This window comes from Temnothorax nylanderi, unplaced genomic scaffold (genome assembly GCF_030848795.1).
Source record: "Temnothorax nylanderi isolate EJ_2023f unplaced genomic scaffold, tnyl_v1.0 TNYL_tig0079_pilon, whole genome shotgun sequence".
NCBI classification, from domain to species: Eukaryota; Metazoa; Arthropoda; class Insecta; order Hymenoptera; family Formicidae; genus Temnothorax; species Temnothorax nylanderi.
In genome coordinates this window covers 579,327-850,946 of record NW_027249141.1, presented here as the reverse complement: position 1 = coordinate 850,946, position 271,620 = coordinate 579,327, and the positions used below count along the sequence as shown (strand labels likewise).

Here is a 271,620-nt window from a genome sequence, read left to right as displayed (position 1 = left end):
ATACGGAACGTATCCGCGGAATTGTACATACGCTGAAACTTGTGGGATTAAGACTATATTAAGATACGAACTCGAATAGATTACTTGCATTCTCGACCTATCCCCAAAGTGGTGACCCCGACGTGATTGCGATTTGACATTTTATTTTTTTTGACGAGCGAGTCCAGCCGAATCCGTATACACTATACATATACTTTATAAGTAAATTCGCGTGTGGAGTGTAATGGTGAACACGCGCGATGGAGCCGAGACGGCAGCGGCGCAGCAAGCCGTAGATCAGCAGCCGAGACTTCCGTTGGCGCAGCAACAACCGTTGCAACCGAGGATGGCGGAGCAGCAACACGGCCTCCTGGTGCCCGGCCCCGAGGTGAGCCGAGTAGGCATGCGAATGCCCGAGTTTACGCCGGCGGATCCTGAGCTGTGGTTTAGTATCGTCGACAGCTATCGGCCCGCGATATACAATGGAAGTGCACGACATTATAATAAATCCGCCCGCGGAACGAGCGTATGAGACATTAAAAGCCGAATTGATTAAGCGACTTGCTTGTCGCAGGAGCATAAGACTCGTAGGCTCCTCGAGCATGAAGAAATCGGCGATAGAAAGCCGTCGCAATTTTTGAGACACCTCCGTGGTCTCGCCGGAAACGTGGTCGGTGACAAAGTGTTGCGTACGGTTGGCTCAGTCGTTTACCGGCATACATTCAGCCGCACTTAGTGACGCGTACCGCGGATACAAGTGAACAATTGGCCGATATCGCGGATGCGATTGTAGAGGCAACTCGGGCGCCGGCGTTCCAGCAGAGACGGCGAGGTCCACAGCGCTCACGGGCCAGAGCACAAACGACTGACTTGGCTTCGGCAGATGCGAAGTTAGAATTGCGATTTGCGCAACTACGACTGGCGATGCAGCAGGAGATGACGGAGCAGTTATCGGCGTATTGATTTGCAGATCTATTGAGGCAATTGGCGAGGTGCGATCTCGCGAGGATCGCGACGACGATCGACGTCGCTCGCGCCCGCGTTCGCGTTCGCGATCGCGCCCGCGTCCGCGGTCGTTTTCAAGAGATCGCGGGCAGAGTCAAACGGACTGTGCTATTACCATTGGCGATTCGGGCCAGACGCGACTAAATGCAGGCCGCCCTGCTCGGCGCAACGACAGGGAAACGCCGTGACCGGTCGTTAGTGGCGGCGAGCGATTCGGGATATCACACGCTTCGCCTTTTTGTGACAGACAATGTAACGAAGATGAATTTCTTGGTGGACACGGGCGCGAACCTCTGCGTGTATCCCGGCGGATGATTCGCGGGCCACGACGGAGGTCGACCTACGAATTATCGGCAACTAACGGTACTACAATCTATACATACAGGACAGAGACATTAACTTGAGTCTGGGACTGAGACGTGTGCTACCGTGGCGGTTTGTAATCGCGGATGTGTCGAGACCTATTATCGGTGCCGATTTCCTCGCGCATTACGGTCTTCTAGTGGATTTGCGAAACTCGCGTCTCGTGGATCAGGTGACGAACTTGACGGCGCTCGGGCGTTGCGTCCGCTGCGATGCACCCAGCGTGAAGACGGTCGCGGGAGAGACGCAGTACCTACCACAGGCTGCTGGAGCAGTATCCGGACATTACAAGGCCAGAAGGACGACCCAAGGAGACGAAGCATCTCACACGTCCATATCGAGACGACGCCGGGACCACCCGTGGTATGCAAGCCGAGGAGGCTTGACGGATCGGTTGGCGGCCGCGAAGAGAGAGTTCCGGAGGATGGTAGAGTCGGAGTCGCGCGACCTTCTAAGAGTTGCTGGTCGGCGGCTTTGCACCTCGTGCCAAAGAGAGGAGAGGAATGGCGAGCCTGTGGAGATATCGACCATTGAATGCGCGAACGAAGCCGGACTCTTACCCCCGGTGCGCCATATAAAGACTTCTCGCGGGAGCTGCGAGGGAAGAGACTTTTTTTAACCAATCATAGATCTTGTCCGGGCGTATCATCAGATCCCGGTTAGCGGAGGAGGACATTCCAAAGACTGCGATTACCACGCCGTTCGTATGTTTGAGTTCCCGTACATGTCATTCGGATTGCGCAATGCGGCGCAGACGTTCCAGCGCTTTATCGACGAGGTGCTGCGCGATTTTTGACTTTTGTTACGCGTATCTCGACGACATCCTCGTCGGCGTCGTCGTCCGAGGAGGAACACGAAAGACACTTGCGGGCGCTGTTCGAACGGTTGCGGGAATACGGGATCGTGATAAATTCGGCGAAGTGTGTATTCGGTCGGCGGAGGTAGAGTTCCTCGGGTATCTGGTGTCCGGTGAGGGAACGCGACCGCTGCCGGAGCGAGTTAGAGCGATCCAGAAATACGGGTTGCCGAAAACGGCCAGGATCTGCGGAGATATCTCGGCATGATTAACTTTTACCGACGGTTTATACCGAAAGCCGCCGAGACCTTGGCGCCGTTGAACGACCTTCTCCACGGTAACGTTAGGGGAAAGGCGGCGATAGAGTGGACACTGCAAGCTCGACGGGCATTCGAGGCGTCCAAGGAGGGCTTGGCGCAGGCTACCCTCCTGGCGCATCCGAAAATCAACGCGGAGCTCGCGCTGTTTACCGACGCGTCCGATCATAGCGTCGGAGCGGCGATACAGCAGCGGGACAAGGACGGCTGGGATCCTTTAGCTTTCTTTTTAAAAAAACTAAGCTCGACAGAGACAAAGTACAGTGCGTTCGACAGGGAGCTGTTGGCCATATACCTCGCGATACGGTATTTCCGGTACATGCTGGAGGCGCGCATATTTACTGTGTATACTGACCATAAACCTTTGATTTTCGCATTTCGACAGAGACCCGAGAAGAGCACGTCACGCCAGTTTCGTCACTTAGATTTTATCGGGCAATTTACCACGGACATTAGACATGTGTCGGGAGAGGATAATGTCGTGGCAGACGCATTTTCCAGGGTGGAAGAACTCAGCTCACCATGGATTATTTATTTAATGTATCTTTTTATCTCATTGTTTGATATAGGTTATAGCGGTCTAACAATAAGTTACACAAAAGATCACACAGTGAATAAAAAGAATTAATTATCTACCGGAAATTTAACTCGAAACTGAATCAAAAAATTAATCAGTAAAATTAATTTCTATCGATTTTCATACTACTTACTGTTTAACAGCAAGGCAGTTTTGATTTTGTCCGTATAGAATGAAAAAATCATGAAAGAAAAGAAATGTTGGAACACGTGGTTAGCACATACTATTGCATACTATTTCTATAGGTCCACACAGTACTGTTATTTCGTGGACGTCGGGACCCCCACCATCTGGCACGGACGCGTGCACACAGCAGCGAACAGCCGTGTACGTGTGCGGCGACTGTGTGCTCGGCGTTCGGCTGTGACCGGACATGGGTCTGTGCTGTTGAATAATTTTCTTAAAATGTACTCACTCGTACGTATAAACGGTCGCCACTTCGTTTTAACTACGATTACGAAGAACGCTGATAGGCCCGGTTGACTTCCGGGAATACTTCCTCTCGATCCTCAGCTTCGTCGCACTTCCGCTGCGATAATGCGTTGTTCGTGTGAAAATCGATATATTTCCGAAAAATGTTCACTTCCGCATGTTAATAAGCTTGTAATTAAGCCTGCGGATAACGGTCGCGGCCGGATACTTTCCCTACTCGTCGGATGTCGAACGATTATTCACGGATCACTCAGATACGCGACGTGGACCCGATGACGGTTCGGCAGGAAAAGACCATCTAATTTCGATAATATATTATTAATCTTGTCGTACGGATCGCGGTCGTAGCCGGGAACGATTCCTCTTTGCCCGATGTAAACACAATACACGATTCCGAGAGATTCCGAAAACGATGTGCACACGGCAAAGGTTCACGAGGAAAAGACCCTCGCTTCCCTCCAAAACATCTCCCACCTCGGGCCCAGAGTTGCCATTTCCTGAGCCTGGTAGCATTCGGTCGCATGTAGAGGGGATGGAGTGGGGATGGCTCTCGTGAGTCACGTGACGGCCCGTGACGCACACAAGCCACGTACCGTGTACGTGTGCGCTCGTGGCTTCGGCCAACGTCGTGCGATTCGTGCGAATAGATCGAGACAGACATATGACTGTCTGTCTCTTTCTTTCCTTCGTGCCGCTCGAGCGCGGCGCTGACGATACGTTCAATAAAGAAAGAGTTAACGAAATCCACATTATAAGTAATTTGTTTGAACAGTAAAAATATTTAGATATACATATTCTTTGTACATAATATATTTTTTATATACAGTATATAATAAAATTATAAAAATCCTAAAACAAAAAATAATGAAATGCCACTCTTGGCCAACGTGTACGTTTTGTTTAATGCCATATTAAATATATTTTAAAAACATTTTTTAATAAAAATTTTGAAAACATTTCTTAATAAAAATGAAGTAATAATTTTTTAATAAGTAGAATAACTTTTTTTAAAATTAAGATCGATATTTATATCTCGTATTTATATTACATGTACAACGTACATGTTGTTGCTCGACGGAAACCGCGAGAAGGTGGTGGTCTCTTCCGTCATGAAGTTTAAACAATTGTTATTAATTAATAAAAATTTAATTAGAAAATTTTATAATTGTAACGCACACAAATTATTGCACACAAATATATTATAAGTAAGCCAGTTTTTAATTACGGATGGCTGGATATTGAGATTTTTAAATTATGGTTGCGTGCGGTTCCGCGTGACGAAAGTGCATGTTATGTGCAATATGCGGCAATTTGCAATAACTTTCTTTTTTTTTTAATTTAACTTTTTATCTATATTAGGAGAGCTCAGTGAATAGGAAGTATAAACAATGTTTGTTTAATATATTGTATTATATTGTAATATGTTGTATGTATTGTATATATTGTATTAATATTATGTTTGAATATATTTGTGTGCAATAATTTGTGTGCGTTACAATTATAAAATTTTCTAATTAAATTTTTTATTAATTAATAACAATTGTTTAAACTTCATGACGGAAGAGACCACCACCTTCTCGCGGTTTCCGTCGAGCAACAACATGTACGTTGTACATGTAATATAAATACGAGATATAAATATCGATCTTAATTTTAAAAAAAGTTATTCTACTTATTAAAAAATTATTACTTCATTTTTATTAAGAAATGTTTTCAAAATTTTTATTAAAAAATGTTTTTAAAATATATTTAATATGGCATTAAACAAAACGTACACGTTGGCCAAGAGTGGCATTTCATTATTTTTTGTTTTAGGATTTTTATAATTTTATTATATACTGTATATAAAAAATATATTATGTACAAAGAATATGTATATCTAAATATTTTTACTGTTCAAAACAAATTACTTATAATGTGGATTTCGTTAACTCTTTCTTTATTGAACGTATCGTCAGCGCCGCGCTCGAGCGGCACGAAGGAAAGAAAGAGACAGACAGTCATATGTCTGTCTCGATCTATTCGCACGAATCGCACGACGTTGGCCGAAGCCACGAGCGCACACGTACACGGTACGTGGCTTGTGTGCGTCACGGGCCGTCACGTGACTCACGAGAGCCATCCCCACTCCATCCCCTCTACATGCGACCGAATGCTACCAGGCTCAGGAAATGGCAACTCTGGGCCCGAGGTGGGAGATGTTTTGGAGGGAAGCGAGGTCTTTTCCTCGTGAACCTTTGCCGTGTGCACATCGTTTTCGGAATCTCTCGGAATCGTGTATTGTGTTTTACATCGGGCAAAGAGGAATCGTTCCCGGCTACGACCGCGATCCGTACGACAAGATTAATAATATATTATCGAAATTAGATGGTCTTTTCCTGCCGAACCGTCATCGGGTCCACGTCGCGTATCTGAGTGATCCGTGAATAATCGTTCGACATCCGACGAGTAGGGAAAGTATCCGGCCGCGACCGTTATCCGCAGGCTTAATTACAAGCTTATTAACATGCGGAAGTGAACATTTTTCGGAAATATATCGATTTTCACACGAACAACGCATTATCGCAGCGGAAGTGCGACGAAGCTGAGGATCGAGAGGAAGTATTCCCGGAAGTCAACCGGGCCTATCAGCGTTCTTCGTAATCGTAGTTAAAACGAAGTGGCGACCGTTTATACGTACGAGTGAGTACATTTTAAGAAAATTATTCAACGCACAGACCCATGTCCGGTCACAGCCGAACGCCGAGCACACAGTCGCCGCACACGTACACGGCTGTTCGCTGCTGTGTGCACGCGTCCGTGCCAGATGGTGGGGGGTCCCGACGTCCACGAAATAACAGTACTGTGTGGACCTATAGAAATAGTATGCAATAGTATGTGCTAACCACGTGTTCCAACATTTCTTTTCTTTCATGATTTTTTCATTCTATACGGACAAAATCAAAACTGCCTTGCTGTTAAACAGTAAGTAGTATGAAAATCGATAGAAATTAATTTTACTGATTAATTTTTTGATTCAGTTTCGAGTTAAATTTCCGGTAGATAATTAATTCTTTTTATTCACTGTGTGATCTTTTGTGTAACTTATTGTTAGACCGCTATAACCTATATCAAACAATGAGATAAAAGATACATTAAATAAATAATCCATGGGTGAGCTGAGTTCTTCCACCCTGGAAAATGCGTCTGCCACGACATTATCCTCTCCCGACACATGTCTAATGTCCGTGGTAAATTGCCCGATAAAATCTAAGTGACGAAACTGGCGTGACGTGCTCTTCTCGGGTCTCTGTCGAAATGCGAAAATCAAAGGTTTATGGTCAGTATACACAGTAAATATGCGCGCCTCCAGCATGTACCGGAAATACCGTATCGCGAGGTATATGGCCAACAGCTCCCTGTCGAACGCACTGTACTTTGTCTCTGTCGAGCTTAGTTTTTTTAAAAAGAAAGCTAAAGGATCCCAGCCGTCCTTGTCCCGCTGCTGTATCGCCGCTCCGACGCTATGATCGGACGCGTCGGTAAACAGCGCGAGCTCCGCGTTGATTTTCGGATGCGCCAGGAGGGTAGCCTGCGCCAAGCCCTCCTTGGACGCCTCGAATGCCCGTCGAGCTTGCAGTGTCCACTCTATCGCCGCCTTTCCCCTAACGTTACCGTGGAGAAGGTCGTTCAACGGCGCCAAGGTCTCGGCGGCTTTCGGTATAAACCGTCGGTAAAAGTTAATCATGCCGAGATATCTCCGCAGATCCTTGGCCGTTTTCGGCAACCCGTATTTCTGGATCGCTCTAACTCGCTCCGGCAGCGGTCGCGTTCCCTCACCGGACACCAGATACCCGAGGAACTCTACCTCCGGCCGACCGAATACACACTTCGCCGAATTTATCACGATCCCGTATTCCCGCAACCGTTCGAACAGCGCCCGCAAGTGTCTTTCGTGTTCCTCCTCGGACGACGACGCGACGAGGATGTCGTCGAGATACGCGTAACAAAAGTCAAAATCGCGCAGCACCTCGTCGATAAAGCGCTGGAACGTCTGCGCCGCATTGCGCAATCCGAATGACATGTACGGGAACTCAAACATACCGAACGGCGTGGTAATCGCAGTCTTTGGAATGTCCTCCTCCGCTACCGGGATCTGATGATACGCCCGGACAAGATCTATGATGGTAAAAATCTTCTTCCCTCGCAGCTCCCGCGAGAAGTCTTGTATATGGCGCACCGGGTAAGAGTCCGGCTTCGTTCGCGCATTCAATGGTCGATAATCTCCACAGGCTCGCCATTCCTCTCCTCTCTTTGGCACGAGGTGCAAAGCCGCCGACCAGCAACTCTTAGAAGGTCGCGCGACTCCGACTCTACCATCCTCCGGAACTCTCTCTTCGCGGCCGCCAACCGATCCGTCGCAAGCCTCCTCGGCTTGCATACCACGGGTGGTCCCGGCGTCGTCTCGATATGGTGACGTGTGAGATGCTTCGTCTCCTTGGGTCGTCCTTCTGGCCTTGTAATGTCCGGATACTGCTCCAGCAGCCTGTGGTAGGTACTGCGTCTCTCCCGCGACCGTCTTCACGCTGGGTGCATCGCAGCGGACGCAACGCCCGAGCGCCGTCAAGTTCGTCACCTGATCCACGAGACGCGAGTTTCGCAAATCCACTAGAAGACCGTAATGCGCGAGGAAATCGGCACCGATAATAGGTCTCGACACATCCGCGATTACAAACCGCCACGGTAGCACACGTCTCAGTCCCAGACTCAAAGTTAATGTCTCTGTCCTGTATGTATAGATTGTAGTACCGTTAGTTGCCGATAATTCGTAGGTCGACCTCCGTCGTGGCCCGCGAATCATCCGCCGGGGATACACGCAGAGGTTCGCGCCCGTGTCCACCAAGAAATTCATCTTCGTTACATTGTCTGTCACAAAAAGGCGAAGCGTGTGATATCCCGAATCGCTCGCCGCCACTAACGACCGGTCACGGCGTTTCCCTGTCGTTGCGCCGAGCAGGGCGGCCTGCATTTAGTCGCGTCTGGCCCGAATCGCCAATGGTAATAGCACAGTCCGTTTGACTCGTGCCCGCGATCTCTTGAAAACGACCGCGGACGCGGGCGCGATCGCGAACGCGAACGCGGGCGCGAGCGACGTCGATCGTCGTCGCGATCCTCGCGAGATCGCACCTCGCCAATTGCCTCAATAGATCTGCAAATCGCCGATAACTGCTCCGTCATCTCCTGCTGCATCGCCAGTCGTAGTTGCGCAAATCGCAATTCTAACTTCGCATCTGCCGAAGCCAAGTCAGTCGTTTGTGCTCTGGCCCGTGAGCGCTGTGGACCTCGCCGTCTCTGCTGGAACGCCGGCGCCCGAGTTGCCTCTACAATCGCATCCGCGATATCGGCCAATTGTTCACTTGTATCCGCGGTACGCGTCACTAAGTGCGGCTGAATGTATGCCGGTAAACGACTGAGCCAAACCGTACGCAACACTTTGTCACCGACCACGTTTCCGGCGAGACCACGGAGGTGTCTCAAAAATTGCGACGGCTTTCTATCGCCGATTTCTTCATGCTCGAGGAGCCTACGAGTCTTATGCTCCTGCGACAAGCAAAGTCGCTTAATCAATTCGGCTTTTAATGTCTCATACGCTCGTTCCGCGGGCGGATTTATTATAATGTCGTGCACTTCCATTGTATATCGCGGGCCGATAGCTGTCGACGATACTAAACCACAGCTCAGGATCCGCCGGCGTAAACTCGGGCATTCGCATGCCTACTCGGCTCACCTCGGGGCCGGGCACCAGGAGGCCGTGTTGCTGCTCCGCCATCCTCGGTTGCAACGGTTGTTGCTGCGCCAACGGAAGTCTCGGCTGCTGATCTACGGCTTGCTGCGCCGCTGCCGTCTCGGCTCCATCGCGCGTGTTCACCATTACACTCCACACGCGAATTTACTTATAATAATTATATGTATAGTGTATACGGATTCGGCTGGACTCGCTCGTCAAAAAAAATAAAAATGTCAAATCGCAATCACGTCGGGGTCACCACTTTGGGGATAGGTCGAGAATGCAAGTAATCTATTCGAGTTCGTATCTTAATATAGTCTTTAATCCCACAAGTTTCAGCGTATGTACAATTCCGCGGATACGTCCGTATGCTAGCGAGTCACGATGCCGAATGTCTACCTCTCTGTCCCCGAAATCTCGCTGTCGTTCTCTCCTCTCTGGACTTCATGTCCTTCGAGGAGTCGCTCGTCATGCTTTAATCAATTTCATGTTATTGATTATTGTTTATGTCTTGCCTGTACGTTCCCGCTTATTGTTACCTATGTTTCTGTTTTCCCAATCTAACGTCTTTTCCTATTTACTTCGCTACCTCTTATTTTCGATTCGAGCTGTTTCGGCGGTTATATGACGATATAATCGCCACACATGTATATCAAACAACTCAAAATGTTTTCTATGTTAGAAAGGATTACCGTTAACAGTTTTAGCATGGTTTTTTGTTATTTAAATAATTAGTATTGTTTAAACAATTTAAAAATAAAAAAAATTAACAAAAAGTTTTGAAACTTAAAATACAATCGTTGAGTTAAGGCTCTGTTGCCGAAATCCAATCGGAAGGAAACCGGGCTAATTAAAAGCCATTCGCTGTTCACGATGCAAAAGATATATTTATTCTGTATTTAATGTTCGAACGTTGCGGTCCCTTTTTGGACCATCTTCAGCATAAAATCTATGGTAATATTAAGTGACGAGCGGTGACCATCCCACGAATGACGAGGATTATATAGCCTCCTCTGGGTTCCCGCCACAAAGGATGGAGATATTGTCATCCTTCCCCATTCGTAAGGAGCACCGTCTGTCTCGAGCAACAAGAGAATACTGGTATTCTCAGCGGGAACCCAGAGGAGGCTATATAATCCTCGTCATTCGTGGGATGATCACCGCTCGTCACTTATTTTTGATGACCTATTTTTGATGATTTCTGTTGATTATTTCTGATCATTATCAGTATTTATAGCATGAAAGCAAGGAGATAGATTTATAATTAGATATAATCTTTGTAGGATAATTACAATATATAGATATATGATATATATTATATAATATGACATTTTAACATATGCTAAAAGAAGCTCAAAGATTATTACACATAGTGTACATGACGGAAACTATACATATATGTAGATTTTCAGAACTGGCAGTAAATATCAGAACGCAGCCCATATCTTTCATCTTTTTTTTCAGGAACAGAATATAACATCCTATTCTCGACGAGATTCTCGACTATATTACGAGATGTTGAGATATTACGAGATTAATGTTGATTGCACACATCCCTACGTAAATAAAGTCAACAAAGCAGTGGAAGAAGAGAATTATGAGATCCTTTACCAATTCGCGAAAAGGAGCAATTGCATTGCTGTAGAGTATGGCGGTACAAACACTGGAAGCATACTGGATACAGAAGATGCGATAATTGGACCACCTCACAAGTATCCAAACTATGGAGAATTTCCACCAGCGTTTGTCATGGTATATATATATATATATATATATATATATATATATATATATCTCCTGATATTATCCATTATTGTTTTGTAGAAAGTAATCGTAATCTAACTTTATGTTACAAAATTTTGATATTCTCCACTTTTTATACATTTTTCTTTTTAATACAGCAAACTAATGGTTATGATGTTTCATCAACGTCTTCATGGCAGAAAAAAACTCATATAGCCAGTGAACCACAAAATGATTGCACTATGCACTGTAACTATATTGGTACGTAACATATTTGAATTGATAAATAATACATTGTTAAAAAAGATATACGTTTGTGAAAAGATCATAATTAACTGTTTTATTTTAAAGATCTCGAGTTTGAGGAGGCTGTATATCCACTCAGAATCTCTATATATGAAGTTTATAATCCTGGCTACGTAACTGAAGTTTGGGCGCAAGATTTTGATGGACGGTGGTTTCAGTTATGGACCGCTAAACCGCGCCGGCGTCAGATTGTACCTTCGACATCGCGAATATTTTCACCGCCGTTACAGTCTTTCAACTTTAGAACCAAGATAATTAGATTAAAATTTATGAACAGCTTATGGGACTACAGCACACAGCTAGATGCCGTCCAATTAATTGGGACAAAAAAAATGATTATTCCGAATAATCAACAGAGATTAATTGATCTATTAGACAACAACTGCGAACGTTCTTATCATCAGGACATTATGTACAACTTAACATCTGATTATAAAAATGTATCCGACAAATCCAAGGAGCAATCGTATGGCAATTTTGATTATCTTCCTGTAAGTTTAAAATATTAAAAGAAGTCTATTTCTCGTAATAATATTTATTATAATGTTATAATTTCATGAATTAAAGTTTTATATTTTATCTTTTGCAGGATGACATATTACTGAAAATATTAACAAACTTAGATGTGACGTCGTTATGCCGTATGGGCAGAGTAAATAAATGCTTCAATAACTTGACAAGGGACCCTGCTCTGTTTGAATGTTTAAAATTAAGAAATTTACGACCCATTAAATCGACCCGTATTAATACTTATAATAGTATTATACCTTACTTTGAATCCAGATGTCATTTTTTGAAACAATTGGATCTAAAATCAAGCGACATTTCTGTTGAAACTTTCGTAAAATTTCTTGATAATTGTGGCAGTCGTTTAACGCATTTACGATTAAGTAACTGCCCATTTGTTGATGACTCTGTCCTAGAAAAAATTTCAAAAGTATGCAAAAATTGAAAGGTAAGTTTATAAATTAAATATGAATGTTAGGATTACAAATAAATTATATATAACTAATACATATATATATTTTTTTTTCTTTTTAGTATTGGATCTTAGTGCTCTTATGGATTGTGATCACCTAAACGAAGGATTTTTGCATCTCGAAAATCTAGACTGTTTGGAAGATTTAAACCTAAAGTTCACGTTTATAGAAGTTGAAACTCTTTGCAAAATACTGCAGAGGAATCACGGGATACGTAACTTAAATTTGGGTGGCCCTATGTTTTGGTGGTCTAGACCAGAATGTCTAGAGGCTTTTCTAATGGAATTAAAAAATTCGTGTCCAGAAGTGGAAAAATTAAATTTATCCCGCGGTCATGTTACACCGCGAGGAATTGATGCCCTCACAAAATTAAAAAATTTACGAAACCTTAAGATTTGGTGGATGTAAGTGTGCGCTACATTTTCTATTAAAATATAGGGTAAGTCGCGGGAGAAAATGCCAGTAAGTCGAACATGCTACTTTGTTGAAATAATATTTCGTTTATTATTCGATAGATTGCAATGTTTTCTAGTTGTTAACGTGAGATTATTTATACAGTGAGTGAAACATGCAAGCTTTTCCAATTTTATCGTGTTAAATCGGAAAAATCTAAAAAGACTTTTTCAAATCAAGTGATGAGTAGACTTCTTATAATATTTTACTCTTATCTTTGTTAAGATTTTTCATCATTTCTTTTCATTGAAAGTGGATCGACTTATTTAACATATTTTGAAACCACGTGAAATGGCTGTCTCATAACCCGAATAGCCATTTCTTCTATGACAGTGTGTGAAGAGTTAGAGGTAGCATCTTCTCCTCGTCATTAGGGTAAAATGCCAATTTTGCATTTTGGGATAAACATATATAATCAAATTACAGCATTTTAATGATAACTTTTAGGGTGGCTATTTTCAGCACTGTTATGTAATAAAAGTTTAAGTATCATTTTACAAAAATTCCGAAACCATTATGACTATCGGTTTGTTCATATTTCTATAATAAATCTTAACTATAATATCTATGATAATTCTTAACTGGCATCTTTCCCCGACTTACTCTATATTATCATATATTATCATATTCTTTATCGAAATTTGTATATATTTACATCTCTTGCAAGCATCATAAAATGTTATATGTTATTTCTCTCTTTGTGATTGGAAAATTGTAATAATAATATAATAATCGTGATAAGCTCAAATGATTAGAAATCAAATATATATAACGAAAGATCGCAGAGCCGCAACAAGATGTTCGCGTTAAATTATTTTTAATTTTCTTTTTAATTTAAATAGATATTTTCCAATCATAATAACTATCGCGCCGACTAATTGTCAGACTTGCAACACAGCTGTGATTAGAGTAAAATCCCCTCCCTCACCCTAATTAAATCATTTCAATTTAATTTTTGATGCTAAGCATCTAAATAATAATATACATGGCTTTTGTTGCAGAATCGATGGAGAACGCAGAGGTTTAGTCAATAAGCCTACCATTTTCAAATTATTTTCTTCTTGTCAGCGGTTGGAAGAAATCAATAAAAAAAATCGAAATCGGTGGGAACAAATCCTACAGTGGGAGTAACTATTGGATTTGATTTCACTATATACTATTATATGTGTGTATATATATATAGATATAAATACTGTTTATACAACTATTTATATTTAATATTTTTTAGATAAGTAGGAGAAATAGTATATACATGTATACATATAAGTATAGTATATGGTATATAGTGTAAAGTCAATTCTAATTTACATTTTATATATTGTCTTCGGCCATTTAACACGAGTTTTTATATGACATCAATATTTTAAGTTGTCCTGGAATACTTAAATCGAGACTTAAATATACTTTGTGCAAAACATCAACGGCTAGTTCTTCGGCTGTCTTCTATTTTTTTTTCTTTCTTTATAAAGTATCAATATATAGAGTTTAAGTATGATATAGAACTATAGTATAAGATCGTCATAAATTTGTTCTAAACTGTATAGTTTTTAATGTAAAAATAAGTTTACATATATATGTATGTGTGTGTATAGAGGATAGTACGTATTGAAATTATAAATAAATAAGCGCATTTTTTAAGCAACACGTGTTATTTTATTCAATTCTAATTCACATATTTTATATTATCTTCGGCCATTTGACACGAGTTCTTATACGACATTAATATTTTAATTTGTCCTGGAATACTTAAATCGAGACTTAAATATACTTTGCGCAAAACATCAACGGCTAGTTCTTCGGTTGTCTTCTGTTTTTTTCTTTCTTTTTTTTCTATTACAATAATTCAGTGTATGTATATGTACCATCGACTCACCGAGTTGAAGGAGGAAGCAGGGATTCTTTGGAGCTGAAGTAATAATTGAAAAGGAAATTAGATCGACGGTTCTTATATATGGACCACTAATGGTCCATCTATAGATACTTATTAGCCGCTTTAACAATATCATCTGGTTTAATAATTTACGAGTAATACGAGAGACTTGATAATTTATTATAAATAAACTTGAGAAAAAGTATATTCATATAATTTTGTTAGTGTCCTCTAAACAATACTAATAATTTATTAAATAAGTTTCTTTGTGTCTAACAACGGTATTTGTTTGTTTTATAACATAAAAATAACTTGCCTCCATGCATCTAGTTTTGATAGTTTCCGAGATATCGGCCTGGACATAATAAATCGAACACGCTATATAGCTAGAAATTGTGCTGTAAACAATCTCGCCGATTAAATTAATCGGAATTTAATCGAAATCGCCTTTCAGCTTCAAAAATTATCGCCAGCATAACAGTGTCAGGCATCAGTTGGCAAAGCGGGAAACTTTCGTTCAACATAAGAATTTTCCACATACATAATTTTAAATCGCCTGTTCATCTGTTTTTTAAACTAACGAAAACGTTTGCGAGAATTTCAAGATTATTCTTCCGATCGCTTTAGTCCGTTTTGTAACTAATAAGTATATTTTTTAAGTAATGGCGCTACGCTATACTTTTCGCACTTAAAGCGAAATAGACGTAACATAATTAGACGTTGGAGAGAAATAGAAGAAAGATGAACGTGGATTTTCCGCGCGATAGAACCGTACTCTTTTGTACAGGATTTCGGGGAAAGTGGGGCTCAAATTTTTTAACTAGAAACCCCCTGCAAGTCGACTAACACCAATCGATAGGGCTTGAAAAAACGAATCCAACGACCTATATTTTTATATGTTTATCGTGAATAATAATAAGAACAATGAAGAATATAAGGAACAAGAACAGATCTATATACAGTTAATTAATTATGTGCAAAATAATAGCTCCGGCTGAAAAAATGAAAAAAATTCTAAATTTTAACAAAATTATTTAACTAAAAATTACTTTATTTTATTTATTAAATATACATTAATTAATAATAGAAACATAAAACATCTCATTATTACAAAAAGACAATAAAAAAAGAGAGAAAAAAGAAAAAAAGAAAAATCGAGAGTTTTACAATGGCGGTCTATTCGTTCTCGAGGATTCTCGATTACAATTGATTGAGGATCAGTTTAATATTTATATCTTATATGTATCGATAAATGTTAATTTATTTTACATATTTATATTATATGTTAAATATCTAATAGCCCTCTCTCCCTCTCTCTCTTTTTCTCTTCTTTTACTTTCACACTTCCCAAACAGCACAATGTCCAAAATCGGGACATAAGACGTCTTTTAGCCATCTTTTCGTAAGACATCTAAAAGATGTATTTTAGACGTCTAGACGTCTTATGTCCCGATTTTGAACATGTGTGATGCCTGGGTTATTTCAAATAAAAGATATATGTAACTCCTATCAATTTAAAAATCCGAATACGAGACAACCCAGCGAGAAATGACCCGTCGAATCGACGTCTTCGACGTCTATAGACGTCGATTCGACGGGTCATTTCTCGCTGGGAATAGGCTTTTTATGAAAAATTTTGTAAGCAAAACGAATAATATTTGAGGAACAAGCAACAGAGAATGTTTTATAATTTTTAAGTATCTTGACGACGACGGTTTAGCGTTTTTTTATGGTATGCGTGATCACCGCGCTGCAAGAACGATTGCGATGTTTACAAACGATATCAATTTAATGTTAATTTTCTATGAAGCAGAGATTAGGAGGAATAAAAAAGCACATACAAATAAATTTGAAACATTTGTAAACGTAACGAATTACGTGAACGAGCGAATTACGTGTCTGTTTCTGAACAAAAAACGGATCGAATTGTATTCGTGGATGCACATTTCAGCTTGTTCGCACTCTCGATATTCATTACGCATTTCGAAGCAAGCTCGCTCCCTCGTTCGCGATCGTTTGCGATCGCGACAATAAACAAAGTGCGAACGTCAAACGCGCGATCGTTCTCTTCAATCACTTAATTATAATTATTAATTCCCGCACTTATTAACGAGAGGTTCAAGCTATTCATTGAAGCGTCTTCCCGTGCGATTTACTCATTCGAAGAAATCGAAACGGAGACAGGAGACGTGAATTCCGAGGTTATCGTTTGACTGGGACACGCACGGAACAACGATTCCATTATGATTCGGATGTATCGCGCTTTGATTCATTTGATTCTCACATATGTACACTGACCGCGGCAGGAATGCCTGGACATTTTGATATGTATATGACACATATATGTACATGTATATGTATATGTATTATGTCCAGGCATTCCTGCCGGTAGAATGTACAATATAATTCACTTTCCATTCAATCGCGGCGCACTGCAGGAGACCCGCCAAATCACAGCCGGCAGGGTGATATGTACGGCGTGTCCAGCACTGCATTCGACGTTCATTTCGTCTAGCGACGGCATCTCACTCGGTTCAGTCGACACGAAGAAGGAACGGAATATTCGGCGTACGTTCAGCTTGCAACACCCCGTAACCGAAATTCTTTTCGTTCACGAGAAAGGAATTACACGAGCGACAACGTCTCGCGATCCGACGTTGAACGTTGAACGTGTCACGTATTACCTACGCCGCTTGCGCGCGCCGCCGCCGCCGCACAGTCGGGTGAGAAGTTGAACGCGATTGATGGCTCGCGAGTCGAGCCCCCGAATCCGGCCAATCACGTTCGGCCGTTCCGAGCCACTGACGCGGCGAGCGGCCGCGGCGACGCGGTGCGGCGGCGTACCAACTATCAAACAGCATATCAGGCGCGACCGTTGAACTTGGGAGCAGCGTACGCTCGAGGTCGCCGCGCGGCCGATGTTTTTGCCAGTGAATGGCTTTGCCACTACTTGTTTCCGTCAACGCTCGGGGTATCGTCACCTGCGGAAGTCACTATCATTTTTCGATGAATTTTGCACAGGTATGAAATGTTCGTGCTCCGTGCGTCCGTCGTCGTGCTCTGTGCCGTGTTTTTCGGAACGCGCTCGTTTCTACGATTGGCATCCTGCTCCTGGTTCCGCGGACCGCGGGCCGCGGGAATAATCGACTACGCGAGTACGTACGCGCTATACACAATTTGCAAGTCAAGTGTTTGTCGGAACGAATATGCGCGAATCGCTCGAAGCGGAGACGACGTCGCGTCGAGGCGAAGGTATGTACGCGGCAATTGTGAACGATTTTTAGTTTCGTTGTGATATTCGCGGGCGATAATCGTTAGTGCTCGTCTCGCCAATATGTCTGGACTCGAATGTAGCATTAATTTATTTCGTGCCGAGTGCCGTGCTTTGAACGCTGTGCCGGAATTGTCGTGTAATTTATCTCCGATTCTCTCCGTAGGGAAAAAGAGGACTGACAACAAGTGATATATTGTCGCGTCGAGAGTGATTCGAGTAACGGAACGCTGTGATATATCGCCCGTTCGTGAAATAATCTCGTGTATATCTCGCGTCGCGTAAGTTAGTGGCCGGCAGTCACGATTCTTCGTCGTGGAAAGTGTTAATAATGCAGTTTTACTTTCGCGAGATTTATGAGTTCGATACCGTACCGCGCGTGTGATATTTAATTTCAATAGCGTGTGCTTCGGGAATGCCGTTTAAGTAATCGGACTACAGGACTTTTTCAAAGCCCATTTGAAGAATATTACGGCGTACTTGACGGAATATTCTTCTCATGGACTTTAAACGGGAGTGCCGTACAGTATCGCGCGAAAGACTTATACTAATAAAATAATTAGTCCGCGCGCGATTGTAGTTCATTATCCGCGAGTGTTTCTCGCAAGTGTCCTATGAGAGGAGGAGAAGAAGGAGGAGGCGACCTATAACGTCCTGAGAGGAGGAGGAGGTCCGAGGGAGACATCGGGCACCGGCGGAGCAATCTTGGGGTAAGTATCATCTCTTATCTGCATAAAATTAATAGTCTTTTCCATTTATTTCGACCGTTTTATTTAGATAAGCTAAAAATAATTAGAGAAAGAGAAATTATTTTATAAAAATTCATTTTTGTACATATTTTTTCGGAAAATAGATAATTATATCAGTAAATCTAATTGAAAGATGAATTAGATGCGCGTAAAAATTATGTGTATCTTTTGAAACATTGATCATTTTCAGCACCTCTTTAATTTAAATCTTTCGCTTTTGTTACAGTATCATCGTAGCTACGTTGCTGAATTACTCCGCCCGTTGCGCATCGGATCGGTGAGTGACGAATTTTTTTATAATGGTATGGGGTAACGAATTTGTGAGACCAATATTAGAGATGTATATTTATGTATTTTATCCATGTAATAGTATTATAGATAAATGCGACTTCTCACAGATCCGTTGCTCTAAAATGGATAGACTAGATCAGACTAGGCTGAATAATTAATCCTGGAGCATCATTATTTATCGATTTATTGTGCTTACGGGAGAATGCACCTATAAGCACATACATTATGTCGGTGCATTATTTGTTAATGCATCTAATGTTCTTTGCATCGCAGAACACACGAAATATACCAGTCGCTTAAAATTTATAAGCAAGTTAAAGGTAAATATATATTCTGTTATCAAGTATATTTAGTTATTTAAATTTGGTAAATATATATTCTGTTATCAAGTATATAACAATATTAGTTATGATCTTTTTTGTACAATACTAAATTCAATTATTTAAATTTATTACATTAATTATATTTTTAGTTTTTAAAATTATTAAGAAATGTAGACAAAGAACTAAAGTAAAATTTTACAAAATATAGAATAACATTTTTTGGATATAAGATTTTACTTAAGTTTCTTATGACTTTTATTTTTCGTGCAGAATAAAAATTTCAAAAACATTCTACTTGTTATATTACAATTAAAATAAATAGAAAATAATTTTTTTATAGATAGACAATAGATAGTTTAATTACAATTGAAAAATTAAAAAATAATAAAAGATATAAGTATCTGTAGATAAGGTATAGCGAAGTTTAACAAAATAAAATAAATTAACCGATTATATAGATAAGAAAAATTTTTAGATAAGAAAAAATAAGTAAACGTTACGTTTACTATAGACAATGCGCGCATCATGCGTGAAACGGAACGGGGGGTTTGTCTCACTCCCACTTATAGCTTTGTCTCACTCCCACTAACGTCTTCCCCGTTAATGGCGGAACCAATCAGGAGTCAGACCGTGGTGTCCTAACTCTTAAGCCCCTTGCACAATGCCAGGCAACAGGCAATAGGAAAAGGAAATAACAAAAAAATCGTTAATTACAACCTAAAAAATTCGAATGCTATGATTGGTTGGCAACAGGCAATAGGCACAGAATTTCCAACGTAACGGAAACTCTGTGCCTATTGCCTGTGTCACTGTTTATTCTGCATTTATACATGATTTCTGATTTCTATTCCCTGTTCCTATTGCCTGTTGCCTGGCATTGTGCAAGGGGCTTAATTAGAGGAACTCTAGGTAGGACAATGGATTAGAACTATAAATCGGAATATGGGTAGGTAGGTAGGGATACGGGCATATGGTATATGGGTAGGCCAGGGATTCGGGTAGGTAGGTATATGTCGATGGTAGATACGTTCATTTTCCGATACTGCCGATCACGGTCAAGACCGTGCTGCCGATAAAACATTATTTTGGTGTGCGTCCGCGCTACATCTGCAAATGTATTGGTGTTATACATATATAGCACTACTACATTTGCAGATGTAGCACGGACGCGCACCAAAATAATGTTTTATCGGCAGTGTCGGAAAATGAACGTGGCTACGTAGTACCAATTTCGAAAATGGAGGTACTGGCGGTAGCGTACAGGGCTCGAAAAAGGCCGGGATGGCCAGGGATGGCCTCTCTCAGGCTTCTCTGTTTATAGTCTATAGGTCAGCTGACATGTTTATTTTGAATTTTGAACATGTTTGTGAAACGGTTATTGTTCAGATAACATTTGTCGACTATTAAAACAGAAAAATATTACTTCTTAAAAAGAATAAATCTCTATAATAAAGGAGAAAAAAAGATTAATTACTGTTAACGTATTTATTCCTATTATTTAAGTGGTTAAGTTCTTCAATAGGGGCATCGAGTATGAGTTATTTTAGCGATTTGCATCAAATATCGGGTAAGTGATGTATTTTTTACTTTTAAAAAGTTATATTAAAGAGATATGATTAAAGAAAATATCTAGTTAATAAACTAGTTAATAAACTTCTGTTTAAAGTCTACACATTTATATATTAGATGCATAAAGCTCTGATTGGATAATATATTATAAATTTATTATGTTTTTTATGGTTTTCTTTTCTTTATAGATATTTCCAGTATTTCAGCAATCTCGCAGTCTAGCGGTAGATTAATTAGTAGAGTGGACTTGTCGCAAAGTTTGTTAGACCATTCCAGTGCAACAAGAGGCAACAACAGGATTGCGATAACCCAGGAAACAAGCGCGATCAAGAAAACAATAAGTTCTTTGGTATTGTGCGAGGAAAATATAAGTGAACATGTCAAAACCAATATTGTCTATCAATATATGAAGAAGGCGTCCTTGAGCAACAATGATGTTCTGTCCAAGAGTACGGCGAGCAAATTACGAATGTTGCTCTTAATTCACGAACTGGATAAGTACATGCATCTTCCTTCGACAACGAAGCACATGCAAGATAAATTGATGCTCTTGGGGATTATTGATTTATCACCATGTGACTTGAATCCCGACGAGAAACTGGAGGTGAAGTGCTGCATCGAGACAATGCTGCGAGAAAAGATACATGATATGATGTTAAAGTGAGTATCTTGTTTTATATAAGAAAAAAAAAGATTTTATCAACTTAACATAAACCAAGTTTTATAATATAATTTTATAATATTTATTAATGTCTGTGTGTTATAAGATACGAAGCCTTAGGAGGAAATGCTAAGGAAGCGTCGAAGAACAGCGAATGCAAGATGCACAACAAATTGTTGGAATATCACGACGTGCCAGGAGTACAATGGAAGAATAAAATTGAGGATTTGATCCTGCAATGTGAAAGTGACTTGTTGAAATACATAAACTTAATGGACAAGTGGAACAAGTTGAAATACGAGAATGTGAGCCGAGCATATTTAGAAAAGACAGGATATTTGTTGCTGCAGGCACAGGTTGCCGAGTTGCAGGCAAAGATAACAAAACTCTCTTGTATAATCAGAATGTTCAAAGAAACATCGACTACCGTTGATGCTTTCAGAATGCTAAATCGATTAGTCGAGGAGAAGTTAAAAGTAGTTATGGATGAAATTCGTCAGAAAGAAGATTTAAAAAAGCTGTACGATAATTTGAAAAATACGGAATACGATCAGGTGTTATTAACCTACTCGCAACTTTGCAATGCGATAAAGAAGAAAAAACACATCTTGGCCATGTTGAAATAGTTCTGTGAAATAAATATAAAGGGAGGATTTAATAATCAAAACAATATAAATACATGTGTATATATATCTATATATCTGATTTAAAAGTAAATACTTTTTGCACTTTTTTATAATCTATATTCGATTATCTCTTAATAAATATTTCGTACAAGTTTCAATTATTTTCAATAATATATCAAGTTATTTCGATTTATTATAAATATATTAAAGTATATTAACGGATTATCTTAAAAGGAATGATAATTTCTTATTCGCTATTGGAAGCTCCATTTTCGTTCTTTGAAACGATAAGCGGTACGCAATTTTTATCAGTAAGAATCCCATGCTCGATGAGAAATGCTTCCACATCCGATGAGTAAAAATCTGTTCCTAGATGATCCGTAACGTGGACGAAGTTTCCTATCACCTGTCCGTTTTTGTACGCCAGCAATGTCGGTACGCCAAATTTCTTAAATTGTTTGCTGAGACCTGCAACTGAGCCTGAAGGAAAAGGATGTTATAAAGTAGTATATTGTCTTGGGGGGGAAAAAAAATTGCTACAATATATTTGTATTATAATAATAAGATCAAATCTTTTCCTGAGATTCTAAAAAATATTGATATACAAAATCAAACTAAAACTAAAACTAAATAATAAAATGATAAAATAATAAAACTAAAAATAAAATTAAAACTAGCTCTGTTTAAAGATAAATAAACAAGACCTTATTGTTTACTTGCAGTTTGAAAATTTAGATATAATTAAAAATATTTTGCTTATTTTTAAGTTTATAATCTCAAAGTCAACAAACCTAGAATTCTACAAAACTTTACGTAAGGGTATTCTTCCGCGAGAGATATCAAGCATCCATTCATAGCTTCACAGCCAGCTACATTATCCTCATAAATGTGAACGATAACAATCACTGACTTGTCTTCTTCATCAATGGCTTGCAGAAACTGATCTGTATTTTCCAAATCGATAACTTTCCCAAAGTAGAGTTTCTTTGTTTTCGCGAGCATTTCTTTCATTCTCTGTCTCTGATACTCCAGAAGGAATTCATCGGTTAATAAGTCTGCCAACTCTGGATCTGCCTCATTCAGTTTCTCTTTCTCCTCATCCAAAGTACTGCGGCACGTTAGACTCAATTTTTTTATCAACTGTAGCCTTTCCTTCTCTTGTGATTCTCGCTTTTCTGCTTCCAACTGCTTATATCGTTGCCAATCCTTCCAAGAATACATTTCGAATTCAATGTCAAGTTTTTGTTTAACACATTTGATATATAATAAAACTTAAATATAATACACGAGTATGCATGCATGCGTTGAACTTGATTTCTAGATTTTAATTTTTCCATAATTGTAATAAACACAAAATGTAGATAATTATACCTTTATAACACCTTTAGGTCCTGTGTTACTGGAGGTCCCATCCCATTCTGAATATGAAGGCGCGGTATATTGTACAGTGTCGTCAGCATATTTTACATTGTCGCATTCTTTGTCAGAATCCCCAGAATCATTTCCTTCATCTTCGCCAGAACTACTGCTGCAATAGTAGTGCAATTTCTCTCCTAAAATTTTATCCTCCAATGTTGACATGATTTTGAAGTTCAAAACTCTCTTTCTCGGATACAAAGCAGTGGATTAAGCGTGTCCTTTGATCTGAGAATAATAGAAACTTTATTTAGTTGGATTATTTTTGAGTAAGTATAACATGTCAATTATTCCTTAAACTTAGTACATTTGCAAAGTGTTTTGTGATTGGTAGTATAATCAGGTAGATAATTAATTCTATAACTTAGCTAATACTCGTAATGTGATTGAAAAAACATATTTTTTAAGACATCAAATTTATAGAATAATAAACAATTTTAAAGAATTATTAAGTCGTTTAGTAGAAAGATTCTTGAAATCTTTCTATATACATTAGAGCAATTTTTTGTTACACATTGCATAGAGATATTTATATTTTACAGAAATGAATAAAAAGAATTCTTATTTTGCATTACTTGTTGGATTGACGTATTATTGGTATTTTTCTTGTTTCAATTTTGTTCCTTTAGCATCTTTCAGTGGCAAAAACACCTCACTTTGACACTCATGTAACGAAGGCGTCTTACAACTATAACCTACAATACAATTCCTCACATCGTTCCTAAAAGACAGATAGCCAAAGGCCCCTCAAAAGCACAGTAATCTGTGCCTAAATAATACAATGTCGACAGCGACGCTAGTGTTCAATGTTAGAACTGTACTATGTCATGTTCTCGTCAATAAAATGATATACAGTAGGTGGATAATTAAAAAGTGTAAGATTAAAAAGACTACTGTTATTTTATAAAAGTTTGCGTGACTGCTAAAATTTAGACTCGTCTATGATATTATTAATATAATATTAATATATGATATTATATTAATAATATCATAGGCTATATTAATATTAACTAAATAATGTAAATATAATATTAATTTGTGGAATTATTATTATTTTGATATTATTATTATATTATTTTGATATTTTGACAATACCAGAATTTATATCAATATAGTCGATAAAGTATCTACAATTAGTAACATATCTGTACTTGTTATAATGGTATATAGCTTCGATTATCCACAGCTCACTTGATAGCAACAAAAATTTATCCAGGCACTTTTGGTAAATTACGATAAGTATAGAAATTTTCTGTACAAAATTTGTGATCAATGGATAATTGATCGACAAATGGTTTTGTCGCTAATTAACTATATATTATAAGCGTATCCTATTAATAGTTTTTAAATCTTTGTCAAGCTAAATGAAGAAAACGCACAATCATCGTTTATCTATCTTCGCTATATTTTTCCTATACAATCGTGACCTAAATAAACATATTGCGAATTCATTTCCTAACAACATTCGAAAAACATAGGATTAATTCTCTCTTATGTATGTTTATAATAAACTTGTGTCTTATGTCCATTTTTATTAATGTAGATTAATTTTACTCTCTCTCTCTCTCTCTCTCTTTAATTTTTAGAACTAGAAAGAAGAGACAAAAAATAAGTTAAGGAGGTTCAGTGGCTACAAAAAAATGCAGCCAGTTTCATGAAATTTTAATATGTTGTTCTGGAATGCAAAATAGAATTATGTGAATTTTTTGGGAATTTTTCACCGTCCCGTTTTGAAAAAAATCCACTCCAAAAATTGTACTTTTTAAATTTTTGGAGTAGATTTTTTTCAAAACGGGACGGTGAAAAATTCCCAAAAAATTCACATAATTCTATTTTGCATTCCAGAACAGCATATTAAAATTTCATGAAACTGGCTGCATTTTTAACATAGGTTCTTATGGGAAATGACATATATTGCATACCTTCAGAATGAAATAAGTGCAAGAAAAAATGCAAATGATAAGGAAAAAAAAATATGCACATGTAACTTAATAATTTACAAATAAATGAGCGAAAGAAAGGGGAAGGTTACCGTACATTTCGTAGAAAAATTAATTATTAAAGCATAAATTGTTTGATTTTTCGTCTGCTAGACTGCCACGGTCGTGAACGACGTGAACAGCAGCACGCACTATACACGCGGCGACCAATCAGAGAGAGAGAGAGCAATCCCCTTCTCTCCCACTACTTCAAACGCTAGTGCGCTGTTGCCAGAACCCCCGCGTCCCACTACTCTCCCCGATGAAGCCATCGAACCTCCTTAAAGATTAAAGTTAATTTATATTGATAGAAATATTGTAGAATATTAAACGTGTTTCATGTACTTTGTAGCTTTCTTTTTTATGTCAAAACATGTGCTCGAATGAGAAGATGCAAAGATCGACCTACTTATTCCTTGTACAGCTAAATCTAATTTCGCATCTAATTCTTCTCGCGTGATAAGTGTTCATTGAAGACGTTGTCGGACATTTGATATGTAACGGATTATTGTCTTATTTTAGCAGAATAATTATATTTTTAACGTAAACAAAAAATTAAAAATTTTATTTATTCAAGTTCGAGCGCACCTGTGTTATAAGCTGAATAAGTTCTTTTATAATTACACACACCTGATCTACTATTAAGGCTATTTTAAATATTGACTCATATTTTCATATCATTGCATTTATTACTAATACCTCGATAATAACTCGATAATCAAATTAATTATCGCTGAGATACCATATTTGATTAAATTGACATTACAAGTCGACATGATCGCGTTGTAAGATAATAAAATATGTGAGATTTAATTTATGTAAAGATATCTTAGGGAGAGTCTTAACTTTCAAAATCATATATCCGGTCAAACAGTTTTTATATAAAAAAAAATATATATAAATATAATTATGTATAATATAATAATTTTATATATAATTACATGTAAAATATGCCCATATGTTTTCTTTATTTTTGTAGACATAATTTCTGTCCGTGTACGTAGAAAAAAATAATAAGAATAATTGAAAAATAAATAGGAATACAACTTTTGTATTATTATTTTACGATTGGATTATACAATACTGTATATATTCCATCATCATATTTTATATACAATTATTACATTTATTGTATATAATTATATATGGCCAATTTTTTCTTATTTCCTCAAACCTAACTTTTTATTAAAAAACGATGCAAATATGATTTTCTAAATTAATTTTCTTTAATTCTTCTTTTTATTATTTTTCTTGTATATATGAACAGAAATTATACAATAGAAAGAGAATATATATGGATATATTTAATATTTTACATATAATTGTATATATTTATATATGTTTTTATATGAAAAATTTTTCGTCGGGTAGAGGATAGAGGGTTCCCAGAAGAGGGAAAGAATAGTGGAGGAGTACAGCATGCCGTTTTGAAATTGCAAAATGATGTTTATACGTAATTGCGTAAACGTTTTGCCAATGAAACCAACCGTAAAGTGGAAGAGTTAAAATAAATTGGCGTTTTGAGTTCTGTATTAGCTCGTTCGAATAAATCAAACTGTTAAAAGCGTTTTATCTATAATACGCTTATACACGCTTGGAATAATATGAAAAGTGGAAAAGTTAGTCAGAAGAGACAATTAGATATATATGGCTGTTATCTGCATCTGGTCTAGCCCGAGGGTAAATAGGCTACTACCGCGAATGTTCCTACTTGTTGCATAATGTACAGCACGTATAAATAGTGCTCCCCGCGCTAAGTTAACGTCATCTTTATTCAGTGCAAGTTTGTTAATTGTAGTCTCCCGCAGTTAATATCATTTCACGTATTATTGTTCGAGCCGCGCGAATGTGCGGTACTCTTGTTACGCTGTCGTTGTTTAATCTTGTATTACGTTTTACTCGAATGCTTCATTTAATCAAATTTACACGAGTAAGAGAGATACATTTTTAATTTTTTTTCTTCTTTGCAAAACGAAAAAGTGTATTCCCTCTGTTCCACGCAGAGAAATGTAGATCTTTAAAGGCACACGAATCTGTGTCGTGATACATATCAGAAGTAAACCAAAAGAAATCAAAAAATCTCTGATAAGGATTTTGCTAGAATAAAGTATATATCGCTAGAATATTCCACTTGTTAGCATGCAACATTCGATGCAGTACTCGACAATCCACTTATTTAATCAATCGATAGTTACTGAATCGACTCTTCAGCTGTACCGACCAATTGTCGTTCAAAAAGGGTCAATAACCGATCGATGTCGCACAATTATTTGCGCATTATTCAGTAACTGCGATATATTGGTAAGGGGTATCGGGGTAAAATATCTCTTCGGCCGGTCTTGCGCACGATGCGATATTATTGACAATATTGTAAATGCGTCAAGGTTTTCAAAACTTGTTGTTTCGGAATTTAAAGAATCAATTCCGAATGATTATTGTCGCATTATCGCGGCAGATAAGCGCGATACAGACGTCATTACGAAATACCGAGAGCGAAAGCAAGACCATTAATACCGACCCGAGTGATCCACGCAAATTCGCTGGGGTTCCTTATCTGCTGACCCTCAGTAACTTATCGCGCGCGGCGGTAATAAATTTAGGAGAGCGCGACCGTGTAAATACTACTGCACTCCTGAAACTGGATGTTAATTGACTTTGCAATCACCAAATGCAACAGCTGATCCGTTTTGATTCGATTTATTTTTAACGATGGAGGTATCGCTGATTTTGACAAAGGAGGACCAGAGTGCCTTTCACGATGAGTGAGTACGCGATCGCTGCACGCGACTCTATTAAACGACAACGACTAAATAAACGTGCTCTAGCCAAGAGATAGTTTAATTATATTTTTGATTATATTTTTAAAGACGTGATTTTATTATAAAATATTGAGGAATAAAATATTTTGCAATGCACAATAATCAGCTTGATCCTGTTAAGTTTATTGAAGAAACTAAAGTTAGAATTCAAATAAGAATTGACGTTTTTTTTTAATTATTCGAACAGCAAATTGTTTGAAACGTACATGGTATTTATATATTTTTCTTAATTGATTGATACGCGCGAGTTTTACGCATTATTCTTAACTATCAATTGAAATGTGATTGTACGGTACAGAAGTTAAGTTTTGAACTTGGACAATTCGTTTACGAACGGAATATATGTGATCGAAAACTATTTAATTGATTTTAAATGCAGTGGCAAACGATTCGATCTTTCAAACAATTTAGGCATGAGAGAAAATTTATTTACGAAAGCGATTGTGGTAAATTAAATATAACTAATTTTTAATTATTTTCTTTCAAAATCGCCTGAATTTACTTTATTATTTTAACTATATCGGATTTGAATTGTTCGAATTTCTCTGATATATTTTACTTATAGGCTTGAAAAATTTAAACATTTAAATATTTTAAATATTTTAGATATTTTAAAATTTAAATATTTAAATATTTTAAAATTCAAGTTTTAAATTTTGAATTTGCTATTTGAATTAGGACTCAGACACAATGAAAGGAATAAGGAACAAGGAATTAAACATAGCCGCATCGTTTTTCAAAACGCACAGCTACTCTCTTTTTTCAAGACACGGAATTCTCTCTATTTAATTCCTTGTTCCTTATTTTTCTCATTGTGTATGAGCCCTTATTTAACACTACGTGGACACTGTGTTTTTTGAAGCACTCACCTGGACACCCTGGGACTTTCAAGTCTAAAGGGTTTTTGAAAGCGTTTCTATGTTACAAAAAATCTATAAAAATTCATGTATTATCTTTAAGATTTCAAAGAGTGATTTCTATATGCTATACTTACTTAAGGCCGGAACTGTTGCAATTTTTTTTTAAACGTTATAGGAGAAAACTGTAAAATATGAGAAATCGACTGTGCCTTAAAAGGCCCATGGTATGGGCCATACAAAGTGTTAAATTACAAAAACACCGGAAAATTCCAAATACTATCTTCAACAGATATATAAGATGTTTCTAGAGGAAATGACCATTAAGTTCTCGAGAGCGATAACTTAATATATCTGTAGATAACTCAATATTCTACTGCAGTGGAAATTTTACCAATGATTAACACGTTATTGCTTTGTCCAAAAATTAATTTACGTTAAACTATGTATATTTTTATATTAAATAATTATAAGATTGTATATAATATTAGAAATATATTTTTATTTAAATCTATAAATTTTTGCAATATATGGTGCATCATAATATTATACTAGAGATTAGACCTATTATACATAGATTATTATTTTTATAAAAGAAGAGATATAAGTTGGAGAGCGAAACACATATACATACAAGAAAAATATTACATGAATGACTGTTGAGTCACGTGTAGGTAAATATGCGAGCAGCCCGTGGCAGTCAAGCACGATTATTTATTTTCGTATTCATATAATTAAAATATCTTTCTAATGATACAACTTCAGATAGTTTTGGATAATTTTAGATATCTTAATGTTTAGGAACAGTTTCTTGCTATAATAGTTCTTAAACAAACTTTGAATAAATTTTTTCTGTGCTTTCTTCCTTAATTTTCTTCTTTCTGATTATTAAAACTATAATAACACCTTTAATTTTTTCTTAAAGAACTTTCTAAATAAGACAACTATTTATCATAATGACTCAAATTTTTATTATATTTAATATCTTATCAATTAGGATTGGTAAAAACAAACTTCTTATAATAAGTAAGAGTCACTTGAAGACGGTGACAACAGAAATTTTTTATCTGTTCAATTTTTTAAGTGAATTTTTTCAAAAATTTTTACTTTTTGATTAATAATATCTTTATAGTCGCAATGCTTCAAATTTGAAACAACTCTCTCTTTCTTTTTTTCTCTTTCTTTCTGTGCTTTACTATTCATGGTTTAATCTATCTATTTTTGTACAAAATAAAACGCAATGTGTGAAAAAGAATGACGTAAGAGATATTAATGGAAGTATTATCCTGATTTTACATTTATTTCGTCATGAGATTTCTTATCTTATCTATACGATACAGCTGGTGCTTAACGTTCGATTTTGTGCTCCAATCATATGTTGAATTTTCGTCCAACACCTCATCAGGATCGACTTTATACAGGAAGACGCTTTTGATAATTGGAATAATATTGTAATAAGGAAAGTATGCATTTTGGCGATTTCGGTCGAGCGAGACGGCTTTTCAATATCGATCAGTTGTAACAATTTGTTTGGAAAGCAATTTCAAAAATTCAGTTAAATAAGAAACATCGTGCCGATATTTCAACAATTTCCAGTGATTTTTTGATTGGTTTCGTTGATACATTTTGCTAGTAATTAATTTAATGAGAAATTCTCAAAAATTTAGATAAATCTTAATTTAAAAGAAGTCAAGATTTATGGCTAGGTTGAAGAGTTACAGAGAAAAAAAAAACCTAGATCTTTCTTTCAGTAAATAGAAACTTGGATTTTGGAGTGTTAATTAATAATATTGGCCAGCGCAGTATTTAATTCAATTTGATTTAACATGAATTTGCTAAAGATACGAATAGATAAACGTATCCTTGGGAGTATGCATCACCATGTATAAATGTGCCTTATTCGAAAGCATAGCAGCTATTTAACAGTATCTCGTGTCGCGTATGTCATATATGTCACGTTTTATTTGCGCTTGCCTATTAACGCGCGATATCCTCCGGCGAGAATCAATAGAAAGAAAATTAGCACAAGAATGAGTCACGTTTTACTCTCTATCAGTAGATATGATCTATTTTGGATCATTTTGACAAAGAATTTTCGCAACCTTTCACGAGATAGATATTTAAAAAATTAAGAGAACAATAAAAAATAAATATGCCAATGTAGAAATAAATGAAAAATTATATAATTAAAATTGAAAATCTCCATTATAATTCTGAATTTGTGTTATAATTTTAAGTTCAGAGATATAATTATGAATTCTTGAGTTAATTATCTAGCTATTAATTCCTTATTATCATTCAAAAAATTCAAAAAATTAATTAATCATTATTTTTAATATCGAAGGTAGTAAATAAATTTAAATCTGCAATCAAACCTAACACTATTGAATTATAAAGATATAGCAGATTGATATTTTTAGATAAATGGAGATATTTTGACGTAGATCACTCTCTACTTATCTTTAAATGTTTTTATTTCCTCGATGCAGTATATTTAATAATATTTCGAGCGCGCGTTTCTATATTCTCCGAGATAAACTTAATCAGTTTGTTCGTCAACTGAAATATTATTCCGACATTGCGTCGCGCTAGATTTCGCGCTTCGCCGACGTCAACGTCGTTGTCGAAACAAATAACAATAATTGGACCACTTGCACTGTGTAACGGGTTATCATCGTATACGTCTCCTCCCCACTCCTGGTTTTCCCATACCCGCGCAAGCATCCCGTGTGTCGCGACTCGTACGTACGCCGATTGGTCGTCGCGCTCATCCATGTCCAAGACCATTGGCGGGCTCATTCGCGCTCACGTTTTTCTTTTGACCAGCGTTTGAACTCCTCTATAAAATAGGCTTACGAAAGTCACGCCAGCCACTTGTCGTGAGCACGCGATATATATACGCGGCTTGATCGAGATTAAGTTGCGCGTTTCTTCATATTTTTATCAATCGTCGATTGTTCGATCTTAGCTGTTCGACCCGCGTTCCAATCGCTGTTATTCGATATTGAAAAATGCCGTTTCCGGAAACCGCCAATGGTCACGACAGCTACTCGGCTGTCAAACGGTTGACCAATAACGATGTGCTGCAAACAAACGTCAAGCACGAGCGACACACGTAAGTCCCATTTAATTTGTTTCTCATAGAATTTCTAATGTCACCGACATCAAAGATCTAACATGCAAGGTGTCTTAACAAAAAAATATTAAAAATAAATAGCAAGAAATAATTTATTTTTGAAAGCTTTATTGGAAGTCATATCTTTTTAACTTTGGTAACATATTTAATCTTGAATATCTTTGTAATTAATTTGCAAATTGAAATGTTATCGAGTCCATTCCTAAGAAATTAAGTAAAAATAAACTGCTTTAAAAACTGTAAAACAAGAAAGAGAACTTTTCTTCGTCAGTGAATAAATAACAATAGAACAATAGAAGTGCCGTCACAGTTTGCGCAATTGATTTTGTGGACTACATTGGTTTGTTTGAAACTATTAAATTTGTCCTTGCCCTTCTTTATGACACAATCGGGCTATTTAGGGACTGTGTAAAGTACGCGGAAATCACAATTTCTTCAAGATACGACATATTTTCTCACTAAGACTCTTAATGTAAGGAACATTTTTGTTATACTTGATTTACATTATCGATTTTATTATCATCAATTATTGGCGTTAAAAAGCTCGATTGTGTCATTTGCGCACGAAACCTGTAAGTTCTTTAATTTGTACCCAGGTAGCAGAGTGACGTCAAATGTCGTCTTAATAACGTCTTAATGACGTCTCTAGACGTCAATTAGACGTCTTTAGACGTTATTCTGTTACCTGGGTAGGATTGGTTGTATACAATATATTATTATGTTAATTAAAATAACACTTGAGAAGGATCAAAATCAATGGTCGTGAGATATACAAATAAATGATTTTTGCCAGTTAGTGTCAAATATAAATTTCCTTGTTGTTTAAAACTTTACTTAAATATTTTTTATAAGCACATTTCAACGTGGGATAGTAATTAGACATAATTGTAAAATATATGCAAAATATAAACCCAGGTAGCACATACACGTTTCAGAAATGTTTTATAAGCGTTTTTCCGAAATGTTTTATAACCGATTTCTAGAAACGTTTCTCATGAGTAAAAATGTCCATTCGAAAAACGTTCGATGGAACGTTTCTTTTCTGATAAAATAACGTTTAAAAAACTATTATAGAAACGTTTTGTTTTAACGATAAAGACATTTTAGATAAAGACATTTAAAATTCCTACTTTTCACGTCTTTTGAACGTGTTTATGACGTCTTTGAGACATGCGTGAGAATGTTCTAGAAGCTTTATGCATATACCATCTATGACGTCTATTCTTTTTCGAATTAAGAAATTCCTGAACTGGTGCACATTCGTGCAATAAGTTAAAGTGAAGCAAAATATACTTGTCTCACTCTAACTTAATTGCATTACTGATATGCACCAGTTCAGGAAGTTCTTCAAAACGGAACACACGTATAAATGTTCTTTCAATAGCCACGTTTATTTTGCAACTGTTGGGAGTTTTCTAAGCTCAGATTTGTCCGATGATAAATAGATTAAGACCGGTAGGACAAAATTAATTTAAGTAAATAAGTGGATATATGTGCATGGATAAAATGACTTATTTTGTGCAATAATTAGTGCAATATAAATTTAAATGTTTCAAAAAAGGCTATTAAAGCTATTATCTATATATATACAGATAAAGCAAATTATAATTTTGAAAGAAAAAATTTAACAAATAGGTATTTTTGTTAACTGTAGAAACGTAAAAAATACGTTTCTTAAATCATGGTTTCAAAAACATTTTTGTTCAAACGTTTCTTAATGGTTCTTTACATTACGGTTATGAAACTATGTATACGTTCAAAAAACGTATATGAAACTAATATGTGCTACCTGGGAAAGAATCCGCGAGTCAAAATGTGTATGCAAATGATATTTGTTATTGCCGTCTACTGACGATTACCAATATTGCGAAATTAGTTGAGTTAATTCTACTTCTCACAAATATGGCGCAAATCGAATGAACGAAGTATTCCATGCAGGCGTACGCTCGCTCGCGCTCGCTATAATTCGATGTAATTTCGCTCTGAAACTGGTACAAAACGATGCGGTTACCTGCTAAACTACCGGCAAGCTCAAATAGTAGCGGATTTAAGCTAAATGCGTAACATAGGCTTCAGAGGTATTACAAATCATGCATCGGAATACGTGTGCGTGTGCGAAGCGCGTTTTCGCGAATATACGTGGTGCTCGGGAAAAAGTTGCTAGCCATTTCGAGGCCTTGTAGCTATCAACAAGTTATACAACGGTTCTTATTGAAGCAAAAAACGTGAAATTGTTGCTCGAGAAACAGAAACAGAAAACATGTGTCAATATAGGAGCGTTGAAAATTATGTAAGAGTTATATACGTATTTCATTCTGCAGGTGCTAGAATCTCTCAATTTGCAATGAGATAGATATTTCAGTCTCTATAACAAAAATCTTTGAAAGATTGATCTTTAATGCTGATTAAGGAAATAAAATGTATATTAGAATAAAGAAGTTGCTTTCAATTCGACGTGATGTTTGCTCGTACTCGCGCACGAGAAAAATCGATTTATCCGTAACTAATTTTTCCTTGTTCAAGGAGAAAATTAGTTCCGGATAAATCGATCTATTTACCTTGAACGGCCGTTATATTGATTGCGAATGACACATTAGTTCGACTAATTATTCACTTTTTGTCCGTTGACGGTGATGCATTAACAGCCGTTCACCATCATGGAAAAACGTGCGCTACAAGTCACATTTTTACATTTCCAATAGTCTCATTCTTATTATGTAATGTACTTTTGCATACGTAGAATGGATTAAAGAGGTAAATTCTAAGCGAGTCAATCATATTTGACGCGAACGTGTTAATAAATGAAATGTTAGAAGCAATAAAAAAGTGAAATAGAGTATAGCATTTTCTTGCTTCATAATGTTTAAAGAAAAACACAAAGAGGTAGACGCCTTTTAATTCTTAATCGAGTTTCTTCGACATTGAGGTGACACACAGGATAGACAAATTAATGTATGAATTTATGACAAATATATTTTTAAACTAATGTTATCTGCTCGTTACAAGCAAAAGCTATATACGAGGTAACAGTCAAGAACGAGCATAATAAGATGTAGGTAACAAAATTATAATTCATGTTTATTTATAGTAAAATATATAACTTATTAAATAATTCCGAACGTTTCGACTGTACTAAGTCTTCTCTAGCGGTAAAAACTATTATTAGAATCTATAATACGTGTCAATTATCTCTGATTAAGACAAAATAAGGCATTGAAATAAATATAAGAAATGTATAAATAATAAAAAATAGAGAAAATAAAAATACAACATTGGTAAATGTCTCTAAAGATATTTTTGTCTTTTTTTTTCTTTTCTGATATTTTATTTACACCGAGTATGCCAGATTTACACAGAACTCATCTATCCGGTATGCGCACACACGCGCGCAAATGCACACGCAAAATTTCCGTGAATTGAAGTGAACGGGCGCGCACATAACAACTCGAGTGTAGTAATTGAAACTTGCGACCATTTGGCCATTTTGGTGTCCGCAATTTCACAAAATGCGAAACATTAAGGTGTATAAAATTTTTGAGATTCAACTTTAGGGTCAAAATATTAAGCGTTCAAGTAATTAAATGTAGAAAAATCCAAGAATTTTATTTTTTTAGATTACAATTATCTATTTCAAAGAATTTTTTAAACAAAAATTTTAAAGAACATTTAATAATTCTAGGAGCTGATTGACTTAAAAATTCATAAAAACGAGGATGTCGTGATTCAAGGCTCAAAACTTTAGGAATTTGAAGAAAAAACTGTGGAACTACAATATAAAAAAGATCAATAATTTATATATTTTAGTGCTATTAAAAAAATAGAATAATTAATCACTTTTAAAACTGTATGTCGAATTGATATTCGCATTTCCTTTTTGCGCCTTTGACAACTTGGCACAAGCATCAAAGCTTGATAGCTATAAGGAATTTCATTCAAACGTTAAGTATAATATCGACTGATTTGAGAAAAAAAAAAATGGAAATCCACGGCACACCTATTTAATTATCTTTATCTCGTACGAATATTTCCCTATTGCATATTTCATATGTCCCATCTGGAATTGTACGCGGAAGTGAAATCTGGTTTCTGTTCGGGACTTTTTTATAAGGAAATAATCAAGACGCATTAGTATAAATTAAAAATTCAAATCTCATTTTAATTTGCAATAATTGTCACACGCCGCGCGGCATTTGCATTAACAAACTAAAAAAACAAGATCAGTCGTGCGATGATAATCAATATCGGTTAATCTATGAAAATTAATAGAGTGAACGTAATAATATACACAAGCGTGTATGCGTAATTACGACCCTGAGCGCACCAATTTTATTCGATGTGAATGTACATATTTAATCATTTATAACTCAATGTAATAATGATATTTCCGTATAAAGATTTTCGATTCTAATTAAGTTTCGAGAGGCGCATTCTTTTTTAAAAATAGCTTACTTCGGAAAACTTGAGCAAAAATTGATGATAATGAAATATGTATTATATACACGGAAGAAAAATTTAATTAAAAAAAAAAGAAGTTGCTTTAATTAAACGTCGAAGTCATGGGCTACCGCACAAACATAAATAGTTAATTCAATTGGATGTTATTGGGCCAAATATTTAACAAATAGAAATATTAATAATTCGACCAAATATTTATATTATTAAAACAACAATCTGATGTTTTTTGTTCATTAATATTGATGTTGCATCAATAGATTTTATCTCGATTACACTGATGCTGTTGATACAATATCATATTTTTTCCATGTACGAAGCTTGCGTAACTCGATAGAAAATTTTTCCCGATCGTTTCATTAGGAACAATGTAATATATATTTGTTTTTCAACGAAATTCGGTTTCAAAACCGACAAGTAATTTGGCGCGCAGTGGAAAAATGTATATAAATAAACACAAAAAATACAGATAGTCATGTGAATAACAGTTTTGATCTTTATAGAGTTTTCTAATAAAAAAAAATCTCTAATTCAGACATCTTGGTTTTATTAGATGTAACGTTATTGTTCATAAACATTCCTCTGGATCAAGGGTATCAGCAATCAAGGGTATCAGCAATCGATGTGGCGATATTTAAAAAAGAAAACAAAAATACCAAAAAAAGAGTTCTTATCTGCACTTGAGTTTGTATTATCATCTACATACTTCACCTTTAATAACGTGATATACATATAAGTAAACCTACGATACACCAGTGGGGTCTCCACTATCTCCGATTATCGCTGACGTAATGCAAGATTTAGAGTAGAGAAAACACCACTAAAACTAACCGGATTAGATTTAACTTTGTATCGCCGCTATGTGGATGACATAATCTTAGCAGCGCCTTCCGATAAGATCCAGAACATCGTAGACATTTTTAAATAATTATCACAAAAGACTTAAGTTTGCTGTGGAATATGAGAGTAACCATTGTTTAAGTTTTTTAGACCTATCTTTACACATCGTAGACTAGGGGAGGCCGGGGCTCGTTGGCACCGTTTTCACAATTTCGGCATTTGAGTTTTTATACAACTAATTATCATGAATAAAAATTACTAATATGATAGAGAGAACCTTTCTCTACATTTTCATGCCAGGAACGCTCCTGTATACTGTATAGTTTCTTTGTAATAAGTGAAATACGAACATGCTGCATTGTAGCCAACTTGCCCCGATAGTAGGGTAAGTTGGCTATTCGACAAAAGTCTATGTTAAATTAATGAAAATGTAATAGAAACACAAAACGGGTAACAGATACGTACTTCTTGATAAAGATAGTATCTTTTAAAGTTATTTTGTAATGATCGAATAGCAAAATGCTGTTGCAGAAAAACAATTGTAAACTATTTTAGATGTAGCTTTCTTCAACATAAAAATATTAATATAAATATATATCTAGCTTCTATCAGCATTGTAGGTAGCAAATCACATGCTCAAACAGGTCTCCCGCGCGCGGCAACAACAAGTCAAGCTAAGCGTGTCTTGATATGAGCCAACATACCCCATCCCTACATACGTTTTATTTTAATCATTTATTACAATTACTGTTGTTAGTCAAAATAACATGTCGTATAGTAACAGGAACTTTTCTTTTAACTAATGATACGTCACTTTGATTTACTTCTCAAGCTGAAGAACATTAATACGATATTTTGAAAGGCTCGAAAATTTACTTGCCATCTCTTGAATCGGAGTTTTCTCTTTTTCTATTGTAATACTTGTTTGATTAAAATAAAACTTTGGGAAAAGTTGCCATATAAGAGATATTTGCCTGTACTTATGCCATATAAGAGATATTTTGTGATAACTTTTCCATTGTTTATTTTCGCCATAAATACATAAACGGAACGCATTGCCAACGAGCCCCGATCTTCCCTAAATTTAAACACAGGAATTGATGACTCATATTTTAGCATAGGTACTTGACGAACTAGCTAGCTGTAAAATTTAATTTATTTTAGTTTACCTGACACATAAAATTGTATGTACTGTTCACCGTTATTTATTTATTTAACTTATTTAACAGCTTTTATTTAACATTTAACTTTATTTAACAGCTATTGTTGCTGGGTTATTGGCCTTTTTCCTTTCAATTTTTGATACACGCGAGCGTGTTCATTCTTTTATTTAAAACACAAAAAAGGCTATAAAGATCCAGCCCGATTGGAAAAGGCACATCTCTGTTTATTAATATATTTATATTAATATAATTTTTAATACATTCAAAAACTCTGTTGTGCATGTGTACGCGTGTGTGTGAAAACGGGGTGGGCGGATGGACATGTGAAAGAGGAAGTGACGCACACTGCGCGTGCATAATCTTTTACTGCAGCAATTATGATAAAACGTCAAACTCGTCGTATCAAGTAATAGTACTTGATAGCGATAGCCAACTTTTGAAACTACTTGTATCGTCGGATCGGGATATGAATTATTATACCCACAGTGCCTGGTCTCCATAGTTGTCATTACCGCAAAGCCCAGGTACGCAATTACATACAATTATGATGGGACGTTTAATATAGCTGCGCGATCGTGTAAGCTAAAGCAACGGGTACGACGTCCGCTTAATCAGTACCAATCTGTTGAGTACGCTTTAATATGTCTCTGTGATATCGGCGCAGAGAGAGAAGGCGACTGGCGTCCCACGTTCAATTGCGCGCGGGTCTGATAATGAGAGTTCCTTTGCAACCCTCTTGCCTGCAGCGCAGCTTGGCCCCGTACGGGTTGATTTACATAATTAAGATCAAACATTAAAAGAAAAAGCTAAATGTAGGAAAGTTACGAAAATTATGAGTTGTCTCAATATTACAAGTATTTACATTTACAATTTTATATCGATCGTGTACAAGTAATGAATAAGTAGTTATAATAAAGCTTGTATTTGAGTGTTTAATATGGACCCTCGCTCGATCGTGGACAATTCGACGTGCTTGTATTTATTGCAATAAATACGAAATGCAATTTTATGTCTTTCAGGTACACCTTCGAAATATTGCAGGAGTCAGCGCAATACTTACTGGATCGCATCAAGATTAGGCCGAAGATAGGGGTGATATGCGGTTCGGGAATGGGTTAGTAATATTGCATATATTCTTTCTTGTACTTTACACATGCTTTATATACACGATTCGTTTACTGGATTATCAATACAAGTGATATAATCTTATTCATTGTCGATAGAAATCGGCGCGACTTATCTATTACCAATAATCCAAAACCAATAATTGTACACTCAATGTTTTGTGGATTCAAATTTTTGAAAGTTTATGGATCTTAGACGTTTGTTTATTTAATCAAGTCTAATTGTGTACGTCGCTAATGGTGTGAGACATGCAAATACTTTATCATCTTTATTTGGGATAGAAAAATTGATATTTGACATTATTCGAGAATTTTTATAAATATAACAAGATAATAATGCAATATCCTAAATTCCTGCATATTATTACTTTAATGTACACGGTGCTTCTGAAGCTAATTTATCCAAGTTTTGTGGCAGCCTTACAGATTGTTGAGAAGATAAGTTGTTCGTGATAAAAAATCGTGATAAACGATTTTAAAATGTATATTTCTACGCGCTATTATTTGTATAATATTTATTATTGCTACAGCAAAATTAGTAACGTCTGCCTAATTACGATTCCACTCTTATATGCCTTATTTTGTGCCTTTCACGCTTATATACCGCTTAGCATTAAGCACAGCTATCTGGTTCTGATCCTGTTTACACGTAATAACTTCGTCACGTAATAACTTTAATTATGTTAAGAAAGCAAGACTTTAAAGCACGAATAGTCACGTTTGACTGTGCAAGCGTGTTGCACGCGCGTATTAAGCTAAAGTCATTGTGAAGTATTTTAAGGTTCTCAGGAACAAATTAATCTACCTTTTCTCGGGAATGATTATGGCTTCAGGAAAGGATTAATCGACGAGGCATGCGAGATCTTCAGAATTGAATACCAGAACATTTAATAATGTTATTGATCGCTCGTTCTATACCGAAAGGGGTATAAATAATTCCTCCAAAATTACTCCGATCGGTTAGCGTCTAAAATCTTCTACACCGTAAGATTTCCAGAAAGACGTTCATTGAAGATTAACGGGTTTAACGATGGTTTATGTGAGTGTGCGTATGTTGCTTCGAACAAATCTAAACGGCCCTGCGGGATCTCCGGTGACGGTATATCCTATCACACAGCTTTGTGTTTATTCCTAAACAGGATCATATGAGCAAAACGAGTTGTGTCCAGGTTCGATCGCGGAATCCCTTGTGGACAAGCAATGCTTCCCCTACGAAGAGATCCCACACTTTCCGGTGTCCACGGTAAAAGGCCACACCGGCCAGATGGTCTTCGGTTATCTTCAAGGCGTACCGGTCATGTGCATGCAGGGCAGGTTTCATTATTACGAAGGCTATCCACTTTGGAAGGTACGACTGGCTACATTGCAATTACAATCTCTGGGTAAAAACAAATGATAAAGTATTGTATTTATCGAGACCTGTGACAATGGCTGCTTGCAGTGCGCCATGCCGGTGAGAGTGATGAAACTGGTAGGGGTGACGCATCTAATCGCTACGAACGCGGCCGGCGGTCTAAATCCCACCTACAAAGTCGGTGACATCATGATAGTGAAGGATCATGTGAATATGATGGGTTTTGCCGGTAACAACCCGCTTCAAGGACCGAACGACGACAGGTGGGATTCGCGCTCTATGCGAATTTTTTTACCAATATGTACGACATAAGTATAGTTAAATTATAGTGGATTGTTTAACACGTTGATTGCTATGATGGTCACCTGTTTTCTTAGTGAGACCGTGATAATCATTGATGGACCGTCGTTACCAATTTTTTTAAAATGCTTGTAAAAAATAAGTACCATCTAATATACAGAATTTTAGATGACACAGATAGCTAGATAACAATATGAAGTAAAAAGTGCGCTATTCAATGTAATATTTATGAGAATACAGTCTTATTTAATTATATTATTCAATATTTTATCATTATATGATCATAATAATGAATATTCTACTGTGATACTTACAATTAGAATAAAACGTACAAAATTCGCGTGGCACGGTTAACGTGTCAAGAAAATTTTAATCCTGTAGAAAAGGTCTTTATAATCAACTGTGACGAAAAATTAAATTAATTTGGCTTGGAAACAAAAAACGAATACAACTAGCAACGGAAAGAATTGTTCAACTTTAAGCAATTGTAAGAGGATGTTGATAAAAAATGTAGAAAAAATAACGGAATTGGGTGGAGGAGAGGTAGAGATAAGGTAGATAAAGTGTGATGGTAGAACGTAAGGTAGAACGTAGAAAAACTTAACAGAGCAAATACGTCGATCGGTGCAAGTAGTTTATCAATCGCTCGTTTATGAGTTGGGTGAGTTTCGATAATGTTTTTACCCATAGACATTACAACGAAAGTATTTGAATTTGTTAAACAACGTGATTCTCTAAAGGTTTTTAAATTATGTTTGTTTTTATCTATGATGAATCGAAGAAATGTATTTTTTTATTCTTTCTTTCTCAGAAAGGACAGGCAATTAAATCAAACAAATGTCTGAAATATTTATTCAAAGTATAAAGATCACCGCGATTTTATTATTTAATTATTATTCGTTATTTATTATTTTAACATTCTTCTGTTCTTAGCATATTTGTTTCTTTGTTTCTCAGATTTGGTCCTCGATTTCCGCCCATGAACAAGGCTTACAACGCCACGTTGATGGAGATCGGTAGACAGGAAGCTGAAGAAATGGGTATTGGCGATATCGTACACAAGGGAGTTTACACGTGTTTGGGTGGGCCCAATTTCGAGACGGTGGCAGAGTTGAAGATGCTGCGAATGGTCGGCGTCGACGCCGTTGGTACGTCGCAGTTATTTCTCAATTAATTAAGCCCAGTATTAAACGCATTGACAATTTACTATTGTATTGTGCCATGCATATTCCTGCTCGGTTTTTACAGTCTGTTTGCTGTTAGATTACGCTCAATTTTATGCGGTTTTTGGCGTCAATTTATAAACATTGACAATTTATAAACATTTCATTTTATAAACAGCAAATTTTGCGAGCAAAATACAAGATAAACGAGGATACAGAATTTTGATCTAAAATTCTGATTGAATTTGCTGCCAATTTGCAAGCGCATTGTAACTACGTATGTCTAACAATTTACATTGCAAAGTTAATGTTGAAAATCGGTTTCTTTGGTTTATCCAAGTCCGTCTTAAAAAGATGTTTCAAGAAAGTTATAATTTTGCAAATTCTTATTGTATTTATGACTCTTCACAGAAAATATAGATATGATATATATTTAATTTATAATTTTAAATGTATGTAGCCACGTGGCTACAGTGAGAACGAAATAGTTAATTGTTATTGAAGAAATATAGTATATTATACGTTTGAAACGAAAGATATGAAATAACATTAATTTCTTAGCTGTCGTTATTACACAAGCGACACTCTAATCATTAAAAATACCAATAAATGTCAATACAGTACAAAATCCTGTTAGAGACATTCAATGCTGACGTTACAACAATATTTGAGTTCGTATAATATCACGTGTATGCTGATTCATTGATAAGCAATTAAGCCTTTTTGCTGCACTGAAAACAGCTGATGATAAATTTAAGTGTTTTGCAATCACTCGCCCACTTATCTGCATAACGTCGTGTGGGGCAATTATATCTATAGAATGAATGAGATAACGGAATGACCTTTAAATTGTAATGATGGAATTAGTCCTCTTATAACATTTTTATGAATGGTTGTATTTTTACGCCAAAATATATTTTGCATTAAAATACATATAATTATTAATAATAAAAAAATGGTTTACATATAATAATTTTTAAAGGGTGAGATAGTGATTACTATTATTTTGTCACTGGCAAATGGTCGCATTCTGTCCTATTACAGACATTAATGTGTAATTAACGTCTCTAATTAATGTATAATTATATAATTATATATTATATGTATAATTATTATATAATTACACATTAACGTCTCTAACAGAATAAACTCTAATAGACTCTAATAGAATAGAATAGACTCAATAGACATATTAGAGACGTTAATTCTTTCCTTCGTTTTCTTTACACTTTAATTAATTTTTTTTATTGCGAACTTGTGTGTTTTTATTTGTTAAAGTTAAATTAACTTCTTCTCATTATATATAATATATATGTAATATTTTTCTCCATGTACAGATATTTTTATGTGTAATAACACATGTTGACGCCACTGTTTAGGTATGTCCACGGTTCATGAAGTGATCACCGCCCGGCATTGCGATCTCACCGTGTTCGCATTCAGTTTAATCACCAATTCGTGCGTCACTGAATACGAGGATCACGGTGAGGCGAACCATGAGGAAGTGATGGACGTTGGCAAGGCGCGACAGCCGGTTCTTCAAGAATACGTGTCCAGAATCGTGATACGTCTCAGAGACATGCTGCAATTACCAACGAAATAATTTGCTCGAGATTTTGACGATCGGGAACGTTCGCTTCGCCATAGGGGGGATCTCAGATTGTTGAGTTGTTCGTTTCAGTTCTTTTTCATCTCTATAAACGAAGCTCCGGAAAGTTTCGTTTATAAGAATTGAGAAATTGTAGCACCAAATAATGTTTCAATTTCAGTTTTCGTCTATCCGGTATGAGATTCTTGAATTACTTTTTCGTTGAGATCCTTTCTTAACGAAACTGTAGTAATAGCAATCATAAGTGGCGGAGACTTAATGCGTGATTGACAGGGGCAGTTCTCGAATCCTCGTTATCCCCATCGCAGTTTCTTACCTATTTAGTTGGCGTCTAGGTTCCACTTATCTGAATTTGAGCTCGATTCAGATCTCAATTGATTCGTTATCGCGTCTTGAGGGGCCCTCGTTGGAGAAGGAAATGAGGAAGGGGGGGGGGAAGGAGAGAAGGAAAAGGAGCGGAGAAGGAGGACTTAAAGACGGAGGGTTAGTCAGCGCTTCCTCTCAATTTTCCACCCTCGTTTCGTTACCCTCATCTCGTTTCCGTACTCTTCTATCGCTAATGCATCGTCATTCAGTTCCGATAAATCTGGAAGACTATACGGCACAGGAATATCGAATTAAATTATGATTTGTTAAGCGGAAAAATTGCGCTCGTGATGGAACGATTGCCATTAACTTAATGGCATTAAGGCATTTTCTTATTACGCGATATGTTTTGGATCTTGCAAATTTTTGTATGTTTAAATAATAGTCAGTTTATAGGATATTATTCTAGAATCATTATTTTCGAAGAAATACTAAAACGAAAAAATATTAGGCTAAAAATTTTCAAGTTGAAAAATCTCTACATCGTGAATTTACGTGTTTGCATGTAAGATATGAAAAGATACACGGAAAGAAGTAAGATATAAAAGTAATTAAAAAGATTTACTTGTATATAAGTATCACTGTAAATACAATGACAATATTAAGTAACAAGTACAATGCGCTATAATGTTAATAATTTAAATTATTCTAGGGATCGAAAATGTGTATCCCGAAGAATAAGAGTTACGAAAATGACTTCTCACTTTGGTAACTTTCACCAAATTTGATGAATGACAAGGAATTTAATGTTCCAATTTTTGTTTAAAAGTATTGGCTTTGCTGTCTTGCATAAATTAAACAAACAGAATATATGCCAATACGAATATATGTTTACTTATGTACTTTGACTGTAAAAGTTACACTTTAATTACATGTTAATTGCACGTTATAATTTTAACTGTAACACAGACACAAAAAACGGCCAATTTCGAGCACTTCAAGATGTTAAAAATGTATTAAATAATTTCAAAGTATACAGTCAGTCGATTTTAACTGTCTTGCATAGCAATTAAATTATGCATTAAACTATGTAACTATAGCAATTAACATTACAAGAAAATACATATTTTTACTAATGTTTGATAGTTACTATATTATTCTAAAGATATTTTACATATAAAATTATATTCTTTTATTTTAACAACTTAGCAAATTGAGCACAACTTAATATACATATACATATTATATATACAATTAATACAATTAATGTATTATGTACTAATTAAAATAATTATAAAACATTAATTCTGGTAAAAGGAGATTATAAAAATAAATTAGAAATAATTTTATTATTTTATTGCGTTTTTTTAATCCAGCTATGTAATAAATTAAATTTTAATTTAATGCTAATAAATCATTGATAACAAATACGAGTTTGTTTTAATTTAATTACTATTACAGATAACACACGTGTTCTTTTAATTCGCATTTAATATAATATTAAGAATTATATATTGTTTTATTTATAAAGCTACCATTATGTGGTAAATTTTTTGATTTTCTTAAATGACGTTGATGAATGCTGAGTAATACATAGAATTGTAGAAAAGAGAAATTTCCCATCTTTGTTAATCGATTGAGGAATAATTGACGATGCTAGATATACGTAAGTACGTTGCGGTGGTAGATGCAGTTACAGAGAAGCTAGGAAATATATATATATAGTAAATGTTACATTCTACCGCATCGTAACTGCATCGACAACTAGTACGCTGTATCGTGTAACTAATTGTTGTCTATGGATCAATCGAATGAGATCCATATGTCTGGCGTGATAATCGCGTATTGTATGCATTCTGTAGAATCATATGTATATTTATTAGATCACATTTTAATTAATAATTGGCTCTACTTAGTAATTTGTATCAATAAAATTTATTATCTAAATTATTTTATTATCTAAGTAATTTTGTTGTGTATTTTTGTATATATAAAAATTTTACATGACCGAAATCCGTATCAAGTTGGAAACTTAATAATCAGTATGCTAATTGAAAGATGACGAGAAAAGTTATATAGAAGTCCTCTTATTGAAAATTCCAGTTTTGCCGTCTCATATTTTAATCAAAGGACCACGCACTAATTATATGAAAAAAGTGGCCGCGGTTAAAATCGACCAAAACTACGGAAAAGTGTAGTTTGTGTGATGCCGATCAAAAGGTTCGCAACCGGATAGAGTTGCCAGCGAACGGTCGGCTTCGAGAAAGCGTCTATTCTCTTCAATGCTGGCGCACTTTATACGCAGTTGGCTGCCAGTTGGCTGGATCGTTTGACCGCTCGAGGACTCGACCAAGCGGTCGACGCTTTTCTCAGAGCGGCTGGCACCTTCCGATATATCCACGAGAACTTTACAAACGCACCAAGTATGGGTCTGGGACCGGATATGCTTGAAATGCTGGTGCAAGGGAGTGTCTCTTCGAAAAGCTGGAGCTACAATCGAAGGATGGCAGAAACGTCGATGTTTGCTTAGATCTTGCTCAAGAGGCAGCACAGGTTGCGGCGATATACAATGAGGTCCATGGATTGATATCGCGCGAGCCGGTTCGTGACTACGTCCCAGAGACGTGTGGATCTCGTTGATACTGGTGAAGTATCGCGTCATCAATCAAATGTAAAATATCCAAGCAATGCATTATTGCATAACATCATTGATGCTGGTAATAGGGCACATCAAGGAGTTTGAGACAATAGAAAAACACTATGAGATAAAAAGAAAAAAAAATCAAAAATATAAAATATAAAAAAACAAAAAATATTAAAAAAATAAAAAACAAAAAACAAAAAAACAAGAAAAAGGAGATCAGACACTCACCACCTCCACGCTGGTTGATCTTGGGTAACGCTAAGAGTGGGTATTACTATGTATAATATGTGTACGTTTTATACCACCAATATTACCTTTATAGGCTCGTAGCTTAAAAACTAGCATATTTTAAGGGTTGTGCCCATTTGAACTTTTGATCGGCATCACATAAACTACACTTTTCCATAGTTTTGGTCGATTTTAACCGCGGCCACTTTTTTCATATAATTAGTGCGTGGTCCTTTGCAAAATATTATGACATATATATTATTACTCTCTTTACAATATTTTATTCTTCCACATTAGATATTTACATCATGTATCACTTGATAGAGTTTAAAAAAAATGTTATGCAACAACAAGACAACAACTGAAATTGATAACGCGAGAATTGTGTGTGTTATTTAATACTATAATCAGGGTTGGGCGTAAAACATAATAATCTATATGGCATATATACAATGTGACACGTTAAACTCAGGTAAACAGTGAGTACTTAATCTATCATGGAACATTCATATTTCGTTAGAAATAACGGAAATATAGTGGAAGTTTTGTTTGCAATTTTATTTTCAATTATTATTTGGTTTGAGTACAATTTTTAGGATGCTACGAAAAATTAACAATAATTTCAAAGATCTTGATTTTATATTTGTAAAAAGAATAAATATTGTACATACTGCAACTGTATACTATTATATAAGCAATATTGCTTTCTATCGTTTAAAAGCTCACGGGTCAGTATAAATAATAACGTTTCTATATCTTCCCACATAGCACAAAACTCAATAGAAATGTTTCAGAAACATTTCAAAGTTTCCAAAAAGTTCTAAATAACACTAAAACCTAAAACGTCGGTATATCTAAAAAACATAACATAGAAACGTAACATTTGAAACGTTTACATATAAATCAGCTGAAATAATATCCCACATAGCACAAAACTCAATAGAAATGTTTCAGAAACATTTCAAAGTTTCCAAAAAGTTTCTAAATAACACTAAAATGTGGTTGGTACATCTAAAAAATGTAACATAGAAACGTTTACGCGATGTTTATGAAAGGTTTTTGTATATAAATCATCAGCTGAAATATAATATATATTCAATTTATAATAATTTATACATTGGTTACATTGTATACATGAAAAAGGTTCATATGTGTAAGCATAATATGTAAATAATCCATGTAGATGTAATCTTGAAATTTACAGCATAACTCCGGTTTATAATCGACAATGATGCGGTATGTAGTTGTGTACTCAGAGTTGTGTCGTAAATTTCAAGATTACATCTACATGAATTGTTTACATTGTGTTTACGCGAGATAATATAAGCTGTAAATTATTATAAATTAACTGACTGATTAATTAATTGATTTTTTAAACTACTTTTACAAACAATCCTAAAAAAATAAAAAATTATAGCTTTAGACTAGGGTTAAATTAAATGCATCTCGATTATAATAATTTATTTATTCATTAACTGTACACAGTGATATAAAAGATATATGATATTAATATAAAAATATTATTATTTGCGCTGATCTAATCTGTCAATTTTTCGTGACACGCTAAAAATTGTGCCCAAACTGGATAATACTAATTAAAAATCAATTTGTAAACAAAATATAACATTGCGACATTTCTGACAAAATGAATTGATATGAATGTCCGATGATCCATTAATTACTCATTGTTTACATGACACGTTAAACACAATTTATATTGCATATACATGTAAATGCAATGTAGATTACTATAGCTGCGTTCCGATATATTTACTGCCAGTACTAAAAATCTATAGTGTATGCGACGTAAACTATAGATTTCCAGTACTGGCAGTGAATATCGGAATGCAGCCTATATTTTACGCGCAAACGCCCAACCCTGATTACCAATTACAAAAATATAAAAGAAACCGATGTCATCCGCATCCGGTTGAAGCGGGCTCTACTTTGCGTCTGAAAAATAAATTTCGCTGCAAAGATTCGAGAGCTCTTCCGATATACAATTGAACATCGTCGCGATTCGTTTCGCGAACGGCGCGCGTCGGCAAGGTAGAGCGCGCCGTCGGCTCGGCGCGGCGCGGCGCGGCGCGGCGCGCCGCTATCGAGCCACCCTCGCCATTCCTCTCGCGATCACATGACGTCATCGTATGGCGCGCTTCTCCCCACCGTTCCCCATCGCCACCTACGGCGCGGCGGGCAGGTTGGCTCATTGGCCGCGGCGGCGAACGAACTGCGTTGTATCTCCCTTCGCCTTCAGTAGGTTTGGTGCTCTCGCGGAGTGAGGTTAGGTGATATTCGCGATTTTCCGTGCGACTCGCGCTACCGATATGGTCGCTCTTCGCGTAGCGTCGCGCGTCACGTATCGCAACGACTGTACGGATCTCGGACGGCGTTCGAATTTCAAACGCGAATTTTCGTAAATCGAGCGGCGTGAAATTTCATATATATCGTGGATCGTGGTGCGTGGGTTCTTTGAAATTCGGCTCGCCGTGCTCCTCCGGCTCGAGAGAGAGAGAGAGAGAGAGAGAGAGAGAGAGAGAGAGAGAGAGAGAGAGGGAGAGACAGACGTTCAAGTATACGCGACGATCGATGTGTGCATCTTTGTCCGAGTCAATCCGCACTTTTTGAAGGAATCGTGCTTTCGAAGGATCGCTCGGCTTTTCAGGAAGTTGCCCGTGATTTCTAAAGAAAAAAAAAAAAAAAAAAAAAAAGAAAAGAAATTGATGATAATTCTCGAGGAGTTGGCTGTCATTTTGGGAAATTGATTGTGCCAATCGTGTGCGTCGGAGTACGTTATCGTAAGAAACAAGTGGAGTTTGTAAAAACTTGAAAATATTTTTGAACCGAGAGTTTAAAAGACGCGTCCCGGCGTCTTATATTAAAGATTCCAAGTTTCATCCGTACGTTATTCATGTGAGGTGTAATTCGGGCGCGTATACACCGCAAGTCAACGTGTCAACGTGAAGATTTGAATATCTAAAGATTTCGCGGAACTTCGAAAGTGTTAAAAATTTAAAGGTTCGAAGGATTTGAAAACTGGGACATCGAAATAATTGAAAATTCGGTAATCCGGGAGTTTTGAGGAACGAATGGATTTGAGTTTTAGTTGTCTATAAGCGAGCGACTCTAAATGTTTAATATTAGGATTTAAGTTCTAATTTAATATAATATTCCAGTTGCTGACGGTATAAAGAGGGATAAAGGGAAAGAGAAGAGAGGGGGCGGCAATTTTGAGAAGTCAAAAACTCGACGATGCTCCAGAATGCAGGACAACTTGGACATTAAAAATTTCGAGGCGGCAGCTATCTTACCTTAGAACTCAATCACAGTCGACCATAATCGTCTGATTATCCCGAATCTCTGGAATCTGGAGCATTTCCAAGGTTGGGAAATGATAATCAGCAAGCCGTTCCAGAAATCAAGGATAAAAAATTCGATGTACGGAGGTTTTAATGTTTAAGGATTAAAACGAGGTTGCAACATCTTCGAGTTTACGGCGAGCCGAAAGAGATCTATTCGTTCGGAGGAGCATTTAATCAAAAAGCCAAGCATTCTGATGATTCGTCATCGACATGGTCTCGTAGAAGAAGTTCGCTCCCGCGAGCGAAAGTGAATGGAGAGACGACTACGGGGCGGTCGAGAGTGAAACGCGTTTCTGCGGGAGTATAGGTGTCCATTTGTGGACGAGACAACGAAACCGACTGGTCCATATACAGCATCCTATACGAGAACGGCTACTTTTTCCTTGCCCGTTGACATTGGCGGACAGGTGACGGGCACGATTATCTAAATCTCCGATGCGTAGATCGAACTGTTCGTAGATCGGGCGGATCACACGTCGATCTCACTGAAGGACAGATAGGGTGATCGGGATAGGACTGATCGCTGAGAAGGAGCGATAAAACATGTCGAGGCTGCTGAAAGGAGAGCCGACGGGCGGTTGTATGATTGGCTCGTGCGCAGATCGAGGATCGTATTAGCCCAACTGGCAGTGACGCATGTCGTAAGCCACGTGCGAGAGCGACGGAGGTACCGACACGCTGGACGTTACGCAGGATCGGGATTCACGAAGAGAGAGCGAGAGTGAGAGCGAGGGAAAGAGAGAGAAAAAGGGATAGAGGTGGAGATAGCTGCGATAGAACTGTTCCGAGAGAGAAGAGAGAGAGAGAGAAGAGAGAGAAGAGAGAGAGAGAGAAGAGAGAGAGAGAGAAGAGAGAGAGAGAGAAGAGAGAGAGAGAGAGAGAGAAAGAGAGAAACGGGCCAGGCGACGAGCCTCTTATTGTCTACCGGAAGTCATATGCCTATACACGCGCTTAAAACGGTAAGTAATTGTAGATGCACTGCAGTGTAGACATATATGTATCTTGTTTGCCTCACACTACCGTCTAGAACTCTGTGGCATGGATTTTAAATGTTTCTAAATGTAAATACTTTGAAACACGAGTGTTTTAATTTGAAGTAATGTTTTTCTCGTTTGCCTTGAGACCTTTGCACGCACGAAATAATGAAACAAATCCATCGAGGTAAAGAAAATATATTATAAAGCATTAAGGGAAAGTATAGTTGTACATTGCAAGTACATTTTTACACCTGTGCTATATGAAAATAGAGTCGTTAATCGATTCTAATCATTATTTTGTGAAAACTTTGCCAAACATTTTAATGGAAAAGTGAGTATTTGAAAATCACGATAAGTATGTCAAAATAAGATATAAATATCTTGTAAATTACTAATCTTTTGATGACCCTACCTCAATCTACCTGTTCTGTGGCTGTGTAAATCAATTTATGTAAAATAAAGAATTATATTATTTATACAATTTTTGTTTGAAACTTTTTCAATCTATAATTTTAGCGCGAAATCTAAATACGTCAATTAAAAAATTCGCCCTATATTTTTAAGTTGAGATATTCGAAGTTCGCATGTAAATTTCAGAAGGAAATAATAGAATATAATAGACATTTTCCAATATATTGAGAAATATATAAGTTATATATCATTTTTATAGTTTTATAAGCTTATACATTGAAAAGTATCGCTTTACATGAAACATCTTGCATAAAATATCGATTATCTATTTTGTGCGGTTTGACATCGTCCAAACAATTGAAAAATAAATTAAGTACAAAATAAAAGTTTTGATGCGCCGGAAAAGCATGGCAATGTCTAGTTAACAGTTTGCCTGATAGGAAAGAGTAGCTTTAGTGGCATGCAATAGCTCTAGTGAAATTTGGTGATGCCTGAAATTGAGTAAAAACGAATTGATTCGGCGGAATTATTCGTGAAACATGATCGGAGTCCTACGCGTCACGCGTAATAGGGTGACACGTATCGCGAAGACGAGATAAGGGGGTTTCGAAGAGTGCGAATGACACGCACGAGGGCGGAAAAGTGTATATAGGGATTATCCGCGTGGCTATAAATACGCCACTGGGTAGACAGAGATTGTACCGGATGGTGTAATTGAATTAGAGCGGAGACGAGCACGTAAAACCAGTCGCTATTCGCGGCTCTTCATTCACTGTTGATAGCAACGGCAATGTCGAACGCTCGCCAAGAGGAACAATGCGCGGAGTGCAGTGAAAAACACGCTGCAAAAATTGCAGAAGGAATTCACGCACTAAAAAATACGGATGAATTACGTTATCGAAGTCATATGTTTTATCACTTAATCACAGGTTTCGGAAAAGCATTTAATTTCGCGAAAATTATATTAACTCTTTCGAAAAATATACATAATTTGCAATTTTATAACAAAATAAAACTTAGAACGTTTCCTATGAATATTTTTGCGGTAGAATATTATTTTGCGGTAAACTTAATTTGTTTTTTAATTTGTACATAAAGTTTTTGGCATTGATCTGTTTACTTGGAATTTATACTGTATTCCTGTGGAGTTCAAATATAGAGAAATATATAGAAAATATAAAGAATGTGAACCAACGTTTAAATGTTTAAACGTTCGTTATTTTCGTTATTATTTTTAAAATTATTATTTTTGAATCCTGTGTGGCTAAAATATGCGCTGAAAGTGGTACATGATAAAAGAGTGAAATTTACATAAACATGGAATCTGAAAATACTTTCTTTCCGCGTCGTAGCACACTGTTGAGACTACATTAACTGCATATGAAAATCGAATATGGCATAATAACACAGAAATGCTTGTTTAAATGTTTCTGTAGATGTTCTAAATGTTTTCTACTCCTAAATTGTGTTTAAAGTGCTCTGTATTATTCTGTATGTACGTTGCTTAGGTAGATATGTGGTCATGCACCCTATAGAGAGAGGCAAATTCTATTTCGGAAACGTGTTTTTTTTCCAGTTGAAGTATTTCATACTCGTAGGCACGCTGAACATCTTCTTGAATTATTTTACGTTTTTTATTCTTTGAGAGCAAAAGCAAGTGAAATAAAAAGTGATATATATACGAATAGAATGAAATACAAGCAGACTATTTTGAAATTCTTACATTCTTTAAGTTGATTCACATTGGATTGACACTGATGAGAGTGTCAGTCGATGTTACTTTCATATTATGGAATAAATCTTCATGTTTTGAATAAATAAAGGGCAACCTCCTTCGAGATTTTCCTCTTCGTTTTCTGTCATTATTTCCTGAAGCTTCGTTGATTATATTAGTGATGTAAGATGCGTTAATGAAAATTTGCGCGAATATTAAAAGAAAAAATCAGATATATTTTTCTTTGAGGAATAAAAATCTTTGCAAGATAGAGGTACACGTATATAGTAGCGTGTATACGGCACTGTCAAGCCCTTTGGAAAAACCAATAACCTCAGCGTGCGTCGGATACTAGTAGTTTATGGCCACTAAGTGCGCGTGTGCAAGAGAAAGAGAAGAACGGAGGAGGGATGGATTGGGGATGTAACTGAAAATGCGAATGAAAGAGATGGCAGAAAAAAGAGAGATGTGCCACCGTTTTGAATGGAAATATTGCTTAACATTCGTGTTTACTTTTGTGTATGTACCTATTGCAACGACTACCAGACGATCGAAATCATGTTATGTAGAATAGATTGACAACTTTAGATAAATAAAATGAGTTTTGCTTTAATTTTGTTGAATGTAGGTATAGGATTACTTCATTGACAAAAATTAACGTTTCGACGAATTTTATTTATTGTCTGTGGAGGATATAGATTTTATTATATAAATTATTTTTGAAGAGAAAGGGGAACAATGGGAAACCTGGAAATATCTTTGTTATATGTATAATAAGCTTAGTACATCTTATTTAATTACACAATAATAATTTTAATAATAAGTTGTAATATTACAAACAACTTTCACAAATTAATTCTGCACGCAAGAAAAAATTACGTTGCACGTGTTTTAAGTATTAAGCTAATAGCCAGTTTCAAATTAAAAAATCATTAAAATTCTCTTATGCAAATAGACTTAGTAAGGACAGATTAATTTGCAATATAAAAATTTAAAAAAATTGAATAAGCTTAGCATCTCTTATTTAATTACACAATAATAATTGTAAAAATAACTTGTAAGATTATAAACAACTTTCACAAATTAATTCTGCACGTGTAAAAGAAATTAACATTACACGTGTTTTAAATATTTAGTTAATAGTAATTTTTAAATTAAAACATCACTAGAATTTTCTTATGCAAACGGACTTTGCCATCAGACAATTTAATTTGCAATATAAAAATTAAACAAATTTCAGAGTTCTATTAGACATCCAATTGAACTAGATTGTTACTCAATATTGAAAAATGGAAGTTTCTATGCGAGAAAGGATTAAAGAGTGAATAAATAAATGAATAATGAAATCTTTTTTAACATAATCTCGAGAGTTTTCTGCTTTAATTTAAGAATCGAGTAATTTGAGAAGAGCTGAAAGACCTACATTTCGACACCTCATTTCCGCGTTGTTGTTTATTTTCACGGTATAATACAAGCGCGTAATGCATTTCCCGATTATTCAGTATCGAATCGAAATTTTCCGAATCTTCTATCCTACTCCCTTTTCTCTCGACCGTCACGCTCTTTCCACACGCATGGGGATGCAGTTGGCCGCATTCGTACGTGCACATATATCGACTGAAACGACCGTGCGACGTCTGTTTCCGCATTTTAATACTTCACGCGGATCAATTTGGTTAAAATGGTGCCCGTCGCTCGTCTGCTCGCTGCGCAACGCTTTTTACATTTTTATTCGTTATACTGTTAAAAGCCTATTTACATGTTATATTGCCAAATATTTTGTCAACGGCTTTTAGGATAGATTACGTTAGTGCAACCTAATTATTTTGTAAAATATGTCGAGAATTTATTGGACGTTCATAATTCTACATGATAAAATTTTAAAATTTTTAGATTCTTTCAAAGTAAAATTAAAATCCTTGGATATTTAAGATCGTAAAGTGTTAGGCTTGAAGGCCTTTACATTGATTTTTAAAACTCATGTTTACACACAGATTTGTACTTGACACTTAAAAACATAATTGCTATTAAATGATTTAAATTATAACTCAAGACAGTCTGTCTGTCAATATATATAAATATAATTAAATATCTTAAAAGGTATATATATTTATATACTATTAATAAAAAATAATTGTGATTGTTGATTTTATTATGATATCAAACTAATATGAATGTAGCATACTTTATATATAAAAAAGAGAAATTTATAATAGAGCTTGTTTATATTTGTTTACATCGTTATTTATTTTATTTTTCAAAAGAATATAAGATATTTCAATTTTGCTAATTATTATTATGATATTTACTACCTAGAAAAATTTGAAAGAGTAGCTAAAATTCTTAGTAATTAGTAAGTGTTGGCATTTTATGTTCATGGTACACACTATTTTTGACCATTATTATTTTAAATAACATTAAGTAATAAATTCGAGAGTAATACATTTTGAAAGCAATAAATTGAAGAAATATTTTAATACCAAAGTCGACGGAGTAACTAATTTGTTTAATATATAATTTGCTCTTGTAGCTGTGTGTGTGTAGGAAGTTGTTTGACTGTTTTTTAAATTTATTTTGCGAGAGTAAATTCAACTTGGAATTACGATATTTCGGAAATATTTAATTCAGGGGACAGTTTGATATCAATATCGTTAATTTCTTATTTTTGGTCACTTTTATACGATTATAATAATTAGTATTGACGTATCCATATTATCCATAATCATTTTTAATATGCCGATATTAATATTCGATCTTAGGTAATTTATGTAACACACATCCGTATTTAGATATTGAAATTATGAAATATCATTGCTTGTTTACATGTTATAAATTCATTTACATATTATAATCATATTACGTTATTTCAATTTAGCTTTAAAATATACGGGAGTATTAAGTCTTTCTCTTGTAGTAGTTTATAAAATATCTTTATTTTCATAATACTGAAGCCGTGTAGTGATACGCGATGCCTCTCAAAGTTTGGGTCAATGGCAACAAGAGAGGCTGTAATTCAATATTGTTATCGGAAATATAAGGAGAATTCGAGGCTTCAAGGAAGGCTCCAATAGGAAGAAAATTCTTATATTGTTGATGTTTCTGTATTTTTTCTTGGTAAGTGAGTAAAAAAATAGCAAAGGCTTGGGGAATAAAAAGATCCTAGGAAAAAATTGAGCCTTAAAGATTTAAGGACAAAACGATTACGAAACTGAATATTCTAGGTTATTATTAAAACACCTAAATTTTACTTTGCAGTTAAAGTTATAGATTTTTATTTACGACAGATAAAAATGTTTGGACATAACCTTCGCTTCATAGAATTAATTGATAAATTGTTTCAACTCGCGTTACAAATTTATGATCTCAAAAAGCGCCAGATGTTAATTGGAACATCGTATATAGGAGCGTGCAACACGTCTATACATAGGTGTATGATATAAAGACATCTCGTGCATTTTCACGTAAGCGACACACGAAGGCAGAACTAGCGCGGGACTAATTCCCAGAGACAAACACTTTAATTATAACCTTGCCACGTATCTACGTGTCGTCATATTATCGTATTAAATGCGGTTGTTGCCGTTTACCGCACCCTGCTATATTCCATTACTTTTGCATGGTACTATATTCAGGAAGCTGTAGAGATTTTGTGAGAAAACTCATTTGCCAAAAATATCGCTCTCTACACGGAGTGCCCGATAATAAATGGTAAATTCATCTCTCACCAGATTTTAAAACCGATTAAAGAGCTAGTAATATTGACTAATTTTTTTTGCATTAGAAAAAAGATATTGTTTTTTTTCTCAGTTAAACATTAAACATATGCTTTAGTCCTCAAAATTCGAACGAGACTCCGAACTTTTTGTAATAATGAATTTTTGATTTCATTTGTTTTGCAGATTTCGGAGTTTCCTTGTTTTACGAACTAATGATCTCTAACCAAACATTCTCCTCGAATCATTCTCCCGGATTCATTAAAACTTTCGGAATTAATTAAAAACAAAGTGTATGCGAATTAGTTAAAAACTATTACATTCACGCGTGCACACATGCGCGCGCGCGTACACAAACACATACACACATCACACACATCCACATACGTAGGTATATATTTATATTTGTATATACATATACATGTACATATATATATATATATATATATATATATAAAATATATATATACACATGTACTTTAAGCGCATGCAATTTTCTTCTAATTATTTACTTTCCGTTGCTCCCCTACGCCATTTTACGCGGACAGTGGTAACGCTATTGTTGCGGCGCGATACTGGATTGATGGAAATAATGGTGTAGGAGGAAAACAAAGAGAGCACTGCCGCGTCACTGTCGACCGCTATCAATTATTTTCAAATTACGAATTTCGCCGGCATATAGTACAATTGATTTAATCACGTCGTCGAGTACCGGCGCCATTTATTCGCCGATGCACTATAGCATCCATTTTATATGTTGTCATTTTTCTCGAGGCCTTTCATTGAAAATCGAACGAGGCATAAGATAAAAGATAAATAAATGAAGATTTACCAAATCTCTTGTTTTTCCATGAAAATGTGTCTCTAGTGCGACAAGTCGTATATATTCGCACAAAAGCTATTCATTTCCAATTCCATTTTTATTTTCATCGCTTATATAACTCACGATAGAAAGCTTTCCCGGATGTTTATTCATAAGGACATTTTTTTTCTTATTTTTTAATTTTCTCTCTCTATCTCTCTCACTTAATACACAACCATAAAGTTTTGTCCGTATATCTATAAAAATATTTAAAATAGATAGGTATAAAAAGGCAAAAAATGTATATGTGCGATTATTGTTGCATGTTGCAGCGTACAGCCTGCGAAGAAATCGAAATGGTAGAGCTGTGTGGTAGCGGCCAAACATCTTCGGCCATGGGAGTAATGGGGATCGGCGCGATGGTGACCGCGGCGACGTCGTCGTCCTCCTCGTCGACCACCACGACCACGGGCGCCTCGTCTTCGGCGTCGGGACGCGCCGGTATACTCGAGACCCAAGTGCGCGGCCAGTGGTATCGCGTGTTCGTCTCGTTGGAGGACGATTATCTCAGCATTTCGCTCGACGAGAGCTGCGAGACCGGTAACAACGCGACCCTGAACAACGGCAACATCAACAACAACAATGTGGACAGTCTGAACGATCCGGATGTGCCCGATTCGGTGGCCAATCAGAAGCGCATTGTTCGCGTCGTCAAAAGTGACAACAACGGTCTGGGAATTTCGATCAAGGGCGGCAAGGAGAACAAAATGCCGATCCTCATCTCGAAGATTTTCAAGGGCATGGCGGCGGACGCTACCGAGCAGCTTTACGTCGGCGACGCCATTCTGGCGGTGAACGGCGAGGATCTGCGCGAGGCCACGCACGACGAGGCGGTGAAGGCGCTGAAGAGAGCCGGCAAGATCGTCGAGCTAGAAGGTAGGCTGCTTAACTTGCTCTTAATGTCTCTTAATATAAGTATAAGAGGACGTAATTGCCGTCGAAATTGTCGAAAAGCGTCGCGATATCACTTCGGTACATGGCATCATCGTCTATATTACACGCGGGCAACGTGTGCAGTTTGCATCACACGGGCAACTATATTACACGGGAAACATGCGATATACCAATTTCAGTCGTGACGCATTGTTCCTCGGTAACTTTGCGCACAAGTTTCATGGATCCGTACCTCGAGAAGATAGATGTACTGAGAGCGACACACAAAACATTCTTGACATATGCAGCATTAAATTCCGCGTCTTTATTCGCACTCTATTTGTGCCGTTTGTCATCTCTCGAGTACTTAGGAGAGGGTTAGAGGAAAACAACTGAAGAAAGAATGCATTTGTAAGCGGTACCTAGGGCTTTTAGTCGGATTGGTACGTCGTATGCAGTCGGCTCGAAGAAGGTCGACTACTTTTTTTTTCTTACATATGGTAGATCACTGCCCCTGCGTTCTTTGCACCTTTGGAAATAAAGAAGTCTGAAGATCGACGGAACTGCATGCCGTTTTAAAAATATATATTTTGAAAGTCTAATATGTTACGGATGTGTGTGAGATTGGGACGGAATATCCCCTTTAATTTTTTTGTACTTACTTAGGAAACACTCTATATATTTTTTCAAAGTTCTTTGATTAAAAAAACGCCCTCGATTTTAATTAGCTCATTACATCGAAATAAAATTTAGTTATCGAAAAAAATCGCGAAACGGGATCTGTAATCGGTTTCTTTTTCATTTGTTCGTAGATTCTTGGAGTAAAATGTATAATTTTGGAGAAATTTTGATCCTTAATTTTTTTCCCCTTATTTTTGTGTCATTGAGCAATCGAACAATCTTTCTCACCAATCCATGATTCCTTCCGTCCTCGCGTTCCGCATCGATCACAAATTGAAAAACAAATAAGATTTGAATATGTAACACTCCGCGGAGATACATGCGCACGCATTATTTGGCATCTCGCGCGCGCTTTCTCTCCGACCTTTCATCGCACACGACATTACTTTACCGTCCTCGTCTGCGACTGTCATTTGTTTCCGACTCTCCGCGGATCTGAGATAGGAATATGCACATTTTTCCGCACTTCACATTTAACATTCCTTTCCCGATACGACACGCTTCGAGTCCTTCAACGTCAAAGGCTATCATATTTTGCCGTGTGATTGCGTATACCGCTGTATCGTTATTTTCTTGCGTCTCGAAAGCTAGAAAATGCCGCGACGGTCGTTACTGGGCTATTTCCAATCCGAAACTCCCTTTTCATCCGCATGCTCCCGCGCCCTTCGACCTACATCAGAAGGGCGCGACAAAAGAAATTCCGCCTTGACGAATGGGAGGGATTGTCGGTGGCGCGTATACGTCTCCCGATCGAAAGAACCACTTACAGGATGCAACAAATAATGAAGCGCTTTCAATCTGGCGCTGACTCTTGAGTTTCTTCTATGAAGAGGCACTTTTCGCTCCAATTTTATGCGGAATGTTTAATGAGAAATACTTGAGTTATTTCACGAAACTACTTTTGTGTTGGTAAAGCTCATTAAAAATTTTGTGTGCTGTAAAACTCAATATTATGAATATGAATTAATTGCCGAAGAAAAATGTAAATTCTTATACGAATACACAAGAACCTTTGGCGATCCCAGCGATTTTGGAAAATTTCGACAAAGAAAACTTATATACAAAATTAATGGTATATATATATTGCAAAATATTTTTTTCCAATTTGTACAGGATTATTGAAAAATTACATGTACAAACTTTGGAATGGTGTTGGAAATGAGAGAGAAGAAGTTTGGCCCTCTAGTCAAATTCTTATTAAAACCTTATTAAAACAAACTTTGGCAACAAATAAAAAAATCCGCATAAATAATATTTATATGTAATATAACAACAAAAGCGAATAAAAAGCCGACCATATTATATAAAACAACGAATGTAATGGATATATAATTTTATTTAGCGGAATACGTGTTCATATACGGAGTTACGACGACTAAATGGGAAGTCGGATCGTGTGTTCACGCGAAATTCGCAATTAGGTGCGAAAGTCATGATGACGCTCTTACGATACGATCTTTCGTAAGGCACAATGCCCAAGTTCGCGTGACTTTTCAGCAATGGTTATCTGTTCGCTGCTCAATAATTTCCGCGCTGGATATCTAGGAAATTATGTCTGTGAAATATCGCATGTCCTTGATTAGGTCTCATCGTGAATCGCTCAACTATACGCGCGACCATACATAACTACACGCGCGCGTGTACGTTATGTTTGCGTAATAGTCGCCCACATATGAGGGAATTATCGCTCTCGGCACGCGCGTTACACGAGATAAAATAACGTGTCTTTTATGTATGAATTACTGTAATAAACCACTTTTTTTCTCTAACGCACATTTTAATGCGACAAATAACGTGCGTAACGTGTCACGACCGGAAGTGACGCGCGAGAATCTGTCATTGGCGCGGTAACGTTTTTGTATTTACGATTTTCATAAAATCTGGAAAAATGTTCACTATAAAAGTCCAGACGTGGAAAATTCAATACAATTTTCGACTAAAATTCTCGGAACAATTGAAATCAATTCTAATATAACCGAATTTAAATCACCACTAAAATGTTACAGGCAACTTGTTAAATAAAATATATAATAAAAGACTGTCAAGAGGCAGATCTGTAACGCTTAATGAAAGTAAGAATATAAAAATTATTGATATATTGTAGGGAATATTTTACGAGCTATTGAAGGCGATATTTTCTAATATAAAAGTGCCAGCAGGTATTTATCCTATTTGTTTTATGATTCCCTCGGAACCTATTCACGTTACGACTTTCTTCTATAAACTATGCATACGACATTTCATGTTATGGCGCACGGAGGTAAGACATATCAGCCACTGAAATAAGACGTTCTATCTTTCGTTGCACTGTATAAAGTGTATAATATTTCAGAATTGCATCCATTTATTTAGCATAAACTCTTTAACATAAGATGTGGGTGTGTGTATAAAAACGAAGTGATGGATTTGCTTATCGACGTTTTATAACGGATATATTAGTACTTTGCATTTCTTATTAATTTGTTGTTGGAAAAACTTCTTCCTTATAATTGGTATAATTTTATAATTTTCATAATCGATGTATCTATATTGTAAAATATTGATTTTTAAAGGAGTTACCGAGTATAACAAAAATTTCAGATGTTAGTAGGCTTCTATCTCCGTATGATAGAGATAGAGGAAGATGACTATCACTCTTTTATTTTAAACGATGAAGTTTCGAAGTTCACTGAAACTAGATTTATCTTCTTTAGCTGTCCTCGTCATAAGATCGCATAACGATTCATAGGCGAGTCAGTGAAGAGAGGATGTACGCGGGCTACATATATGTGCGAGACTTCCGATTAATATTGGAAGTATATAGATATCGGTATTTTAGTAATATTTCCTAAGTAAACACAAAAAATTGAAGGGAATATTCCGTGGCTTATTTTAGCAAGAAAAGGTCCTATAAACATGTTCTAAACTGCTTCGTTTTCAAAATATAGGGTGTCAAAGTTGTGAAAAAAAAAATAAAAATTTCGAAAATCTGGAAAACGTTTGAAGATATTTTATTTAAATTTGGTATGCGTAAATGTGGTATTAAGAACCATTTTCCAGTATTGATAAAACATTTTTAGATCCACCAGGGGCGTGCGCCTTTACACCTATATTTTGAAAACGAAGAACAGTTTAGAGCATATGTTTATAGAATCTTTTCTTCCTAAAGTAAACCACGGAATATCCCTTTCAATTTTTTGTACTTATTTAGGAAACACCCTGTTTCCTATATAATAATTTGCACCTCTAGGCATAGTATAAAAATTTGTGACAGTAATTGATAAAAACTGCTCAAAGATATTCTAATAGCAACGTGATGTTGATTAACACAAGTTATCTAATTACTAATTGTTGCTAGGAATTAATTAGCAATGGATGTACATTAGAGAACGCTTGTTTTACAACCTGCGCTAATAATTAGTTCATACCTCCTCCGTCACTAATTACATGGCAAACAAACGGCAATCTCACGCAACAATGGGTAGTCGATGGGTAGTTGTCGAAAAAGTGATTATGGAGTTATTATGTAATGCATAATGACAGTATATTCCCAATTGTTTAAAACTTTGATAAAGCGCTTACAGAAAGTTTGTGTGTATGTGTGTGTGTGTGTGTGTGTGTGTGTGTGTGTGTGTGAGAGTGTGTGAATTAACATATTATAGCGGCATATCAAAGCTCAATGCACCAAATCAATTTCCACATGATTTATATATGTAGAATAGAGAGAATTTGTAGGATTTCAGTTTATATATAATTTTTATAAACAACTAATAATCGTATAATAGAATTTACAGTTTACATTAATGTAGAAATTTACAAGGTTAATTTGACTGAAAACGTCAATGCTAGGTAAATAATTCTTTTGTTTGATTTTACACAATTAAATGGAACGTTTTCATCATTCACTTTAGTCATTTTCAACCGCATAATTAGCCTTTTTGTATTAATTGACGACAACACGAGTTAGATGTATGGTTAAAAATCGATATATATGATACATTTTCAGTAAAACAAAAAAATGGTCGTATTTGATTTTGATTATTTTATCAAAATCTATAATACAATAATTTTACAAAAATAATTGGCAACAAACTCTGAGACCAAAGGCAGAAACACCTGTGTATGCTCTCGTGTCTTAGCTGAGGATTTAAAGACTAACTTAAATTAAATAAGGAAGTTATATACTAGCTGAGTCATTTGGCGTACAGGGATCAGTGAAATTGCGTTAAGAAGAGATCCACTTTAAATGAATGAAAGAAAGATGAAGATTATATTGCATATAGTTTTCGAGCATTCCGCAGATATTTTGAACTTGATACTTAACGTGCCGGAATCAGGGATTCCGAGGATGTCTGTCGTATTTATCTGCCAGCGATCCGCCGTATCCCTTATCGCTACTGATCCACCGCATTGAAGGAGAACTCGAAGGCAGCCGCGACGCGACGCTACACGACTTCCGTCGAAGTCGGGTCAAAGGCGCCCTTTGGTGCATCCTTTCCCTCCGGCATCTCGCGACTGTCGACGAGAAAATTACAGGCGAGATACACTCACGCGACGGGAAACCGTAGCGGGAGGAAGGAAGAAAGGAAGGAAGAGACGCGAAAGCGGACGAGCGAGCGAGCGAGGCGCGCGCGGCGATGCCGTCGTTCCTCATGCGGATACGCCGTAAATCATGACGAAGTACCGTAAAGGACGAAATGAAAGGCATGCGAGACATTGTGGAGCGATATATAAGACTCGTGAGGACGAGGAGCGCGCAGCTCGTGCCTTATATCCGAGTCAGTATAGCGTGTCAGTATAGTGAGTGCTGTACTCGAGCCGCTCTCGTCGCGTCGGCTGAGATAAGTGCAAAGCCCGGGGTCCGAGAAGATCTGCCTTTCGGCAGATGTTTTCGCACTTGTGATTTTTATGACCTGCGCTTTGTTATTTTAATTTAATTTTTCGCGCCATTGCGTGTTCAACTTATGAAATCTCTATTTAACTTTATGTGCAATAAAGTGTTATCTGTACATTAAAAATATTAATGTAAAGAATGACAGAATGCAATACAAACTATTTTTTTAATTGCGGAATGATGGAAAGACAGTTATTAACTTGTGGAAATTAGATAATATTATAGGCAGACAAAAAAAGTAAATATAAAAGTTGAACGTTTTACAGTCAAGCGAACGTGACAGCAGTGATCAGGCGAAGCATGAATCGTTCCTATCGTGCGTAATTACTGTTAGACGGCTGCAATTGTAATACATAACGGCCAACCGGAAGATATCGCGTTTTTGTAATTACCACCGCGGAATCGCACGTTCGCTATTAAATGCAAAGTAACTTAGCTAGCGATGGCGGTGAACCTCGCGTACGGTAATTGTTGAGAATTAATTTATATATAACGGAATATGGAAGCGACTTGAAATGCTTCCGCAATAAAATAGCCCGCAATAATTAGTAACGTGAACGAGTAATAATTTTTTTTTGAAACACTTTAACAATGTAAATTTTTTAAATACTGCCGGTTTATGAGTTAGCAGCTTTACGTAAAATATTGGATCGGTGAATAAGTAATGCGGGGGGCACACATGCGTTTCCTGATGGAAAATTAAAATTTTATTAACCGATTATAAAGATTTCTCCTTGTAAATTCGAAAGTTCCTGCAAGCTTATAATCTTCCGTGGAACGTTTGTTTTACTTTATTATCGTGCAGTTTAAGAACTTAACCAATACGTTTTGTTTAATCTATAAATAAGGATTTGTATAGAAACAGAAAATATTTCAATTCAACGTTGAGGTATTCAGAAAAAGACTATTTTAAGACTATAATCTTTTAAAATAGAGGGTTTAAAGTTTGGCCACAATAACTTATAGTTAAACACCCTATAGTTGGTTATTCGTTCACGAGTTGTGTGTAAAAAATTGTGTTTGTACTCTATTCACACATACTATCAATAAATTAATGTAAAAGTGTTATGATTATATAAATAATGATAAAAGTATTTAGAGAGAATATTAATATATTAATATATAATTTAAAATAATAATAAAAGTATCGGCACCAAACATAAGACTTTGCTTCTTCAGTAAATAACTAACAATAATGACTTTCTAATTCGACTTAACTGGCTATCTTTATCCAATATAATCGTCACGACATTTCGACCATTGATTTTCATTATATTGAATAAAAGTAGCCATGCAATTTGATCCAATTAAAGTCATTATTGTTACAAAAAATATTTATACCGCGGCATTGATGACGAACTTATAGTTGTTTTGTCAGCGTGTTAAATTTCATGGTGTTTTTAATCATCTTGGATACGAAAAGTTGCAATAATTTTGAATTATACATATATACATAACATATAATCCTTTCATTTCGTGCGGCGGCTATATTGACTCGAAGGCCATCACTGTCGCAGCGCGAGTTAGAGCACGAGTTCGCGTCACGATACATGATATATCATCGGAGATCCTCTATCTCCGCAATATAATGCATAGTGGACTGCGTCACTTGCAGCCCCTTACAGCCCCTTGCAGCCCGTTGCAGTCCACTATCGGCCATCACGCTCTTCCGCGAGTGGGATTATCGTATTTCCGAATTCGTCACGTAAAATAACACGACTGTAATTGTGTCAACACTTAACATACCTACGCGACGACTGTTTCGCCACTGACTTGATATATATAGAGTTATAGTATAGTATATAGTATAGTTTTATAATTATAGTATATATATAGAGTTATAGAGAACTTTGATTAAATTTCTCCGTAATTTATATTAGAAAAGGATAGAATATAAAATCCAAAAAAATTAATCTGGATTCAATGGAAGTTTTATTGCACGTCATTTTTAAAAATCTAAATTAAAAATTATTTTTTTTTATTTTAATTGTATACGTAAATTAATGTTACGCGTATGTGTTGATATTTAAGAATTTGATGGATTATATTTTTACATTGATATATCGAGGAAACTGCTCTGACATATATTTTGTTTTTATAAATAAAAATGTTATCAATCCTATAAGTATAAGGAATTTGAATTGGCTATTCTCGACTTGTAAGTTTTAATACGAATATCGTTAAAGTAATTTGTACCAAAAAGTAATTTGTACAAATCTAAAGTTTAAACACGTTATCATCGTCATCTTTCCTGCCTGCAGGAAGCGCACAATCGTTATGATTGCGGGTTCGAAGGATTAAACGAATAAACGCGCTACCGTAAAGAGAGATACAGTTATACATATATAAAAATAGCTAGAACCTACCGTCGATATTTCGGGTTTAATGGTTATGTGATTAATGCGGACTACAGGTATAGCGGGGACACCTAATTAATCAGCATCAGCAATCCGGCGTCTCAAAAGCATGAAACGCGGTGCAGAATCGCAGACGATTTTCCAACAGCGATCCGCGATTCCATTGTGTCTGGGCATCGAATTATCCCTGTGCGCCTGATAACCGCACGACACACAATGGCGGATGGAACAAAGAGCGTTTGGCTGCAGCGCGATCGACCAACTAAGCGACGCCGACATCCGAAAGAAAACGGTTCTCGCCGTAATGAGCTGCCCTATTCATTACTTAAATGTTTTACTTTATGTATTATGAACCTTGCGTGTCTGTCTGCGTGTCTGCGTGTGTAGAAAATATTTGTTAAGCACATACTATAATTATCCCGGATAATCCGGATATCCCGGGATAATTATGCAAGTTTAACTTCAGTTTTCTGAACGGGATTTTTTTTTAATGCATTACAATATTGGTGCGGCAACAATACTGAAGCGGTTTTAATCTTAAGACACACAAGAGAGACACAAGAGAGTGGGTACACGGAAAAAAATTTAGCTAAATTTAGTCGTAAAATATGGATAACTAATATTTTTTGCAGCGAGAGCTATATAGTTTAGCAATAGTAGCAAAACCTTTTGTTCTCGCTGCAAAAAATGTTACTCTCGTTGCAAAAAATGTTAGTTATCCATATATTACGACTATTTTAGCTATAGTAGCTAATCTTTTTTTTCCGTGTAACGGTAGAATTATCGATATCGATAATAGTTAGTTGCATAGATTAATACGTACAAGGGATGATCCTCTAAAGGGGCTCCCGGTGATCCGTCAAACGATCATTTCACTTGTTGTATGTTGCGCGCTGTGCGTTTCGTTATCAATATTCATCACAGTGAAAAGCCGCTTTTAATATTCATATATCCTCTGACCGCGTCTCAACGAAAAGTAAAGTGATCGCGGTCGGTAAAACGATTAGATGGACGTTTGCGGTTATTCAAAGGAACAGGGATTACCGGAAGATAGAGGCAAACTTTTTTTAGTCACGGCGTATATACGTGTATAAAACTGAAAGGGAAATCAAAAGGGTCGAAAAGCAATAGTTTTTTTTATAGGTTTTAGTTCTTTCTTGCCAATTTGTTTGCTTTGATATTTTTAATATATTTTAATTACATTTATACTTTATCTATGATCAAGAAAAAAATAAAGAAATTATATTATTTCCTTGAGTCAAAATTTATCTTAAATCGTATATCATAAATGATGAATGCACGTAAAATTTACAAAAAATTCTATTATTTGAATCAATTGGTGTAAAAAAAAAGTTTTTTACAAAACACATTTTTGAAAAACACATTGTTGTGCTTTGCAAAAAAATTGTGTAATTTCTAATATGCAACTACATGTCACTTTTGCAAAGCAACAATGTATTTTCTTTACCCCATTTAAAATGGGGCATTTAAAATGGAACACCCTGTATATGATTAATTCTTATTTTTTAATTTTCTTGATTGACACGCAGTCACTTTTTAATCCTTCAATGTCGCATTTAAGTTTTTATGTGTCTAAGCCAATTTCTTCTCTTCTTAATACCTTAATATATAAGGTATTATATATTAGGAATTTTTTTTGTCTGTACTAAAAAAGCGCAGGACACAAAAAAGTGGCAACAATGTAAAAGCTGCGTAATGTCAATGTTTCGATTCTTTGTTAATTTTTTTTCGAGGCTTGTAATTTACAATATGTGTATGTGTGTGTGTCCAAATAGAAAAATCCAGATATTATCCCAAAAATTCCGTTTTTCCATTTGTTTGTAATTTTGAACATATTTTTGTACATATTCGTATGTAGGTACATCTAAAAATGAGGATTTTAATACATGAACAAGCATGATTCAGGCATCATTGTGAATTGTTCTGTTGCAAAATATTATTATCCATGCATATAAAACTCAATTTAGATTCCAACTGTCTTTTATTTAACTCAGTTTTAGGTTGAATCTTTTTAAATTCGATCTGATCTGATCGAACTTAATTCGTTTTTTATTGGATCGAGATATGTGAGAAGGTATCGATATCGAGATATATTTTTCAAATATATTGTGGATGGCTTTTGATCGAAGAGAGATAAAAGATGAAAAGAACGATGGAAAGAGATAGAAGTTTAGAAAGAAACTCAAAGATTTCAATGCATCCGAGCGCGAGAATCGCATCGCGTTCACGTAGCGCCCGCCTTTCATCTCTCGACGATTGCGTACGACAGGTGATGTAAAATCGAGCTGCGTTTCAATTGGCCTTTGAAGTTCGCGCTTTTTAATTGCCGAATGCCAAACGCTCCTGCTTTAATTAGAGAACTCCCACCTGGTTAGGCGGGATGAAAAACAAACTTTAGCAGCGCGGCGCTGCAAACCTCGTCTCTCTTACGCCGCATCCTCATTTCTCTTCGCTCTCACCGTCTGCGTCGCGTCGCCGCCGCCGGCTTTCGAGAATGTTCTACAACCAATAATTTTGCAGTTTGGCTTGTTAACGGCGTGAGAGGGAAAATATTCAATGACCCGAATTAGCCAGACATGGAGCAAGATAAGAAAAAAAAAATATAATAGCGAGTATTCTTGAACGAATCCGAATACATTATTGTTTAGAAAGCAAATTTTTAATGTTGTGCATATTGTATCTTTTTAAAGGGAAATTCTAAACATTAATATTAACATGTTTAATGTCGAGTCTCTTTCATGAGGTTATTTATATTAGTAATTACAGAATATTCGCTTAGAAAGTTTTTGGCGCATAATTCTTAAATTAAAAAGAGGATGTAGAAGTATTTTAGCCCAAACACTTGTTTGTTCCGTTCAAAAAGATCTTTAGGAAATAAGCTTTTGAAAATAAAACAATATCTTTTGAGTTTTTTTTTGGAAATACTGAAATTCTTAAAAATATCAAAAATTGATAAATGACATATATTATTGTATTTTTATGACATATAAGGTTTGATTATTAGTAAAGCATTATTTTTTATTTAACAGACTTCAAAGACTGGTTTAATCGAGTCCTGGTCGACGGAAATCATTATGTATGATTATTGTTTTACCAAATCAAAAGCCAAGTCTTGGTTAATCATTCCCTGTAAGACTTGCAGGATTAAGAGCGTGAGTATCCAGGAATTCAAGAGCAAACCAAAGCTCGGAAGATCCTGGAGTACCTTGAATAGTCCGATGAAATTGTGTCGTAATCAAGCGCGAGCGGACGTAAGTTTAAGCAAAAGCTATGCTGACTCTACAGCTAGCGCTGTAAGCTGTGGACTTAGGTCGGCTAACTCTTTGTCGTGACAAATGCCTGCACAATTGGTGCGAACTTATTATTTTGATAAGTAAATCCTACTATTTTTCTATTATTTCGCGTTATACACGCGTTTCGAAGGTTTTGAAAGTGCAGCTGAGACAGGATGCTTGTATAGATGTGAGAGTTCGTATTTGGACTCAAATTGATACGCGAATAAAACTTTTAATAAAATTCATTAAAAGTATTAAATTTTCATTATTAAATTTAGAGTATTAAATTCAAAGTATTGTTTTTTTTTTTAATTTAATACTATTTCTATACAATTTAATTCGATGAAATTTGATCAGTTTTGGGCGAAGACGCTTTTAATGTTTTTGTTTTAAACACAGGTGTTGATTTACGAGATAATACCTCGGCGCAAAAATACGTATGGCGTTAGGTGTGTTGTACAACATATGTACAACATGTAATAAAAATTTGTCCAAATAAAATCTTGTTCCACTCTTGTTGACCTGTAGGTATATTAATCTACACTTTTTGTAGGAGAGTGGGGGGAAAATTTGATATTTAAAAATTACAAAGACATTGTTCTTCAATTTTTCTCAATTTTTTTTCTTAAAAAATGTATTAATGATTTTAATCTTTGGATTTTTGGTTACTTGACTATTGCATCCTTGAATTCTCTGATTTTTGGATTTATGAGGTTTTAAAAACTTATGATTTCTTTGTTTCTTCTTTAAACGCTTAGGTCATTTGATCTTAAAATTTTTCAAGTTTTTTGTTTTATTTTGTCCTTAAGCGTATCAAATAAGGATTAAATCTATTAAAGTTTTAACATGGATGCCATCCCCAATGCATTCGATAGATAATAATACTTGTTATCGCCGTCCGTTGTTAGTTACGTCGGTCTTTACGTAATGAATTAATTAATCATGGTTGATTTAATTAACACGAAACTGATGGCGGGCGGTGCAGATACGCGAGCAAAATGCGAGTTGCCATGGTGCAACGGGAAAATTCAATAATTGAATGCATTTTATGATAGATCGATGCGCACCTGACGTACGACAGTAATTTTATTGCAAGTTCCAAGGTTTAATTATTGAATCTTGCGATTAGTCGCTCCTCAGTCGGTCTCAGATATCTCTTATTAAAATAAGGGTTGCGCATACGTGTCATCGCTATACCTCGAAATCGATAACCCCGTTACCGCATGCTGCGTGACGGCTTTATCGGAATAGGAATTTTTCGCTTGCATGCAATTCGTGCCAATTGCACGCGGGCGATGCACATAAGCGTCGCGGCCGATTGATTGGCCGATGCATCATTCAACGGGACATAAGTGGCGCTTCCATGCTTCAAGATTCCACGCATGTGCTCGAAACGAAAGACGACCGACAGGCAGGTCGTTATGAAGAATTCATACGTGCTCTGTTTTTAGAAGCTTGTACATAAGTTAAATGACGGCGTTAGGGTGGAAATCTACTTTCTTGTGTTAGTTGCAAACGATCTATAGCTTCTGTTGTTAATACTGTTGTTGGTGGATATAATACTGATTTTCAAAATTTACAAGCTTAAAAAGTCGTAATGGAGATAGAGAAAAAATGCAGAGCTTAAACGCTGTTGCAGGTGTGTGCAATATGATTTAAGAAATAAATTGCACATAACGCCAAACGTATTTCGGTTTACTTCGAGTCTTTTTCGATATTTGATAAGTAATTGAATAATAATTCAATTTTTTTGCCTTTCTTTTTTTTTTATTCCTTTCTTTTTTTCTTCAGAAAAAAACATGTCTGCATAAAATATCGGAAGCCGAAAACAATTTAGAAAGATTTGAATCAATAGTACTGTAAGAGATTTTAGCAAGTGGGAATAAAACAAGGGACTCTCGATATTGAAATTAACAAGTAACGAATAGTAAAAGGGCTTTGAGAGTATACTATTGACAGTGCGTTAATGTTATATCTCAATCTTTAATAATTACATAATTATACATTGGACGTTTGGGCTTTGAGCCATCATCAGCGATGCGGTAACAGTTGAAATCAAAATAATCTCACATTCTCTGGCGAAAAATAAGCGAGTACTTCAAGATTTGGTGGTCTAAAAAGAGTGTCATTTTCTACGAAGAAATCCAGGTGAAACGCGGCTAATGATCACAGTTTATAATGTGATCGAAATGGAAATGGCACTCAGAACTCGAATAACAAAAGAAGTGAAGTCACCCACTAGCTCAGAGAACGCGACGATGAGCGTTGAAGCCGCGATAAAAAAACATCGAGAAGTCACGCAATTTATATAAGTATAGAGGTAGCCGTTACAATTGAGACAATGATGCACTCAAAGACAGTCATACAATGGGAATACCGAAACCAAATTCAACAAAATTTTAAGGTTACGAATAAAACGTTAAAATTTTAGACAATGAAAAATTTTTATCAAAGCGGTTTTTGAAATGGCACACATTCAACTTCAGAATAATGATTTTAATTCAGAAACAGACATTGAATACCTACACCATGCATATACATTTCAATTTTAAGCAAATTGTGAACTTTGCGGCCCATTATGATCACTTTTTCTATATCGGTAGTTTTTAGATTGTTACTTTTTGATTTAATTATATTTTAAAACATTTATTTATTATTTTATCCGTGACTTCAACATTTCATTGAATTTGGTTTCGGTATTTTTTTTATCAATTTTAAATTCCTTCTAATTTTAACCATTCACCTACCATATACCGTTCAATTATTGAATAGTGAGATTTGGTTATTTGTCGCTTCCTGCAGACTTCAGTCACCGTTTGACAGCTGGCCAGGGCAGTTGTCATTTAAAATCATGACTGTCTTTGAGTGTATTATTATTTCAATTGTAACCACTATCTTTACTTTCAAATTGCGTTACTTTTTAACTGTTACTGTTTTTTTTAACCATTTTATTTTCGCGTTCTCTGAACTGATAAGTGAGTGACTTCTTTTGTCATCTGAGTGTCATTCCTATTTCAATCGCATTATAAATTATGATCATTAGCCAAGCTTCACTTGGATTTTCTCGCAGAAAATTAAATTTTTTTTAGATCACCAAAATGAAGTATATACTCGCTTATTTCTCGCCGGAGAACGTGAGATTATTTTAATTGTTACCGCATCGCTGATGATTCGGCTCAAAGCAGAGCCAAAATGTTTAATGTGTAATTAAGTATCTTAATATATATTATTAAATATTGATACCTACGTTAATTTACGCACCGTCAATCGCGTTATACTCTCAAAAGCCTTTTTATTTGCCACTTGTTAATTTTAGCAACTGACAGAGACGAAGAAATGACTAAAAGGTGACTGAATGAGTGAGAGAGGGAAGGGATGAGGGGAAGAGAGAGAGAGAGAGAGAGAGGGGGGGGATGGAAAGAGATAAAGAGATTCTCGACATGCCGAGTTTTCTCTCGACTCTTTGATCTCCCATCCCATACCTTTTGTTTTCCAACCGCGGTTGTCGCGTTCGAAATAAAAGACTTTAAATGCGGTCCGCACCCCCATGAAGGATAACTGTTTGGTCCCTACTCTCTCTTTCACTTTTTTGGTCTTTTTCTCTCTGTTTTTTTTTATTTCTTTGTCCTCTATATTTCGCCTAGCCTTTTATCGCCATTGTACTTTTACATCATCTGTGAAATACGGGAAATGCGACTTTGTTTTTTTTGTAGCGTTATGCATTGCGTTTTGTTTTCGTCCACATATAGATAAGGATTCGAAGCAGCAATGCGAATAATCGCATGGTTTTTTTTTGTTACACGAAAAAGTGAGATGATAAAAAAAACCTGCGATACTAGCGAAGGTGTGTTAGTTGCAAGAACAAATATCGATATTGTACTTATGGGGAACCGGATTTTTCTAGTTGATTTTATCGTAATTCTACATAAAATATTTGTACATTTTTATCGAGAAAATAAATATCAAAATAACCGACGAAGCTATCGACAAAAAGTATTATTTGGTGATTTTTCTTGTAAGTGGGAAATTAATATATTATTAATTACAGATTATGTTTTTGAGATTAAGAAACGATCTTTAACTAACAAATGTTGTGTTTCCTCATTCAATAAAGAATGAGTACGGTAAAGAAACTTAGTCTACTTGTGTAACATAGTTATTAGAAAAGAGTTTTTACATGGAAAGAAAGGTTTTACTGAAGTATCTAAAGATTCATTTAGATACAGTTCTGAAATTAAATATGTTGGACCATCTAAATAATTATATCGAACGCTCGAACTGGAACGTCAAAACTTCTTGCAGCATTATCATCATGCTTGAGCGTCTTACATAATTATTTCGATGGTCCAACATAATTATTTTCAGATCTGTATCTCGCTTAATTTATATTTTAGCACAACCGTTCTTTTTGTGTGAATAATATTATTTTAACGTAGTGCAGTTGCACATGACAAATAATATACAAATTGATTTTTTAGAGCAATGCTGTTAAATGTTATATAGAACAGTAAAATACGTGGACTAGTTGATAAAGGACTATTATGCTTATATCCACTGTACATTATAACGCAAACTATGCCGAACATACTACAGTTGTTAGATCTATATGTATATTCAACGAGTGCAAGTGCGAGTATGAATATATTCCAACATAACTTGCAATTACTTTCTTTTTTCGTAAAAAGTAATTTTTCTAATAAAAATTGTTTTATTTAAAATGCTAATTTATTTATTATTATAAATAACAATTTATTATTAATTTATTTATTATACTTTAAAAGATCCGTTTATAACAAATTAAATGAATTTAATTGTATAATAAACTTATTAATACCGATTAATAATTACATAAATAATTAGTCCGACTGTTATGAAATGCTTAAACGGAATGACATATTTCGACATACGTTCTCTCTTTCCCTTCTCCCTTTCTCTATAATTGTAAACTGCGTACGCTAATTAATACCCGCATCTTGAGCGTTACCAATATTTTAACAGCGACTTTACTCGTTTTCCAATCCACTCTCTTAAACTTCTGTGCACCCTCCACTTTTTTCAGTCCATTTCCCTCTCACCTGTCCCCACTTTTCTTCCTTAGCTCGAGCGTGTAAGCCTTTGTGGACCATGTTTTTGTTCTTTCTTTACGCCCCTCTCAAGCCAATAAGTCTTTCTTTGCTTCCACTGTGAATTTCCCGAGGTAAATTCTATCCAAGTCCTTGCCATTTTCGCTATTAATCTTGGTCGGGAAATTAATCGAGATCTGGAATAGCTGAAGCAATACGGGGTGTCTTAAAGCTATTAGTGTTCTCTCAGCTACATATTCATACTTTAATGCTTCATATCTTTAAACTCGCTTTTATTTGTATATTTATATTATATGCAAAAAGTGTTAAAGTTTTTTTTAAGACTTTAAGTATCAGAAAATATCAGTATATAATTTTTTCAAATAGCATTTCCTATAAAATTTGCCTTTTTGTTTTTTTCTGATACTTTAACTAACTGATACTAACTGCTTTAGCTATTCATCAATCAATGATTTAATATCACTTTTCTAGGATTTAAAATCTTAAAGATTTATTTTGTATTATTGGAATATTAAAATTAGGTGTGTTGTGTATTACAATTTCTATTAACAATTCTCTTTCATTTGTAGAATATTTTTATGACATAGCTTATAAATTTTGCCAGGAGACTGATGTATTTCTTGTAAATGTGAATGTTTTGTAAATGTTAAAGTTATACAAACGACAAATTCGAGCATCTCATTAGACTTTACCGAGAATAGTTTGCATTTGACGTGGACAAAAATGATTTACGAACAGAAGAGGAATTATATCTCGAAGAGTTAAAAAAAAAAACTGGTAAACCACGAGTGAACAGCATCAAAATTGAATATTTGTTCTCCACACTGAGTTTTTCCAGATTTTTCCTCCCCCTTCCCTCCCCGCGTCCTTCCCGGGGTGACTTTATTCCTTTTTTGCTGCACAAAATTCGATCAGATTTGTACACTCGGTCGATTGCCAAAAAGTAAGACAAACAACATACCAAGATTGAATTAAAATAGAATGGCCGGTGAATCAATGAGTAAACAAATCCATACATTCGGAACACCGTTATAAATATGATGAAGTGAGGAGACACTGCGGTCAATATAAATTCGCGACGCCAAACGAATATTTGTAATAGCACATTACACACTTATCATTTAGCGATAATAATACATGCCATATTTCGCGTTAGTTTTAACGATAGTCTTTTCGATAAATTTTTTGGTTGAATACACTTTTTGATTAAATGAAAGGGGCGCGAGATTTTTAATTTTAAAAGCGTATAAGTAATACATAATTATATAATTCTTTTTGTTAAGTCTTTCCATATTTATAGGTATAAATGTGTGTGCGCACACACACATATACATAGTGTTGTATATGAATCTGTGTCTTTCTTTCGGATCGACTTTTATTGTATTTCTCAATCGCAGATCTTGTCGAATGAACTGATCACATTGTCCCAGTGATTTCTACCGCTTTTCCCAGGTATCGGTTAAAGAGCAGGAGTCGACGAAAAATAAATCGCGCGTTTGGTTCCATCTGTTGAAGATAAATTATTACCGTGAAGTCTAGATGTGAGTTCACACAGTAATGTCCTTTTAAAGGAAAAAAAACATTAAAAATACTAATTTTTTATCAAAATAGCTAAATAGAAATTTGAATTTAGTACAGTACCGATATTTTTATACACTTGCGCGGTATTAATACTATTTTATATTTTTAACATACATATACCTTGCATTAAGTTTCTTATTATTTTTTAGATATTTAATATTTTAAAGCCTTTCTATTGTTAATTAACGGCTGGCGTTCTGTTACAAATTTAAATGATAAATATTTAAAAAGCATATGTGGATATCAATCAATCAATCAATCTGTTTCACGTTGAGTAATGCGGACACATCGAGGGATTTAGAGGGAGAGAGGGAGAAAGAGAGAGAGAGAGAAAGGGAGGGAGAGCGGAAAAAATCCAAAGAGGTAACAATGTAAAGTGAAAAATTAGCAAAACGAATGAAGCAGCAATTTAAATCCGGTAGGGATGGTCCTGCTATGCTCGGCAATAATTCAACCCTCTGCCTACTCTCTCTCTTCCTCCCCTGAGAGAACGACAAAATTTATCCCCATTTATAATGCAGCACTGGCTTTTCATTCACTGCTGCCTTCTACAACACGCATTAGGACTATAAGCTTACGTAAACAAATTATGAAACAGCCGGAAGTTCGACTTCGTTATCGTCACTATAATGAAATAACGAAAGTGAGCAGCAAAAATTAATGAGAGTCTTATGCAATTAATTAAAGATTTTAATCGCTTTCTCTTTCTCTCTCCCTGTCTGACTGATTTACAGGATGGCAGGATTTACTTCGGCTAATCAGATTTTATGTCATATCAGCATGATGAAAAAGAAAATAATTTTATGCTCGAAATGTGAAAAATTAAAATAATTTCTCTCGTACGTAATTTTCCTTTAATTTATTTAACAACACGTTTGTAGCACATTTTTTTTGCAAAGGACATTGCTTATTTCGGCCTATCCGCAAACACAAACGAAACATATACTATTTTACTAAGAGCATATTAATTAACAAATGACTATTATAAGTTTAAAATACCTGGCTAAAATAAGAAAATGATCGTTAATAATGATATTGTAACGTCATCGATGTTATTAATTTCGACGTTATTATTTCTGCCATGATAGTATAATAATTTACAAAGATTTACTGGGTTGAAAGACAATTCCAAATAAGAAACATTTCAATAGAATGTGAATATAGAAATAGACATTTGAATAGAAAATTGCTACGACTAGAAGGTTCCCTGAACGCAGGTAGAACGAAATCGGTATAGTATCCGCTTTCCAAACCCTTGCTTTGCTCAACCAGGTTTTCAAGGGTTGTACAGATTTTTTGCTTCTCTATAGAGGCTCTTTGATTCGAGAGGTTTCATTACTATTTGCTGATAGCTAAAAATCATTTAAAAATAAGTAATATTCTTTATTCATTATTATTTGTAAATATTATACGATATATGTTTTTAAAGTATTATATTGTACATATATCATAATTATAATTGTGTTTAATTAAATTTGTTGAAACGTTATAAAATAAGAAAATATAATTTAAATATTTAAATAGTTCGTTTTTATAATCACGTTCTACATTTTCTTATTAACTTTTCAACCCATGCGCTTAAATATCTTCTATTATTTCGGTAGGTTCAAAAATATTTAATTTTTTAACACGTTTATCTTATATTTTCTTTCTTTATTTGGCGCAATTTTCTGATTTTAACACTTTTAAAAAAAAATTTTTTTTTACATTTTTAAACTTGTGAAATGTTAAACAATACTTGTTCTTCACCTGAACATTCTTTCTACGAAAATCAACACCATTTATATTGCAATGCACAATTATTTTATATTTTTAATTGGATATATTAAAACAATTTAGTACAACAGATTTTTTCAACATATAACAGTTTTTCATACTAGCGCATTTAACGACTTTTTTAACTTAAAAAAAAAATAAAGTTATATATACTTCGATAAAATGTGAATCAGCAATTGCAACTTTAATAATGACCAAAGTTATGCAATGTTCGTAAGGCAGATTACCGAAGGATGATTGAGGAAGGAAAGATGACTGGTGTCTCAGAAATATCGCGGATGAGATTTAAATTAAAGAATCTCTGTGGAAATTAGCTGGGAGTTATTGATTCAGCTATTTCGGTCGGACAAATTTGTTAGCCGGATATATGTATATATCACTTGATATCCCCCGAAAAGTATCGAGCATCGAGTGAAAAATGTCGATGCTACAACGTGAAACAAGAATATCGGTACTTCAGTAGTGCGATAGTATCTTTCAATAACTACGATTGCGGAGTCGTTTTTGCGAATGGATTCACTAGTAAAAGCTTTTTTCGGATGCCGGTCGAAAAAGTATTGAGCGAGTGAAGGTGAGGGTTTGAGAGAGCGGAGGGAGAGGATGGAAAAGAAATGGAAGGGGAGAAAAAAGAAGTGGGAGAGAGAACGAAAAAAAAAATTCACGGTCGGCCATGCACGCGGAGTTAAATCGGCAACGAAAAATTTGTGCCTGTGTTTGTGCCCGGGCATGGTTAAGTGAACGTTGTTGGTAGAGAGAGATGAGGGAAAACACGGGGCGAAACGGTTCATCGACAAATTACGCGTGGTGGCGGATTTACAATCTTTCGTTGCTGTTTTCTATGAAACATTGCATTTCCATTTAGTAGAACAGCTTTGGTTAATGTCCATTTGCTGTTTATACGCGAGCGCACCGGTTAGCGCTGGCTCATTAAATAATATTTAAGAACGATCGGAAGTAAGGGAGTATTATATTGCGTGCGCGTGCTAATTATTGCATGTTTCCCAGGATTTCTACTGTTTTTGATATATTTTATTAGTACAATATAGTGTAACTTATTGTTAGAAATTTACGCTAAGCTAAATTAGACAAAGTAGAAACATTAGATTGTACTAAATTAAAATTAAACGATGATGTAACCGAACCGTAAGTCGATATTTTTTATTAGGATAAATTTGAATTAGACTACAACTTGTTTCTGTTTATCTGGTGAAGCAATTTGTACAAAATGTTGAGTAGTGTGACGTTGAGAATTTTGGTATTCAGGCTTTAATTTTTCAAAGATCTAAAAAGTAATTTAAAATTGATCTATGACATTTTGAAATCTTGTAAACCTCTTGCTTCCAAGAATTATCTTTCTAAATTAACTAATATTATAAAATTAGCTAAGTTGAATAATCAACAGGAGTTATGTAATTTATACTGTTATGTACTCTAAAATTCAACAAAGCATTAGTGATTAACAATAATTATAGATTATTGCGGGATACATCGAATATGTCCTCGTATTTGAATAATGCGACGTATGTTTAACTTTAGTTCTCGATTTCAGGCTTTAATTTTTCAAAACTCTGTAATTTAAAGTTGACCTAGCTATCACACTTTGAAATCTGTTTCTAAGAATCTTTTTAAATTAACCAATAACATTTTATAGTAGCCATATTATAAAATTAGCTAAGTTGTATGACAATAATCAATAGTTAATTTATTCATGTTATGCACTCTAAAATTCAACAAAGCATTAGTGATTAAAAAATAACCATAGGTTATTGCGCGATTTATCGTATATGTTCTCGTACGGCATGCATTTGTTCTTGGAGTACTTCGCGGAGGCAAATTCCATTGAGGTTGCTCATTCAATGTGCTAATTAGCGAAGACAAATCAGCCGGAGGGCTCTGATTAATTGACCAAAGGACTCTTTAGGACACGCAGACGAGTTTTTCGATAGTTTAGATGAACTAACTGAGAAGTTCGAACTATCTCAAGATCGATCCATGTTCGCGGATTCTCACAGGACTCTTAAGAGTAGATGAAGAAGAGGCGCGGTAATAGACTTCTTCTAGTTCGTGAAAAGATGAATGCTCGACTTTTGTGCTCTATTTCCAACTTGAAACTGTACGTGAATTGTTTTTGCTAATAGTTTTTTTTCGTTTAGGTCTTTTACATTATGCATTCTTGCTTAATCGGTCCTTCTCTTTAATAACGGTAGAAAAAAAAGAAGAAGCTTGGATTTAGAAGCTGTATTTTTGAATCTTTAAATTGACGACTGAGAAAAAAATTGTTAACTTGACTAAATATTTTTATCTGATTATAATTTTTTAAATTGAAATATTTAAGTATATGAGTCAAATTACGTCATGTCAGATTTAATATGTCGTATTTAATTTAAATGCATAAATATTTTAATTAAAAAATAATAATTACCTGAAAATATTTAGTCAAGTTAACAACTTCTTTTTCTCAGCGCATAATGTGTATAGATACGACATTGAAGGTTGGTATTATATTTGGGATGATTATATTTGGGATGATGTAATTAAGAAATAAATTGATTAATGCTTTCGGAGTGACGGCAAATTTCGTGTACAGCTATCGTTAAAGGTTTTAGAGCCGCCTCGTATATCCGTGATCGTAAACGTATTTTATACCAGCCGGCACTTTATGCACGATTTGCGTCAACTTTCCAGAATAAGCGTGAAAATTTAGAGATAGAAATGTATCAGCAGTAAAGCGTCGAGCAATATTGATCCGCGAAAATTACGACTGTCATAAAATATTAAACAGTCTGGCAATTTTCCATCCCCCTAATATCATCCGTAATATATATCGATAATCCCGAAAATAATATCCCGATAACCAATCAGTTAGCATTAATCCAATAATTTCTCGAATTTGGAACAAATAATGTAAGCTAATAGAAGGAACTATACAGGAAATCCGTTTTCTTCTTCCGGACAATTACATTCTATTATACTACGTTATATGGAAGGCTTTTCAACAGAGCTATTAATAATAAAGAAATTGAAAAGACCCGATAACTCTATCCCATCTCTACAATAGGCGAAACAGGGATGTACCGGGTCGCAAATCCCATTCTGCCCCGCGATCTTTATATCCTAGAAAGTTAATTACTCGGGACGGGGCTGATAAGGATCTCAGGATCAGCAGACGACGAGGTTCTCCGTCGTAGGAAATGGAAGTGTCGAAGACAGAGAATGTGTGGTGGAGAGAAGTCGGGGGCTCTTGAAGCTCTTGAAGTTCTCTCGTTAGAGGACTAAGGAGAGAAGGAAGAGAGGCGAAAAGATGTAGGGGAGGAGGTAGAGAGAGAGAGAGATGCGTTACGCGGCAGAAGCTCCTGCCGCCGATTTTCTGAAAGCAGAGGGGATAAGGAAGAAACGGAGACTTTGTACAAGGGGGAAAAAGACGAGCTAACCTTCTTACAGCCATTACTGGGGTTAGGAAGTATAATGTCGTTAATTCGACGTTTTCGCGAACCGATTTTCGTCCTTCTCTCATCTCTTCCTCTCTTTCACTCTCTCTCCCCCCATCTTCTTCTCTCTCCGCCTCTCTTTTCTATCTCGGGCCAAAGTTTCTGCAATCCAATTGACCCGACAGGCCATATCCGCGTCGTCACCGTGATGCCTCATCGAGAGTCAAAGTTATCTTCTTAACCCATTAGCGCGAGATAAGTTCGATAAGTCGGACTTAACAAAATCCTCTGCAGATGTTATATTTTCAGACCCGTAATGCATTTTCGACTCTCGTATAATTAGAACTGAAAAGGTCATTGTTTCCTCAGTCCACTAATTCAGTAAATTTTTGATTTTTATTAAACATAATGAGAAAGACATGTTATTGAGATAGCTTGGCTTTTATAATGAAAAGTTGGCTTAAAATTTATTTAAAAAAATTTATTAAGATTTAATACCGTACAAGTAGAACACTATAGAAATTTGTTATGTATATTATGTTCAGTATCTATAATATGTTATAACATTATTTAATTTTTTATTTATTATTACTATAGATTAAGAATAAGGAAGATTTCTATTCAACTACTCTCAATTACTTTTCTGCCACTAGGAAGAAGAATTTTAATATTTTAATATTTTTAATGTTCCATTTATTTAATATTTTTAATATTTTTATTTCTGGATTATTCCTTGTAGAAAAATTCTTAATTAAAAAAAATTTAACATTACAGCTCTCGGCAGCAATTTCCAGATTTTCGTGCCGTTTTTTATTTTTGGAACTCTCCGAAAAATCTGAAAAATTTTTCATTCAACGAAATGCACTAAATTTTTCTGTCGCATTCAAAATGTAGGTATGCAGTCCGTAGATATTGCACCATCTCTCCTGCGGATCGTTTGCTCCCGAAAGCGAAGGATTCAATTTGAGGCAATGCTGATCGCCGCGCGTGAGGCGTTTCCTCTTCCCAACTACCGCTATCCTACCAACCGAGAAGAAGGAGGCACAGGCAGCGCATAATAATCGCATAAGCTCGGCTGGAAAGCGTTGGAATCTAGTTGGTTTCCAGAAACTAGCGAGATTCATCATCCCGATTTTCAAACTGCAATTTCGAAACCTGAGAACGCGCGTTGGTCTCTCTCTCAATTCCACAGAAATATTATTATTTTATATATAAAGAATATATACATATTTGTATATAATTAAAACACTTGCCTCTTTACAGAAAATTATCCATAAAGATGGGGCTTTATATTTTACTTGTATTCTTACTATACACTGAAAAAAAAATTTAGATCCAAAGGTATCTAATTCTAAATAAATATGTGATTATATTAAGTAAATAAGTCATTGGCACTATCTAAATAAATATTTTCTTGGATCAAAATATTTTTTTTTCAGTGTATCAACGATAAAATAATTTTATAGCATTCGAAGAATTTGCGTCCACTTTTTCGCCAGTTTAAAACTTGTCAATGATTGCATTAGCGATCACAAAATACCTTGACATTTTTAATTAAATATATTTAATTACAACTATTAAAATTTTTAAAGGTTGAATTGAATATTTTGAATTAAGCAGATTATAATAATTATATTTCTGCATAATAATTTATATCAGTTTTAAATTTTAGAAAGTCAAAGAACAGCAGTGATCTTCTATTTTGATTTTGGGATATATCCATAATAATAATATGCGCGTAAGTTAATCTAGACTTGTAGGTACAACGCGAAATATCAAAGTACGTCTATTGAAGGTTCTCCTATTAAGGGATAACCGTGAGGGCCAATCCGTGAAGTCGCAAGTAGCCGCGTCGCGCTCTCGTGTAACAAATTGATCCTGGTCTTTGATCAACGTCACTTTGAAGCCTGATCAGCGTCACTTTGATGGCTGCATCGCGACGAGTAGCGAAGCTATTTCTACATATAAGTAATCTGTATAATTGAATAGCCCGGGCTCTAACTTCTCTGTAATCACTTAGTTGGGAAATTGTTCCGCAAAACACAGCAACGTTGCACGTTTCTGTATCGATCAAAGTTATGCGATTAAATTCCACCGCGCGATTGGACTGGAATTAGCATCAGCGTTTAACGGCGGCAACATAATCAAAGTGACTATGACATTTGCGCGTTTAAAAGCTCGCGTTTCCCGCATTTCGAGAAGATCTTTTTAAACTAAAAAGTCGTTGATCACATGGAAAAGTTCATCTCTGGAAGAGATCAAGTCTCTTTACCAGAAAATTATTTATTAAAAATTGTGCTTTATTTTATAACTTTATTTGTACTCTCACTATATCAGCGATAAAACGTTTTACAGCATTCGACGAATTTGCGTCGGAACTTATTCACCGGTTTCATCAAAATTTTAAACGTTCAAGAAAGCGACAAATGAGATCGACAGAAATATCGTAACGATCGTCGTGGCATATACGTATCCGATAATCGTTCTTCCTGCCAATTTTCGACATGGCTTGGCTTGAAAGTCTGAGTTGCGAATAACGAGGCCATAAATACAAATGGAAAGGAAATGGGACTGGAATGGCGCGAACTTTTCCTACACTTTTTCACTATCCCCTCTTTTTGCCCTCATCTCCCTTTCTGTTCTGTCGTTCTGTTCCGTGCCAGCCTGTTTTCTTCGTTGTCGAGACGAGCAACGATGTATCTTGCTTAAAGTTATCGTCTACCTAGTTATCCTGACTGATTGCTTCTCTGTACAGTGCACTCGTGTCAATTCCCGAATTTCCGGGATATAATCACATTAGTAATAAAATTAAATTTAAACGGATTATCAAAATTATAAGATATCGACATATCTGTCGTTTATTTTTTTTCACATTATTTCGCGTTAAAATGTAATTTAATTTAAAAAAAATTTAAGAAAATTACACTATATATATTTTATTTGTCTTATGTCAGCACACACGTAATAAGAGAGAAAAAATGTAGGGAATTTATTCCCATGGAAATATTCCGCATTATTACCCAAGATCCTAGTATGAATCAAGGCATTACCGCAAGATTGGCACTGCCACGATCTTGCCGCCAACTTTCGTCGTTATCTTTACATTGTACATTCTATACATTTTTCTTTTTCGCTCGCAAAATACCGAGCACTTTAGTCATCCGGACCGGTGGATAGCGCGGGAGGGGGCGGGGGGTGGATCCAGACGGGACACTCGAGAGAATTAAAAAGCTTTTGAAGTTCCGGAAGCACGAATTTTTTATTAATGGAAAACTTTCAAATCCACCCTTCGCATACACAATGCCCAGCGCGCGAGGGAGCGCGCGCACGTGTTTAACGTCCCCGGCGGAAAATTCCGCCTCGTCAAAGTTGTAAAATTTTTAATAGCCCCGTTCCTTACGACACTAGCCATATAATATATTGCTAATCATTCTTAAAATTCTATTAAGCGCGACATTAATCTAAGTCGTCGACTGATGGAAATGTAATGTACACGTGTAGGTTTATTTTATCACGCTTAGACTCCGAAAGACGGTTAAACTCGGCTCTCGTCCGTTGATAAGTTTAAAACGGACCATGTTACGGTCTCTAATCCTTTTAATTTAGTACATTGACCAAGTGATATCAGATTTGATGCGTAATACTGAAATTTTATGCAGTCCAAGCAACATACTTTGGTATAAAATTATATACAGACATATTTATAATATGGGTTTAAAGATTTAAAGCTCTAATTAAAAGAATTTATGAACACTTCATTAATGTTTTATTAATTACAGGTGTAAAGTGTTACTTTTACTTTATTCAAAGGATCAAATAATTAACAATAATGTAGAACAAGAAATTTTCGAATAGGAAGCTATATTCATAATTTTAAACCCAACCATCCTAATTATAATATTTCCAATTTTTATTTCTACCTTCTTTTTCACGTTCACATTTGTACATTAAATTTTCAAGTCGTTTCCTCCGTGAAAAAGTGCGATTTTATCATTGAAGTATCTCGCGATACACCGTGACACGAAATTCGCCGCGAAATGAAAAATGGGATCTTCCATAATCAGCTCCGTGTTATAATGAAGAAGGGATTGGCGACTAGATTGGGGGGATGAAAATTTTGCCAATGGCGCAACATGTATTTCGAAAGCCGGTCGACTGGCTAATGCACAAAGTTGATTAAACTCAACGTGCGGTCAAAATTACACAGCGCTAATTGACGGATGGCTCGCGCCAATCAGTTGCACGGGCAATTATTGTAAGTGGTCGGCTCTCTCTCCCGCAGTCCCCGGGTTTTAGCTGAGAGCCCACTCGCGCTCTCGTGTGGAATCAGCAATCGTTGAACCGGTAATCGCTTTCGCTTAATGAGCAACGCACTCAAAACGAAGTCCGGAAAAAGAACTCGACTCGTTATCCGCGCGTTCGCGAAACATTCGCCAACGAGAGCGGGAAAAGCCCGGAAAGTTTTCTCACTCGTGTGGTTTCTCTTCGCATCTTTCGCGCTTGCACGCAAAAATTTTGCATACAATGTTACATATCTACTTGAACATTTTTTAAATCCTTTTTCTCGCGTAGATCGCGCAATGTAACGTGAGAATTGCTGGATCTACAACTTCTTCCTTCGCTAACGCCATATTAGTGCAGTTTACACGCTTGGTTGAATAATTTTAATTCGATAATTATTTTAATCTCTAACTTATATTACGATTAATTTCAACTTGTGGAAATTTGAGGCTCTATTTTTCTAAAATTAAACAAAAAATAAGAAGTTAACAAAGTTTTGGAAGCACGCGGAAAAATCCTAGACATCTTTATTGGCTTTAGAAAGAGTTCTTGCATGCAGTAAAGTCAATATTTGAGGAACTGGAGGCTAATTTCGCAACATTTATTATTACGTAAAAGTCACAATCCGTTTTAGATCTCTAAGAAGATTTTAAGGTAGTCCTTTCGCAGCACCTAGTCAAGTAACAGTCCGTCATGAGGTAATTGAAAACAAACATATTGCAACATCCCAATAATTATAATAATATAAAATTATTTTACACGCACGATTTAATCGTATTTAATTATTTACTAATTAAAAAAAGATCACAATAGTAGTGCGGTTGGACTCGATTTAGGTTAGGACCTAACCTAAATCGATCGAGTTCAACCGCACTACTATTGTGATATTTTTGGATGTTGCAATATGTTTGTTGTCAATTACCTCATGACGGACTGTTATACTTGACTAGGTGCTGCGAAAGGACTACCTTAAATAATTTTCTTTTTCACCTCTCTCTCTCTCACTCTCTATTGTTTTAGATAAATTTTTAATAATTTTTAAAAGCTTAATAGTGATTATCGTGAAGTCAGCATCTCTGGTTCTTTAATTTTAGTTCTTTTTAATTAGTTCTTTTTAATTTTAAAACCCTTTACAAACGGCGTAACTTTACAAACGTTTAATTCCGAATATATTGCAACGTTTGATTTTATTCACATTGTACAATTGTTATTTAACCTTTATAGGTATATTATTCTGATTTATGTTGCAATATAACGAGTATTAACAATCTCATAATAAAATTTTACTTATTATTTTATCGATGATGCTGATCAACTGCAGATACGTAAAATATACGGATACACGGTTAAATTCGGCATTAGATACGATACGTGATACACACAGTCTATTGATTATCTAATTATTATATTGCGTTAAACGGATTTAACATATTATGCGTAAAGCGTACAAATTTGATAACATTGTTGGTCTGATAATATTATTCTAATAAAATGGCGTAAATTGAGAAGGTCACTTTTGCGATTGTTTGATAAACCGCAATTCATGTGAAGAATGTGTTGTGTCGCGTTTGCCTTTTGTATTCTTATTTTATCGTACACCGCATGTATCGCATCATCTGTAAAATCGCGATGGGAATCTATTTTTTGCACGTGGATGAGCTGAAGTGAAAATATAAAGAATTATATGCTATTACGGACACACATATGAAACAGTTTTACTGGCACAAGTACAAAGCACTTTCTAATTATTAATAGTACTTCGTAATGCAGTGATCGGCAAGTGGGCACTGCTCTCGGGCGCCCAGCTGCCCGCGGGCAATAGCGCTGGGCGTTAGGGAGTGGGCGGGGGGAGCGTCGCGCTGTTCAGAACAGCATCAAAGAATATTTTGAATATAATATCTTTGCATATAATATAATATCAAAGAATATAATATCTTTGTGTAATTAAATTAAAACTCTGAATGTAGTAAAATACACATATTTTATATCATGATAATATATATTACTAGCTGACCCGGCGAACTTCGTACCGCCTAACAGTCAATGAATGTAGTGATACCTTTTAGCTAAACTTAATTTATGATTTTAATTAACGTAATAAAATGAATACAAAAAATTTATTAAGTTCAATAGTTTATTAGGATAATGTACATAAAGAAAATAAAAATTCAATAAAAGTACAAAAATCAAGTATTTCAATGGCGTGTCGGCAAGACATTTGCTTTGATGAAGCTATGTATTTTGCTGCATGGGTTACACTTGGGTTGATTCTCTTCAGTGAAGCACCTTGTGATATACGACATTTTTCGTTTTGTTATCAGGCGCAAGAACAAATAAAGCGGATGGTTTGGCGACACGTGAACATGCCACGTACAATTGACCATGAGAAAAACATGCATTTTCTAAATTCAGACCACAAACACTCAAGGATTGGCCTTGTGATTTGTTAATCGTCATGTTAGTCTCTCTCTCTCTCTCTCTCTCTCTCTCTCTCTCTCTCTCTCTCTCTCTCTCTCTCTCTCTCTCTCTCTCTCTCTCTCTCTCTCTCTCTCTCTCTCTCTCTCTCTCTCTCTCTCTCTCTCTCTCTCTCTCTCTCTCTCTCTCTCTCTCTCTCTCTCTCTCTCTCTCTCTCTCTCTCTCTCTCTCCTCTCTCTCTCTCTCTCTCTCTCTCTCCTCTCTCTCTCTCTCTCTCTCTCTCTCCCCCTCTCTCTCTCTCTCTCTCTCTCACAACATTAATAACTTCATATACAATTTTTTAAAATTCAATCAATTAATTCCCGAAAAATTGAAAAAATTTTAGTACCGGCTTTCAAAAAAATCGGTAACGAAAAATTATACACTTTATAGCACTCCCCGGAAACTACCCCTGTTTGATTTATAATTCTTTGAGATTTGGTCAATTATTTCCCGAAAAATTAGAAAAATTAAAGAAATCTGTTTCCAGAAAATAGATAGCGAAAAACTATACACTCTATAGCACTCGCCGGAAAATTCTACCCCTAATTTATATGGTTCTAACACAAAATCTGTCCAGCTGTTCTTGAGTTATAAATGGTGTAACTAACCCGACTTTGTTTTATTTATTAAGATAAACAAAAATTACTTTATTATCGATGACAGCTAATTTTAAATCGTGCACAAGTTTAACTCGCTCCGATCCTTCTATCTTGTCGTAAGTAGTTCCATGTTTTGTGTTATAATGTCTTTCGACATTATATTTTTTTGGAATTATACACATTTTACAGATCAAACATTGTGCTTGTTTATTAAGTTTGATTGTGAACCACTTCTCTTCCCATAAACTCTCATAACCTATACTTAAGGATCTTTTCGCACTTTGATTAGCCATTTAACAAATTAAATTAAATTACGAAATCGCAAACACAAACGTGACTGACAGTTCTAGACTAGACGGTTAGAGAAAATTTACTATCGCTACTGTCGCTTGGCTACAGTTTTTCTTTTATTCATTTTTTCATTTATTTTATTCATTTATATCCGAAAGTACATCCAGAACAAAATGCGCTTCTGAGTTGTGCATGAAGTTGTCTGTAGACATGCAGTATGCACAACAGCCCGCGGGCGCCCGTGGGCACTCGCGGGCGCCCGTGCCCAATTTCAGCGTTTTGCCGATCACTGTCGTAATGAATATGCTTTTATAATAACGGACGTTTATGTATATAGCTTCATTCGGGTACATATTGCGACTCCCAACAACAGTCCCGTGAACTTTGAATTTACGGGTCAGGGAACTTCGAATAACGTGCGCTGATAAAATGCGAGATCATTAGGTACACATGTTTTTGCACTTTGCAATTTTGAAATGTACGTTAAAATAAATTGTTAGTTACTTTTTGTAAACTTATCTTCCTGATAAACATATCTCCATCGTACGATAATATGCCATACAAGTATAAAGATACAACGCGATAATGTTCTTATTTTTTTCAAATTAATTGCGTCATTTAATGACTGATTAAACAAATTCGTTGAAACTATTTCTTTGAAAATTATTTCAATGTTTATTGATTATGTCTTGGTCATCGAAAATTTCCTTGTCAACTTATTCGAGTTTTCCGCGAAGAAGTTCTGGATGTGAAAAGTGATACTTTCGGAATCAATTTGCATCAAATCCATTTTTCAATGCAGGTGCTTACACGCAAACTTTGAAATTGCTGTATACATGTCGTTTTGCTCAATTCGCTGCACGCGCGCATGCGAAGTTTTTTTCATTATACAGTCCGGAGCGGAGGACCGAATCGAGTGTGTGCCGTGAAAATGGCATTCCAAGCATTCTCTCTCTTTCTTCATTTCTCTCTCTCTCTCTCTCTCTCTCTCTCTCTCTCTCTCTCACACACACACACACACACCCCGTTTCATCCCCTTTTACCGTTTTTGACTCCTCCCCTACGCCGACTGCACGCCGTTGGAACATTAATTTTTATTACGGCCTTTTTTTCATTTGTTCCAACCCGTTTTCTGCCGCGCGGCGGACAACAATAATTACTCCCTCGTGCAATTATAATGATATCTAATGAAACGGCGCCGATGTACTTTCCTGCGAGTCGGTGGAGTTTACTTTTTGGGTCGCGCGCCTAATGCATCTTTGAAATTAAAAATGAACGGAACTCTGATACTCTCGCTAGCGAATAAAACACTAATTTGTCAGCTATAAAGGCGACGAAAGGTGTGGAACTGTTATTATAATAATTGCTACAAGTCACTGTAACATCTGATAAATATATAAAAACCAGCAAAATATTTTTTCTGTAAAAATATGCATAATTATACATAATTAAAATTGCAATTAGATTATACAACATTTTATATAATCATATTTTATGTAAAATTATTGTATTTATACATATACCTATGGGCAATTTTTTCTCATTTCCTCAAACTTCACTTTTTTTTAAATTATTCTTTTTATTAATTTTTCTGTATACACGAACAGAAATTGTACAAGAGAAAGAAAATATCTATATATAGACATACATCTTATTATATGTTATATGATAGTTATATTTTTGTTCTACTGCCAATGCTATGTTTACGATCTTTAGAATTCGTTCTTATATCGGGTTCTAATTCACTGGGTTCGTGTGACGATACGTGATCGCCATCACAGTCAACGTGAGGAGATATTTCGAAAAGTTAGCGCGCGGTGGGATTCTGACTCGACGCTTCTCGAACGTGGCCGTGGCCGCCCACTCGTCATGGAGAAGACTTCCGACAGCTCGGACACGCATGAAATCTCGCGGGTGCTGAAATCCGCGAATTTATCGTCGCTGTACGTCGTATCAACCGAGCGCGGCATCGCGTCGCGTCGCGCACGGCGCGTCGCGCGTCGCCTCGCCTCGCCTCACTTCGCGTCACGTCGCGTCGCGTCGCGACGCGTTCCCTGATACGCTGCGTTGGCGTCGTGACGTCGCGTGACAAACGACAACGCGGCTGTTACTTCCAGCGTACGCGACGCTGTCAGTCTGACGCTACGCGTAACCGGCGCGAGAAGAAGAGAAAGGGAAGAAGGCTGTAGCGGTATACGGCTGGAGAAAAAGGTGACGTTGTCGGAGAGAAAAAGGCAGGTTAGACGGTTAGAGTATATATGATGCGCGGAAAGAAATAGAAGGAAGGAACCATCGATCATGAGTTTCGCCAGAGTCCCCCTCCGTACTTTCTTTCTTTAGCCTATATAGATAGTACTATCTCGAAAATGGATATAGTTACATTGTAAATAATAGTGCTAAATAGGCCGATATGAATGCTATGTGCACGACACAGATAACATAAAAAAGTATATATATATAATATATATATATACACTTCCATACATGGGTATAATATAGGTACGATAGTGGTATTTCCATTTATTTTACCTTGGGTAAAACTATATAGTTGCTGATATCTTACTATAAAAAGCTCAATAACTTCGAAACGACTGACCCAAAGCGGCTAAAATAATAGTGTTTTGAAAAGATCTTAAGAGGGACTATAAGAATATACAATAAAAATAGGTCTTATTTAAAAAAATTAAAGGTGCAGCCTTGACCTGACCTGGCAACGTCACTCAAGGTCAAACTGATAAGACCAGTAAATAGACATAGTTTTAAACCCTACAACTTTGTCTGAAATATTTTTTTCATAAAACTTATATATTTTTTTAGATATTTTGTCGTCCTGGAACTTTTTATACACCCTGTATATATGTGCGCACACACATGCATACTTACAATTTTTTTATGTTATTTAATTAGCTATTATATTACAGATTAGTAATTTTTTTGTGAAATTGTGAAATTATCGATTTATTAAAAGGTTATAATCAAATGCACAAATCAATAAGAAAAAAACATGTATATATTTTTTGCCATTGATTATTATATAAATATAAAAAAATGTATAATATATATTATATACATATGTTACATATATGTGTATGTATATTTTTTGTCATTGATTTGTGCATTTTACAAAGTTTTAATAATTCGATGATTTAAGAAGGTGATTGATCTATTTAGCTCAAATATAGCTGTATAATAAAAAGTAAGAACCATCCATCAAAATCTTTGCTGAATGCTCTCGTGTTTTATAGTCTGTCACCGACACCTAGATAACACTGTTTTGATCTAGATATTGGTGTCTCTAATAAAAAAAAAAAAAATAACTTATTTTAAAAAGGATAATTTAATAACGAAAGTAGATTATTGTAAAGCTCTCTTTTTTATTTAATATTTTTCTTTGTATAAAATAAATGTGCGCGTCGAGAATAATTACTAGCGGCGCGAACACGAAGATTGTAAAATTAATTACTAATAGACGAAAGTAGATATTAAATAGTTCTTGTTAAAATTGTATAGTAATTATGATAAATATATTTTAGGAAAACTATCCTTTCTTGTGAAAAATCAAACAATATAGTGTAAACATGAAAAATTTTTATTATTTATATGTGATTAATATAAGCTTTTAATTTAATTAAACAGAAAAATTACTGTCTTTACAATATTTCTTTCTACTTCTTTAAATTTCTAATCTGTGATCAAATCTAAAACTATAGTCTAAAACCAAATTTATTTTTTAACAAAGAATCTTTCTTGTTTTTTTTATCACTGGAATGAAAGTAGATAATATTATCTCAATATGAAGATTAGTTATAATAAGGTAAAGAATTAATATAGAAGACATTTGAAAAGGAGAAACTCAAATACTAATACATAGGCGTACCTTAAAGCAGGAAAAAGATAAGTAGGGGAAAGAAGAAGATTGGAGAATTGCTAGAAAGTGGTAGAAAGAGGCAACCATCTGGTATCTTGAGCGGTTATCGGTTGGCGGTGGATATCAAACCATTCGTGATTTAGTGGAAGCAGAATAAGAGCAAGATGAAGGGAATTGAAATAGCAGAATTCGCAGCGTCGCTCGGTGGGAGGGGCGGACAAGGTGTCGATTGGAACCAGAAGGAAAAGATTCGCGATTAAAGATACGACGATTCCCCCGGAGACCTTTGAAGCCGTTCTTGGTTTCTATTAAGTGGAAAATTTTTTTTCGAAAATTTGCGGATTTCTAAGATTCTTTATTTGGAGTCGCTGTCGAAAATATTTTATATAGATATTCGCCAACATGTTATTCAATTGTCTAGAAATTATCTCTATTGATACGGTATGTTATGTACATACAACATATATGTGACAATACAAACATTTAACTGATTGAATATAACAAATTTCTATCAAAATTTAAACGACATTTATACATACGCATGATGTCATAAATACTTTACATTTAAAAGTGCAACAATTTGGTGCACATATGTATAATACACACACAGGGTCATTCTTCATACATAAATCTAAATGATTATTTTATATGTAAGGAACGCATACTTCGTAAACACTTAGATTTATGTGTTTAATACACGTATACGTCAATTCATGCGTTAAGGCATTAGTTATCTCGCGTTACGCATTTTTCTCACGTCAAATAAAAAATAATTTGCTCTCTCTCTTCCGCCCTCCTCTTTGTTATCAATAAATAATATTTCTATATTTACCCAGCTGGTCCAGGACTCCTTTCACCTTTTTTCCCCCCATTCGCCTCGGTTAGCATGTATCGACGTTTGCGTAGATTGGACAATTCCGTTGAATCAATCTTTCGTTTGAATCTGTCCCGATACTCACCCTCGTTGTGTCGTCCGTATGCCCCTAAGCTTATTTCCGATAGAGGGGTGGTTTTGGGTTCCGATCTCGTTCGTTTCTCCGGGGACCCCACGCCCCATTACTCCCGGCATTCGCGGCGGGATAAATATTATGAAGACAAAAGATTCCGGCTTCTCGGTAAAATATGGCGGCGACCTCGGCCCGCGTCGCGGAAGCTTACAAGAAGAGCCGCATAATAAATCCGCACCCCTGTCCGACACTCTCCCTTTGCGCCCGCTCGCGTGATAATGTCCTTCCCCAATTATTTATGTCATGACATAGACTTGCCATCCAACAAAATGGCCGTATGCTAGAATATTTTCAACGTGACTGTTAGAAACGCACTGTTTTCAAAAGAATTTTATAGTAGTCGTTTTTAAGTATTAATATTTTAGTTACATTTTCATACGACAATGAAACTGACTTGAGTAAATCAATATGATTTACTTTTCGCACCCTTTTCCGCTGGCATTTTCTACAGTTTTAAATATTTAAATTTAAACGAAACACAATGCAGAAAGCACCGTAATACAGTATCTTTTGTTTTTCTCCGCTGCGAGGAAGTGACCTCTTAAAGAGTCAAACTGAAATTGGTACACTACGCTGAGCTTTCGCACTTTCTTTTGTTCCAGTAATATTTCTCTTCCTTTTAAGGTAACACTAAACGCTCTCACGCGTCCGACGGTATTCGGGGAAAATTTTCGTTATTCCGTCGAGTGGAAGAACGGATCGTCGGTGAACGAAGGTAGTTGGCAGGGCCCCCCGGGCGGCCATGCACGGTTAATTGGGACCCTCGCGAACTTTGCACTAAGTCGAGTCACGAATTACTATCGGCGAAGTTTCGCTTCTCCGTCCTTATTTCGCCAGCGTATATTTCTTCTCTACTCTTGCACGGCCGATTGCCCTCGCAGGAAGTCGACGGGAAAGTCGAAGCAAGGAAGGGCTTTCGTTCACGCGACAATAATTTCGAGTTGGATTCAAGGTTGCGTAATGATAAACAACTCTTGAAGGCAGAATTTAGATTGGGCTAAAAGAAGAAGAGGAGAAATCCAAATTAGAACGATTGATACCTTTGACTTTTTTTATGTTAAAGTTTTCAATTTTAAAAGATTTTAATTTTAAGATATTTAATACAAAACAATAGACATATTAGTAATTAGTAATTTTTGGGTTACCTTTCATTATAAAAGATTAAGAAAAATATGGAAATAAGTGCTAATTTAAAGATACTGCAGACACTTGCAATGTATTGGAATAAAAATGTATAAATAAACAGATATCAACAATGAAATCAGATTGCGCTTTATTATTACGTTAATGCCATATTGATAACATTATTATAATTTAGATAGTCTAATTTTGAGAAACATTGGCATACTATTTTATTCCGATGTGTTATTTATGTTCTATTTTAGATTATTTCTTTAGACTTAATATTCTTCTACACTGTAGAAAATTATTCGATGATGATTTCTTTGTATATTAAGAAATATATATACCTATAAGATTTTATTTTTATTTCTCGAAATATTGAGAATTGACAAACTACACTGGCGTCACAAAGCGAATCCGATCGTCATTATAGATTGAGAATCTTCTCAATAGTTTGAGGTAAAGTCTACAGGATTTCGTACTTCCAGCTATTAGTAAAGTTTGTAAGGATACGGACGATTAAACAATTATTATTCGATTCTGCGAGCACATTACGCTCGATCGAGTCACGCCTCGTGCTGTCGATTTTCATTTCCGCCATTGTGAAAACTCCGACACTTGTCAGATTTTCATTGGAAAAAAAATACGCGAGAAATTACTCAGTCAATTCCAACGAGAAAGATTAGTCTTAAGTTTCGGTGGACTTTGAGATTATTATATTATAAACAGCCAAAATGAGAATTTAAATCGCCAGTGAATAATGAAAAAATCAGCTTAGGTGTCGTTTATTCGACCCAACTGGCCAACTATATTTAAACAACGCTACGTTTCGACCGTAGATTTCGGTCCTTTTCAAGCGTCTGGATACAAATTATTAATTATTTAAGCATAATACCCAAACTACGCCACATCTACGCACAACGCACAAATCATTTTTTAGATGTGGCGTAGTTTGGGTATTATGCTTAAATAATTAATAATTTGTATCCAGACGCTTGAAAAGGACCGAAATCTACGGTCGAAACGTAGCGTTGTTTAAATAAAGTTGGCCGGTTGGGTCAAATATTATATTATACATATATGTTGAGTATTATAATATAAATACCATATAGGATTTAAAGATCTTGCATGAATACTTATATTATCTAGAAACTATAGTTTCTAGGTATAACTCGGGAGTCTAAAGAATTTAAATGTTTTAGATTATTAAAATTTTAACAATGTCATCCAGAATGTCAAGTTTTCAGTAAGAATTTAGACAGCAAGACTTTCAATAATTATTCAAAATGAGGGGTCAATGCCGCAAAAGAGAAAGGAGGAAATTTATTTTAATTTTTCGCCAAGTAACGTTTCCGAAAATCTCTCTCTCTCTCTCTCTCCTTCCGTATTCTATCTTTTGTTCGTAATCTCCATCTTTCATACATCAGCTGTCATCCGTCATTTCTTGAGACTGGCGGTAGAAAGGTGGAGGAGGAGAGGAGACGATTTTCTCACGCGCAAACAGTTACGAGACGGAAGAAGTACGAAAAAAGAAGTTTCAATTTTAGAAAACACAAAAAACCGAAAATAGAAATTGTCCATAGACGGTTTCTTCTTTGTCTTTTTTTTATTTTAATCTTCATTTATTATCAATGCTGTCACAATTACCTATGGTTTTACCAATGAAATACTTATATCGCTTATACCGTTATTTTTTCCAGAAAAAGCCGAGAGAGACTAATTGGTTTAGATGAGTTGCGGTTTTTAAGGCCGCATACAAGCATTTGAGCGATAAAGCTCTAAATGGAAACCACTTGATGGACTTTTTCAACTTTCTTTCCCTTCTTTGTACTCAGGCGTATCGAGGAGGCAAGAAATGCCGGAAAAACAAGAAACAATACCTTTTAACTCTGACATAGAACTAAAACGAAGCTTCGGCAACATAGAAGATCCACGCAAAAAGATTGTATAGCTTCTTCAAAAAGTATTTGTCGCAGCAGGAAATTAGCAGGACGCGCGCGTACGCGTTCCGTTCCATACACAACGTATTTAACTCGCTTTTCAGAGTCAGCAAGAACTGAGATGCGAAAAAGACGACGAGGAGAGAGAGTAATATGTGCTAAAAAAGTACAAATCGCTTGACGCGGCTGTACCAGCGGAAAATCTCGTGGGACGAAGCATTCACGAAGGAAAGTTAAGGGACAAAAAGTTGGGATAAGAAGGACGGGTGGTTTGAAGGGGTTAATATCACCCAGGAGATATTCTTGAACTATTAATTGTCTTCCGCGGGGGAGAAACTGGAAAGTTTCTCGGCGCTTTTGTTGTTTGTTTCGGGCAAAGCAGCTGAAGAAAGGGAGGGCCAGCTTTTCGCGATGAGAGTATATCGAGAACTTGTAATATTTTGAGCGGAGAATTATAAAAGAGATATGTCTTTCGCGATAAATTTGTTGTTTATCAACATTTTCGTGTGCTTCGTGCACGATGAATTTTATTCCCGCGTATATAACTTTTGCCGTCGTATTTATAACGAATAAGCTAAATTTATCTGTCTGCTCGTATTTCTATATGTGCTAGGTAGTATAGGTAGTTACTGCGATTCGTATCGAAATGCTCGAGTTAATAGCGCGTGGAAACGTTTACGCGAGTACACGTTGAGAAAAGGAATTGGGTGGATGGAATGCTTTTTCGCGGACGTTATATCCCGATGACAAATCCCTTTTACAATCTACAGGCAGTTCTTCTTGCAAAGAGGGGTCTTTCGTCATCTCCGTCTCCTTCTTTCCCCGCTCTATCTTAAAGTCTTCTTCTTTCTTCTTTTAGGACAGCCTTAATTTTTTTCTTTGACACCCTCTGGTGAGAGTAACGACAATCCCCTAGTTAAATTGGAACGCAATTATGGATTCTTCAAGCTGCACCGTTGGCTAACTGATAAAAGAGTCAAGTAAACAATTTTCGGATCAGACGAGGAGTGAGAAGAATGTTTCTAACGTTATTATCACTTTCTTTTCTTGTAGAACTAATAATATTCTTATAGTACGCCAGTAAAACAACAAATTAAGTATGGAGTTATTAATTACATTATTATAGAATTATTGCTGGCAGTATTGCTGACTTATAATCATTTAAAATCCTGTGTACTGATGCTTTACGCAAATAGGAGGTGTAAAATTTCTGAAAACGTAGGCAATGCAATACAAAGCACACTCCATTGGCGAAACTTGTTAAAATTTTTGATCGCTGAAACTTCACGAAAGCCAAGCAAGTATACATTGTGTCTCGAAAAACAAGCAGGGACATCAGCTATCTTTCTTTAGTGGTAGAAAAGTATACTTACATATTCTTCCTCAATTTTTTTTTTGCAATCTCGCGTCGTAGTAAGTCGTTGGTAACTGTTATATAGGCGCGGAATTGCCGATGAGAGAACGGCAGCAGCGAGAGGGTAAAATCATTACTAGCGTGCTTACACCTTTTATACAGGGGCGCACCGGTGTAGAGGTAAAGGTAATTTTGCAAAGAGTAGAAAGACTTGAGAATATTGGAAAAGTTAGGAGAAGGAGAGCGGTGCTCCTTTTTCCCTTCCGACAACAGGATGCATACGGGACGGGCGCATCAAAGGAAGTTCCCTGTCGCATCTTTTGTTGGAGGAGCATAAACATTTTTTTTGCGCGCTGTCGGACAATGAACTAGTCGAGATTTAAGGGTTCGAAAGTGAGTATATACTACAATCGCTCAAAGCAAAAATGTATTGATGTAACGCACATTTATTTAAAGAGAGTTAGATTTAGATAAACGAGATTGAATAATACTTGTTATTGTGAAATGTTAATACGCGTGTAAAAATTATGATCTAAAAATCTTGTTTTACGAATATTTCTTGAAAGAAGAGTTGTAGGGTGAAATAACAGTAGAGAAGAAGATTTCTTCTCATTTTACATGGTCCAGTCACGTCTGATTCGTTGTTGGTACACAGGCGATCATGTTTACTTTCGACGAAATAACTCTCTCTCTTTCCCTCGTTCTTCTCACTTACCCTTCTGGCCTTCTTTTTGCACGTAACACAGCTGCTAACATATGCATGGAAAGTTATTTCACTCACGAGACCCTATAACATCCGGTGACAAAATGGTCTGGAAAGGGCAGGCCTTTGCGTTCGTGCTGCCACTTCCTGAATAGGCTTTTGGAGGGATTCTAAAGGACGCTTGTTTTATCATTTTTCTTTTTTTTTACGCGCGCTAACACGCCGCGCGAATATACGAAAATGTTTAAAATGGATGAAATATGTTCTCCATATATAGGACAAACATAATTGAGGGTTAAAGGAAAAAAAATATAAGAAGAAATGAGAAGAATATTGTTTAATAACAAAAGTATTGTTTAGCAGATTAGTGCTCTCAAAAATATGGATAAAATGATAAAATAATTGGAAAATTTTATGAAAAATTCTTTGGCATTATCAAAACTCTCTCTCTTTCCCAAGTTTCTACGTATACAGGGTTTAATAATTAGTAAAATAAATGAATTGAGGAAATAATTATTTATGATTCAGAATAAGTGATTTTCAAGGCATTCTATTAAACCAGTAAATAAAATTAGATATCCATAACGGATTTTATGCAAGTAGGGAATCTCTTTGAATCCGTGAATGGAGCATTTACCTGTGCCTTATAATAGGGAGCGGACACGAGTGAGGACGGAATGGCCAAACCAGGAATTCCTCTCAAAGCCGCATTGCGCTCGCTTATGAATTTAATCGTTTCCATTCTCTTCCCCGGGATCGTTCTCAATCGCTTTTTCTCCCAGGTGGTTTGTGAAAATCTGCAATTTTGTTCACCATCCCTGCCCTCTGCCCTGCCCCGTCCTTTTTTGACATATCTTCGTTCCTGCTCTCTTTCATCTCTGTCTTATTTCAGTATACCATCTTTTCTTTCTACTTCCTGACGCTATGCTCTAATTTAAAACGCTGCATTGTCGCGAACCCATTCTGACTGCGTGCACTCGGTGCGCCGGAATAAGGGATGCCGACGAGTAGGGCGGGCGAGCGGCGGCGAAGGGTGAGAGGTTGATTGTCGTCTAGCAAGGAAGAAAGGACGAAGAGCTAGCGGACAGAGGTCGGAAGAGAGGCGGGAAGCTTTTCAACAAAGTTGGGCTGAAAGTTTTTAAAGAGTGTCAACGTGGGACGCGGTGTCTTTTTTCTTTCAGTGCACCTTTCCTCCTCCTCTCCTATCCTCACCGTTGCGTCTTACACAACCCTTTCTCTGAGCGCGCGCGCCAAGCGAAAGGATACTTCCTATAAAAGTCTCCGCACCTGGTACTTTGTGTTTAGAGACGCTGAAATAGTGGGGCCTTGTTTGAAAGCGGTAACACTTTTGAAAGGAGAGGAGTTACGAGCAAGGTCACCGGAGTCCATCAATTTCACCTCTGGGAAATTTTTTTCAGAATGGGAAGATTACTTTTCTTATTAAGATGAGTAGTACCCAGAATTTTATCAAGAAGAAACAAACATTGAAACCGAACGAAATCTGTTTCTGCTTGTAATTGAGATGTCGGGGTTACTAAATTTACACACACATACACACACGCACGTACACACGTAAACCAATTATCGCGGAAAATATCATTTACCAAAATTATTGTACGTACCAAATTTGCATGGTAATGCCCGCTGCCATAAGTCGTGTTCAAAACAAGTGTTATGAAAACATAATGTATCGTCAATATACGCAAGCGTAATCCATGCATATGTAATTTGCCCCGACTTTCGATTAGTCATGCTTGTTTCGGTTTGTTAATTGTATTTAGAACACCAAATTTATTCTAAAGGGCAAATGCCGTCCTTTGAAAATACCATTTATATATTATTTGCATAGTGTTGGAAAGTCTCATTAATTTGTTTGTCGCACATTTTCATTCGCAAACATAATAATGTGCTTGATTAAACTTGCAGCATATATGATCGATAACTGCAGTATAACTTGTCGAAAACTGAGATTTTCTGTGATAATATTTTTTTAATATGCATTTCAAGAACTTTGGGAATTTTATATTTTGATACTATTTCTTGTATATTTATTTTTTTCGTATTTAATTCAATTTAATTAGCTTTTAAGTAAAATTAAGCAAAATAGATCATCTTAATGAAGTGTCTAAGACGATAGAAATTCTTGGGAGATGATCACTACTGTTTTACCAAAGTTTTACGCAGGCATTCCTTCCTCGCTAGTTTCCAGTTAGAAAAGCGAAAGGGAAAGCCCGCGTTATCATCGGTGATTACGGTTTACGGTAACGATTAATTAACGTTATTGTTGTTATTAATACGGCTTATCCCATGGTACTCGCTGTCCGTAGAAATTTTCCGCATGAGTGAGCCTAATCTTAGCCGTTATGGAAATCTCATTTGTGTCGGCGGCTTAGACTGGCCCAGCTTGGTGTTAATCTAGGTCGGCGAAGAACCTACGCCAAACAAGCCCATTCTCGTACGGCGATAAAAAAGGGCGATAGTGAACGATCAGTCATTTTTTTAAATTCTGTAAAACAAAAGATACTTCCTTCTTTTATTGTTAGAGTAATTTTAACGCAATTATAAATGTAATATGTAAGCAAATAATATGTAAGAATTAAGATTTGTTTTTTTTTGCGTACAATTAAAGGTAATTGTTCTTGAAGAAGATATAGTCGACACACACACACATGAGATCTATTTAATTATTTACAACGCGTTTTATTACATTTGAGACAATTTGTGAGAAACAATTAAATTTGGTTTCTTATTTTTTATTCTTATTTTTCCCGGTGAAACAAGATATTGAGAGAACAGGAGGCGGATGCGGAGAGGAGAAAGAAAGGAGGGGGAAAGAGGGCGCGATAGCCGCGGCGCAGGAGTCATACGATTAAATTGAAATTAGTTGCGAAACTTTTTAATTGCATATTCGATAGTGGCGCCAGTGCGAGACGATAACTACAATTTATCCGAGTCCACCCTTTGTTTTTCTTGCCCCCATTCTCTCTCGGGGGAGGGGGGGAAAGTCCTGAGAACCTTCCCTGGCGCGTTCTACTTTACGAATTTAGCACTTCGGATGTGCGCTCATTATTGAGCGACGACGCTAGATTAACTTCTTGTGGATCTTCTCCAGGTCCGTTCTCAGGTACAAGCTCAAGTTCGCCGACTGTTTTCCATAGTACGAATTAGGTTTAAGATGGCGAGGATAGGATGGTCATGTTCTATTCACGCGCGAGTTATCTTTAGTTCTGGCGAACATTGACGTTGGTAAGAAGATCTAAGCGCAAGAGACCGCGCTGAGAGAATGCGAGTTGAACATTTCTCTTGTAAATGTCTTGTTTTTATAAAATAAAGAAATAAATATATAAAGTTCTACTATAGAATAGGGTAAACTCGGGTAAGATGGCTATACAGGAAAAATGGCTAACCCATGTTCATTCGATGTTTCATGGCGAGCTAGATTGAAAGAACATAGGTTGGCCATCTTTCCTGTATGGCCATCTTACCCGAGTTTACCCTATATTATAATTTAATTTAGAAGTTGAAACTTGTAAATTATTTAATGACTTTGAGATGACATGTCATGCATTCTATCATAGGTATACTATTTTAAAACACATTTCTATAATTTAAGGAGTTAATGTGACTTTTCCGGACTTTTAATTTTTTATTTTACTTTTTCAGGTAAGTGGACGGATCAGTTGTGGAATTCTATCGAGTGGCAACAACGTAAGTTTTTTGCTCCAATTGTATGCGAGATATTATCCTGGTAATTATGGGAAGAATAAAGTGTAGCAGGCGTTGTGGGTGTGTTTTAGTGTAATTGGGAAGGTCAAGTTTTCCTTTTGACATAAAAACACACATGGAAACTAAACATCCGAAAGGATCGCGCTAAATAATATACATAGATATGAGTAGGCGTAGATACGTATCTTATTTGCATTATTAGCCAGCTGCGTCATTGTCATTCAGCGTGAAAGCGTTTCGCAGCTTGGGGAACAGATTAGCGAAGCCTGCGACATCGCCAGGATTTGACCATTGAGGTGGGATTACCAGCGTTGGTAACTTCTCCCGGGTGAATCTGGCCTTAAGCGCGTTACACAATTAGAACTGGGAATGGCCGCACGGCCAAGTTAGCGGGGGCTTGTTCGCGGCTTTATGTATTAGCGGTAATAAGAACGAAGTGAAATTTGCTGTGATCTTCAAGAAATTTCCGTTGGCATTCGAGACCGTCTGGGATAATTGAGAGAGCGATAGAAGTGCCATAATTGGCCGTGTCTGAAAGATTCTTAATAAAGTAAACGTGCGCTGCGTTGATAGTACTTTTAAATGAGTCAATATATTACAATAAAACAGGAATATACCTTAATTAGATTGTAGTTTCTATAACGATAAAATTGTGTGCAAAAGTTGTAGCTAATATGCAAAAAGATTATGTATAAATTCTTCGCATAACAATAACAAAAATTATATATTTTTAGAATGTTATTTTAAATAAATAAACTGGCAAATCCAAAATGTGTTATTTTGACTGAAGCTCTTCTTACACATTTCTTGCCGTTTTAAATCACTTTTAATTTAATACGATTAAACGTGTTAATTTAATACGCAAAACATGTAAGAGCTTCAGTCAAATGTGTCAATTTTAGACGTTTATGCGTGTAGAAATAAACACACTTGGATTTACAGTGTATTTCCAACCATTTATTTCGAATAAACATTTCAAATTGCTGTATATTGAATTTTAATTGATCTAATTATACATGAATTGCAATTATGCAATTTGTTTAAAGTTGCATAATTTACATATCTTTATGTACAAATTTATTATATAAAATCTTTGATAGAAATAAGTTTAGTAGGTACATTATTGTTGACGTTGATTATAGAATTCTGTAGAAAGCTTCTCGAATGCATTTTCTATGAAGAACGAAGCAAACTATTCTCGGCACATTATTTAATATCGTTTCGTACTTACGAAATAAAGAGATTCCCGGTGTGATGGGATTGCGCTTCGTTACTCGAAACGGTCGGAAGTGGCGGTAATAAATTTGTCCCGATGTTTTATACGTTCCCGCGTTGTTTCTCGAGTAAACATTTTAATCCTCAATTTTTCTCCGGGCGCCTGTCGCACGTCCCACGGTGCGCCGGGCGCTGCACGAGAAAGCTCCCAGAATGTTCCTTTTCACGGATCCAAATGTATTTAGCGCTTTTGCACTTTGTTCCGCGAGAAAAGCTTCTTTCCTTTCAGAGAAACTGCTTGCCGGCCGCCGCGCCGCTCTCTCTCTCTCTCTCTCTCTCTCTCTCTCTCTCTCTCTCTCTCTCTCTCTCTCTCTCTCTCTCTCTCTTTCGCCGGCTGACAAAGTCGCAGCTGCGACAATCAAGCAATTCCATTTGCCCGAGCGATTGCTTATTTTCTTTCGCCGACGGTGCGTTAACAGCCGATTCCGTAAAATACGATAATGCGAATTTGATTTAACAAATTTCTTTAGTTTCCTCCGTTCTCATCACATTTCGCGGAACATTTATTTTAAAAAATCCAAGCGGATATTTCTTTATCTGCTGCGCTATTTTACATTAATGATGATTAATTAAACCGTGTAAATTAGAATGTTTCTTTAATGTCTTTGGTGTTAACATCTATCCGTGAATATCTTAATAGAAATAGAATTTAAGTTTTCGATTTTACATATTTTTGATGTACTAATTAGAAAGAATATGTTAAATTCAATATTTTCTTTTAATACATTTTCGGAGAGATTATACGATTTAAACATATACAATTATATACAATTTGTATACTCTGTTTCTATGCGTTCTTTATTATAAAATTATCAGCATTACACGTAAATAACCGATCTAATTAATAATCTTTATCATTTATTATCTTAAGCGGTAAGTGACAGCTATCGTTTACAGTCTGTTAAGTAAGAGCGTGTACAGGTTAATGTGTAGAAAAATTTATTTTAAATGATTTTTAAATACATGGGTTTGTTGTACTCCATCAGAAGAAAGATGCTTTTCCATCAATAATGTGTTCAGTCACCACCGGCGTCGATAATTGCCTGGCATCTTCGAGGCATCTTCGACTAAATGCGGCACTCATGGCGGTTTACGTATTTCTCAGGCAAGAATTCAACGCCAACTGAATCTTTCGTGACAAAGCATCCAGGACAAAGGTTCCATCTATCGACTCACGCAAAAATTAGGGCGATATTTCAAAACCAACTGCCAGTTATGCTGTACACGCTCTTACTTAAAAAAACGGGTCACAGAGAAACGGTTATTCCATATTCTCAAATAAATAACGGAATTATTTTCTCAGGCAAGAATTCAACGCCAACTGAATCTTTCGTGACAAAGCATCCAGGACAAAAGTTCCATCTATCGACTCACGCAAAAATTAGGGCGATATTTTAAAACCAACTGCCAGTTATGCTGTACACGCTCTTACTGAACTGACTGTATATTTCGTTAGGTATAATTTGAAGTTCTATTTCATTTTGGTATCTCGAATTTTCAAAAATATTATATATCTTAAGAGCCATGAAAGACGCGGATTCAAACCAGCAAGCTAGGAAATCGTTGTAAATACTCAAGAGAGTATGAAAACGAGCGGCGAGAACGCGTCCACGTTTACATTCCTCTCTCACCGCTCTCATATAATTTAAAGCTACGCAAGCACGGATAAGGCCGTTTTATTTTGCTTTTACTACCGCCCGCGTTTCGTATTCTCGGCCCGTCCGCTTTCGCGCAACCACCTTAGTACTTCAGTTGATCTTGCAAACTTAGTAGTTTCTTCACGACCGCCCGCGATACCTTCGCGATACGTGCGTCGCTCAATCTCGGCATCCTGCAAATTTTTTTTACACGCAATTAACGACGCATTTAGATTTTTATCCTTCAAAAGATTCATGTACTGTGGAAAAAATGGAGCTCGGAAAATTTAGCTGGAAAGCGTTCGTTAGATAATGTATAATGTCTTATAGAATACTTCTCATGGTAGAAAGAAATAAGCGATTCAAGAAAAAGAAGATAAGGAGACTCAATTTTTGCAACAGATTTTGCAGTATATTCTATAATAATCTATGATATTTGGGATTAAATGTCTTGTATTATTAAATATTAAAGAATGAAACCAATACCTTGAGATAAATTACATTTTGTTATTTTTAACTATTATGTGTGTCGAAATTTATTATTTTAATACACGACAGTATTATTTTAACTTCACTAGGTTAATTAATTAACGACATATTGATAAGCAGTGGCGACCTATATGAATGGTTAAAAACGACTCAAATTGAGTATATATTATACGAATCTATTGGTGTAGTTTTGAACTCTCTATTACAATTACCTATTTCAAAATATAAAAACAGTGCTTTCAAATAGACTGAATTAGATTCGAACTCTCTACCTCGAAAAATAACCTATAATGTAGTGCAGGCAGGAAAGAAACAATCGATTCAAGTTTTCATAGCGCACGATAAAACCTCGCGATGGAGGCCTGGGTAAATAACAGCGATTTTTAAGAAATATAGAGAGGATTGGCCGAAAAAGGAGAAAGAGGGCAGGATCTGAAGTGTTCTGATTGCAGTAAGTCGCATGCCGGCCTCGTAATTCCAGCCGGATAAAGTGAGTAAGCTGTCAGTCGGTGCGGCGAATTTGGACCTTCCGTCTCTTCCACTTCCACCCCCCTCCCCCTAAACCAACATCGCGCCGAGCTGGTCTCGACCCACTCCGATTCGACCTAATCATTTGGCGGCATGCGATTTGCTATCATCCACGTGCACGACGTTCACGTGCGCTACGTGTAGTCGGACGATTGATTCGGTGGAATTACAAGGCGCGTTTAGTGCCTTATCTTGAAATTTGCAACCTCGCATCTTGAAATCTCAAATACGTGTGATCACAGCACCGTTTAGAATAGAAGCGAATGTAATTGCGAATTATAGTTCTGAAATATCGTAATTATTTCATCGCGGATATGAAAATACTATAAACAACGGGAAATGTGAATTAAATATAGTCAAACAGGGTTGCTTATTTATTACAGTAAGAGTAGTATATTAGTAAGTATAGTAAGTATATCTTTTAGTATCTTTTAGTTGACTCTGGAGCTAATCTGAGCTCCGTATCAATATGATTTATGAATTGTAATGATAAAAAAAAATAAATACGTTTATTGACTCCCCTCAGGGTTGCAAGGCGTTTTGTAGGGACGTTCCCAACCCTTTATTCAATTCTCATCCAATACTACCCTTCTCCTCTCACTTAACCCTTTGGACCAACGGCTTAACGTCTCTTTCCGAAAGACGGAGCCCAGTTTGCTCCGCACAAGAGCCTATCTTGCACGGAGGGCGCAGCTTTCGAAAAAACATTCCATGTTTACATATGGCTCTAGTGGACTCGAACCTGGTTCTTCAGATTACGAGTCTGGCGCTCTACCACTAGACCACACTGCCGCCCTAATATGAATTGTAATGATATTAATTGCGAATAATCAGACTTCAATGTTCCGTGTAATTGTCGATCCTATCACATCAACATGCGTTCATCACGAGTAAGGTAGAACTTACGGGACCAGCTATGATTTCAACTAGAAACGATTAAACTCTCGAACTCTCGCGTTACTCGGTAAAGTCGCTCTCGAAATTATCCCAGTGACGAAAAGCCACTTTCGACAAAAGCGACGAGACACGAGACAAGGTTATGAAAGTCAACATTCTGTCGGTTGCACTGTCATGACGTAATTAAGCACCTATAGTGAGGATGTTATTAAACAGCAACCGTTGTGATAAATGGTGGCGGCCGGATAACGAAGGCGCGGTGAGATCGCGAGAAAAGGTGCAATGGTGGCGCCGCCGGGCGACGTGGTTTCAATTATGAATAATGCATTGTTAAAAATGAAAACCCCCAGCCGCGTTTCCTTGATTATAATCCAACAGGAAATTCAGATAAATCTCTCCGGTGCGGAGGCAGAGGAGCAGGCCACCTAACCGGCGCGCGGCGCGGCGCGGCGGAAAGCTAAAGTTACGAACCCGAACTTTTCGAATGTACTATATAAACGAAGAAATAGGGAGAGTAAAAGGAAAAAAAAGAGTTGAGTGAAAAAGATATGGCGCCAAAAAGACAAAGAATTTGCAGCGAATACAAGTTATATACTCCGGAGGGATTCATTTAGTTATTTGTCAGGACGATACGAATCTTCATAGAAGTCACGGAATCCCTTGTGAAAATTTTGCGCGCGCGCGCGCACGTATGCATGCGCGCATTGACAAACGTTCACCATAAAATTCAGTACAAAATCTTTTCTTGTTTCTTTTTATTCATTCTTATTTAATACACGTTATTCTAGTACATCTTTTTAAAATATTTTTTGACACATGTATATGTGACTGAACGATTTATCAGAGAAAAATTAATATAGTGCTATACTGCTATAGCGCTATATTGCAATATTAAGATATCGGTTAGAAATATCGTTGATTACTGAAAGAAAATAATCCACAGGTTTTTATCATAAAAGTTCTACTTATGATAATAATTATAACATATTAATTATTATAAAAATTATTAAAACTTATTTTAGTGAGAGTCGATGATGGAATTATATTATAATCTATGTAACAACATAATGAAACGTAATTAATACGCAATGGTGTCTTCGTTTTAATTTATCTAAATTATTTTATTTACCTAAATTAATATACGCGGTGCTCGTCGGACAGATTTATTGCCGTTGCCCAACCAAATTTTACTGTCTAAAACTTTTCAATGTGGCACGTTGTAGTTCAGTTTTACTCGTACACCTTTCATCTTTTTTTTTCTCGCTTGTTTTTTTTTATCATACCGCCGTCGGGTTTCTACACGCACAATGTCATTCGCAGTACGAATTCTCGTGGCTGTTATAACGTTGCTTTGTTCGCGCTATCGCACCTCGTATTTTATTAATTATTCCACGCTTTTGCGACGAGCTGACAAAAAAATGTATAGTGTAAGTATATACATAGCTTAGGCTACATGATACGCCTATATACATATACGTGTGATGCAGTAGTTTGAAACATTCGTTTAACTTTTTATTGAAACGTAGAACATCGCACGGACGAATTACATGATGAGAAAGCGTCGGAGAAAATGTTGAAAGATCATTTAAAAAATCCAAAATGCAATTTTTTGATAATAAAAAATGCAACTAATTAAGATAGTGATATTTTATTAATAACAAGCTGTAAGAATGTATTAATAGATATTAATTTGATAATTTCTTACATAAAAATTTAGACATTCTAAAAATATATTTTAACGCATCATATCTATGACTATAAAAGGAACAATATAATTCTGTTAATAATGTTTTTAACTAGATTTGTGATGCTAAAGTGAGCATTAAATGTAGAACGTTTTCTCTGTGTTCGTTTTCTCATGGGAGCATTCAATTAAGTTTAATTCGCACGAGAGATCGAATTCTAAGGAATATGAAAATCCCAAGAGACAGGAAAAATAGGTCTCTATAATTGTAATAATCTTACACTATATTGTCCTAAAATTCTCCTTTTCTTCCTTTCCTCAGCTTATTTTAACCATGAGATAATATAATGACGAAGAAAGATAAGTTTAAAACAGTTTATGTGCGATTTCTGAATGAAAATTTTTGTAATCATATATCTGATTGATATAAAAATTCGTGATTTTCAAATGATACATATTCTACTTTACGGTGAATCATTGGCAAAAAGATCCGCCGAATTTAGCATTTCGATTCATATTGCGATCGTGAAAGCAGAGTTCAAGTTGGGTGTTGTTAGTCTAAGAAGCGGGGGGCGGCATGCACCCGAGGATAATCCAGACGCGCTTTTCGAAGTAGGGAACATCAGTAATGACGGTGGGAAGAGGAACGAAAAGTGCACGTGCCGCTATTCCGTAGAAGAAATTCACCAGAGCTTCTCCCCACTTATATATCAGCGGGATGCCATTGTTCCTACGGCGGAGCTGGAACACGAAATGCTTTTATGCGCTTTTTAAATAATAAATTCGATGCGTTTCAATATTTCAATTAAATTTGTATCGATTGTATTTAAATATTTGCACCTTTCTTATTTGCTGAAATTATAACTGTTTAATCTCATTAATTGCGCACTTCGGTCAGCTCGGCGAGTATAGCCTTCATCCATACAATATATTTCAGACAATTCAAACTCTCGTAGCTGTTCTAGATCATATATTCAACCACATCGACGGAACGATGGTTATTTCAACGGCGAGACAGCAATAGTTTCGAAACTATAAATTATTGAGTTTAACAGATTTCTAATTTGTGGTTAGATTAAATATGATACGATCAAAATTAGGTATATTGTATATAATTAAACTCATTCACGCGCGCACATACACATATAAAACAAATTCTATACGTGCACACTTTCCAACGGATAATAACTGGCACTTGATTGATATAACCCCTGTGCGAACAATATATTGAATCTTTCCTGCTCTTTAAAGAAATACCCTCGTCGTAAAGATTTTCAACCCGCGAGGATTGAGAGTTCCTTTCAGTGTGAAGACAGCCGTAGCTCCATTAGCACGATGTGGAAGTGCGTCGTTCCTGCGGCTGATTTTTCCCTTTTCTTTTCGCCCTTTCCTGTCCTCATGCCTTCGTCGCTGCCTTTGCGGCAGTTAGAAGCTCCAGCGGCGGCGGCGGCGTTCCCGACGCCCTTCCCGACAGATAAAGCCATGCGATTGCTTTTAAATTACCGAGTGGCATATCTGGCAGTTCCTCGAAAATTTATCTAATATCCCCCCCTCTCGGGGGACGTGTGGAGAGGTGAGTCGCTTTCAATGGAGATCGACGACAGTCTTAATTCAAGAGTCGAGTGTCTTTCCTCGGAATACGGAGATGATCTTTTAGGATACGACAACTTAAGAGGTGTAGTAATCTATAAAATTAGACGAATGCGAGAATAATTCGCACCTTAAACCACCGGGTTTCCGAAAATTCGGGATTTCAAGACTTCGAAGATTCAGAGCTCTGAAGCAGGATTTAAAAATTAAGACATCTGGAGAGTTAAAGTTTTCAAGGATTTTATAGGTAGTACGAAGATTAAAAAATGGGTGGTTGGGTTCGCTTTCGAGAAAAGATTTTTTAATCCAAAGATACAAGAATTCGAGAAAAGTGATTTAAAGAAATTAATTTTTGAGCAATTAGAATTCAATAAGTCAAGCACTCTGTTTTTGTTTTTCTTCGTTACTTCGGTTTATTGCTTGCAATTAGTATTTATCTTTTAGCGAGGAAAAAAGAGATTGATTTGCATTAGCAGTTAATTAAAAGTAGTTATCTAATAAGTAATCTGTTATGTTTTAATAATAAATTTTAATAATAATTGCGTGTTTTCGGAAAACCTATTATAAGTTTGTTGTAATGTTAATTATTTGCGGAGTTACAGCGGTGAAAATTTGAAAACCATCTTGTATCTTTTCAAGTAGAACCATATTGTTTTTATGTAAATTTATTCGTCTCTTTTACTCTGTTTCTTTGTTACACCTTATTTTTTACTTCTTACGTATCGACGAATGAGAATGAAGTTACACTTTGATGTGGTCATACTCTTCAAATTGTAACATTATCATTACCGGGGCATTATTACGAGTACCGACTTCTTATAGGAAGTTAAATTTCCAACTTTCAAACTGTTACAAAGCGAACTTCTGTAACTCCAATAAATGTTAATGAAGTATTGTAAGATGGTATCTTATTCAAAGTCTCCGTCCGTCTAATCAAATTAGTTTATCACTTTCGGAAACTAATTACAAATGCGCGAAGCGCTCATAAAGAATTAACTCGCAAAATATTATATTTGCATCTCATGTACTTTCGTGATGATCTTCAAATTTTCGAATTCTCTTAGCTAGCGAATCCGAAATTCCAGCGTGGCGACGACTCGTCACACAGTACGCGGTACGTGCGCCGCGCATCATTGCGGCTACAGATTGTTGAAGAGTTCTCTCAGAAGTCATTAACGGTGTCACGTCAGGTGTTCCTGTGTGTAACGACGCCCCCCCCCCACCCGGGCGCGGCCTAGGGAATAAGTCTACATCGACGGAATCCAAATAGGATTCTGTTTGCAGCAGCCATCGGTGTCGCGCAAACGGCAATTCGCGAACTTCGACGATACAACACTGGGGGATGCTTTCGTCACGTTACATAATCACATGATTAAATCCCGTCGGCTTAACGCGCCTGTTTTCGGCTCGCGTTACTATTACGCCCTCGCGCTTCATTATGCTTCGCTAAATTAATTACAGTCCCTGTAATCACCGCAACCTCCTCCGGAGAAGCTGCAAAGCGCAGCTTGCGAAAACGAGGGATTAGCGATCCCTATATGCTTGATTATATCCTAGATTTATATAAAGGGTATGGGCGCGCGCGCGCGCGCGCGGTAACATCTCGCGCTCTGCATCACGTTAAATTCCTACACAAGTCTTTATTAAAACGCTCTTTAGAGACAATATCTCGTTAAAAGATAACGTTGTTGTTTATTGATCCTGCTCGTTTCATCTTTAATTCTATGAAAAGTACAGGGACCCGTTAGATATTTGTCAAGAGAAACTTGACTTCCTGGGATTCTGGGATTTCTGGGAAGGATCCAGGAATGCTATTGGACAGCCATCAACCGCTAACTAGATTACATTAGGAGCTTCGCAACATTTCTTGTAACAAGTCTCAAGTGATTTCCCAGTGCTCGCAGTCGGTCAGAAAACGGTGGTGGGAGGGAGTCAAGCGGATTACGAGGCAAAGAAGACGAGCGGCTACTTGCGTTCCAAAAACCGCAAACCGACACCCCCCCAGTGGACTGGTATCCGGGGACACTGTGTTATTTCGAAGCTCGAATGAAATTTCCTCACCGACGCGGAAAACCGCGTTGACCGAACAGCCAGAGCTTCGGTAGCGTATAAACGTAAAGTGCGATTTTCAAGCGCCGCAAAATAAGCGAAGCGAGCGCGAATTTCAGCGCCCTTGTGACATAAGTATACTGGAAATTCCGTTCCGCGAAATTTATAGTTCCGTTAGTTAACTCGGGCATGTGGATCGAGATGAAAGGGCAGAATTGAAAGAATTTGGATATTATGACGAAAATAATACAATTTTATTAATTTAATCTCTTCTGTAATACATTACGATTCAGAAGAATTTTTTTGTAACTAGTGTAAAATTATCTTCGCGGAAATAAAATGTAGAAACTTTTTTAGTGTCATATTTATTAAGTAGGTTGCATCAATACTCCGAAAGTATCAATTAGGTACTTTGGTGTGGTTACTCCTAAAGGCAATATATGTAGGTACATAGAATTATGTATATTGCCTTTAGGATGAGTAATCACACCAAAGTATCGAATTGAAAAATTTAACGACACATAAGAAGCTCTCGCGGAAAAGTGGAGTTTTCTGAGGACTTCGGATATGTCGGAAGTCCGCATGTACCGACGATTAATCCAATTTTCCGCATTGTTGCGTAAATGCAAGCAGACTTTTCAAATAACACTCTAATTGAAGGTATTGTGTATAACGCAATTATAACCGCTCGCTTTATTCGTACTTCGTAATTCGCTTGACCTTTTCTATTGCTATTGGTGCCGCGCATTGGTGCAGGCAATGGGGAAAAGGGGACGAAGCAAAAGAAATCCCCGTACGGGGACGTGGTGCAGCTTCGGTATATTAACCGTTCGAAATTTATGGTTATACTTTCGGCTCGCCGGGTTCCACCGGTAGTTCCATGTCGTGCACGTGCACCAGCAATATGGCGAAGACTTGACTACTCGTCGTCGAATGTTTTCTTGTTCCGCTCTTTAAGACCTCTGCTTTTTGTTGATTCTTCCCCCTAATGAACGAAAAGTCTTTGTAAGATAAATGTCGTTCGTGAAGAAGAAAGGTGGAAAAAGCGATTTCCGAAATAATAGTGTAATCGCCGATTAAACGTTTTGATATTTTGAGTGAATAATAGTACAACTCTGTATTTCTTTTTTTAAAATTATTTTATCGAAGAAGTTAATATTTGATTTGAATTTTATAAAGATTGTTGCATATTATTTCTACATTTAGCTAAATTTTCAACATGATATTTTGTCAAAGAAGTTATCAATTAATATTTGGTTTAAATTTCATAAAGGTTGTTGCACATTTAGCTAAATTTTCAATATGATATATATATAGATTACAGTTTTCAAATTTAAGTTAAATGGAATTTAGAGATGAGCTAAACCGTATCTGCTTTCTTAATTTTTCAGTTTATTAATCTACTGCTCAAATAAAAGGGACGGGAAGAGATGGAGAGATGAATAGAAAAGATAAAATTCACGAATTCGAGGTTGTCCTTATCCTCGACCGCTATATTGCGATTTCCCCCTTTTTTTTATTCGAAGGGAAACTTTGATCTCGAACCTGCGCGCGCGCGAGCATGAAAACATAAAAATGGTCAGCGATAAAAACGCACGGACATACATAAAGCAAGTGCCATAAAACGTTCAGAGGCTAGTACACTCAACGGTACGTGCGAAATTGTTCACTGGGGGAAAACGGCAGCGCTGTGCGAATGGAAAGGGGTTCGAAAAGAGAGAGAGAGAAAGGGGGGGGGGGAGCAGGAGGCGGTTTCGGTACGCGAAATACGTTCCTAGCATTTCGCGGAATATTCGCGCTGCCTGAATACTTGACGTGTCGACGTGCGCATAGATGTCATTGATACGCGTGTATCCTTCGGATGGCCATATAAAAAGGTCGTAAAGAAATTTAAGATTTAGGCAACTCGGTTTGCGAAAAAGTCGAGTTGCGAAAAACCAGAGAAGATGAGGTTTTAATTCGAAAATGCTTATGAGCTATAGGTATAATATAATCAAATCTAGTATAATCTACTTCTGCAACAATCTAATCCAATTTTAATAACGTCCAATTCAGTGTAAGTAATTTATAATTTGATTTATGTTTTAAAATATCTCGCTATTAAATTTTTAAGAATCTGAATAAAAAATTGTAATTTTTATTTTTAAGTTATATTTAACAAGATAGCTTTTTTTGAATCATAAAATATTATCGTTTTCTTGTACATATAGATATACAAATCGATTTTGGTACCTTCAGTACCTTAAAAAAAATATCTTAATCCCTGTCCCATGATGTACTTCTGTGGCGAAATATTCAGATACGATCGCGTGTAACTTGGAGCGTTATCCATCCGTGGACTCTCATCCTTCGTACAAATATGTACACAACGAAATTAACTCGCGTCTCAACAGGCAACTCCTCGCGACTATATTCGTCTGAGTATTCCCGTTTCCAGTTACGCATGTCGTTGCAAAGTATATATACACATCAAGGGGAGGCATCCGGAAGTGCCCATATTTCCACGCGTGTATATCGCTTGATGCTACCCCGACGTAGAAAATGTCTTGCGACTTTTGACGAATATAAAGCGTCGCATTCTCGTTGAATTTTTAACGTATAGCCCACATGGCCTGATTTCGAGTTTTATTTAGTGAAAATAATTCTAATTTCTTTCAGGAAAGCTACTTTCTGAAAACAAGTTTAATAACTACTTCTCATTTTTATATTATGCACAATGTCTCATTATTACTATGTTATACATTATACATCCTTTTTTGTTACAAGTATAGCAAGTTTTTGTTTTTGATATTTTTGTATTTTGCTTTGCAATCATTTACAAACTGCTAAATAATAGAGAAAAAGGGGCTATTAGGGTCGAACGCGGTTCTTCGTGCGTGGAATCAGTTTATTCGTCTTCTTGGAGTACATTGAAAATAAACGTTTCGGCTCATTTTTGAGCCATCCTCAGCATTAACAAGCGATTTGCCGTACGTTCCCCTTGTCAACTGGCGAGCTTACAGACTCGAATTAACGTGGACCAAATGATCCTTATCTGTAATTTTTTAAAAAAGTTAGATGAAATAAGAGCGAAAAAGCTTTATAGACTCACCAAAAGGTCAAGGTGAACGTGGGGCATGAAGCCGTATACAATAAAAGTAGCGAAAGGACTTATCCGTCCCGTCCACACGTTACGCAGCAGTGAAATGACAAAATTTTGAAAAGAAGGAGCGTGTCACAAGTCACGCCATCGATAACGTGTGGACGGGACGGATAAGTCCTTTCGCTATGCTTCTCTTCCGTGGACTCTATATTGTAAGTAAACAGAATGTTCGTATTAATTTAATATTCTTGTTTCAAGTACTAAACTTGCTAAGATCTAGAATATGTTTTGAGTAAATGTGATACTTATGACGACTTTATGGTAGATTTGCTCATATATGAACTTATCAAATACTTGAAGCAAGTAATATTAACTTGTAGGTAGTATATATTTTTCTGTGTGTACTTTTATTGTATACGGCTTCATGCCCCACGTTCACCTTGACCTTTTGGTGAGTCTATAAAGCTTTTTCGCTCTTATTTCATCTAACTTTTTTAAAAAATTACAGATAAGGATTATTTGGTCCACGTTAATTCGAGTCTGTAAGCTCGCCAGTTGACAAGGGGAACGTACGGCAAATCGCTTGTTAATGCTGAGGATGGCTCAAAAATGAGCCGAAACGTTTATTTTCAATGTACTCCAAGAAGACGAATAAACTGATTCCACGCACGAAGAACCGCGTTCGACCCTAATAGCCCCCTTTTTCTCTATTATTGTAATTCCCGAGGGTCATTCTATGATTTTAAACTGCTAAATGTTTTTTGTACTTTTATTATATATTTTTCAAATTTTAAATATTATTTTTAAGAGAGCCATCAGTAAACGTTATTATTATTACTTATTATTATTACAAATAAATGTTTTTTTAATTTATATATACATAAAATTTATTTCATGTAATTCATACGAAAGACTAAATATATAAAATAATAATTATTCTATATAAAATAAAATAATTAAATATTGATTTGTAAAAAGAGTAATTACAAAAACAATATTGTAATTTTTGGAAGAAGAATGTATATAGATCTCCTTTTTCTTAATATGTCTTTATTTGGATGAGAACCTAATCATCATGTAAATATGTATAAGACTTGTTAATCTTTTTGTAGTATTTTTTCTTACGCGCTACGCGTGTAAAGAAGAAATACATTTTATACGAAGTGCCTTCTGAAAACTAGATGAAGGCCCTAACGAATTAGAATTGAAGTAAAGTGAGGCAAAGTGAGGGAAATGGGGGCAAAGTAGCCTCTTTCATAGGAATTCCTGGGGTCACGTGAGCACCGTGAGCACGCGTTTATTAAATTGCCACCCCCTATATGGGGGTGACTATGCCGCCGCGACGTTGCCACGTTTAAATCTGAATTATCCGGACGGGCGTGGTCCTCAATTAGCATTCTTTTCTCCGAGAGAAGAAAAGATTTCTTGACATTCTGTTAATAAACGTCTTATTCAGGATTTAACAAACTTTTTATTTTATTTTCTGAGATTTCCTAAGAAATGTTTCTCCAGGACAATCTAATTTTAAGATCTTGATAGAAACAGTAATAAATAGTATATTTTAACAAAAGAGAAAGAATAATTATAAATAAATGTTTAAATAAACGTATGCATATAACGTATAATTATTTAATAATAAATAAATATATAAAAATGAGGTATGTTAAATACATACAATTCTTTCTTTTACGATATTTGCTGTTTTTTATTCTTCTGGGGATTTGTGTTACTACTTAAAAATAATAAGCATTAACTTTGCATTTTTCGATAGAATCTAGATACTTCTGGCAGTGTCACTCTGCATTTCTGAGCGCACGCTGGCACGTTAATATTTGATTTATCTAAAATGAAAATGGGCTACTCCCCCCTGAGGAACTACTCTTTTCCTAACTCAGCACAAAACTTTGCACATCTCTATTATTTTATCATCTCGCCGCGTACTAGTGCAAAGTTCGGCCGAACTCTCGCAACGGTGATCTCGGCAAATGTGAGGCGATTTAGAAATGATTACTGAAATTTCTTTTGAGCTGGAAATAATCGGCTTATCAACTGATTTAAATATGAACCTTTTGATTGCGACGTAACAGGTAAATAGGTACAGCACGAATAAATTTTTAGAATTACATTAAATAAAATTAGAGATTTATAAATTATAAATTTTACATTATGAAAATAAGAATTTGAAGAAGAAAGAGATGGAACATTTAAATGCGCAGACAAATACACATAATTCGCAAATCTGTTTTGTCTCTATAATTTTTATTTTTTAAATATAAATTTTAGTTATTTGGATTATTTTAGATTTATGATTTTAGAATAAAGTTTTCGAATGCATGTGTAAATATATGCGCAATCCCGTAATACATAAAATACGTTTTCAAATTATTAAATATTTACTCGTGTTATGCTGCGGTGGATTCTTTAAACATGGGGATTTAATGGCTGTTATTTTCACCAATAAACGCAATTTTTTCACCACATTTTTCGAGTAAGGGATGGCTTACAATAATGGCTGCACAAATGGTACTATTACTCTTGAGTACGTACATCTTCCTTGTCGCATTGTTAGATGCTCATTTCGAGCCGTTAACGTTCCCCAGTGTCCTTTCGTCGATTTTCCCTGCACCTATGCTTCCTTGAAACTGGGAACATAATTGCGAAGTCTTGTCACAGAGAATTAGGCGCTTGACTATGCTTTCCGGTGATGCCTCTACAATCTACTAACGACGAAATTATAGCACCAATTCGGAGAATCGATGGTGAACCTCCATCGACTCCCTCGTGTGACGCGAACGCGACAATTTCACCTTTTAATATACACATTTATTACAATCTCTGTAATTAATATACATACATATATATCGCGTCAATCTTCGTGTTTGCCATGAACTGCCATTTTGAAACAAATTCCCAATTAGCTTCTGTATTTGAATAATATTTAGCAACGTCGGAATTCGAGAGAGTGGAATATAAATTCGTGCGACATTATTTGCAGCGACGAATAATTGACGATAGAGGAGTAGTTTGGTTTTGCGAAAAGGTCCCCTCCGAGAAGCAGTTAAATCTGATTAGTTGAGAAAAGCGTTGCAGAAACTCTTGTTAAGACGAGCTACGGCGACGTCACGTCCTGAGTTATCCGCTTCTACCTTCCGGCCTGTTCCACTCCATCTTACCAAAGCATCCCTCCAGTGCAAATGAAACGCCTGGCGCAATCCTCGCTGACGAGGTGCTCGTTGGGCTGCAACCTCATTGGACCAGCCGTGCTGCTTGTAATCTGTCCGCCATCGCTCTCATTTGAGCTCCCGAATTCAGATATAGTACATTAACAAACTATTTCTGCGTTGATTGCGATCATAATAAAGACAAAAATGCAAGTCGGCGAAACATTCGTTGCATTTGTTAATGCTATTGTTGTTACGCCATGTTTTATTATTTACTGATATATCGTTGCTAATTGTCATTGCAGAGAATATAAAACGAGAATGTCCAATTTAGTTAGAGAAAATATCAAAGACACTTTATAAATTATTTATTGGACAGCGTATGAAGTATTCTTGTGCAATATTTTTTTTTGTAAACTTAGCATATGCATAGCTGTAAGCTGCGAGTAAAAGCAAAACAGAATAAAATTTTATGTAGTTATAAATATACATTTATTGTAGATGATCATGAAAATGTAAACGCAATGTTGGCCGTCACAGAGGAAGGGCTAAATTCAATATGAACAATATTAGTTCCTTTATTTTAGTGCTACACGCATGCGCATACGAAATGAACAATATTTATCGAACTATTGTCAGATTTAACGACATTGGATATTCGATAGAAATGAGTTTTGTCTTGCACGGAATCACAATATGCCCGATAATCGTAAAGATGCAACGTGAGATTGTACGAATACAGAAGCACAGGCTCGAACGTGTCTCGTCGTAGAAATAGCGGATTGTCTATATTTAGTTGTATTCCCTCCTCCACTTAAAGCGCCTTTCTTTATCTTTTTGGAAAATATTAATGGAACGAAATCTCTATCAAGTCAACCAAATAATTATTTTTTTAATTACTTCCTAACTAAATTTTTAATAATGGGAAAATGTGATAAAATGTCTAATAACAATATTGTGCAGTTTTGATTAATTTTTATCTGATATATTTAATCAAGTATTACATTTAAAAGAAAGAGAAATACGTTTCTTAGTATTTTTATAAAAGCAAAAATTATTAATATTGTATTTTTTTAAATGAAAGTAAATATAATTGTTAGTAACTTATTTTTTATTCTATTTATAGATTACATAAATTAAATTATTTACATATTATATATGTAATTGTAAATGTAAAGTAATTGAATATTTTAGAATCCTTAAAAAAAATTTAATAGTGCAAATCTAAAAGATATAGGAACTGTAGTAGACCACACGATACGTTGTTGGGCTCGCACGGATAAGTTGTTCACTTACACGCGCAATAATCTGAAAATATTGTATGGCGTCTAGGCGTTTGTGCGATATGGGGCTTGTTATTATTTATGCACGCCAACTTTGAAACTTACCTTTAAAGTTAGCGGCGCATTCGTAATTCGTATTCGCGCGTGCGCACATACATACTCATCGCGAAACTATAAGTTAAAAGTAGAGAGGGGGGGGGGGGGAGAGAGAGAGAGAGAGAGAGAGAGAGAGAGAGAGGAGAGAGAGAGAGAGAGAGAGAGAGAGAGAGAGAGAGAGAGAGAGAGAGAGAGAGAGAGAGAGAGAGAGAGAGAGAGAGAGAGAGAGAGAGAGAGAGAGAGAGAGAGAGAGAGAGAGAGAGAGAGAGAGGAGAGAGAGAGAGAGAGAGAGAGAGAGAGAGAGAGAGAGAGAGAGAGAGAGAGAGAGAGAGAAGAGAGAGAGAGAGAGAGAGAGAGAGAGAGAGAGAGAGAGAGAGAGAGAGAGAGAGAGAGAGAGAGAGAGAGAGAGAGAGAGAGAGTTACACCGCGTTATGATAAACGGTATTACCCTGGCTTTTCGTACGGGTGACTTTGCCAATGTCAGCAACAACTACGAGATTAATTTTAATTAACTGGAATGATATTACTGCATGTACGAGCATTATACGCGATACATATTCTTTTTGATACATTACGGTAACAAATTGTATAGTTGGTTAATTAAAGAGAGAGAAGTTTGATAAATGTAACAATAAATTTTAATTGTCTTGTTTAGCTAACACAAATTAGTAGATTGATAACTTAAAGAGATAAGTGATAGTTTTGTTTTGTTTTTTATATTATATACTACTTTTACTATTACTTTTCTTTAAAAGGTGCAACCCTTATCACTTTCTGCATGATACTTAATTCTCTTTGTATGAAAGCTGTGAAATTAATATTTAAAAAGATTTAAAGTATTTCTAAGTTTAAAGTATGTTATGTATTGTACATCGTTTAAAAGATCCTTTAAATGAGAATCTGTTCGCGGATTTTCTGCTCTGTGAGAAATTTGTCATCGTGAAGTTATTATGATGATATACTAAATTCTTTTCGCTATTTTTTACATTCTAGTTTTATACTTTACATATTAATACAGAAAAGTTTTGAATAAAATATTTTTGATGATCACATTTTCTTATACAAAATCTAAGGATCTTTTAAAAGAACTTCCTGAAGCACTTTGTACATTTGTATATATGTTTATATATATTACTTTTAAGAACAGTAAATAAATAATATAAGATGTTTAAGCAACTAAATTAAAAAAGAAAGTAATAGATGATATTTAAGTAGTTACACATATTAATATGACGTGTAGCCATCACTGTTATGGCTCATTGATATTATGCGAGGTAAATAGTTTCGTGCCGCGAATTTGTGCATTTTCGCATTTACGAGCGATATGGAAATTAACGACTTGTCTACGTGCTTGCCGGTAAACCGCTTTTACGAGTGAACAATCGCGAATAAGGAAACTCCATCGACATCGAACACTCGGGCAAATTTGTTTATTTATTATAGGTAATTTGCCTGCACGCGGCATTAAGACACGCAATTGCGTTTCCCTACATACCGAGCAACGTGTATAATTAAGTCGTATGAAATGTGTCATGTTAAAACTCGTTAAACGTATTAAATTTTCTATTATTACGCTTTCAACGTAATATCTGGGACAAATGATTGTGGGTAATGCAATATTATATAATTTATATATGAAGAATATAAATGTTTGACGGGATAAAAAGATTTTAGTTATACGAATGAAATTACATTGTAATTTAATTTGTTTATATATAAAGCAAAATGTAATATAACGTATTTTATTATAATCCGCTGTGCCTGATTAATGCGAGGCAATCGACTCGAAGTAAAAATGTTATCTTTAGGACTTTCAGTTTATAAATAAGCATGCAAGTATCTCTCTTCGAGTCTGTTTTAAGACGTAATCTCAAGAAGAGAAGCGCTGCAATTTACGTTTTTAGTTCACAAAGTTTTTTCTGTATTTTTCTATTGTGTTATTAAGCATTCAGTTTTATTAAATACGCGTTTTTTTATCTCGTATGTGGGCAACGCTATGAGTGGTATGTCAGTCGGATATCTCTTCGGATTCTTTTGTGTGTGTGTATGTATATGGGTGCAATGTTTTGATATTGAAAAAATTTACATATGACGTATTCTACATTGTCACACGAGACTGTCCTATTTCATCCAACTTTGTTACATAATTTACTTTTATCCATTCATGCATTTTGTAACAAGACCGCGCGGGTCTGATAGTTGAAATTCATATTTGCAGTCGTTACTCGTTACCGAAAACTGCCCGGAACTATTCCCGAATTCTCCAACGATGGGATCGATTCCTTAGCCCTAACTTATGGATATCTGATAGAAGTTCTTCCAAGTTGGAAACAATGGCGGCCGCATATGTGGCAACGCGAGTGACGATAAAAGCGTCGCAGCGCGCGCGCTCGGAGAGAGAAGCGACCGCACAATGAAGCGTAGAATGGCGGCACATTAATGGCGAGAAGTCGTCGAATTCCTGGCAGACTGGAAGTCGGAGTATCTTTGAAAGCATTTGAGGAGAGATAGAGATAGATAGAGAGAGAGAGAGAGAGAGGAGTGAAAGAGAGGAAAAGGGGATAGAGGAGGGGGGAGGGAGAGAAAGAGAGACAGAGAGAATGAGACTTGGTTACGAAACCTCGAAGGACTCTTTTGTCGGAAATTCGTCTGCAAGACGACAAAGGATCTTACGACGAATTGCTCTTCCGCTTGATATCGCTAGGATCGGGTCATGCAGGTTTTAGGTTAAGTTGAAAGACCTCGCGGAACGATGCGTATGGAACATTTTCGCAGTTTCACTGCCTTTTTGTGCCAGGGGAAAACCGAAGAGAGAGGAGATTGCGAAGCGTCGTGGAGCTGAGAAGCGAAGAAGACTGGCGGCGCAAAGTGTCCGCGGCGTTTAACTTTTGCACTCCACTTAAAATGTCATTTCCAAAATAAAATATTTGTTAAGTGTTTGTAAGTTTTAAACAAATATTTCCATAATGACACACAGTTAATTTTTCTTTCCGCGATGGAAGAACACGTGACGAACTTATATTTGAAGAGAGCATAAATGACGATGTCGAGTCAGTCCTCTCTTCACCCGTTCTCTAATTCTAGAACTTTACCATTTTATCACGTAATGGTGCACCTTTTGCCATGGGATGGTCCGAAGGGACGGAGGGAAAAAAAAGAGAAGGTCCTGAGAGAGAAAGAAGAGATAGAAAGAGGGAAGGAGTCGCGGCCCAGGGGAGTTTTAACGTACGGTCAGTTTCTCCTCGAACGTGACCACCCGGCTTTGCTGTATCGTCAAGTCGGTGCGAACTTCTATCTTTGCGGCTTTTACGAAAAAGTCACTCACTTTCTGTTTCACATATTCTATTCCGGCGGAATATTTTTAGAAAAGTTCTAAAGAGTGATACTTGATACTTGATAGGTAATTTTACCACTAGACATTGCAATTTACAAATATTTATATTTTGCTTCACTTATTTCTTCTATTTATCCTTTATTCGACAAAGATATTTTTCTTCTCCAATTAGCGAATCAAACGTATTAATTTAATTTTAATAAGATCATGATATTTTTTTTTACATTGGACTAGAAGTTAGTATTAATGCAGTTTTGCTCAGTTTTCTGCGTTGTAAATAATATAACTTGCTAACAAAAAGAACTGAAAAATAAATAATTGATTACTAAATTTCTAGAATTATTTTTGAATTATATATTTATATATATATATAATATATATATATATAAGAAATTCTCTTAACATACGAGACTTTCCACGAGACTTTTATTTGTATCCCTAGATCAGATCACGTGATTATTCACGTTGATAACGTTTTCTATGCGTGCTGGCATTTGAACTTTGCAATTGCTTGTTATACTCTTGATGAATTTTAATAGGCCGACCGACCGTCCAGGTCAACTCAAAAGTCGTGCCGAGGAGAAGCGGAATGGCCGTTGCTTAATCTGTCGTTATAATAAACATACAATGTTTCTGTATACTTTACAAAAGTATAAATAGAAAATTAATACGACGATATATTGAATAGTTGTACATATACACATGTGTGCACATGTGTATTATAGTAAAATATTATTATTTTATTTTTTAATATAAAAATAAAAAAGCGTAAAAATTTTTTAAGAAATATAATAAATATATATTCCAATAAACTTTAAAATAAATTAAAAGTATCCAAGTTGAAAACTCAAGTATTCTTGAACAGGATATTTGAGTTTTCAACTTAACCTCGTTTTAATCTTTTTGATATTATTGCTAAAAAGCTTATACCGTAACAAGTTGTAAGAAAACAGTGGATATTTGCCGAGCCCGCAGCTTCGAGATCAAACCGACGAAAAGTAAATAAAAAAAAAAGAAAACGCAGGTTCTTACATCCGATTTCTTCATCACGTCTAGGAAGCTTGTCAAGCGAACATATATCAAACTTCCTTGTTTGTCTTCGATAGAAAGGCCAGAGAAAGTTGAGAAGAGGTCTTTGGCAGCATCATTTGTTTAATTTTCGTTTTCGTGATACAGTGGAAAAATTCATTTTCATGAAAGTTATAATATACATCGCTATTTGTTACATACAGACCTAACTTTTAATTTCAACATGGCTGTTATTTTCGAAAAGTTATTAAATTAAATTTTTTCATTTTAATATGTACTATAGAAAATCGAAGTAAGCGTATAAAAATGAGCATTTATTTTTAATATTAATTTAGGTGAACAATGTGTCAAATATCACGTTACTTTGAAAACCTATTTTGAAATATTTTACACCCAACAATCACTTGAATTGATTGATAGTGAAAGTCGTGTAAAATATAATATTAATAAATGAAGAGACACTTCCAGTTATTTCAGTAATTTACTTTTTTAGACACATTTTACACGTTAATGATTGATAGATGATTACATCTCGTTTACCACTTTACACACGCACATACACTAACCTATATACGTATATATGTAGAGAAGCTGTTTATGCAATTCGCTTTTCTTCTATTTCGGATGATTCATTAGGAATAATGATCCAGAGCAAAGCGTGTAAATTTGCCTTTAGTGAGCGTTGCGGCCACATTACGACGTCGGGCTGCGAGTAACTTGCTTTATCTACTTGCGCTGCGCCCCTTCCTGTACTTCGTCGCGAATACCAACCGCAACTACAAGCAGTAATATCTCTTTCTGTCTTTCCCTCTCCTCTCTCTCTCTCTCTCTCATTCGCTCTCGCGATATAATAATTATCCTACCGAGCACGATACCGAATGTGGCTGGGGTTGTAACCTGGAAGTTACGCAAGGTTCCGAGACTCTCTCAAGGCTCCCAGTACGGCCGAGAGATAGAAAAAAAATTACGTTTAAGAGAGCTCACGAAAAATGTAGCTAAAGTACACGCTGCAAAAGTTACGTGCCAGTCGCTGGACGAGAGTTAAACGGTTGTTTTTGCCGGGAACACCTTTTGGAAATTGTGATTCGGAATAATTGTGCTTCTCGGAGATTCTTATATTCTAAACGTGAGAATTCCTTAACACACACTTAACACACACACACACACACACACACACACACACACATACACTTATACACTTATACCGTGAACTTTCTAATTGCTGGAACTTTTGAATATGTGTTTGATCATTTAAGCGTCCTTAGTTGCAATCGCAAGGTTTGTACACTGTTGTGCTTTCACAAGCGACGGCATTTGCCACGGTCCGCAAAATTCAGAAACTACAGGAGAAGTCCAAGCCCCGAACTGAGTCAAGTCGAGTTGAGTCGAGTGTTTTGTCGGGCTTAACAAGAGTTACGCTCCATTGATAACGAGGACATTCGTACCGTCTCGTTCGGCAAACGAATCTCGACAAGTTTGCATAACTCCGTCGACTGGCGCGGCGCAACGACTGGCGCGACGCGATGTCTGTTTTGTCAGGGATGCCTACGTACATCGCGATGGAATTCCAGCGCGAACGTCGATAGCGACAAAAATATCGCCGGAGGTGGAATCCCTGGCCTTAAAATTCGAGTTTTTTGAATTATCTTAACAAAATATTGAATTAGAAATATTTAATATTGATTTTACATACACCCCTATAGAAGATAGTGTTTAATTTTAATTTTATTAACGAGATATCCGCGAGTTTGCTTTCGTCAAAGAGTTAGGTACACAAAAAAACTCAAGCAGTAAGCAAATCAGCCAATCACACAGTCAAGAACTTAAGACATAAGCGGCATAGCAAATCCAAACTGTTGATTTGTGTCAAGGCACTTGTAGATGAAAGGAAATTGAGAGACATTGACTATATAGGTTAAATTCATATTGGTATTTGTCAAATTATATCTTAAATTTTAAGTTACATTTATATTATTTTAAATATTCAAGCGATAAATGATGACACACGTAATTGTCTAATATAATAAACGATTACGTAAGTGCGAGTAGCAGAGAAATCGATCACAAGATCGAGAGCGGTTCAATGTTGACTCGTTAAACTTGGGTCAGTCTGTTTGCGGTCAAGCTTTGGCTTCTACCTCATGATCTCTCGGTTGCAACAGTTGTTGCGGAAGATCATCAATTATAAGTATTCTGTCGTCCATTGAATTTCGCGCGAGATCTGTCATACGTAAAGAATGGATTTGCTCTCAAAATACGTCACGCTTAGGTTGGAAGTTCATTGATCGTAAGAAACATTCGTAAATAAAAATTGAATGATGCGCGTGCGCGCACATATATAGAACGGGCTGTTAAGTTTTTACATGTTGTTGTGATGTCGAAAATTTAATGCATCTAGCAATCTACTAAGTACACTGTACAAAAATTTTGTAAAATTACAACTATTATAGTGGGTAATTTTGAGACCCACTATAATAGTTGTAATTTTACAAAATTACAGTACGGAAGAAAAAAGTAATTTTGTATTACAATTACACAAATTAAAAATGTGTGGAAATTTACACCTATTATAGTGGGTCTCAAAATTACCCACTATAATAGTTGTAATTTTACATAAATTTTTTACAGTGTAAGTAGAACAATATATACAGTCAAATCTTAAAAGACTGAAATTTAACTTGTGTCTTAAATACAATAAAATATGGTAGATAACGTAGGAAAAAGTTTAAGAAACTTTAAGAATTAACGTAAAGTGAAAAAAGTTAAAGAAATATAAGAAAATATAAATTGTAAATATAAAATGTAAATGTAAATTAACATTAAGCGAAAAAAATTCAAGATTAAAAAAATGTAAAAAATCCAAGTATCCAAAAATCGAAATTAATTGCAAGACCACCGTACGTTTACACAATATTCATTGCTGTATCCATTATAGTATTAATAATTATAGCTTTATTTTTCTTATATTGTCATTTTTACTATTAGAAAGTTAGCTGGGTTATTAAGGTGGTATCCGGCTCATTTTTCGCTAATATCTTAATTGACATTTTACGAAGGGTACGCCTCGATCGAGTCTCTATTCTTTAACGAGATATCCCGCGTAACTTGGGCACCGTCACAGTGATTGACAGAAAGGACAATGAGAGTTTTTCTGATAACGGCTTGTCCATGTTAAACATTAAGATGGTCGATGTTTATGCCGAGATCGAAACTCTTCGGAACTGCTCTGATAATTAGTCAGCGTCAGCGCGCTACTTTAGTTTGTTCATACTCGTATTTCATAGTACTTGCATCGTTGAAGATCTTCTCATGCTTGCTTCGACGGTGGCTGAGTTCGTTTCATGGCGGAGGACGACGTGTCTCGTTAGGAACTTGAGCTTTACCACTTTCCTTCCTCTCTCTCGCCGTTGCTACACGGCCCCGTCAGTGCAATCTATTCTGCCAAGAGCTTGTCTAAAGATCTGCTCTCAGAATTTAGGGATTAGGCTAACTTTCGCCTGTAGCCCCAACCTTTCTTTTTGCCAATTCTTTTTCTTTCTAATACTTTTCCTATCAATGAAACAAACTCTCTCTCTCTCTCTCTCTCTCTCTCTCTCTCTCTCTCTCTCTCTCTCTCTTTCTCTCTATTTCTTTATCTATTTATCCATCTATCTTTTTCTTTTTCCACTGTACTTTAATTTTATTAAACAGTAATATAATATGCGATCGTTCAATGTGCTAACGTTTTAGAATGGGTTTGCCTTTAGTATATAGTGATCGCAGGACAACACCGAGTGTCCGCGAAACACGAAAGAGGTGGGACATGAGAGGTGGACGATGTATGATGAAGAGAATAGGTTCCGGTATTGTCTCCTTGTACCTAGGTTTTCGTGCATGTAAAAGGAAGCTTAATCCCGTGCGACCCTCCTACGATTCGCTTTGAATAATAACTCAAAGGACCAGACGAATATATACGTGGCAAGCAAGGACCAAGGACGTCGTTCGTTGTTCTGCTTATATGGCGCGCTTATGCTTTCATACATATTTCAATAACCTTTGTAAGGCATCATGCTTATGATCCGACTGGACTTGTTTGGCTGGAAACGAAGCGAATGAGGAATCATTTTGTTATCATCTTTCTCTCCTCTTTTTTCCACGATGCGATGATTGGAAGTCCGCGCGCGCGCGCGCGCGCGTATGTGGAAATTAATGGACTAAAAATACTCGTAATTCATGTAATGTTAATTGAAAATTATATATATTAATACTTTGACTAATAATTTTTTTACATAATTTTTATTCTTTTAGAAATAAGAGATTAACATTTTTATTTATTATTTCATACTAATTGATTTATATATTGCAAGACGGATCGCGCTTAGGAACGCTTATTTTCGTTCAATATTTTTTATTATACTTATTGTTTTCTGTCTAATATGAGACCTATTACTGGTGGCATCCTCCGGCAGTGGTAGCGAGTTTCTCTATGAAACAAGCGACAGCGACAATTGCGTTTCTCCCGACCTTCCAGGGGCCATTGTTTCTGAGCCGGAACTAATTTCCGTTTCCGGTAGCTACACGACTTCCGCGTATCGCACGCAACCGCTCCCTCAGCCCACGGGTGACTATCATCAGGCAACGGGATTGCGGTCAAAGCGATCTTTGATTCCTTGCGAAATGTCGACGAAAGCTCGGGCGAAACTCCAATTTCCCAGGAGCGACCAATGCGTCAGATTGCGGCCGTCAGATTCGCCTCCGTTTAATTTCCAGCCGGCTGACAAATTACATCGTACATAAAGGGTTTTCACAGTTTCGACGCTTGTTCGTACCAATATTGGCCAACGCTCTTTATCTTTTGATTAGAGTATGTTTCTCAGTGAAACACAAAAGATGGAAAGAGGCTGGAAAATCTGTAATTTCTTAGTGATGATTATACTTACAATTAGTGATGATTTTCTAACCAATACGAAAGAATTTAAGAGATATCTCAATTTCCATAAATATTTTTGCAAATTATATTTTATTTTTAATATTATATCCAGTGTTTATATTAAGACGCATAATTTCTATGAATCTTTCTTTATTAAAATATCTAATTGGTATTTATATTGTATTTTTATAAATTTTTACAACGTTAAAATTCAGGATGATAAAATGTAAGTTATTCAACCTTCCGATGCAAAAAAGATATTTCTATAAATAATCGTCTCATTATATAACTTTTGCGTAATTGGCTAGATATTAATTGCTTGAGTTAATTAAATGCACGATGATTTATTTAATTTGATTTTTGCACTCAAGACATGAAACTGACGTAAGAAGATGTACGTGCGATAGACTAACCAAGGGTGAAAATTGTTGTCTCTGATGCGCATGGCTCGTTCTTTTCGCTTCTTTGATGTTGCGTCGCTTTTCTCGAAAGCTTTGTATCGCCCTTTTTATGCCGCTCTTTTTCCGCCGGAACCATTTCTACTTTTCTTGATTTCGCTTCCTCTCTTTCTGTTTCTCCTTATTTTCTTCCTTCTTTCTATTTCTTCTCATCTATCTAAATGTAAAAACTTTTATAATACTCGCTAATAAGATTCTTCGTTATGACATTATTTTCTACAATTAGAAATATAGCGAACATTCCAGCTGATCTTTCAAATTTGAAGAGAGAAGGAGAGAGCTGGCTTTCCGTTTATATAAGAAAATTCATGTTTAATTAATTAAATGTTAATTGTTTTGTTAAAACACATCTTCTACCGCTTATAATTATTTGATAATATTAATGTTACGAAGAATTTACATAATTCAAAACTTTCTCTGGATTACAAATAGTAAATTTTCAAGTAGTAAGAACATAATTCATTAGTCTTATTATTTGGAAGAAAAGACACGTGATGAGTCTAAGACACCTGATACGGACACATACTGCGCATGAGTAGAACGTGCTGGTAAAGCTTGGCGGTCTATTCCAGGAACACCCTATATATACGCACAGTCCTGTTCTCAGCAGAATCTGTACAACGAACACACAATGGTATTGTGTACGGTACTCTATGAGTTATTACCCCTCCAGTCCCTGAGCTTCATTCCTCACTCCTCCCTCCGTCTCTCATCCTACGGAACTCCACGCACACATAATTCAACACTCTATACTGACTATGCTTCTCATCTTTTTCTTTCGTTGTGTTTTTTTTCTCTCGCTGTCTGATAATGTTTCATTATATCTTGTTATCTTCACCACCCTGTTCTGAATAAAGAGGATATACATTTACCATTTTTCAATCGTAAAATCATTCGAAACCCGCATTTCAGGATATTTTAGACTCTATTTTATTCTCTATACATCTTTACGTCTTTTCTGTATCTTAATCTTAATCTTTATTTAATAAATTTATACGAAATGCACCTGTCGGGAAATTCAACGCACCGAGTCGAAATAAGATACAAATTGATTGGGCATATACATTTTTATGAGATTTTGAAAATGCCGCGAATGAGTGATGTCTCAAAATGAACGACTCGTATAAATCCCACTGAATAAATCGGACGGTCATGTCGATTCTGCCGGAGAAAGACAGGCACGCGTTTGTGGTAGTTGGTATCGAACAAATGACAATAAATGGCGTGACGCGTCGCCAAAGACAGTTCCAATTTATTCTCTCGGGACTCCGCGTCCCGCGACAGTCCGCGCGACGCGCCGTCGATCGGTAAAAAGCGTTGGATTTCGCCCTACGCACAGCGCCCCATTTATTTGGAATTCTTATACTTGTATGGTGCTTGTTCAGTTTTAAATTACTAAAAAGCAACGCGCGTTTCTATTTAATTGATATTTTTTAATTTAAGATTACAATTAAAAAAAAATTATGCTTTTAACAATAGCATATATGTAAGAGATTAACATGAGTAAAATAGAGATGAGAAACTTAATTTTATTATTTTTTATTGCTAGTACAACTATATACACAACTATATATAGTATAACTATTATACAACTATTATATACGACCATGTACAACATATGTATATTATATTATCACTAATACAATATTTGTTAAAGAATATTTGTGTAAACGGATATTCGAATGTTTATCTTTTGTTAGGTGTTTGTATGATCGAATGTGTTAAAACGGTGTTTAGATAAGCATCAGATCAGAACGGTGTTCCGATGTTATCGCTTTTCGAGCAAACGCATAATACACGCGGATGATATAGGGCCCCGCCATATCTATAAGGGTGACAGAGCTGGTTGTCGCGGTTTTCTTCTACAAGAAGTTCTGATTTCGGAGACAATATTAACATAGGGATAAGGGCTGTCTTCACGATATGATGCGTATCTCTCATCTGCTTACCCGGTTATTATCCTTTTTCGCGCGGCGAAGTAAACCGAGTCGAAATTCATACGTTTTATGCACACGCTTGCCGTGCGTATCGCCGCCATCTTAATTCTCGAGCTTATGAGGGCCCGGCGCTATTCTCCCCGGCGCCGCGGCCTTCTTGCGCCCCGTGACAAATAGCTTTTAATTTCTCGGCACTGTTTACTCAAGCTACTCCCGAATTAATTGCCCGTTACCCGCCTTCCGGACGTTATCTTATCGCCGGCCACTTAAACAGCCCTTCCAAAGCCGCTCCAGTCGGCGGCCATATACTCCCTTCTCTCTCTCTTTCTCTCTCTCTCCTGCCGTGCCCTTTCCCTTCCCAGCCTACCCTCGCTGAAACTCCACAGGGGTGCGATGTCAGATCTAAACCAATGATTATAGATGCAGACAGGCGTGGAAGCCTTTGCTTAAGGGTCGGCGCAAAGACGCTCTGCGTTTGCCTCAAGTGAAGGCGAAGTCGGAAGAAGCGAGCTTCCGTTTGCTAAAGTCACGGCTATTTTCGACTTTGAACGAAATAGGACTAGTAATTTTAAAAAAGTCAGTTAATAAATTCTTATCTGCGTTATTGGCTATTTTTTTTGTTATATGATATATTCATAAATATATATTGTAACGTAAATGTATATAAATGTTAATTTTTATATTTCCAGAATTAAATTATTTTTAAATTAAAATTCTGAATATTATATGTGATCATTTTGTACGATATTCTTTAAAAATATGATATGTATAAAAGTTTTATATTTTTTTGATATAGGGTATTTGATATACTTTTATATAGGGATGTACATATGGGAAAGATTTTATTAAAATTAATTAACCGCTATTAGTCGTATTACTAATTAACGTCAGTAATACGACTATCACGTATTATTACTGACGTTTAATAACACGTAATTTATATACTTCAATACACATATTAAAGTTTCTCAGACTTTACTTCGATGAGAAAATATTTATATGTATAAATATCTAAATAAAATAATTATATCAGATAATTTTTTTATGATAAGGAATTACATCAGTTGTTACTTTCTTTCTAATGTTCCACAAATATACCATTTTTTAATACCGTTGTGAGTCTCATAAAGATGATTTAACCGTATCTGCGAATGACGTATTCGGTTTTTTTTACCCGAGTAGAATCACAAGGCAGAAACGCGCCAGGGGAGTCCTACAAATGTATTACATGCGCGTAAATCACACGACAAGCTTTCTATGAATATGCGAGGAGCCGCGATGAGTTATAATCAGCGTTACCGAGTTCGTATCACACCCCTCTCTCCCCATCTGCGCCGTACTCACGTTTCGCAAATGAATATACGGGCGAATTGATTAGCTGTTGATTTTTTGCCCGGGAATCTCGTATTATTGAATTTTGATATCTAAAAGACACGGAAGATTAAAGATACCTACGGATTTTACGATGGCTTTAATACAGACATCGACGAATCAATTCTAACCGTGCGCTTCTTTTTGTAACTACAAGAATAGCGAAAGATTGTATATATTCTTCTTAAGCTTCACTTCCTTTAGAATTTTTTTCAGAATTCTAATTTAGTTGCTTAATATAATTTGTATGACTTCCCTATCGTATGTCTTTTAGATCAAAGAAACTTTTACTTATTCTGATTTGTCCGAATAAAAATGCATGTTTCCATATACATATATACGTATATTTGGATTCAATAAATCCAAGCTGCACAATATTGTTTCTTTCCTACTTCCTAGCTTCTTCTTTATTTTTAAAAAATTTATTCTTAGATTTCTTTATAACACAATTTATAACACAAATTTATTTTTAGATTTCTTTATAACACAAACAAGACTTGTCTCACACCGTGACTGACCGAAAAACAGCACTCCTACGTAAAGCTGTGCATTCTTAGCTATATGTGACTATTCATCTCGCAATTTCTGGATTTCCGTCGTAATCTTATCTTGCTTCTGTCACCCTTGGCGGAATTGGGTTGGGCGCGTATTGCCAAGATGAGGAACGAACGTCACCGAGAGAGAGAGAGCGAGAGAGCGAGAGAGAGAGAGAGAGAGAGAGAGAGAGAGAGAGAGAGAGGAGAGAGGAGAGAGAGAGAGAGAGAGAGAGAGAGACGGCGCGCGAAATTTCCAAGCATTGTTCCAATGGTCCCACGAGATCCGTCCTCGGCTTCTCGCGTTTACGATGGCATCGTTAAATTTGGCATTAAACGGCGCATTAGAGACACTTGTCAAGCTCCTTTTACGAGCCAACGTATCTAGATAGATACGGATTTCAAGGCGGTGGACAATGAATGCCTGGAAATTAATGCTCTCTTTCGCATCTTGCGAAACGGCATATGCACTTTAAGATACAGTAGACTGCATGGATGCCTTTTACATATGGAATTAGGCAGTTTTGGGTTAAATCTATGTTAGATAGGTACGTCATATTATATCTAGACATTTACGTAATAATTACTGAAAAAATCCAAAATTACATTGTTTTTTTTACGTATATATTTCATAATTATAATTAAAATTTATTTAATAACGCGTTATTATTTTTTAATTTTACCTTTAATAATGATTCCAATTGTGTTCAGATACATTTCACGATATATTCACAAGTAAATACGATGCGTTTGACCCAAATTCAACATTCATTTCAATTGCTTAAATTTGCCCGTTGTAATGTTCGTTAAATGCCCCGAGCGTTTAGTAGAACGGTACAAAATGCAAACGGTGATCCGAATATTGCGGATGCCGAGTGGAATGTTCGTTTCATCGCGATCGTCGCCTAACGTCCGAATTGGAATTTCTCGCCGACTTATATTTCAAGATTCTTTATATTTAAGTAATATTATAGCTGATATAAAAAAGCAACGTTAACGTATAAACGTCAGAATCTGTACGGAAGATCGTGCAAACAGAAATATAAGCTCGTGCGATAAGAAAAATTCCTATTTTCAGTTCCTCACATTCTGCAATGCTAATGAAAGCCTTAAGTGATGCAAATTCGTCGATCCGCGATACATGACGATGCACAAATGAAATGTAAGTCACACTTCAATCGCCTGATCTAATCGTTTTCGAATGTCACATCACGTTTTCGCGCGCGACTGATAGGAGAAAATTACTTCACGTGAGACAGCCGCGACGGCTTCTCTCTCTCTCTCTCTCTCTCTCTCTCTCTCTCTCTCTCTCTCTCTCTCTCTCTCTCTCTCTCTCTCGTTGTTTTTATTGTATTCGTTTCCGGCTTGCTACTCTTAAGTCGGAGCCGGAGATGCGTAAGAAATATCCCCCAGCTACCTCGCTATCGCCGACTCGATATTACGATCACGTACCATTCTTCCGCTATACTTCGAGTGCAGTCTTTATGCAACGAATCGTTACTGCGCGTCTCACTTCGTTTACATTTTTCCTCCTGGTATTCTTTTACTTTTCCAACGATACGAACTGTCTGCAAGGATGACAAGATCTCGGAGAGGCACATGCGTATCTATAGCTTGTATTAATATCAGGAAGGCTCAGTGTTTTTGTATAGAAATTCTTTTTAAGTAGCTATAAAAGTGACTGATAATATATAAAATTAAAAAAGCTGGTTTAATAAATACATTTTTTAATTAGAGAATAATTGATGTTGGAGTTTCTATCATCTCGGAGTTAAGAAACTGGAAACATTTGAATGCATAATTTTTTTAGTATCGATCTGTGTAAATTTCAAAATAAACACAACATTTTTTCTGATAATTTTGCGATATTTGAACGTGCCTCAGTGGTCGAATTCGTAAAGAATTCCGCTCATCACGGATCCTATATTTTCCGCATTAAATTCTTTATAGTATTTTAAAAAAGAATGCTTTAGCATCAAAAGTTAAATCGATTATCGATTTATGTAGATTTACTGTTCTAACGAAAAACTGTGTTTCAAGATCGACAAATCGGCTCGCAGTTTACTGAGTTGGAAAAAGTAGGGTAACTCGGGGGAATATGCCACACTTAAGAAAAATATGATTTTTTTCCTATTAATTTCTCTTTCTTTTTGAGATATCTTTGCATACTGATTGGTCTTCTTTTTCCTTCTTTTATCTGTTATTTATATATGGTTTTAATTTTTAATGAAATATTTTGATTGTTTACTATTAAAAAGAAAGAAATACAAAAGTGTTGCAAAGTGGCATATTACCCACCCATGTGGGTAATATGCCACATAGTATGGGATAATATGCCACATATACAAACATGTATAGTGATTTAACTTTAGAAGGGCATTCTTGTCTATAAAAACATGTAAAAGAATATTTTTATTACTTTCTTTTTGCATTTCAATAGTACTCTGTGTGCTCAAGTAGTCTAAATTATTCGGAATGCAATTTTGCAAAATATTAAGTACGTAGCCTATAATGTTCTTAACGCATGAAATAAACGTGTTTATTTAACATTTTTCAATATTTTTTCATCATTTTTTCAACATTTTTTCAATTATTATACGGCTTTTTCGCGGAAATTCCTATTAAGCGCTTAAGATAGCCTTTAAGGTTAGGATAAATAAACTGAGCACGGACGGTTATCGTTCGGCGAGTGGGCCTTGATCCTTGCACATGTACGATGTTTCCGACAAACAGAGACAAAGTCTTAGACGTGTCTGTAAATACACGTGGCGGAAGTTTCTGTTTGCATTTAAGATTGAGAGGTATGCATCGTCTGTCAACATACAAACAGGGTCGCGAGATAAATAAAGAACCCCAATAAAAGAGAAATCGGCGATAGCCGAAGAACAAATGAGTCACTGGAAGAATCGCTGGGTTGCACCCCCAATGAGACAGTGGGGGCCTTACGAGAAGACTCACCAATGAACAGCCGGCAAAACCGATAACCGTCTCTAGCTCTTCAGGATAGGCGAAAACTTAAAAATCTACCTCTTGGGTGAGAAACATCTCGCCCAATAAGAAATCCTTTAAACAAAAATTAGAAACATCCCGCCAACCAGAAGTTCCCAAAACGAAAACCAGACACCTCCCACAACGAAATCCACCCTTTCCATCCTTGGAACTTTCCCATATATAAGTCGCGACATCACGGGACTCGCTCTCAAAACCCTTCCACCTCTCGAAATCGCACGAGGTCCGATCCTAAGTTAAAGGGATTAAATTCCCTGACTTAAAAGAGGACCGACGATTGCACCGCTCACGGAAGGCGTCCTACCGTCCCTACGGACGTTGACCCTTCCTGAGCCATCGAAAGTGCGTTTGGCTCGCGCCACGCGTCTGAGAGCGTGTGTACCTGCGAGCAATATTCTTAAGCGTCTGGTTGCGTCCTTCCGTACCTCTGCTCCACTGGTTAGCCTTTTCTTCGCTTCCCAGTTTTCTTACTCTATTCCCGGGGTTGGACGTAACATACTTGTCATACTGTACTTACCCCATAAAAACTATAATACTGACAGGAAGTAAGTAAAACTTGGGCAAAACGTCAGATATAATATTTTTAACAATTTCACAGTATTTACAACAACGCTCCTAGCCGTAGCCTTTGTTAAACATAACGAGTGGCATATTCCCCACACTGGCATATTACCCCCAGTTATACCCTATACAAAATTCACACGAAAATATTATTATTAGACAAGATCACATACACTACATGCACTAATGATTAAATTCTGTTCGTATAATAGGAGTCAGGATCAGACAGTCGCACTTTTAATGAAACCGGATGTGCTGACCAGAGTCTAATAAAAATTAAGAATTAATTATACCTTTAACATTTACGTTAAATTTGAGTGAAATTTATTTAATTTCCCAAACTTTTTATGTTCAAACGACAAAGGACAAAACTCGTAGAAGTGGGGAAGAAGGATGTTCAGGAAAAAGGATGGCAACGACGATTGTCGGGTGCGTACGTAAACAGCCACTTCGGTTTCATGAAAGGAAATAAGAAGGATGGTGGAAAACGGAAGAGGGTGATGGCACTTTTCGAGTCCGAAGGAAGCTTCGTACATCGCGAGCAGCATTACCCTTTCTTACCCCTCTCCACCCCCTCCCCCTCCTACGCTCTACTTATTTCGATGCCGTTCTGCATATTGGGACGCCATTGTAGCGTCGCACCGAGAATACGCGGTGCGCTTGAAAGCGCGTAAAGCGATCGTCGCCCGTTGAACGGTGAGCAAAAAATCCCCCTTTCTCGTTCTCGCGATGCAAACTCGTGCATTCTTACACTTTATTCGCGGAGTGCTTTAGATCTATCCTAAAGGAGTGTGGGAGACTCGACAAGCGGGTGTTCTGGAGGGACGAAAGATCTGCGGGATCTTGAAATTGAAAGATTTGAGGAATTGAAACCGATTTACTTTATTTTTCAAGGAAGTTTTGCACCTAAATGTTTTTATTGCCACAAAATCGATATATTGTCAATGAAGAAAATGGGTTGGAGAATTCTTTTGTCGACATTTGATTGCGGTCTTTGCGTTATTACACAGTGTTTTTCTTCTTTCTTAAAAAAATATAATAGAAAAGTATAGAAAATATATTTTTTTAAACGTACCGTGTTCTTGTTGATGTTATTATGTGTAAACATAGCGCCACTCTTACTATTTTTTTCACAGCCCTCCTTGTGACTTTTGGGAGTCGCACGGTTTAACGAGGAAAATTGGTGTCTATACATTTCGTCTCACATATAACGTTGACGAGAAATTTGTTTGGCGTGTGTTAATCGGCGCAAAGAAGAAAGAGAGAAAGAGAGAGAGACAAGAAGGGAAAGATAAAGGGAAAGAATAGAAAACGTGAAAGAAATTAAAAAACTTCGCCAATTAAGAAGTTAATCGCTACCGCGCGCGCGCACTTGATAACGAACACCCGGTAGTTCGATGTTTCTCGGATCGGTCGATACTCTTTTTATCCGCTTTATTCGTTCAATGGAGTCGCGACCTACTTCGCGGTAATTATCGGCGGCTTTAATAAAACTTGTCGTCGGAATAAAGCGAATTTAATTGGCGCGCGGCTATCGAAACAGACGGAGATTCAGGGTCATTCGAGAGATATCGCATTTGAACGTATTTCTCCTAAGTTCAATTTAATTAAAAATTCTTGATATAATTGTTGAGTCGTCGCGCTGCTGTTCTTCGCGACTATTTTATCAAGATTTTTATATATAAAGGAAGATTGCGTTAGGTTGCTAAAAAAAAACAACTAAAAAATAATGGATGTTAGAAGAGAGTTAATCCGTTTTCAAATACCATTAAAATAGTACATGTCTGTATCTTTTCGAATCCTTGATTGTTACGGGTGTTATAAAACCAAAAATTCAAGTTAACAGTTTTTTATTTTTCGTTATTCGTCGCGCTGCTATTCTTCGCGACTATTTTATCACGATTTATAAAAGAAGATTGTATTTAGGTTAAAAGCTCGGTTGGAAGCTAAAAAATCATTGAAATTAGATGATAATTGGTCCGTTTTTAAATACCATTAAAATAGTGTAATGTTTGTATCTTTCTGAATCCTTGTTTGTTACGGGTTTATTAAACAAGAAACTAAAATTAACAGTTTTTAATTTTTCATTATTCGTGGCGCTGCTATTCTTCGTGATATTTTATCATTTGCAAAAACAAGATTGATTGTGCTAGGTTGAAAGCTAAAAAATAATTTAAGTTAGAAAAGAATTAATTCGTTTTTAAATACCATTAAATAGCACATGTCTGTATCTCTGAATTCTTGATTGTTACGCGGATGTCACAAAACGGGAAATTGAAATTAACAGTTCTTGATTTTTCGTTATTCGTCGCGCTGTTATTTTTCGTGACTATTTTATCAAGATTTATAAAAAAAGATTGTGTTAGAAGTTAAAAAATTGGAAACTAAAAAATAATTGGAGTCGCAGAAGAGAATTAATCCGCTTTCAAATACATTAAAATAGTCCTACAGTCCGTATCTTTCCAAATTCTTGACATTATTATGAGTGTTATAAAACGAGAACCTAAAATTAATCGTTTTTTGATTTTTCATTAATCGCGCGCGCGTCGTAATTCGTAATATATTATCCTACAATCAGCACACGATTTCAATTTGAGAAGCGAGCAGGTCAGTTCTCAAAGGGGGAAACGCAACATGGGCTAATTATGTGCCGGGCACAAAGGCTTAGGCTGTGTTATAATCGTATGGAAATTAACAATGTTGCCCGCGGAAGTGGCTCACTGCTGGTTATTAGCGCGCGATTAATTCATTAGAGTAGAAGTCTATGTGCGTGCGCCCGTGGAGTACAAGCGGTCCGAATCGATTTTACGCGGCAAAACCTACGAACTCTCGAAAAGGTCCTTCGTGCAGAAAGGATTATCCGCGTTCGTGATGATCGGCTGTGAACAATCGGGACGGTCGAACAAACGCGCCTGTTATTGCGTTCCAGGTCACGTGATGCTGTTTCATGGACGAGCGCGATCCAAAATGGCGCCTCTCGCGTGATAAGGTCTCTCTCTCTCTCTCTCTCTCTCTCTCTCTCTCTCTCTCTCTCTCTCTCTCTCTCTCTCTCTCTCCCTTTTGCTACTGCTGTTTGACTTAACTTTTAATGAGATTCGTAAGATTCTGTCGGGAATATTTCCATTCACCTAGCTCCTTATGTCAGCTTAAATCCGCTGCTAGTTTGAAGGTTAACTTTGTAGACTTCTTGCTAGGAAGTATATTGATGAAGGCATTGATGAAGGAATCGCGGGATATTGATTGAACATGGAATAAGAAAAATGCTGCGATATCTTTTGGTTAATTAGAATAAGAGTGCGCATGATATTACAAGGTACAAAGTGCATGATAATGAAATAAAAATGTTATCTATTGTAATTAATTAATTAATTAGTTAAGTATCTGTTATATATTATGATATACATATCTTTACGAGTTAGTAGTAATAATTTTATCTTTTTGAAATCAGTTTTTTTCTTTCATGATTATTTATAACAATTTTGAAGATAGAAGGAATTTTGTAGAAAATGCATATATTTAGAATTAGTGAAGTTTTAGAAATAAAAACTGGACGTAAAAATTGCAAAACTCATATAAAGTAAGACAAACGTCACATTTTTCAAATAAATATTGCTTCAAGAGCAATAAAAGTTGAGAGTTAGTGAAAATATACTATATAATGAATAATCTAATAAATTTAAATGGGAAAAGTAAAAGTTCATCTCTATAGAAATCATGAAAAATAGATTATCGCCTCAATTACCAATATTACTGCTATTGTGTTTGCAGAAAGATTTTATTACGAATTTTAACGGACTATAAATATCATTTGTTTACTTCCAACTTAAAATAGGAATCGACAGAGGGAAAGAATTTTCCCTCTCTTCTTCTTTAATTCCACGAACGAGCGAAAAAATCTGTTAGAACGGAAATGGGAAGGAGAGAGAGGACTGGGTTTTTGTGCGGAAGTACAATGGATATATGTAGATAATTCTGAAAACGGACGCGCGCGTGTGTGGGACTCAAGTTGAGATGAGTTTTATCTTTTTCAACCTCGAACACTTTTCACCACTCTCTAATCACGATTGAATGAATAAAAGTTTCCTTTGTTAATTATTCCTTGGACGTTTCACTTGGAGGAAAAATGGATGACGGAAGGAATAGTCGCGGTGTATTCCTAATGTCCAAGTGTACTCCTGTCTTGCTTACTAAATCATTCATGCGAGTTTTTTTCCGTTCGATATGTTCTCTAAGAACTTGCCCGAACAAATTAGAGTTATTATGTCGCATTTCTGTCCCGATATATGGCGGTAACGTTTTTGCTCGTTTGTATAGGATAATGAGTTAAGAGAGAGAGAGATTAAGCAATTTAGGGACATATTACGGTACCTAAATAAAAAGATCTCATTAAGCTATAAACGTTAATAATATCAATTTAACAAAAGATATGTCGGAAGCGATTTGACGTTTCTTTAAATATGTTGTTAAATGTGGAAATTGAAAAGATATTTTTTAAAAGAATTACCGAAAGATATATTTGAAGAATTATCACAGCACACACATTTCGAGATTTACAAGGATGAAGAATAAAAATAAAATGGTCAAAGTAAAAGATAGGGGATATAGATAAAGGTAGGTAATCTGCAAAATATAATTTCGAAATTAAATTACTTGCAGTAGCGCGGTATTAGCGTAATGCTGGAAGTGGACGAATAATTTCGCCTGCAGTTTCCTCTGGACCAGAATATTTGAATTGTACGCAACTGTAGTTGACCGGCAAGAAAAGTTCTATCCATTTATCACAGTAAACATTGCAGCAGCAGGCATCGGCAGTAGATTGTTTATTTTGACTTGTTACTTATATCAGCGTTCTATTCTGGGAAACCCTTAACTCTTAGCTCGCTGCTAATTTTTGGAACCGTTCACATTCATTAAAGTAGACGCAAATAGATGGACACGATGGGGAATTGAATTTTATTTTTATTTAATGGTAATTTAAAGAATTAAATAAAATTAAATGTCGAACTAGAATTTTAATCTTATTTAACGATTATTTTAAGAATTAAATAAGCGAATTTTTAAATAGAATTAATTACCGTTTAATTGTTGAATATTTATTTTTGTAGTGTAAGGAGCAAATTCTCTGGTTTTTCAAATAGAAAAGAATTTATTTTTAAAAACTTAGGATTAATACTTATTACAGACATGTTTGGCTTCAATTCTATAGTTACATTCTATTGATATTCAATTTTAGGATGCTTAATGGGTATGAGCGTTTTTTTCTTTTCTACCAGGCATACTTACATAAGATTCTTTCTCGAAAAAAAGTAAAAATTTGGTTGAATTAAAGTTTCACGAGTCACGCTATCATAAGTGAACAATAAATTACATAATTTTCACGAAAATTTAAAATTTGAACTTACATTCTTTATGTACTCAATTTTTCATTGTGACATTTATTTAGCTGAAAGCGCTCGCTGAAAGCGCTTGCGCAAAGCGCAAAATATGAATATGCATGGGCATGTGCGAGATACGCATGCACGTACGGCTCCTTCGCTTCGCGAATGTTTCGAGCATGAAAAATGACGAGAGGTCTGTGTGGTGGGGATTTCTCATTTTGTATAAAACGTAAGAATTCTTCGCGTTGGAACTTGCGAAATTCCGTCCGAGATTTCCGCCACGCATACAAAAGTTACAGCAGTTTTTGTGGATTATAACGCTACGCAGGAAGAGAAATGACGGTATACTTTCGTAAAAATTTGATATTTTACTACAAATACTTTTTTCTCGTAAGCTTTTTCGAGATTTCTTCTCTTTTCTTGAAAGATTCAATTCGTTCTAATAAGTTTAGCCGTAATAGATACAGATGTTTGGAGTAATGCATGGATCATTGTATGTACTTTCTTTTTTATATGTGCAATTTTTAATAAATCTTCCGTAAAAAACTATTTAAATGTTTTAAATCCTTTTTCTATTAGTCACTTTTTTATTGGTCGTAGATTGTGGCAAGGTATCTTTACGTAGATCGAGTTAATTCAGAAGCTATAATTTTTCAATTTTTTAATAAAATCATGCACCAACTCTGTAACGCTTCATCTTTCACCGCCCAGCTACTTTGCCTAACCGGTTGATTTGCCTGCCACGTTTGCCACTTTGAATTATTGCTTCTGCGTTTCATCGTTCAATACGCCACGAATAAATTACCTCGCGTCGACTCCGCTGGCAATCCTCTAATACAACCACTTTCGCCCGTCCGCGTCACCCTGACGTCGTCGCGTTAACTCCCTCCTTCCTTGCAGTCAACCACCCCGGGTGGTGGTATGCCGAGTCATCGAACTCGGGTGGCGCCGGTTCCCGGAAACGAACTATACCCGTATCGTCGTAATATCCTGAGTGCCTCGTTTATCTGCTATATAATACAGTGCCGATGAGTTCTCTCCCTCTCTCTCTCTCTTTCTCTGTGCGTCTTCCCCGTTTTCTCTCTCTTTCGCTAGTACATCTTTTATAATACATTGTGTACGAAACGGTATGATGACATATCTCGCGGCGAATGAGCTGCGTTCATAGGACTTTGAATAATTACAAATAGGAACGTTTGAAATCTGTGCTATTTTCTCAAGTAAAAGCATTTTGGAGCGTTGTTAAATCCGCTTACATTTTTCTGAGTCAGAGAGTATCTGTATGTTCTTGATGTGAAAAATGGAAGAAATGTTGTAAGAATGAAACTAAGCAGCTTATCTGATTGACTTTAATATAAGAAGATACTTTGATTGCTTGTGGACCTGCCTACCTGATCATGATGTATAAATTATATGAACAGTTTTTATATATATGTATAAACAATCTTCAATAATCGAAACTATATATATAGAAATATCCAAGTTGCGTTGCAATACTGCAGCTTTGACGTTGAAAATAAATGAAATCCCATTTTAAAAAGTTAAAGGTATCAGAATGAGCAAAATGATTTCGGTTGGAAAAGGCTGAGAAAGCAAAAAAAAAAAAAAAAAAAATTATGACGTCGCATGCTCGAGATCAGCGCGACCAAGGAATTTTTGTTCACGGATCCGCGCGGGAGCCTCGACATTTTTTAATCGGATTTAAGAGCCGCGACGTCAGGAAGTTCGAGGAGAACCGCCGCTGGATTTCCGCCAATCCTGTCGCGCGGCTCGTCGTTGTTTCATTACGGGCGAGCTCTCGTACGTGCCGTAACGACGCTCGTCGCTTTCCTATCCCGTGCGCCCTCCCCATCCCTCTCTTCCCCGACCATTCTGTCCCATTTTTCCCTCCCCCTCCTCCGCCTCTTTCCCCGTTCGGCTTCTCTTCTCTAACGGGAGTGATGCGTGCAGTCCGGGGATACTCGACCGGCAATTCCGACCGATTAAACGTCGATCAAACCGACTCCTCTATTTTTCGACCGGCTTCGAACTCGAAGCGACGCTAACGAGCTGAGAATAAGAGTTGTCGCACAGATATACGAACCATCAGTCGGAAATTATGTCCCTTGATGTGAATCGTATCGAGCGCTACTGCAGGTTTTCGTTTGGGGATCTTTCTAACGTCCCATTATCCACCCTTTTAAACCTTGTTCTTTCATAGTATATGTTTTATATTTCCGTAATAGCCTCTCTGCACTGAAAAAAATTTATTATTTGCAAGAAAATAACAGATGTCTTTGAATTTAGTTTCCTTAATTGAAAGAAGTATTGGGTACACAGTAAAAAATTTTGTGTCAATGGAAGTCCACTCTCAATTTTGTGTTAAAATAACTCATACGTCGTGTTATTTTTGACATTTAGAAATGTTATAAATGTCGATATAACATTTCTAAATGTCAAAACTAACACGATGAATGAGTTATTTTAACACAAAATTGAGAGTGGACTTCCATTGACACAAAATTTTTTACTGTGTAGATTTAAGAAAACATTTTTCTGAGTTTAGAATATTTTCTCGATTCTATATACCTAATACTTCTTTGAATTAAGGAAACTAAATTCAAAGAAATCTGTTTTCTTGCAAATAATAAATTTTATTTTTATAAAAGTCAAAAAGTGAAATATTTATACATACTCAAAACGAGTGAAATGCAAGTGTAACGAAATTTACTCAAATTAGAGTGTCAACTCTCTTTTGAATTAGTGACTATCGTAATAACTCTAATATATCAGTGGCGAAACTATACGCTATGAGATTTAGAGAGGCCGTTGTTTTAATTTCATGGAAACACAAAGCCGTAACATTGATCTTTCGCTAATGATTAATTTGTTATTGACGAAAATATATCTCGATTTAATTGAAATCGATTTCTTTCAACGGCTTTTATTCGACATGATCAAAATAGAGAGAGGGAGAATTATTTCTCGCGTCAGATTGAGTACAACCGAAATGTAATTTTCCTAAAGCCATCCGCACACCGCCTATCCCATTTTCTACCACACGCTCCCTCGGGACGCAACCTTTGGAATTGTCTCAGGCGTAGCTCGCTTTAAGATAAGCCATATCGAGGGAACGACGATCGAGAAAGATGGATTCGCGTTGCATCAACTTGTACGAGCTTGTCGATTCGTTTTTTTTGCCATGGCCTGTGCAAAATTATCTAATGCGAATTAATTGATTTATTTTGAAAAAATTTATCTAAAAAAAGTACGTATAAAAAAATGTCGGTTTAACAAATTATCATGAAATATAATAAAATGTTTGAAGAAAAACACTGTTCTTTCTGTAAATGAAACCTTGTACAGACATTAATATTTTTTATTACGTAAGATTAAGTTCCTTCCTCTTTACCTCTTTGTTTATGAAACGGGGTTAACTTCTTTTCTTTTTCAGTCCATTTGTTCAAAGAAAACGATTTATTCGCGCAAAAAACCTAGAATATAGAATTTGCCGCATATACACACCGCTATTTGCGAGCGCGAAATGTTTTTCCCGATATTTGGGAGATTTTGCTACGCGCGCGTATATCGGAAAATACGAAGACGCGCGGAATGACGGCGAGCGCGAGATATGCAACACGCATTAATGTTATGAGATCGAGGCGATGCGCGCGCGCGTCGGGCGTAATGTAATGTAAAAGAGTTTTATCGATGTTCGCCTCTCTTTCGGGTCAGCTGCTCCCTCTTCCGCTCCCGCCCCCGGCTCTTTTCTCGAAGTGCACTTTGGGAAACTCCTTACATTTTCCGGGGCGCCTTTAAACTTAACATAATATCGCGTAAAATATCTCCGTATCTCTGTTGAGGATGTGGCTGTAACGGGTGCGTAAACCAAGCTGAAATTTGTCAGTTCGATGAAAAATTCCCGGATACCTTCCTGATAAAGTGCCCTCTTCGGAATCAAGAGACACGGTTAGGGTCTCCCGCCAAGTGTTCGTTAAATTTATACACGGTCAAAGTTATTTTTCCTTAGAGAAAAAACGGAAAATCAGAAACGCTTTTATCAATATGCTACATATTGCACTTTCGTCTCTGTACAATTATATTATACTTACCTTTGTTTTTAAATCGCGATATTATAGTTTTAGTAGCTTAAATATTTTCTGGAATTTTCTCTATAAAAATTGTATTCAAATATGAAGGTCATGATTTCTTCCTTATGTATTTATTTTCATATTTTTTTATCTCGAAAGATAAAAAGTTGAATGTACAAAAATATTAATTATTCCAAAGATTTCATGGAAATCAATGGATTAATTATTATCAATCAAGATGACACCACACTTCGCCATTATATTTGCTTTTTATCTGCAGATTCGGTAGTTCCTTTATATTCATAAATATGTATATATTCTTTTATTGAGGAGTCTCGTATAGCACCACAGTAATAAGATTGTAGGGATTGTAGGGATGTAGGAAGAGAGGGAGGAGTATGCAAAATATACTCGACGCTCTGCAGCATGCGATGCTAACGTTCATTTTATGCATCCAGAATTCCTTCGAACCGATAAAATATCGAGTAAGTTGTATTACGTAAGCGATATCAACGGCAGATACATACATATGTGCACACACTAAGGCGCATTTGCGTATTTGCGTGGCGTGCACTCTTAAAAAAGACAGCCATAAAATGGCAGGACTTCTGGTTTCGTAAAACGCAAGCTACGTCTGAAAACCATCCAATCAAAATTTCCATGTACATTTGGTACAAGGAATTATGTGAGCAATTGTATATAATTATACATAAAGGAATATGAAGGAAATTGGAAGTATTTACGTCATAACTACGAAAAGAAAGAGAACCAGAGAGATTGAGAAGAGGACTGTATTTTAAGTTCTTAAGAACCTTTCTTCTTCCTTCTTTCATAACATTAAATATCAAGCTTCTACATTTTCAACGTTTGGTTAAAAACTACCTCGCGGAATTTTAATTTTAAATAAATTAAATTTTACATAGATATTGAATAAATATTTTAAAACATTTTTTTAAATTTAATTTCACATAAAGCTTAATTATTAATGTATTTAATACTGGATATTTAAAAATTAGATTTAATTCTCTTTATTTTGACGTTAATTAAAAATAAAATTGAACGTAAATAAATGCAAAATTAACATAAATCGTCAACTGTGCTGTATCATTTGTTTTCTACTCTTATATTGTTAAGCTTCTTTTAAATACTTAATTTCTATTATCAAACTTTGTTAAATGCGTATTTGAAAACAGAAATATGATGGAAAGAAAGGAGAATGTTTATTCTTCAACAACGTAAAATTCAAAATTGTTTTGTGTAAAAATTTTTATAGCAAAAACGGATTAAATTCCTATTTTTATTATATCCTCAAATACTCAAATGCACTTTTTATGGTAAAACGTACATATATTTTTACGAGAACGTTTGTCATAAATGCGACAAGTGACACGTACAACAACAACAAATGCAACGACATGCTCGGTCGGCGCAGCACTAAGCGCATTGTTAAACATCTGGTGTAAGTGATGTATACAGCAGATACGTAGAAACGTATAATACGTGAAATTGGAATATTGAATTAATACAGTCAATTGCGTATATGTGTACTCTTTCTACAACTACACGGACCGACTATAAAAATTAATTAAAATGTCAGAACTAAAATGTCGGAACTAAAATATTGAAATGTTAATATTAAAATATCGAAATGCTACACCGTACCAAAATATTTTGTCAAATCCAGTTCAAAAATCAGATACCGGTAAGTATATCTAAAAAAGAGTCAACTATTCTTATGCTAATGATTATTTTGTGCATTTACCTTTGATGTGATTAATCTGCTTTTATCTAAAACTGTGTTTAATTTTTTTAAGATAATTTGGAAAAAATTCTTTAATAATACTTTTAATATAGCGGTAAGTTTTATTAAAATCATAAATGAGCAGCCGGTTGCCGGTTGAATCACCATTTAGTCTGCCGATGAAGTTACTTTATTGAGTTTGTGTGACGAGGTGTTTCTTTGAAATTTGTCTCGACTTCATCAAAGAAATTATCCCGCTGATTCAATCAAATCCCTTTTATATAATCAAAGTCAGAGCGCAGACTGCAGAATTTTTGAGCAACTAGAACGATATAGGGAGGATTACGACTAATATAATTAAAACCGAAAGCACAAATTGGAGAATTTTAGTAACAAGAGTGATGCGATAGGATTTATATGAATTAACATAAATAGCTCATGTATAAATAATTAAAGAGAAAGGCAGGATTATTCATTATATATTTTGCCTCGTAGTTGGTTGTGCTAAGCTTTTATAAGTACGTGAAACGTATGCAATAATATATAATTTTTATACAAGTATTCTATTAAATTTTTTAATAACCATCCACAGATGCAGGAATTAACTGATATTTATGGATATATATATTGGTTTTATTCCTGTAATTGAAATTTTTATTTTAGAATCAGTACTGCGGTAGGTTTTTACATGGCTAGAGGTAAACGTTGAAATTCAACTGTGACTGCTGAGCAAACTAATTAAGATAACTTTAACAGAAGCGTTGGAGTTACACGTGGTTGCTGGTGAACGCGGCGACGATAATTACGTTACAGATCGAGAATTTTCGGGTCGTGGAGGTGCGAGATGACGACTTCCTTCGCTCCCACGTGCTATATATGCCGTTAACTAATTTCATTCACGTGATGCGGAAATGTTTTAGCACTGGTGTTGATACCTTTAACATTTGGTTGTCAAAGCTTAATGACAAAGACAGTATATTTTAAGTAAACCACTCTTAGGAAAATACCATTTCTTATTCCGAATGGTTAAAATTTGAAAATATTGTTTTTAAATTAATTAATACTAGATTAAGATTCTTGAAATATATATAAATATATATACGCTTATATGATTAATTATATACAAAGAAAAATGTAAAATATTTTAAATAACTCATTAATTCTTTCTTGTTATAGGAAATTAAACCACTTTATAATCTGAATGATTAAAATTCGAAAATACTATTTTTAAATTAATCGACTGATACCTACTAGATTAAGATTTTTGAAACGTATTTTTAGAACGTATATAGATATATGTACATTTATGTAAATAATTATATAGAGAGAGAAACATACAAAATATCATGGAATGTTTCAGCATTAATGCTAACGTTTGCATCGCTTTTCTGACTTTCAAACTTTTGGTGGCAAGAACATTATGCTTATCGCTAGGAAGATATGTTTTCTCAACTAAAATCGGTAAATATTATTATTTTTAAGGAATAAATTTGTTTATGTAGTAGTAAAATCTATCCAAGTATTATTAACTCATTTCATATTGAAAAAAATGCATGATGCATAACGTTTCAGCGTTGATATGTGTTCATCCTCTCTAACTGTTTGACTACCAAGCTGTAGAGATAGGAACAGTGTACCCTGAGTACACTATGCTTTTTGCTAGTAAAACATCTTTTCCTAGCCCGAATAGATAAGGTCCGAATAAACAAGTTTTGTCTTCAAAAAGGGCAAATTTTATTACCGAAATGCAAACTTCTACACGTCGCAAATTAAATAACTCGAATTTATAACAGTCTTTATTTACTTCTACTTTATTTAATAGAAATTGTCTGAAAATCCACATATATTTTTCATTACTTTATAATTTCCAACATTAATTATTATCTTAGTAACAAACTGCGACTTCAATTTTTTAAAGTAACATTTATTTCAAATCGATTAAATTAACATAATATTTTGATACTTTTATTTAAAATATTTTATGTAATTTAATATTGCGCATTTAAATATTCTTTGGAATTTTTAGAATAATGTAATACCTATACACAAATATATATCGTGTACATTGCATATTTTATTCCTTTCTTTTACGTCATTTTGTTTAGTAAATTGAACACGGAATTTTCGTAACATATAATATGCTTAAAATTTTCATGTACAATCGTAAAATACAGACATACATATTGTCATCGTGACTTGTGCTTTCGCATGAAAGCACATGTCGTATTGCCCCGCCTAACTGCCCTCTTCCACTCCCTCTGTTCCAAGATAGCGAGCGCTTGAAATAGCGGTGCTCATTGATTTACAAGAGCGTTGCAGACGGCGCAGACAAATCGCGAATCGGAAGTCGGCGCGGAATCACTTTTATCATCGTGTGATTGCACAGTCAGAGACGGAGAATGGGCGGTGGTTGCTTGTAGCGGCACATTGTACACGTATGTAAAGTGGCGGTTACGTCGGCGGGGCAAGAACAAGCGGGGGGCGGGAGGGTAAGTTGGGGGCGAAGGGAGGGGAGCGGGTGCATACACAACGTATAGGGGGTGAATTTCGATAGGAGAGAGAGAGAGAGAGAGAGCGCGCGCGAACGGAGCTGTAGCTAAGGTACCCTCAGGGAGTGTTCGTAGTAGAGTTATGCAGATCTGACCCCCTAACTGCTATTTCACACGCGATATCATGTATTTGAATGTACAACAGCTTCCAGCTAACTCTCGCGGCTCTTGTTCCTCTCTGAATAAGCGGGTACGTCGATCTCTGCATGGTTGATGAAACATGTGGATTATCGGAAAAGATTTTGACCACTTGGCTGAGCTAAATTAATCGATGTCGATGAATTAATTATTGTAATCGCACTGAGATGAATTAATTATTATAATCACAAGAGTTAAATAATGAAGCAAACGATGTGATGTGTTCTAGTGATATAAAGTATAAATGAATTAATAACTGTAGCATAATTATCTAACAGAGGTAATTATAGCAATCGATTTTTCTTTAAGAAAAGCGTTGTACAATCTTTCAACTTTCTTCAATTCTAAAAACGAAAAAAATTTTCCAACACAAACACACATTTACATGCAACTTTTATTACCAAAGTGGACGTTATAAAAAATTACGATTATTGCAGAAATTGCTTAGCTGTGACTTACTAGCTACGTTAAATCTTAAAATTATAAAATGTTTTAGATTTTTTATTTTTACCATAAAGTTTAAAATATTCAAATTGCCAAGTATATGTAACACTTCTTATAGTTTATGTCTTCCATACACCTTAGCAAGAAGTTAATTCGAACGCGTTCTAGCAACATAGAAGGACGAAGATGGGATAGCGATAGGAACTGACTTTCCTGGCCAGATTGGAGTATGTTTGCATGGTATTTAGCCGATAAGGCTTGAAGGTATTGAGCGTGTAGATTACATGCTCTTAAATGATCCACGATGGGCGTTACTCCGCAGCCCTTTTTTTCCTCTCTCCTTTCACCCTTTTTTTGCCATAGCTCTTTTAAACTCTACGTGTCATCTCTCAGCTTCCCGTTCTCGTCTCTTCGTTCTGTCTTTTTGGTGCGACGGAGAGAGATACGTATTCGAGTCTCTAATTAAAATTTTTTCCTGCCATCCTTTTAATCAAAAGCTCCGCCGTTGCTATGTAATGCTGTAGAGACGAACGATTGTGGCGAAAAATGGAAAAAAACGAGAATGTACCCTTGTTGATTCGCGCAGACAATCGGGGATCCGGTTGTATTAAGCACGCGTTTCAGACAGACGTCTTTGCTCTTTTGAGTTCTCTTTGTTTTTTGCTCTCTTAAGTGTTATGTCATATTTTAGCTTAGAACGCCAGCTTAGATGAATATAAGAGGTGTGCTGTCATCGTAGATCATGTTCAGTTTCTTTATTTATAACATTTAATAACTTATCTTTACAGCTATATTTTATTTCAGTTTTTATAAAAATTTAAATTCTCTTATTTTCTTGGTTTAAATAGTCAGTTATTTTAGAATTATTTATTGGAAATTTAAAGATTTTTTGTCGAATTGTTCAGAGGAATATTTATATACATTTTTCCTGCTTTTGATTAATTTCCTGCTTTTGATTAAGGAATCATATGCATATCATAATAAATAATAATTATGTGATGTTATTAAAAAATATTCGTGCATATACAATCTGCTTTAGTTCGGTTAGAAAAATCCTTATCGCAGGACGCTTGCTCATCAATTGCAATTACAGCAACCTGCTCTTGTTTCACAGACTGATGGCGTCGGTGTCAAAGAGGTAATTAAAAGCATATCGATATGACGGATATCGACCGATTAAAAGAAACCCAGCGGTTTATCTGGACGGGCTTTTTTTCCCGCGTGTATAGCTTTGAAATCACATGGGAACAATAGAAAAATTGATGACGCCATATTGTGCGTGGCAATGTGACGCCGGCCGCGCTATAAAAGCCGAATAATCGCCCGTTGTAAGATTTACGCCCCTCGATGAAACTTCTATCGTCGTTGTATTTATGTGTGCAGCTTGTAAACCGTATAGTTAAAGGATAGCCAATAAATATGTTTGCCGTCAAAGTCTCCCTGTACTTTCAGGAGTAAACGAAGTAATATTACTTACTTATTGAAAATAATCTGAAACATAGTTTAAACAAATTTTTTTAGAGATTTACAGATTTCATGAAAATGTTGAACATACTAAGGCTACATACTTAGATTTTGTTTGTTTAAAAAGAACAGCTTTATATGATACGCTATATTATTTAATTTTCAGAATCTCTTTTTAAAAATATTTTTTGTTTGTTTTTAGACACTTGTATGGTTATATTTTTCTCATTTTGGATGTTTGGAAATAATTGATTCTATCTTACTTAATTTAATTATTAGAAATTACGTTAATATAATTATTGATTGACTAGAGGTTTCGAATTTAATCATTTCTCAATCGAGAAATTCACGCAATGTCGTCAAACTGTGAGTGTCATCGGTCGTGATCATAAACCCGCAAGGAATTTCACGAAATTGACACCGCGTGACGCCATAGAACAAGCCCATGGGATGGTAATGAAGCAGGAATTTTCGACATACCGAAACGTGATTGCTGGATGGTGATGATTGAAAACGCAGTGCGGTCATTTCCAAATGGCTACACTTTGCCAATTACATTAACTCATAAATAGCAATGTCTCATTCTTCAATTAATTTGAAATGGATTTCATTAATGGACAACCATTGATTTAATTTAAATTAAACAGTTGCTGATTTAAAAGTTGTAGCTATCAGTGCAGCCTATATTTGTCGATCTAATCTAATAGTTATTATCTTATTCTTTGTAATCAAAGTGCTATATGTATATATTTTGTTGGATACTAGTAATTACTAGAATCTTAATTTTTTTTTTAACGATATCTATATATAAATACTAACTTTTTTAGTTCTGTTTTATTGCTTAGATCAAAGTTTAATGTTTTTAAATAGTTGATGATGAAACTGTATGATGCTTAGAAAGCAAAGTACATGTATATACACGGATACACGAAATGCAAGACGTTCGAATGTATATTGAAAATAAAGTTGGCAACCGTGCAACTTCAAGAAATAGAAAATATCGGTTAACTGATATAAGCTAATTAATCTCAAGAAATTTATAGTACTACAAGTCACGTGTGACCCTATTAAATCGGATGAAAATTAATTTCATTTTATTAAGGTGCATCGCAGACGCTTAAATGAAATACGTGCATGCGTTATTAAACCGCTATATACCAGAATGTTTAATAATATCTCGGGACTGTGCTTAAAACGTTAAGAAATCGTTTTGTTTTATTCATTATTTCTCGATATTTACGCGAGTGTGCACGCACGAAATTGACTGTAACGTATCTGGAAAATGTATCGAGTATATAAAGAAATTATAATTGTTAATTTTGTGTTTTTCCCGAACAATTGATATATTTATAATACTTGCTATTTTAAATTTCAATTTTGTATTTAATTTTGTTAACCAAACCTTATTTAAACCGAAAGTACATTCGTAATTCGCCAACGATATAATATAAACATTAAACGTTCATTTCATCGACTACAATTGGCAAATAATCATCGTGACGATTCGACCATTGGTTTTGGTCCGATTGATCGTCAAACCTTATTTACTTGAAAAAAGTTACATGAGATTGAAAAAAAAAATTCTGTATAATGTGCGATTAGTATTGTTTTTTACTTTACTACCTACTGTGTAATATGCATGAGTGAAAAAATTATGAATCTAAAAATCTTTACGATCAATATTTTTGGAAATCATGCAGTAAGTGGAAGAAAAATGTCAAATGTTTCCTACTGTATGTCAATTAACTAACATAATATCTATAAGGATTTTGCTTTTCTTCGTTTGCGGATCTTCGTGTTTCCATCTCATTCAGCATCCCTTCGTTGTAATGCATAACCCTATATTCAATTCCCTAAATCTCCTTATCAATTTCGGCGATTTTCGTCTCTGCAACGACATTTTTTCCTTCCTTTATCCATTTACCGTAGGCGTTTCCGGTTATCTTCATCTTCTCGTTCACACTACGCCAATGTGACTCGATTTCTGTCGAGATTTAAGGTCTGCGAGCTGCCCGCGGACACCCTTCTCTTTTTCTCTTGACTTCAGCCCTACCGGGCGAAACCTCAAACCCTTAAATCTCCCGACCACCCTTTAAAGGCGGCCATTTCTCTGAATGTAGCCGCCACCGCCGTTCCCGCGGGTGTCGTGAATTTCAGCGGAAGTGAGAAAAAAAGGAAGACCATTTCCCGCCCCCGGCGGGAGCGGAAAGGAACGGATTGTAGGAGTTGAGGGGTGGAGACGCAACGACAGCGCGAACCGTTGCATAACTATCTGGAATCCAGCTTCGTATATCGGACCTACCGTAGACAATTTACACAAAGTGACATACCGTTGATTGAAAAATTTTAGATTTATTTTACATATAAATCTCTTTTTCCTTTTATTTATTTAAATGTTTTGAACCTTTTGACTAGTATAGCTATCAAAAATAGAGATTGATATGGATTTAATAGAGACAAAGGAAAATATGTTAACAAAACTTTTGCCTCAAGTTAGAGAGGCCAATCTTTTGTATTCTGCAAGCAAACTCTCTCTTTTTATTTATTCTTCAATAAAAAATTAATTTGGACTTGTCATTCAACAGAACAATTTTGTTGATCGATTTATCAGTCGGTAATTTTTTAACAGGGTTTTATTAATTTCAATTATTTATCAAGAAATAGAAATATTTTAAAATATTCTAGAATTATGAAATTTCGAATTATTTGATTCTCTTTAATTTATTACTAAAAGAATTTTTGAGAATTCCGTGTCTTCTTATTATTGCATTCCGACTAGAATACTTGTGTTCTGATTGGAGAAGGCAATAATAAGTAGACACGGAGTCCTTAAAAATTCGTCAATTGATATTGTTTTACTTCTTCGGAGATCGACATTCGTTAAAACGAGCACCCTGTTAATCCATGAACGCCCCAGGGATGACTCACTGAAGTACTTTATTCGACTACGGAATCGTTACCGGAGCCGCGGTATACCCAGAGGCAACGTAACAGCCGCAACGAAACAGAAGCTTCTAATTTCAGCAGCTGCAACAGTAGAGCAGTTCCCGCTTCTCGTTGGTGATATCTCTTTTGTACGGGATCATGTATAATCGGATTGAGAGCTCGTGTAATTCGACACGTGCGCACCGCCGGTGGTATGGCCACTCCTTTAATTATGTCGTACCAGTTATATGACATGGCCATACGAGATGTTTTCGAATAATTAAAGGAAAATATTTGCGATGCTTTCACGGCTTATATATATATATATATATAAACTTGTTTAGATTTATTTTTATGAACATTTGTTATTTATTATCCTTGCAGTTATAATATCTTTGCTGCAGTTATAAAATTCTTCGGTAAATTATATTCAAATATTTAAATTCTTTAAGTTTCTCAATAATTAACATTCAGGTAGTAAAAGTTCCAAATTTCCAGCTTGGATGGCTAAAAATATTTATGTCTCTGCGGCATAATATCATTTTAAGTAAAGCTAATAATTTTTTTTAGATAATCAAACACAAATATGTATATTTTACCTCATTATGAAATTAGTTTTTTCCATTGGAAAAATATAGAGGATGCAACATAGGGGAGACCGGGGCTAAACCGTCCGTTTTTTTTGGTGCCGATTTTTAACAACAAAATAAATAATTGTAGTTAAATGTGGTATACCACTGTAAAGAGTGAACCTTTAGCTACAAAATTTATATAGGAAATTTTTGTCTACATCGCTTTGTTTAACCGGTATAGAGCAAAAACGACAATGGTGGAAAAATTGTAATCTCAAAAATGCCGGGGTTGAACCGTCCCCCCCCCCCCGAGGCTAATCCGTCACACTGCATTTTCAATACATATACATACATCTAATCCTGAAAAATGATAGGGGAACACGCGTGACGGCGTTCCGGTGCCATAGGATCAGCGCGGACCCTCGAGCAACCTAACCAAGCCGCGTTTCTCGCGGGGGAGCGATAAATAGCGACGTTAGAAAAGCTCGCGGTGGAGCGCGACCATTTTACCGACTTGACGGCGTCCTCGCGCCGATTCCTCGACGCGCCGACGACGACGACGACGACGACGACGATGACCACCACCGACACCACCATCACTACAACGGCGGCGACAATGACGCCGAGACGATGCGGCGAACGCTGGACGATGCGGTTGCACGCGCGACTGTCAACTCTCGCGCGGAAATCGCGGGATCTCAGAGCCGTGCCGTGTCTCGCCCGGCCTCGCCGTACCTCGCCGACGTGCCGTGAGCGCGAGCGATCTCGAAAACAACGGTCCGCCATCTTTTCGGTCGGCCAAAACACCCGTTTTGCGACGATACGTGCGTACCATTTCCCTCCTATACAAACTGACGCACGTGCAAGGGGAGACAGAATCACGCTCGAGGGAAACCTAACCTGAAATCGCCGTGAGCTGAAGTCGTGCGCCCGGCGCGCCACAGTGACGAGATTAGCCGGATTAGCCCCGGGTGCTTACAGACGGTTTAGCCCCAAACACAAGTTTCAGGTTTGATCGCCCACGAAATATTAGACATCAACGATAATGAAAAAACTACACTGGATTCGTGTTCAGCATGCATTACTCTTTATAATCACGTACCTCGAGATTTGGAGAGCAAATATTATTGCAGATATTACAAAATTTCCACGTGCAGAAAATGTAACTTTCACCTTCCGAAAACACGTTTGCCCTCGTAAAAATCATAACACGGCAGGTAACCTGCCGAAACTCCGTTGGTCACATGGGTACCATAAGCAGCGTTTACAATGTTAATAGCGAGTTCGCACAATATACAGGTTCCGAGATATTTGATTAGACGTATTTACCCCGTGGACGTTTTAGCCCCGGTCTCCCCTATATTTTAATTATACATATGTCTAGTAAAAACATTTTTTCTTTTTTTAAAGAAATATTTAATATTTATAAACAAATGAAAAGGGCCCAGAGCCGCAACAAGATCTTAATATTTAAGTCAAAACAGACAATTTAACATTTAACAATTTGTTGTTTTATTTACTTATTGGTTTTGAATTATTTGAACCTTATAAGATTATTTAATATTTAATTTTCTGCCTGTAATAATCTCTTTCTCTTTCTCTCTCTCTCTCTCTCTCTCTCTCTCTCTCTCTCTCTCTCTCTCTCTCTCTCTCTCTCTGTAATTAAAAAAAGTAATTTTAAACGACCATTTTTTATTGGACATTACGGCACATTATAATAGAAACGTATTTCCTCATCCATGGAAAACTCTAAAACAAATGTCGGATCGCGGACCGAATAATTATCGGGCAATTTATATCTTGCCACAATCGCTCTTGTGCGTCGTTCACTAATTTATAATTCATAATTCATAATTTTGTGCCGCCGCCAGGGGACGAGATTACAAATCGCTGCCATTGTTTCTGCCTGTACGCCCTCTTTATCACGTCTGCCATCGCTGTTGCGACGATCGAAATTTTACGGTTTATCGGCTGTACTGTGTTTTCCGAATGCATTGCACTACCGCGCGGGCGATATTGTTTCCCTTTATATAATGATGCTTTTAAATACAAAGGATATTGCATATGCATACGAACATATAACATTTATCTGCACGGATTTATACGGATATAAGACGGAATTATCCTTTTTTTTTCTTCCTAGCTCGGAGCTGACAATTTAATTAAACTGGAAATAAAGACTCTTTTACGCTCGACGCGATATTTGTAACGGCAGAAATACTTTTGAAATTAAATCGAGATGTAAATTTCTCTGTAATAGTCCGCTGATATCGTGCCGTCCTTGAGCTCACCGAGCTTGATTATATATACTGAACGACGCCATCAAAGGGTCAATCTGCTCTGATTTATTTTGCGGGGCGGATGCCGCGTCTCGTTGTGATGCTGCGGTCGCGATAAAAGCAATTTAATTTAATTAAATTGGCAAGAAGAAATTTGCGCGGCGTGTTTTAGAGTCAATTGATGCTAAAGCGTGCCAGGCATTTCGTGGTCGCGCGCCGGTCCGCGTTAATGATAAAGACGAACGCGCATCGATTTTCTCCCAAATTATAGCCACTACAAACGGTGGGCTGGTAGAATCTGTACTATTTAATTAATTTACATAACTATTTCAACTAGAGAGATGTTTTCGTGATATCAAAGTATTGTAATATGCGGTATGTGATGTTTAAAGTGTGCAATTTATAGTGTTACTATTTTTCTATTTTGTAGACTGTAAATGTTACTATTTTTGTACCTGAGTAACTTAGAAAAATGGTAACTTAACCTAATCAAATTTGATATTAAATTATGAAAAATTTGTCTTCTGGCGTGAAGGGGTAGGAGAAAGATAGGAAAAGAAGAGGAAAAATAGAGAGAGAGAGAGAGAGAGAGAGAGAGAGAGAGAGAGAGAGAGAGAGAGAGAGAGAGAGAGAGAGAGAGAGAGAGAGAGAGAGAGAGAGAGGGAGAGAGAGAGAGATTATATGTATAAAATATAATTTTTTAATCGACAGCTTGTTTAATCTCGATATAGCTTTCTTAATCTCTCCCTGTCTAAAGTATATTTACGTCATAAAAAAAATGTAACGAGAAATTTATTTGCGAAGATAATTTACAGAACCGTGTAAAACTCGGAAAAACTCGGAAAAACTTGTTTTTCCGTGTCCAACGTTCCTAAAAATAAACGGTCCATATTCCATTATTTATGCAGCTATTCAAGAATGTAAAGACTCGGGCCGACTCGGAGGAGCTAAAGCCTCTTGAATCCCGGGGATAACGCGGCGCAGCGCGAGCATCTCTCCGCGGCAGGTGCTGCGCAAGAACAAAAGTACCTTCCACGTATCTCTCTATAGCAACGTAGTGACGCGGAAAGGGAATCCATCGCGGAGGAGCACTCGAGCGATTTCCCGTATACGCGTCGCTCCTATAAATTCCGCCGCGAAATGCAAGCGCCTTCCACGGCGGAGAGTCTCGCTCTCGCACACGTGCTCTTCGCGCGCGCTTCGCCGCTTCGTCCACGCGCTATTATCCGCGTATAGTTATGGCAGAGCGATTCCCGATTTTCCGCACTTAATCCGCCTTTTCCTTCCAGCTCGGACATTTATGTCAACGGTCACGCATTTTGAGACTTCTTTGAACGCTGTCTTTGCGTTTTTGTGAGATATCAGAGATGAGATATCTTTTTTTATTGTTATCATCGATTTTTCTTAATTAAACGACAATTTTAATAATTTCGTAATGCTTTGGCGACATTTGATAAACAAGGTATCCGATCGCGTAATATTTCGATAGCGCATTCTCGCTCATTCGCGATTAATTAAAGTCAGAAATGCAGTATATGACAATTTGACATCTTTGACAGAGTGATAGATTTAAAGGATGAAAAGAGTAATATTGAAAAATAATTGATAAATTGTGCGATGTTAATTTAATTGAGAGGAATGTAGCTGTGAACTTTTAATTAATAGTCATAATGACTGAATGGAATTTATAAAAGGAATTGTAATATTAAAAAAAAATTAGAATTATAACACTTTTTGTACTATTACTATGTTATTGATGAAGCAGCATTGGAGAGTGATGACTATGAATTGAGGATACCTAAAAATGCAATTGTTTTTTTGATTGGCGCCATTAATATGTATACGCGAAATGTAATTTGCATAAACCGTTCAATAACGGAATTTTTGTTAAATTAAGAAAATTAGTAATCACTTTGAACAGTGTAACATATTTAACATATTTAACAGGGTAACATATTCAAACTCGCATACGCGCGCGCATTGCACATGCATATATCCGGCGATATGCAAAAGTACCTGTATGTTAAATTCCGCTTTGTCCTTTCGCGGCCACATTTCTTTATTTTCCTTCATTCCTCTTCTTAGAGTTCTTAGCCACAAATGGAACGGCTGTTTCGTCCTGAATTTATTACAAGCCCGTGAATTTCTCCCGAGTCCCATTTTCTCTTATTTCGCCTTTATTATTATTATTAGCATCCAGCGTGGTCTGGCCCATATTTTACTATCCCCAACCTCTCTTCTATGTCTTCAGTCGTCATTTCCCTCCCCCCTCTCTCTCTCTCTTTTCTGTTTTCTACCCTCGCTCCTACTTCTTTTCCTTACACATTGCCTCTGGTTAACGTTCAGCTTACGATATTCCAGACTTTAATCGTCCCTCTGTCTCCTTTCACCCTGTCGTTCCTTATACAGTGATCATTAAGTACTGTGCAACACTGTGAAAGTCAAAGCGAGGGTGGCGCGCGTTCGCTCTCTCTAAGTAGAGGGGTGCTTGTGAGTGCAATGATGTAGACTGTGAAAGAACTCGAGCAAACGCGAAGGGATGGAAATGAAAGAGGGTTGACGCAAAGCGAGGCTGACTAGCTGACTGCCTGTTAATTTTATTACCGTCAACTTTGCCTTTTGAACTTGTGAAGAGATACATACATAATATTGGATATATACATGTGAATGATTTTCTTCAATTTTAGATAAATTTTCCAGCATCTTCGACACGACCGACTTAAGTAATAAATTGCGTGCTTTTTTTTCAAGAATCCTTAAATTTTTTACTTTTTAAATATTTGAACTTTATGATCTTTGTATCTTAGAATCTGTGATTCTCGTATAATTTACCAAACTTTAAAAATTCAGAAAATAACGGTATAAATCTCTTTAATCTTTGCAAAAAATGGACACAAAATTTTTATATCTAAACTAAATTTCACATGCAAAACTTGTATTTTTTTAATGCTATTAAATGAAGAAGGAAATACGAAGGGGCTGCAGCGGACGATGCTGCCGCTCGCGTAAGAAAGGAAGAAAGCTGAGCTTATTGAATACGCAAGGAAATATAAACATTTCGAGTGGCGCGCTAGTCGTCGGCGTCCTTTCTTAAATAAATCACGTCAGGCGTAAAAGACATTTACAGCATAAAAGACGTGGCACAAAGAGATAGGTAAACATGCGAATGGAATAGCGAATGGAAGAGGCAATGTTGTTAGTGCGGCTTTTTCTGGAAAAAAAATGTATTCAGAAGAAATTACATTGCTCTTTAAAATTTATGATGAATAAAAACACATTAATAGAACTTTATTAATTTTATTATCACGGATCGTGAGTCTTTGTAATTTGCTCTTTAGTGATAAATAAATGTTTTTTAGACATTGTATCATTATGATAAAGTTTATGTACAGACTGCAAATTGTTTTATGTATATTAAAGTTTGCGGTAAGTTTATAATTGGAATCTCTTCTCTTTTTTTTCTGTCCTCCCCTCGCTCTCTTTTCATTGATTTTAATGAGAGCAAGGACGGCTTTATAAAAATATACGATGTAAAAGGGGAAATAAAAATTAAAGCGACAAGGTAGTATCGAAAAAGAAACTATTGAAAGGTGGAAAAAAGACGACGACCACGAAAATTTTTACATAGTCTCGCTGTACTAAATATTTCAGCACTATCTTATCTCTTCCATTTGCTTTGCCCATTTTCGGCGTTGTCCCGTCATGGCGAGGAAAGTTTTTAGAACCGGCACAATTTCTGGACTGAAAAGCTCAGCTTCACGAGAGAAAAAAAAGTCGCTAGAAAAGGTGGCAAAGATGCGAAAAGAAGAAAGAGAGAGAGGAGAGGGAAGAGAAATGCAGTTTGAAAACATCGGCCAGTGGTGACGATGGCCCAAAGATGCAAAGAGAGGAATCTTGGCTCGCGAGAGATCTTACAATATACTCCGCGAACGGAGAAAAGTCTCATGGTTCCGTGAATAAAAATCATCCTCGTTTGTAAACTGAAAATATTTTGCGTTCTCTCTAAAAGTCGGAGAGTGAAATATCACTCAAAACGAGTAAAATGCAAGTTTAACGAAAAGTGAAAATTGAGCCTGTGCACTTCGAGCGATTCGCCACTCTATGAAGAAAGAGTAAAATTGCGCTCTATAAGTTGGAGTGAAATCGCACTCCATTTTGAGTGAGAGGGCACTCTTTTCGAGTGCAGTAGATCAGTGTCACTCTACAATTTTGAATGGAAAATTTTATTCTATTAGAATATTTATTATTTATCATTTATCAGTCATTTATTTAGAGTATTTATCATTTATTAGCATTTATCAGTCGATCTTTAGTGAGAATTGTAACTCACTACAGTTTTAGAGTGAGATCGTATATATCACTTCGATTGAGTAGCCGCTCTAAAAATTTTAGTGAAAAATTCACTCTTATTATACTTTATGAGTGCCCGAATTTACTCAAATTATAGTGACAATTTTCTCTTTTGGAGTGACTATCGCAATTACTCTAATATATTAGTGGCGAAACCACTTTATGAGATTTAGAGAGTTCGCATGGCTGATAAACGTGATTTCGCTATGAAAAGCGTTTATAATTATATTGTATTTTGGGTGGAATTGTAAAAAAGATATACAAGATAGTTTACGTAAAACGTTACACACTTATACTTTCTTCAACATTATTAAAAATAGCGACATTCTTTCTCGGTATTTTAAGATTTATTAGGAGCAATTCTCACAGAATCCTGGATTTCTAACTAATAATTTATTAAACCGATGGGATTTTCCTGACAGCGATGAAAGAGTATTTTCTTTTATTTTCTTAAAATAATAGGAACGTATTTTTCCTTATATAAATCAGTTTATCTTATTATACTACGTGTAAAAATATTACAGTAAAAAGGCGACTGAAAGATATTTCATACTTTATTTGTGATAGATACTATTTAAAATTTTTTAGAAAATATACGATTTGCGAGAAAATTATTAAGATGAAATTAACGTCTTGCTAAATTCAAACTCTAATAAGTCGGAAGAACATATTTTTTAGCAAATAACACTTTTTCGGGTTACGTTATACATCAACTTTCACACAGAATAAGGAAATACGGATTTGCCGGATATTAAAAATATCTTCTGTCGGCGGGAAACACGCGCGGAAATCGACATCCGGTTTCTCGTTTTACTTTATTTTCAGAGCGTCTTGAAAGGTCGATTGATCCCCGCTACATAACTGTCAGCGCAATTTTAAATGATAAGACTAATAAACAATTCACGGTTTGCTTATATATTTTATGTGTTCCACAAAAGGATCAAAATTACACCAAATTTCACGCATTAATTAAATATGTAAATACATAAGATAAGAGTACGATGCTGCCTCCGATTTTAATTCTCGTATAATTTAAACATATTAAAAATTCTAACACTTCTACTTTTTATCGTTATAGCATGAAACGCAAATAAATTGTACTATTTCGATTCGTGATGGATGTAGAATTTCTGGGTTCTCTCGCACGTACCGTATCAAAGCGGCCCTTCGCACCACTTGGATTGACCAGCTCACGCGAGAATATATTCCATTTCGCGGCCTTTATATCCACGCGCGTCATCTAATAATGCGCGCGAACGCACGGGGTAATGCCGGTTGTTGACAGAACAGGATCGACAATCAAATTCGGGATATCGACGTACCTACCCGGGATTCGTACGTTCGTCCGAGCGTAACGTGACGCCCGGGCTGGCACGAAGGGTCTCTGCGGGAATAAGGGAATAAAGTCGATCGCTCGCCCGCACACACGAGGGCGGTATCCCTCGGGCGTTTCAGTGGGATCGACAGGTGGTAGCGGTCCTTCCTACACCCGTCCGCGCCGCGCCGCTCGCCGTGTGTGTGCGCCGAGAAAATACCCTTTTCACGCGAAGGTGCCATTTCGTGTACGTCGTGACAGGATCCTTTGACGTAAATCATATCGTTTTCGAAAGCGCTTTTCCGATCGCGAACAAGCATCGAAATAACGGGTATAAAATGCTGTCGGGCTGAAGGATTGTACGAACCTTTTCTTTGCTTTATGAGTTTTTTTTTAAGTCGGCGCGAACTGTGTTTCGTTGAATTAATTTTTTAATAAAATTTGATATTTGATACGCTGCAAAGATATTTTCTTAAGACAAAGTCAGCTAATTTAATAGCTAATTTTTATAGTTGTTTTGAAGACATTATATAATACTTTATAGATTTAAAAAAATAAAAAAAGTTGCTTTTGTGCTAATCGAAATAGCTTGCGTGCAAATTATTTTCTGAATAGAGTGATGTTTAAATTTCAAATATTTATTTACAATCGTTATATCAAAGGGTACAGGCAAGTTCTCTCAATGGTTTATAAGCAAATTGTCACTAAGAAGCTCTCCTATCAAATACGAAGATATGCTATCCTGTATTTTTCCGTATAAAAAAAGAAGAATACACACACACAACACACTTGAATGTCGGAAATATCTAAATATTTTATTGAGCGTGTGTACCGACTCGCTGAAATATAAGCAGTGCATTTTTTATCACACAATTCAGGAGATCTTGGATGCTTTTCCGGAATATTTTCAAGAGCTGAATTATGTTTCTATATCGTTTATTTGTATGAATCTTTATAAATGGCTCTTGATATCGATGATTGCACGGAAAAAAATTTAGCTAAATTTCGTAAAATATGGATAACTAATTTTTTTGCAGCAAGAGCTATATTTTTTGCAGCGAGAGCTAAAGTTTAGCAATAGTAGCAAAACCTTTTGTTCTCGCTGCAAAAAATGTTAGTTATCCATATATTACGACTTATTTTAGCTAGAGTAGCTAATCTTTTTTTTCCGTGTGGGGTTTGCATAAATTCTACTGAACTAAATAGATCCAAACATAAGAGAAATTATTTTCCGATACAGCAAATATATCGAATCATATTTCTCTGATTGAGGAAGATATATGATATGCATGTTGCTTTCTTTTTACTCGAATATTCTAAAGGTGGAATGTACACTGTTAAATATTAAAGGATGATATTTAAACCAATACCTTGAGTAAAATAACATTTTGTTACTTTTAATTCTCAGGTGTGTTGAAATTTATTATTTTAACACGAAACAGTATTACTTTAACTCCATTGGTTTAGTTAAATTAACATTGTTTTAATTTAGGAGCAGTGGCGACTTATAGAAAGGGCTAAAAATTACTCAAATTGAGTATAATTTGACACTTATATGAATGTAACAGTGTAGAGGATATTCTTTTCATTAGCTAATTTGAAGGTGATGTCAAAATATTTCTTTACATAAATATTGTTTTTGTGCTTGACTAAATTAAAAGTAATTCACTAATTATTGCGCAGTAGTTAACAATTCTGAAGCGAGATATGATAGTCGTGCTATCTGTTCTTGCGTTAAAAGACCTCAGGTCAGGTCTGAGTTTTATTTGACCGATTTTTCACCTATACGCACATTTTTCCCTCGTTTCCCTTCGTATCGCTCGTTGAGTGAATTATTCGTCGGACCCGCCTTTACCAGATTAAACGGTTCTCCCGGCAACGCTATACCGAAGGAGAGAACGGCTGATCCCATCAGATTTTTGCTCTCGGGCGAGTGGTTACGAGAAGCCGCCCAAGAAATCTGCTCTTTTCGCCATTGCTACAGTATAATCGTATGATTCCCGTAAGAGAAAGCTCCGCAAAATCCTTTAGATGCGACAATGTATCAAGGCTTCCTCTCATCAAAGCTGAGGATTCTTGGATCTTTCTCTCTGTAATGCTCCCTTAGGCTAAAGATTGCTCTCTTTTCAACGGATTATATAAGCTTATCAGGGGACACCGCACTTAGCAATTTCGCGCGTTTTAGAACACCTCATTCATTTTATCGATATCGAACTGCAACTGAGGTAAATGCGGTTCCACGAATATCGCTAATTTGTAGAGTAGCTATATTATTGTCTTCTTTATTTCTCGACTATTTTTTACAATAAAAAGAATTTATTATAATTTTATTATAGTTTATATCTTTATATGTAGGCGTGAGTTTTTTTGCCTTTTTTACTATGTACACAGATATAAAAAAAGTGCCAAAAATCAAACTTTATATATGTGTATTCAAATTAATGCCGTCATTGTTTCGTATATATGCAACAATTTTTAATCTTCAATTCTTATTCAAGCAAGTTTTCTTCGTTTAACGCAAGGTAATCTCATTTCAAGGTTTCCACATTTTCAAATCAAGAATATCTCTCTCTTCTCTGTGTATTCGTAAGTACATGCGAAAAACGCAATTAAGATGAAATCTACGAAAGCGATTTTAAAATTACAAAGCGATATAAAAATTACAAAAATTGTATGCTTCTCCAATCGTGGATATGCGTGCTATGCGATATGCTGGATAAATTATAGTGTAAGGCGTGACATGCTAGGTGTTAGCGGTGTGTGCGAAAGAGACCTATGTAACACCCTGTATAAAAGGAAGTAGAAAGGAAAAGAGGTGAAAAGGATTGTGACAAATTGCCGATACTTGTACCGGCAGTATCACACGCCGGTTAAAGAAAAATATCGCTCACTATTGATAGTCCGATAGATCGGATGAATGGTATATACTTAAGTGTATCAGTTTGATTCTTGCTTATAAGAACTTATATCTAATGTAAATTATCTTTTCTCTTATTACATATCATAACATATTATAACATTATATACGTGTATTTGAAATAATAACAACATTGCAGGATATTTTTGATATTATTACTCTAAATTGATATGTCTCATACGTTTATGTGTGATTTTGTAGAAAATTAGTGGACATTTTTGAGTAAAAATTTAATAATGATAGGTGAATGATTTGATCAGATTTATATTATTAGACCAAAAATTCATGAATATTTGTCATATTACATTGGAATATATATCGAATAATGCACGGATTTTAGAATACATATATCAGATTAAAATATATTTTTGCAGAATTGATTTATCCAATAAGCTTACTTTTGCATGACTCACCGAATCGTATAATTTCGATTTTATACAAAATGTATACTGCTGCCAATCGTTCGGCCGATAGCACGTGCGACATTTTTTCTCAACTTTTGCATGTCGCGCGCATTTCCTGCAACCTCGTTATCGACAGGATATCATGTTCCCGAGATATGCGATTTATGGAAAAGTGACGGTGTTGGATTTAGGACGGAGATCGTACAGACTATCAATCGAGGCGATTTGTTGAACTGCAATTTAAGAAATTGCGAAAATATATTCTGAGGTTAAAATATACACGATATTTCTACAATATGAATTATTTATAAAGAATATAATACTAAATATTACTATAAAAATTTTGAGATAAGATATTTTAAGCCTTTTTCTATTTTATATCTTCGAAAGATTAACATGGAAAAGCTTTCGCTAAGCGGAGGTAAAGGGGGACTCGTTTCTCGCAAACTCTGCTTATCGCGCGAGGGGAAACGAAAAGCAAATTACGAAGACTTTCAACCTAATGTCTTTTTTCTCGGATGGCTTGCGGTGGTTCTGTCAGGATTTATTGAGACTCAAAAATCTGTCGGGAAATTTGCCCCACGTAGGGAACGTTTCGCTATATGGGGGATCCTTTGAGAGAAATTCCTAAAGGCTTTACGGTCGTGGAGAAAGAAATGGATTCTCGCCTCGTAAGGGTTCGCAAGGATCCGAATCCTGTTGCCAATCGCAACAGGAGAATTCGAAACGAGTATGGGTCCCAGGACGAATAGCTAGACACGCTCTTCGCGATATCGTTCGCTCTTTTATCTGTTGGCGAGCCACAAGGTTTCGCTTCACGGAGATATAGATTTTGTCGGCGAAACAAGACCACGAGTAAAGTAAAAGTACAATAAAACCAATGTCTTTGTAATAAAATTAGTAATGAAACTATACAAATAAAATATTTTATTATAAAATATAAAATTATATATATATATATATATATTAATAATATTTCCTGAACGCGTGTGGATGCTTTGAAGTATTACGCATTTCTTTTATTTCTATATCTTTAAAATAAAATATGTATATATACTTTATTTTAATGAGGTACTTGGAGAATTCACAATTATAAGTGTATTAAGTATTAAGTAGATTAACGATAAACTTTTGTTCACATTGTGCAGTGCAAATGTTTGAATTGTCTATTAATGCTTCTTCAATAGGCCGTGACGCATGAAGATCGAAATACGACCTTGGGATCGAGCCATGATCGATTTGTGCCGAGTACGGGCGCACGATAGCCGTCTTCCGGTTTATTAGTTTCCTATCTGGTCGCAACAAGGACGACGCTATGGGCATCCTTCCTGGAGTGCAGGGGCCAGCTTTCGGGGGACGAGATGGGCTATTGATATGCGGTACGCGTGGCCGCCATCGAAACGCTTTTTCCAGACGCAGGAAACGGGAGAACGCGATTCAACGGGCGCGATTATGGTCGATTGATTCGCAACGCTGCACTGGCCATTCAGCGTAACGGCTCGCATTCGACGACGAAATGCAAGCAGAATGTGCCGATGGAGGCCGCGCAATAATAGATCCTCGCGGACCAATGGGTTTTTGTTCGAACTTCGATTTCTTATAGCTGAAAGCTATGAGCCGCTTATTCAACCAACAAAAGATCGCTCGAGGAAGAATATAAAAAGGGAATTTGATTAACTCAATCCAGTCTTTATGTATATGTTTTATTTACATAATGTATTTTACTTAATTATTTTTTAATTAGTATGTGTATCATAACAATGGATTACGCGAGGTATTCTGCAACTGATGTACAATCAGGAAGGTAGTGATTCTGGATAAAGAAAATATGTATACAAACGTACAGTTTAATACGATGAAATACCATATTTAAATATGGTACTTATTAATCCCAAGATTAAAGAATTTACTAGATTAATTGTGTTTACAGATTTATTTATGAATATATTTAAAAATAACGTAGCACATATGGATTTTCCATCGTTTTTAGAATCTATGTTTTATTTTGCTTTTACTTGATTTATTTTGCTTATTACACATGTAAATTTACATTTTATTCAACACGTTTGCAAGTTGCCATTTCATGCTTAGGAATCATATAAATGTCCAAGTTTATTCTACTAAACGCAACTAGACGAATCTGTAGTAGCTGTTACAATACCGTTAAATAAACCTATACGTGAAAGCTCAATCAAAGCTTATACCGATCTTCTCGTCACATCATTCCGCGACACACTGCAGTGCGCGCGGCGCTCGCCCGCCGACTCGCAAGCATAGTATACAATGCCATTCAATTCCGGTCGTGAATTCTCTTTTGTCAAAGGCGCGCACCCTCGCGATTAACAGCTCGCTGGCGAAATGAAAATTAGCGGCCTTTGCTCAAATTAACGATGACAGGCAAGACTTGATTAATTCCGATGCGCCACTTCCTCGGCGCGATGAATGCACGGCGGATTAAGAGCTGCAAGGCCTGGGAGAGGACACAGTTTCGACGCGCAGCAGTTATGGCGTGAGATTTGAAGCGGTCGAAGGCCGAACGGGGGGACGCAGGGGGTTAGGAGGGGGAGGGAAGGGATGGAGAAAGGGGTAACAGGGGCGAGGGAGGGAGAGGGGGGGGGTGGATATATCCGTAGAGTTATGGCTGGTATGAAACCCATAGCAAATGATGCAGGAATACGTGACTGGCAAGCGAAGCGTTGCGCTCTGCGTCGAGTCCGGCGGCGTCCCGATGCCTGCCTGCCTGCCTGCCTGGCCTGCCTGCCTGGCCGGCTCGATGTAGCTGCAATCAGCAACGTGCACCGTCCAGAGCACCGAAATAAATTCAATAGAAATACGTTGCGCGTCGGCATATGGCAGCGCTAGGTCGCAGCAGCGAGTACGTGCGCGGATGAAAAGTTGGACACGGCAGCTTGATCTTCGGCCGTGGACACGGTCCTCCACATTTCCCCCCCGGTTAACCCTTTCAGCGCGAAATTAATTCAGCGGGATATCCCCGCCGAAATTGGCCCCGTATAATTCATCTAATTAATGAACCAGAAACGGAAATGCAATTTTAACTGGCTGTAAAATTGCAATTAATTCTTCCTCCCGCGCGAAGATATTCTGGTAGAATAGTTCGATCTGTGATAGATCCTCGTCGTATAATTTCCATAAAACTGAAGTCAAGCGCGAGAGAGCAACGACGCTGACATTGAGAGCGCTAACGCTGATGAACACTGATATATTCAATCGAGGGGATTGGCGTGATCTACGGGAAATGTCATTTGAGAGATCGAAAGGGAGTAAATACAGCTGGCTGCCGCGCGCGCATATGGCAAACATATTGGATCTTGGATCATCGCGCGCGTGGGATACGATACATCAGAATTCCACTCCCGTCTCGCCGCTGTCGCCCACGTGACGTTCTCCATTAAATTTCGCGTAATAGGACCGACAAGATGTCGACTAAGCGGCGCGGAGAGACCCCCGCAATTTGAAAGGTCGATACTCGATTTCCGCGACACGACTTTCGTTTCAGAGAGCCGCGCGTCTCTCTCGGAAAGAAAGTTAGCTTTTCCTAGCCGAATTCTCGCAGGTTCTCGAAACGCGCGAGCGCTTCAGCTCATAAGCGAGTAATATAGAGCACATCAAAAATAAATTGCTTCTTCTGGTTTTGAAGTTTCTTTTGTTTTCCGGAAAACTCGCGAGCCTCTCTTCGATAATGGACTCATTCGCGAATCCGCAGTTGTTTTTTTTCCGAGTAAGGGCCAAAGCACATAACTTGGCGTAGCGATATACGACGGTCGTAGTCCGCGATCTGACAGATCAGGATACGCCAAAGCTTGTGCGTTACTTACGTCCACGACTACGACTGTCATATGTGCTTTGGCCCTAAAGATAAATATGATCTGAAAGGAAGTAGAAGAAAACTGTAATTCTGTACGCTGAATATAAATTATAATGACAAATATAAATATTAAGCTAAGTATGCAAGGACAAATGTTTTTTTAATGAAAAGAATTTTTTTTATTGATTTAAAAGTTTAGGATAAAATTAGGTTTACTAATTATTATTAAAACTATTATTAAACTTTAATTACTAACTATCTGTAGTGTATATAATAGATTCTCACGTTGTATTTTGATTAAAAAAAATATTTCTTGAGCTAAAAGTGACTGGAAGCGGTTTATTGCTACGAAAATATCAAATCTATAATGCAATGCTAATTGCTCTTGCTTGTGTTTTTTATAATAAGTATATTAGTGCTCAGATTATAGAGCAAGGGGAAAAAAAATAAAAGTTTAATAAACTTAACTAAAATGGACAGATCTGTTATGTAGAAGCTCTCACATCAAGTGAGAGCTTAGGACAGAATTGTGAGATAAAACGTAAACATTTATATTTTCACCTGATCCAGAGTTGGCGAGACACTCTCTCTGACGGCGTGTTTTCTCGTTGCAGTGAAGTACCTGCGGGAAGTGACGCCGTACTTCAGGAAGGCTTCGATCATCCAGGAAGTGGGCTGGGAACTTCAGCGCGGTTTCCTGAGCGCGACGCCGCCGCCGCCGAAGTCACCACCGCGGGCGGATACTCGTTATCTGCCATTACAACTCTGCAGACTCACCAGAGCGCATCCCTCTTCCGATCCCGGTAAGTCTTAACACCGAAAAGTCGATGCGTGGTTCGAGTATAGCTCACGTCTGCCGTGTAAAGATTAACCCCGCGCTGGTTGCGCGCGGTTGGATCTGCGAGATCCCGAGGTATTTCCCAATTTGTTGTAATGTTAACCGAAAGAGGATTATCACACGGTGGTGAACACAACCTATCTTTCATTTAGCGAAAATCAATTTCGAATCCGTTCAAATTCATGACCTTTGCTCGAATTAGACCATTATATGATAAATGCTACACTGCTAAATATTAAAGGATAAAATTTAAACTACTAACTTTGAGTTAAATAACATTTTGCTATTTTTAACCAGTATAACAGTTTAACAGTATTATTTTAATTCCATTGGTTTAGATAAGTTGACATTGTTTTAGTTAAATTAACGACATATTTTGAGTGAAAGTAGTGGCGATTTATAGGAATGATTAAAAATGACTCAATTAAATATAATTTGACACTAATTCAACGGTGTATGCGCGATAACATTTTTAATAAGAAAATCTCATGTATGTATAAGTGTTTTAACAACCTAATTAATGACAATACTTTTACTACTGTCTAATTTGTCATACCTGAAATATTGGCTTTATGATTTGTGAACTCTTTAATCGGCTCTTATTAAAAAAGCATTACAACCTTGATATTTTTATCTTGCGATTTCTATTTTAAAATGCTTTCGAAAATCTACTTGAGATAACTATGTATGTATCAAAAATTGTATATTTGTTAACGCGACACCTTCAACTGCATTTGAACATCAACGTTGAAAATTAACGAATCTTCCTTCAACGAAAAGAAGTAAATAAATTAAGGGCTCGTTAACTGAGTAACTATAATTACTTTATTAGAGTCCTCTTTTCTAAAAGGAATACTGAAGCGATTAAGGCGAGAGCCCGCGCCGATTACTTGAAATTTAATCTAAAACTCGGAAAACGTTCAGGTTTTCCGAGAGGAAAATAAACGTGAGGGAGGGACCGGCGGGGAAAACGCAAACGGATTGCGCGTTCGATCGTCTTGATTAACGAAGTAGCGCAATCTAGATCGCGGTTGAAGAGTTTAGGAGAATCGGGAAAGATCTCGTTTACCTATTTGCCAAGCGACGGTGGTAAATGGCCTCGTGGCGGGGATAAAAGTCCGGTCCTTCTATCGGAGACAGTCCGCCTCTCCCACCGTCGTCGTCTACGGGGTAGTGATAAACTAGGGATGAGTTAGCACGAAGGGAATATCTCTCCCCCTTGGGCCCGTAGTGAGTTAATGAAAGGCGAATGGCTCCTTAATTCTGTAAAGCTTCTCCGTTCCTCTCTTCCCCGTTTACTCTCTGAGCGCGCCGTCTCCGTTCAGGGCCGGCTTGTGCAAATTTTCACCTCTTGAGGATTGTTAGCGGTGGCCCATATGTGGCGCGCAGCGGTTGCGTTTTATTTGAGCGGTTTAGCTAAATGCCTCTATTATTTCAGTACTATTGTCGTTCACTTTGCCGTAATTCTATTTCGATTATTGTTTTTATTTTATTGTAATAAATTTAAATAAATTTTATTGTAAAATTTAAGAAGTTTAAAGTAATCAAGGGATGTGCAAGTCTGAAAAATGGTAATCGAAAATTATAGTATATCTCAATATATAACGTATACATAATTACATAATACTTTGTTAAATAAATAAATATATTTATTTAACAAGTATATTTTAAATAAAATTTTTTTTAATAACACTGAAAATCTGTTCTGATAGTATTATACGAGTATCATAAAAAACATTCTTGAGGTTAAAGGGTTAAATCCGACCCTGGGACTTTTCTGGACTGAAAGAAAAACCGCGAGAGGGAGAATAGCTGCGCTATTAAGAGGAGATGGCAGAAGGGAAGAGACAAGCGCGCGGCGGTTGGCGCCGAAAGGGGTGGTGACAGACGGGATGGACAGTAAGGGGGTGGCTGCGAGCTAAGAAACGCAATCAGGGACGTGCCGTATCTCTTGCCGGCATCTCGCTAAGCCATGTCATGGAGTAAAGTTTACTGATACTTCCGCATGCTGATATTTCTTAAATCAATCCGGTGGTGCATCCGCATTGCGGTAGGTATAAAAAAATTGAGCACCAATCATAAGATTATTAACTCCGCTACGATATAGACGAGAAATTGCAACGAAAAGTAATTTTAAATCTGAAGAAGATACGGCGTTATTGTCATTAGATCGACGATAGGGACACCCTGTGTTAGATTAGATCGATCAGGCCTCTCAATTTTCGGTCGTTGGATGCTTTTAACGATCTCGCGGACAGTAAATGTGCAGCCGGGCGAACATTCTGGTCCACGGGTGAATTTTACAGCCGATGCAGTAAATTTTATGTCGTTGCCGCGACGATGATTGCATTCATATTGCCTCGATCGATGAACGTGAATGATAACAGGAGCGATAAATTGGACGTGCACGTTGCATGCACAAACCACCGTAATCCTTTTGCGTTAAAGCGCAGGTAAAAATCTCGATTGCCGAAAAATGAGATTTGCGGTATTAGGAGAAACAATTGTAGCAAATCGCTGTAAAGGATGTTGAATATATTTTTGGTATTCGTAATATGTAATTATATTTTTTCAAAATTTCCAAGTAAATTCTGGACCTGTACTTGAACTTGCGTCTGCATCTGAATAGCACATCCGCTTTGAACTTGGATCCGCCACTTTTTGGCTCTGCATTTGTATTTATATTCAAGTGTATCGTATTGCTGATTATGACGTTTGAGATAACGGCAGCGAGAGATGACGGCAGACGCCGTGATGGAATGCTACGTGCAAATGAGCATCCTATGTAGCGCAGTGCATCGCATCGCCCGCGGCAAAAGGAGAACAAAAGCGTAGTATGTCAGAGGAGGGCGTAAAAAAAAATAGAGAAAGACGCGGTTTTGCCCGCGCGTTGAATGCGCGTGTTTACACGATGCCCGCGACCGCGAGCATCATTTTGCGGTTGAAAACGTTCAGTTACACTCGTCGCGTGGCTGAAAACAAACAGTCGGGCCTGTATTTGTCGCCATTTTGAAAGCGTCCCCGCTCGAAGCTTTTCTAGATCATGAATTGCAAAAGCCGGTGTTCTACTAGCGGCTGTCAGACCGCGCAGCTATACGTAAATCGCTGAGATGAAAATGCGCAAGATGTTTTTCGCATTTGAACTCGGTTAAATGGGCTGAAATGGGGACTTTGGCAGAATGGGACAATCTATGTTGTATGAATGCTAACGGTATTCACGCTGATTTCTTTTTATTTCAATAATGCGTTACAGAAACTTTTGCAGTAAACTTTATTAAAGACTTTTGTACTACTTAAATGAACCTAACATTATTTTCCTGATTTTTCACTGATTTTATATTTTGTATGTTTTGTTCTACGTCGTATATGTATATAATTATATGATGTTTATAATTTATATATATTCTAGTAAAGCTTCTCTTTCACCTGCTGGTTGATTCATCTTACCTTTTGATACACCCTGTATACGTGAGTTACAAGCATAATACAATATAATTAGGTACATATAATCTGTGATGTATTGAATCAAAGAACATATAATTTGTTCAAATCTGAGTGTGCTTCTCGATTACGTAATCTGGATGTACTCCTCAATGTTAATTAATTAACAATCAACGCTCTTTGATCATTTACCCGTGTGAAGTGTCCTCCTAAGCATGTGCGGCAGCATATCAGACGGAATTGACGTTCGCGACGCAAAGTCAAGTAATCAAGCTTACCTGCCGTTTCGAGGCAACCTTTCGAGATCTTGCTGAGTTTCCCCTCTTCAGGCATGAAGGATTCTAGAGCCGAAGAAGATGGCTGCTTTGCAAGCTCGCGCAAAGTAACCGCAAGCGGTGCGAAAAGCATCTCCTGCGGGAACCTGTATATATGCTCTCCCATGAGGATTTCTCGAAGGAATCGTTTTCGGAACAACCCTCTAGGGATAAGCGAGAGCAGCAATACCGTGATTGCGCAGATATTAATTCGTTCAAGTTCGCCGAAGTCCACGAGCAATCACATTTCAGTGGATTTCGGATACAAGTATCCACAAGTGTAAGGAAATTAGAACTTCAGGATTGGAATTATAATATAAAATGTAATAGATTGAAATAAAAGTGAAATTTGTTGATATTTTTTTAAATAAATTATTAAAGTTTTTATTAGGAAAAACATCTAATTTTTTTTACGAAAAAATCAATTAGTAACATATCTCATTTTTATTTGAGAGTTTAAATTCAAAGAATTGGGACCCCAAATTATCTCTAATTTTCTAAAACATTAATTCCTTTCAAATTAATTACAACAATCCGCGTAAAACTCATTTCAGAAACTTCCCATTTGTTTATTCCGATATTTGTGCGATAGTTACAAAAATGGTCATTAAAATAGCCAAGAATTGTAATCAGGCGTAAATCAATAGCTCATTATCTCGGAGGGGATCGCAAATCGCTCCTTGACGACAAAAGGAGAGAGATGGAGAAAGACGAGTAAAGGTTCCAGTATCCCTGATGATTCTCGCCCAGCCGCGCCTCATTAATCAGACGGACGGCATATAGGGTGCAATTATCCGGCGGTAATTAACTTCGCAAACTGCAACGCCCGCGAAGTCCGGGAAGGTGGTGGGCGCACACGTGTTAGGGGATGCCTCGTGCGGCGCTAGCGGAGGCGGTCGGATAGTCTGGATGGAAGGTTCTTCGTGGGTTCCAGCCTGATGGAGCTGTTCTGGAATTATACACGGGGGTTAGGTCCTGAAAACCGGCCGGCAGCCAGCTTTTGCCCCGGAAACTAATTTAACTCTCGCATCCTCCACTCTACGCTTTCCCTCCCGCCCCCCCTCTTCTCCCTAGCCCTCTCCATCTCACTGCTCTTTCACCTTCCGTTTCTGATTTCGACTTGCGCGATCGTCCGAGTCTGAATGTAATACAATATCGGCGCGCGGTGATCAATTTCTGCGTTCTGCTGGGAATGACATTTGGGTTCTCAAACCCAAGGAGAACGGAAAGTCAGAATGACGTGAATTTGACGTCGTATTGACCAAACTTACGTCATTTTTCAAGTTGACATTATTTTGACTTGTCAAAATGTAGGTACGGTAAGAACTAATTCTCATCGTTAAGGAGTCCTCCATTCCCAAGTATAGAACAGAAATGTCAAAATGATGTAAATTTGACGTCATATTGACATAAAATTGACGTTAAACTGACGTTATTTTGACTTTTCTGTTCTACTTGGGAATGGAGGATTCTCTTGGGAATTAGTTGTACATATATAATTGAGAATATTATCTATATATCATAGAAATCAGAGATTTACTACCAATCTGCAATATGCAAGTAAAATTATAAGGGAGAGATATAAAGAGAGATATGTAAATAATCGTAACAACGTACAGCATTTAAATTTTTAATCTTGTCTTTAATGCATTCTCTTTTTCATTAACCGTTTTGAGAAACGCACACAATATTGCGTTTACACTCGCAGCGTTCTATTGAAAGTTTTGCCACGTTGGTTCGTTATATTGATAATCGGATAAGCGCGAAGATAAAACAAATTTCATGCTCAACAAGATCGAGCAAGCTGTAAGTTTATCGGAAGAACAAGGAAATTTAAAAGATCATCCACGGCAAACATTTTCCAACTTCTCGTTTTTTCTTTTCAATTTCTAGAAGCGATATCTGTGGAATACTGACGAACATTCGTGAATTTGAAGGAACACATTGAAAATGCAACTAATCGAGTTGGTTATCGTTCAAGTGACAGGAAAATGGAATAATAGGCTTATTAGATGGCGATTATAAATGAATCTCATATACATTTTAATTTTGCCTCAGCTTTGATTTCTTAACAGTTTACCATTATATTGCATTGACAATTAGCGCTTTTGATCGCGATACTTTCTCGACGAGAGCAATTATCTATCAAAGACACCGTCGGTGCAACAAAGAAATGGACCAGGGGGCTACCGTGGAAATCACAGAGATGGACACGGGGAAAAAAAAGTTGAGAGATGCAAAAAGGACGAGGCTATAGGTAACGAGCAATTGCAGGGGGGCCGTTATCAGTAACAAGCGGAATTGCATTGTGCGCCGAAAAGCCCTCCGGCAAAGGTCTCATTACTATCGTCATGCGAATCCCAAGCGATACAAACGACTACCTCCACCACCCGTTTGTCCCGCTTGCCGTGTATATACGTGAGTGCAGCCGCACAGAGGCGTGTGCACGGCGGTGGACACACGCGTGCGTGTAGTGTATCGTGTAAGTACGAGTATTATCGCGTTGTGTATACACGTCGTCGCTGCAAGGGCTCCATTATACTCTGATATCGTTACGCGTACCGTGCCGGGACGGTTTTGTATAAGTGATGGCCCTACGATAATGCCGTAACATTAACGGCGAGGATTTTGTTACGGCGATCGTCTCTGCGGATCGAGTGTACAATGAACGGGTTAATTATTAAGGATCGAGGGCGCGGAAACACAAAGGGTTTCGGACGCATGCTGATTTCTCCGTTACAATGACGCAACAGTTTAGCATTTAGAGATCTGAAGGGCTAAACATTTCAGAGTCGGTAGCGCCAGATTTTTGATGACGTAATGGAAATTATGGATTTTACGTCGCTTTCGAATTCATGATGCGGCTTAAAAAGTATTACCAATGCGACAGGATTTTAATAAGATTCGATATAGGTATTTTTCCGAAATTGGCGTAGCTCTCAGAGATGAAACTTTTAAGAGTATTAATAAATAATCTTAAATATTTATATGAGAATACGTTTTTTTAGTTATATATAATTGCAAGTGATTACGATAAAGATATTTTAATTGTACTTACTTGAGTAATATTTTATTGAATCGTTTTGCGTTATTTTTCAAATTTATCGGAACATTATCTGCTGCACGATCGGTTGAGAACCATTAAAATAAAATTGGTGCCTTGAATGAATAAAATAAATGTGAAATATAATATATAAAATAAACGAGATTTCATTTGCGGAATTGTAATACCAGATTCAATTATAGTCCAGTTAGTAATTATTTTTCAAACATAATTTAGAGAAGCTTGACCCATGGAATTCTTTTTTTTTACGCAGAATCTCTTCAATTTTTTTATTTTTTAAATTTCTTTTCATTTCTCTTAATTCCTCCCACTTTTATGCACTTTAACATCCAATTTTTTAAAGTAGGTCGGATTTATCGAATGCAATTCCCGGCCCTTCAAATCTTTAATCATTCGGCTTTATCGGATAAAATTTTACTCGGCAAATATCAGATTATAAGTGTGCAGCTCGTCGTCGTTTTTGTTTGTAGCAATTTTAAATCCGATTACCGTGATGGTGCTCGTTATCAGAGAATTTCTCCGTGGATCGTGCCGGGTCCAGCTTCTTTCGGTGTCTTCCGGTAAGTCGCGTTTACATAGTTTGACTCTCTCGCGTAGTCAGCTAAACACCTCGCCGTCACGCTGAAGGTTCGTTACACCGGCTACATAAATCAACACAACATAATAAACTCGAGATGACGGCTTAGTCATGTATAATAATGTGCTTCAACCAACAAGAGAGAGAGAGAGGAGCGAGAGGAAGCGGGCATTATTTGAGACTGAATATAATTATATAAACATATTTTTCAATTTTATGAAAGAGAGACTGCACGTTAAATATTGAATTCTACACGTCTAACAATAGGAGAATATTTTAATGTGAAAAAATAATATTGATTATATAATATAAATTCTTTTAAAGCAAAAAACATATTTAAATATATTTAATATAAAACTAGTAAGACATTTTATTTAATATCGCGGTAACTGAAAAAATTAGGCAAAAAGTCGTAGATACATTATTAAAATACTCTAATGTAGTATTCATTAACATTATCCAATTATACATACATGATAGAAATTAAAATAAAATAATATTCTAGTTTATCACAGCTTACGATTTTTTACGCATATTCAAACTTTTACTTACAATTTGATCACGGAGCATACAAAAAATTAGAAATATACTTTTTGACTGCATTTTGAATAGTTCGGATTCGAATCATAGAAATTCGAATTCGAATAGTTCGCACATCTCTAAGTATAAATGTTATGAGCACGAATATATAGATTGTGCTATAATGATGTGACAAGAAGACTAACGTTTATTCCGAATTACAGTGACTATGAGTAACGACAGTAATGGCGGTAAAATAAAATTGTAATAAAATTGTAATAAAATTACTTTAATAAAAATACGGATACGAAGGGTAACTTTGTAGACGCTGACAATGTTGCAGCGTCAATGCGTCGACGAATTCACTTGGTGACAGAAGTAAAAGCCGTTATAGGAACTACATAGGTGTCGACGGCGACCATTAAGGCGCAGACCTGATGGCGTATATATTATACCTGCTCCACGAGCGCGCCTCTTAAAGCGCGACAGACGCGAAGCGGTTAGACGTTGGCACTATTCGCGTCGCGAATTATTAATTTACGCGATACGGCCTCTCGCGCAATTCTCGTTTTGCGATGAGATTCCGTGTTCAGTGTGTTAAAGCGTATCACACACCGGTGCACGCATCGGAGATTGAAGCTGCATCGCAATTGCGTATCGAGGATTGAAATTCCACCGAGGAAGATAAAGTTGCTAGATTTCGGGGACCCAGTTTGCGTTTTCAATTCACAATTGATCGCGCCATCTCAATCTCAGTTTTCAATACGCGCTATACATATCAACAATCTTTTTTTAACGGTATTTTATAGTTTATCACAATATAGAGAATATGGAAGTGTAATCCATACGTTTTGTAATCGTTTCGACTGATTGCATCCTCCCTCTTTCTCTTTTCATATCGAGATTATTTGTATTGTTTATGTAAAAATATAAAAGCATACAGGCGAATACACGCACCGTGCGAATGAAATATGTATATTCGTTTGTATTTTACCGCGAATGCGTGTACTCTGTATGCGTATTCTGTTCATACATGTATATGTAATAATTGTAATATAATGCGCATCCACAGAGCATTGTGTGTACGGAGAAACGGTCATACACTGTTTTGTAGAAAATAAAAGATCGCGACATTATTTTTCCATTTCTCTCTCCTATCTTTCGCCGTACTGCAGCCGTTTCAGATTTTACTCATAACTAAACAATGTTTATTACTCTGTCAGCTTTGTTACGTTGGAAGTTGGCCGTAACGTTACGTGAGCAATCAATTCGAGGCTGCGAGTTATATATATTTTAAATTTTGCATTATACTCCCGTGAAAGATAAAAGAGCGGACACGTTTAACTCGATCGTTTCTGTCCACTCCTCGAAAACATTTCTTCCGCGATTCCTTATTCCGTTTGGTTTTCCCATCGACAGATAGACAATTACTGAAAGAAGTTCGGGCAGGAGGCGGAAAAGAGGATAATAAAACTCGGGAGTACGCTCCGTCGTCATCTCCTTTTTCGGAGATATCCTGTTTCGTCAACAGCGCAAATTTCGATATACCGTAAAATTCCTATCGAGGGAGGACGATTGGCCTGATATCTAAAAATAAAGAATAAAGGCGGAGAGAAGCGACGAGATAAGCTCGCGCGAAGAAAGAAAATGGGAACTCAATAAGAAACTTCTCAATTGCTACATCATCAATTTCCAGAAACGGCCGTCGAAAATAATTAGAACGTCGTCGCCCCCGTGGAATTCGCGCGCGTCAATCATCGTTTCGCGATAGAAATTAATTTCATATTCGGGGCGAGATGGTAATATTGCGTAATTGAAATATTCATGTACTGCTGGGCAGATAAAAAAGCAGCATAGACTCATCTCTGTTGAATCGCATAAAAGTATTTTCTATATATATTCTCGTGATTCTCTCTCCATTTTTTTCATCTCTAATAATTATTCTTTTATTTTTATTACTTCTACAATGTTCAATTAGTCGCGCACGCTTAATATTCAATACGATAAGATATTTTTTGATGACATTATATAATGAAATAGTCTGTGCGCAAAACAAATAACTGTTACGTTACATTCATCATTAGATTATAAGAATTATAATGTATCTCTTTATCGCCTTATCGCATCTGAAATACGTTAATAATATAGGATTGTTATTCTTGAAATTTGATATTTCGATGTATCTGTCCGTAATCGGTTTATCGCACATGCATATTGCAGATGATAAATCTCCTTTCGCGTTGTTTCAATATTGATCATTGAACAAATCTCAACGCTCAATTACTAATAAAATTTGGTTACAGTAGCTATACAAAGCGTATTTAAATTGCCGCACTGTTAGACGCGCTCTATGATTTCCTACCTGAATAAATTAGTTAAGATCCCATAGGTGCCGCAAACGTTGAGATTCTATTGGTCCGCGTCCAACAATTCCACAAATCGTGCATTTTATTTAGCATAACAAATTACGCCGCATAAATTTTCCCACGCAATATGCCGCAACGGTGAATCTGCTCGTGTTGGCGATGTGATTACCCAAAATTGCTGCAGTCTATTTAAGTGTATTTTACTTTATAATAATTTTACTAATATTTCGCATTAAGAAATTTCTTGCATGTCATCCGGCATTTGAAATCATATATGCAAGAAAGAAAGAGAGAACAGATAATTTTTCTTTTAAACGAGATTAAATATGTGTGGAAAGAGTTAATATGATACAGCTAAATACTATATTATTCTATTAGTCTACTATATTATTCTTGTAGTTACGATTTTTATCTACCTATATATTACTTCTCCTTGAGATCTTTAAGCAATTTTGTTACGCGACTCCTTTCGAGAGGATTAACATATGAGAAATATCTTGCTTTGTAGAAATTCCACGATAAATCCACTAATTCGGAATTCGAACACTTTAATATTTGACAATCCAATCATATGAGGGCAGTGAGTAGCACGAGTCCTGAAACGTGTTCGGACTCGGCAAGCGCGCGATCCTTATTTGCGATAAATTGGGGGCCCAACACCTTGCGCAAATAATGGGAACGTATTGTTCTGAACGTAAACTTTCAACGCGTGTTTATTTACTTAAAAAATGCGATAGTTTGACCATATAAACATGACTAACATGCAAAATAATGTTTAATTGGTCCAATAATATGCTCAAGCACGTTTAAATATCGGAACTTTTACTTTCCAAGTTGACTGTCGGACAAAATACCCATATGTATATAAAAATAGAACATTAATTGTGCCGATTCTAATTTGAAAACTTGCACCTCTATTTCTAACATAATTTATATCTAACTGACTCAGAAAGAATTCTAATATAATCTAACTTGTCCTTAGCCAATTTAACTTTTGTAAAGTTACTTACGTGGATTTACGATAAGTTGTAAGAATTGTTCATCCACAGTCCTCACACATTTCTAACTTAAAATTCAATATAAATCTTTTTTAAATCGGAAATACCAAATATGGTTTATTAGTTATTACAAGCAAGGTTTTATCACTTTAGTTCATTCATTTTTTTGTCGGCTGCGCGCTAGTAAGTCGACTAACTGATTTTGTCTTTTCGAATATAGCTACACGTCGTTATTGGATACTCCGCCGTTAATTGTAATCGCCGCGATAGGATACGCGCCTGCGTATCCTAATTGTCGCCGCAGCTGTAGTAGTGTTTTTAATCAGCAATTAGGGAACCAACACATTAATTTCCGGCTCGTCTGTTGTGGCATTCTCTCGGAGGCTGGCGGTAAATGCAAATAGGCCCGCTACTGGCCAATTGATTGAATTGACTCGCGCGTTTACGAAATCATGTGTGCTTTGTAGCATGTATTCCGTATTGTGTTAATGGTATTTGATAGCGCTTTACAACGTTGCGCAAAATTGTTAGTCGTAAAATATCACAGCTTGTATTATCCAAAACACAAATTATAATAATTATCGCTGTAATTATCGCCAATTATATTGATATTTTTTAATTTAAAATACATATACACACGTATACATACATATATATCTAGGATATTTTTTTTAAATGCTTTTTTTTTCAAGATATTTAAATGTCTCAGTTTAAATGTTTCACCCTGTATATGTATATATATATAATATATATATTACTAACAATATATACACATATATTGTAGAATATTTTTATAATGTATGTGATTTACACGTGACTCACGTACTTTAAATCTGTGCCTATATATTTTTTTTTTCTTTATAAAGTTGATCCTTTTTTTTTTTGTGGAGATGGAAGGAAAACTCATGGAGAGAAAAAAAAGAGAGAAGAGAGAATAGAAGAGAGGAAAGAGAGGAGAGAGAGAATCCAGAATGAAAACGGAACAGACGGAAAGAGATGCGAGATAGAAGAAATCGGGAAGTGGAGATATATAATGCAATTGGGTGAAGTGAGTTAAGCAAAAAGAGAAAATAAACGCGAAGTGCACAGAGTAGAAGAATAGAAGGGCGCATATATAGAGAGAATGAAAGAGCAACGATGGGATAGAGATGGCTATTCGGATATGCAATGATTGCGTCGCTTTCAGTTTTCTATTTTTCTTGGGTATTTTGTGGTCAAGTAGATATTTTGTAAAAGTCGGAAAAAAATTAATTTTTATGAATATAAGATGAATGTACATTATAATAAATTATACGATTTACAATTATCTGTACAATTTTAACAAATTTTTCAGATATTTTTGAAATTGAAGAGATTCATACGTATAAGTGCACGTTTTATATTTCGGCAAATATATAAAGTTTGAAAAATGGATGTAGATGTGAAATTAGGAAATACAAGTCTTCAATATTCCAAGATCTCCGGATTTAGAAAATTTCGTATCGGAGTATTTGAAGACACTAAAGCTATGACGTGATAATCAATTTATCGGCGAACTTTTATTGATACAAGCGATATCCGGTTCTATTAACGGCCTTTACATTTTTCTGGTTTTATTTTGCGTAAGAAAAATAATAATACCGCGAATATCTGCAGCTATATTTTTTTGCTGACCGTTTGTTCTCTGCCTCGGATAAAAGGATAAACTCATTATCTTTTATGATCGTGTAACTACGATCAAACGAATTTTTATTATTATATTTATTGTATTCACATATTAATTGTTACAATTGAACCAAGTAAACGATATTTTTCCAATTTTCGTTCTTGTGATATAATTTTGGAAAATTTATTACTTGATTTCTTCTAAAAACTTACAGCAAATCTGGGTGGTATTACAGTTTACCATTGATTACATTATGGAAATTATCGTAGGAAGGAAGAGACAAGGGAGAAAGGGTGAAATTTAAGTTTGATCCTCACCAAAGGAACATAATGATTTATTTCAACAATCTCTTCTCAATGTTTTCAAGGATGAGAGAATGAAAGAGCGGGGCGAAAATTATAAGATTCTCTGATTTTATTTGAGTGTACAGTGTTCTAAAAGAATTGTGGGGCCTTCGATACCTCGAATATGCATAACAGTCTATTCCATATTATCAGGTTTATAAATTTTAAAAAATTTTTAACCAAATGAATATATGAATACTATATGACATAAGTGCGACGTACGATAATATCGACACTTCGAACTTTTGCAAGTTTCATGAAGGGATTCAAGGATCTGTTTGTCGAAAGAAACGTTCTTAATTCTGTAAATATTTGAATTTCGAAAGTAGAAAAATTTCCAAAACTTTTTGTACAATTAAGTTTGAAAGAAGTTTGTCATAAAAATGGGGATAAGTCTAAAATTTTAAGAACTCAAATACTTCAGAATAAAACTTGATGAGATTTCAGCTGGACAATTGTGGCTTACAAGAAAGTAATTAAGATTAAAAGAAAGTCGAAGAGGGCAATATCCTTTATCCCGAATTATTTTCTATCTATCGAATGATTACGGATGTTCGCAAAAGATCAGAGCGGGCTTTCAGCGAAGCTTAATCAGGCTTTTGAAAAAAACATTGTATTAAACTTCTCGGTTGGGGTTGGCGAGTTGCCGTGGAAATTGCGTAATCCTTTCGTTTGTTCCGGATTACGCGGCAGCCGTTTGCCAAAAAGAAAGAAAAAAAAACGCACAATCGGATGCACGCGAAAAATGTTATATATGGTTTTATATATGTGAGAATGACAAACCCGCGTCGTACTTTTTAAAATGTTTCCATTAATTTTTTCCATTATGCGTTGTCACGAGTTTAACGTCACATTATCGCGTTGTCACGTCGCGTTTTCGCGCTTTCAAATAGGAAGCTCTTGTATTAAATATGATAAAAATGCCTTCCAATTTGTTCGGAATTAACGCGACAGCTGGCTTCGCTAGATAAACAAAAGATCTGCGTAATTTCGAACAGCGGTATGTGTATATTGTCCCAAATGGAGAGTTCTTGTTATTAGAGAGTATTATATGTAGCTGTACAGAGCAAAGCCCCTCTTAATTTCTCAAAGGAACAAAACAAGAATATTGAAAAACTATAATAGACATATATAACATTATATATTATAGCTCTATAAAATCTTGGCTTTTTATTAATTAATTTCTGAGATTACTTTTTTCATAATCTTTCTGATGATTGTAGTTACATACAGTATGCAACTACAATCATCAGAAAGATTATGAAAAAAGTAATCTCAGAAATTAATTAATAAAAAGCCAAGATTTTATTTAACTGAGAAATTTTCTTTCGGTCAAGCTTTGGTGGGATTTTATTTATTGATGGCCAAGTGGAAAATTCGATTTTTGATAGAGTTTGCTGCAAAGCTGATATACGTTCCTGGACTTTCATTGAGACATAGCGACGCGACGCGGCGAATCGACTTCCGCCACTTCTTCCTCATCCTTTTAAAAGATTAGTAGGGCGAGAAGGAGATTTACCGTGGTGAAGGCTTCTTCTTTGCGAGAAGGGTGGGCTTTTCGAGAGAGAAATCCATTGCTTTTATTATTTCAAACGGAGAATAATGGAGTTTCGCGCGACCAACGTAGCAAAACGTCCCAATAAACCGCTTCGTTATCTTTCTTATTATCAGACTGCTGATATCAGCGCTGTAATTTGCACAAAAATGAAGGACTTGCAGTTTTCGTCACATTTCACGTTTCAATATTTTGTTGCTCTATTATTGAAAAAGTATTTTTATTAATCTCTGTACGTATATATATATGACACATTTAAGAATATATTCGGACTGATGTGAATAAGAGTAGAAAATAAAATGTTTTTTAAACGGTGTTACGTCCATCACGTATTAGCATGGCAGTGCTTATTAGATTCACATCAGGCACTAAATGTTCTCGCGTCGAACATATTCGTCTATGTGCGCCTTACATATTTTATTATATTCATTCGTATATCATAATGATTGTTATACTTAAGTCGAAAATTATATTTCTACCATTTAATTTAACATTGCAAATAAGTTATTATTTTTTGCTATAGGGTAACTGGGGGTAATATGCCAGTGTGGGGAATATATGCCACTCGTTATGTTTAACAAAGCTACGGCTAGGAGCGTTGTTGTAAATACTGTGAAATTGTTAAAAATATTATATCTGACGTTTTGCCCAAGTTTTACTTACTTCCTGTCAGTATTATAGTTTTTATGTGGTAAGTACAGTATGACAAGTATGACAACGTGCTTTTTAGAATTTTCTTAGTGTTTTATATAAGATATTCTTCAAGCATTACACTATTTTTAACTCGATCAGCTTGTCGTTCTATTAATATTGGTTAGGATGAAAGTATTCAGTACGTCGCCGATTCGTTTTACTGGCAATCGTATATAATACAGGCTCATTTTAATATAAAACTGCATCTTGGGGGAATATGCCACTACTTGGATAGGGGTAAAATGCCAGCTTCCTAACCTAGTAGCAGGATACTGCTAGTAGATTAGGAAGCTGTAAACAGTATAAATAAATATTTTGCCGTATAAATATTGAAAAAATGTTGAAAAAATGATGAAAAAATATTAAAAAATGTTGAATAAACACGTTTATTTCATGCGCTAAGAATATTATAGGCTACGTACTTAATATTTTGCAAAATTGCATTCCGAATAATTTAGACTACTTGTAGCACACAGAGTACTATTGAAATGCAAAGAAATTGTAATAAAAATATTCTTTTACATGTTTTTAGACGAGAATGCCCTTCTAAAATTAAATTACTATACATGTTTGTATATGTGGCATATTACCCCCATGTGAGGGTAATATGCCACTTTGCAACACTTTTGTATTTCTTTCTTTTTAATAGTAAAGAATCAAAATATTTCATTAAAACCATATATAAATAACAGATAAAAGAAGGAAAAAGAAGACCAGTATGCAAAGATACCTCAAAAAGAAAGAGAAATAGGAAAAAAATCATATTTTTCTTAAGTGTGGCATATTCCCCCGAGTTACCCTATTTTATGTTTAATCTTTCATATATTTACAAATATACTATTAATTAATTCTTTATAATCCAATTTTTTGAAACTATAATAAACATTAACCTTCGGATAAAATTAATAATTAGTTTACAATTTTTATCATTAAAAAACGGTTTTTATAACTTGGAACAAAATGCCGCGCTAAATTGGAGCGAAAAAATGTAATAAGACTTAAAAGATAGAGGTATACGAGTGTGCGACATCGCACACAAAGTTACCTCCTACATGGTGTTATTAGAGGGTTAATGTGACTTTGAGTCATAATGCATAAATGATGCATCCAAGGGTGCGTTCCACTTCGCGTTCGCAACCGCGACGCTCCTAGAATCATTTCATCCAGCCCTGTTGTTTGTCAAATGTTAAACAAGGACGAATTACGCTCACGAGCGTTGCGAGCGCCAAGTGGAACCGTAGGCACTCTAGCCGAAATGTGCATCTAGATACGAGCCCGGCTTAAAAATGCTCACTGATTGTAAATTTAGCACGGCAACATATATGAGACGTAGCGTTAAAAAAAAATGGAGCAAAACTGAACGTCTGCTTTACGCGCCATTTTCACAGCAGAGGAATCTTGTTTAATGCACTTAAAGTTGTTTGCACGCTGCAACGGTCAATCCGGGGGTACGGAATTAATTAGAGAATCCCGAGTTTTAACCGATTTAACATCCGCTTCGCGGCGCGGCGTTGCGCGCATTCGTCGTTGAAATCAGGACAGTATATAAAAGCTTTTCGTTGTACGTGTTCCCCCGTAAAAAGGATACGTGCTGGGAAATTATGTGGCTTTCTGACGGCGACAATTCATTTTTCAGGCTCTCAACGACGCGCGCGCCTCTTCACGTAGAAGAACTTTTGGAATTATTGCCATTTTGTTCGATCCATACTTTTAACAATTCTTTTTTACGTCTTTGGTAAAATTAATTTTTTGATAGATTTAACGATAAAATAAAATTTACGAATTTTAAGAATATAAAAGTATATTTGAATTTTATCGCAACTGAAAGGTGAAGTAGACAACAAGAGATAAAGCAGTACCGTGAAGATAGCGGTAGACAGCAGTCCAGAAGCTTGGAGGTACCAAAGGAAACTTATGAGCGACGTTACAGTCAAGTCATTGAAATTTTAGCTTCGCTATTTAACTGCGAGACAGAAGGAACAAAAGTGTGTTTAATTAATACAATACAATGACAAACCGCTGCGATTACTGAATGTGCCTTCGACTTTTAGCCGTTTCTACTCGTGCATCGCGAAATGTTCTTTCGCTTTGATCATCCAACCGACGTTCTTATGAAGAATTTTCCTTCGCGTGAAAATTCAAAACAGCGAACGTTAAATTAAAAGGGGAAGTTAAAAGAACGAGCGCGTGTTTAGCCATTGGATAAGGAATGATTGAGAAACGCTCAGTTTTTCATGATGAATAGTTAGCAAAATTAAAAACATTGAGTGGATATTTTCGATTTCAATTTTAACAAGCAATATAAATATTTCAGTCGCGCCATTAAATCCCAAAAGCTCAGTATAATCTACAAAATTTGAATTCTCTCGCATCATTCTAATCCTATGAAAATATATACATATTTTTTTAGCGACCAAAGCTAGCACAGTAATCCATATGTAAATTCATCGGTTTATCGTATACGGGCATGTCGATGAGTCAATTATCATGATATTCGAAAAAACGAGCATTTTGTCCGGGAACAACGATATGGTATTGGCTTGATAAACCTATCGTAGCATCAGCGAGGCAAATCGAGAGAGCGAGTGCATCTTGCGTCCGATGAAAACCACGCAATTTCCAATGGTGGCCTCCGCTCCAAAAATTAATGGCCCGATCGGGCCTGTCCGCGACTACAAGAGAGGTTAACGTCGGGGTTGAGTTCCCAATTTCCTGCTATCCTTTTTTTTTTTATTTTCCTTCCTCCTTTCTGTCCCGTTGCACCGCCGCGCCGCGCCGCCGCCGCCGCCGCCGTCGCCGTCGATCGACGAAGCGTTTCGCGTCGATGCCATCAAATGCCATAAAATGAAATGTCCGACGATGAAAGCGAATGATGGCAGTGGAGTGAGGCGAAAACGAACGAGCGGGAATGAACAGTCGGGCCAATCGCGATGCGACCATCGTTAGTACCCTGCGTTTGACGCGGGCGTTAAGTGTACAGCGTCGTATTGTCATGTTTAGCAAAGACAACTGTTGTTCAATAGCTTCAGCAATTCATTTCTAGAGTCGCTATATCCCCATACACCCTTTCTTCCTCTCGCGATTGGAGTTTTACATTATTATAGAAGGCAAGGTGTAATCAACTTCTTTTTAAAAGACGGTTTATAACTTTATCATGGAAAATATTATTTTACCAAGTTTGACGCAAACGTTGTGCACGTTTATTAAAAATTATCTTCTTTGTTCAATTTAACATTTATTTATAGATTTTTTGCATAATTTAGAATTAAGGAAGACGACGTATTTACGAGTGATATTTCACTCTTCGACTTTTAAAGAATAAAGAAGCTTTAGTAAATAAGTTTTAAAAATAAAGAATATCAAGATCCAAGAGGAAAGCGACGCACGCATATTCTATATAAAAATTGTTATATTCTCGGAAAGGCTCGGAGTATTAATAAATTGTATCTCTGCCATTCTCTTTTGCGAGAATCTAATTTTTGCTCTCGCTCCTCTCGATATATATATATTGCGAGCATGATCCACATCCGGGAATCCCTGTTGTCATTAGGGAAATTTCTCCGCGAATGTCAGGTCGTCATGATATTAAACGACACCGTGGAGTCGCGTTAGAGAATCGCGTAATACTCCGTAGACGCGTCGCCATTGTTCTAGCTGGTACTAAGGTGGCTCAGGAGAAAATAATATTGGCTGAAAGCTTCCGTCGAAATGTTTGCTGGAGGGAAGCACGATATCTACGACAGATTTTGACAAATATTGTCGTGGATTCGTCTGAAAGACTACTGAGAGTTGGAAATGCCCCCGTGAATTATATGCAAATAGCGAAATAGTGGGATATTTGCATGAAAATATTCAACAAACGTGTTATTTTATTATTAATTATACTCTTATAATTATTCAATATTATTGCTTCTATATTGTTTCTCTAAGAATGCCCACTTAGCTCTGATGTAACTTTTAATACTAAAGAATTAAAATTTTATTTATAAAATTTGTAGATAAAGGAGAAACTGCGATAATCTTTTGGTACGTTAAAAAGTACGTTAAAAAAAATATGACATTACGAAATGACGCGAGGGAATGGAAGGGCGAGTGCTGCTTAAAGGAAAATTTAGTGCCGCGTAGATAAACCAACATAACTCGACACGCTTACAATAACGCTATTAATTTTAGTTGTTAAAGTTGTACGAGCCGTGAAACTCAAGGAAAGTAAATATTTGGCTGGTAGCACTTGATGTTGGCGCCCGCACCGCGTTCGCGTATCAAGTGGCACGCACTAATTGGCGCCACGCGTACTACTAATATACATAAAGTTAATATTTATCAAGCAAGAGTCCATATCGCTGAAGATACTACTCGCGTTAATACGTTTTGTTTGCAGTTTGCAGTTTTAATCAATCAAGCCGCTCCATTTTCTTAGAGAAGTGCCCGCCGCGATTTCGATTTTTGTATGAAAACTGTAACTTGCTTTTTGTGAAGTGATTTATTGAAAACGTAGAGAATTTAATAATTAAGTGTAAAATATAATCTCGGATAGTTAACAATTCTAAAGATTTATGCATAGTAGAATTTTATGATAAATTAGTGTGTGTGAATTGATCTATAAAAATCCATAGAAACAGATTATTGTTTTTTAAAAATCTGTAATGGCAGATTTGCGAGATATGATTTCTCTTTATGAGTTATAAATTACATTCAAATGTACTGAACTGCGAAATCTAATCTTACATCGGTAATCCGCGAATTAAAATATTTTCCCAGCAATAATTCCTAAAGCCATTGCAGACAGATCTTTGCGTACAATCCTCCCTGATGGTACGAGTAAATCTTCCTTCGAGGTTTCTCTTTCTTTTGAAATAATTTCCACAATATCCTTAACGGAAACCCATTTCATCGGGATCTATTTTCAAACGTAATATCATTGACTACGTCCCGGCTGGTATTTTGAATCAGGCTCGATAGATACCGTAGGGCTGTAACGGCAAGACCTACCGATATATAATCCTCTTATAAGTGTGAATTCGGTACTTAGTCGATTGCAAAGATGGTAAACGGCACCGGAGATGTTATCAAAGAATACAAGTCCGCGAAGGCGATCGATTACATCGTTCGGCGGGCGGGCTAGATTATGTGGCGTTCTTGCACACCATTGGTCACCTGGGACCCTTCACGAAGACATCAGCTACTGGCGGCAAATCTTATTTGAATTGGAGATGGCAAGTTTACCCCTCGGGTCGACTGACGTCGTAGAGTATAGGCAGCTTAAGAGGGGGTCGGTAAGTAGCTTAAGGAAGCTTGCGGAGGTGAGGACGAGCCATGCGGTGGTTTCGTCCATTGCTCTTGCCTCTCTATTTTGATATCAGCCTTCAAAGACTCGCTGCCACGCTTTTGTGAATATTTTACAAAGCCTTCTCTCTCTCTGCCCGCGCCGAAAGAATATATTTCTTTTTCCTCTCTCTCATCGCGGATTTTTCTTGCTTTTCAAAATATTCTTTCATCTCTTCGACTTTACATGTCCGCGCGGCAATGTTTCTCCTTTGTTTTTTTACATGATTTTGAAGGAAAAACCGAAAAGAAATATTTCGAGTTATAAATTTATTCGTAGTCCTTTAGTAATACCGATTCTCTTGGTTCCCCTAACTGCCTATTTTTTTTTATTTACCAATTGGCTCGCGATTTTAACTCTTTAGTTTAGTTGCACAGATTTTTTCGAGATTCTTTTTTAATATCGTGAGCTATGCAACGGTGAAAGTTCTTTATCAAGTCCGTGAAACAAGTCGCAACTCTGTCCGGACCGTTATCTCGATTGCCGGCCGAGTGTTAAAAACAAAGGCGGAACAACGCAGGAATCTCGGGTGTATAAAATTGAAATATGGATCCGCACGGACGTGGATATTCGTGTAATCGTATCCGTTGTTCGTATCCCCTGCCAACCCCGTCCGCGATCTTTGGACCCTCAGATAGCAGTGATGGGGGAATGGAAGTACTTATTGAAAAGTTAGCGATTTACGAGCGAACTTCTCGGCTGCATTAGAACGCGTATAGCGATAAATCGAACCTACACCGAATCGCGCTGGTGGATTGTACACGAGCTGTACAAGAATAAGGTGCATCCTGCTGTTCCTGGAGGAAAAAGAGCGGCGATAAACGCACGTGCGACAGTAGAGTGGAATTATTTGAAGTCTAACGGCGATCGATTCTCGCGACCTTAGATTTTAGGTCTACATTCAAATTCTTTAACTTGAGTTTGCTAATTTTTCTAATTGAAATCTATAACGTTCAGCACTTTGTCACACTGAAATTTTTGAGTTGTATGTCTTGAATGAAGATTATTCTTTTAACTTTTAATTCTTTTTAATTATTAATATTAAAGTTCGTCTTCTGTCTGACAGCTTGTTTACAGCATAGTTTTCTAGCTACTTTGATCGACACTTTACGTAAATACGTGTAATAAATGTACTTACCAAATTTCACGTATAAATCTTCCATTGCGCTGTGCGTTACTCGTGACATACTTTTATCTTAGGGTGTACTTCTGACACTATAACATCGAACTTTCACAGCTAGTACACGGCGGCACTATAGGTGTATTTACAAGTTTGTGACGAGAATTGAAGCGAAATAAGAGGGGTTGTGTTTGCTCTGCCGAGTTGGCTCATTGTACCCGAAACGACTTCAGAAGGAACTCTACCCGATTCGCAAACATTTCTTCCCCTCAATAGAGAATCTTTGAAGGCGGAAAATATAAAGTGGAAGTCGAAGTGAGAGAATTTGTCAAATTTTGAGAAAGAAATCCAGTGTCTAAAGGTTTGATGTGAGAATTTAATTTTAAACTTTGAAGACTTAAAAATTTTATATATCCCATTTATATACGAAGAATACAATATGAAATATTTCGAATTTATTTCGATTGTATTTCGACTTTATTTATACATATATATTCGATCGTGTAATTATGTATTTATAGTAGCGTTTATAATGAAGGTAAATATGTTTCATGAACGCGTATAGAAAAAAATCAGAACAGTCGTTTTCTTGTTCTTTTTCTATTTTTTCTGCTTTAATTATTTCAATTTCCGCTTTACATATTCATACAATATTTATTATATTTGCGTGGTTAGATATTCTCAATGTGTTCTGTTTATTTGTCAAAAGTTAACAATGTACAAATTTCTGATATCCTAAAATTTGTTTTCTCGCTTCCTATCTCGCCGTTTTTCTTTCTCCACGTATATCTTCTTGATTCGAGACATTCAAGATGATGGAAAATACCAACGGTGGTGCTTGCCGCGGGATCGATATCGAATTCCGCGCACAAGGACGCGTAAGCACCTTCGCTCGGACTATTCCGGCATTTTCGCTGGCGTTTTCAAATTTCCCGCTGGACCAACGGGTGATGGCGGTAGCTGGATAATAGCCCGCCACATCGTCTTCCGAGGTCACAAGGGTTGCGCGGGACGAGAGATGAGGGGGTCGATACTAGACGTTTCTCATCGCCGATTTTACTGGCCGTCATTTCGCCTGACTTTAAATTGCGAAAGACGACGGTGAATCGGCGGGCCGCTGCTGAATTTAAATTCGTCGGGGGAATTAAACGTCTTCGCGCGTGAATTAAACGTTAACTGTATTATTGTCCCATCAGCTGCTATCTATAGCTCTCCATTGTTATCTTAGATTCCGATTACGGAGTGGGTGAAAATTTAAAATCTTATTAATTTTATAATCAATTTTATAATCAATAAAAACTTGCCACAAACAGAGGTTTGAACTATATATAGTTTAAACTATAATAATACAGATGCGTGATTTATTTGTTAACAGTAGCTCCGAATCAATTTTTTTAAGAAACATATAATTTCAATATTATATGTGAGTTAATCAATATCTTGAATTAATGTAATTCTAAAATTATTTTTAATATTAAACTTGTTGTTCAATTTAAAAATTGGATGGTTTTAAGAGAGAATGAGATCCATGCATTCTATATATAAACCAAAATTGTCACATTTCACAAATTATTAAAAATCAATCGAATGTTGCACAGTTTACGAATTCCTTGCGCATATTTAAATTATATATAATTTCATATAAGAGTATAATAATGGCGACTTGGATCGTCGATAAAATTATTGGCTCGCTAGCTCCATTTGCGGTTGTGAGTTAACTGCTTTTACCGTCTCTTCATGTTTAACTCGTGTGGGACTTTAAATAAACGAAGTGCCAACGAGGCAAAAGCAGCATCAAAGGACGAATCTGCGGAGCGGAAATCCGATGGCATCGTTGAACACGACTTATTAACTTGCGACAGGATCCGCAATTCAAACATCATCGGGCCAATTCTGGATGAAGTAATTGAATGAAATCCGATGAACTGGAAAATGGAGTTTTATGAAACGAATATATCGGCTCTTTTACGGACGTGCTGTAATTAAAATATTGTTCCGACCTGTTACCTTTATATGCGCCGTTGTTATTATGATTCAGCGCGGATTTTACGAAGGCGTAACATTTAATGTTACGTAAATATTTTTGTCAAAGCATATTCAATATATGGAAGCTCGATCGAAAAGTTTAAGCGTACTGGCATTTTACCTCTATCTAAGTAGTGGCATATTCCCCCAAGATGCAGTTTTATATTAAAATTAACCTGTATTATACGATTGCCAGTAAAACGAATCGGCGACGTACTGAATACTTTCATCCTAACCAATATTAATAGAACGACAAGCTGATCGAGTTAAAAATAGTGTAATGCTTGAAGAATATCTTGTATAAAACACTAAGAAAATTCTAAAAAGCACGTTGTCATACTTGTCATACTGTATATTTACCCTATAAAAACTATAATACTGACAGGAAGTAAGTAAAACTTGGGCAAAACGTCAGATATAATATTTTTAACAATTTCACAGTATTTATAACAATGCTCCTAGCCGTAGCTTTGTTAAACATAACGAGTGGCATATTCCCCACACTGGCATATTCTCCCCAGTTACCCTACACTTTTTAAAAATATTCCTCGTATTTCTCTTTTTTTTTTGCGGTTTTTGTGTCCGTTACATTTTCAAAGCGCGGTCTCGCGCATTCTTTCACATTGGACATCTCCAATGACGGCGCAAAAAGCCTAGCCCGCACCGCTCGTTTGACCCGTTATCGTACGCATCCACACTCGCTTCCGAATACACTTATGCGGCCTGTCCGGTGTTGAGATGGCACGCCGTTACGGCTGGAGTTTGAAGTGCACGCGAGCAACGTCGGTGCACAACTTGAAATTGAGTTGTCATCCACTCGCGAAGTTGCACGGGTGCCTTTATAATGTTCCCAGCGACTGTAACGCGGAAACTATTAGGTCCGAGGCCGGGGTAGCCCTGTCAAGACGGGGGAAATTAACCCTTCCGCCGAAGCCGCGGCCTGAGAGCGAAATCGCTCTTTCCGCTCAGTTCGTTAGTGAGAGCCAGATTGCTCTCTTTCTCTTTTCGCATATTTTGCATTATCCGCATAATGTGTTCCTCTAAAAAAGAGTGTCTAAACGGAGCTTCATTCTCATTCTTTCGTTATTATATCCAAATAAACAGGCCGGTTCGTGATTATTGTGAAAATGCATTTTTTTCGTCGAAAAACAATCCAACTTCTTTCAAAACAATTCGACATTGCTGGCATTTGTTAACGAGAAGTATTTTTCGTGTTTAACGTGGGGCTATCTTGCCGACGGTACTTTGCAGGCTCTTTTTCACTCCGTTCTCCCACCGCCCACACTGCCGATCCGATCCCTCAGGGCTGGTAACGTTCGTTATCGCTTAAAAGTGTGGAAGAAGAACGAGCGTGGAAGTGGATACTTTATATAAGAGACGGCGAACGTTTGTTACCGCTGGTTTCTTCGCCCCATCCTGCGGGGATTGGGACGACCGAATTGCACGGTGTTGTGTTTAGACGAGTTTTTTTTTTACGTTTACAGGTACCTACGCGCCCGTTCGACGTGAATTAAGCGAGAAAAATTTAATTATCGATTCTATCTGGTGAAATCAAATTCCACTCCTACGTAAATATTCTATAATGAATTAAGAAAAACGAGAGACTCGTTTTCCATTATCCGTTGGTTCCAATGTTTGCACAATTTTCTCAAGCTTTGTTCCAAGCTGTTTGAATTTGTACAAGATATTGTTTATCACCTAAGGAAAAAATAGTTTGAGGATGAGTTTTTTGAAAACGAATTTTCGGAATTTTTCATTATATTCTACCATATTTTGTCAACATCCTTCTGCCTCATCGTAATCTTTTCCTCTATGTAGAAGATGGGAAAGACGATGGAGGAACAAGAGTAATGAGATAAAAAAGGTGTCACACTGTCAACTTCGTGTCTTGTTAAAATTTTTTCAACGTTTAAATTTTTCCTCCAGTTAAGATTTTTAATATCGATAGACAGATATACGTTCAAAAACAACGCTTGCTGAAACGCAAGCACCGTCACCCTCTCCTTTTCTAAAGTTTTTTTGTTTATTCGCGATTGAGAATAAAAAATGTGTTTTCATTTAGCGTCATTTCCTTATTCAGTTGACTTTCACGTCTGAAAACTTTTGCAGCTGTGACGTCGCCAACAAAGATAAAGAAAAGAACGTATATATCGGGTCATTGCGATATAGCGTGGAAGCGAGTGAAACGTCCGCTCCTTTCTGCTTATTGCTCCCTCTCTCTCTCTCTCTCTCTCTCTCTCTCTCTCTCTCTCTTTCTCTCTCTTTTTCGCTGCCAGAAAAGAGCGAAGAGCGTGTGCCATTAAAGTCAGTCAGGAATATTGCAGCTAGTATACGAGTGCCCGTTATGGAAGGATTTGCATTCAACTTCGATAACGATCGGCGCAAGTTGTATATTAACGTGGAGTGGCGTGTATGTGGCGCTTTCGTATTTCGGATTTACCATAGGATTTTATAATCAGGCTTTTTAGTTCAGTATTACAGTACGCGCGAATTTCCCTAGTCTCAGAAAATCTGATAGTTTAGCGCTCGCCGAGCAAAGCTGAAAAGTTCGAAATAGCACGATCTCAATCTAAATTTCGTAATCTCTTTTTCACAATCTTCATTTCGCGTTATAATAACGGTTTTATCGAATATATTTCACGAACACTCTTCCGGTTATGAAAATTCTTATCGTCTAATTCTTCATTCCCTTTTTATCATTCAAATTTAAGAATACGTCGTTATCCTCCCACAAATCGTATCAGCCGTGCAGTTCGACGTCGTCCGAAACCTGCGGCTGAACTCGATGCATTATTCCTCCTGAATTTTGCAGGAACGGATAATGTTGGGGGGGGGGGGGGGGGGGGGGGAGGAGGGAACCCATTTCGCAATGCTCGTTCTCAGGAGATCGGAGTTTATCCGTCCATAGAAAACTTGCCTCGGTGAGTGCTTCGCCGTTGAAGTCGAGTGTTGTCCGAACTTCAGCATCGACATAGGGATCACGGTGCCGCGCGCCGCTTGTTTTCGTAGGTTTTAAGCCCTGTTTACATGAAGCTGCGGTTAGCGGAGCAAGCCAAATGCGAGAAAATCTTTGCTGGAGACCTTTTTATAAATAAGCGTCGGACGTGCATAAACAGTTTTCGTGTAGCATGTGTTAGCTAACATTTTTGGATTTTATAGTTGTTTACGCGATTGGTAGCTAAAATAATAATCAAAACTTTTTGTAAACATTTATTAACGATTATACACATAATAAAATATATTATATACTTATTATGTATAATACTATGTAAGTATATTATATACGTATATAGTATTATATAAAATAAGTATATAATACTATACAAGTATAATATACTTATATTAATATATATTCTTTTTCAACGTTTTTATTGGACATCCTGAGACACTTAATAGTTTTAACTTTGTTCGCACGGTTACCTAAGAATTTGGAGATATTGTGTATTGCTCCTCTTTACCGGTTTTTTGCAAATCGGTCTTCATGTTGCTTGCTTGCTTTCCTGCGGAACGCACTCGTGCCAGCGAAATATTTTTCTATGAATACCGAATGCGCGGCGGTGAATTCGATCTTCCCGCGTTGACGTACATGTCAAATGTCGCCGCGATCCGAACTTCGCCTATCAGCCACTCGCCTATCAGCATCGCGAATCTCTAATTCCACCCTGAATTTAAAGCGGTGAAACGCGTGCGATGAATTAATAAAATCATTACTCATTTATTTCGTTGATTTCCGATCGATATGGACGATATACGACGGTGCGAATTAACATACAAATGGCTGGATTCGCAATTCGGATCGATAACGGGGCATAAACGGGGCAGCGCTTTTCCTATTTTACCTTCGCTCTGTGCGTCTCCGCTTCTCGACCTTTCCTAATTTTAATTTAATTTTCTTTCGTATCAACCATTATTTCCATTTTGCTAGAATAGAAAGGAACTTATATACCCCCGTATTAATTCGCACACGATATCGATATGAGCGCGTATCTAATTCTCGAATCTGCCTGAAAGATATAATGCGAAGATAAAATAAATCTGAAAAGTCATTTTAATCTCTTTAACAGCATCGAATCTATCTCTTTTTAAATTTAGTTTTTGTTTGTCTATTTAAGTAACACCTGTTATATAGGTGATACTGCTAGAAATAAATGCAAGCTTGTCATTTTATAGCTTCGAAACCATTTTCGGCACAAGGATACGGCTTTTATGGTTGTATCTTTTACAATGTAAAATGTTCGAATGCGCCATATAGATCGGGCTGGAATTGGAAGATGCAGAGAGAGTGGGATATTTAAGAGATAGACGCGTACGGAAGAGGGAAGCAATTTGGAAGAAGGAGGCGAGATTCTGCGAAAATAAAGGGAGACAAGGCACGAGACTATAAACGTTTTATCTCGCTCGATGGGACGCTACGGCACGCCAATGGGATGGCTGGTTCGTGCCTTCGTGTTTCAGTGTGGAAAACACAATTACCGAGTTACTCCTTTTCTCACTGGCGCGCTTGCCTTCCTGCTCCCGCTCTCACCTGCCCTCCCTCCCGCCCGCCCGTCCTCCTGCCCGCCCATCGCGTAAAAGCTGTCGATGAGGGTGAGTCTTTAAGGTGCTGACCTCCAGCATTCGCTACGGCGTATCCGCCTCTGTGAGTGAGAGCCCAAGGATGAGGGTGAGAACAAATGGACCGCCCGGAAACTTATCCCTCTTTTGTGATGCGGCACGGAGCAAGATGTAATCCTAGTTCCTGCGAATCTCTTTCTCTCTCTCTTGCCGTGAGATTTCGCTCAGCGAGATTCTAAATAAAATCCATGCCTATCCATGCCCCGCCTTGTAGATAATTTGGACGCTCTAATGTTGATTATGTCGCCTATAAATGACTTAATTATTTTTTTAATTTCATAGAGTGGTTTCAATTTAAATTTCATAAAGTGATTTCGCCATTAATATATTAGAGTGATTGCGATAGTCACTTCAAAAGAGAGGGTTGTCACTCTACACTAAAAAAAAAGAAATTATTACTAAAATTATTCACTCGTTTTAAGTGGCATTTCACTCTTCTTTTAGAGAGTATAAAGCGTTTTTTTAGTCTTTGCAAAAATATGTGTACGTAATACATATGTGCGATACGTTATTTGATTATACAAGACACTCAGTCATTTGGCTTTTATTAAAACGTTTGTTTCTTACCGTGTTCCAAGTGCTGCGGAAAATGTTTCACGTGGAACATGATTGGAAACATTCTCTGTCATGAGCACGGCAGAGCATAAATGGAGCTATTGGACAACATAAACTTTAATATGTGTCAAAGAGAATTGCAGCTTTATGGGAAATAACTTCCCATCAGCGCTGTCCCCTATAATATGACATATAAAGTAATGTAACAGTTTCTATAAAAGATACTGCAAAATATTGCAGGCCCTGTATAGTCGATAGCGATACAGTGCTATTTTAAGAATTACCTTGTATCACTTTAGAGAAAAGAAGACATCTTTTTTATCAATACTTTTTCTTCGCCAACAATTTTGGTAGTCACGTATCATACATGCGACCGCTTTAACGTGTTAAAAATTTTCTTTCAGTTGTCAATTTATCTCTTCCAATGAATTTTAATGTAACGATTGCACACATGCACACTTGCAAATGGGAAAATGTGCCATTTTACATTTTCGAAAGACCTTATGGGTACAAGCATCGTCTGTTAACGAATAGTTGAAGCGCCGTGCCCTGAAAGGTCTGGCGGCACGCTTAATAATCGTTGAAGTTTGCGGCGCGCTGTAAGACACGCCCCATTGTTACGCGAGAGTTCCATGCCTATACATGAGCAACGTGGCTGAGCACGCGGCAAGCGGTATTTGCATACGTTCGTTTCGTTAAATTTAGAAGTAATGATCCAGCCGTAAAAGGAATTCAAATAATGAAGCGTATGAATATAAAGTTCTACGGTACGGTTATCGCAACGATTCGTTGCGATCTCAAGGTTTTTAGAGGCGCGAACAAGCTTTTTTTCATGAATAATTCCGGCGATAATTGTGAGGCAAAGGAGATAAACCATTTGTGTTGAATAATGCTGTTAATATATGTGTAATTGTATGTTTTTTATAACAGACCATCGAGATCAATATTCCAACAGACATAAGCCGTTTACAAAGCCGCTTTTTTCATTCTTCATAGAAATTTCTGTTTATCAAAAATGCAATATTTATATGAAATTGAATCGAGAACGTGTATCGTAACATGTATCGCAACATGTATCATTTTTATACATATCAAAGTATTCTTATTCTCTGTTGAAGAATGCTTTTTCTCCCGATACTATCCTTTGAGAAATATTGCCACGTTTGTACGGCGCGAAGTACATTTTCATCGAATTTCGCCGCGAGGACTCGCGCGCCGACAGTTTTCCCGACGTATTTCTGCGGCGTTTCACGTATTTAGCGAACGTGTGTCGGGGAAAGGAGTGCGAGGTGTTGAAAATGAAGTCGGCTCTCCGGCAGTCGAATCACGTAGGTCTACCGATAATTAGGAGCCGGAAAGGAAGATGATGGGGTTTGGTAACATAGGAAGTGTCTTGAGACGGTTGAAGGGGGCCGGGGGGACATTACTTGCCAAACTTCAGTTTATAAGTCAATAATCTTTAAGTGGGTCTCTACGCACTTCTTTCTTAACTTTCTAATTATATTTACGATCGTAAAACAATTCGATTTTTAAGAGATTGAAAAGAATTTAAATAAAAGAACAAATACATATATTTGATTAATTTCCCAAATTCCCAATTTAACGTAAATATATTTCTTGTATGACAAGATGTGCAATTTAATTTGGACTGTTTGTTTTAAGGTGGTTCTTGCATTTAGGTCAAATGTAGATAGCCCGGAAAATATGATATTAAATGAAAGGTTAACGTTCCTAGAGTGTGTCTGAAAAATTTCGAATTTTTTTACCGCTTGGTTCCGGAGATATATGTCCGTAAACTTTGCCAATTTTACATGGTGATAATAGGGAAAGGAGGGTCAGATCGTACATTTATGGAATACGTTCATACTTCTCGAGTAGATGAACGAATAAAAAACTGTTTAATCGATGCAATAAACATTTCTAAAGATACTGACGCGACACCAAACTGATTGACCGTACCGTATATAAATAAAGCGGAACTTTCGACAAACTTTCGGCAACTTTCGACGTTTCGACACGACACGAGAGTCATGGCGGCCGTCTTGAGTGGCTGCTTGGCAACGTCGCACGCGTCAGCTGACGCACAAGACGCGTGTCCTACCATTCTCCCACCGTTGAATGGAGGTTATAAGGATAACATATCTTTTTCGGCAGTTGTATGAATATATTTACTATCGCGGAATTGTAGAAATTGTGACGTATATTTTTTCTATTTTAGTATATTTTATTCCTTACCGGCGTGATCATATATATAGTTATATCACCAACTCTAGTCAAATTTGTGACTTTGCTCTGATATTTTCAGTTTATAGCAACGGTTAAATGAGAAAAAACCTTAAGGAATAATTAATTTTAATGTATGCTGATTTTTACATACTAAATCATTCATATTTGTCACTAGTAACAATAGTTGTTTTTGTGACTTCAAAGTACTGCAAGAACCACCTTAACATAAAGAGCAAGAGATTTCGCGATGTCGCGTGCTTGTTATGTAGTGATTCTTTTGTTCGGACATTCCTGTATATCCAACTTGGTATCTAGGTTATTTAGTTATTTTCAAAAGGATATCAACTTTATATCGTATCATATATCCATTGTAAGAACATACAATATACGCAGTATATATACATTTCTTACGTCAGCAACACATTTTAACAATAGGTGCTTTCCATTTAGTGACACAAGTCGATATACAAACGTCGTTCTATCTTTCTTGGCATTCAATGAGTAAACAAAGACAGAACGACGTTGTGTCACTAAATGAAAAGCACCGAGTGTGTGGAATCATTACTGACAAGCTGCATCAGGAAAATGAAGTACATCGTGATTATAGTTGTAAAAAGAAGAAGAAGAAGAAGAAGAAGAAGAAGAAGAGAAAAGTCATATCTCTCTCTCTCTCTCTCTCTCTCTCTCTTTCTCTTTCTCTTTCTCTTTCTCTGGAAGAATAATGGGAACTTGGTGTCGAATAGGGGACAGGTTTAGATATCCAGAGAAGACCGGTCGTAATGTCGCCCTATTGTCCTGTGCGGCATCGCGAATCCGAAACCTTGTTAACTCTCCGGAAACTGTTAACAGCGGCACGTTCGACAGCCCGGTAGTCTACTCTACCATTCGCCTTCCGACCAATCCGACCCAAATCACGGATGCCATGAACCAACGTTACTTCGTACAAATGGCCCAGTGGCAGCTCGTACATACAAACGAAGATCCGCCCGACCGAATAAATCGTACACCGCAGCATCGCGAATAGAACTCGTCACTTCAAACTGGACTATCAGCGCAAAAACGAATTGTGAGATCGATGAAAAATATATTGAATCGGTCACAACGAGTGTGGTTTTAGCTTAATTCTGAAAATTGTATGCAACAATATAATTTTGCATCGGTATTCATGCAATGATTAGTAGACATATTATTTATTTTGGGCAAATTTTGTATTTTATATTAGAATGGAGAATTATTTATCAGCTTTTTGCAAGAATTCATTGATTAGGCTCTATTGATCTCTTTTTTTTTTTTAATTCTCCTGTAGTCTGGTGAAGAATATATTTTGTTTAAAAGATTCTTGTCCAAACATATCACGTGCGGAGCAATGTAGCGGACATGTATAGTGTGAATCAAGTGTAATGATGTTCGGTGCGGAGAAACTCGCGTTCGGGAATGCTTCATATCAGCGGACAATTGAACCCTAGCAGTAGGCCAATCGGCGATCTGATCGAATCGTAATATCGTATGAAGTGTATACACAGTGTATATCCTGTGGCATCGGCAGGGCCGGAATCAAAGGGGTGGCGTGAAGGGTGCGCGACAGATAGAATTGGATGGACGCCGGATGTGACTAGATTTCAATCTGTGCCTATTATATGTAATAATATAGTTTACAACCTGGCCTAACCTGGGCTTCTCGCACTATCTATATTTTAAGCGTATTACGAGATTCAACACATGGCTGTTCTCGCGAAAATTTCATTTCACAGTATCTTCTTCCATTTCTTCTTCGTCTATTTCTTTTTTTCCATTTCTTCTTTTTTTGCGGTTTTTCTTCTTTTACTTCTTTAAGAATATAGTACCGCGCTTATTACCTTTCTTACTTTTATTTTTTTAATATTCTATTCCAGTTTTGGTAAAAACTATTGTAAATGACCGTAGCGTCAACATGGAATGTTACATTACCAGGTCTAAATTATTGGGATTACTTTAGTGACCGTTATTGACCACGGATGGTTCCCGGCTCAGCGTCATCTATAAGCCAATTTTGCTCGATGAATTTTACCAATAGATGTTGCATACACCGAGCAATATTTGCGTTTGATTCTCGTTGGACTAATTGATATATGCATTTTGAAAAACTGCTATTTAATTTATGCACAATATTATGCTCATTATAACTCTGATTATGGGAAATAATATTTAAATCGTCATTTATTATTTTATATTTAGTTTAATAAGAGATGTATGATTGATTTGGACTTTTTTTAATTAGATTAATTCTCTATAAATGATATTTTTGCCGATGTACGTCGTTCCTTCATGCTAAAATCTGCGAACAACCGGCTGTACCAATTCGCTGCAGGATTTTCGACTTTTGAGAGAGAGTTAGGGTGAGAAAGGGTGGACTCAGCAGGGATAATGTTTTAAGCTCCCGGCGAACGTTGTTGAAAATGCTCGTTACTGAATTCACTCTCCACGCATATAAAGACTAAATGCTTATATACGATGTGTTATGGCTCTCGTCTCGTTCGTGCTCACCGCAATATTTATCTTTTCTATTGTTAATTCCCATCTCTTGTTTTGTTTTTACACATCATCGGCAGCGCAATTCAAATTATCCTTTTTCCATGATATGCAAATTTGTTTTTAAGCGCATTCAATTTTTTATACATTTCACGCTAGATCAATTTTTTTGGTGGATTTTTGGATCATAATTGCATTTATGATTAATTTATATTGGATTTTTTTTACATGTCATATGGAATCCTTTTAATCTCTTTTATACATGTGAATGATATTTGAAAAATTTGAGGTATCAGCGCAATTACAAGAGTATAACATGTAACGACGGCAGTGGCCAAAGCGGTTTACGCCGCAAACCGATAAATAAAAAAGGAACTTATAACGGACTCGTCTGTGGGATTAAAATGACCATTTATTGTACCGAGGTATGAGGGATTTTGTTTTATGCTTCTCCTACTTCCGTCGCTACTCCGTTTCCTCTACTTATACCCGTTTATTACTTTCTACGCTTATTAAAGTCGCCCGTATCAGCCACTTAGGATCGCGCGAGCAATCTCCTTTGCGTACACGCGCGATCGTTAATGTCGGAGTTATTACAACATTTCGTATCCGGCGTTCACTTGTACACGTCATTTCACGCTGTATCTGCGCGGTTTAATCTTCATTACAAAAGGACTGTGTCAACTCGAAATAACTCGGCGGGAAAAATGGAAGAAAGTGTCTCAGGGACACACGAGAAACGCTCATTTTTGTTTTCTTTTGATCTTTTGATAACTGGAATAAAAATCAGTTTATAATTTTAGATTATAATTTAGTATATATATTTTATTTATTTATTTATACGCACATTTATATTCATATTTTGCTACCTAGAAGAAACTAGATTTTTATTTAAGCAATAATAAATGAAACTTGACCGGTATGTGAATACCACAAATAAATAAAGAAGTGCCTTTTCAGTCGAGCTGGATCTATGTAGCAAAATGATATTTTTTTAATGTGAATTTTGTATACACTTTTCCACTCAGTAAATTGCGCATTAATTATTTGTGGTCATAAAACACAATCTCGTTGGAATAGCAAATTTCACATGATTAAATCGATAATCGATTTAACAATGACGTTAATAAGCATCCTTTAAATCAAAAAATTTATTGCAAAAAATATTATTATTGTTAAATCGATTATCGATTTAATCATGTGAATTTTGTTGTTCCGATGAGACTGTGTTTCAAGGCCGCCAAATAATCAACACGCAATTTGTCAAATAGGATGATGTATATAAAATTCACACGAAAAAATCCTATTAGGTTACAAAGATCCAGCTCGATCGAAAGGGCACTTCTCATTTACTTATATGTGATCTTATCTGAGCAATTGCCTGATTGAGAAAGTTAGATTTTAATTTCTATAACAAACGTGCAACGGCATGCGATTCTAATTTACTTTTTATCATTATTCAGTTATTGCAAACAGTTAATGTGGTTTCACTCGCGAACAATAAAAGGGATTACGAGACCGGGTTGCGCCGAGGAAGTAACGAAAACAGCGCGCGAGAAAAAAGAAGAGTGACAAGCGATGACGGCGCACGAGGGGGTTGAAGAAAGACGGGGGTGGTTGGATGCTAGTCAGTGGCAAACAGCCCGCGCGAAAATTTTACTGCACCGAGTTTTCCCATTTCGCGTCCGCCCCATTAATGTCGACCGTTCGCTCGCACCCGCTCGCGCTCATCTGCATCCTGCACCGCGGCGCGCGGCGGCGTGCGAAAAGCCCAATCGTGTTTTATTCGACTGTCGTTCTTCTCTAGCTGAGGGAGAAACAAGAAAAGGCGATACGTAGCAATGGGATCGATATCCCTAGTTTCTTAATTCGTGCTTGTATAAGAATTTAAATAAACTTTCGTTGAACAGATCCGTTTGATCTATTAATTAAAGAACTTGATTCCGTACAAGCGTATTTTTATTAATTTTTATTAATAATTTTTATTAGTTATTTAATTATTCTATTGTAAATTCTAAGCAAGCAAAACAATATTAGCACTAAACATTTCTATGAACGTTCTATGAAAAATCTTCAAGAATATTTCGAATATTCTATAAGTCAATGTTATATATTTACAGTATCTTTATAATATATTCGAATGGCACTACTTCAAATGTTTTTTTAATATAAGTAGAATAATCTATCGAATATTCTATATAATATTGTATGCATATTTATAGAATATTCTATAAGCATTTTAATAAAATGTTTTATAAATGTGCATAGCATATTTCACAGAATGTTTTATAGATCATTCTATATATTTACATAGCACATAAAATAAATAGGGGTAAACAGTACAGTTGTTGGCCACTCTACAATGATTGGCCACATCTTAAAAAATTAAAGATTATAAAAGAAATACTATTAAAATGTTTTTAATTATAAATACAAAATATTTAATACACTTTTAAGAGAAACACTTTTAAACATTTTAATAGTATTTCTTTCTAATCTTTAATTTTTTAAGATATGGCCAATCATTGTAGAGTGGCCAACAACTGTATTGTTTACCCTTATTTTATGACCATATAAGTTTTTATTTTCCAAAACAGCTAAATTAATTTCACTTTTTTTACAAGAAAAACAAAAAATTAGTTAGAAAATAATACAACATGAGAATGTTAGAGTGTTAATATCATCTATTACTTAACTGATATTATCGGTTTCTTAATTTTAACACTTATACATTATCAATTTCTATTGTATTTTATCTAATTTTTGTCTTCCTTATAAAAAAGATGAACTTAACTGCTTTTGAAAATGGACAACTCCATGTTTTTTAGAACAACTGTGATTATTTGAATATGTAGATATATTAAAGAACTGGTTTATATGTAATTAATAAATACACAAATTTAATTAATTTAGAGTTCATTTTTTTATTTTAATTTTTTTGCATTTAGGCATTCTTATTTACAATACTATTTATAATTTATATACAAAATACTATTATAATGCAATATAAGGCTAGTACCATATAATCTGAAATCGAAAAAAGAAATTCAAGTAAGTTAAATTTAAAGTAAAACAGAAAGATTTTTTCAAACTGCAGAAGAATAATTATAAGATTTTCCCTGGCAATTACATGTGTACATAACAATGTAAGAATAAGAAATGAAACTAGTAAGAAAGTTTTTGATTTTTACTTGCTCTATATAATATATATGCTTCGTATCTCAATCTCCGTGTACTCTGCTCAGGAAATATCACAAAATAATCTGCAGATGCAGATATTAATAAGGCTTCCTTATTTAACGATGCAATATAAAGACTTCCGACAAAGAGAATTTAGCATAAGAATAAGAATAAGAATAAGAATAAGAAAACATATATCAAGGTCATTGAAATCGGTGAGGTCGCCCTTAATCCGAAGTTGTACCGATTTTATCTTATTGTAGATTTGGGATCAGTATAAGGAATCTATATTTCGAAAAAGCTATATACTTTCAATACTTCGTATCATTACGAATTTACTTAATTAATAACCTTAAGTACCCTTTAAATATTCGAGGCTTGTAGTTAAAAAAATATATAAATATTCTCTCGAAATTACAGAACGAGGAGACGAAACTATCTCGAAGTGTAAAAAATCGAGTTTGCAGTGTGTCGGCGAGATTGAAGCTGGCCTTATTTGCATAGCAATAAAAAAAGTCGTTTCGCCATTCCCTCAAGTAACCTGTTTTAGCAAAGCCCCGCAATTCCTTCCCCATCCGTCCGCCGCCTTTTAACTCGCTCAATTGTTATTTACATGATAATCCAAACACGCGGGCTAATAGATGAAATAATTATGCAGGCGCTCGAAGATTTTCTTTCTCGTATGCGTGTCACGCGAGCAAAATTACGATTTGATATATCGCGAGGTCAATAAATAGGCAATGCGTTTGCATGTCGCTCATAATATCTGACGTTTAATTAAGCGAAATACTATCTATGTTAGCTAATTAAATTAGCTAACATATGGCAGTAAACGTATTAGCTGATGGTGAAGTATTAATTAATCGCGTACGTTAATCAAGTGATGGAGAGACAGTGTTGTCATATCGATACTCTTAACAGGGTAAAATTTATTTTAGAACGTTACTCACAAATTCAATGTTAAGCAACATTACGTTACTGTTGTTATATACGGTTGCGCCGCGCATAACTTGATATCGGTTGATGTTGTTGCTGCTAGCTCTCCCTATATTGTGAATTAACTGTGTCAATCGACCGTGCGCGCGAGTGCCAGTGTATTGAACATGTGGATCGATCCACATGTCCCTTTAGCACATGTGAAGCACGAAAGGGGGGAAAGAAGATTAATGATGTGCGCGGAACTCGAAAAGCAACAGGAAACTACGTTCGACTTCTTGTTAACGATGAATCGTCCAAGGATATAAGTTGACGCGCGCGTTTGTTGCGTAGTTTAGGGATGTGCGCAGCCGGCTTTTCTGGCAGCAAAAAGCGATTCCCATCTTCGGGTTCATTCGGCAAGAGGAAATAAGCAGACAAGATGAGATAAAGAAAAGAAAAAGATATTTATTTTATTGGGTACGTGATATCGTGAATATAATCTGTTATTGCGAAATTCGGGAAATATTTAAATTTTTATAAGAATATTAATTATGTGCATACGTGGAGTAACATTAATATACATATAATATATATTGATGTTGATATTATTAACTTTTTTTCGAATATTTATTGAAACTTGCTGCTTTTCACGATATTTACTAATGCAACTGGAGCGTTCAATATTGCATATAAAAGTATCGACATTTCCATCGAGTCAGACATAACTGTATGGTTATATCACTGGATGCATCTGCAGTCCGTGCGACACTGAGCGTGGCAGAAACGAAACGGAGTGCTTCGAAGGCTTCCTGAGATGGATTCCTGAGGATCTTTAAGAAACTCTTCCGCTTCCTGGACACGTGTGGCCGTTGCCTCACTACAGAATTCCGCTGTACCTGCTACACACCTGTGCTCACGTCCTGCAAAGCTGAGAAATGATGGATCGTCTTTACGGTACTTCAAGCTGGAGAAAGTACAACGAGCGAATAAGGATCTGACGCGTTAATTCGTTTGGAGTTGTGTAGAAAAATGACGGGGATAGTTTTTCAACTGAGGGGGAAACTCTGTAATCTCACACACAAGTGCTATCTTAATTAATCTTTTCGCAACAATATCAAAATGAGATATTGTTTTTTCGTTTATCTGCGGAGAATGTAATAAATCTGCAATTGCAGCCTATATTGTTTTGATTCAAGCTTGTTACGTTGCTTTATTATTAATTTTGATATTAATTTATTGCACTTTATTTCAACATATATTATTATAATAAAGTACTATATTAAAATGAAATGTTGTTTTTTTGTTTATCTGCAGAGAATGTAATAAATCTGCAATTGCAGCCTGCATTGGTTTGATTCAAGCTTGTTACGTTAGTTTATTATTAATTTTGATATTAATTTATTGAATTTTATTTCAACATATATTATTATAATAAAATACTATATTATCTTTCTAGATTACCCTTTAGGACAATATATTGGATTTTGCAGGATTTTTGCGTGTTTCTTTTTTTCTCTGAATATTTATTCTTGTGGTCAGAATGGATCTGTAAATAATCACGTTTAATGAAACCGGCAACGATGTTTTTATGTCATTAAGGGAGCCTGCATCTCACAATGATGATCTTTTAGTCGACTTATTAAAGGACGGAGGTATTATATCAACGGCGTAACGGCGCCGCTAACTGCTCCATGGATTCTTATTTTTGTAATGCATTAAAAAGGATGGTAGACACTGTAATTAAAGTAATTATTTTCTAAAACATTATATTATCAAAAAACTGTTTATTTTCTTGCAGAAAATAATGAATAATGATATATAACAATAATTGAATAATGTATTTAATCTGAAAAATTTTAATGAATGAAAAAATTGTTTAAAATCTTCAATTGCAAAGCTATAAGATCTTTAATCTTTAATTGCGTGATTTTACGTGGTTTCTATGGTACTTTTATATTATTATTTAATACGGATCAAACCTCTGATGTATTTGAAAGCATTTTAACGATTTTGAAAAATAATTGTTGTGAAGCAAACTGGGAGAGAAGTCAATAGGTTTTTATTTATATCTCATCTTGTTGTGTTGCTGAAGTTTTCAACATTACTTCCGGGTCCCGATCTATTGAAAGAATAAAACCCTCGCAATTCCGACATTATATTCGCAAACAAAGCGAGATGACAATTGTATTTCTCTACCGATTCATTTTCCGTTCACGGAAACAATGGAATCATCCGTAGCGAGGCGAGAATAGGATTTATCGGAATCTACGATGTAACATTTCGGCGATTCTTCGTTACACACGACGCGCGCGAGCAATAGTAGTATGAATATACCGTGCGGCATTGCAGTACGAATAACGAGTTAATAATCGCCAGCTGACGGGCGAGAAGGGAAGAGGGAGAGAGGCCGTTCGACGATTGAAAAAGGAAAAACGGATGTTTGGTAGTGACAAATGGAAACGTGAAATTCACGCGTAATGATTAACGATTCGTCGTCGCGCTCGCACAGTCGCGTGATTTGTTGAACGAGGGCGAACAGGCTGCGTCCTTGTTTTGGAGTTGTAGATACATTATCTATAGCTTTAAATTTTCTAGGAGACACACACACACGCACACGCACACGCATACACGAACACACGCGTATACATTCATTATTGAGTTCTCTGAGTTTTATATTTAATTTAGATCTGCGTATTTTTTTGATTGGAGTTCACGTTGCTAGGTATACATTTTTAGATTCCAGATCGAACGTTTTTATTTCTTCGAATTTTTATCAAACGTTCAATTTTATTTTTGCCATCGTAAAATATTTCTATATTTATATCTTCCATTACCGATAAGGGCAATGAACGAAGTTTATATGAAGGGAATGGGGGAATAAAATCATGTAAGAGAAAGAGATAAAAAGAGAGGGGCAGAAAGAGAAGAGAGAGGGGGGGGGTGTCGGAAAGTAGAAAGAAAGATGGGAGAGCAGGTAGAAAAAGATTAGTGGATAGGGGAAAACGTCAAGAGGGGGGAGGGGGGGAGAGGAGAAGTTAAAGGGTGAGACAGTCTGGGGCGAAACGAACAAACGCAATTTTCTCGCCGACCCATGATACGACTCGCCATATTCCTCGCTTTGTGCGTGCATATATGCACGCAAATGGGTGGAGAAGTGTACACGCTTGCGTACGTACCTCACGCCTCGATGATTTCAATCTATTTCACGATAGGCTGCGTATAAGCGGTATACGGGATAAAGCGCGGAAGAATGTTTAAAAACTCTCATTCTACAAACGGAGATGCCTTTTATTGCGTGTTGTGAATAAATAGATTAAAAAGAAAAAAAAATGTATGCGTTACGCGGCACTTGCTTCCTCGGAACTTTCTTATCAACGGTAAAATTAATGGAAACATAAGCACGGTAAACGTTCTGCGATTTTATCGCAACGTTTGCTTCTAAAAGGAAATTATCGCGGTAGAAGTACAAATCGGCGGTTGGCATATGATAAATACAAGTATGCTGTCTAAACGAAATTTTTTAGCATTTTTAGAATTAACACTGTAGTTATTAATTATAGACTTGTTCCAGGGAAATAGATAAACGATTTAAGCGCGAATTCTGCAGAACTTGGGAGACAAGAGAGAGAAATAGAATGCTAGCTGTATAAAAACAAGCAGCCACGTTCCGCCGCTTGATATCTCGAAGACTGGTAGTTTAATTTAACGCGAGCGTTGCAGCGTTTTTTTTTCCCTCGTCCTCTCCGCGGCGAAGAGTGTTTCAATACTATATTATAAGAACAAGGAAACTCCGGGCTTATCCGAGAAGATTGCGGGCAGTGGGCAGAGGTCCCGCCCCCTCGGAGGTTACGGCGACTCTTCCCGCAAGCGCGCAGGTGTCGCGGTGCAATTAATTCTGAATGGAAAACTTTATAATCCAATCCCGACAATATTGCGGGCCGCGCGGCTAAGCAATTAACTGACGATTGGATCCACCTAACTCTCACCACCCACGAGTCCGGCACACAAACGCACGCGCCACCAGCGACGCCCAATCACTCTGCACCCCTCGAACCTCGGACCCCGGTCGACGTACCTAAATGCGCCCTCAAACCGCGTTGCAGACAGAGAGCGAGAGAGAGAGAGAGAGAGGGCGCACCGTAAACTATTTATACCACGCATAAATTTTGGCCGACCGACGTTGTGCTCGTTCGGCCGAATTTGCTCGAATTTCGTTGGAAAATTCGAAAATTCGTCGAAACGTCGGTACACGTCGATGGGAGGGGGGGGGGAGGGAGCGGACACCCGGTAGTAACTACCCTCGTGCCGAAATTTCGCAGGCGAGGAGAGGCGGTCGGTCGCTTTGGCGAACCACCGCCGCAAATCGTTGCTGCTTTTCACGTCAATTCGGCCATCCCTGATAAAGGCTTTCGAACGATAAATTATTCCAATATAAACCTTCTGTGACCCCACTTTCCCCCTCTCCCATTCTGACTTTCTCACGTTTTTCCCGATCGATTTGTTCACCGGAACTCTGATATTACTTACGTCGATGAAAGATTCGCGATTCTTTGAATGAAAAGTATCCGCGGAGAATTGCTAAAAAGAAATGACAAAGCAAGAAGCACTTGGAATTTTAAAAAATTGCGATACTAATTAACGTTGTCTTTAAATTTTTTTGAAAACAAATAAACATTCTATGGCATTCGTGCAATAATCGTAGCTTCATTAAAATTTTGACATATTCTAGTTCTACGAGACTTATATGCACTTGAATTGTGCATAATAAATGTAAATAAACGTTATATACATTTTAAAAGCTTTGGCCATTTAAATTTTTTATTTTTTAATTGCGTTGAGAAGGTACGCCTGAAAAGCAATCACTATTAAAGACAGTTCAAAATTTGTATTACGAATTTAAACATTTAGCTATTACAATAAATATTACTATTGCTATTGCTATTGCTATTGCTATTGCTATTGCTATTGCTATTGCTATTACTTATTACTATTACTATTTTACTATTTAGCCATGACAATAAGTTCGTGTCATAAGTTTGTTTGGATAGACTATTCTCGTCTGTATTCCTGATGTGTTTGAGAAACAAGTATATATTCGCATTCTTTGTTCTGTGTGTTCTTGCGGACCGACGTAAAATAAGCGCTCGTTTGCGCTACGGGACAGCTAGGCTCTTTCTCGAGAATAAGACCGAAAGGAATCCGGTGAAAGGATCGCGTTTGTACCCGACCACTAATGACGCACCATGTCAGCGTCGGCGCCCTGTTTACATAGTAAACCTTCCTCGGTTGCGCGCGATCATGCATGGTTAGTCGTCGCCAAGTCCATAGAATCCCGTTCAGATATTCCGTGTATATAGGGCTGTCACACCGGTCGTCACCTACGATTATTATTCAAGGAGACACCCTATGGAGAGAGAGAGACAGAGATCGTTGGACTTTGTGTGACTGCGTGCTATCTTGGCGTTTAGAAGATGAACAATCTGTTCTTTGAGATTATCCAGGCTCTGTTTAGCTGTCGCTTGTCGTTGCTCATTTAGTTTTGTACAAATATAACAGAAGTATTAATGCAGAGACATTAAAAGCTTTATTATTGACTTTATAGATATTAAAATAAGCAGAAAATTAAAGGAAAATAGGAAAAAGAAAATAAGATGGTGCAAAGAAAACAATATTTTATTAATTATATTTATGATTTATAAAAGAAATTTTAGAGAAATTTAATTTTTTTAAAAATAATTTTATTATTAAGAAAGACGAGTATTTTTGTTTTTATTTATATTAGCTTTTATTAGTACGACATCTTGTATTATTTTTAATATTGCCGGACGTATAAAGATATACGGAATTTATAGAGTAGCTTTTACAGTTGAATTACAGAACTATCAATCTATATACGCATTTATATTAATCTACCTGCAATCTATATTAATTGGTCAATTTATATGTAAATCAATAAATTGTGAGATCTATAAGATCTTATCAGTTATCAGATCTTTTCCATATAGCATATACAAGTTTATTTATTGTTAGATTTATAAGTGCGTAAATGTAATATTGTCTCATATATTTACAAATTCGTAGATCAAGAAATTCTTAATATTTTAAATTATTAGTTAATTATTGTAGTTTGCGTTCTTGGATGAATTGACGCTAACCTGATAGAATTAGCAAAATCTTTTACCTACACTGTTAAATTTGTAGTGTCAAATTATACTCAATTTGAGTTATTTTTAACCATATAGGTCGCCACTGCTTCTACTTAATTTAACTAAAACAATGTTAATTTAACTAAACCAATGGAGTCCAACTAATACTGTTTTCTATTAAAATAATAAATTTTGACACACATGATAGCTAAAAATAGCAAAATGTTATTTAAATGAAGGCATTGGCGTAAATTTCATCCCTTAACATTTAACAGCGTTATATATTAATTTATTTCTTTAGCATATCGAGAATCTGGACGCGTATTGCCGATGACATTACTATAGGTTAGTTACAACGCTCTAACGCTGGTGAGGTCACACCTAACAGATACCGCGTGTATACATATACGAGCGTGGCACGGGGGGGTGACTGGTGTAGGGCTCGATGTAATACGATTTGCAAGCGTTATCTCGACCCTAACGCGCCATCCGACCTAACATGAATTTCCATAAACACGACGACATCTGGTATTGTTTTCCACGCTCGCTCGCGTCCCGTTATTAGCTGGCGTGCCTAATTATCTTCGAAATGCTAACCCACGCTGCCACGTGCACTCCCCTGGATTCCAATTGACTTCCCCTGAGATTGGACGAGAGAGAGAGAGAGAGAGAGAGAGAGGGAAAACGCGCGGGGAGGGATAGAATGGGGCACGCTATCCCTTCCTTTGACATCTGGCGCGGAAACTCGATCGGAAATGCTAACGCGAGTTTTCGAAAGACGACGTTATTGCGGCGAAAACTGTTTGCGAGGAAATGTAATCGATGTCGTGACGACCATGTGGCTTGTGCGACCCCACGGGATGAGTTTCAACAGAGATTGTTCATCGGTTTTTTTTTTATCTAGCGCGCTGTACTGCCGCTAGAGCTCGAAAAAGAAAAAGTGGTCAGAAACTGATCAGGAAAGAGGAGAGATATCAATTCTAAAACGAGAAAGTCTCCAAGTCTTTGTACGAAAGAGGAAGACGAAGAATTTATCAGTTTAATTGAAATATAATAACGAAGATGAACTATCGAATTACTTATATATCTACATAACGTTTCGGCACATATGTATTTTTGATGCCGGTTTTGAATAGTTTCGGCGAGTTAGCATAAATTGCAAACTGATACTTCAGGTGCTGGTGGGATAATTGGAATTCCTTGAAAATTTCCCTATAAAATGTAGATGTTAATAAATTATCAGGCATGCTTGAAAAATATTGAATATTGTTCAGAAAGTAATTAGACAATTATGAACATTTGGAAATTAATAAATCGATTATAATTTTTTTTTTTTACACAATGCTTCTAGTATTATAGGATCATAAAGCGCAGTTATATAATTTATATTTGCAGTTTTCTAGCGTTGACTAGCGTAGACAATTTTTGTGCTAAATGACTCCACCAATCTCTCTGCATCAAATTATTTTTCCATAACGATTCATCGACATCGACGTAACTTCCGTGTTATCGACCGCGATTTCAATCTCTCTCTTTCTCTCATCGCGCCCCCCCCCCCACCCGCCCCCTCTCTATCTATCTATCTCTTGCGATCGTAAAAAGGGCGGTGGAACGAAATGATTCCTCAACGGAAATGTTTAGCGTAAGCCGGTTTTATCGGCGGAAGCTTGCGCGCGAGGAAAAGAGGAGTAACGTATTCCCGTAAAGTTTCCGACGTTTACCCCCCGTTCGCCCTCAAAGGAGTTCGATAGGACGCCGATCGATACCGCCGAGCATTTGAAAGTACGCGAATTTGCGTATCAAACGTGCTGGCGGTTTACGTTGAAATACGAGCGGAGCATCGGAATGCTTTTTTTTCGCGCACCTCTCTCCTCGTTCCGTCGTCGCCGGGGCAAGGGTAAATATTTTGTCAATGCGCTCGTTACTCGCTTCTGTCCGCTCGTATCAAATCGCGTTTACTCGTAAAGAGAAAGAGAGAAAAAGAGAGAGAGAGAGAGAGAGAGAGAGAGAGAGAGAGAGAGAGAGAGAGAGAGAGAGAGAGAGAGAGAGAGAGAGAGAGAGAGAGAGAGAGAGAGAGAGAGAGAGAGAGAGAGAGAGAGAGAAGTTCAAAGGTTTTCGCTGTCCTCTTTGACAACTTACTTGTGATCTAAAGAGAGTGCTTTTAATGCCGTAAATGAAAATATTCACAAATTAATTTACCGAACTGTGGAAAAGAAATACAAAATTATTTCTTTCTTAATGTTCACGAAATTAGAACATATTGAAGAAGCCTATTTAAATAATGAATGCGTATCTATTTTTTTCGGGGGTGAGGTTAGGTTCAAGTGATTTAGATCCATGTTTCTTTTTAGTTTTAAATTCATGTGATTTTAAAACTTTGAGACAATTTCTTGAAATATTCTTGAAGAGGCAATCTTGAAATTAAATTGATTTGAATTGATTATAAATTTGAGTTTTTGTTAAAATTTCTTATTTGATATGATTAATGATAAATATTTTAGCCCTAAAAGTTAAAGTACAATTTTTTCTATTTTACGATTATTTTTAACGTTTGACGAATGTAGCACCTTCGGCTATATTTGCCCGCTTGTTTCGGAGGTTTTGGAGAAAATGGCTTGTATCCTATCAATAATCACCGAGAGAGCGCTTACCCGATCATTATTCTCTAGGGTCACTCTAAGCTCGAGGTCTCCATTAGCGCGACGAGTCGCACATGACTGCGTAATGCCGTACCGTCCCACTTACTGTAATTCGATTAAAACACATATGTGGTTATCCACACTCGCCATTTTCTGATGGGGGGATGCCCGGGGAATGTCCGGTGTGCGCGAGTTTACGCACGCTTTCCTATATAGATTTTAATAAGATTTCTCCATGCCGTTAATTCCACGCGATGTCCTCGAATAAAGCGCCCGCTATAAGTGCCTGCAAAGTGCACCCTATATCACGATTATAAAAGTGACCCGCTAGTTTAGAACGTATAGAGAGAACGTGTCTTTTGTATTTATTCGTCTTGCATTTATTTCGACATTTACGACATGTCGTAAGATGGTAGAATTAGATAAAAGCAATATGGCTCGAACCACCACGCAACGCACTTCGGATCCGTTGTTATCCGGCGTCGTTTATTTTCCGCGAGTATATGCAACGATTTTAAAATATATGTATAGAAAGCAATTGCGGTCCAGAGTTGTTCTTGTAAGTCGAACCGTTTTGGGGAGGAAGCAAGGGAGGAACAACGGCAGTTTTCATTGTGCGACGCTAGCCATTGTTGTATTCCGCGCTCGTGCGCTTTATTTGCCGGCCGGAGATGGCTTTTTTGTAGTCCAACGGTGCAAAACTAAATTATCGCGGCCGCGGAAAAACCGTGTCGTGAATATTATGAAATAGATATATCACGCCAAATTGCTATTCTGTCAACCGGGCAAATTGGATTGCGCGGAGGATCTCCGTAAAAACAGTATTGGAAAAAGTGTTTTAAACTGTCCCAATGTCAAATAAAAGTGAATTACGCCAGGCATTAATTTCTCAGACATGACCGCCGTATTTGACGCATATTGATGCACATTTGATGCATATTTTGCCGTATTATTCGCGCACGTCTCTGTCGAGAACTTTCTTATTGTCAGTTATCTGAATTTCGAACTTGATTGAGGCAACGAAAGCAAAAGAGTATAATATTTATAAGAATTAGGCAATTTTTATGATTTGTAAATATATATTTTTTTTAATTCTTTGGGACATAAAGTATTTTAAGATTTAAATAGTCAGAAATTTAATTATTCGCAATTTAAACATTGATGTTTTAATACTAAAAGTGACTGTACAGTTTTCTAATTGTAAGTAAAATTTTGGGATATATAATTTTTGGAACTTTTAATTTTAAATCCTACACTCATCTCTCAGATCTATAAATTCTTAAACTCTACTATTGAAATTAAACTGCTCCGAGGAAGTTAAAAATAATTCGGTGATCGAGTTTCTGACAAACTCGTCACTCTATTTATTTTATTTCTCTCGATTTAATATTCAATTTCTTTCTATCGTTTTAATATTCAAATCAAGAACTCGATAGAATTTATTTATTGGTTCATTATGAATTATTAATTTTAAAGTTCGTTAACATTTATTAAAGTTGTATGATATTAGTTTGGAGTTTATTTTTTAAAATAAATTTCTACAATGGCGAGACAGAACTGATCATGTGGCGTATGTCGCTTTATCGACATGCCTCGCATCAATACGCAGTCATATGCATTCCGATAATTTCACCCACGCGAAACAAATCAAACAAACTTCACGTGCACCACCGATGCGGCGATGATAATATCGGCCAGGTCAGAGCGAATGGTTCGCCGCAGAGCGATATCGGCTTTCGCGCGTTATCGCTGCCATACTGTTGGCGGGTGGTTTGAATTTTCGCACGGCCGGATATTGGAATAAGCATGTAGAATGTTGCTCGGAAGAAGCTACCAAAAGCTTCAGCACCGCGTTGGATATCTTATATCAGAAAACGATCTATAAAAGAGTAAAAGTGTGAATACTAAATTAAAAAATCAGGACTTTTATAAGTCGTATGTAAAAAGAATTGATAGATCTAAATGAGATTAAAGATCGAAGACAAAAAAAATGGGTAGTTATTTTCTGCGGATTTTATGTACACAGCATCAATTATAAGACATTTCGATTTTTATTTATGATTATTATAAAAAAAAATATTTGTTACATGTCAAAAATTTCTTCCAATTTATATTTATTTAAAGAAAATTTATCCGGGTTTAATTTTATATTGTTTTATAATTATATTAGACATAGGGCCGGTTGTTCCAACCTTTTGGTAAACTAACTAATAGTTAAATCATATATATGTCTTTGTTTATCCTTTACATTAGACAATGATAGACATATGATTTAACTATTAGTTAGATTACCAACAGGTTGGAACAACCGGCCCATAATTCTGCGGCGATATGAATTTGGTTGGGTTAAATTGTCCCATTCCGTCACCATTATCTCGCCGCACATTCTCGCTGGAAATCTCGGGGATAATAATATATAAAAACATTCTATAGCTGTATAATATGTAAATATTAAATATGATATGTTTAATATCGATTTTTCACCATCATTTAATAACACGAGACTTCGATAAATCGAAAATACTCCTATGTATACTCGGGAAAGCATTTGGTGTCTGTATTTAAAAAGCAAATTATGTTAGGGTTTGAAGATTCTTTCAAAAGCACACGAGCATCAATAGCAATACTGCTAAACCATGCCAAACCGTTCCCGGTTTGAATTTAGGTACCATTTTCAATCGTGGAACTCGCCCTAAGACCCGCAGGCAAAGCAACAAAAGACACATTTCTCCACTCTTCCTAACGATTGAGTAAACATATCTGTTCGCAAATATTCGCGATTCTGATATCGGGTATCTTATTTTTTAAGAAAAATTACACACATCGATAAAGCAAGGGATTCATCCAATAGATTACAGCTTTCTGCAACTTGGACCAACTTGTATTTTAACTTTTATACATCGGTTTAGGAGCTTTTATACTTTTATTGGATCTATCCGCTTCGAATTACTGTTACAGCGTCGTAGTGTCTACCTTCCATGTGCGATGTGCCAAACTTTCCTTTCTCTCATTTTCTCTTATTTCTTCTCTCGTACTCTATATAAACAGGGAGATTCGGCTTCCTCCCTTTTGAATATTCGTTGTCCTTTTTTTTGCCTTCTCGGTGTGTACCTCGTATCTGAATTTCTAGTCGTGTTTCCGGCTAGTCGTTTCTCTATCTCTCCCTCCCCCCCTCCCACATGCCTTTCCAACCCCTTCTTGCATCCGCATTCGCATCTGCGCCACCCCTTCCATTTGCACTCGCGCGCTTCTCGCGTAATTATTTCTATCCACGATTGTGATGCAAATTTTTACTGTTTCCCGTCGCGCCGGCCAACTCTCCTCCCGCCCCAATTCTCTTTCCTTCTTTTCTTGTTTTTTTCACGCGTTTTGTCCCCTCGCAGTTGCTCGTTCTTACTCTTCTTCGCGTCCCGTAACGCATCGTATTTTATTTCGCGTGTTTGCGTCGTTGTACAAGAATGTTTTCGTGTCCAGTTCTTTGTGACATCACCGAAGCAAGGATTTAGAGGTACAGAGGTAAATTAATTAATGTAATAGTACCCAACGTATAAAATATAATTAACATGATATATAATTTCGGTTGAATAAAAATGTTGGGTTATATTATACGTATATATACATAAATACTCGAGTATATAAATAAAAAATTATTTTTCTTGTAAGATACGTCTATTAATATATTTCCTATAATAAATTTTACAATATCTCTTATCACAGTCGTTGAAGAAAATAATATTCGGGGATATCTAATCTCCATTTCCGTGATCGCCGTTGTCTCTTCGGGCATCTTGCGGTTAATCCCTGCGGTCCGTAAAAACGGTCTTCGTCAGCAGCCGTCTTCAACAGCGTAAAATTAATTAACGTTGCGATACGCCTCATCGTCAAAGGTATCTACAGGTATTCCCGACGATCAGCACGCATCGATATAGCTCCATTATTTTATCAACTAAGATTAATTACAAGTTTACCCGATAGAAGTAAACTTCTAATTAATCGCTCGCCGAAATAAGTAAGGAGGGAGAGGACGGACTATACTATCCTCATACTTGGTTTACTAGATTGCGAGTTGCACTTCACAGAGTGTAACTCGAGATTCGCGGAGTTATGTTAATGCGCATTTTCGTCTAGCGAGTTACGAATGCCCCGGCATTGCCTAAAATTAATCCACCGGAAAAAGACAAGTTTTAGTAAGTTTGGAGTTGTGCACCCACCGCGGGAAAATGAGTTCTGTATCATTTTGGTCTATTCTTGATGAAAGCATAACGCCAGAGACATGGGAAAATTAAGTTAAAATATTTTTACTGATATAAACTTGCGTAATGCTTGTATTCCTTTTTTTTTTACTTTTTAACCTTTAGTATTTTGTTAAATAAATAATTTCCTTTTAATTCTATTAAAATTACGCGAGACGCTTTGTCAGGTTTTTGTTAGTTTTATGCCCTGTACTTTTTGTAAATATTCTAGAAAGGAAATAACAATTATTTCACGGGTGTATATTTTATTTTTAAGATTATTTTAGACAGACAACAAATTGAAGTAGAAAGCTAGAATAGTTTCTTAAATCTTTTGAGAGAGTAGGAAAATTAAAACGCTCGTGTGAAAGCTTTAAAATGTTTTGGAGAAAAAAATCGTACGAAACCGAAAAGTGAGGAATTTACTTCTTGCGGCGTACCCCGAATCTTTTCTGTCGGATGCTGGTAATCCCTTTAATTATCCCAGACAATTATCCCTTATTCTAATTAAAGGACGTCGTCATTGCCGGGAAGGCGAGAAGATTTACCAGAAACGACTGCTGCCTGAGGTTCAGTAAATCTTGCTTTAGTTTATTGGGAAAGGACTGTTTTAATCCTTTCGAAACTATCCAATAGTATCATTGAAGTTTCAGTACAAATGAGTTCAACAAAGAACCTTAATCATTTGTATTAGAGCATTGAAGCCATAATAAAGCTCTATATAATCCGAATAATCTTGGTATTAATGGTTGCGCCGAAATAATTTTTTCTAAAAATTTTAATTTCCTAGACATTAAGTTATCAATTATTTGGAAAAAAAGTATATAAAATTCACACAATATTATTATTAGGCTAACAAAGGTTCAGCCTGGACCGTAAATTGCCTTTTCTCTACTCTAATTGACTGTTTATTAATTATTTTGTTACCACTGAGAACAAAATTGTATTATTATTTTTACGTTACACGACTCTCTGGACATGTGTTTCTAAAGTAAAATACATTAATACATTCTAATTTCCTTCATGATTTATTGAAGTTTGTCAATTGAATTTAGGAATGTGGTGTACATGACAAGCTCTCTTTTATAATTAATTCTCTGCTTGTTGTAAAACATTATCAGTTCCTTTCTAATTAACGCAAAATTCGCGCGACGTCGCCGATTACATGGTCGCGGTTCCCTCAAGATACGCATCCTTCTTCAGGAGTTCAATTTCCGTAACATCAGCTTACTCTCGCAATCTAAGTTCCGCCGTTCAGGCCGATTGTTCCCGCAGCAGGAACTTCGGGAAGCGGATCATCGTCGTCGTCGTCGTCGTCTTCGTCTTCGTCTTCGTCTTCGTCTTCGTCTTCGTCTTCGTCGTCGTTTCAGGACCGTTTGCGTCGTCCTAAATGCAAACGGCATGAAGAATCGTGTGTAGCTTGTCTGACGCACAGTTTCCCCCTGAAGAAGCCGCCATTGCATCAGCGTGGCTCTTCAACCGTGAGGGAAGGAAACGCCAGCCGGTGCCGACATCGTGGCTGGATTCGCGCGCTGTAACTCGCTCCCGTCGTGTCGTCCCGGCATTACACGGCGGTGTAATACGTTGCCGTTGTCTCTCTTAATGAATAATCGCGCCGGGGAAATAGTTTGCGCGACGCGAGGGCGCGTTAAGATGTAAAGATCTTAGGCTTAATTCACGTTATAGGATACCTATTCTGTTTACACTACAGACACATCACACAGTGCTCTAGTGAAATTTTGAGAGCGTTGAAAATGGTAGGTAATTACACTTTAAAACGAACGATCTTCAGAAATGTTAACATTTTATTATTGTATGAACAATTAATTATTTATATATTGTATATACAAATTTAATTAAATAATCAAAAATTTAGCAATTTATTTATCAATATATAAAAACTAGTAGACATTATATTAAGTATAGTTTGATATGATTCTAGTTGTCTCGTGTTAAATTAATTCAAATATAAAATATTTTTCGTCAATCCTTTCGGAGGGCTAACAGGTAACAGGCACTATGGAACGTTTTAATATTTTTGATTGCCTTTTCCTCGATCTCCCTTGTAGGGGGATCAACAAGGGAACTCTCACGGGGGAATGAGTACCTCTGATTAGAAAACGCGGATGTGGTTTGACGACAATGCTGTCTGGCTGTTAACATCTCGCTCACCCTCTCGAAGACCCCCTTCCGGGTACTTTCCTTTATAATGCAGCTAGCACAGCTCCATCCTCCATAGTCACCCTCTCCACAGCCCCCTTGTCTTCGGAACCCCTCCCCCTTCCCCCGCAAGCAGACATTGAAGCATGCGATGCGAGACGCTGAGAAAGCGGGATACCGCGGACGAGGCTGGGTGGTTATCGGCGGTGGTGAGTTTGCGCCACCGTCGCACAGGTTTATTATAGGTTCGTCTTTATGATATTCCAACCTTTAAAAATGCATTAAGCGCGCATAAAGAGACCCCGGAACAGCACGCTGGAGTGTACCACCTTTGACGTTGTTGTTAGCGACGTCGGCGTTCTGCTGCCGGATGGTCCATCAAACTTTATAGCGATGGGTATCCTCTTCTTTCTAAGAAGAATCGATGCTCCCGGCTGCTCTGGTTGAAGCGAGCGACGAGTTGTGTCTCCGTAGACTCGGATGAGTGAATTTTTGATGACGGATGTATATGTACGGAAAATAAAAAAAAAATATCATTATAAAAGTAAGACCAACAAAGGAAATCTTTCTAATTTCAATGGTAAATTATATAACTTTTAATCTAGATTGATTTAATAATGACTATTAAGAATGAATCGTACAAATTTTATTTAACTTGCACAGCTTTTGGAACACATGCAAGCGTTTTCGCGAAAGTAATACTGCGTACGTAAATAGATAGATAAGCGGAATGATTGGCAATGTGGCGTTAAGTTCATAACATTATGGGTGTTACGACGCGACGCAAGCTTGGCGATTACATTGATGATTATTTGCTCCGTAATATAATTAATAGGTACGTGCGATTCCGCGATAATGCCGTTAATAAGTACGTAGGATTCCGTTGATTGAACGTTATAGAATGTAACTAGGCACGGGTTGCGCGCATATTACTTTGTATCACGTGATGACATTATGATGTTATAAGCGGCACGGTTATTAACGCCGCATGAAATCAAATGAACAGTAATAAACCATGCGTCAACATGCATTATCGCTCGCATCAGCTTTTCATCAGCGATCCCGTATCTCGTGGAATTTTGTGGAAAAAACAGTTAATTAATTGAAAACAGTGATAGGTAATACGGCAAATGGATCGCGAAGATTCCATTTGCTTTAATGCGAAGCTTTAAGAAATGTCCAGGAAAATAATTTTAAAGTTCGGAGTTTAAATTAAATTAAAAAATGTATTGGATGATGAAACGGAAGTTTTTTCCCCCGCAGAATCGCTTCTGTCTTCGTCCTTGTTTCTCATCTCGCTCATCCCCCGTTTCGGGACTTGACAAGCAAATTGGAGAAATCGCGGAGGTTATACGAAGCGCAAAACAAGAAACGAAAGCGAAATCCGGTCGATCGAATGTCCGGAAAATTACGTTGAAGGGAAATCGCGCACCCCGGGAAAAACGCGGGGGCGAAGGTGGGAGGAAGGGAATAGAAAGCGGAGGTAACGAAATGACGCGCGAGCGCATTTCGATTTCCTTTGAGCTACCGTCGCGCGCGGAACTGCGGGCATCTCGTCTTTCTCAGCCCTTGCTCTTCGTCCTTTCGCCGCCTTTGTCGCCTTCGACATTTTATTACCCAAACGCCTGCACCCTCGTCCTTCCGCTCTTTAGAGCGAATCAGGCCCTCGCAGATTTTTCGCGGATCTTGGCAATCTTGTTCGCCGAGACGAGAAGCAGTTCGTCTTGCGGAAAGGACCCTTCCGCCGCGAAGCCGCCCTACAAGTGTGTGCGGGCGAAAATGCGTTTGTGTAACATTACAGTTTTTTGCGGAGGCCTGTATAAGAGAAGATCGAAAAATTGTAAAAATGAAGAAACTGAGGGAATCTCGTAATCATGAAAATGTAAATGGGAAATAAAAATAAAACACAAAGAATGTGTGGTGCACGCATGCATTGCTGGACATCGACTCTTTTACACTGAGAGAAAAGTGTTTGGTATATTTGCGACTGTAATTGCGTAGTAAAATAATTATGATTGGGGTTCTTATTTTTTTGCTATAATATTATTAAAATTACCTTATATGCATACATTTTTTAATTATGGTCATTTTTATCACATTTATAGTAGTATATTTATAGACTTGCTATACATAAATCACAGAGGTGTATAAAACCATGTATATGGTTGAATGAATGCATGTTAAAGCTATGACAACTATAAAAATGTAGTACACTAAAAAAAAATACTTAGATCCAAGAAAATATTTTTTCACATAGTACCAATGGCTTATTTACTTAATATAATCACATATTTATTTAGAATTAGATATTTTTACTTAATTTATTTATATTATTTTTACTTAATTTAAGTAAAGATATCTAATTCTAAATAAATATGTGATTATATTAAGTAAATAAGCCATTGGTACTATGTGAAAAAATATTTTCTTGGATCTAAGTATTTTTTTTAGGTTAGGTCGAAAATAACTAAAAATTATAGTGAAATTGTAGTAAGTGCAACTACTTTTGTCTCTCAGTGTACTATTTTTTATATAATTATTATTTTTCTTTCACTTTGCTATTTTAATAAAATGCTAAGCCATATAAGTCGGAATTATCTTTAGTTGCAAGTTTAATTTTATTTTGTTTCCAGACGTAAAAGTTTTTACATTTCACTACAATTATGGTTGCATCCTTTCTCCTCGTATATTTCGCACCTTCTCTTTTGCACTTCTAACGAGCATAACGGTTTTTCGAAGCGCTGTCTGACGCAAATCAAGCGATTTTCCATAGATTTTACGAGAGTGTGCATTCTGGCGAGAAGGCACGCACCGTATGCGGAAAACCGCAAAGAAAATTCCTTCCTCGTAATAACATACGAAAAACGTGAAAAGGCACGTTCGCGATTGACAAATAGCTAGCGTTAATTTCACCAGTACTGAATTATTCGCAAAAGAGATATATCTATGGCTGGACTTTCGGAATGTGAATATTTACATTGACGCGACTCGACGAAGATCCGAGAGATATAGAAATAGAATGCTTCTCTTGGAGAAATATTTTGCTCGCTCCTACTTTATTTTCTTTAAATCATGCGACGTATAACTTTCAGATAAGATGAAGATTGGATGCTGCATCTGAACTTCTCTATATCATTTATGAAACCTATATAGAGACGGTGCCACTTTATATTGTATATAAGTGGTATTCTTCACATGTATATGCGTAGCGTAAGCCAGATGAAATTACAGTAGACAGTTTTTGGCAAAGAATCCGCGCTCGGCCGGATAGCACGATTTCACGGCGTTAGTCGTGTTTCTGAAAAATTATTTTCAGTCCTTTTACTGAATACATTTACACTTGAGCGTCCGGATGGGGTAAGCTTCGTGATAAGCTCATTTGTTACAAATAACTATCTTATATCTGGCAGCAATTAACAGGTATAATTTTTTTAAACACCATAATGCAAAGAAGTCATACGACTCCAATCGATGTAATCGAATTTTCAATTTCGTCAGTGAGATTAAAATAAAATACTCCGGAGGAAGTTCACTTTAATTGTATTCAGTTTTGGGTAACATTGTTTCTAACCGTTTCTAACTCGAATGTAAAGTTGTGGAATGTTGAGTCGCAGGTATGGTTCGTTATGCGCTACATGATTCAATTTTCTGTTGGGAAACGCTATGGTAACTTATGATACACCAATTTCCGCTACCCAGGATTAAACGGGAGTACACTTGATCGATTAAATTCCCTTTTACAATAAAATAGATGAGAGAAAGCATTAATCACGTGATCCTATCATTTCAACATCACGCTACGTTTCCCGATGTTTCTGTCCCCTTTCGCAAGAGCTGCAGTGTTCGTCTCGTTTGCCTCTTTTTAGGCGGAGAGAAGGCCGGGAGTAGACGGGAGTGACATAAAGGGGCTTTTAACTCGAGCGTAATTTCCTTTTGATCGGAAATTCAATATTTTCTTACGGCCGCCGCGCCTTTCCGCACACGTAGCGCGAGTTTGCTGCGCTTCCGGAACTTTCCGCGCCGTTTCTCGATAGAGGGCGATTAGAATGCGTACACAGAATCGGAAAAAAGAGCACGTCGAGGTATGTTTCCGTACAAAATGCCGATGAGTTTGACGTGAATCTAAGCTCGTCGAGCGAAAGAAATGGTTGCAATTTCGACTCGCGAAAGCGTTTATCAAACTTGTTCGAAAGGGAAGTTTACATGAAAATAATTGTAATGATACTCTATATACCTATGAATCCATGTATTGGTATTATATATAGTACATACTATGTATAATAGTATGTAATATATAATACTATATATAATAGTATATAACACTATATATACTATATTCTATATAATATATTGAATATGTATATACTTAATCAGTATTTAAAATTTTACAGTGCTGAAATAACTAGAAAATTATGTTTTCTCGTCTATCATTTATAGTCATACAACTTATACGTGAAAAATTTTGATAATTATTAATAATTATTTACCCAGTGGTAAAATATTCTTAAAACATAAGAACTGCTGCTTAATCGCTAAATCCTAAATACCAAAAGTTTTATTTGTAATATATTTTACGGATCGATAAAGGGGTTGTAGTTGCAGTGGCGTAGTTATTGGGCGCTGAAAAACAAGTCTAGTATTAGCATAATAAATCTAGAAACTAGCTAAACAGGAAATTGCAAAGTTCTCCGGACCTGTAGTGCTGGTAGACGAATTATGTGGGACGTCGAGAAGCGAGACAATCTCCAGAACCGGCGATATTCCGATTATAAACTTATTCCAGAGGCCTTCGTGACCGATCTCGCGCGATTTATGTCAGACGTATTAAAGTTTTCGTGTTAACGAAAAGAGAGGAAGGTTTATAAGCTAGCAGGAGCGACGCCCAGGCAAGTTCAATTCTAGTGCCGTCGCTTGTCTCACCTTTACCACGTACAACTCACGGAACCCAACTTTCACGAAAAAAAAGTGGCTATTTCGACGTAACGAAATTGTCAAATAGATTTTTCAAGAATAGAATTGTGAATTGAATCACTTTCGTATCTTTGGACGTTTCCCAGGATAAAATTTGACATTTCAGTTTGTAACAAATATAATAATTATATCTAAGAATTAAATGCATCACGAGTATATAAAGATATTGCTTTGTAAATATTTTCTCAGCTTTTCTAGCAAGAATAAAATATGGCGTAGCATAAAATTGTATCAGAAAAATATCTGTATTTTTATTGCGATATTTTCATTGTCATAGATTAAACTTATTTCAAAAGTTTTCCAGAAATGAGAATACGCTATGTGTATAAAGTCCGAGGGTCAATAAATCCTCTAACTTGAAAAATAATATGTATACAAATCTACCATGTATATTTAAGAGTTATTAAACTATTTTTGTTTTTGAATTTAACATCTCTCGATTGTTCATTTATTGAACTTTCTACATTTTGAGACACACGAGCTTGAGTCTTTTACAATTTAGAATATGTCATGTTCGAGATATAACAATTGATCTTACATTTATAAAAAGTAAAAGAGAGCAAAACGACAGTTACGTGACAATTCTTGCCATTTCATAGAATATCATTTTATTTTTTTTTTTCATTTTTTCTTGTTGCAGAAGGACGTATCCTAGAATTACACTCGCCCGACGGTGTCCACGAATGCTGGTTGAGAGCCGCTGACAACACGGAGGCAAATGTCTGGTTCAATGCTTTGCACTCGGCGTTGGCAGCCCTCACCTTGAAAGCATTACGACTGGCCTCAGCACTTCCGGACCCGCAGCAGCTTCAGCACATAGGCTGGCTGGCGAGGAGGCACTGTCTTCAGGTGAGAGAAGTTCCCGAACATTCACTCGGAGAAGAAGTATGCTTAACACACGGGGCAACTTCCCAACATACTGTCTTACAACAATTTCTAGAATATCCAAGAATATTCTAGACATGATGTTATTGAAACTCAGCAGGGTACCTTACTCTCGCTAATAGACTTAGCTAGAAGTACCTTAAAAATGTTTATCTTTTGTCGTGCCGCACTAAATGCTTATTAATGAAAGCTGAATTTTGTTAGAACAATAGGTTTTTAATACAATTAATAAAACTTTAGATCCAATTTAGTAACCGTCGTTTTAACTTCAACTTTCTGTGTTTTGTAATTTTGCCTCAACTTATTTATCTAATAATTTTCATAAATAAACATGTTTTCTAAGAAAAAAGAGAGAAATTATGTCCATGGACTTCTTTTACGCTTGAAATTGATCTCCGTCTCTTGCATCCCAACCAGCACAGGCTCGTATAGGTTGAGGGTGATCTTTTTTTCACGATTGAACAAAGGGTCGACGCAGTCCCTGATAAGAAGTACCCGCATGAGCGTGAGCGAAAATATTGATTATTTTTCACAGAGACACCGATTCTCATTTTTGATCTTACAACGTTCTCAGGAAATCAATGATTTTATAGCTGTTAAATATTTAATTCTTTATCTGTATGTTACGTTGAACGTTGACACTCGCGTTGTTTATGTACGGTATATTAGCCCGGTCCACGGAATTATTCAACATCATGGGAAAACGGTCAACGAGCCCGAGCCCGAGCCCCCGCGCCAATTGATCTTCCTTCGTCGCGCGCGCATATTGCCTGATTACTGTCGCAACTGCTCAAATACGTAGCGCACGGGTTCAGAGAGACGTTGGACGCCAGTATTTAAGCAGCCCGTGGGACGATTTCAGAGGAGGGCGACTGGCAATCAGGCGCGCTAATGCCAATCAATTATGTGCCGGTAGCCACGTGCCCTACGGCCCTCCTGCGGCGTCCTTGATGCCGCCGGTGCTCGCACAGGACGGTCCTTTATCAACAAGGCAACATCCGGTGGCGGGCTTCGCGTATTAGTTATCGATTCCTGCCGGTTACACGATCAGTAGATCGATAGCACCGTCGCCGCGCCGCACGCCGTGCCGTGCCGTGCCGTGCCACGTCGATGCTTCGACCGCTCTCACCCGCTGTACGTTTACCTGCTGCGATCTCTGCAAGTGACACGTCTGCAGAGTTGGATGGCTGGGCCAGGCGGAGATGGAAAGATCAACTGTCGCACCTCTCGGATATCCCTAGTGGCGATATTTAATTGGAAACTGTGGATAGAACGGATTTCCGCACGATGGGATTCGTGATTTTGGCAATAAATATACAGTCGGCGATGAATAGAAATAAAACTTTGCAATCAATTATTTAATCTGGTCAATCAGGTTATTAGACACGATTGACTTGTTTTAAACTTAAATTTGTGGATAGTAGCACCTCGGGTGTTTCTCGTAGCGTTATTTAACTGAAAATAGTGAATACAGTTGATCCTTTTTTATTCAATTATTTTAAATGTCCATTATTTATTTTATCTAATCATTATTATCACTTATTATCACTAATCACTTACAACGTTTTAATCTATTGAAAATAAAAATTACTTGCTTGAAACTGAATTGAACAAATCCAAAAGATGTTGAAATAATTAATCTTTAGTAATTTCTGGGAAAATTAAAAACTCTTTGAGAAATATTGTTGAAAAAAGATTCCGTCCCTCACAGCATTAATATCCTGTATATCTATAAAATATATTAAGGATGTACTTAATATACTAAGAACATCCTTATAATATCTTATACTTTATGATATCCTCTGAACATTCTCAGAATATACATTTGCTGTTAGGGGTTAGATCCTTCCTATATTTTTGGAAAGTATTTGCTGCGTTTAAACGGCGCTTTATTAATATCTGCGCAAAATACTTACATACTCAACAATTTACCACACGCGTTTCGTATCGCATAAAATGAATATTACTACCCTATATATCTCCGATATTTATATTAAATCATGCTACATCGTTCGGATCTTGATGTAAAACGAAATGCCCGCTTGCTCGGCGTATTCATTAGCGCGCCGGCGATCGCCACCCGCGCCGTGCGTCCGGGTGGAATTTATCGATCCGGTGATCCATGACCCGGTGTTCGACGCGTGTCATTTAATTAACGATTCGATGGGATATTTAAGTGGGGCGCCGTGCCGTTAGTAATCCCAGCGAAAGCGAAGCGACGTTTATAGATTTTTCCGGGACGCACGTGCGTGGTGGCGCCATGATCAACTACGCCGAACGAGTTTTGTATCATTATCTAGAAGCGCGCGTGGCCGCGTTCTCGCGCTGAGCACCTCGTAAAGCCGGATATTGCGTTTTATGAACAGCATCGGAGGCCAGCTAAAACGAAACGCGGTAAATGCGCCGATCACGCACGGCGTTTTCATAACTGAAACAAAAACGCTGTGAAAAATGCTCAAAACCGCCGTGAAAAAAACACCGCGCCATCGCGCGACGCGCTGCTCCGCTATGTGTGTTTCGTATACCCGTGTATTTTGTATACTACATTCTATCATCCTATTTAATGTCGTCCGCAGTGCGCCGTTACGTCCGCTTAAATCGTCGATTTATTTTATTTACTGTTGGATGTAATCGATTTCCGGCCAGTTCCACTGTCGACGGTTTCGATTCTCGTGTGCCGGTCGGCCATGTTAGCCGATTATAGTAGTTATCCCTACCTGTTGGACTATATAGTCGACGATAAAACGTACACGTATTACAGCCGAAACATTTCGACCCCTCTTTTTTTCGTCGGAAACAATATTTTAACGTCAAGTTAATAATTTATACCCGCGCCGTGAATGCAGAGGCAACGTCGGAACTTTCCGCAAATTGGCAAATGGAATGACTAATTGTCGCTCCATTGTTTTTTGATTTAATTGCCCTTAAGTTTCAGACACTTTGTGTTTGTTCCATAAAGTCAATTTATATAGCGCCGTTTTAAAGGAATATAAAACATCAGGTTTTCAAGACCTTCTTAATATATCAAAACGAAGATCTCTATCCTATTGTACGTCTTACGATTTGAGAAGCGAATTGAAATCGATTGCTGGCGATCGGCACGCGCGTGTAAGTGCAGTGCTGCAAGCGCGGGTTCTTTGTTCGGGGGTAGGAAACAAAATGCGACATTTCGCCCAGGTCGGCGATTTGTAGAAGAAGCGTGACGCAAATACGAGTCACCGAGCAGCCGAGGCTTGGGAGGGTATAAGGGCAATCCGATAAATCCAACAAGTTCACATATTGAATTGGCGCAACGTACGCCCCGCTAGAAGTAACGCGCGCCCGGGGAAGTCCGAGCATATAGGTTGAATGGTGGAATGCGCCGTCTCCCCTAATCTCGTATATACGACCGCAATAAAGTGTCAATCTTGCAGGAGATACATTTGGAACCCGATCGCGATTGGCACGGGCGGTGACGTGGATCGTGCGTTTCTCCGAATCCGTGATTCACGGGCGTGCGGGAACCGAGAGAGACCGACGGAGATAAGGCGAAATTGAAATTGCAACGCGAAGATATGGGACTTGCGGCCCATTTTTAAACGTGGATCAAGCTTGCAATTTAGCTAGTCCAATCCTAATTTAACCTTATAGCAATTCAGAGTCTCCTATATATAAATTATTTTATTTCTTAATCTCTTCATTAATTATATTATATATATTATTTAAAAAAGATATTTTGTTGGAAATGATATTAAATTTAGTATCTGTAATAAAGGAATATTAATGTCATATCCGAAATCGCGAATAAATGTCAAAAAGACAACCTCTGATTTAAGCAAAGGAACGAAACCCTCGTTGAACGTTGTAATTAGTTTGTCATTTGTAACGACTTCCTTTTTACGATTTGACAATCATTCGCGCGCGCGCGCGCGCAAAAAAAAAGAGCCGATTGGAGGGGAACAAATAGCGGGAATACATCGAGCGCAAAAAGCGTTAAAATTCCACATCAAAGTGCGTCGATGGCGTCGATTAATTTTGTCGTGTCGTGTCTGCCCGCTCGCGATAAACGAATTTTCATGGAATTTCGGTGTACGGCACTTTCGGAGGAACAGCGACGAGCCATTATAATTTCCATGAAAATCGAACAGACGCCGGGGAACGATCGCTTTATTTCACACACGCACGCACACACACACAACTCCACCCCGGATATAAATTTGTTCCCAATCATACTGCAATTTCTGTTTACTCAGTTCTTACGCCGCTCTGCGTTCGGCACATTGACAGAAGCATATTTAACTGTCGCATTTTTATCGAAATTAAATGGCTTTCAATAGGTTCGGGCACACAAGCAGTGATAACAACGGCATTAATTTTAGTATAAATGTTGATAACACGCGTATCGCAGAAAATTTTATACGACAATTTTGTTACACGAGCGATAATGTATAAAATAATTATTTATAAAATTGTTCACATGAACGGCAGATAATTATAGCAAAAATTTTATATAATTTTTGAGATGCATAATTCTCTTCTTAGCAATTTTAACTTCTCGTATATAATTTATTATTATTATCGTTGTTTATGTCACCTTTATTATTGCGCGCTTCCGTTATAATTTTTGTTATTGTCCGATCCCTTTATGGAACATGAATATGGCGGCGAGCTTGAAAGCAATTTGTTCGCGCATTCCTGGGCGAGTGTGCGTTGGCGTTGGATTAAATCTGAGGCCAAGCGGGCATTAAATTAGCCGTTGAAAATTAACGGCACGCCATTTAAGTATATTTTAATTAATCCGAGCATAGAGAGACTACACGCGCCAGCTTTGCATATTTTTTTACTAACCCGGAGTTAATGTAATTGGGCAAAACTTAATGCGCCTCTCAATTAACCTCCGGATAATAAAGCGCCGCTTTGCAATACCTTTTCATTCGTAGTCAAATGTAAAATTAAGTGTCCGCGGATAAATAAAAGCTCTACTGGTGTACGTAGAACAGTAAGAAATATTGAAGCTGCCATTCGTTATTCTGTGGAAATCCGCGAGAAAATTCTTGATAAAGCTCCGGAGAAGTGCGAGCCGCTACGTTTACAATTTCGCACAGTATAGTGTCTTCTTATGGCAAGATCTGCATAATGATTTGTAATGGCTTTTCGACATTAACACTGAGAGAAAAAAAATAGTTACTACCATTTTCATTATTTCAACAATGCAAATTATAGCTGACTCGATACTATATTATTGTTATCAGCTTTAATATGCATATAATCACTATAATCTGTGATTTATGTATAGTAAGTTGTATAAGTCGTACTATATAAATATAATGAAAATTACCATAATTGAAAAATCTATACACATAAGATTATTTTTACTAATATTAGAGCAATAATAACTACTAATAAAAATAAAAACCATAATTATTTTACTAGGCAATTATAGTCACAAATATATCAAATAATTTTCTCTCAATGTTAAATTACAATGATAATATCGCTACTATCGTACGTGTATCGTTATAATTTATCGTCGAAAAATTTCTCATCTTACACACAATACGTATTTAAGATTTCTTCTCGATTTTCTTCCTTTAAGCCGCGAGATAATAGCATTGGTAAAGAGCGACAATAAACTTACCTCTGTCGATGCCCTTTCCTACCATCTTTCTTCATCCCCTTTGGCTCTCTTCCTCTTACCACGGGAAAAATCCTCCGTCCTCCCGACCTAACCGGAAATAGTTTCGGAGGTCAAGAAGAATAGGACTTAGCGGGAGGAATGCAGAATCAGCATCGTCGAGGTGAGAATAGAGTGAGGGTGCTCTGCGCGCGGGCCAGAGGCTTTTCCGATCGTTCAAGTCCACCAATCGGTGGTGTTCCGTCCGGCCGACGGTATTTATTCGACGTGCCTTTCTCGGGGAAAGCTCGCCAGTAACCGCTATTTTAACCCTCTCAACCCACCGCCGACCCTTCCTTTCCCTCAATCCTCATGTTTCTCACGAACGAAAAAGGCACGGGAGAGTCTACGTGCTCAAATACCCATGAATCCGTGTGTGCGTCCACGCGTGTAGGAGGTATTCGCCAGGATCAGTTTCGATAGTGATTTAGTTAGGGTAATTCGGCATCAATCAAATTTACTTTAACTCTAAGCAAAAGCATTAACATTAGAAACGATATAATAATATATAAAAATAAAAATTTATTTAATAATTTGTTTTATATTATCGTGAAACGTACAGAATAAGCTGTTTTATTGTGTTATACCATATATATAATATTTAAATTTAGATTAATAAAGATATCGTCGACTTTTTATTGCTTATTATAATAAAGAATAATTAGTATTTTATCTCTCTTATCTTACATATTAAGTAAAATTAAAGTGGTGATTAATTAAGTTAAATTAATTACAAAATTGATAAATGCAAGAAATAGATAAATGCACTAAATGGTTTTAAAATTTCTTCATTAATTCAGAATTCTGATAATGTATTACGCTAAAATGGCTATTAAAAGTTGATAATCCTTATAGCTATTTAAAGATATTCAATTTAACGATATCGCTGTATTCCAAGTACATAACTACAAAATCTTTTAACTTTTTATCGAGTTTCCACATATAAATTAAATCCAACAAATTCTGTTTCACAAAGCGGTGGAAATTTTCCAGTTTGCAATCCTTTCTGTTTTCCCGCGCCCCTTCTGGCGGAGTAATGACTCTTCACCCTTCGATTACTCGATTCCTCGAAGCTCTTTCACATACGGTGCACCCTGCAAAACCGCGGACTGCATTGAGGGGCTCGTTATTAATTAGAACGCGAGCCGCTATCGGTCCTCAAACACAGACACCGACGTTCCTCCATCCATAATCTTCTCTCGGACCTTCCTCTGACCTCCCCCCTCTCCCCCCCCTCTCTCTCTCTTCCTCTCTCTTCCTCTCTCCCTCTCCCCCTCTCCCTCTCTGTATTCCACTCTTCTACCGTGATGTCCATCTCACTCTCCGCGCGGAAGTGGATAGTGCATCAGCAATGCTAAGCAAACTGCGGCTGGAACGACGGATCAAGAGACGATCGTGTACGTGTTCGTTTGCCAGCGGCAGTGTGCATGTGCGTACGTGTGTCAATACCCGCGCAAGTGTATCTACACGATGGCATAGATAGGTATAGGGGATATGGTATCGGCACTTTTGCGTTTGTGTGTACCTACAATGGATACGTGCTATCGTAAGTTCTACCGAGTTTCAAGACAAAACGTTGATATATTAGAGTAAAAATAATTTAGATAGTTGAATATACTTTTTTAAAATTAGTGTTGGGTTAGGTTTAACTTATTAGTATTGAAATATATAATATATTATACAACATTCAAACGACAGTAAGTTTGTCTTGAATTGTTTACATAAGAGTGGAAAAGCGAAACAAATTATTCCGGAGCATTCAAATTTGGCGGAAAACACGTCGGCGACGCATACGAAAATCAAATTCGCCGGTCATTCGAGTTGGGAAAGCGAATGAGGTAAAATCCGGAGAAAATCTCCGGCTCCGTCTGGATGCTTGCAATTTTAATGTGGTCTCATTTCCGTCGTACCCAATTAAGCCGTAATTGAATTGCCAAGGAAAATTAATTTGTCGGTTATGTCCTGGCAGTGAGGTCTTCGAGGTCCACCGGTTCTAATACTTTCAGCAATTATGCGTAAATTTGCGTAAACAACAGCAGTCACATTATTAAGGGACTATCAATTGAGAATGATTTTCTTTTTAATGGGATAGTATATTTCAATGAAATCGATTCAACATTTAGTTTACGTCTGTAATTAATTTTTTAAAGCGTTTTTATTATCTACAAGTGTGCAAATTCCATTTTCAAGTTTTTCCGTTCTAATTATCCTAAGATCAACCATTTTCTTGTAATTTATTTTAATATAATCTGTATATGTATTCTGATCTAATTTCTTTTATAATATTCTAACTATTCTGGTTTAATTACTTTTAGTTACTTTGATTTAATTTTTCTTAATATAATATAAGCGTTTAATTCAAGCCTTAAAAAAATTATAATATATTTTCGGTTTGTACTCCGTGAAAAAAAATGACAATGTTTGAAGGAACGCAATTTCTTTCCAGAATAAGTTTTAATTTAGATTCTTCATTACCCCGCGAGATTTCAGCTAAAGACGACGTAAATTGGTCGCGAGAGGATAATAAACGAATATTGCGACGATCTCGTGGCGATAATTTTTCCTGCTGGACACGAACGAAGCTCTCTATTCTCTTTTTCCATTTTCTCAATCGTAAGTTCCCCTTTAAGGGGGTATCTTCGGTCTATTCCGCGGCGGAACCGTAAATACGCGGACAGGCGACTTTAAGAACGATATCGTAACGTTTCCACTCGCTTGCGCGGAAGCGTTGCCGAGCTGGCTAACACTATAGCTTCTCTCCCGCCATCGCGCATTCACCCTCCTCGTACGAGGTGAGAGATATACCTCCTAATGTGCTTTCCATTAGGGTCGGCGTCACAAGGATGTAACGGCGGATATACAGGATGATCGCATCACAACAGGATAATGGTTATAACTACGAGCAATACGTACAGTAAAAGCTGATGTTCTCCCCGCATCTCATAGCACGGCGAAACTGCGGGCACATCCGTTTTATCTCTCGTTTACGTTTTGATTTTATTTGCCATGTTATTTTTATAAAGCGCACGTACGCTTTTCAAGAGCGAACGGTTACAAATGTTAATATCTCTCGTGAGAAAACACGAACGAGACTAGTAGGTATTAGGGACAATAGCTTAGGCCCTGCGCACAATAGAGCACCATATTAGGAATGAGAATAAATATTAAATATTAGAAATCAGAATTAGAAATAATATTGTAATTAAACGTAACACACAATGGGGAAAAGTATAAAATGTAAGATATAAATATAGGAATATTTCTATACATTTACATATCCTAATATTGTGTCGGCACCAATTTTTCTTATGCAGAAAATTATGAAACACACAACTTCTTACTTTATTAAATATACCAAATCGGAAAAGTATTATTTTTCTATAAATATTGAAATAAAATGCAAGATTCGTATTTAACTGGAAGTTTTAAAGTTGAAAAATTTTAATGAAGGTTTCTCTACATAAAGGCAATTCGTATAACAGCGACATTTCCGGAGAAAATCGTAGCCATCCCGGTAACACATTTTAAGCCGATTTCAGAGGATCGCAACATTTACGAATGCGCCACCCCGACAACCCGTACACCTCGCCATTCCTCCGCGCTTCTCAGCTGCTTTCGCCTCCGCTCACAGTTCGCGCACAATTTGAGTTTGAACACGCTTGAGTTTTGTTGTCTGTCTCATTTAAGCATGTTTACGACTCCATTATTTTCCGCCGCTTTCGAGTAGGCTACATTTCTTTTTCACGTTTCTCACGTCGCGCATCGGATGAAAATGGGGAGAAATGTGCAGTCATTGCGAGTATTTCCCGTTGCGATACATTATTAAGTTACGTGGGAATTTTTCATATTTATTTTTACCGATGTAACGCAATTGAAATGCATGTTTTTAATACGGATAAATTATATTTACGCACATTTTTTAACTAAATAAACGGAAGCAGTATTTTTTCCCTCTTTTTTTTTTAGAATTAAGACTCTTAAAGTTTCTTTAATATAAAACCTTTTGACTTAATACATATAATCAAATTAGTGATTAAATTTTCATAATCTCAATTTTACTAAAGTGATGATCTAAATTTCACTAGAGAGGATAAGTTAATTTTATAAAATACTATAATAAACCCAAAATCATAAGACCATCGCAATCAATTTAAATTATAATTAGAAAATTAGAATATAAGATAAAAATTCTATACAGGTAGCCTAATAAGACTTTAATTTGCAGAATTATTGGCCATTAGTATCGTTATGCATGAAAGAGCAATCGCGCTCGCCCTATAGTTAAAACCGCAATGTTATGCTTATGAAATTCTAACAACGATATATTACTAGGAACTCAAATCCGCAATGCATTGCAAGAGCGTCTCATTCCAAGTATATTAATTTATACGTTTAATATGTTATATATGTTCAAATAATGCTCGCAATAATAGCATTTAGTTTCGACCTTAATTCAATTTTAGTATTATTATATACGGAATTATTGTCGATTTCTTGAGATAATAATAATATACATAATTATTATAATAATATGTATAATTATTATAATAATTATAGCTTGCCATCATAAATTCACGAAGATTTTCAAATTAGAAGCAAGCAGGATCGATTAAAATGTTCTTGTTTCTTTCATTGTTCTATTAATCAAGACGTAACTGTTGTGTGTGTGTGTGTGTGTGTGTGTGTGTGTGTGTGTGTGTGTGTGTGTGCTTTTTTTTTGTGCGGGACATTTTTTACATGAAACCTCTCATGTTCCCTCGTCCCGAAATTTTTTACCACTTTGTTATTAATTTGCCACCTATATATACGCCCGCGCTTACCGGGAATTATTATTTTACTACCGGCATAAAGATTAGGCGAAATTATCCGAGATGATTTAGGACGCGATCGCGCGAGATCTCTTCCATCTCTCGCGCGCCGAGCTCTCCCGCGTGTATAGCTGCGAGTGGATAGAGATATTCCGTGTTTAATCTTGTTTTAATCCTTGGCTTCCCGATGAATGTACAGTTGGGATTAATGCTCGTGAAAATATCGCCGCGATTACACTTATATTGTGGCGGGCTCGTAAACAGAAGTATGGCGCTCGATATAGCTCCGCGGCTCTGAAAAGAATATTGAATTCAAAGAGAGACATTATGTGTATAGCTATATATACCGTATACCGTTTTGCAAGAAAAACGACAAACGAGAAGTCACCGATAAACCGAGAGATAGTCGTTCGACAAAAAGTAAAGGCGATTTAGAAAAATTGACGAGAAGGAACGAAACGGTGAAATAGAGCGAACTTCAGATTTGAATTTATGATATAGGTCAGACGTCGCGCGTAGGTTTCTCGATATGGTGGGAAGGAAAGAATGTGGACAGATACGAGAAATTTCTCTCTCTCTCTCTCTCTCTCTCTCTCTCTCTCTCTCTCTCTCTCTCTCTCTCACTCTCTCTCTTTCTCTGTCCGTGCGAGATATCCGCATGCGAAAACACACAGGAAGGATGCAAAAACTCGTACATCACGTGTTATCGCTTCTTTTAGGAGCCCGACCGGACGCAAATCAAAGCCGTTCGATTTATACTCCACAGTGAGTATTCAGCTCGGTTACAATGGATTTATTTCCTTTAGCTATGTACACTTTTTTTTTTCGTCCGCCTACGAAGTTTGATTATGCAATTGTTTCACTTTACGCCGGTTTGCAAAGCTATATAACTAGGAAAACAAATTTAATACTCGTAATTCAATGAATTATTCTTCTTTAAATTCTTTGAATATATTCTCTTTCAGGTGTTTACACTCGCGCATGCAAACATACGTGGTGTACATAATAGAATATCATACATATTGCATAGGAATATAGAGGTTTGAGATTTGAGGTTTAGAAAATGAAAAATTGAAGCACTCCGACCGGAATATCTAAAGAGCGAAATTGTCTTAATTCAATATCTGTCTTTATTCCGAACAAAAGACGTTCATTTTTGCTTGCCAATAATTTCTCATGGGCGTTTCTCCTTATTATCTCTAACGGAATCGTCGACGATGTAAATCGGGGAAACGTTCCCGCTCGGGGAGACGGGAACGATCGAGGAAAGGACGAAGTGACGCGCCGCCGCGCCGTTCCTTCCCGCTTGATAACTCTTCTCTCGACTCGTTCGCGCCTTCCGAACTTTTCCGGACCTATTCGATCGACCTTTTCCCTTCTCCCATGGCGTTTGGTATTCGCTCTCGGCCGTTTAATATTTCTCTCTTTTCGCCTGATTCCACATTGGTACCCTCGTCGTAGATTGCGCGAGACGTCTCTCTCTCTTTCTCTCCCTTCTCCGCTCTTTTCGCTCGATTTCACGGTTGCCGCGACACGGAAGAAAATCGGCGTCGCGGCGCACACACCGATAAGACGCCAACGACGATTGTGATGTCTGCGGAGCATTGAAACGGATTCGAGAAAGAAAAAGGAACGGGGAACATGAATCTCCGATTCCAAGATTCTGGGACATTGAATTCTTTTAAACTTCCAGTGTTTTGCATTTTTAGACCCTTTAACGTTCTCGGAATTGTTGATCCTTAAGATTTTACGATCCTTCCGAGTGTCAAAACTTTCGAAGACCGTATAGCTTTATTTTACCGTATAGCTGTATATTTAATATCCATTAGTATTTATTATCTGTAACGTTTCTTTGCTTTTTTTAGTCGCTTAAATATCAAGATGCTAAAAACAATTGCTTCGTGCATAACATTTGCGTTTTCCATATAAAATACGCTTGAACTACGTTCAACGGTCGCCACGTAGAGAGTTTTTTAATCTGCCGGGATAAACTTTCCGATCGGATGTCGTACGTCGGCTGAAAGCGACTTCGTCAGAACTTCCGGTCCCTCTCCTTGTACGTGGGGGATGTATCTCCTTATGCCGCTACTTACGCCAACTTTTCCGGAGGTTTAAGGAGGCCGAGGACGAAGTTTGATCCTTCCTTCACCAAGAGAAAGAGGTAGGAAGTCGCTTAAGATTAATGTGCTCTTCTTAGGTTGCTCCTCTACGACTTCAACGCGATTGCGATCCTAACAAGAGGCAAACTGGCAAGTTTTGATTTCAATGAAACTTGGAAAATATGTAGAGTAGGTAGTTTGTTAGTAGAGAAAACTCGTGCCAAGCTGTTACGATATATCGAAAGATATTTTAATATATTATTCGTAATATTACAAAATACTTGTTGTGTTATAATGTATACATAAAACCGCGCAGGATCTCGCGTTTTACTTCTTTTATTATTAGCGCAACATATATGAATGACGAAAACTTTAGTCATAGATTTCTTTCTTTTATTTTCTTTTTCATTGACGAGTGCCATTATCTAGAGCGGAAGAATATCGTACTTTTTTTCATACACGTCACGAGCCAGATAAACGTCAATTGTACAATAACGTAATTGTAGCCGAATGTCTCGTTCCACTTGACATCATGCTGCAGTTATAGAACGAAAGAGTTCGACTACGTCGTCTTTTCTACGATATTGATTTCTCTCAGTCTTCAATTCTTCTTTTTAGTTCATCGATTACCGAAGTATCTTCATAATCAATTAGCAATTCTTCACGCATATTTGATAACCCGGGAAAAATTTTTATATATAAAATATATCCATATATGTTTTCTTTTTCTTGTATAATTCTCTGTTCGTATATATACAGAAAAATAATAAGAAGAAGAAGATTAAAATAATTTTTGCATTGTTTTTTTAATAAAAAAAACTGAAGTTGAAATGAGAAAATGAGAAATAATTGCCCATATAAATGTAACAATTGTATATAAATATGATTATATATAAAATATCGTATAATCTAATTGCAATTTTACTTTTTGTAAAAAATGTAAAACTTATTTTCCTGATTATTTTTTAATTATTCTTCTTATTATTTCTCTTATACTGTGCCTAACTTAAAGTCTTCCAAGTTCTGAAACTTGGATCGAGCTTTAATTGCTGAATTTTCAAATCTTAAATTCTGAATTATTTAAATATATTTTTTTTATAACTATAAAATTTACAGCATGTTTATTTTCTTAGAACTTATACTACTTACTTTTCCTCGTCAATTATCGCAAATTGAATGATGATATATTATATTATGATATCATTGTTGATGTCATAATATAAATTGATTGTGATAAGAATTGTTGATACTATAAATGACATAAATGTGTTGCATGTGCTTGCAGAATGGACGAGCCAGTAGTGAGAGCAGCGAGGATGGGGCCGGAAGTAGCGCGAGCACTTCGCGAGGAGCCGGGAGTGGATTCGGTCTTGCCGCTGGATGTACCGGCGGATGGCGCAGTGTCTTTGGTGCAGTTTCAGGCCGGGAACTTAGATTGTATGAGTGCGCGCCTTGGAGCCCAGAAGCTTGGGCTTCGCCGAGTATTACCTGCCCCCTCATCGCGACACGGTAAGTCTACTGCAGTATTTACAATTTTAAACGAACATTTACTTTTCAAATTCTCTTAATAAACGACGAGAGAACTCGAGCTAATATTTTTTCTCATGTTTCCTATATTTAAAAATAAAACGAACTAAGTCGCATCGTGTATCGTATATACACAATCGATGAAGATTATTACGATAATTTAACTAGAGATGTGCGAATCAAGGATTTTTGATGTTGAATCAAATCGAATCGAAGCGAATCGAATGATTTCGAATCGAATCGTTGGAATATAATTTTCAATTATAATTATTATTAGGTTGAATTTTAACACGTAGATAATAGGAGAATATTTTAATATGAAAAAATAATATTAATTATATGTATAATACCGTACTTTTGCCGTATTAACCGCAAATATAATTTTATAAATTTGGCAATATATGTATATGATTCGCATTCGAATCATCTAATTGAAATTTTCGAATAGTTCGCACATTTCTAAATTTAACTGAAAGCACGATCCCATATCGATAAATAAATAATAACGTTTATTGTAAAACTCACAATGTTAGTCTTGGTCTTATTTAGAATATCTTAATATTTACCTCGATATTTGGTACGTCTTTGTTCCCGTATCAGTGCTCGTTCACTTACGAACCGAAGTCGCGTAACAATCCGCCATCGGCGTCATTAACACGACGATTCACGTATCGCGCCCGTTCCCCCGTATCGACTACGGACTACGGGTCGAGAAAGCGGGAACGTGCTTACGAGCGAAACGAGCCACGTATCGCGTCGTCAACGAGCACTACGACCGGGCGTCACGTTGTAGCACGTACGTCTCGTCGATTTTACGTCGGCGTGGCATGGCGTGAGACTGCTGCCGTCGTACAGGTTACTGGGAAATTAAGCGTAAAAAATTCACCAGCATCGCGTGCGAGAAAGTGGCTCCGCATGACGAGCCACCATCTCCCGATGGAGCGCACGATGCAACAACTATAAATGCAGAGCTTCCAACATTTTGTCATACATAGACCAAGAATTCTGTCCGCGAAGTGAAGCCGGAAATTGACACGAGAGAAATAGGTCTGCTGCCTCAGTAGTTTTCTCACTTTATCTCACAGCAAGAAGACTGTCGCTTCATTTTCTGTCAATTGTACTTTTAATATATCAGATACATGTGTAAAGTACATCAGAAAAGTTAATTATTTATCTAGAATTTTTTGTTTAATTGGCCAAGTATACAAGTGATTTAAAAGGCTAAATGAGCAGCTAGTGCGCAATTTGTTTTTTATATTAATAACCAAAGACAAATTGTATGGCTGAAGATGATAATTAACACGGACAAAGCGTTCCGGGAGTTTATTTTAATAAAAGGTTTGTCTCTCTCTCTTCTCTCTCTCTCTCTCTGCGTAAAATCGGTGTTTTGGCTCGCATTTGCCGTGCTTATTGACGTGGCTCTTAATATTTTATAATAAATGAGGGATTTTATTTATCTATAATTTTTTATTTAATTGGCCAAGTATACAAGAGATTTAAAAGGCTAAATGAGCAGCTAGTGCGCAATTTGTTTTTTATATTAATAACCAAAAACAAATTGTATGGCTGAAGATGATAATTAACACGGACAAAGCGTTCCGGGAGTTTATTTTAATAAAAAGGTTTGTCTCTGCGCAAAATCGGTGTTTTGGCTCGCATTTGCCGTGCTTATTCACGTGGCTCTTAATATTTTATAATAAATGAGGGATTTATCTCTGGATTTTTTTTCTTTAATCAAAATTTTATTCGGAAATTTTTTCTTAACGTACATGATTATTGGAATACGAGTTTTTCGAGCTACACAAACATAAAAATTTTAAATTAAAAATTTTTTTGTATAATAACATTTAGTATTAAATATCTGAAAAATATAACATCCAATCCTATTTTTGTTAAACAGAATTTTACTACAAATAAACATTAAACCTTATATAAATAATGGAAAACTTATATAAAGTTTCGTAATAATAGTATAATTTATCATTTTATTTAATTTGGACGTGTCTCATATAATCTGCACATTCGCCAGAAAGATGAAAGCCGAGATATATAGGACACATCTGCTCTAACACACAGGCTCTACCCCCTCGCATTCGTATGCGGTGGTACAGTCGGAGGATTATCAATGAGGCACGTCGGATTACAGCAGTTAGCGATGTTCGTTAGACCGCCATTTTAATTAAGACTATTATACATCCGGCCGACTGTTCGCGTGATGTCATTGTGATGCTCGTTACGTGCGCGGCTCGCGAAATCATTTTCGCGTGTGTCTCTCTCTGTGTCTCTGACGATTTCGTTTTGTAATGTGCCGATGCGCGACATTATACCGATACTAATCACGAATGTGTCGTTTAACTGCGTGCGTAAACGTGATCCGAGCTTTCAACGGGCAACATCTAATTATTCGCCGCGTTGGCCCGAGTCGCCCTGAATGGGCGTTGAAAGGATCTAGTGGTCGAATGGATCAGTGAAACTATATCACCCGTCAGCTTTATATATGCCGATTATACGTATGCATCTAGGTAATGTACACGTGATCGAAAGTACCCTCGAATACCCGGATAGTATGCCACTGAAGATATCGTGGGCGCATCTTTGCGAAATTGCGTATAAAAAGGTATAGCGATGCTGGATGTATCGCCGAAGTGTTCGAAATTGGAAGAATTGGATGGTACTTCGGAATGACGGCGTAATCGAGACGGTACTTCTGCCTGTGTTTTCTCCGCACCGATCGGTACCCTCTTAGGTGTTATTTATATCGTAAAAGTCTGGGTCAAATTTGAAAGAATTAGCTTATTGCTAATTCACGAAATCATTTTTATTTTTGATTTTATTTTTAATGAGGGGAAAATTGTGTGTTGAAATCCAATTTAATCCAAAAACATTTCGGAACAGTTGTGAACAATTCCAAAGTCCAGTTTTTGTGAAACTGGTGATTGTTACGTTCTATTATATTATCTGTATATCGATAACGTTAATACAAGAATTCTATCGGAATGCGGATAATGAGATTTTGCACGGACGAGTGAATCGGTTTAAACCGATGTTTAAACAAATACACATCGATCGAAACGTTTATTAATTCCGCGTAACGTCCTTTCGCAATCATTGCGGCCATGCTACACGCACTAATCACGATTGGTTTCGGGTTTTCATGACGAATTGCCGGGGTTGGTAAATAACTGAGTGAGCAAATATCTCGGCAGAGCATTTGTCAATAACGGACTGAAATTAATAGGATGGTAATACAGATTAGATCATGTGTTAGAGATATTATTGGCAATATAATATATTATTGGCTTGTGTGACATCGAATCAATATTAATTTTTCGTCAGATTGTCGGATATAAAAATCACTTTTTTCAGGACTTTGTTTTTATAGTAAAATACGATAGGCGTTAATAAATCACGAAAGTCAAACATGGATATATTTTAATCCTGTGAATTGAAACTAGACAGAGTCCTTACCTCTTTATTATTATCAAATTAAAATCAATACTCGCGCAGCGTCGTGGCCTAAAGGCGATACGCATGTGAATTCAATAAAAAGCCTGTTTGTTTACCTGAACGAGCGATTCTCTCGAATCCATCAGCGATGCCGTTCTCGATGCGACAATATCACATTATCCTTGTAGGACGGACGTCGTTTCCGCCATATTTTTTCCAGTGTATTTATTGCGACGACGTACCCGCGACCTATTTCCGTTCTTTTCCCATCTCGATGTCGGCGATACAATCGATTACAACGTCTCGCTTTCCTCCCGAACGTTTACCCACTATCTGTCCGCTTTATTTATTTATTTGCACACTCGAACGGATTGCGATCACCGCTATATCGTTGTATTAATATAGGTTCAAACGATCGATTTATTTAGACGTTTTGTTTATTTACTGCATGCGGATGTTTAGTCAGCCAACTTTGTACCGCGTGACCAACGTGAGTGGTCGAGTTCAGTGTCGGGTTACGTCACTGATCTCGACCACTCACGATCGATTTTAGTTACGATTGTTTTCGAGATGTTCCGAAATATCGTCTGCGTGAATATTTGCCAAAAATCTCGACACTTGAACTGGCACTACCGCAAAACTTCGCAAATAGGGAGAGAATTTTTTTTTATGTTGTTTGAAAAATAATACAAAAATGAACAGTTCCGTTAATACTTGCTTTTAAGCATCATTTGACGCCGCTCAAGCATCTTCGCACGTGCAACACACGTTAAACAATGTAATAAAAAATTTATTTCCTGAAAATAACTGTCATCAAGTATTTGCCACTTTTCTCGGAATGTTTCACGAGCCCGGATATTTATCTGGGAAATGTTGCTGCTTTTCTGCAGAAAACGCTGCTTCAATTTACTGCCTCAATCGTGAATCTCATTTACGGGACTCAGCATCGCGGAAAGCGGCTTACAAAAAATTTAAAGGAGCTTTAGTTTTAAAGCTGACTTCGAGATAATTTGTGTCGCGAACTACACGCGAAAGTCCACTTTAAATCTCGACTAACTTGAAATTCTTTGAGCAAAATCGTTCCCGCGTCGCCGTTCAGGAATAATCTCTTGCTTCTTTAAACCGTCCATCGCCGTGTTGCGATAGAATAATTAATCGTATGGAATAATTAATGGATTGGCTAATGGCTTTCCATTCCACTGAATTTATGTACTCCAAAATAGTAATTATAAAAGTAATAACTTGATTTTGGTTAACAATTCTCATGATGTCGGTTAGGTACATTTTGTTTCAGGACTGAAGATAAGAGAGTGCAATAAAAATTAAAGCAGAATTGTTTAATTAGCGTGTGTGATTTATATTAATAATATTATAATAATTTAATAAAAAATTAATTATAAGTGAAACTTGAAATTGTAAATTCAACATACTTAAATCGATAATCAATTTAATTTTTTGATGCTAATAAGCATCCTTTTAATTTGAGTGAAAAAAAGTATAAAAATTCACAGATATTATTAGGCTACAACAAATCAGCCCGACCGAAGATAGGATATAGATATTTCTATTTACTTAAAAGAATTACTGTTGAGATACGAACGGATATATCATCCGAGAATAAGAAGCATCAACCGACACCGTTTACCTTCGCCAACTTTTATGTATGTGCAATTAAATGTTTAATTTTTGTCCCGTTATTCGAAGAGAAATATTATCACGAGTGGTACTTCGATGTTGATGAAAATATTGAAAAATAAACTTTGCCTCTCCGCTATGTATAAAACATTAATGAGCCTTGTTTAATACGGCGTGACGAAAAAATAGAATGTCGCGCGGTGTTACGAATATAGTAGCGAGAGGCGGCATGGAAATTTTCATATAGTGACATTTTCTCAAGAGCGCCCCGCTCAAAAGCCGCGTCCATTAATCCGCGAGGAAACGCGGCGCTTCATTATTTACATCCACAGAACTTCGCTTCGCGGTCTTGCTTACACGGCGCGCGCCGTCGCTCGCCATTTAAACTGTCGCCGCGTCCGACGCGGTGATTAACCGAGCGGGTGATCGTAATTAACGGCCCGGCACGACGCCTACGAAACTTAAGGACCGTGACCGTGCAATCTTCTCGGATCACGAAGCACACCGCAAGCCGCCATCGCCGCGCCGCCGGCGCCGTGGCTTATTTCGAGAGAGAAAGAGAGAGGGAGCGCTCATTCACTTTTGGGACATTTCAATATGTTTCACTAGATTGATTGATTGATTGCACTGAGTTGGCACCGAAAATAAGTAAAAATCCTAGTGAACTTGTAGTAACTGCAACTATTTTTTTCTCTCAGTGTTTTCTTAAGTCATTTCAATTACAGAATATTTTATATCTTTTAAATCCTCGAGTTTGTTCTTTCTTGCATAGAACCGTCGTGATTTTTTACACTTTGAAATCTCGATTTACATCGCAGTTACACATGAAAATGATTATTACGACATATAGATAAAGAGAAAACCTTGTTTTCCTTTTAAAACATTTTCTTAAGCTCATACACTTCATGAGATCAGAAAGATAATAAAAGCACTCGGCCCCGGGTACTCTCCTCTTTCTTTTATCTCATTCGTGTGACAACCTTCTCGTATCCCGCGCGTATCTCGTATTTTTCTTTTCGCGCTCGTATTTGTGGATCACATACGTGCTCCGCTCGACGGTTTGTTTGACAAGGTTGCCAGGTTCTGATGATTAATCGCTTGTTATTAATTAACTGCGAATCAGAAATCCCTCGCTCCACGTTGTCGTTGCATCCTCTTTCAACTTTTCCATTATATGCTTATTGGAGCTCTCTTTTAGCAATTTAATGAATGTTTTCTTTTTAAGGTGATCGTGTTCTCAATTATATAAGACCTGTAATAAACGATGTTAAACTTATAACACAGTGAAACATAGAAAGCAATTTATCACACAGCAGATATAAGAGTAACATAGAAGTTAAAGAGTTAGAATTGATGAGAAGTATGATGTGAGTGTATTAAAGACACATAAAGAGATATTTTAATTAACTAAAGCTAGAATATACAATTTTTTAGGTCTGCCAAATCAATAATCATTTACAGATTTTTTGGAAAAATTCTTATGTCTGACATCTACATTAATTGCCTACGTCATATTGTGTAATATCAATCAAATATTGAAGCAGATTAATTAAACGTCTACGATAAAAAGCAAAAGGCAAGTATATGAAGTAAATCGAAAATTTGGTTCACCAAGAACCGAACAATTCTGAACGTTTCTATTTACTTGATATTCTTGCCTGTTGCTTTATATTGTAGACTTTTAAACGACTTGCCAACAATATTTGATTGATAAGCTATAAGTGGCGAAAAATAAGTCGCGTTTAGGACTTGCTGAGGACGTGTCTTTTCCGCGTTATTCTTACCCGAACTGGCTCGTCCTGGGAGAAGAGTGCGTTAAGCCAGTGTTAGTTCAGTGTAAAAGAAACTTTATCGTGCCTGTCAGCCGCGAGGTAGACGAATGGCGCCCTTAGCACCCTTATCTATCTGCAATTTTTACGCTTAGTCCCTCTTCTCTACCCTCCGTCTCATCCTCGCTCGCTTTTTTTTTTCTTCCTTCCCTCCTTTCCCCGGCCTGCATTAATATCTTCCAGAAGAAGCTCAGCTCTAATCCGTCAAATCCGAAAAGCCCCGCGAAATAAATGTCTACAGGGTAATACACACGGACGGATCGATACAGAGGATGTGGCAAGATTTGATTCGAAATTTTTCTCGAAGGTGGATCCTGCAATCGATACATATCGTTATCGTATTGAAAGGGAGTTCCATCTGATTTTTTGTTCAGTATTTTAGACAAGTATATTTAGCCTTTTTATTAATCAGAAGCAAGCTTTCTTTTCTTCTGATATTTTTTTAACTTTTTACTATCTGTATTGTGATACGATTTCTTTTTTAAGGAATGCAGATTAATAACAAATTGGGGGAGGGGGGATTGTAGAATTAATCTTCGATTGTGTCACAATTTTATGCTCAGTAATCCAAAAGACAATTTAATTATAGAATTTATTATGTATGGATGCATTTTTCAATCTTTCTGGCTTACTTAGTGTCATGTCACGCAATGTAATATGTATACCTACATTTATTACCCGATACACGTGTCACATACACCCGTCGTGTTCTTCGGGTACGTTTGGACATTTACACGTTTCAACATTCGCTGTTTAGATACGTGTATATATGAAAAGATCTTTTTTTTTATCTTCACGGCATATGCGTTTATTTATTATCGGTAGGATGTGCTGCGTGACCATCAATTCGGATTAGCCCCGCAGCTCAACAGAAATTTTCAAACCACTGTCATTTTTTTTCGCGCCCCACTGCAGATTTATGGTATCTATCGTGCTCAGATAGTATGTGGTTGTATCACCGGAACTGGTTGTATTACACACGCATACGGGACAAAAGGCAGTCACACCGCGACACTCTTTAAATTAAGCAAAAGTGCGTGCGCTTGTATAAACATTATATTTAAAAATAAATTGTAGGGCCTTTTTTTGTTATAAAAAAATTAAGTATCTCGTTATTTTTAATGTTAATATAAAGCACTTTTTTATTTCTTTGTTTCCTGTCAATCGTTCGTGCTTCACAGAAAACAGCGCAAGGTATGTTGAGATATATTGACCCTAACAAGATCTCCTAAGCAAGCCGGTCTTTCATAATTACGAACTATGCACTTTTATTCCAATCCAATATCCTTATTTCTAACCTTCTTCGTGAATAGTTTAAGAAGATCGGCGAAGCGGATCGGTGGCACCATTTGCCGCTAAGTGCTCGATTGTTGCGAGGTGATTCAACATGCAGGCGCTTCGGCGGGAAATCAATTAGCTCTAAAAGTTTTCCGTCGGCGAGCTTGATGAGCGGACGACTAAAGGAATACCTGACGATGCAAGGAGTGCTGTGCATTCAACTCTTAAACTACCTAGATAATTTTTAATTTCCTTCTGCCCCGTTCTCCACCTTTTCCCATCGCTGAGTAATTCAGATCTAATTAGCTGCTACAAAGAATGACACCCGCTATTCTCATTTTTAATTCTTCAATTAACTGCCGCGGAAGGACGTCCCGGACGTCCCTGCGGTGTTTTTCGCCCCCCCCCCCTCCCCAGTCCGGCCGTAATTATGGAGATTGCAGGTAAACAGAATTTCTGATCGAGGCTGGAGATGAGATGTTGCATTGCTTATTAATTCGCTGATATATTATTTGACCAGTAATTTAATGGCCGCTGTAATATCTTTCTCAAAGATTGAAAATGTTATCTATAATATTACAATATTACAAGTCTATCTATAATACTATAACAATTATCTGTAATATTATAATACTACACTATCTATACTATATTATCTACAATACTACAATATTACAAGCCTATTACGAAAAATTTTAAATTATTTTCCCAGCTTTAATCTTAAACTTAAGGCAATTAATGATGAAAAGTAAAGTTACTAAAATGTTGGTAAGTTAAATTGTACTTTAATGCGTTTGAATTATGACCGAGTAACAATAAATAGTAAATAAAATTTCTTTATAATAATACAATTTTAAGAAAATGGTGGCTTCCAGAACAAAGTAATTTGCATTATTTACAAATGTAGGACTTCTGAAGCAGATACGCATAAGAGACTCCACGATACGTCGTCCGGGATAGAAAGTTGGCAAGCTTTGATATTCCTTGTTTTTCTCTCTCAATAAAAGTAAAAATTTTTAGAGTAAAGGCGAAAAGCGTTTTGTTCCATTTGCGGATTCACATTGTGCCCGTTTCTTCATCCTTTTCACATTCACAGAGATTGTTCTCTTTTGAAACCTTTTAAATTCTTGATCTATGGATCGTTGAATCTTTCAGATTTTTATATCCAGCGATTCTTTAATTTCTATGCAATCTTCAATCTTTCATACATTCTAATTTTATTATCTTTATTTATATTAATAATATTTTATTCACAATTTTTTTATTTTACTGCTGCTTTTATGCTGTGCTATCGCACGTAGTCTTTTTATAAATATTTGTTGCTTATAATGTATTTTTTAAATTGTTATTATATTTTCATCTCTCTGAAAGACGAAATATAAATCTATTCTAATATAATCCAACATAATTTCTCTGTCACTTTTTCTTTCAACGTCCGTTTTCCATCTTTCTTTCAGATTTTCTTTTTCAACTCTTCCCCCCCCCCCCCGCTTTCTCTCTCTCTCTCTCTCTCTCTCTCTCTCTCTCTCTCTCTCTCTCTCTCTCTCTCTCTCTCTCTCTCTCTCTCTCTCTCTCGGTGGCACACAAATTCTGTTTTTCCCCAACATTCTCCCCAGTTTCTCCTCTTCACGATGTCCGGTGACAAACGGTCGCCTTTCCACGGCAGCCGGAAGAAAAGCCGGTTCAAAGAGCAGGGAAAACGAACGTTGAAAAAAAAAAAGAAGCGACGGACATTCCGCAGGGAGAAATATTTTCTAGCGTTCGTAACTCATCGAATCTTCCGCGTCACAGAACTCTCGCTGAAAAGAAAATCCACTAACAGCGAATTGACTTTTAATTTATTTAAGCATTTATATCATTTATTATTTGCTCCTGCTTTCGTTTATTTTACAGTTTGTTTTCAGACACATGAAATATATTTGAGCGAATTAAATTTTAATCATAATTTATATAAGAAATACGAAAATACAATTTATATAAAATATTAATAATACGAAATATTTGTAAATACGAAAATTTATATTAAAATACGAATTATTATTTAAAAGTAATCTATAAAAATTATTACTATTATTATTTTTAAAATTATGTTTGTTTTTGTCTGCATATTTAAATATTGGAACTTAATCGTTTATACAAATTTTTTATGTTGGATTATCTGTGTGATGTGTTTGTTTTTTGTACGTGAATACGTGCGCGCAATTTTGTATAATAATTAATTTTTAAGTACATAGTATATTACTTCTTGTATTATTACATATCAAGATTTCTTTTATCCTGCGTCTTTAGAATGTCTACATTCTTAAACGTAATATGTCTTTACCGTGCTTTTCGCGTCGGCTTAATAAGATTCATAATTGTCTGCCGTAGTAAATTAAAGGCCATAGAGATAGAGTCGGCTAGGCGGATAAGGGCCAGATAAGAGCGGCTGAAAAAGGGGTAGGGTGAGGCCGCGGGGTAGAAGAGCGGTAGGACAGGATATGAAAGATGGGGTCCCGATAATCGAACGGTGAACTGGATCAATTAAATCCTCCGGGGTAGACATTAATTATCGAAGGTGTCGTCGACAGTTTCCGATCGCGCGTGCAATCGAGGTACGATATTCGGAACGAGTTCAGGATTTTGCTCGCGGCGCATCCTCCCCCCCTATCCAGCAACCATCATCCCTTCGTCTCTCTTCGTCCTTATTCCCCGATTGGCCCTTCGGCCTCGTTCGAGACACGTAAGACGGCTTCTTATATTGATCTCTATATACATATATATATATGTATACATATATCCATATATGTATTGATTTCAGTTGCGTAACTTGTTTCAAATGGATGTGATGCCAGCAAAATATCGATAAGAATTAGTTTTTTTGAACATTTTTTGAATATTTTATATACAAAAATAATATACTAAATATAGTTTAACTAAAAATATGAGAAGAATATCAAGAAAATACCTATATTTATCTCATAATTGGCATTATCTCGCTATTATCATATATCCTTGAATCCTGCATAATTTTGTCGATTGATCTCGATTTACAATCGCGCGCGAGGATAAATTGCGTATATAATCCGTAATAGAGGTAAATGTGAAGGATATAAACGCCATCAGTGTTGCGCGATGACACGAATCGAATTATTGATAATTTATAGTGAATTTCGACGCCGGATGATTGGCAAATATAGTCACTGCGACTGAACTAATGGGATCGTGCCGAAAGTCGATACTCGTCATCACGAGATCTCGCGTCTTAATCGGATTTTATCGCAGATTTTCCGGGATTTAATATTCCGCGCTATTTCTCGTCACCGAACGCTGCTATTTTTTGACGTGAACAAAAATTTGGTTATATTTTTATGTATATAATTATATATATGCATTGTAAAAGTTGGTACGAAAGTCGTTTTTGATTGAAGTAATAAGTACTGAAATAATCAATATTTTATTTTGACTATTATTTCAATTTTAATATTAAGTGTAATAAGAAAACTTACTAATAGCTATTAATAATAAGTTTTAATGCTAATTTTAATAAATAGATATAAATTTTATTATTATCGATTAATCTATAAAATCCTTATATTCAGTTTCTTGAATTCTATATTGGAATAAAAATAAGTAAATATGATAAAGTGTAGATATAATCAAAATTATTTGTCAAGTTTAAAAATTAGCGAAATGTTATAACCATTTTGATTTAAGAAATATATAAATGATACGTTTTAATAACTATATTTTAACTTTAATCTTTAAGACTGAAAGAAAAGCAGAGATTTTTTAAGTATAAACTTATTCTTTTCAGTCAGAATGTTTTTCTTTTCTTCCATTTGAATCTTTTTCCGGGAATATTTCTGTTTTCTGTCTCTTTGAATGTAATTTTTATACACAGTGCTTCGTAAAGTTGGCATCTCAAAAGCTTTAGAAATATATTCTTTTATAAGTCGATTTTGATTAATTTTTCGTAAGAAATTCAAGTAGCGCATATAATTAAGTTTGCAAATAGATAAGAGGACGTATTATTCTTTATAGTTAATTTCTCTGTTGTATTTTAAATAATCTAAAGCTTTATTTTATGCATATTATTATCAAAATAATACTGAAAATGTTGAAATTTCAAAAACTACGCTAAAAGAAAATTTATCTCTAAATCTGTGAAATAATATGCAAAATGTTACATCAATCTTTTGTCATACGTTTAAAATTGTATAAAATTTATCATCTATATATATATGTATAAACTATTACTGCCACAAAGACTGCCCCCTGCAAATACGTGGAAAAATAAAGCGCCCCGAGCGAAAGTTATGTATTGCGTAACGCCGAAAATGTCTCGTCGCATTATTTTATATCGCGTTAAACTTTCCCGCGCATCGCTGTTGTGAATTAACGTCAGCTTCATTTTTAACGATGAGCCCGGGCGTTTTCGAGCGGCTTAAATGTGGTGTCAGGCAGTCACGCTGTTTGAATGATCGGTGATCCAGCTAAGCCTCGTTTAAATTTTAAGTGAAAAAGACTAGAGGGAAACGCGCATCGATCGTTCGTGGCAGCTTACGAGCCCGCGCCTCTGTTTTTATCGTGTCCGTTATATACGGGATATATATGGGACATTTCGAATATTATTTTTTTCCCTTGAACAAAGATACTGTATAACGAAGTAAGAAGGCTGCTTGTTCCCACTTCCCACTGTCGAGGCGGATAAATTGACGTCATTTATATTAAGATAAGATAAAAATGCTAAAATATATCGAAGATGGTTTTCTATTTAATGTTATCGGAGGAAGAAATTATAGGGAATTGTTTATAATTGCGTGTTTGTTTCATTAACAAGTCAATGTTATTTACATTGCCGATTAAACATGCGTATCGCGCGTGTTTGGTCAATAATAAAGCAATACAGATAATAGTAAATTATGCACAATAGAACAAATTTATTTACGATGTTACTCCATACTGGGTTAATATTTAACTATTTAGTATACTTGATTCACATTCAATATCCGCTATTTGCCATCTATTTGCCTTTATTTAATATAATTATAAAATTTATTAAAACCTTTAATCGTGCATTATAAATCTTAATGCGGGAATTTATTAAAATTTTTGATACATAATGATCGTCCACGTTTTTTTCATCAAACAGAAAATTTGATCAATATATCGCACGGGGGGAAGAAATTTTCCTTCGAGTTTCGTGTTGTCGCTATTAATCATCTTCTTCTTCCGTCATCAAACATTCAGACATCGTTTCCTTGAAGTTTCCATTCGATGGGGCGAAAGAAACGAAGAAGCTGAAAGACACGTGAAAAGAGCGGAACATGTCGGGAAGTTTTATTTCCGGTCGACGGGGCCTGTGGTGTATCGGGCCCGACGCGAGCGAGAACGCGAAATGGCCGACTTAAGGAAGTTTTACTGCGAGACAAACCGGAAGTGATTCGGCTATCCCCGGGGAAACTTTCTTTTCTTCCTGCGGGCTTTTTGGTCGGATTACGACCGCCGACGAACATCCATTCTCGTTTAACGCTTTTATTTACCGTTTGCGGCTGTCTCTCCAACTTCCTCCCGCTTATCGGAATTTTCTCCAGTCGCGCTTTGCTTTTTGCCGTTGCTTTATTTTTTTTTCTACTGTCCCGCCGAAGCGCTCCTCGCGATAATGCCAATGAATATCCATTGCGCCGGGAGAACTCAAATTATTTCGAACCTCAGCCAATAATCAAGGATCTAGCGACGTTAAGATCTGTGTTTGGACCAGATAATGGATACGGATACATTATTTCCAACAAATTTGCAAGACAAGTGCTTAAAGGATAGATTTGAAGTTTAAAGATAAAGATGATCTAAAGATGATTAAATATTTCAAAGATTTATTTTCTTAAATGTCATTCAGATTCAGATATCGGATGTTTAAACAATATTTCTATTCCCCAAATTCAGAAACAATATTTCAGCCGCATAATTGCTGATAAATTAATGTTTCTTTTAATCCCTCCTACATCTCTTTAATTGCTCTGAGCAGTATAATTTGAACAATCTAGATGCTCTGCTTTGTCACGGAAATTCAACTACATCTCGATGCCAGTGGGAAATCATTATAGCATCGGAGCGAAAAAGGCCCCGGCGGCGGCGACCGTTAGGCATGTCGAATAATGCCGAGGGCCACAGGCATTTTTTCCGGTCCAAGTGTGCTATTTTTTTGCGTCCGTTCTGTCCTCTATTGCGTAGGGTGTTCTTTCTATCACTTCTTGTTTTTCCTCTTTTTTTTCGAGCTCGCCAGTGTCCCTCGGAAAAATCTATAAATCTAGCGCACGGGCTCGCGAACGTCAGGACCATTCGTCAGCGGGCAGATTGGTGGGAGGGAATGGATTCGTGGGGGGGGGGGGGGTACCGGGGGGTGCATACGTGGCCGAACCCGTGTCAGGTGAACACTGCAGCTTCGTCCCACATGCAATAAAGCCGCGACGATTTTACGAGCGAGGCAAGCCGGATGACGAGGTAATTTACCTACCCGCTGGGAGAGAGAGAGAGAGAGAGAGAGAGAGAGAGAGAGAGAGAGAGAGAGAGAGAGAGAGAGAGAGAGAGAGAGGGGGGAGAGCGCGGGGGAGAGAGAAAAAAGACAGAGAGAGAGAGAGAGAGAGAGAGAGAGAGAGAGAGAGAGAGAGAGAGAGAGAGAGAGAGAGAGAGAGAGAGAGAGGGATGAAGGGACGACGCGGGAATGAATCCATACCCGTGACTCGCTACAAGGCGCGTTCGATCGTTTCGATAAAGGTCGGGCGCTTTTTACCCGACGGCCCCCTAAGAGCGATGTCACGTGATTTTCGTACCCCCGCGGAATCTTCAATCTTCATTCTAGCATGCTTGGGTATCGATCTAATGTAAGAACCGCGTCTAACCGCGAGATGCACGCTCTCTAAAAATCAAAGAGTGAAGAGTGAGATTGTATATCACTCCGATAGAGTGATATAATCTCGCTAGAGCCGCTCTAAAAATTTGAGTGAAAAATTCACTCCTACCTTATGAATGCCCGCATTCCGCATTTACTCAATTACAAATTAGAGTGACAACCCTCTCTTTTGGAATGACTATCATAATAACTTTAATTCTAATATATTGGCGAAACTACTCTATGAGATTTAGAAAATAGAGGGAGAACTTCAATAGTTTTGTATTAATTTTTAAAGATTGATACACGTTTAACGACTTTCATAAGAATCTGTGGGCTTAAAAACGACTCGAATTGAATGATTTCAGGCTGGTCTCCACTCCCACGCGACAGAATGAAGCAGCGAGCAGCAGTAGCGGGTCGACTCAACACGGGGCGACGTTCGCGGTTCGGGTTGGCACGATGGACGGGGTAATCACGCATCATTTACGAGCTGAAACACGAAGAGATCTGGCGGCCTGGGCAAGGGCGATCGTTCAGGGATGCCACGCGGCCGCTCATTCCTTACGGGAATACACCGTTCGTAAGTAATCTCACATATTAACTACACTTGATCATTAATAATTTTAAAAAGAGGCTGATTCTTAGTAAATTAATTTAAGAAGGTTGGGAAAATTTGGAAAATAAAATTGACGAATAGTATACATTAAAAATTGTGTAGACGAGAGACGGAAATGTGCGTAGCGTCAAATACTTGAGGAAATGGTGAACTCGAGTTCCTTCGATGTTAGTTATATAGCGGCGAATGATAGTCGACATCTACTATTTTCGTCATTTTCCGCGTTCGGTTCGATGAATTTTAATTTCTTTTCAGAGACGACGAACGGCAATAATAAATCGAGATGAATGCCTCGCCCATTTCATACGCGTCTTTTTATTCGCGTCTCGCGTCGAACTCGTCGATGATAAAGAACCGTGGATACCGATGCGGCAGAAATGCGCAATGGAAAAATGTACAAATACAGGCTGTCTCATAAAAAATAGCGTGTCGCAAGAAATTTACATGCAAATTAAATACAGTTATTTAATTACGATCACGATGATTAAAAATAAATAAAAAATATAGCCTTTATTCATTATTATTTATTTTTAACGTAACCGGGCTTATGAAATAATAAAATTTATAACTAAAATGTTCTTACAATTATCTAATCACATTTTTATTCAGAAGAAATGAATAATCAATTTATTAAAAGATTTGTTTCTATTATGTGTATAAGTTTAAATTATTCAATTATTATAATTTGTGTTATTATTATAAGTAAAATAAGAAAAATTGGCGAAACAATAAACAACATAAGAAGAATAAACGAGATACGAAATTGACCTATATTAACAGAATTTGTATCTATTATCCCTTACAGATATTATACGAATGTACTGAGAATATATTTAATTTCGTAAAATATTTTTTACGTTTGCAATATTCTCCGAACATTCTCAGATTCTACATGCGCAGTTAGGGATATTAACGATAAAATATATAAAAATAATATTTAAAAAAACGTTTGGATTGTATTAGGTTGAATGGAATCAATTAAATAGGATAGGATATTGCATAGATTCTTATCTTTCTTTACTGTTATTTTAATTTCGTTGATATTTCGTGTGTTATAGGTTGCACATGGCAAGGCAAAGCCTGTCAGTTGGTTGTCAACCACGAGGAAGGTTTCGCGCTTTACGCCGCAGGTACGCGGGGCAACGCCGGTAACGGCGTAAGTCCTGCTTCACCGCCCACGCCACTCTGGAGAAGATCCTTCGACAAATTGAAAATGTCCGCGGACGACGGCGCCCGTCTTCTGTGGCTCGATTTTGGAGGCGAAGACGGCGAAATTGTGAGTATTTGATAGACATACGGATTTTAGAACACAAAAGGACCGAGAAGACTGGAAATTTTAATGTCTCTTTAATGTCTCCGGAGTAAATTCACCGTAAATTTGAGGATAAGTTTATGAAAATGAAGGAACGTTTGTTATAATCGTAAATTTTCTTATTTTAACTTACATTATTTTTTTTTATTAATGACTAAAAAAGGCTAGTTATTCTCAGTTCTTAAAAAACTATTTCCTTACTCTTTCCCCGAGTCTATAAATACTTAAAATTGATTACTTAAAAAGCAGATATTTTCTTTAAAAACCCGGAAGCTTAAGTATGCCGTACTTCGGTCAGTAAGTAAGAAGTATCGATTAATTCTATTGTAGGAGCTTGATTTGGAGAGCTGTCCGAAACCAATCGTGTTCGTTCTGCACAACTTCCTTTCGGCGAAGATACATCGGCTCGGTCTGAGTGCATAGGGGCACGAGGGGGCCCTCACTGAGGCCCCCGATTTGCCTCCCCACACCACCAGGTCTGTTACCAGCGTCTTTCTTCATTGAACTCGAAAGAATCACACAGTGAGGAAGAAAATATCAATTTCTTTTTCTTCGAGGGGATTTGAAGTAACAAATAACAGTAACCGTGACTTGATGAGCCATGAAACATCATCCTAATGGATTAAGAAATGTAAGGACTATCCTTGTCAAAAGGTTCCGCATCGCGTGCAGCATCCTATTCCCTAGTTTTTGAAACTTTGGAATGCGGAGAGAAGAAAGAGTTCGAAGCGAAACAGAGTAAATAGTGTAACAGTTTAGGAATGAGTGAGAGTAGAATAATGAATTCGGGCAGGATAGCGATCCGAGAATTCTATAACTGGATAAAGCTATTTTGAAATCGATAAAGTTCTAATACGATGAATATTTAATTTTTTATAAATTTCTGGAAACTTAAAATACTAGACATTTAGAAAATTAAAGTTTTAGATATTCCAGTATTTACAAATCTGAAACCTTAAAATCTAGGATTTTCGGGGGAAACTAAAATAGTTTTAAAAATTCCAATGGTCGAAACTTTAGAATCTTCAAGAATTGATTTGATTATTGATTCAAGATTTTAGTATTTATTTTAGTACGTAATATGTCAGGAATTCTCAAAGATTCAAATATTTATAATATTCAAATCAAATTTCAATATATAAGATCCTAAAGATTTAAAAAAACGGCCTAGCTTTTTTCAACAAAGATGCAAAGATTCAAACTTGCACACATCGTAGAATTCTCGGACACGGTCCAAGGATTCCAGTATTTCGTCAAAGAAGTATAAGCAAGGTGAAAAGAAGACTGTGCATTTATAATTTTGACAGTCCACGTTTGAGGATCTTCATCGAGAGGCTCGATTGCGAATAAATCGACTCGAGACGGTTGTTAAAAAAAAACTGGACGACAGTCCCTTTTCTCCTTTTTTATTTTCGACGATAATCGATACGAAGCCATCCACGAGACGATATATCGAAGAAAGTACGATACGTGACAAGGACGGAGAAGCGGCGAGGTGAGAAGAAAAACACCCGCGCCGCTGATCAACGCGCCTAAGTAACTAATTTAATTAACTACTTACCTAACCTTAAGTAAGAGTAATCGCAAAGAACTGATTCGACAGATTATCGATAAACATTCATTAAACCGTTGTCGGATGTTAAATTGCGATGATTGTAACGAGCATGGAAATCAGATGAGCACGATTGTTTAAATGACGACTACGATCCGTGAAAATATTCCCACTTTTAAATGCAATTCGTACAACTTGAGTTCGAAAAATGACGTGAAATGATATTTCGATGAAAAGTATTTCTATTTGTTATACGCACACGAGAGAAAATGTTTCATAAAATTAAATTTGTAATTAAATTAAATTTTTGTTTGTTGAATTAAATTACGTCTCATTAAATTAAATCTTTTAATATTGGCTTTTATTTAACATTTTTATTTAATAACGTTTACAAAATAAATATTTTATAACAAGAGATAACATGGATTAATGCTCTAATTTTATTACGTAAACGATTTGATTTAATTTTAATTCAATTATGTTAATTAAATCACGACGGACTTGAATTAAATTACGATATTTTAATAAGCAATTTTAAATATTATTTTTTATTTTAATAATTTATGTTACATGTATTAATTATTTCTTTCATTAATATATTATTCATCAAACGATGCAATGATGTACGGACGGGATATTTTACAACTTGACAAACTTTAGATATATTGACATTTTATTTAGTTAATATTCACATAAATTGTCCGTTATTTGGACATAATTAATTTTCAATCGATTTTAATTACCGTCATACATCTCATTTTTGTCCACATTATTTCTCCAGCCATTTCGCGAAGTAAAATATTCGCATAGAATTTAAAAATTTCTCTTCGTCGTTTAAACATTGTGATAACCCTGATCATACGCATGATTGAGACGTTTAGACGAAGCGTGTAACGTCGTTACGAAAGTAGGAGCTAATCGTAATAAAGCCCGCGTTTTCACCGTGCATGTAGCGTTACGTCGTGGCCAGAACTAGACCCGAAATCTAATTCTCATTCAGATATCATACATTCGATGTAAACATAGGTACCAATCGTATAATTGTATTTAAGATTATGTGGTATATATTGTATTATGGCGAAATGTTGAACACCACATTATTGATAGAATTTATTGTTAGGATATCGTAATATTGAAAATTAATAGTGCCCCCCCCCCCGTGACATTTAACGCCACATTTCTGTCAATGTAACAATGAAAATGGGATTTTACTATTGTGCGCGGTGAAAACGCAGCCGTTATTAACAAACAATGAGCCGCTCATTGGTGTTTCGACCTTCCGCTTCCCTCGAACGCTTGCAAAATAATACATTCCTTTAAAATCGCTCAAGTATTAAGTTGCGAAACGAAACCGGAAACGGTAATAATAATGATAATAAATTTGTTTTACCATTCCGAACGAGTTTTGCCGAAAATGTACATTGCAACGCGAAAATAACGAAATGGAGGCTGATATTCAATTGTAGCAAATTATGATTAGCGCACTTTCAGTTTGCCGGATTTTTAAATATATTTTTGTAATACAAATTCTATTTGAAAATTTTCGTGACGATTCTCTGGGCTTTGTGTAAAAACGAGCTTCTCTCAATCGGCCCGGTAACCGTATATAACGAGGGGGAAATATCACGTTTTACATACTCCAATTTTACACAGAGATTTCTGGTCAGCTTCGCTCTCATTTTTTTTCCCCGGAAAAAAATTCACGTGCGTCGCACGACACTAAAGTACCACCACGGAGTTGGAAAACACCTGGAAAGGACTTAAAGAGTTTACTCCCTTGATCTTCCGGCGAGAGAACTTTTTCGCAAGATAACGTGTTTCGTTTCGGTAAGACGATATTTATGTCACTCTCTCCCCCGCCTGCCCACACAGAGTCAAAGCGCCCCACGAGTGAGTTCACGGAAGTTGGAATATCCCGTGCGTTTCTCCTCTCGCGGCCAAAATACTTTCTCGGAATTGTACTCGAGAACGGTGAGGCGATCGCCATCGATCTCCTCCGCCAGACAAAATGGAAATATCCTCTCTTGGTCGTTCCGTGGCGAGAGGCGAGAATCGAGGTTGACTTGTATTTTAGAATCTTCCGTCTCTTCGCATCACGGTGAACGGTATTAAGAAAGAACCTAGGTTTTAAATTCTTGAGAATTCGGTGGTGTCGAAATTTGCCAAGTTTTTGTCGAGTACCACATCTTTGTGTAAAATAAATTGACTTTTATTTCGTAGTGGAAGGAAAGCACGAAAGTAATATTTGAAAAATATAATCTGCTAAAAGTCGATGAGTGCTCCTTCTGAAAAAAAAGAGACGAAAAAGGATATACGTTGTGCGAAATCGAGGGAATTCAGTACGTCAATGTTAAATCAAAAGGACGATTTATTATACACCTCGAAAAATTGTTCTACGAAATTTTTTCCAACATTTTATTTTTATAGCATGTGATTTTTTAATTTTACACGAAACGTTTTAAGTGTAATTCATACATTTATTAGTTCTAAGAACCATTGTTGGACAAAAATAGAATATAAATCGCCAAAAGTATCGCATCCTATTATGGCATTTATAATTTAAACGAAACCGCAAAAGAAAAAAGCGCGAGATAAAAGGTCCCTTGATAATTCAATGGGCGGCTATTCTAGCTGTTTTGTACGATTCGTATTCTTTAACGCAAGTAAATTTAAGGTAGCGAAAAAGCGTCGATGTGTACAGCCTGATTTTTTTGTTTCCGAAAAGCAATAGCATATCTAAACGATCATTCATATCACTGCTCAGAATGTAAATGTTAAAAAATTCATATAATACGACAGGAAGGGGATATAAAAAAGTCGCGAGTGTTTTCAAGGATCCAGGACTTTTATTTTAAGTGATTGAAGGATCTAATAATCAAAAGGTCTAGAATTATGATTTTCTAGAATCTGGGAACTCATTTGTAAATTTTACACAATCCGTTTGTAAATCTATTTTTAACTTTTTAAATGAATCTTAAAGTGACTTGTGGGGGTTTGATATATTGGACGGTATAAAATCTAGAAATCTGAGGATCCATCGATTTCATACGCTCTACAGATGAAATTTGAATCTCAGAATATACATAAATTAAAGATGTACAAGAATTTACAACTTTAGTTTCTCGAAGATGAAAATTCTCGTAAAAATCAAAAGCCCTGGAATCGAATCGAAAAGTGAGAATCGAATCTAAATATACATATACTTTTAATTTAAAAAATTTAGAATCTCTGATTGATTTCAGTACCAGGCATTGAGAATCTCCTTAATTTTAAGAAGTGTGATAGAAGACGATAATTTTAATACGTCAAGTCAATCGAAGATTTACCGGCAATCAGTGATTTCCGGAATTATTAAATCATATCGAAACGAGGAAATCAGGCATTTAAGAAGTTATCCTTGACACAAGGTGTTACGAAAGAATGTAAGAATGAAGGCTTCTTTTCACAGACTTTTATAGCATATCGAAAGTATATTATACTTCACCAGGCTAAAGATCAGCATAAGCAACTACTGCCTATCGCTCTTATTTATTCGTTTAAAATAAATTATTTATATCGCTAAAGAACATATATATTTTTTTTTTATGCAGATACACTTGCAACGTTTCTATGTCTTAGAGTACTTCATGACCAAAATTTCTGAATTTCTTCTTCTAAGTACCTTTTATACATTTCTTCTTTACTATTCCATTCTATTTATAATAATAATGATAATGGTAATGATAATGGTAATAATAATGATAATGATAATGATAATAATAATGAGACAGCGACCTGTAACGGGTAACGCGGATTATTACCCGTCGCGCGGTAACGTTTCGTAGCTTCGGAAGTTACAAGACGAACCTTCAAACACAATAATGGTGATGATAATAATAATATTTTAACTACTAATAGATTTTTGTATTATAAATTTTACCTATCATTCGTCTGGCGTGTGTTATAAAAGCCTGTGATTTTCTTTTTTCTTGTATAAATACGAGTGTCTCCCATCGAGATTGTTGAATGTTGTATAGGGTGGACGTACAATAATAAGATTGAAGTTAAGTAGACATATCAACGAAGTCATGTCCTATTGATTGTATCCGTTTACCACTTCCCGAGCATTTCTCGCGCCTCTCGAGCCGAACCGGAACGATTTTTCGCCGCCTCGTATAGTTTCGTGTTTGTTGTAACTGTTGTAAGTATATATAGATGATTTAATAAAATCCCCACAATCGTTTTGCATCTACAAACAATCACTGAGTAATTAGATATTTCGTCGATAATCTTAAATCTTGATGTAAAGGTATGTTCGATGAAATGTCTTTTGAAATAAATATTGTAATTACTAATTATTGTATCAACACACAACACTTTATTATCGAGATTTTATAAGAATAGAATTAGATCAGGTTGAAAATAATTGGAATTGGCAATTAATTCTATGTATTTAATTTTTCTTTTACCTGTGGATAGTATTAAATAATTTGTATAAGTAGACTAATTAATATTTTTATAGCATATCTGCAAAACTACATATCTGCAACCTGATGCAATCTAATCTTTAGTATCGGGGTAAATGGCGGCAAGGATATTAGCGGTGAATTATCGCGTCCGTTTTGGATCGATGGAGCGCGTCTCGCATAAACGCGCGTAAGCGACTGTTAACAAGTTATTAACAATTAATTATTATTAACGAACTAAGTTGAAACATCGAGGATTTTATTAGCGTATTTGTTCGCGCGTGGAATGCATATTTTTTAAATAATTTAGAGTGAATCGTTGAGTAAATCGGAGGATGAGACGGAAACCTTCCGCTTTATTTTCCCTAAGTTTACAGCAAATTTGTATATTGATGAGTTACCAAATAAACAAAAGCAGTTAGAACAACGAATAGACTGTTATTCTTTATTCTACAATATTTCTGAAAATTTATTTATTTTGGAATTTTTTTATTATTTAGGGATAATAAAAATGTAAGATGAAACTATGAAGGCAATATTGAATAACTAACAAGTGAATAATAAATTTTATTTTAAATAGTTATAAGAATTGATGGATTAGCAGTTGCTAACACAAGCTGAAAATAAATTTGAGTTGATCCTATCATATTTTTGTCTGCATTATAATTCTTATTTTTAAATGAATATTTATTCTAATGCGAAAATGCTCCATAATTTTTTAATTATTAAATGCCGGATTTTAGGATTTATTAACATAATGACTTACTTTATTGCTATGAAAAAATTCAAATTTTTGGAGTTTGAATTACACTGGAAATGTTAATGTTTAGATTATAATTCATACTTGCGCACAAATGCATGCTTTGAAATGAAATGAAGACGAAAGCAAGCGATTTCTGTATTCACGTTTGCAAAAGCGTTTTTATTTATTTTGACTATTATGCCGTGTGTATAAAACTCCAGACGATCAATTTTAACGCATCCTGTATCATACACGAGCTTTCGGAACGCAGCGTGTGATTTACGTGCGGTAAGCCCCGCGAGCGAAATGGAGGAGATCTTCGACCGGAAGACAGATCAGAAAAGTTTCGCGAGGCAATCACGAGACGTGGATATTGGGACTGCCGATAAAAATGACAAAGTCTCAAAACTTTTTTGTTCGTCCCCGCCGCCGTCCGCGTCCCCCCCGCTCTGTGAAAACCTACTTTTGTCGTTTCCAGTCACGAAGCTGGCGCGATTCTTTTGAATTTCTTTAGAACTCCAATCGTGCAGTCGTAAATTATGTATCGAAACGCAAAGAAAAGAAGATTTCTTTTAGATTGTATTTACTGCCGACTACGATATCGCTGGTTCAAGTACATCTAAAACTAGTTGCAACTTCATGTGTCAGAACACTACGGTCGAGTATACGTTTTTTCAAATAAGAAATCATAACAAAGCATATTGCACTCTTTAAAAGTCGAAGAGTGAAATATCTCTCAAAACGAGTGAAATTTGAAAAGCAAGTGAAAATTGAGCCTGTGCACTTTGAGTAATTCGCCATTTTAAGAAAGAGAAAAATTGCGCTTTATGAGTTGGAGTGAAATTGCACTCTATTT

The 271,620-nt window shown here is 36.5% G+C and overlaps 5 protein-coding genes and 2 pseudogenes across 8 annotated transcripts; 5 read left to right on the top strand and 2 right to left on the bottom strand.

Annotated features, from left to right (window-relative positions):
* The first annotated feature begins 223 nt into the window (after nucleotides 1-223).
* LOC139774350 (uncharacterized) lies at nucleotides 224-1,183 on the top strand (annotated as a pseudogene).
* A 7,239-nt stretch (nucleotides 1,184-8,422) lies between these two features.
* On the bottom strand, nucleotides 8,423-9,517 carry LOC139774329 (uncharacterized; annotated as a pseudogene).
* A 1,189-nt stretch (nucleotides 9,518-10,706) lies between these two features.
* On the top strand, nucleotides 10,707-12,237 carry LOC139774348 (F-box/LRR-repeat protein 4-like). Its single transcript, XM_071709555.1, has 4 exons — nucleotides 10,707-10,988; nucleotides 11,138-11,240; nucleotides 11,331-11,776; nucleotides 11,875-12,237. Exons 1-4 carry the CDS (start codon nucleotides 10,752-10,754, stop codon nucleotides 12,235-12,237), a joined length of 1,149 nt encoding a protein of 382 aa, XP_071565656.1. The 5' UTR covers nucleotides 10,707-10,751.
* An 8,303-nt stretch (nucleotides 12,238-20,540) lies between these two features.
* Nucleotides 20,541-23,370, top strand: LOC139774345 (uncharacterized). The gene is made up of 3 exons (XM_071709553.1): nucleotides 20,541-20,789; nucleotides 20,980-21,451; nucleotides 21,559-23,370. Exons 1-3 carry the CDS (start codon nucleotides 20,756-20,758, stop codon nucleotides 22,076-22,078), a joined length of 1,026 nt encoding a protein of 341 aa, XP_071565654.1. The 5' UTR covers nucleotides 20,541-20,755; the 3' UTR covers nucleotides 22,079-23,370.
* Nucleotides 22,129-24,321, bottom strand: LOC139774346 (phosducin-like protein). The gene is made up of 4 exons (XM_071709554.1): nucleotides 24,070-24,321; nucleotides 23,450-23,722; nucleotides 22,870-23,284; nucleotides 22,129-22,558 (listed from the first exon to the last, which is right to left on the bottom strand). The coding sequence occupies exons 2-4, from the start codon at nucleotides 23,657-23,659 to the stop codon at nucleotides 22,326-22,328; spliced, it is 858 nt and encodes a 285-aa protein (XP_071565655.1). The 5' UTR covers nucleotides 23,660-23,722; nucleotides 24,070-24,321; the 3' UTR covers nucleotides 22,129-22,325.
* A 7,672-nt stretch (nucleotides 24,322-31,993) lies between these two features.
* LOC139774344 (purine nucleoside phosphorylase) lies at nucleotides 31,994-46,546 on the top strand. Of its 2 annotated transcripts, none has more exons than XM_071709551.1 (6): nucleotides 31,994-32,264; nucleotides 39,760-39,854; nucleotides 41,004-41,212; nucleotides 41,306-41,481; nucleotides 42,476-42,666; nucleotides 44,061-46,546. In XM_071709551.1, the coding sequence occupies exons 1-6, from the start codon at nucleotides 32,161-32,163 to the stop codon at nucleotides 44,282-44,284; spliced, it is 999 nt and encodes a 332-aa protein (XP_071565652.1). In that variant the 5' UTR covers nucleotides 31,994-32,160; the 3' UTR covers nucleotides 44,285-46,546. The 2 variants fall into 2 exon arrangements, with proteins under 2 accessions (XP_071565652.1, XP_071565653.1); XM_071709552.1 differs by having other exon boundaries at nucleotides 31,996-32,264; nucleotides 41,034-41,212.
* A 3,118-nt stretch (nucleotides 46,547-49,664) lies between these two features.
* Syn1 (Syntrophin-like 1) lies at nucleotides 49,665-270,453 on the top strand. 3 transcript variants are annotated; one of them, XM_071709548.1, is made up of 9 exons: nucleotides 49,665-50,532; nucleotides 50,645-51,789; nucleotides 58,780-59,383; nucleotides 173,703-173,891; nucleotides 232,703-232,911; nucleotides 246,793-247,016; nucleotides 262,463-262,677; nucleotides 263,772-263,989; nucleotides 264,356-270,453. In XM_071709548.1, exons 2-9 carry the CDS (start codon nucleotides 51,766-51,768, stop codon nucleotides 264,446-264,448), a joined length of 1,776 nt encoding a protein of 591 aa, XP_071565649.1. In that variant the 5' UTR covers nucleotides 49,665-50,532; nucleotides 50,645-51,765; the 3' UTR covers nucleotides 264,449-270,453. The 3 variants fall into 3 exon arrangements, with proteins under 3 accessions (XP_071565649.1, XP_071565648.1, XP_071565651.1); XM_071709547.1 differs by having other exon boundaries at nucleotides 49,667-50,851; nucleotides 50,930-51,789; XM_071709550.1 differs by having other exon boundaries at nucleotides 49,674-49,751.
* Nucleotides 270,454-271,620: the final 1,167 nt, after the last annotated feature.

Excerpts from the sequence above, each read along its gene's own strand:
- LOC139774345 (XM_071709553.1), top strand. The coding sequence starts at position 20,756 with ATGAGTTATTTTAGCGATTTGCATCAAATATCGG. Across the intron at positions 20,790-20,979 it reads CGATTTGCATCAAATATCGG|ATATTTCCAGTATTTCAGCA; the intron begins GTAAGTGATGTA and ends TTTTCTTTATAG. Across the intron at positions 21,452-21,558 it reads ATACATGATATGATGTTAAA|ATACGAAGCCTTAGGAGGAA; the intron begins GTGAGTATCTTG and ends GTGTGTTATAAG.
- LOC139774344 (XM_071709551.1), top strand. The coding sequence starts at position 32,161 with ATGCCGTTTCCGGAAACCGCCAATGGTCACGACAGCTACTCGGCTGTC. Across the intron at positions 39,855-41,003 it reads GATATGCGGTTCGGGAATGG|GATCATATGAGCAAAACGAG; the intron begins GTTAGTAATATT and ends ATTCCTAAACAG. Across the intron at positions 41,482-42,475 it reads CAAGGACCGAACGACGACAG|ATTTGGTCCTCGATTTCCGC; the intron begins GTGGGATTCGCG and ends TTTGTTTCTCAG.
- LOC139774346 (XM_071709554.1), bottom strand. The coding sequence starts at position 23,659 with ATGTCAACATTGGAGGATAAAATTTTAGGAGAGAAATTGCACTACTAT. Across the intron at positions 23,285-23,449 it reads GACCTAAAGGTGTTATAAAG|GATTGGCAACGATATAAGCA; the intron begins GTATAATTATCT and ends TATTCTTGGAAG. Across the intron at positions 22,559-22,869 it reads AAAGTTTTGTAGAATTCTAG|GCTCAGTTGCAGGTCTCAGC; the intron begins GTTTGTTGACTT and ends CTTTTCCTTCAG.
- LOC139774348 (XM_071709555.1), top strand. The coding sequence starts at position 10,752 with ATGTTGAGATATTACGAGATTAATGTTGATTGCACACATCCCTACGTA. Across the intron at positions 11,241-11,330 it reads TATGCACTGTAACTATATTG|ATCTCGAGTTTGAGGAGGCT; the intron begins GTACGTAACATA and ends TTTATTTTAAAG. Across the intron at positions 11,777-11,874 it reads GCAATTTTGATTATCTTCCT|GATGACATATTACTGAAAAT; the intron begins GTAAGTTTAAAA and ends TATCTTTTGCAG.
- Syn1 (XM_071709548.1), top strand. The coding sequence starts at position 51,766 with ATGCCTATACACGCGCTTAAAACG. Across the intron at positions 232,912-246,792 it reads CGAGGAGGCACTGTCTTCAG|AATGGACGAGCCAGTAGTGA; the intron begins GTGAGAGAAGTT and ends ATGTGCTTGCAG. Across the intron at positions 262,678-263,771 it reads CTTACGGGAATACACCGTTC|GTTGCACATGGCAAGGCAAA; the intron begins GTAAGTAATCTC and ends CGTGTGTTATAG.